This window comes from Bubalus bubalis, chromosome 22 (assembly GCF_019923935.1).
Source record: "Bubalus bubalis isolate 160015118507 breed Murrah chromosome 22, NDDB_SH_1, whole genome shotgun sequence".
In the NCBI taxonomy this organism is placed as follows: domain Eukaryota; kingdom Metazoa; phylum Chordata; class Mammalia; order Artiodactyla; family Bovidae; genus Bubalus; species Bubalus bubalis.
In genome coordinates this window covers 59523598-59776434 of record NC_059178.1, presented here as the reverse complement: position 1 = coordinate 59776434, position 252837 = coordinate 59523598, and the positions used below count along the sequence as shown (strand labels likewise).

The following is a 252837-nucleotide window of genomic DNA, read 5'->3' as shown; positions in this document are numbered from 1 at the left end:
TTAACATTTTAAGGCACCATTTTTTTTTCTTAAGGTGTAGATTTACCGACATTCTTTCTTTAATTCTTTATTGTAATTTTTTAAAATGAAAGGATTTAACTTTGTCTCTCCTGCTTTTTATATTTTCCAGAATTTTTCCCATTTTTTCTCACTGAACTCTATAAGACTAAAATAATTTATGAAATATGGTACTTAGTGATACTTCCCTCGTGATTCAGTGGCTAAGACTTCGCCTTCCAATGAGGGGAATACAGGTTTGATCCCTGGTCAGGGAACTAAGATACCACATGCCTCATGGCCAAAAGGAAAAAAAAAAAAACCAAAACCACCTGGAAGACTAAAGCATAAAACAGAAATAGTATTCTAGTAAGTTCAATAACGGAAAAGGCAATGGCAACCCACTCCAGTACTCTTGCCTGGAAAATCCCATGGACGGAGGCTCCAGTCCATGGTGTCGCGAAGAGTTGGACACGACTGAGCAACTTCACTTTCACTTTTCACTTTCATGCATTGGAGAAGGAAATGGCAACCCACTCCAGTGTTCTTGCCTGGAGAATCCCAGGGACGGGGGAGCCTGGTGGGCTGCTGTCTATGGGGTCGCACAGAGTCGGACATGACTGAAGCGACTTAGCAGCAGCAGCAGCAAGTTCAATAAAGACTTTTAAAATGTTCCATCTTAATGATACTTAAGTATTAGTTTCGAAAAGATATTGAGTAGTAATGTACATGCCATTTTATGTTATTTAATAGATCAGTGTAATAATGACAAGGAGGAAATGAAATCATGTATATCCACGCAGGACAAAATACTAGGGCACTGGATGAAGTCTATCAAGGTCCCAAGGAGCTCAGATCTTTTTCTTGTAATTTAAACTCTTTCAGAGCAAAGAGAAAGCAGAACTTTCTGAAATATTTCTTCTGGACATAGAGGCAATAGCAACATCTGTACACAAAAAGGAACCTATAAAACAATCTCATTGCCGTTAATGGGATACACCATTAATCCTATGTGCCACTCATGGAATACGGCAAGAAAAGAAAGAAAAGCCTGGAAACACAGGAAAGGAGAATCAAACTGTCCCGTTTTCACACATGGGGTGATTGTCTAAGTATCAAGAAGAAACAAATAAATATTCAAACTGAGAGTTCAATAAGATAGCTCAACATTATCACTTATATGTGGAATCTGAAGAATGAAACCAATGAATATATTTAATAAAACAGAAATAGACTTGTGGATACAGAGCACGAGCTAGCAGTCACCAGGGGGAGAGGGATGGGCGAGGGGCAGGGTGGAGGCGGAGGGTTAGAAGGCACAGGCCACTGTATCAGATGAATAAGCAGCAAGGGTCTTCTGTGCAGCGTGGAGACAGAGCCATTCCTGAAATAGCTTTAAATGAAGTATGATCTATAAAGATGTTGAATCACTATGTTGTACACCTGAAACTAATATATTTTAAACTAACTGTACTTCAATTAAAAATAAAGCAGCTCAACGTAAGACTAACATAAAAAAACATAGCTTCCCCATGAATTAATCAAAAAATAAGATCCACTTCTTCGTATGTGCAAAGTATCCAGACACATGGTGCAAACAGACAGCAGACGATGCAGACAATGTTTTAAGTACTCTATAGTAATTTCCCCCAAATTAATCCATAACTTGAAGGCACTTTCAGTCGAAAGTTCATTCCAGTTGTAGAAGGATGGTGGGAAACTTGACTAAGGTGGTTCTAAACTCCGTCTGGAAGAGTCAGCTCTAAGAAAAGCCCTGACGGTTTCTGGAATAAACCACATCACTAATGGCAGTGACGGTGATGATGAACGTGGGCTGAGCCTCTTCTAGGGGTCGTTCCTACAGAGACAGCTACATGTCGCCGCCCTCATCTGAGAGGCACTGCTGTGTTATGCGATAGTGAGAGAACTGGAGATGATCTGAACGCCCATCCAACCACGCTGAAGCATTGCTTACAGTCCATTCATTCTGTGGTCTTCTGTCCATCCACTGGGGAGAAGCGTGTCTGTGAAGTGCGCTGATGCATACCGAATACATATCTAAGCCTACGCTAACAAGGAAACACGGCAAGAAAGGTACTCAGGAGTAAAAAAATAAAGTTACAAAACAGTGGGTATAGCCTTGTCAGTCTTTTTAAACATTCGATGTGTGAACATAACTATGTCTGCAATACATGTATATAGTTATGTCATGAAAAAGAACCCATACCAAACTCCATAGGATGAGAGAGTGAAAGGGGTTGTTCCAGTTTTCACTAATACATTGTGTGATTTTATTGAGTGGGTATTTTGTAATTTTTTAATGATAAATTTTCAGTCATTCGGTAATTTTAAAATATTTTTCTATGTACGCATATAATCAATTGCTATTCATTGGCGCCTTTGTTACTTGGTAACTTTTGCCTAATCTGACAACTCACCAAGTTCAACAGATAAAATCCCCCTTCACCATAGCTGACACAATAAAGCCTCCAGCTGATAATTCTGATTTTCCAAAATACGCCCCATTACACACAAAAGCACAAACACCATCAGCTTGCTCTTTCTCGATGGTGGTTCTATGGCGCCCCCTAGAGTTCATCCTGGAGAAATCTCTAGAGACAGGCAAGCAGCTTTGCTGAAACTATTCGTGGACTGGACTTCCAGGCCATCCTTGGGCCACTCTTCAAATGACACGGTGATTTAATCATATCACCACTTCCTTTCAGGGAGTCATTCTCTAGCAAAATAAAGCTGAAGCAGTGAGCTCAGCTGAATACAAGGTCAAGTCTTGAATATACTTTTTATAAATAATGGATATATTTTTGCAATTCTACTTACTGAAGCCCTAAGCTTCTCCTTGATGCCTTTCAGCTTTAACTAACACAGAACCTTTGCTTTAAGTGGCTCACAGTCCTCCCTAAACAGGGACCTTCGTTCAATAGCATCAACCTGAAACTAAGTATTAGTGGTTGAAAAGTAAGGTTGGCCACAGAATAAGAAATTGCAAAACACAGAGGAGCGCTTCTCAGCCCAGCCCTGGGTGGGCACCAGCGCCCCCTGAAGGGCTTGTCCCGCACACCCCTGGTTTGTGACCCCTGCAGGCAAGGCCCCAGGTTTCAGTGGTGTTTCCAGGCATGTGAGAGTGATGCTGCCCAGCCAGGGACACAGAGGTCCATGCATCTGCTGGTCTTCTTCATCTCACTATTTTTTAAAGAGTTCATCTCTTCTCGGGTTTCACTGGTGGCTCAGACAGTAAAAAATACACCTGCAATGCAGGAGACATGAGTTCAATCCCTGGGTCAGGAAGATCCCCTGGAGTAGGAAATGGCAGCCCACTCCAGTATTCTCGCCTGGAGAATCCTGTGGACAGAGGAGCCTGGTGGGCTACAGTCCATGGGGTCACAAAGAGTCACAACTGAGCGACTAACACTTCCAATTTCCTCTCATTCTTTTCTACCTGACTATCTGGCTAAAGCTTACACAGATGAGTTGGTTTGTTAAAGCTAGCTATCACAAAATCTTAAGAAGGACTACAGACCTATTAATGATCAATATTGACTTATAAGACTTTATAACTTTAAGACTTCCCCAAGGGTAATGTTTTCAAAACAACATTTCAATTGTTGCACTAGGATAGGTCAAAATGTATAACATTTTTTTAAAACTTTTCAGGGTCTTTTGGGGAGGGAGGGGACAAATCACTGATTCATATTGATGTTGGCAGAAACCAACACAATACTGTGAAGCAATTATCCTTTAATTAAAAATAAATAAATATTTAAAAATAAGTGATATTCCTAATATCAAGCCCACTTGGCCCTTCACTCCGGCTGCTCTGGCGCCGCTGAGCCATCTGCTCTAGCTGGGCGACCAGCTGAGTCCAGACCCAGCCACCCATCCGCTGTGCTCACAGCACGCCTTCTCAGTGAAGAGTTAAAACTTCCACAACAGCTTTCAGAAAGCAAACAAACAAACAAACTGGTATTGAACAGGAGTTTCCTGTTTTTGCTCTTCATTTCTACCTCTGACAAATTAAGGTGTGTTTCTTCAGAATTTGCCCACAATTAGTTTTTGTCTAAGATGAGCACATTTAATGGTGCCAGTCTTATCCAGAAGTAATTGCAGGGGTGTGCGGACTTCCCCTCCCAGGGGCAGTTGTCAACAGCACGGACCGCCTCTGGGAGACTCTTCGTCCCGCTTCACACCTGAGTCTGGTAAAGCTGTCCAGTTTGGCCTCAGCAATTACACAGACTGAGGTACGGCTCTGTCATGCAGGGTCCGTGGTGAATTTTCACAGTTGATGCAACCAGCGTGAATCAGGGGAAAATACTACGTGAAAATCATTTTCAAAGAAATGCAGATTCGTTGTTTCCAAACACGCCTCTAATCTTCTGTGCTTGCTTCAGTTTTATCCCTTTTCAAAAATATCTAATGGCTCCCCTGAGGTAAGAGGAATTTTCCTAAAAGACAATTTCTGTAAACGAAAATATGAAACCTTCTTTGCATTTAATCCTCTTGTCCTCAGGGTGAAGTTCAAACTCCTAAGGAGGCCCCCAGAGCTCTTTATCTTCATACCATCTCTGATCTGTGGACTTAAAAATTATTTCGAGAGTTAGGTTTTATTCGGCAGGAATAAATTTTTATGACTTCAAGCCCGGGAGGCAGCGTCTCAAGTAGCCCTAAGAGAACTGCTCTAGGAGGTGCAGGAAGGAGCCAGGTTCTGTAGAAGTTTTGCAACAAAGGGCAGGTAGTCTGAACATCAAAAGATTATTGTAAATTAAAGCAAACCAGACATCCCAAGTTAAGGAACTTCGTGTTCTTCTTTGTATGGGAAGACGCAAGAGCCTGGGCTCACTGAGATCAGTCCTTTGAGATGCACCTCAGCTACCTGGGGGCAGCGTTCTGTGATTTTAGCTCCCGAGCGGCCAGAGGCTCTCCAGACCAAGGGCTGCTGTGCTATAGGAAGGAGGCTCAAGTGTGTCCATTTCCGCAAACTATAGCGCCTTGGCCCTGGGTGTCCAGCAGGGAGCCCTGCTCGAGCCTGGGCAGGGGTCAGGGCAGCGTCACACAGACTAACACCCAGGTCATAGCAGAGGCGTGGCTGTCCACACCACAGCCAGCCCTGGGCAGGTCACTCAGCCTCCAGCTCTGGAAGAAGCCTCCGGGAGCACAGCTAACTCCTGTGGGCAGTGGAGCACACAGGGGTCAGAGTTAAGGGTCAAATGACGCTTCGCGGACAAAAACACTTGGACATTCTGATCACTGAAGTCGTCAGGGCTCAAGAAACTACTTTTTTAATGTGGCTCTTTTTGGACCAGACTGTAAAGAAGTGTTAGATGAAATCACATAAAAGTGCAAATTTTTTTCATTCAAAGATGGTAGAATATTGGCAATTTCATGTTTCCCAAATTCACGGATTATATGCATTTCATTAACACACTTTCAAGTGATCTGTGCGTGTGCTCAGTTGTGTCGGACTCTTTACGACCCCACAGCCTAAAGTCCACCAGGCTCCTCCATCCATGGGATTCTCCAGGCAAGAATACTGGAGTGGGTTGCCATTCCCTTCTCCAGGGGATCTTCCACACCCAGGGACCGAACCTGCGTCTCCTGCGTTGGTAGGTGGGTTCTTTACCACTAATGCCACCTGGGAAGCCCTTCAAGTGATCTGCTCCGCCTTAAATCCACACCGTCTTATCATACCTGGTCCCCATCATGGAAGAATTCTCTTTTCTCAAAACTGACTTTGCTGTCTGTGTTCTTCCCACCAGTTTAAGAAGGCTATCTGGTATTTCAGAAATCTTGTACATTAAATTTCAAATCAAAATCTCTCCTAATTCGCTCTGTGTTCACAGTATTGTTTGTCCCAGTTGGATCCTGTCTTACGCCTTAGCTCATAGTCCTGTTCTGTACAGCGACTTGGGTGATACTGTTCCTTTTAAGATCTCTATCAGAAAAATATTTCAAAAGACACCACACAATTCCTACAATCAGAAGGATATTCTTTCAGGTTTCTGTAACTCCTTTAAGAAGTTTATAATACTCGACCAGAAGTTAAGAGGGACTAAGATTAGAATTTACTTTCTTTGCTTCCTGCCAGCGCATTGCCGGGGTGAATTTTAGGCTAATGAGCTGAAGGTAATAAGCAGAAGCAAAAAGGAGGAAAACCGTCCCACCCGTGCGGTGAATTCACACGCTGCATGAGGCACCGACAGCACCTCGAGGGGCCTGAGACTTACAGATGCATTTGAGATGAACTGAGTTTTCAAGACTTCTCTCAAGAGAAATTAACTTAACTTACAGAGTAGTCACAAATGGTGCTTTAATGGGCAGACGGGGAAGGTGAGTGTGCAGAGTGATGGAAGGAGGAGATGAGACAGCACCCTGGATGGGCCCAGAGCCCGGGTGACACAGGCTGACCGCGGTCCCGGCGAGGCCGGCAGGGTGCAGAGCAGCTCGGGTCCCCGGCCTCAGAGTGTGCTGGCCCACATGTGCCCTCTGGGAGCCCACACACCGGATCTGCCCGTTTGCCTTCTCGACACACTGCGAACATCACCAAGCCTTTGTGTCCTCATCTGTACGCTGGCGATGGGAAGAGCACCAAAATTAGAGGGTGGTTAGGAGACTAGGGAGAGAAACCATGTCAGGCACTCAGCATGTCAGGATGAGAGGGAAGGTGGTAACACGGAGGGTCACCTGCGAGGTGTAAGCCCCACTGAGCGTCTCACAGGAGAATCGCCAAAGCCTGGAGGAGAATCCTGGGAGTTTCCATCTGTCTGGGACTTCATTCATTCACTTATGGGACAAGAAAGCAAATTAGGTTACTGGAAAAGGACATATTTCAGTCCGTTAAGAGAAGCCCAGGGGAAAAAATTAGGCATAACTTGGATTTAGGCCGATCATCGTACACACAGCCTGCCCCCACCATGAAAGCTGCACAGGGACCAGGAAGAAATGTTTTCTTTTATGAGAGGTAAAGAGTACAATTTTTTTCATCTGCTCACTTGGAGACGAATTCGCACGATAGCATACAGGCCCACACCAGCTCTCTAGAAAACCAAATCTATTTGTTAATTTAGATAAGTAATTCTACTTACAATGTTAGAGGCGTATGGGCACATCCACAATTTAAAAGGTGCATGTATAATCATTTCAGCAAAAAGATCGTGAACAATTTATTGTCAGTGAGAACAATGGGCCAAGGTAAAATCATACTCATTCAGGAAATTGCAGGCCATGCTATCCAGCAACAGAAGAGAAATGAGTTCTTTACCATTCCAATATGTGAATATCTCCAATATATATTGAATGATAATGGCATGAGAATAGACAGATCAATGGAATAGAATTAAGAGTCCATAAATAAACCATTACATTTGTGGTCCACTGATTTACAACAAGTATGTCTAGAAGTAGAATTATAACAGCTTGCCAAGTTTTCCAAGAAATATGGTAAGAAGTCAGTTGCAGAAAAGAGCACATAATATCATGCCTTAGCTTTAAAAAAGGAGATTTAATAAAGAAATTCTTCTAAAGGTTTTGAAGGTTTAGGTTAGAAGAAATTCTGCATAAATATCTTTGTGTATGACTAGAGATGTTTGAAACATACACAGAATGGCTGGAGGGGACAAGCGGAGGCAAAAATGTTCATTCTCACCTTTAACTTCTGGTCTTTGCTCCACAATGACTATGATTATTTTTATGACACTTTAATATTTAAATGGGCTTCCCTGGATGCTCAAATGGTAAAGAATCTGCCTGCCAATGCAAGAGACGTGGGTTCGACCCCTGGGTCAGGAAGATCCCCTGGAGAAGGGAATGGCAACCTACTCCAGTACCCTTGCCTAGAGAAATCCATGGACAGAGATGCCTGGCGGGCTCTATAGTCCATGGGGTCACAAAGAGTCGGACACAACTGAATGACTAACACACCGTAATATTTAAATAGAGAAGAGAAACTCCTTTTTAAGTATTTAAGAACTCAGTCTGATTTTCTACTGTCTTAATAATGCTAATTTTCCAGTTAGTTTGAAGGGCAAACTTGAAAATAGCTTGAAGGCAGATCATTTTTTACAATTTTATTATTGGAGTATAATTGCTTTACGAAGTTGTGTTAGCTTCTGCTGGACAACAGCATGAATCAGCGTAAGTACACATGCATCTGTTCCCTCCCAAGCCTCCCTCCCACCCCGGGTCCCGCCCTCTAGGTCTGCACAGAGCGCTGAGCTGAGCTCCGTGTGTCATGCAGCGGCTTCCCAGCAGCTGTCTGCTCCACACACGGCCGTGCATCTGTGTCAGCACTCCTCTCCTCGCTCCCCCGCCCTGCCCGTGTCCACACGTCTGTGGTCCACGGCTGAAGGCAGATCGCTGAATCTCTAGACGGTAGGTTAAGCGTAGGTTAAGAAAGGAGGAAACATGGGACTTCCCCGGCGGTCCAGTGGTTAAGACTCCCCCTACCAATGCAGGGGGTGTGGGTTCGATCCCTGGTCAGGGAGCTAAGACCCCACGTGCCTCACCACCAAAAACCCAAAACATGAAACAAGCAATATTGTAACAAATTCAATAAAGATTTCAGAAAAAAAAAAAAAGGAGGAAACAGGATTGCTGTTTTAAGCAGACGGAAAAAAACCACAACAGCCTCCTTGTCTTTGACATAAATTAAACCTGAGCTCTGGGCACCTTCCCTCCTGGTTTCTCTCCCCCATCCCACCCCCAAAATGTACCAATCTGATTAAAACAGATATTGACAAACAAGGAAGATGTTCCCCAAGCAGGGCAAAACACTCAGCCAGAGGATTAATGAGCTGGGTCCAAGCACACACCCGGAAGCAAAGAAATAGAGTCCCCGAGGGAAGAAGACACGGCCCAAGCCAACATGCTTTGAGACCGAGCAGAGGAGATGCAGCTTTTGCCAGATTTCTATACAGATTCAACGGGCTTGAAATGGGGACTATTTATTCTTGTTTGATTTCTTGTTTGACGTGTGAAAGATGTGACATAGCCAGCTCAAATTTTAAATAAACGTGAGTTTCTTGATAAATTGTGCTGTGTGCTCACTCAGTCGTGTCCGACTCTGAAACCCCATGGGCTGTAACCCACCAGGCTCCTCTGTCCGTGTCAATTTTTAGGTAAGAATACTTGAACAGGTTGCCCTTTCCGCCTCCAGGGGCTCTTCCCGACCCAAGGATTGAACCTGTGTCTCTGGGATCTCCTGCATTGCAGTCAGATTCTCTATTGCTGGGCCACCAACATACAGCATCCTACTCAATTACATAATTCAGATGGATTAACTATGTCTTCTTGTCACCACTCGATGGCGACATAGCTAACCTATGGGGCAGTTAGGGGCACAGCAACGTCCAAATCGGCTGTTACCGAGGCGGCTTCCTGGCTCAAGACACGGTTCAACCGAAATTCACAGGGACAGGAAAATTATTTCAGACCCTCCAAAATGATCGCATATCTTGACCTCTGCTTTCTAAAAGATCAAGCAACACTCTTTGGTATTTCTTCCTCAGGAAGCCAGGAAGAAAAAGACTGCTGGCTGCATCCAGAAACTCTCATTTGTCTAGCTGCCGTAATTGAATTTTTATTCACAAGCCATATGTAGAAAATCACAACGAATGTGCTTAAATTAAGTTAAATTTTATATCTTTGAAATGTCATTTGCAAAATTCGTTTGCAATACACAGCATTCTCCTGGCCTGATGGTGAGTGGATTGGGGATGACGTGTATCGAAGCAATTTCCTATTGGAAAAGTTCAAGTTATCCTTCCTTGAGATTCTCCTGGTGACCATGCCACCCAGAATATTGATCTCTTCCTTAGCTTTAATACGGAATCTTGAAGGAAGAACAGAGCCTTGAAGATGCAGCTGTGGCCAAGAACAGTGACCTCTCTGAGCAGGAGGGACGGTCCACCCTCAGGGGAGTCCTCTAGCCTGAGGATAAAGCTTTTTATGTTTAACCATCGTATTAGAGTTTTTCAGAGAAACAACCAATAGATGTGTGTTTGTGTTTATGAAGGGTCTTATTTTAAGGCATCGCCTCACACTGTTACGTGAGCTGGAGGCCCAGGACAGCGGGTGGCAGAGCTTGTTGCCTGGAACTGGAGACCTGAGGGAAGGAGGAGACCAGCACCCCAGCTCAGCCAGGCGGGCCGAGCAGGTTCCCCCTCCTCTGACCTTTTGTCCAAGGTGGGCTTTCTGTGACCCGGTGAGGCCCACCTATGCCGGGAGGGCCACCTGCTGTGTCCAGTCCACTATTTCAGATGCTAAGCTCTCCAGATACACTGTCTTTCTCACACACACTCACAGAGATAATCCTTAACCAGATGTCTGGGCATCCATGCCTTGGCTCAGCCACGTTGATATTTAAAATTAATCATCACAGCCATTTTCTACTCCTTAGATTGTGAGACAGAGTACAAGTAAGGAAAATGAACAGCAGGGTTCAGAACCCCCCACATGTGTGTTGGAGATTGAAATGGATGGAGTTTGTGTTTGCTTCATAGCTGTGTCTTGCAATCACCCCCACAGGCCAGCAATAGAGACCCCGTTCCCACTAACGCCACGATCAAGGACAGAGGAGGGCCACCCTAGGCTCAGGACGTCTCTTTTGTTCTAATGTCAACAGTTACGGGACCAGATACCAAGGACCACAGGCCTGAGTCCAAAAATGCTGACATGGAGATGAAAGCCCACAGTGAGTAAGAGCGCAGGCACTTCCTTTTGTTCAATGCCAAGACATTCAGGTTCCAGGGAGAATGTCTCCTTACCACTGCAGAGGGAGACCCCCCAGCTGGAGCACAGGTTGCAAGCTTGTCAGGACACACATGGGGCCTATCAGGTGGGTAAAAGTTCCGTCTAGTCAAAGCTATGGTCAAAACCAGCAGTCACGTACGAATGTAAGAGGTGGACCATAAAGAAGGCTTAACACCAAAAAATGGATGCTTTCAAACTGTGCTGTTGGAGAAGATTCTTGAGAGTCCCTTGGACAGTAAGGAGATCAAACCAGTCCATCCTAAAGGAAATCAACTCTAAATATTCACTGGAAAGACTGATGCTGAAGCTGAAGCTCCAATACTTCGGCCACCTGAGCTGCTCACTGGAAAAGACCCTGATGCTGGGAAAAATTGAAGGCAGGAGAAGGGGATGCCAGAGGATGAGATGGTTGGATGGCATCACCAGCTTGATGGACATGAGGCTGAGCAGGCTCCAGGAGATGGTGAAGGACAGGGAGGCCTGGAGTGCTGCAGTCCCTGGGGTCGAGACTGAACAACGGCAATGTGGTTAAACGTCACCGTGCACCCAGACTGGGGGGATTCTGACGCAGCAGCACTGGGGCTCCGGAGCTTCCTCCCAGAGCCTGTGTGAGGTAATCCCACACCTGGGCTCCACTTTCCCCCGCATCGCCTCGTCTTCCCTCCAGTAAAGAAGGACCACAGGTCCCCCAAGGCAGGATGCTCATAATACCCCCCACGAGGAGTAGAGATGGGGGAGCAGTCCCAGGCCTGCTTTTAAGAAGCGAGAGCAAGAGGCCTTGAGCAAACCTCACAGCTGTGGGTCACTCGTCCCCAGGATGCCACCTTCACGTGGACCAGCCCTGCCCAGGCCTGGCATTTCGCACCTTGCAGGCACAAGTAAAACTTGCATTAGCTAGCCAGAAAACCCTTTCTTCCAGATATAATAAACCCTGACACTGTGATTCTGTGACTCAGACAAACGGTATCAAGAAACAGTGTTTACATTGTACAGCGCAGGGAACCGAGACAATACTTTATAATGACAATAAATGGAGTACGACTTTTGAAAACTGTGAATCACTAGGTTGTACACATGAGGTTTATATAATATTGTAAATCTGTTATATGCGTGTGTGCGTGCTAAGCCATTTCAGTCACGTCTGACTGCGACCCCATGGACTGTAGCCCACCAGGCTCCTCTGACCATGGGGATTCTCCAGGCAAGGGTACTGGAGTGGGTTGCCATGCCTTCCACCAGGAAATCAGCTCTATCTTAATTTAAAAAACAAACAATATTTACCGCTTTAAGAATTTCACTACATGATTTCCACTTGAGAAAGAAAACAAAAATTAAGTTTAACTAATTAAAAGCAGAGATTTCCATTTTAAAATTATAAGCACTTCTTTTGGAAGCACAAGCCTGAGTACTTAGCTGGCTGAAAGGCACTCTGGGTTCAAGGGATGATGTTTTGTGATAATTCTTGTGTTACCTTTCACATGTTTGATTCTTTGATTTCATCAGGAAAAATGTAATACACTGTTCCAGTTTAAGTTTGGCAGAATAACACATTTCTGACTTTTCAGAAATTTTTCCAATAAAATAAAAATGAGAAAATAAACCCAAACTCCACTTTTAACAAAACTAGGAGTATCCACACTTGCAAATCACAAAATATGAAGATAGACAATGGGTACAGAAATGATAACTGAGAAAAGAAGACTTGGGTGTCTGCAGAGAGGCACCCTTGGAAGACTCAGAACTCTGAGTGTGGTTGGTGGTTGGGTAAGACACAGGGTGGAGATAGGTCCCCACCCACTCTTAACACATTCATGTAATAACTTCTCCTGTTTTGCAAAACTTAGGAAATAGATTTTTCAGAAGATTTAAGCAGAGGAAAACTTTAACCAGGCCAGAAATGGCATCAGCTGTAGAGTGACACAGAAAATAGATCCCCATTACTGAAACTCCAAATGTCTTGATCTTGAGAAACACCTGGTGGTGGTTGATTGGCTCAGCGTGTCCAGCTCTCGTGGCCCCGTGGACGGCGGCCCGCCAGGATCCTCTGTCCATGGGACTCTCCAGGCAAGAACACTGGAGTGGGTTGCCGTGCCCTTCTCCAGGGTACCTTCCCAACCCATGAATCAAATCTGCATTGCAGGCAGATTCTTTACCAACTGAGCTACCAGGGAAGCCCTAGTTGGGAAAAACTGATGATTAATTTTTCTTTTCAAAACTGCTGGGAAGATATATAGACCAGTGGTTCTCACAGGTGAGAACCAGTTGAGAACTGGTGAGCCCCGTGGAATTGGTTTTGTCCTTCACGGGACACTGTGGAGGAAAGGTTGCTAACAGCATCTCATGTCTAGAGTCAAGGTGACACGAAACATCCCAGAGGGCACAGACTCCACTTGCAGCCCCACAAAGGATTAGCCAGCCTGGATATCAATAATGTCGCAGTTAAGAAGACCTGGTTTAAACCTACAATCTTCAAGCCAAGTCTATAATATGTGGGCTGAAAAAAAGCATGACATAGAAAGGGAACAAAGGGGAAAGAGAAGCACTGCTCCCCTGTTCCCATGGACACTATGTATTTTTGTCAGTTTCTGAATCATATTAAAGGCAAAGGCTAAGATGGCATGACTAATTCTCCATGATCTGCTTCCTTTTCTGGGTGAGTAATACCTAAAGCCCTGAACAGACTAATGAGCTGAACACAGTTGGATGTGCCAACACAGACTCGGTGCTTTAAAATATCCCCCTTGGTGGAACAGGCAGAGAGCGGGAGAAGGCTGGAGAATCTACGGCTCTGAGATGTGCTCCTAACTGGGGGACGTCAGCCTGACTGATGATCCCTGGAGGCACCCTCACACCACGACCACCATCTGCTGGGGTCCCCACATCCCCGCCCATCCACAAAAAAACCCACACCTCAGTCAGTAAACAAGGGTGAGAGGAGCTCCCAAGTCCTGCGGGGCCTGCAGAATGCCTTCAAGTACAGCTCTTGAACTCTCTGGCTCATTTCTTTAAAAGTTCAGTGCTGACAGTATCGACATTGCGGCTCAAGCAAAATAAAATATATCCTATAATGAGAAATTCAAATTTCAGGAACTAAAAGTTATAAAATAAACATTTTCAAATGAAAACGATGACTAGAAATTTGGTTCAGGAATGAAAGTAAAAACTGGGGGGAATTAATCTTCTGAATTAATTCAACTGCTAAAAGTTATAGAGTAATATCTCAGTTAAGCCATCTTTCTGCTAGTGAATCATGTGTACATAATCATGGATGCATAACCCCACTCCTGAATTTTATTTTATATTTTTATAATTTGGTTGGGGGAATCAGAGACCTCGTTTATTCCAAGCTTCCCCCATTACTCTCATTTTTCTGAAAGAAAGTTACATGATTAATGTTTCTAATGTAAACTTGTACCTACTAAGGTAATAAGAATGGGGGTTCTTTGTAAAGTGCTATATAAATAGTTATTTAATCTGCTTTACTAATAACCACCCAAAACTGGAAGCAACCAAGATGCCCTTCAGTAGTTGAATGAATACACAAACAGGGTCCATCCAGAGAATGGAATGTTATCCAGGGATAAAAATAATGAGCTATCCAGCCAGGAAGACACATGGAGGAGACTAAGTTGCACGTCACTCAGTGGGAGAAGCCAGTCTGAGAAGCCTCCGTATGACGTGATTTCAACTACATGATATTCCAGAAAAGCCAAAATGTGGACAGAGTGAAGAGGCTAGTGGTTCCCAAGGTTGGAGGAGGGTAGTTGGAGGGAAGAACAGATGAGAACTGAGGACTTTCAGGGCCATGGGCTGCTGCAGCTGGTACCAGCTCATTAGCAACAGTTGTTCAAATCATAACTCCACGTTTATGAAGTTCCCCAAATTAATTACAGGCACCAAAGCACATATCCAGGGAGCACAGAGAATACCACGTAGGTCACACACACACACACACACACACACACACACAAAGCCCTACAAAGGTATGTCATATTTAAAGCAGATAATGTTGGGGAAAATGTCAGAGGAAACACTGTCTTACGCACAGAGGAAAAAATACAAAGATTAGGGAAGAATTCTTGTCACAAACTGTGCAAGAAGAGAGTGGAATAAGATATTTTAAATCTTTAAGGGAAAAAAACCCCTAAAATTCTATATCCAGAAAAAGCATCCTCCCAAAATGAAGGAGAAATAAGGACTTCCTCGGACAAATAAAAAAAAGAAAAATGGAGGGAACATGTTTTCAGCAGACCTGTCCTGCAAGAAATGTTAAAAGAAGTTCTGCAGGTAGAGGAAGCTGATATGGATCAGAAATACACAAACACAAACACACACACACACATGCAAAAACAAAAACAAAAAAAGTGGAGCTTCAGAGAAAGATAAAATGAAGACAAAATCTTTTATTTTCCGTATTCTTAGTTGATTTAAAAGCTAAATGCTGATTTAAAATAATAAAAGTAACATTGTGTTGGGCGATTACCATATATAGATAAGTGAAATAAACAACAGCAATGTCACAGGGATGGGAAGGAAGAGTTGAGAATATTCCGACATGAAGAGTATGCACGACACTTGTTATTAGAAGGTAGACTTAGAGCAGTTAAAATTACTGCAAGCTTTAGGATAGTAGCTGGAAAAGAAAACATTTTAAAGGCATGTACTTGACATGCATACTTCAGTATCCTTGCCTTGAGAACCCCATGAACAGTGTGAAAAGGAAAAAAGATATGACACTAAAAGATGAACTCCCCAGGTCAGTAGGTGCCCAATATGCTACTGAAGAAGAGTAGAGCAATAACTCCAGAAAAAAACGAAGAGACGAAACCAAAGGGAAAACAACACCCTGTTGTGGATGTGACTGGTGATAGAAGCAAGGTCCAATGCTGTAAAGAGCAATATTGCATAGGAACCTGAAATGTTAGGTCCATGAATCAAGGCAAATTAGAAGTGGTCAAACAGGAGATGGCAAGAGTGAACATCAACATTTTAGGAATCAGTGAACTAAGATGGACTGAAATGGGTGAATTTAACTCAGATGACCATTATATCTACTACTGTGGGCAAAAATCCCTTAGAAGAAATGGAGTAACCATCAGAGGCAATAAAAGAGTCCGAAGTGCAGTACTTGGGTGCAATCTCAAAAACAACAGAATGATCTCAGTTTGTTTCCAAGGCAAACCATTCAATATCACAGTAATCCAAGTCTATGCCCCAACTAGTAATGCTGAAGAAGCTGAAGTTGAACAGTTCTATGAAGACCTAAAAGAAACCTTCTAGAACTAACACCCAAAAAAGATGTCCTTTTCATTATAGGGGACCGGAATGCAAAAGTAGGAAGTCAAGAGATACCTGGAGTAACAGGCAAGTTTGGCCTTGGAGTACAAAATGAAACAGGGCAAAGGCTAACAGAATTTTTCCAAGAGACCACACTGGTCAGAGCAAACACCTTCTTCCAACAACATAAGAGAAGACTCTACGCAGAGACATCACCAGATGGTCAATACCAAAATCAGATTGATTATATTCTTTGCAGCCAAAGGTGGAGAAGCTCTATACAGTCAGCAAAAACAAGACTGGGAGCTGACTGTGACTCAGATCATGAACTCTTCAATTTCAGAAAATTAAAGAAGAAATTGAAGAAAGTAGGGAAAACCACTAGATCATTCAGGTATGGCCTAAATCAAATCCCTTACGATTATACAGTGGCAGTGAGAAATAGATTCAAAGGATTAGATCTGATAGAGTGCCTGATGAACTATGGACAGAGGTTCGTGACACTGTACAGGAGGCAGGGATCAAGACCATCCCCAAGAAAAAGAAATGCAAAAGGGCAAGATGGTTGTCTGAGGAGGCCTTACAAATAGCTGTGAAAAGAAGTGAAAGGCAAAGGAGAAAATGAAAGATATACCCATTTAAATGCAGAGTTCCAAAGAATAGCAAGGAAAGATAAAGTCTTCCTCAGTGATCAATGCAAAAATATAGAGGAAAACAATAGAATGGGAAAGACTAGAGATCTCTTCAAGAAAATTAGAGATACCAAGGGAATATTTCATGCAAAGATGGGCACAATAAAGGACAGAAATGGTATGGACCTAACAGAAGCAGAAGATGTTAAGAAGAGGTAGCAAGAATACACAGAAGAACTATACAAAAAATATCTTCCTGATCCAGATAATCATGATGGTGTGATCACTCCCCTAGAGCCAGACACCCTGGAATGTGAAGTCAAGTGGGACTTAGGAAGCATCACTATGAACAAAGCTAGTGAAGGTGATGAAATTCCAGTTGAGCTATTTCAAATCCTAAAAATGATGCTATGAAAGTGCTACATTCAATATGCCAGCAAATTTGGGAAACTCAGCAGTAGCCACAGGACTGGAAAAGGTCAGTTTTCATTCCAATCCCAAAGAAAGGCAATGCCAAAGAATGTTCAAACTACCGTACAATTGCACTCATCTCACAAGCTAGTAAAGTAATGCTCAAAATTCTCCAAGCCAGGCTTCAATAGTACGTGAACCATGACCCTCCAGATGTTCAAGCTGGATTTAGAAAAGGAAGAGGAACCAGAGATCAAATTGCCATCATCCGCTGGACCATTGAAAAAGCAAGAGAATTCAAGAAAAACATCTACTTCTGCTTTATTGACTAAACCAAAGCCTTTGGCTGTGTGGATCACAACAAACTGTGGGAAATTCTTCAAATAATGGGAATACCAGACCACATTACCTGCCTCATAAGAAATCTGTATGCAGATCAAGAAGAAACAGTTAGAACTGGACATGGAACAACGACTGGTTCCAAATCCAAATATACTTCAAGGCTGTATATTGTTACCTTGCTTATTTAACTTATATGCAGAGTACATCATGCAAAATGCCAAGTGAAGCACAAGCACAGGCTGGAAGAATGAAGGAATGAAACACAAGCTGGAATCAAGATTGTGGGGAGAAATATCATTAACCTCAGATATGCAGATGACACCACCCTTATGGCAGAAAGTGAAGAGGAACTAAAGAGCCTCTTGATGAAAGTGAAAGAGGAGAGTGAAAAAGTTGTCTTGAAACTCAACATTCAGAAAATTAAGATAATGGCATCTGGTCCCATCACTTTATAACAAATAGATGGGAAACAGTGGAAACAGTGGCTGACTTTATTTTGGGGGGCTCCAAAATCACTGCAGATGGAGATTGCAGCCATGAAATTAAAAGACGCTTGTTCCTTGGAAGAAAATCTATGACCAACCTAGACAGCATATTAAAAAGCAGAGATATTACTTTGCCAACAAAAGTCCATCTAATCAAGGCTATGGTTTTTCCACTAGTCATGTATGGATGTGAGAATTGCACTGTGAAGAAAGCTGAGCGCTGAAGAATTGATGCTTTTGAACTGTGGTGTTGGAGAAGACTCTTGAGAGTCCCTTGGACTGCAAGGAGATCCCACCAGTCCATCCTAAAGAAAATCAGTCCTGAATATTCATTGGAGGGATTGATGTTGAAGCTGAAACTCCAATACTTTGGCCACCTGATGAAAAGAGCTGACTCACTGGAAAAGACCCTGATGCTGGGAAAGATTGAAGGCAGGAAGAGAAGGGGATGACAGAGGATGAGAAGGTTAGATGGTATCACTGAGACTCAATGGACATGAGTTTGAGTAGACTCTGGGAGCTGATGATGGACAGGGAGGCCTTGCGTGCTGCAGTTCATGTGGTCACTAAGAGTTGGACTTGAGTGAGCAACTGAACTGAGCTGAAAACAAGGGAGAGTAGAAAAAGAGACAGGGAAAAGAAGAAAAATGCAATGAATAAAAGCAGTTACAAACCTGGTGGATAGTAATCCAACTATATTAATAATCACATTAAGTTATACCAATTAAATCAGATTGTCAGGGTAGGTTAAAAAAAATCCAGTTCTAATAATGTGTTGTTTATCAAAGTAAAAAGATTATGCTGTAAAGAAATTCATAGCTTTCTAAGGAACTAAAAAATGTATCAAAAGTTCATCCAGAAGGGGTTTGTTAAGCAAGTAGTTAATTTATTAAATATTTATCCCTTGCCTACTATGCATCACTCTTTATTAGGGGTGCAAAGTCAATGAAGTCAGGACTCCATTCTCTAGGAGATGAATGTGTAAATGCATGCATGTAATAAGGCTTGGTGGGTTTTCTAGCAGGTGGTACAGAATACAAGGCCCAGAAAGAATCCAGAGATGACCCAGGACACTTGGCAGGCCAGGGAGCTGTGATCTTGCCGGTACCAAGTCGCCTTCTGCAATCACAAAATCAAAGACACCCACAAGAGAGCTTGGAGCTCTGTTCCCTACAGATTCTCACCTGGCTCCTCTCTGCCCTTGGTGGGTGCTCTCAAATCCCTGTAGTTGCATCTTCTTGCTCCTCTCCACCTGTGTGCTGGGCTGCATAACAGGTTCACATAGGCACTGCCCAGTACATTATACTGTAGCCCCCTCATGACCCCCTTATCCACAGTTTCCCTTTCCTCTGTTTCAGTTACCCTTGATCAACCAAGATCTGAAAGTATCAAATAGAAAATTCCAGAAATAAACAACTCATACGCTTTAAATTGCCAGCCATTCTGAAGAGCATGACGAAATCTCCAGCTGTCCCCCTCTGTCTTGCCCAGGACATGAATCATCTCTTTGTGCAGCTAATCCAGACTGTAGACATGCTTTAGGACAGGGGAAAAAATGTGTATACAGGGTCCGGTAACATCCATGGTTTCAGGCACCCACTGGGGCCTTGGAACGTATCACCTGCGGATGTGGGGGATACTGCCATGATCTGACCTGGTCACCCTGCCTCCAGTCCTACCCAGCCTACACACAGCAGCCAAAAAGATGTTCCTAGACCCCCCCTCCCCAGTGTATTTCATGGCATAAAACCCTCCACCAGCTCCTAGTGCCTCTGATGGGCATGTCCAATCCCTTAGGGGCTATAATCCCTGTCCATCCTGACATGATCACAATTTTGTATTTGTTGACAGGCCCTTTGCTAGTGCTTCTCCCCCCACACCCCCACCTAGAAGGATGCCAGGCTTGCACGCACTCTCACGATCACCTCTCGTGCTCAGCACTTGGCCAGGTTTCCACCCTGGCAGTCATCAGTAAGTACCTGTTGAAGGAGTGAGTGGCTGGACAGATAAGTGAGTGTACGGGCTCCTCAGGATGTGTCTGTTGCCAGGCTCTGGATGTCTGCAGACCCACTGTGCACCAGGGAGCCCCAGGAGCTTACACTTCTCTGCATCTACATTCCCACCCCCGGGAGCACTTGACTGAGCTGCTGTTGGCCTGGGATGTCCCTGCCTGACCCTTGAGCAGATCCCACCACCCCTCCTGGCTCTGCTTGAAATGCAGCTCCTTCTGGGAACCTTTCCCCATTCATCCTAGGATACAAAATAGCAAAGATTTAGATGTTTCTTTTTCAAATGTTGGCTCAGTCTTTTATTTTGAAGGCATTTTGAGTTCCTTTTGTTTCTCAATAACAGAAGGAACTGAACTCTTTAGATTCTCTTGCTTATTGTAGGCTTCATCTGCTATTTCAAAGAGAGATCGACACAGAATTAGTAAATCCGTTCTTCCTGATGTTGTGCCTTTAGAGCAAAGAACTCAAGTAGATTTTTCTTTTATTTCATTTACTTTCCAAATTTAAGGGTCACTTTGGAAATGAAGATCCAAAATACATACATGATCTTTAACCCAAGATGACCAGAAGTGGCCGAGGTGTGGGACCTGGCATTCAGCTCATTTCTGAAGTCTGAAGTTGCAGAGCCAGACTGTCCCTCCTGCCTTCTCTGGTCCCACATGCATATTAAACTTTGATAAGTGAATTCAAATGAGTGCCTCGTGGTAAAGGGTGAGATCTGAGTTCATGAGTTTCCCCAGGAGCCCTGCCAAAATGAAGCAAAGCTGATTAGCAGCCTACAGTCAGTCTGTTCCCAGGCTCCCGGGGAAAGGAGGATTAAGAGATCAGGCGAAGGCAGGATGAAATAAACATGCTTTCACCATCAGGGACGGAATTTTGTGTTGTCCTGATATCCTACGCCTGGAGAGGTGTGAAGAGTCTCAATGCAACAAACTAAAGTGTTTCGCTCTGGCCAGAAAGAGGGAAATCTGGCGATGGAGAGGTCAGCAAAACATCTAGGTTCTGACTTCAGAAAACTCTTCTGGTAATGATCACCCTCATATGCTATAAAGGAAATGTGCAGCTAAAGCATGAAGCCAGCAGAGTAAAAGAAACCAGTAACTCAAAACCTGTTACCTGGGTAACAAAATTACTTTAGGGGTGGAGCTAGAAGAACGCCCCCAGGAAATGGTTTCATTTCATTTTCTACAATCCTAGACTCAGGTCCAGTGGTCAGGAAGGCAGGCTGGGAAGGACCTCCCAGAAAGCCCAGCCAACATAAGTGGCACGTGTACCAACATCCAGCCAGGGGTCACCTCAGCCCTGCAGGGTAGAGCAGTCTTGGTCGTGGGAATACGACCTTGGAATGCACAGATGAAATCCCCCTACAGCAGGGAGACCGCGTCGGCTCTCTCCTTCTGCCTTTGCAGCTGGAGTCCTGAGGTCTCACCACCTCATTTCAGATAGGCATGTGATCTGTGGAGTCAGGCAAATGTCTTAACTGAATCAATGCAACACAATCAAATCTCAGTCAAAACAGACGAGACACATTGTTTATCATGAAACTGTTGTCCTTTTCTGGATTGTCATTAGGCTGAGGGATTACCATCTACAGAGAGCCTGCATTTATCCAGAAGGATTTGAAAAAGGAAAAAAAAGCCACAGTTTCTAAGACCTCTTCAATAATTTGTTATTAGTAAGAAATCAAATAGAGAAATATAATCCTAAAAGAACCATCATATTTTATGTTCCAAAAAGAAAATTTTATCAATTCAGACAAGATTGGAGACAGAGAACATTGGGAAATAATTTCACATAATTAAATATTAGCATCAACTGACTGAACAATACAAGTGTTCCCCTTGAACCTGATTAATCAGCTAATGAATCAGCAGGTGCATGATAGACTTGGAATGGTAGATTGGTTCCATACACGGTACAGAGGGTCTAGTGAGAACCTGGGTTGATTTCCTCCTCTTCCAAAGGAGGATTCTGACACAGAGCAACTGGGTCACCCGCCCATGGCCCTAAGAATCCTGGCTGCCGAAAGCTGTCGACATGAAGTCACCACCTGCGGCGGGAAGCTGGGTCTACTTTTTAAAGAAAATATTCATTTAATAATCATATTAAATGAATCAAATTAAATATAAATAATCATATTAAATATGATTTTAGCTTGTGAAAGTCTGTTCATTTAGAAGAAGCATTTGAGGCTATAGACTATTGTAAGAAACATCTTTAAGAGGAGTTGCAATCATATTTATATTTATATACATTATATATAATATGCTATTATTTATTGGCGGAGTCTTTCAAAACTGTATACAGAAGTCAAAAAACACTGTCAAATAATATATTGTTGTTATTCAGTTGCTAAGTCATGTCTGATTCTTTGTGACCCCATGAACTGCAGCACGCCAGACTTCCCTGTCCTTCACCATTTCCTGGAGTTTGCGCAAACTCATGTCTGTTGAGTTGGTGATGCCATCCAACCATTTCATCCTCTGTTGCCTCTTTCTCCTCTTTCCCTCATATAACAACTCAAAAATATATAGGCAAGATTGTTACAAAACAAGCATGGATTGTTCAGAAATTACTAGTCTCTAGCTTCAGAACCGGAGAAGGCAATGGCACCCCACTCCAGTACTCTTGCCTGGAAAATCCCATGGATGGAAGAGCCTGGTAGGCTGCAGTCCATGGGGTCGCTAAGAGTCAGATACGACTGAGCGACTTCACTTTCACTTTGCACTTTCATGCATTGGAGAAGGAAATGGCAACCCACTCCAGTGTTCTTGCCTAGAGAATCCCAGGGACGGGGGAGCCTAGTGGGCTGCCGTCTATGGGGTCGCACAGAGTTGGACATGAATGAAATGACTTAGCAGTAGCAGCAGCAGCTTCAGAACAAATTCTATGGGAAGCTCCTATAGAAAATGGAAGGAAGCTTAATATTAAGCTATTGCCCTAATCCTCAGCTCATGCAATAGCTGTTCCTCCCCTCCGTCTCAGGGTCATTATGCTGTGATGGAGACAAACCAGGTAACTCCACTGCAGGTGGTGTTCAGCCAGTGGACATTATCTTCCTCACCGTGGGGTCTTTGAAGGTCCCATGACCTGTAGAAGCAAGCTGCTTCTGGCATGAGCATTCTTAGAAGCAAGCTGCTAATGGCATCAGCATTCTTGGCAAACATGAGGGCTATGATACAAAAGCCAAGAAGGATTCCCTGGAGTCCACTGGTGGGGGCTCCACGCTTCCATTGCAAGGGACACCGGCTCGATCCCTGATCGGGGAACTAAGAGCCAACATGCCACGCAGCGGAGACAAAGAAAATGAGCCAAGATGAGATGGAGGAACATCTGAAACTCATTTTAGTTCATTTCATAAATCCTCAAGTGGTCTTGTCCAAGATGATGGGATAGTATCTCATTAACAGAACATTATCCGTTAACAGACCAACAGGACTGGACTGCAACATTGAGCATGAAGCTACAGACTGAGAAATGGGAAAACAGCCAGTGGGTTTTAATAATAATAACTATTTGTTGCTATTTAATTACTAATAAATAATATTTTATTTATCTTGTGTTTTTTAATTGTATGTCAATCATGTTTATCATTATTATTATTTTCTGGAACTGTCTATTTCAGGTTGCCCTAATAATCTGCAAGCTTGATGACTTTTTGTGATCAGTGAAGTCTGGTCACGACTGCATAATGTTTTGCTTACAGGGTCCTCAGATTCAACTTAGAATAATTTAGTGCCGCATCAGACCCAATACTATAGAAGGATTTATATCTTGCAGAGAATTGAAAAAGGACCTATGGTGACCAAATTTGTGAACTAAGAATCATTTTGAGGTCTACTCTACTATCAAGTGGGGGCTTCCCAGGTGGCTCAGTGGTAAAGAATTCACCTGCCAAGGCAGGAGACACAGGAGACATGGATTTAATCCCTGGGTCAGGAAGATCCCCTGGAGGAGAAAATGGCAACCCACTCCAGTATTCTTGCCTGGACAATTCTATGGACAGAGGAGTCCGGTGGGCTACAGTCTATGAGGTCACAAAAAGTCGGACACAACTCACTGAGCATGCGTGCATGCTACTATCAAGTAACTTGAAACAAGTTTCTGTCCCTACCCTCGAGAAGGCCTTGGTCTGTTAGGCCAAGCAGCTTGGTACGTAAGATATTCCCTGTGGTCTTTTTAACACTGTAGTGGATTCCATGCTGCTAGAGATGGCTGATATATGAGGTAATGATTTCCAGGTGTGCTGTCTGTCTGGGCAGGAGAAATGATGATTACCTTCTGGGATTTTGGACATGCATAGCTATTGTTTGTCTGGTTATAGGTATAATTGTGGATGGTTAATGTATACCTGAGATTTGAATTCCTCTCTCATTTTGCCTACGGACTATGTTCATCCACACCAACTATGATGGGCCAACTAGTACCCTGTGCAGTGTAGTGAGCAAGTAAGACATCACCACACGCTACAGAGAGAATGTGTCACAATTTGGTACCTGCAGTGACACGTTCAGAGCATCAGGACTCTTATTTTCACACTGGTGGACATACAGACAAGAATAAAGAGCTGGACACACTAACATGATGCGCAAAGCCTCATTAAGAATGCAGACTTTTTGATAGGAAAACATCCTCCAAGTTTATGGTGAGTAACCCACCTGTTGTGAAGTTATGGCCATGGGTGAAGCTGAAAAATGTCTAGATTCCTGGAGATCAGAAGACATGGTAGGTTGCAAACATACTTTGTTTCATAGAAACAAAGTTCTTATATCTGGTAATTGGGTGTCATTTTACAATGTGCAGGGCTGGTGTGCTCCTTGCTTGTCCCCGTATGCCTACCCAGATCCCAAAGCCAGGAGTTTCTTCACTTCATCATCTGTGAAGCATCTCCCTTTTGGTACATTTAGGTCCAAATAGACAATAAAGTACTTTAGCAATTATTGCCTATTGTGCAAGTAATTAATGACAGACAATAACTAGACTCACAGCTGGATTTTTTGGGCAAGTTCTTAACTTGGACTTCCAGTCTTAGAACCCTACCTAGGGGTGACTTGAGTGAATTGATGTCCCTTGTGAACCACCCAGGCCAAGCCATCAACATTCCCGGTCTTCCACAGTAACTTCCTAGCTGGTCCATCGGCTCCCACACCAAGCTCCCTTCAGAGGAGTAGGAGTGTTTTTCAAATTGTGGATTTTATCTACAGAACCCTCCTCTGTGGTGTCCAGCCACAGCCAGGGTGGAGTTGATAGTAGCCGCAAATAGCCGTCGCTGCCTGATGCCTGTTCTGAAGTGGGGGAGACGAAAGACTTGCCGGGGGGTTACCAGCTTACTCCTCTCTTATCCTGTTGCTTTCAAGCTGAAAATGAGGACGTTTGGAAAACCACCCACACAGAGCACTATAATTAAGACAAAGATAGGAGAATGGCATTGAAACATGTATAATATCATGTATGAAATGAGTCGCCAGTCCAGGTTTGATGCACGATACTGGATGCTTGGGGCTGGTGCACTGGGACGACCCAGAGGGAGGGTATGGGGAGGGAGGAGGGAGGAGGGTTCAGGATGGGGAGCACGGGTATACCTGTGGCAGATTCATTTCGATGTTTGACAAAACTAATACAATATTATAAAGTTTAAAAATAAAATTAAATTAAAAAATAAAAATAAAAAAGCTGGAGCCAAGTGAAAAAAAAAAGACAAAGAGATTAATAAATGATAGGCTGCATAGATTTAGGATCATTAATTCCCCTTGCTGATCTCAAGTGTAAATGCAGCCCCAGAGATGTGAAGTGAGCTAACCCGCTTCAGCATCAAGAGGAGCAGCCCTGCGCTGCGGTACTTGTGCAAAGTACCCATCGCCTCAGCAGTTGTCATGGTTTCATAGAAACCAGCCGTCACAGAAGAGATGGGCAACAAGAACCTAACGCGTCGCTCAGAGACAATGGACTACTCAAATATAGCTTAAATAAAAGATAATCAAACAATTATATCCAAAATCCTTAGCAAGGGGCCTTTTCAAAGTGGGCTTGAGGCTAAAACAACCTCATACTTAACAGCTGGAGCCCCTGCTCAGAGCTCCCATCTCGTGATTCTGTTCTGAAGATGTGCAAACCGGGATGAAAATGAGAGAGAAGTGCTCTTCTAATTAGACGAAAAAACATTCAGAAATATATGCAACTCTCTCTCTCCCTCACCCCCACATCCATTAGCATGGATTCCTAAACACACCCAGCATCATTCAATAATTCCACTCCAGAGTCAAGTAACTGGGAAAAGCAAATGACTACCGAGCAGAAGACATACAAGTTAGAAGTGGAGAGAAAGTCCCTGTGAGGACTGTGGGTGTCTGTGCCCAGCTAAGTGGTGTGGGGTGCGTTACCAACATCCGCCTCGGTGCCAGGCTGGCTGGGTAAGAAGCACGGTGGGAGGGTCGACAACACAGACTCTGAGGCTCTGGCTCTCCGTCTGGAGGGGTTGAGAAACACCCGTCTTTAGCAAGCATCCAGGACATCCACCGAGGGAACCATTGCTCTGACGTGCTCAGCTGAATACCCTTTGTCTCAAGTTTACAGTGATGCCTCAGAAAGAGCCCTGAGCTTAGACCCAGAAGCAGAGAAGGCAATGGCACCCTATTCCAGTACTCTTGTCTGGAAAATCCCATGGACTGAGGAGCCTGGTAGGCTACAGCCCATGGGGTCGAAGAGTCAGACACAACTGAGCGACTTCATTTTCACTTTTCCCTTTCATGCATTGGAGAAGGCAATGGCAACCCACTCCAGTGTTCTTGCCTGGAGAATCCCAGGGACGGCGGAGCCTGGTGGGCTGCCGTTTATGGGGTCGCACAGAGTCAGACACAACTGAAGCAACTTAGCAGCAGCGGTAGACCCAGAAGACACGGACTCAAGTCCAGACGGCGAGTATTCAGATGAACATAAGCAAAGGATTAAACTCTCTGAGTCTCAGTTTCCACATAGCAACAGACATACTATTACATACCTCTCTAATGTGCAAGGGAATGTCATCACTGTTACTATTATTAATATAGTATCTGCATTTTTTCCATTACTGATAAATTGCATTAATAAAGTTTCCATTATATTAATGAAGTTGATATTTATTGAAAACCATGTGCATTATCTCATTTAATTCCCATCATAACCCTACAAATCAAGTACGATTATGACCGAATTATAGGTTAAAAGAGGTTAAGTGGCTCATTTTTAATAACTGTGATGAATTTACATTAAAGCAGAATTATGTGGTCTCTAAAGATAAAGGCTGACCTGTGTTCATAACATTTTCCCTCAAAGCCATCTGCCTGCCTCAGTCTGGCTGAATGGTCAACGAGCAACTTTCTCATCTAATTAGAACCCGAGTTCCTCTGGGAGCTGCCAGCCCGGCCAGCTGCTGCCAGACTGCAGATTTCCTCTGCATCAAGAGTCCTCCTGCTTGGGCCAAAGGGCCCTGGAGCAGAACTGCCATGGCAACAACACATCACCACGCTTGGAAGATTCCGGCTGGAGACGTCGGACCTAATCCCGCAGCTGGCGGTTTGGTCCCCTCTGGCGCCCAAGCTTTGCACTTGGAGAAGCAGTAAATCGGCTGCTCAGTAACTGACAAGCCCTTGTGATTTACTGGTTACTCCCTGGCTTCAGTCACGTCTTTGTCAATCTAGAAGATCCCTTTTCCAAGCTCCAGATCCACAGGAAGTGAGGACACAGCACGCAGCATGACCGGGGTTGTTCCTTGTCAGGGATCCTCAACTGGGAGCACTTAGCCCAGAGGACATCTTGAAATGTCCGGAGCAATCAGTGGTTGTCGAGACTGGGGTGTGTCCTCCTGACGTCAAGGTGCTGGGGGCCGGATACTCCCCACCACAGACAGGCTGGCCGCACTGCAGGGCAGGGTCTGGCCCTGATAGTGATGGAGCCAGGTGAGATGCCGGCTTTAGGGTCACCCTGCTCTCCACAACAGCCCTACCCCTGCAGGCTCCTCCTGACATGTGACGTCACCTCAGGTGCTCATCTGCTGGGTCCCAGGGGGTGTCTTTGGGGTAAACATCCTGGCATTTGTGGATCAGAAACTTGGACCCTAAAGAAGACTGAGAGCTGAAAAATTGATGATGTTGAACTGTGGTCCTAGAGAAGACTCTGGAGAGTCCCTTGGACATCAAGAAGATCAAACTCGTCAATCCTAAAGGAAATTAGTCCTGAGACTTTGGCCACCTGATGTGAAGAACTGACTCATTGGAAAAGACCCTGATGCTGGGAAAGATTGAAGGCAGGAGGAGAAGGGGACGACAGAGGATGAGATGGTTGGATGGCATCACTGACTCAATGGACATGAGTTTGAGTAACTCTGGGAGCTGGTGATGGACAGGGAAGCCTGCTGCAGTCCATGAGGTCGCCAAGAGTAGGACACAACTGAGCAACGGAAAACAACAAATGTAATTGTTAGTCCACTCTGATCCTGCATCTAGAATAGCACCGCCCAGAATAGGCACTTGATAAATGTAAGATGTTTTAACAAATACATTGTTTTATGTGTCCCTCTCATGCCAATAATATTGTGAAGAAATTGATCCAGTTGATAAGTTAACTTGTCCAGTCCAGGTATAAATCAGAAGTCCTAAGATAAAAATGTCAATATTCCCACCCCAAAGGCAGGAGTTTGAACACTTATGTAAGGCATCATCTTTTTAATTTAAAAAAAAAATCCTAAAGGAGTATCATTAAAATGATAAAAATGGATCTTTAAAAATGAGACCGAGTGAATTCTGCCAAGGATTTCATCAGCTGAGTACAAAGAGAATCTTAGGATTTCCTCTGCCTCCCACCTGGCCGATTTTGCAGGGACTGTTCATAAATTCACCCATAAGCCACAGTCGTCCCCACATGGTGCTGAAATTGGATGTAAGCGTAAGACAGACCCTGCTGCCCTCAGGGAACGCACAGTCAAATTGGAGAAACTAAGATAAACATTAGAAGCTTGTCACTAAAGACAGTGTCTTCATTTTGTTTCCTGAGGATGAAAAATATGGACCCTACTTTAAACATTGCGTGGGTAGGCTTCCACTAAGCAGAAATAGTGAACGCAACTATGTATTTGAGAAAATTCTTTATAAATGTATTGCTTGCTAAGGTTCAAGAAAATAGATCCCAGCCTGTATTATCGTGCACAAAATGAGAAATTGCAAATGGGCATTCATGCATAAATGCCAATTTGTGTCTCTGCTTCTGCATGTAATGATGTTAAGAGAAAATTGTGTGGAAGCAATTAAGTCAGCATATTTTCAAAATATTTCTTCCAGACATTTATAAGGAGAATCTACATCTGTCTGAGAAAAGTCATACAATGCTAGCAATGAGCTCACTGATAAATGAAGTTCTTGGAAAAGTATTAAATTGTGTTAGTTTGCTTTAGACATGCAAACATTTTGTACAAATCCCAAAACATGGAAAGTTTTGAAGCTCAAGCACTGGCACAGAATACTACTGAAATAAGATATATTCATATTCTCTAAGTCAGGATCCAGCACAAAAAAGATGACTCCTTGTTTTGAAAAATACTCTCTTTATTTTTCTACGTATCTCCTCTTTAAGAAAAAAATATATTTTGAGATGGCTCACAGTAAAACAAGCGTGTACTAAGATAGCAAAACAAAAATTTAATGTAGAGACAATGATAAAATTATTACCTTCTCCCTCTTCTCTCTAAATTTATTGTCAGTTCTTCAGAGGTGAGATAATTAAAATTTGCCTGGATCCAAGCAGTAACAGACAAGTGACCAGCACAGCGCCCTTTCATGGGGTTCTCTCTAGTCGATGGTTGAGTGTGGGCACTTTTAGGAAAGCATCAGAGTAAAGCAAAAATTATCTACAGATGACAGAAGATTTCAAATGACTGGGCTTCACTTATTACTGATAATATTCAAAAGTGTAAGATACGAAGAGTTCATGACAAGAACAAACGGACTGGGAATGTAGTTGTTCTTTGGCTTGCAGCATGAGATAATAAAATCAGTCCCAAAGAGTTTCAGACAAAATATCCATCAACATAAAGGTTTGCACTATATTAGAAACAATAGGTATCACATCTAATATAAAAATGAGTGAACATAATCTTTACAGAGAAAAATGTCTTCAGACATAACGTAATAACCCTGACACACTGCCTGATAAATATGTAAGCACACATCAGCAATATCAAGGAAAGATGTTCTGTAGCCTGGAGTAGGTTCCAGATGCCTGAACACTGATTACTGAGGTTAGTGACGCCAATCCCCAGCTGAAAACCACTGGCCAAGAAAATGCCTGATCCATGTTGAAGAAGTAAAGTGAAAAAAACTAACATTTTAAACAGAAGTTGAAGCTGTGACTGATAGCACCACATTGCGGCTAATTTTCAGTCCAACTGGCCAGGATGCTGGCAAGTGGAAACATTTTAGACATCAGAGCTCTGTTCCCTGGGTTCTCCTGTTGCAGCAGGAGATTCTGAACATTTGTGTTGAAAACCTTTTACCCACACAAATTTAACCTAAGGAGGGCTGAGCCTCCCTTCTGATTTGACAGTGATCCCCATGAGAATCGTCGGTGGAAACACACCAAATAAGCCTAATTGTTTTCATGAGTTGGGAGAACGAGTCCCTTGTGATCTCCAGAGGCCCTCTGGGAAATCTTAAGACAGCTTTCAGTTCAGTTCAGTTCAGTTCAGTTCAGTCGCTCAGTCACGTCCAACTCTTTGCAACCCAGTGAACTGCAGCATGCCAGGCCTCCCTGTCCATCACCAACTTCTGGAGTCCACCCAAACTCATGTCTATTGAGTCAGTGATGCCATCCAACCATTTCATCCTCTGTTGTCCCCTTCTCCTCCTGCCCTCAATCTTTCCCAGCATCAGGGTCTTTTCAAATGAGTCAGCTCTTCACATCAGGTGGCCAAAGTATTGGAGTTTCAGCTTCAACATCAGTCCTTCCAATGAACACACAGGATTGATCTCCTTTAGGATGGACTGGTTGGATCTCCTTGCAGTCCAAGGGACTCTCAAGAGTCTTCTCCAACACCACAGTTCAAAAGCATCAATTCTTCAGCGCTCAGCTTTCCTTATAGTCCAATTCTCACATCCATACATTTCTACTGGAAAAACCATAGCCTTGACTAGATGGACCTTTGTTGGCAAAGTAATGGCTCTGCTTTTTAATATGCTGTCTAGGTTGGTCATAACTTTCTTTCCAAGGAGTAAGCATCTTTTAATTTCATGGCTGCAATCACCATCTGCAGTGATTTTGGACAGCTTTAATTGCCAACATTAGTATTTATAATTTTATTTGGGGAAAGCAAAGTATCAAAAATTGTCAGGGTTCGATACTGGGTTTCAGCACCAAAAATAGGATCATGGTTTACTAAGAAGCAATACTTGGTGACATATTTAGCCAAAGTGGCCATAAAAAGTTTTAAAGAAATCACAGCGGTAACATGAATGTGAAGGTCCTTAACTCTAAGTGAGTAACCCGCATTTTCTTACACGATAAATGACACAATACAGTCAGTATAAGCCATAGAAGATTATTCTGGTCAGACACAGACTTTAATATCTAGGTGGTTTACACAGGAGGTAAAGAATAACCTTGCACAACCTCATGTTAAGAGCAAAGTAATAATCCTATTATTGTCATTTTAACAGATAGAAAACCAAGTTCTAGTTTTGCATCAATATAATATTTCATATTAGATTTTTTATTGTGTATTTGCCAATAAATCTTACAGTTAAACTTGTCAAACCTTAGCCAGCTTTGAGTACAACAAATAAAATTCCCTTCTAATGAAACTTCCTAAAGTTTCTATGTAACAATACATCTTTTAAGGTAAAATTTTTCAAAATGACAAAATGAGCACATTTACTAACAGGCCCAAATATATATGTTTACAGCCTCTCTGAGAATATAAAACTAAGAAGTAAAAGTACATAGACTTAAATTATGGTTAATAATCAACATTTCAGTGTTCTATTTTACTTATAAATGTTCTGTGCATCTAAACAATATCTGTTAATTAATAATTTAATACCAGTTCATTTTTAGTTTACAAAAAACTTTTTAAAAAATCAGGATGTTCTCTTCAAGTTACTATAATCACTATTGAAATAAAGGTTGTCAGAATAATGAATCAACTTTGGTTAAGTGTAGTTTTGCATTTTCCATAAGCATTTATTAGAAGCAAAGCTGGGTTATTCAGCAAGTCCTATATAGGTATAGGAAGAACATATCAAAGTAAAATCAAAATGTATACTTATATTGTACCTGACACTGATATCTCAGAGAACACACAATTTGTTTTTATTAAAACAATTGCAAAGTAGCCTTATTTGCCAAAGACCTGTTAACTTGAATTATTAAAACATGCTCAAATTATTTTTAAAAGAATAACTTTTTTCACATTGAAAGCATTATATTTTCAGTTTCTTTAATTCCTAGGATTTTTAAAAGATTAATTTGTATAAGCACTTACTTATATGCAATTTGATCAGGATAGAGTTTAATTAAGAGACTTTATAGTTTACTTTGGTAAAGCTTTCTTTACTGGTGGTTCAGATGGTAAAAAATCTTCCTGCAATGCAGAGACCTGAGTTTGACCCCTGGGTTGGGAAGATCCCCTGGAGAAGGGAAAGGTAACCCACCCCAGTATTCTTGCCTGGAGAATTCAATGGACAGAGGAGCCTGGTGGTTTTCAGTCCATGAGGTCGCAGAGTCAGACACGACCAAGCAACTGAAACTTTTCAGAGAGTAGGGAAATACCAATTCACACACAATGAAAAATAAAGGTTTTCCTGAATTAGACATACAGATCTATAGACACAGAGGGAAAGCTGACAGCGTTAACCCTAAAACTGCAGCCACGGATCAAGCATAAACACAGAACACACAAAATTGATCACTTACTGTTGGGCATGAAATTCTTAACTGATCTGGGCACAAAATAGACCAAGAGATCACCAAACAGTCAGATCACAAAACCAAAAGGATTCAGCAACCACAATCAAGCAAGTACTCAAAGGTCCAAGCTCAAATCCACGTCAGGCTCTGGATGGCGCAGGGTCCTGAGCGTAGGACCAGGAGTAAAACTCACCATCACTGGGCGTCCCAGCAGGATCGGAGCACAGAGGACCCGAAAGCCTTAGTATCGGGAGGAGAAAACCCAAATGTGAGACAAGGTCGGACCCATTCGAATCAGGGCTCCAGCTGATTGAGGATACGGTTTTATTCAAGCTGCTCTGATAGAGAGGTGCACTAATGAGCAAAGTTCTAGCAGGAGGAGGGAAACCCGGAGTTTCTAGAAAGAAGAGAATCTTGGGGAAGGAGGAGGAGGCTAGTCTGGACTCAGGATGTGTGCTCAGCCATTTCCCAGAATGCACAACATGGGAAAACAGGGCTCAGGTGAAGTTCAACATCGTCAACGGGAAGAAAGCAACTTGATCAGGACATGTGGACAAAAAACCAACCAGTCAGTCAAGGAAAGAAATGGAAGATTTCATTCTGGCCAAGTTGAGGCTTATATCCTGGGGACAGCAGCATCTCAGAAGCTCTGAGAACCATTCAGGCCATGAGAAGTCAAGGCACAGTTAAATTTTTGGGGACAGATGCTGTATGGGAAGTGATGTGTTACTGACAGTTTACATCATTCAAATCTAAGTGTCTCCCTGGTGGATCAGCGTCGCCCCTCACAAGATCAAGAAGGCACGTTCTCCTTAAGGAGGTGTCTTGTTGATGCTAGAATGCTGCTGTCATGGTTGAGCAGGTGTTTCTGCTGATGGGGGGTCAGGTCCACGCACAAGGCAGGTACATGACACACAGTACATGGGAGAGAGGAGGCAGGAGGCCAGCGAAGAGATCTATGTTTAAACTTTGCTTGTTCCACCATAAAATATGAATTTTCTTTCATAATTGGTACAGCAATCAAATCTGTACCTGCTAACAATAGTCCAGGGAAGTGAAGGCTGGCATGGAGCTGAAGGGGTCTTTTCTGATTTTGTTACTGAACTCAAGTTTACGTGCCCAACGCACAGTGAGGCCAAACAAACCGAAACGTCAGTGTTGGGAGCAGAGGGAGGTCTGTTGCAAGTCAAGCAAAGGGAGTGGCGGCGTGCCAAAGGGAGTGGCGGCGTGTGCTCCCACACTCGGGAGCTCCTGGTGGTTTTGTCCGGGGAGAAGCTTCTATAGGCAAAATTGAGAGGCGGGGGTGGCGGGCTGCAGGGTGCGACTTTGTTCTGATTGGCTGGTGGGATAACGGAGCAGGGTTTCAGGTATCCTGTGCTCAGCCTGAAGCTACTTTCCTCCACCTGGGCGGGGGCCTTAGTTCCTGCAGGAGAATCCAGAGGTACTGTCTCAATATTCCTTCAAGAGGAACCAGGATCCTACCCCACAGTTGCATTGCTGCTGCTGCCGCTGCTGCTGCTGCTGCTAAGTCGCTTCAGTCGTGTCCGACTCTGTGCAACCCCAGAGACGGCAGCCCACCAGGCTCCCCCATCCCTGCGATTCTCCAGGCAGGAATACTGGAGTGGGGTGCCATTTCCTTCTCCAATGCATGAAAGTGAAAAGTGAAAGTGAAGTTGCTCAGTTGTGTCCAACTCTTAGCAACCCCATGGACTGCAGCCCACCAGGCTCCTCCGTCCATGGGATTCTCCAGGCAAGACGGCTGCACTACTGCTTCTTGATTGCTTCTCCTTTCTTTCTTCATTCTCTCCCCTTTCTGTTAAGAAACTGTTTTCATCTGCCTTTTGGAACTGAGGGAAGGTCTCTGGAGGCTGAATGAAGCCCATTTCCTACCAATAAGGAACGGGGGACACAGAAAACATTTGTACCCTGGAGCCCCACAAGTTTCAAGACCAGGTTTGCTTCCAAGATGGAAATAAAATCCCCTATAATTATCGATTTTACATAATGATTGGTAAATAAGTTTTTCCTTCAGCCTTTCAAAGTCTAGGAAGTGCAATCTATACTGTCTCTGCGTGCATGCTAAGTCGCTTCAGTTGTGTCCAACTCTGCAACCCCATGGACTGTAGTCCACCAGGCTCCTCTGTCCATGGGATTCTCCAGCCAAGAATACTGGAGTGGGTTGCCATGCCCTCCTCCAGGGGATCTTCCCAACCCAGGGATCGAAACTGTGTCTCGTGTCTCCTACACTGGCAGGGAGGGTCCTTTACCACTGGCACCACCTGGGAAGCCACATACCGTTTCTATGTATTTTGAATATTTATTTGCAAAGAAATTAAAACTTTTAGCCAATAATCACCATTTATAAATAAGATTCAAATGTTTGTCTAGTCTCATGCAAATAAAATTGGCCTTGTATCATGACTTTCATCATTTTCTCAAGTTTATACTATTCATATTCTTCAATTTTTAATCCTTTATTCTGGCCAAAGTGCTGAGAACAACCAACAATTCACACAACACATTATCTGAATGCGTTCCTTTCTGTCGTGTTTGGATGGGGCTTACTTTCTATCATGAGTATTATTTCTGAGCAAGGAACATGTTAAAAATGCACCCAAAAACCCATAATAGGATTCATAATCCTGTGGGGTTTCTTACTTTATAAGGAGTCATAGGATTAAAGAAAGTCATTTCGCAACATTTAAATTTGCATTTTAAAAAGGTTTGCCTGAAAAGAGGAAGCATTTTTTCACACAACCATAATTACACAACAAAAAAAGAAAGTAGTAATCACAATGCCTTGGGTTTAAACACCGCTTTCTTCAGAATTGTAAAGTCACAGGGATTTCGAGCTGAGAAGGACCTTGCAGAGAGAAGAATCAAGTTCCACCTACCACTTATATGATAGGAAATTGAGGGCTAGAAAAAATTAAGTGACTTTTACTGGTTAACTTTGCCAGATAATGGTGGGGACCGCCTAAGTGAACTTCTACAAGTCTTTTCTCGAGGAGTCGTATAATTAAGCTGTGAATATTATCACCTTAATTCTGAGTGACAGAGGAAATAAGTTAGAAATAATGACTATAATGCATCCAAGTTGCAGAGTAGCAAAAGGAGAACTCAGAATTCTTGCCTCTTTTCTAGACGTTGGGACTGATCCCCAGTTGCAGTACGGAGTTGCATTGATCAGTTTTGTTCAAATTTACCTTTTGATTTTCTACGCCCTTACTCTCTGTGTCATCCTTCACTTGAGGATGCACAGATGTGAGGACAGTGTGTGTGTGTTTATTAATCACGATTTGGGAGACAGTATGAGAATACAGAATCAAAGACTGTCTATACGTGTCTCTGTGGAGCCCTATACCAAGGTCACAGGTGTGGAGCCCTGCACCGAGGTCACCGGAACTGACCAAGCCCCATAGCAACTGTTGCCATGAGCCTCCTGATTTAAACAGGCAGGTTCCCTGACCCCATATTAGGTAAAATACCCACCTTATGTATGGGGTCCTAACCAATCACCTAATGCTCCCCTTCCAGTAGGAATTTTCTCATCTTGAGGCTACAAAAATTGGCTACTAGCCCTTTAATGGGGTCGGCTCTCCCTTGAGCCTGCCCAACATTCTAACAGCATCTCCCACTCTAATAAACTTCATTCTCTCATTCTGCCTCATGTCTGGAAATTTTTTTCCAACACACGCACAGACCACGACAGTCTCCATGTTACAGCCTTGCTTCCTTAAAAATTCAGGAATCCTCATTGGAGGATATTAGTAAACCCATCTACCAGCAAAGGCTTAAATAGGGGTCAAATATGCAGAAACATCTGGAAAAGGCAATGGCACCCCATTCCAGTACTCTTGCCTGGAAAATCCCATGGACGGAGGAGCCTGGTAGGCTGCAGTCCATGGGGTTGCTAAGAGTCAGACACGACTGAGCGACTTCACTTTCACTTTTCCTTTTCATGCATTGGAGAAGGCAATGGCAACCCACTCCAGTGTTCTTGCCTAGAGAATCCCAAGGACAGGGGAGCCTGCTGGGCTGCGGTCTATGGGGTCGCACAGAGTTGGACATGACTGAAGCGACTTAGCAGCAGCAGCATGCAGAAACATCTGCAATCAATCTTCATGTTCAAATCCCTTGCCTTCTTGTTTCATTTTGAGAGCCTGGGTAACAGACAATAACTATGGGATACGTGTTTCCCAAGTAGCTAGAACTTTTTAGAATCAGAAGGAAGATCACTGGGGAGATTATTCTGCAGGAACCAAGCTGGATAGAGGCTTCCCTGGTGGCTCAGATGGTAAAGAATCTGCCTGCAATGCAGGAGAACCGAGTTCAATCCTTGGGTCGGGAAGATCCCCTGGAGAAGGGAATGGCAACCTGCTCCAGTATTCTTTCCTAGAGAATTCCGTGCACAGAGGAGCCTGGTAGGCTACAGCCATGGGTTCGCAAAAGAGTTGGAGATGACTGAGTGACTAAACACACACACACACAAAGCTGGATATGGGCTTCCCAGGGGGTGCAGAAGTAAAGAGTCCACCTGCCAATGCAGGAGACGGGAGACACAGTTTTGATCCACAAGGCAGGGAAGATTCTCTGGAGAAGGGAACAACAATGTACTTGAGTGTTTTTGCCTGGAAAATTCCATGGACAGAGGAGTCTGGAGGGCAACAGTCCATGGGGTCACAAAGAGTTGGACATGACTGAGCAGGCACGCACAAAGCTGAATATTCCTGGGCATTCAGAAAGCAGACTTCCAAAAAGGAATGGGAAGGCCCCAGGTTCCAATCTCACAGAGGTCCTGCTGAGTCTCAAATGTCCTTAGACTTAGAAACGAGCACAACTTGAAAAACAGGTAAAAGTCATAAAATATTTCTGGTTTGAAGAGTATATTAATTTAAAAAATTACGTCAGCTTCCTCCTCCAGGAAAGTGTGAGCTGCTCATTCGTGTCCAACTCTTTGTGACCCCTTGGACTGTAGCCCTCCAGGCTCCTCTGTCCGTGGGATTTCCCAGGCAAGAGTACAGGAGTGGGTTGCCATGCCCTCCTCCAGAGGATCTACCCTACCCAGGGATCAAACTAAACACCAGAGAAAATGGTGTCCCCCAACAACCACGCAGGCAAAGGCTGATAGGGGGCCAAGATGCCCCTCACGCAGCCTGGGACGAATGTCCACCACCCTGGCTGGGAGGTTGTCAAGGAACTCACGTGGGAGCCGAGAGGTTCATACCCTTCGCTGAAAAACATCCCTTGCCTAGATCACAGACTTAAATGTAAAATTATAAAACTTTTAAGAAAAAATAAAACCTTTGGCATCTAGGGTTAAGCAAAGAGTTCAGAGACTGACACCAGAAGCAGCATCAATAGAGGGAAAATGCAATAAACTGGCAATTTCACCAAAATTTACAACTTTTGCAAAAGACCCCATGCAGAGGGTGAGAAGACAACCGACCCAGCGAGCGGCTATCCTGGCAAACCAAGCATCCAATTTAGGACCAGCATCCAGCATCTTACAGAGCTGGGGTGACTCTAAGATCAGGAGGATGTTTCTAAACAACAGGATGGAGCTGATACCTACACAACCCTCATCTTTCATAACCGTCCCCTTGGGAAATTACACAAACCTTGAGACGTTACGTGCCTGGAGCAGGGCTCAAAACATTTTGAAGCTCCTCTTTGGGAATTACCTTCAAAAACAGCTAACCATGAAGTCATGTCATTTCTCACGGAGAACATCAGCAATTCATCAACCTTACCTGTCCTGCAGGACTTCCCTAGTGGTCCAGTGGTTAAGCACTTGTTTTGCAATGCCAAGGACTCAGGCTTGATCCCTGGCCAGGAACTAAGGTCCCAAATGCTCTGAGGCACCCAAGCCTGCAAGCCACAGCCGGAGAAAACCCAGAGAACTGCAACAAAAGATGCCGCCTGGTGCAGACCCCACAGTCTGCGACAGAGCTGATGCAGCCAAATAAATAGATATATGTAAAAAAATTTTACCTGTATCTCAAAAGACACTGCCAAGAACAGCCAGAGATTAGATATCACAATGAATATATTGAAAAAGAGTAAAACCCTCCACAAAATAAAAAGAGCCATTTTTTCTTCCAACTCATATCACACATAGCTAATATCCCTAAGGTAGAATTTCTAAAAAGCATTAAGAAAAAGGCCAATAAACTCTTTTGAAAAAAAGCGTGATTAGAGAACACGAACAGATAATTCACATCAAAGGAATTACTAGTGTGAAAAGAAGCTCACAGTTAATGAAAGGTGCCCTGGGAATTCACTTTCTCCTCTCAGCTCTGCATGTCAGAAGCTTGGTGACACAGGCAGACGGATTCTGACACAAGCACCTTGGCAAGATTTATCAATATAATGTAGGTACTGATAGTTTGTGGGCTTCCCTTATAGCTCAGCAGTAAAGAATCCACCTGCAGTGCAGGAGACGCAGGTTCGATCCCTGAGTAGGGAAGATTCCCCTGGAGGAGGGCATGGCAACCCACTCCAGTATTCTAGCCTGGAAAATCCCATAAACAGAGGAGCCTGGCTCACTATAGTCCATGGGGTTGCAAAGAGGCAGACACAACTGAAGTGACGGAGCACACATACACACACGCACACACTGTTGGTCAGCAACTGGCCTGGGACACAGAGATCAGGGAGAGCCCAGGAAGAGGCGGGTGACCCAGGCCGTGGCAGCAGGTGTAAAGAGCAAGCAACTTACAAGGCTGGTCTCTACGCCCGCCCCATGGAGTCTCCAAGTTCATCCAGAGGCCTCAGTGGATCCAGGCCTGGACTCAGTGTGAGTGATCTCAACCCCCACATCACTCTCCAAGGCTGCCTCCCTGAACGTGGTCCCCTGGGTGGGCCCTGAGGCCAGAACCCGCTCCTGGGAGACAGGGGAGGGGTGAGGAGGCTGAGGAGCCTGGGATCGCCTGAGGCCGCTGGCGGGTTGGCCTGCACTCACAGCCTCTCTGTGACGTGATGACCTCCTCCGCACACGCCCCTGACCGGCAGCCACCCCACGGACCCATTTCCACGTGTGCTAGGGATCCGGGGGTAAGGTATTCTGGCACGACTTGTTATGAAAGATTGGAAATAACCTACATGCCTCTCACTCACTATGGGACTGATTAATAAATCACGCCACGTTGAAGGATATGGCAACCCACTCCAGTGTTCTTGCCGGGGAAATCCCACAGACAGAGGAGCCTGGCGGGCTACTGTCCAAGGGGTCGCAAAGAGTCAGATACCACTGAGCGACTAACACTTTCCCTTCTTTTTCCCAAAAGAAAATGTTATGCGGGTGTTGTGAAAGGAGTACTAATATATTGCTAAGTCTGTGGAGCAGCTTCTATACTTTATATTATGGAGACAAGCTTTACATAAGGTGTTCAGGAGGGGCGAATGTATTTATATATGCTACCTATACATGGTGTCATGCATATAAATAGTGCACACAGAAACACACACAGTCACGGTGTATGTATTTCTGGAAGGATATGCCCCGGGGGACTCAAGGCTGAGAATGGACGATGAGAAACGGTGCTTCAGCATCTGTGCGCCCGTGAGCACTGGGCTCTGGGCGGCCACACTCTTTGCTGACATCCTCTTCTGGGTCTTACATCCTACGACTCAGAGCAGATTTCAGGCAGCCTTTCCAAATGATGAGTTGTCACAAAAGTACTTTAAACAACGTCACAACTTTTTGAATATTATATACAATCTCCCTGAGTGACTACAAGGATCACATCTGTAACTTTTACATTAATTTTTTTCAATTGCTCATGTTACTTTCATCTCCCCTGCGTAAAACACATAAATCATTGATGTGGGGAAAGTCAGTTTTTTCATTGTTTGGCTTTCAATTGTCGATAGACTAAATGACCATGGTAATATCTTAGTTTATTTCTCATAATAATAGGGCAGAACCTCAAAAAGATTACAACCGCTAAACATGATCTCATGCGTTGTAAATTAAACCTAAAGATTCAGAACTCTTTTATGATCACTCAGTGTGAGTGATCTCAACCCCACATCACTCTCCAAGGCTGCCTCCCTGAACGTGGTCCCCTGGGTGGGCCCTGAGGCCAGAACCCACTTCCGGGGACAGGGGAGGGGTGAGGAGGCTGAGGAGCCTGGGATCGCCTGAGGCAGCTGGCGGGTTGGCCTGCAGTCACAGGCTCTCTGTGACGTGATGATCTCTTCTGCACACGCCCCTGACCCGGCAGCCACCCCACGGACCCATTTCCACGTGTGCTAGGGATCCGGGGGTAAGGTATTCTGGCACGACTTGTTTCTGTGAAGCAAGAAACCTGTTTCTTGTGAAAATCCAACTTTTCATGATTTTTCTGTATTACAGATTTAGTACTGTGGGCAACACATTCTCACAAATCACTTTCCAAATATAAATCTACTAAAATTTAACTCAAATATGTTGTATTATCTCATTCAAAAAACATTAACTGAGTGCTTGCAAAATGCTACATGAAATTAATATTCTTTATCTACTCTCCCAAAAGTGACAATGTAGAAAGAGAAATATCAATCAATAAATAAGAGTAACAAAAAATTCCAAATAATAGTGCAAACTTATACTGGTCCTAGTAATGTAAATATTTTCCCACTCTTTACATTTTTATTTCCCTACTTCACATGCAATGGTTCTCCTGGCATTTTCTGACTACTTAAGGATTGCCGGGTGCAGAAAGCCACTCAAATCAGCTCAAGTAAAACAGGATTCTCTGAGCAAACATAAAATAATCACCTAGAAACAAAGTCTGTAATACAGCTGGACACTTGGGAGATGGACATGTCTTTTAAACAAATCTCTCTTTTCTTTCACTCTGCATCAGGCAGCCTGGGATGACCAAGGTGTCCAGAAGGGTTATTCCAGAAATTGATATTTGTGTCAATTGTTCATATAAATATTTAAAAGGTATTACATATTTCCTATAAATATGAACTCACACTTCCTCACTTGTAACTTTTCAGTAGCCAGTGGTTATCCTTTGAGTGTGAACCTCAGAATCCTAAATTTTAATGATCTTCCCTGTCTTCACCTACCCGTCTTTATTCCATGACATTCCCCGTCCCCCCACTCCATACCCTGCCCCTTGATTCCCAGAAATTTCTCATCCTGTAGTTATTCTTGGAACTGTTATCACTTTAACATCATATGAGTTATACTGAAATACTTTTTCTTACATATTTTTAAAAACATTTGCAGTCACGTCTGTGTGACAGGAAGGTCGGGAGAACGAGGCACCAGAAGCCTGCCTCCTGCCTCCACACGCACCATCTTTCTCCATCTTCGTGAAATCAGAAAAGGGAAGATCTCACACCCAGTCATCTAAAATGAAAGTGGTTGATGAAGTTTCCATTTCATTTACCTCTCCCAGCGGTATTTGCGTTTGATCATGAATCAGAGCTTTAAAATAAAGTTAAAACGTTAGATGGTTAGCATTGCTATCATCAGCCAGGAGAAAATTGATATTATTGGAAAGGCAGGAGAGGACCCCTCAGTGCCTCCTGGTTCAAACCATATTCTGCCTTCATAGAAGGCTGACCTTGGCTGCACTCTGATTGTCAAGAAAGTATATATCACACAGATGAATAAACTGAATTTCTCATAAAGCTGGCTATTATTGCATCTGCCAAGACAGGACTTCAGAGCTACTCATCAACACACATTTCAAGTGAATTTCCACAGTAGGCCAGCGATGATTCAATAATTTTTGTTGAACAGCGTTTGAAATTTTGCTCTTATCTATATTTTTTATAATAGTCAACAGAGAACAAATTGCATGCCTCTGAGAAAAGAATAATCTGGCATTTTAAAGAAGTTCCGGGGTGCACATTAGAACAAAAACCCACCCTGCTCCAGTGTGTCAGGCACACACAGCTCTGAGGCATCCTCGAGTACTTTATCATCCAGCTTTTCCAAATGCTATTTTTTAAAAGCATCCAGATGTCTATCCTAAAGGCAATTATTTCCTTAAAGTTCATAGAGCATCAGAGACAAAGGAAAAATACATTTTAACTTTTGCATATTTGTCCACCGGCAATAGACGTTAAACGTTAAATTCCACTACGACTCTAAAAGCGGTAGGGAAAAAGGGACCAAGGGTGACTTTAGTCAAAGACTTCAGAAAATCTGCCACTCAAGAAAGTCTGGACAAATTCTCACATTTTCTTCTGTGACGTAGTCAATGCCTCCCTAGGGATCAACAGATTGCTCCTTACCTAGGCTAGAGTGTCCAGGTTTTCCATCAAACCCTAACCTAGGTGTCTGCATGATTAATATCTTCAATCAGTTGACTTTACGGAGATTACCCTTGTTGATACGGGTGGACCTCATCCAGTCATTTAGGAGCCTTCAGATCAAAAACTGAGGTTTATTGGAGAAAAAGGAATTTTGTCTCCAGACCATCAGCTTTTGCCTGCTGGCCTGGAGACTTACCAGTGCCCACAGTCTTGTGACCCAGTCCTTGAAAGAAATCTCTTTATAGGTGACTCATCGATCCATCCACAGATAAATATCTCCATCTCCTATTGATTAGGTTTCTCTGGAGAACCCTGACTAATACACTTTCCCATGCTATTTTGTTGTTCAGTCGCTCAGTAGTGTCCGACTCTTTGAGACCCCACGGACTACAGCACACCAGACTTCCCTGTTCTTCACCATCTCCCAGTGTTTGCTCAAACTCCTATCCAATGAGTTGGTGATGCCATCCAACCATCTCATCCTCTGTCATCCCCTTCTCTTCCTGCCTTCAATCTTTCCCAGCAACAGGGTTTTTTTCAATGAGTCAGCTCTTCGCATCAGGTGGACAAAGTATTGCAGCTTCAGCTTCAACATCAGTCCTTCCAAAGAGTATTTGGGATTGATTTCCTTTAAGAGTGACTGGTTTGATCTCCTTACAATCCAAGGGACTCTCAAGAGTTTTCTCCAACACCACAATTGAAAAGCATCAATTCTTCAGCACTTAGTCTTTTTTATGGTCCAACTCTCACATCCATACATGACTACCAGAAAGCATAGCTTTGACTATGCAGACATTTGCCAATAAACTAATGTCTCTGCATTTTAATATGCTGTCTAGGTTGGTCATGGATTTTCTTCTAAGGAGCAAGGGTCTTTTAATTTTATGGCTCCAGTCACCATCTACAGTGATTTTGGAACCAAAGAAAATAAAGTTTTTCCATGTTTTCATTGTTTCCCCATCTATTTGCCATGAAGTGATGGAACCAGATGCCATGATCTTAGTTTTTCGAATGTTGAGTTTTAAGCCAACTTTTTCACTCTCCTCTTTGACTTTCATCAAGAGGCTCTTTAGTTCCTCTTCACTTTCTGCCATAAGAGTGGTGTCATCTGCATATCTGAGGTTTTTGATATTTCTGCCAGCAATCTTGATTCCAGCTTGTGTTTCATCCAGCCTGGCATTTCTCATGATGTACTCTGCATGTAAGTTAAATAAGCAGGGTGACAGTATACAGCCTTGACGTACTCCTTTCCCAATTTGGAACCAGTCCGTTGCTCCATGTCCGGTTCTAATTGTTGCTTCTTGACCTTGAAGTGAAAATATCTCCTGCCATATCAATAAACAAGAAATGTCACAGCCATAAGCTATTTCTCTCCTCCAAATGTGACTGTGGGCTCCCAAAAATGCAATCCAGAGGATGCCGCTAACCCACACCGTGATTGCTGAGGAGCTGGGGGAATGAAGATCACTACATCTGACAGTCCTCAAGCTGAGCGAGGAGACAGGATTGGTCCCAGATAGCTGCTGTTTATGGGGTCACACAGAGTCGGACACAACTGAAGTGACTTAGCAGCAGCAGCAGCTGAGGTGCATTTGAAAATAGCGAATTCAGTGAGCCCAGAGGCTTGCATCTTCCCGTGCACAGAATGCTAAATTCCTTAATTTGGTATTGGATCTTTGATGTTCAGACTGCCTGCTCCCTTTGTTGCAAACTTGCATATAGCCTGACTCCCTCTCCTGCCTCCTTGGAGCAGTTTTCTCAGGGCTACTGAGACACTGTCTCCCGGGCTCAGAGTCCTAAACATTCCCACCAAATAAAGTAACTCTCCACTTTCAGGTTGTAACTATACTTTTTAGCAGACACCAACTAGCATCACAAACTTTAAGAGGTGGCAGAGTTGAAAGCCAGAAGGAACCCTCATTCAGTAAATTCTCCTGGATTCCACTTATCTTGCACAACTGAGCCAGAAGCTCCAAATACAAAATCTTTTCCCAATAACTGGTGGGGTGGCGCGTGTTTTACAAAACATGCCCAGAAGCATGGTTTTCCCTGGAGGCTGATGGGGTATCTAATGTGTCTCGTAAGCCCTAGGCCCTAGTCACTTGGTCTCTGAAGACTGAGGTCGTAGGAACACTAGACCCTGGGTCCAGGGAGACTCATAAGCGTGCGGAGGAGGAGGGACCAACAGGAAGGGTTGGGGCCTCGTTTTTCATCAGGGCTTTACCTGCCGGGACCCCAGAGCTGTCAGGGGCAGGTGCCTGGGAGTGATGGGGCCAAACTCCCTCCTGATCGCAGAGAGGCAGCTCTGAGCAGTGGGTGAGGTGAGATCTTAATTCCCTGCCCCAGAATTGAACCTGGGAAGCCTGGGTGAAAGCCAAGATTCTGACCTCCAGACCAGCAAGGGCTAGAGGCTAGCTTGCCCCCAGTGACAAATGCAAATTTCATGGAGGCAGAAGCTGTAAATGCAGGTACAGTTTATTATTAGAGACCCAGCCTAACAACAAGCAGAAGCGCACACAGTTTGTTTAGATGAGACAGCGGCAAGGCAGAGATGACACTCAGAGAGGAAGGGCGTGGGTGTCCTCCCCAGTGCGGAGGAGCGCAGAGAAGAGGCGGTTACTCATTTATATTCATCAGTTCTTCCAGGTCTTTGTTGACCTTTTGACAATTATTTGGTTTCTTTTTCCACACCTGACCTAACCTGGAACCCTCCCCAACATGTGTGCACACCTTTTTTCAAAGATGGATTCCAGCCCAGAGGCCTGTAGGATCATGTATGGAGTGGTGTCCCCTTCATTTTGACTCCTAAGGAGCCTTCCTGTGCATGTGAAATGTCTCTGCTGCCCCAACGATGGGACATACAGGACCCCCTGATCCTTTTCTCAAAGTTTAGCCTCTCTCTGTTCCTGCCACATTGTTGTTCAGTCGCTCAGTCGTGTCTGACTCTAACCCCATGGACTGCAGTACGCCAGGCTTCCCTGTCCTTCACCATCTCCCGGAGCTTGCTCAAACTCATGTCCATTGAGTCGGTGATGCCATCCAGCATCTCATCCTCTGTTGTCCCCTTCTCCTCCTGGCCCCAATCTTTCCCAGCATCCTACCACTGTTATCTTCAAAGTGTCCTCAGGAGACAAAGTGTGGCTATCTACCCTGTTCCTGTTGTCACTTCCTTTTCAATGAGCAGACAGGAGGCTGGTTGTAAATACCTATCCTGGAGCCCACCTAGCCCATTTCAGGAAATGCAAACAGGAGGCTGGCTGTAACTGTCAAGCCTGAAGCCCATCTTTTCTTGCCCCGGGAGGTGTAAGCAGGAGGTCAGCTGTGAACGCCTGGCCTGCGCCTGTCTCTGGCCTCACTCCCGCCTGTGCCTCATTGCACATTCCTGGTCCGCTGCTCTGTTTCTAAAGAACTGAAAGTCGCTCAGTCGTGTCTGACTCTCTGTGACCCCATGGACTATACAGCCATGGAATTCTCCAGGACTGGGTTGCCTTTCCCTTCTCCAAGGGATCTTCCCAACCCAGAGATCGAACCCAGGTATCCCGTATTACAGGAGGATCCTTTACCAGCTGAGCCACAGGGAAGCCCTTCTTAAAAAGGACTGCCAAATTTTATAGGCTTTGGGTCCCATCAAACTTGGGGACACCCTTGTGCCCATAAGCACAAAAGAAAGTTAAAGGGTAGATGTTAATTTTAAAAGTTTACTGTCTTTGGTTGGTGGTGGTTTAGTCGATTAGTAGTGTCCGACTCTGCGACCCTGTGAACTGTAGCCCACCAGGTTCCTCTGTCTATGGGATTTCCTGGGGAACAATATTGGAATGGGTTGCCATTTCTTCCTCCAAAGGATCTTCCCAACCCAGAGATCAAATCTGCATCTCCTGCTTTGCAGGCAGTCTCCTGAATTACAAGCGGATCCTTCACCAATTGAATAACCAGGGAAGCCAAGAAACACTTTCAAATGTGAACATAGATAACAAGGGATCCTTCTTTCTGGACGATTCCAACCAGTGTTCGAGTATGCTGTCCATTCTCTTATCCTAAAATATGACCCTTTCTTTCTTCCCCTTTACACAAACTCCCAGAGGGAGTGCCAGCCCCCACTGTGGGGGGCTCTCAGCACTGGGTTTGGGAAAGGTGCAGTGACCCTCTCCCTGCCCTAAAGGCCTATCCCCTGGGCAGCCCCCCACCACCCCTTCTGCAGAGTCCCCTCCCAGACATCCTTCCCGCCCCTGGCTGATCCCTGCTCGGCCCGGCCTTCGTCCTGGTGGGGTGAGTCCTCAGATCCTTTGTTCTCCAGTTTATTCCTACCCCAAGTGACCTCAGTCAGCCAATCTCCAGATTCATGAGGCACCCACAGAAGAGACAACACCCCCAAACCATATGTCCCACCCTGACCACTGACTCAAACACAAGCACCCACATCTGCTTGGACACCTAAGAAGCACGACCAAAAGACAGTGTCTGACCTCCCCCTAGTCAGGGCGACATCACCCTTCCAGCTGCTCAGACCAGTCATCCTGGCCCTCCTGTTACACAAGGCCACGTGCCCCCAGCACACAGTGAGGCCAGACAAACCGCAAATCGGAGTTTGGAGTGGAGAGAGGTTTACTGCATGGTCATGCATGGGTGCATGGGTGGCACAAGCCCTAAAGAGCCTACAGCTCCCCCAAAGGGTTTCAGCAAAGCATTTTTAAAAGCCAGTAAAGTGTGGGGGGGGTGTGGGGGGGTGGTCTCAGGGTTTGTGATCAGATAGGCGCAAACCTCTGCTTGGCTGATGGTGAGGGAGCAGGGTGGGGTCACAGGGGTTGAGCTCAGTCCTCAGGCTCCTGGAGGCCTGGGGCTGTGTGCTCACTGTCATTGAGCAGTTACGATCTCCCGTTTGGTGGCGGGTTTTCACGTCTGGGAAACCACTCAGGAGATGTGCATCAGATCAGATCAGATCAGTTGCTCAGTCGTGTCCGACTCTTTGCAACCCCATGAATCGCAGCACGCCAGGCCTCCCTGTCCAACACCAACTCCCGGAGTTCACTGAGACTCACGTCCATCGAGTCACTGATGCCATCCAGCCATCTCATCCTCTGTCGTCCCCTTCTCCTCCTGCCCCCAATCCCTCCCAGCATCAGAGTCTTTTCCAATGAGTCAACTCTTCGCATGAGGTGCCCAAAGTACTGGAGTTTCAGCTTTAGCATCATTCCTTCCAAAGAAATCCCAGGGCTGATCTCCTTCAGAATGGACTGGTTGGATCTCCTTGCAGTCCAAGGGACTCTCAAGAGTCTTCTCCAACATCACAGTTCAAAAGCATCAATTCTTCGGCACACGGCCTTCTTCACAGTCCAACTCTCACATCCCTACATGATCACAGGAAAAACCATAGCCTTGACTAGACGGACCTTTGTTGGCAAAGTAATGTCTCTGCTTTTGAATATGCCATCTAGGTTGGTCATAACTTTCCTTCCAAGGAGTAAGCATCTTTTAATTTCATGGCTGCAATCACCATCTGCAGTGATTTTGGAGCCCCCCAAAATAAAGTCTGACACTGTTTCCACTGTTTCCTCATCTATTATCGTCCCTCAGAGAGGAGCTGAGCAGAGGCCACGGGGGAGGGTCTGACCCCGGAAGGCCCACCAGGTCCTGCTCCTCCCTTGCCCTCATCCCACCGCCTCTCAGCCTGTCCCTGCTCTGCCTGAAGGAACGCCCCGCACCCAGCATCTCTCAGTGCTGGCCAGTCTCCACCCTGGACCACCTCACTGGTTTCTAACTGGCTTCCTGCTTCTGCTTCTCCCCACTCCAGTCTCCCTCCAGACGTCATCTCCCAGAGTGGCCGCAGTAGATGGTAAGGCCCTTGTGTGCCCGCCCCCCGCCCCCTGCCCAATTTGAATCTCTAACCTATTCTCACGCTCCCCCTATTCTCCTCCCTCCAGCACAGTGGCTCCAATGGTTCTCTGAACACACAGGCATCCGGCCACCCCAGGGCCTTTGCACTTGCCACTGAGTGTCCTGAAAGGCACGCCCCCTCCCCCAAGACAGGCACAGCAGCTCCCTTCCTTCCATGTTGAACTGCACACCTTCCCCTCCAACACTTGCTGCCCTGGTCCCCGCCTCCCCACCCTGTCACCCCTTATCCCCACTTCCTGTGTCCTTCTGTGCCTGCTCCCACTGGCTGTTATTAACTGACACAGAGACAAGGCCTTATCTCCAGGCAGACCTCCCTCCTGCAGTCTTTCTATCTGGCTCCCCACCCATCCTGTCATGCACACAGCAGTGGACGACAGGCACCAAGGAGACGAGTCCTCGCAGGGGGATTGGGGTGGGGGGGAGGTGGCACTGTGCAGAGGATCCCAGAGCTTCACTGAGTCCCCACAGCCAGCAGCTGGAGCAGGGAGGGTGAGGCCGGAGGAGGCAGCTGGCAGAGGCTGTGCCCAGGAGCTGGAGAACGTGGCTGTTATCTGGGCCGCCCAGACCCCTGCGGGCAGCCTAACCTCCCTGCTGTCCCCCCGAGACGTGCACATCATCTGCCTTCCCTCATCTTGGTCAGCATCCACCAGCCCACCCTGCCAGAGGTCTGAGTGTCCCCGGGAGCCCTCCCTCTTTCTCAGCGCCCCTCCCTGCCTTTCCCTTTCAATGGATTGCCTGCCCTCTGCGGTCAGCAAAGAGGGAAGCAGGTGGGGTCTGCAACTTCCGAATTCTGACTCCAGCCCTTTCGACAAAGGCAGCAAGTATTAATCAGGGGCCCACCAGCCGGGCACCCCTCCGAGTGCTTGACGGGCAGGCAGTCATTCATCATAACAGGCGTGCAGGTCAGGTGCCCCGCCGCCTCCACTCCAGCTGGTGCCTCGGGCCACCCCAGACCCTGGGGGATCGAGGTCTCATCTCAGAGCTGCCGTGAGGACCGGGGCTAAGGCAGGAGTTCCCTGCGTGTCGCTGGCAGCAGGCGAGGCAGGCACCAGGACAGCGGCCTCGCCGCCCCGCCCCCAGCGCCGCCCCGCCCCCTAGCGCGGGCGCCGCTGGACCCGCCTCGGCTCCGGGGGATGTCTGCATTGTCCCCTCGGGCTCTGGGCGGCTCTGTCCCTGCCACATGTGGCACACGTGCGTGCTCGGCACACGCTGCCCTGTCCTGGCTCCTCCGTCTTCACCCCCTCTGTCAGGCCAAGCTCTACAGCCACCAGGCCGCTCCCTTCAGAAAGCCTCCCAGACCCCCACCGCCCGCCTCCTCTGGGGTGGCTGCCCTCCTCTGGCGCTTAGCCCCTCTTATCTCCTCCTTTGTCTGGCTTTAAGAACACAGTTGATTTAAGTGCATCGTAAATAGTCCTGAAAACGTAAAAGCAAATGAAGGGGTGAAATGCTCGATCCATAACTGTTGCTCAGTGAGACGCTGGCCTTCCTGGAGAAGGAGCCCGTGCTCATCTCCTAGGGGCGAAGTAAGCTGCAGGCTGGCCGGTGGCCCCCACCCCTCACCCCTCATCACCCCCGGCCCCGCCTCCTGTCATTCTGACCAGCCTTCCAGGCACCACCTAGGCACCCGACTTCCCGACCCAGTGGAGCAAGGCCACAGTGTCTCTGTGCTCCCCGATTCGGGGTCAGGAGTTTGGGGAGCACACGGGGAAGATGGCTGCTTCCTGCTCCATGAGGCCTGGGAGCTCAGCCAGGGGGACCCAGAGGCCAAGGGGACCCAGGCTGGTTCCCTGCTGAAGGTGCTGGCGTGTCCCTGGGCCGCCCTTGCAGGACAGGGGCTGGGCTCCGAGAACGCTGGCCCGGGAGAGGGGTGCACACGGGCTCAGCATTGCTGGGACCTCACCCCAGAGGCGCAGAGCCGGACGCCTAGGGCCGGACATCACAGGGGTGCACCAGGGTCAGGGCAGGGACACGCACCCCCTCTTCTCCATGGCACAGGCAACAAAGTCACAATAGAAGGAGAACGTGGGTTTTGTGGGTTTGCAATGGCTGGGGGCCATGTGTGGAAAATACACCTGCCACACGGACACACAGCGGATTAAGCATCGCCCTGTCAGTGCGCATGCGCCCAAGGGCTCACCATGGTGTTGAAAACACGCCATTCAAGGTTGAGATCTCACCGGAGAACAGAAACTCTAGAAGCAATTAGAGTGGGAGGATGATACTTATTGTGTGTGTACACATTTCCTTCAAAAATACGCTGAATCCAGAATATCCTTCTGTAGTTCAAGAGTGACTGGGTCTTATGGAAAGCAGTTTGCTTTTATTTTTATTAATAAAATTAAGGAGCTATACTTAAAGAAAAATGCTAGATACATATGTGTATATATATACACGCACTTTTTGTATAAATACAAAATCAACAAATTGATGGTAGAAAAAGGCATGAAAATTTTTTTTGTTTGTTTTTTCCCACACAACCAAAGTTGTACATATCTCCTTGCCTTTTTTTTCTTGGATAAAAAGAAGTGAAGTGACAGGTGGCTTGTATGTGTTTGTGTTGTGTATGTGCATGTAGTCAAGAGATCTCTCTCGAATGTTTTCCTTGTTTACATAACTTTTTATGTTACACGTTGTGGAATTCATGCACCTAATTTTCTGGCACTCACAGCTACAGTGGAGTCTGTTCAGTTATTAACTGGAATTTACGGCAGAACCATCAAGCCTCAACAGTGTACAAGTAGATTATCTACTTTGTGGGTATCGTCAGCAACTATTCATTACAAACCAGAGATGAAAGTGATTCTAGGTCTAAGCAAAAATATAATTCCAAAGATATATCTGTTGATGAAGGGATTGTTTTTTAAAAAAAACTCACGCAGTCTGGTCTCCCGGACATTATTTAATTTCCTGACTTCCTTCAGTTTGGGTAATTTGGAGATTTAACTGGACTGAATAAAAATGTACTGTGTGTACCATGCAGGAAACTTTGTGCTCCCTGCTCCAACATGAAATGCGGAAGGCTGCTTCCTCTCATCATGTGAAGAGCAGTGGGAGATAGGGGGAGCGGTGGTATAACTTGCTCAGAAATATCCGAGACAATGAGGTTTGGATAGTTTATCTTTTACCTGTCAGAAGATCCACTTCAATTTTATTGAAACGAATAACATAAACCTCTGTTACTGTGCTCACAGACGCAAGACCATCTTCATGTGAAATGTGACCCCACAGCCCCAAGGGGAAGCGCCCCCCTCTGCCTCCTTCACGCTGGTTCCTCCCACCAGCACGAGGGGCCCTCCAAACACCCATTCATCACTTTATCCTGTTCCTTGCTCCCTCACGTACACTGTCCTTGAAGTTCCCATGAATCAGGGGGCATTACATCCCCAAATACATGCATGGTGGGATTTTATAAACACTATAAGGACAGTTTTAACTGGAACTTGGCAGGTCTGCCATTTGCAGAGATGGCTGCTGGCATCTGTGAAGTTTCTACAAGCAGGAAGCAGGGTAAACATTGCTGTCTCCGTGTGGCCTGGACTCCCCGGTACTCAGCCTTCACTGACCTCTGCAGGTCAGAAGGCCATCCTCCTATTTCCTGGTCACCCCAGGAAGACATCTGGGGGAAGAAGATGAGATGTGGTTTATGATGCTAAAGTGAAAGTCACTCAGTCATGTCCAACTCTTTGCAACCCCATGGACTGTAGCCCAGCCAGGCTCCTCTGTCCGTGGGATTTCCCAGGCAAGAATACTGGAGTGGGTCGCCATTCCCTTCTCCAGGGGATCTTCCAGACCCCGGGATCGAACCCGGGTCTCCTGCATTGCAGGTGGATTTTTCACTATCTGAGCCACCTAAAACTGTCTCCCACATGGAACCCAGTATATATGGGGGGGGGGGCAGTTTAAGAGTGACTGGAGTCAAGGACCTGGGAGTCAGGGAGCTTCTGGGGTCAGTCAGTGTCCTGAGCGTCCTTGGATTCCTCCGGCTCCCCTACCTGCACCCAGCCACCCTCTACTGCAAGGAGGGAAGGCCCCACAGAAAACCGGGAAACAGGCAAACTTCACCTTCCGATCGGCCAGCGTTGCTGCTCAGCTGTCTTCCTGACCTCCCCTCTCCAACTCCAGAAACTCCCAGACGAATCTTTTCCGAAGAAAGAAGCAAATATTTCTGCGATGGTGGACACAGTTCTGTTGGCATCACCAGCACTGGAACGTGGTTCCCAGATTCCCGGTTTGTGAGGGCTGGCTGGGACAAGTGGCCCTGAAGCCACACTGGGAGGTGGCTCTCCTGGCGCGCGGCCGGCCCAGGAGACCCGGGCTGAGCCTCGCCAGGGGTCAGACTTCCGCTCCCTGGGGTAAACAGGGAGGGTCCCCGCCGGCTCCCAGAAAGCATCAGATCAGACCCCCGACCCGGAATCTAAGTCGTGAGGACTCCAGCATCTCCGCCAGCGTCTCCCCCTACGCCTCCTACTTTTCCAGCATCAGGAGGTCGAGAATCCGGGTTGGGGATGGGGGGAAGGGCCATCTGACTGTGTGCAGGTGACTGATGTCCAAAGGACAGTCTTCCTTCGGACCAAGAGCGTGACACTGACCACAAGCCAACAGATGCTCAGGCCGCAGACCCCAGGGCGCGCCCTCCCACTGTGGCGCCGGATTCCGGCGGAGCGCCAGTCTGTAGGCTGGATGCACGAGGACCCCCGGGAGCTCTCAAGGAGCCAGTCTTGCGGCGGCCCCGAACCCCGAGCCAGTGCAGCGGAGTCAGCCGGGCGGCCGCGCTTGGCCGCTCGCCGCCAGCGGAATGGGGCGTGGAGCAGATGCTATCGCAGGTCCCTCCCCGCGCTCGGGCGGGGTGGTTCGGAGGTTCAGCCGCGAGCGGAGGCTCTAGAGCCGCAGTTCAGCCCGGGCCGGAGTCCGCGCCGCCCAGGGCAGCCCCACGCGGGGCCCGCGTGCGCCCGGAGCCCGCGAGGCGGAGCCGCGGGGAGGTGGTCGGCGCGCGGGCGGCAGGTGGGAGGCCCGGCTCCCTTCGGCAGTGTTTACCTGCCTCGCAGGAAGCCCGGGAGGCGGGGGAGGAGCGGCGGGCGCGCCCGGCCCTCGGAGCAGCAGCCAGACTGCGCCGCCGCGCCAGCGAGGACGAGCCTGCGGCCCCGGAGACCGCGGCCCCGACCCCGAAGGCAGCGCCGGAGCCCCGGGACCCCGCGCGCTTGGGGCCCGGGCGGCGGGAGGCGGCCCGGACCCCGCAGCGCCCTCAGCCTGGAGAGACGATCGCCGCGCGGTGGGTGACCTCGCCGAGGGCAGGTGGGTGCCTTTGTCTGCGCCCTCGGAGCGGGGACGCGGGGACGGGGAGCGCGGCTCCATCGGGCGGCAGCGCAGGTGGCGGCAGGTGGCACCCGGGTGGCCACTCTGCGAGGGGTGGGCGCGGGTGTAGACGCCGATCCGGAGCGGCGGGGCTGTCCCCGACGGGTGTCCAGGTGTGGGCAAGACCGGGTCGGGGGCCGGGGTCGTGGGCAGAGCGTAGGAGGCGCTCGGGGTGGAGTTTTGGGTGGGAGGTGGCAAAGGTCAAGGAGGCCACCCTGGGCGGTGTGGGACCGTTGCCTGGGCAAGCTTTAGGGCAGGCCGGGGTCCCCGCCGCTTAACGTGCTCCGTAAGGATACTTCTGGAGCTTACCCCCGACTCCTGCCTGCCCCCTCCCCCAGCCCGGACGAAAACCAGTTTCCCTTTGAGCGCCGAGGGCGGCGACAGGCAACGCTCCGGGCTTCCGCCTTCCGGAGGCCTGGCCTGGCTCCGCCGCGCCGCAGCGTCCACCTGCTCCCACCTGCGCGCCTGGCGCCCGGGTGTGAAGCCCCTCTGGGCCCGGGGACTGTCCGGCGTCCAGAGGGTACCGCGTGCTCTGCACGATTCCCGGGCACCCGGTGGCTCTGGCTCCTCTGGACTGCTGGGGGCACTGTCTCGTTTCTCCCAGGGTCTCCTTTCTCCCCTCCTTTCGGAAGGCAGAGGTGGGTTTGGAGAAGCCTTAGAGTTTCTCTGGGGATCTCAGTAGGACTCTGGCAGGAAACAAGCGCCTTTGGGTTCCTGGTTCTCTGTTTTCCAGTCGCGACAAGGTGAGGGAACCCATACCGTGACTTCACTTAACCTCTGCCGCGCGGCTGGAGTGTGGGCAGTCGCAGACCCGGTTGGGGGCGCTGGCTGTTCTGACAGGGACTCCACACCTGGCCTGGAGAGATTCTCAGAGGGCGCTTTAGGGTGTGTCCTATTTAAGACCTGTGGCTTTTGGACAAGACCCCCAGCTCAGGGAAACGGTTTGCAGAGTGTGGCCCAGGGGTCTGGGACACCCCGAGTCGGGCTCAGTCATGCCCCCGGCTCCCTGGCAGAGTCACACCAGAGTGCTGGGGGCCTTCATGGACGTGGGGAGCTGAGTGGGGTGCAGACCCAGCCGGAGCCAGGCCGGAGCAGCCCTTCAGGAAGGGATGGTCAGCACTGGGACGCAGCCTCACAGCTGTTTCTCCCAGTTCGGGGGAGGAGCCGTCAGTCCTCCTATTTTTTTTTTTTTTTTTCCAAATGGGATAAACCAAAACCTGAAAGGAGGGAATCCAGTTAAATATTATGTAAAATGGTGGCTGATAGTAGCTCCCAATGGTTTAACTGTTCCGAAATGACTACCTTTACTAACTCAGGGTTAAACAAAAGCTCTTTGGTTCAAATTCACTTTAAAAACTTTCCAAAGTATCCCATTTCTGCCCAAAGACAAGAACACTTTGAGTCACTTGTGCTGTGATTTGGTGCTGAACCACTCCAGCCTGGTTTGGGTCGGGAATGGCTCTGGCCACTTGCCCTGAGCAAAGGCATCTGTGAATGTGGAAAAGGGCAGAGACCAAGCTTTCTGGCAATTCTTCTTTTTCTTCCTGAATTTTTGAACATTAATGGGAGGTTATGTTGTTTGACTTTCAGTTTCTCTATCGAGTCTTTAAAAATCTTACACTGGATCACAGCTGTCCCTGGGCCTTTTCTCCCCAGGTATCCAGGTAGCATTTCTGACCACTTCCCAGTGGCCAGGCTGTCTTCTGAGAGCCTTATATCATTGCATTAACAGGTGTGATACCCTGGGATGCCCTCATTTGATGTAACTGCCCTATTAGAACCCTCATTTTCACTGAGTAGGAAACCAAGGCACAGAGACACCCGGGGGCGCCCAGGACTCAGTTCCAGAAATCTGCCACCAGCCCCTGTTGCTGCCCTGCAGGGCGAAGAGGGCAACTTGCAACACCCACCGAGCTGCCTTCCTCTTTTCTGGCTTCCCTGGTGGCTCAGAGGTTAAAGCGTCTGCCTGCAATGCGGGAGACCTGGGTTCGATCCCTGGGTCGGGAAGATTCCCTGGAGAAGGAAATGGCAACCCACTCCATTACTTTTGCCTGGAGAATCCCATGGACGGAGGAGCCTGGTGGGCTACAGTCCACAGGGTCGCAAAGAGTCAGACACGACTGAGTGACTTCACTTCACTTTACTTCTCTGTCTTTAAAGTTCCACCGCTAAAGGGTGGCTACGCCCAGCAAAACGTGCTTCCTCTTCAGGGTGGTGGGACTGGAAGGCTGCTGTCACATCCCTGTTAGTCATCTTCTCCCTAACTTCCTCAGTAAAGTTGTCAATAAAGAGGGAAAGACAGTTCTCTAATGCCTCAGCACGGTTTTTAGTAAGTCGTCACTAAGCAGTGAATTGCTTCCACTGGTCCTTTAGAGCCACCGAAGGAAGCTTAAGTCAGCCTGAGCTTGGGGGCCCCAGAAGGTGGGTTTAATCAACAGTAAGTGTACAGTCATTTAACCAACAGTAATTATAATGGTGCCGAAGCTCCAGTATTTTGGTCATCTGATGAGAAGAGACGACTCACTGGAAAAGACCCTGATGCTGGGAAAGACTGAGGGTAGGAGGAGAAGGGGACGACAGAGGATGAGATGGCTGGATGGAATCATTGACTTAATGGACAGGAGTTTGAGTAAGCTCCAGGAGATGGTGAAGGACAGGGAAGCCTGGCGTGCTGCAGTCCATGGGGTCGTGAAGAGTCGGACACAACTGAGCAATTATACACGGGGAGACCCTGCTGATCTCACACCACAGAGATGCGCAGTGAGTGCAGTTCAAATGTCCTCCTAAACGTGTGGTCTCAGGCTTCAGCCAGAGAAATGGAACCAGCAGACACACACGTGTGACTTAACATGAAGAACCGGGGCCAGAGAGGCCTGCAGGCTGCAGGCTGGAGCTCTCGGGCGCGAGCTGAGGCTGCCTCCGGAGAAAGAGCCACCCTTACTTTACAGCCAGGAAGAGATAACCAGCAATGCATACTATGAAGCTTTTAGCAGTGTCTGAGAGTCAATAACTGTTAAAAATTCATAAATATGGATCGGAACTCTGTGAGCATCACTGAGTAAGTGTGAGGCTCTATTATAATAATAATAATAAAGATGGATGCCTGGAGAGTGAGGATAGACAGACTCGGGTGAAGTATCTGGAATGTTCCAAACATTCTAAGACTCAGCAACATAAAACAAACCACCCAAGAGGAGAAGTAACTGAGCAGGCTGGCCCAGAAGAGAAAGCCCAGGGAGGCTAGGAAAATGGGAAGGGATGTTTAACCCACCAGTTCTCAGAAGCAGAAATCACATCAATGGGATAACTTTTCATACCCATCTGTAAAGATCTTACCATCTATGCCAAGTATTGAGGAAGACAAGGAGAACTGAGAACTCCCATGGTGGTGAGTAGGAGTATAAACAAAAGCAGACACTTTAGACAAGAGCCCAGAAAAGCTGAAGACAGACGTTCCTGGGACCGGTGCTTTTAGTTCTAAGTGCATCCTCTAGGGAGAACCTGGGCTCAGCCACAGGGCACACACAAAGGTTACTCCCAGAAGCAATTTTTTAAAATATATATTTATTTACTTTTATTTATTTGGCTGTGCTGAGTCTTAGTTGTGGCCAGTGGGACTTTTAGCTGTGGCATGTGGGGTCTGGTTCCCTGATCGGGAATCGAACCTGAGCCTCCTGCATTGGAAGTGCAGAGTCTCAGCCACTGGACTGCCAGCAAAGTCCCCTGGAAGCACTTTTAAAAACTTTGTATTTTGAGATCGTTGTAGATTCACATGCAACTGTGAGAAATAATAGAGCTCCACATATGCTTATAACATCTTGCAAAACTGGAGAAGATATTGTAACCAGGAAATTAACATCGGTACGACTGATCAGAGGGGTTGAGATGTCAGATTTCACCAGGTGACATGCTCCCATGCGTCTGTGTGTGGTTCTGTATAATTTTATCACACGTGGATCATCGCGTGGCCACCCACGCAGGTGGGACCTCTCCATCACGAGGTCTGCAGGCTGCCCGTTGTGGCCACAGCCAACTTCCCCCTCCTGCAGCCCGTGTCCTTGGCAGCCGCTGCTTTGTTCCCCATTTTCTGTAATTCGTCATTTTGACAATGCTGTTTAGGCAGAATCATACAATATGCCCCCTTCTTTTTCACTGGCTTTTTTCACTAAGCGCAGTTCTCTTGAGATGTCTCCAAGTCGTTCAGTGTCTGGACAGCTCGTTCTTTTTTTATCACTGAGTAGCATTCTGTGGAATGGATGCCCCCCACCCCCTACTCCTCTAGTTTTTTGGTTTTAACCGTCCACCCTTCGAGGGTTTCCAGCTTGTGACTATTTGAGGGCACCTGCTGTGACGTACAGGTTTTTGTGAGAACACGGTTTTTGGTTTTTGCTTCTCTGGGATAAATGCCATTGCTGAGTCATACAGCGAACGCGTGTTCCAGTTCACAAGACTCTGCGCTCTTTTTTCCCAGAAAGTGTGCAGTGTTTACATCCCACCGGCCAGGTGTGCGTGGTCCTGGGTCTCCGTGACAGCGTTTGGCACCGCCACTGCGTGGTGTCTGAGCTGTTCTGACAGGTGTGTGCTGACACTTCACCGTGACTGCAGTCTGCGTCTCCATCACAGACAGCGATGCCCGTCTTTCCACGAGCGTGTCTGCCATCTGCACATCCTCCCAGGGAGCAGCCTGGTCTTGCCTTTGCCTGCCTTCTGATTGGCTTGTTTGGTCTCGCTAGTTCCTTGTAGATACGCTCTGGAGACGGAGCTGGTGGTTTGCAGTTCCTCAGTCAGCGTAGCTTGTCTTCAGCCTAACCATGGGTGCTTTTGCAGGGAGAAACTTTTTCATTTTGATGAGATCCATTTGTTGATTTTTTTTTCTTTGTGTCTTGTGCAGAATCTCAGACTACTGAGACCCACTGAATTGAAATCTGCATTGCTTATTTATTTAGTTTTGGCTGTGATGGTTCTTTGTTGCTGCGAGATCTTCCTCTAGCTATAGGGAGCGGGGCCTACTCTCTTAAACGCGGGGTGCAGGCTTCTCACTTTGAGGGTTTCTCTTGTTGTGGAGCACGGGCTCTAGAGCACAGGCTCAGTAGCTGTGTTACACAGCTTAGTGTAAGCCTAAGTTACACAACTCAGGCTTAGTCGCTCCGCATGTGGAGTCTTCTTGGACCAGGGATCAAACCCATGTCCCCTGCTTTGGCAGGCAGATTCTTAACCACTGGACCACCAGGGAAGTCTAATTTTTTTTCTTTTATGGATTGTGATTTGGGTGAACCTTTTGCCTAGTCTGGAAGATTTTCTCCTGGCTTCTTTTTGTCCTGCAAGTTTTATACTTATAGTTTGCACTGAAATCAGTTGTCCATTTCCAGTTAGTTTTGTATGATGAGTAAGGTTTAGGTGGAGGGTTTTGGTTTTGGTTGGTTTTTGTTCCTATATAGGAATGCCACCTTCCCCAATACTATTTGTTGAAAAGATGATCCTTCCTCCACAGACTTGGTTTTCCGTCTTCATCATAAATTGTGTCCACATTTTTGTGTGGCTCTATCTCTGGGCTCCCTGCTCTGTTCCCGTGATCGAGATGTCTGTCCGGCCACCCGGATCACACCGTACTGCTTACCAGGGCTGAAGGGTGACCCTGACCATCAGGTAACCTGAGCCCTCTCACTTCCTTCTTATTTATCAGAATTCTGTTAGCTGGGCTGGCTCCTGTACCATTCTGCACATTTTAGAGTAAGCTTTATCGTGTCTACAAAACTCCTGCTGGAATATTTAGTGTGTGTGTGTGTGTGTGTGTGTGTGTGTGTGTGTGTGTGTGCCTAGTCGTATCAAACTGTTTGTTACCCTATGGACTGTAGCCCGCCAGACTCCTCTGTTCATGGCATTTCCCAGGCAAGGATACTGGAGTGGGTTGCCATTTCCTTCTCCAGGGGATCTTCCCAACCCAGGGATCGAACCCACATCTTCTGCATTGATGGGTGGATTCTTTACTATCTGAGCCACCAGGGAAGCCCCTGCTGTTTCATGTGTGTGTGTGTGTGTGTGTGTGTGTGTGTGTGTGTGTGTGTGTGTGTATGTGTGTGTGTGTATATATATATACTTTTATGACGTATCTAAAAACCACTGAGTGTTAATTGCTCAGTCGTGTCAGACTCTTTGCGACCCCATGAATTGTAATTCTGCAGTCTCCTCTGTCCCTGAGATTCTCCAGGCAAGAATACTGCAGTGGGTTGCCTTGCCCTTCTCCAGGGGATCTTCCCGACCCAGAGGTTGAACCTGGGTCTCCTGCATGGCAGACAGATTCTTTACCGTCTTTACCCCACCAGGGAAGCCCAAAAACCACTAAGAAGCCTAAGTAATCTTCCCCGCCACCCAGACAGACTTACTATCTTTCTTTCTCTTTTTATAGTTTTCAGTTCTGTTTTTTTGTTTTAATTGAAGTATAGTTGATTTACAGTGTTCTGTTCATTTCTGGTGTAATGCAAAGCAATTTACTTATATTCTGTTCCATGTTCTTTTCCATTATAGTTTATCACAGAATATTGAATGTCGTTCCTGGTGCTACACAGTAGGACCTCTTTTATGTGTTTTATATACAGCAGTTTGTATCTGCTAATCCCAGGCTCCTAATTTCCCCACTCCTTTCCCCCTTGGGAACCGTGAGTTTGTTTTCTGTGTCTGTGAGTCTGTTCCTAGACAGACTTATTTTCTGAAAGGACACAGGAAAATGAAGTGATGGTGTCCAGACAGGCTCCGTCAGCATCCTGGGGTCAGACCATCCCCCAGCAGGTGGGGGCCCTCCTGCCCCCTAGGCCCCCGATGGGGAGCTGGGTGTAGTCTGTGGCTTATCGCTGTCCCTCAGCGACACTCTGAATGAGTGGGGTCCTCCTCTCATCACAGGTGAGGAGACGCGAATTCTCGGGGGTCAGCAGACCCGGGAGGTCCTGTGACGCCCAGGGCATCCTCTGCTCTGTCCGGTGACCATGTGACAGCCAGTGACACCGCGCTGTGCTCCTGAGGGCTCGGGAGCACATTCCCAAACCAGGCGTCTCTACACCCACGTCTGACCACGTAGACCCCCAGTCACTGTCCCCAGGGTGGGAGGGACGGTGGGCCACCTCCTGGCCCCCGCCAGCCCCAGGCCCCGGCCCCATGCTGCTCATGGGAGCTGGGGACCAACCAGAAACCAGGGGCTGCTGTTTTAAAAGGGCCCCACTTTTGAAGGAAAAAGTCGGTATGAAAACATGCAAGAGCAGCGTCTCTCTCAGCAGGGACGTGTGCGCCCACATCAGAAGTGCTGCCGGTTTTGAAAAGGAATCAGTGGCTGAGAGCTGGCGACAAGGGGGTGCCACCCTCCAGGGTGCAAGGCGGCATCTCCGAGGCCCGAAGCCACAGCCTTTCACAGGAAACGAGCTTCTGCTCAGAGCCCCAGCCGTTGTTCTTGGAGAGTGACGCTTCTCTGGGGTGCTGTGAATTTCAAGACCCAGGACACAGGAGCCGATCGGTGTGTTCTAGTGAACACACTGGATTTTAGCGTTGCGCTGATGCTAATTACTTGGTGACTAGGCTTGGATTTGGTTTATACCTCCAAGGTGTTAAAAATCTAGAAAACAGTGAGTGGTGGTGATGCTTCTTCTGAAAGCTGAGTTGACTTGGTGGCTTATTGCATCAGGTTTTGCTTTGATCGGTGGCCGACATTCATTGCGGACCACCCCGCGGGCAGCTCTGAGGGACACTCTGGGATGCCAGGTCCCGCCCCAGGCCCTGCAGATGATGGCTGAGCGCTGAGGTCCCAGCTGCCGGGAGCCCCTCGGCCAGCGGCCCCCCGGCTGGAATGAGACTTCCTGTGTGTGGCGGTCGAAAAGGCAGGCAGAGCCGCTAGGTGACATGCCCCGCTGTCATGGGGTTTTCTGAAATGTTTATTTCAGAGCATGACTCCTGCAGTCAATTTCCCCTTGTTTCACGGGACGAGGGGGTTGGGAGGTGGAAGCTGGCAAGGGTTTGAGTTGTCAGAGTGTGAGGAGCCTGGTGGCCCCATCCTCGAGGTTTTCAGTCAAGAACGGGCTCCCGCTGGCCCCCCTCGCCAGTAACAACTGCGCTCACAAGTGTGGGCCCCGCCTTTGGGGTGTGTCAGCGGCAGAGGGTCTCCCCCAGACACATCCGTAACCCTCTGCTGCAGTTTGCGGCCCCACCCGGCAGGAGCAAAGAGCCAGGGGCAGAGACAGCTCCTCCAGCAAAGAAGCCAGAACCACAGCCTCCCCCAGCAGCCGCCAGCCTCCCCAGAGACGGAGGTCCTCCCCCCGGAGTCTGATCAGAAACCTACCAGAGCCGGCGGACATGGCGGGCGGGGCCGAGATTGGCTGGGAACAGGATATAAGCGCCCTAGAAGAGCACCTGCAGTGGCCAGAGTGGGACCCCGAGTCTCCTCGGGGGCTGTGGACAAGGATGACGCCCAACGACCACACCCAACCTGGCAGCCACCTGCCTGCACGTCGGCCAGAGTGCTCATTAAATGCAGAGTCCTAGGCCCTGGTGCCTGGACACCACCTTGAGTCTTGGGGTCTCAGCCCAGGAACATGTGTTTCTAGTGGTCACGAGGCCCACTGCTCAGTGAGAGGCAGAAACGGGTGAGGAGGGCCCCAGGTGCGTCTCGGGGACACAGGTTCGCCTGAACACACCTGCATGAGCCCCCGCTCATCCACTTCGGCCCGATCGAGAAATTCTATTTCCTGGTAAATTACTTTCTGTTCAAAGAATGATTCATGGAAAATCACATCCTATACTGGCAGTGTGTTCTTGTGCGTATCGTTTATTTTTGATACTCTCTCCATTTAGGGGGTGACTTTCTCTTCCGTGCCTCTGAGCGCTGGCGTATCTGACAAGGAATATTTATGGATATTCATCCTCTCCATCCGGTTTCTTGGAGAGTTGGAACCTAACATTTTTGCTAAACTTGCTCTGAGACAAAAGCTCCAGAGCTGCAGTGCAGGCACCCGGATGAGGCAGCTGCACAGTCTAAGTTCCCTGATTCTCCAGGACACTCAGAGGCCACACCGTGCCTTTCCAGAGGCCCTGCATGAAAGAGACGTGGCTCTGGCCCTGAAGACTGAATTGTAGTGTGTCATCAGGGAGCTTGGGTCCTAAGATAGGTTCCCCAAGGCACTACGTTTGCTGAGCACCTCCCAAGATTCCTGACGGGGGGCTGTGCCAGCAGAGGGCAGGGACTCAACGGCCGCTTCTGACCCTCCTAGCAGCCCTGCACCCCCCTGCCTGCAGCCTGGCTGGGGGTGAGTTAGGGTGAGGGCTGGGGTGAGGATCTGTGGCTTCTTCAGGGCTCTTTCCAGGATGCCCACCTGCCCTGGACAGCTGTTCACAGCAGCAGCTCCGTCCCCTGGTTCTGATCACACTTAGTTTATAAAGGGCTCAGCACTCCACCCCGCACTTACTTTCTGGGAAAATTAGAAGAAGTTTTTCTCATCTCCTGTCGTCCGCGTGGAGGTCAGGGTGGTGTCTGCTGCATCTCTGATGGCTGGTTCCACTAACCCTGATCATCACCATCCAGCTGACACCCAGGAGAGTCTGAATTCTACACAAGTCACCTCCAGTCCTTTGGCCACCTGATGCAAAGAGCTGACTCACTGGAAAAGGCCCTGATGCTGGGAAAGATTGAGGGCAGGAGAAGGGGGCGAGAGAGGATGAGATGGTTCGATGGCATCACCAACTCGATAGACATGAGCTTGAGCAAACTCCCGGAGACAGTGAAGGGCAGGAAGCCTGGCGTGCTGCAGTCTGTGGGGTCGCAGGGAGTTGGACACAATTTAACGACTGAATAACAGCAACAACAACCACTGTCCAAGTCTATTCTTTACCAGCCAGGACGTGGGACGTGGTTTATTCAGCTCACTGTGTTGCCTTAAAAGACCACATCAAGCAGGAACTTAGACACAAATGATTCTCGTATTTTAGCAGCTAGGTTTCTCTGAGTGTGGTGGGGGTCAGGGTGTGCTTCCGTTGTTTTTATTCGGATCCTTATGGATATCTGAAAACAAAATAACCCTGGGCTGATGAGCTAAGACCAGGGGTTTACAAGGTGGGGTCCCATCTGGCGCCGTCTTCCTGGAAACAGAGGATAAATTATATTTCAGACTCGAGCCCAAAGCATCACTGGTTTTGAAGGATCATTTATACGGCTGTAGGGAAGATGCTGTCTGTTTTAAAAGGCAGATGATGATTACTTTATTCTGTCATTATCTCTGTATGTCAAGACTCATTTTTGAAGAGGGAAGGATTTGAACCAGGTATTAAAAGCTAGCCTTGTTGATTTCAGATGGTGTTTGGAAATTGTTATGTGAAAAGAAAAAGGACATAGCAGTACTGACTTGGCAGACGGCCTTTCTGAAAGGGCAGTGAAGTGGCATGTTTAAAGCCACATTAAGTAACAGTCCTAACAGTAAAATATGTGTATTTATATGGAAATTTTTACATAGGATTAGCAACACCAAAATAAAGTGTGTGATGGGAGCTTAAAGCAGATTTTAACGTGAAGGTAGATGAAAACCCATACAAATATTTATACTCTTTTTTAGTAAAACCTCATTCGTTCATGAAGACAGGAAAGGCCCCAGGTGCCGTTTTTGTGGGCTTATATGGCAGAATCACCTCACAGCCTGGAATCTCTGAGACTTAACTTCATTGCTTTCACAACATGTGGGCTTCCCAGGTGACTCAGTGGTAGAGCATCCGCCTGCCAATGCAGGAGACAGAGGAGATGCAGGTTCGATCCTCGGGTCAGGAAGATCCCCTAGAGAAGGGAATGGTAGCCCACTCCAGTATTCTTGCCTGGAGAATCCCACAGACAGGGGAGCATGGAGGGCTACAGTCTATGGGGTTGCAAAGAGCTGGACACGGGTTAGCATACATACGGGCTTCCCTGGTGGCTCAGCTGGTAAAGAATCCGCCTGCAATGCTGGAGACCTGGGTTTGATCCCTGGGTTGGGAGAGCCCTTGGAGAAGGGAAAGGCTGCCCACTCCAGTATTCTGGCCTGGAGAATTCCATGGACTGTATAGTTCATGGGGTTGCAAAGAGTCGGACACGACTGAGAGACTTTCACTTCACTAGCATACATATACACACACACACACAACATGTGTTGAAGAAGAATTTGACAAATGTACCCTGGACTCAATGCCACGTTTGTTCCTGGCTTTTTCTGCCTGGAGCCGCCCTCAGTGACTGTGAGGTCTGTGATCTGTCGGAGCTCTGACGGGTGACGGTCCCAAACCCCGCTGCTTCGCCATCCATTTCTCAGGTTAGTCTGCCCATTATGGAGTTTTCTGCAGGCAGCTCATGTGGGTTTCATGACTAATTACAGATGTTCCGGGGTGCGTGATGCAGAACCTGGGAGGCAGGTGTGAAAACGCAGAGAGGAAGGAGACGGGGGGTGTCATTCACCCCTCACAGCAGGTGAACCCAGACCCAAATGGGTGCCTTGGGCTCCGTGAGAGAGAGACCACCAGGCTAAGGTCTCTGCACTGCGTAGGCCTGGCTGCCTGTTGAGACCCCTTGTGTGTAGCCTGTCTGCGCAGCTAACCAGGCTGGTAACCAGGTAACCGGGCTGGAAACCAGTAACTGAAAGGCCAGGCACTGCACCAGATGCAGTGTGGACTGCCCTGGGTTCAGCGGTTTCTAGTCCAGCCTTCAGTCGCCACTCCCATTAGAGTGTGGTTCACAGTTAGCCCTTTGGAAAGGTGACTGGTGGCCAGGAGACACTCGGGTGACAGAGCTTGTCCTGTCTCGTTTGGACCCGGCCCCCAGCTTCGGGAACCCAGCCGTCTGCGTGTCCGACATGGTGCAGCCTTGTCTGGAAAGGCTCAGTTTTCAAAGCTCCCGGGTTACCGGGCAGACGTGTGGCGCCACCCCAGCGGAAGTCAGTGCAACCCCCGCCCCCACCCCGCCCCCTCGCTTCCCCAGGACAGCAGAGCAGGTGACCTGCCCAGGGCTGCCTGCTGCTGGTGGCGGAGGGGACTAGACTCAGGCTGCCTGCCCCGCACGCCCCGCTTCAGTCACCCTCCTGAGCTCTTCAAGTGGGTCCTGAACTGTCTTTGGACGTTACCCCCTTTTTACCCCCTCTTGGCATCAAAAACCATGCTTTGGGGGGAGTGTGAGTGATTAAGACCCTCTAGCACAGTGTCCGCATGGCCACAGTTGGTCGGATAAACACAGTATTGTAAGTGCTCTCTGCCAAGATGTTTTCAGTTTTCATTTATTTTCTATAAAAGGCTTCTGAATAATCGTAATCGTGATGGAGAAATAAAACCGTAAGGCCTCCACCTTGTGGTGATAAAGCATCCTTCTTAAAAGAAATGGCAACCCACTCCAGTGTTCTTGCCTGGAAAATCCCATGGACAGAGGAGGCTGGTGGGCCACAGTCCATAGGACCGTAAAGAGTCGGACACGACTGAGCGCACGCGCACACACACACACACACACACACACACTCTGAAAGGATACTGATCCTTTTAGGCCTTAAAGATGACACTTGGAAACTAAAAAGCAGGCAGAGCCAGGTGAAAAGTTCAGGTTCAAACGACAAGCTTATCGGCAGCCTCATATTCTTCACGTCTGTTGTGCTCTATAGATACTTGTTATTTATTCATTTACATAAGTCCATACAATTTTTCAATAACAGAATTTTTTTAAAAAGGGGCTTCCCTGGTGGCTCAGTGACAGAGAATCTGCCTGCCAGTGCGGGAGACACATCTTCCCTCGTCCAGGAAGATCCCACATGCGGCGGGCAACCATGCCCGGTGCCACAGCTGCTGAGCCGAGCTCTCGAGCCCTGAGCACATGCTCTGCAGCCAGAGAGGCCGCTGCACCGAGAAGCCTGAGCTCCGCAGTGAAGAGCAGGCCCCCCCTCGCCGAAACTAGAGCAAGCCCACACTCAGCGACAAAGGCCCAGTGCAACAGAAAATAAATAACTAATTTTAAAAAAAGATTCACTTGTAGGATATATTCCTCTAATGCTCCACCATTCACTGCTCTCTGCAGCGGGGAGTGACGTCGTGGGGAACAATGGTCAAGGCTCCGCCCAGGTTGCTGTTAATGAGTTTTGAGCTATCAGAACGTACATTAAAATGTGAAATGAAGAAAAAGCTGCGCCTCTAACCCCCAGGCAGCTCTGATCCCTAATAAACCCGAGACTGCACGCATCGAGGGTCCTTTTCCTGCAGAAATTCAGCACCCTGCCCAAGTCACCAGGTCAGCCTTGAACCTGTGACTGTGAACCTGTGTCATCAGGACTTTCCAAACCTCATGAGTCTCATCGTCTGTGAAAGGAGGAGCATTGGAACAGCACCCACCTCCGCCTGGACGGGAGCAGGTTGGGAGGATGGGCATCCGGAGAGGTCCCTCCCACCCAGCATGCGGGCAGCACCATCACACTGGCCACCCTCTGGGCCTCTTGCCTTGGTCGAGCCCTGTCTGCTGAGTCCTGATCTCCCGGGATGTCTTCTTCCCTTTGCTTTATCTGTACCAGCCGCTGGCTCATGTCCCTCACCCTCTGCAGTCCCACACGCCCCAGTGACCACACGGAGCCCTGACATCAGCTCTGAGCCCTGTGCCTGTGGGGCTGTGATGGGGTCATGATCACACCTGCCTTCTTTTCCCCACTCAGCATCTGGAAGCTCACCTGGGAAGAAGGTGCCAGGTGGGAGACTGACCCTCTCCCTGGAACCGCCGTGGGGCTGCTGGTCTGAAGCTGGAGCGGTGAGATCGGCAGTCCCAGGATTCACATGTCCTCTGTGTTTTCAGGAAGATGAGGACTCGGGCTGTAGGTCTCTTGACTGCAGACCTCACGCCAACCTGGGCCTGAGCAACATGTTCCTTCCCCATGCACAGTTATCAGGAGCCATCACGTCTGACGCCAGAGAACATGAGTTAATCTGGAGGTAGATTAAATACACAAGTTCCTTCCCCATGCAGTTATTAGGAGCCGTCACGTCTGACACCAGGGAACATGTGAGTTGTTCTGGAGGTGGATTAAATACACGAGTTCGACACGCCTCCTGCTCTTTGACCGCTGGCTCTGACCTTGTGTGAGGCCCATGAAGTCCATATTTCCTCTGTCTCCAGCGCCCATGTCCTGGTTATGGGCACACTGGTACCTGGGAGAGCAGCACGCATGTGACCCCCCCTGCACTTGGCTAGTAAAATATTAACTGGTCATTTCACAACCCTCCTGGAGTAAACATGTGCACTCCGGGACCAAAGCCTCAGAGCAAGCGGCAGAGAGCCTACGAGAAGGGGTACCCCAGGGACTGGAGCTCTGGGACTGTTTCTCTGGAAGCCCCACCTGCTGGCCTCCAGGTGGGCTGCCTGAGCACAGCATGGGCAGGGGGGTCAGCGGGGCCCGGCCTGCATGCCACAGGACAGGGCTGTTTGTGGACGCCCCACCTGCTGCGGGAGGTGTGTGTCCTGATGTGCCTGAGTCCACTTCCCACCCATCAGAGAGCCTGTGACCGCGAGCCTGGCCGGCCGGGAACCCAGCAGCCCAGCTTCCTGGGAGGGGCTGTTTTCACACAGAATTTCCTGTCTTCCCATTGTTGTTGTTCAGTCACCAAGTTGTGTCCGACTCTTTGCGACCCCATGGACTGCAGCACGACAGGCTTCCCTATCCTTCACCAACTCCCGGAGCTTGCTCAGACTCATGTCCATTGAGTCAATGATGCCATCCAACCATCTCATCTTCGGTTGCCCCCTTCTTCTGCCCTCAGTCTTTCCCAGCATCAGGGTCTTTTCCAACAAGTTGGCTCTTCACATCATGTGGCCAAAGTATTGTCTCCCTATGAGAGCTATGAAAAGCTAAACATGTTGGCTAATCATATATGTGTGAATATATTTACAAGGCTTTCTAAAAGTCATCCTTACTTAAGCATTAATGAATTACTGTTTGGTTTGCTGCTTTTTTCCTTCAGGGAAATGCTTTGTTGTCACTGAGAAAGGTGATGTTATGGTAGCACCTGGAGCCGGGGACTCCAGGACGTCACCTGCATCCTGTTCTGGTGATGACTTTCCTGCAGAGTCAACTGATACCCGGGACCAGGCACAAGGAACCACAGTCAGACTCCACAGTGCCGCCCTTTTGTGGTTCTGTGATTTCTTTTTTTTTTTTTTTAATGGTTTTTGAGAACTTTCAGGCAGTGTTCGTCCCTGGTATAAATCTCATAAGCCTGGAGAAGATAGTTAGTTGCTCAATCATGGCCAACTCTTTGCAACCCCATAGACTGTAGCCCACCAGGCTCCTCTGTCCATGGGATTTCCCAGGCAAGAATACTAGAGTGGGTTGCCATTTCCTTCTCCAGGGGATCTTCCCAACCCAGGGATCGAACCTGGGTCTTCTGCATTGCAGGCAGATTCTTTACCATCTCTGGGACTGTGATCAGTAGTTGTGGATATTATGTGATAACCCAGCACAAAGTGTCCCATCCCATCAAATCTAGAAGCTGGTTTCTTCTGACACTTCCTATGCGAGACCACGGGTGGTCTCGTGCTGGAAGCTTGAGGGTGCGAGGGAGTTTGGGGGGAGCCCGAGGATCTCAGAGTTCAGCATCACATGCGTTCCTGAAAGCAGGGTGGCTTCCTGGGTGTCCTGCCCCGGTTCCCATCCTAAAATGGGCTTTTGTTTTGTCTCATTCACAGGAGTATGTGGGGGTTTATTTGGGATGGTTGTTCTGGTGATGGTGTTCTGAGCACAAGGTGTTACAGGAATGTTTTTGACCTGGGAAATAAAAATGATTGTTTGCAGAAAGCAGGCATGAGCCCTGGGGTCCTGGTGGAGGGAGGAGGCAGAGGGATGCGGGTGGGAGGGGAGGAGGAGGACAGACCCCAGCGGGGTAGAAGTCCTCAGTTTGTCTCACTCTTCTCTGTTAGGCCCTTTGATTTTCTACGTGAGCTCCTTGCTCTTTCACACTTGCTCTCTGGGTTTTCCTTTAAAGGTCAAAGGAGCAGGCCTACTGTCTGTCGTTCAGACTCCTTGCAGCCTCCACCCACCTCTTAGGGGGTTGGGATCTGTGTGGTCTCTCAAGGTCCACACCCCAAGACAGGCTGTGCCCAGCACAGAAGGGCGGCTGGGAGCAAGCCAGCAGCTGCCGCTTGTGGGGTGCCAGGCAGGTGCAGCGGGTGTTGGGGAGGCAGAAGGCCCACCTTCAGCTCTGCAGCACGTTCACCCCGCCTCGCATCAGCGGCTCCCAGAAAGGAAATGCGGTGCCCCTTGGGCACCTCGAAGCCCCTTCAGCGTGTAGTTCACAGGAACTAGGGGCTGCGAGTCATCTGGATCAGCTCAGAGATTAGGCACACAGTGTTACAGTAGTGAGAGCAGTAAAGTTATCACTTTACATAAACCTGAAAGCCTAATAAGAAGCTGAGGCTCTGATACTTTGGCCATCTGATGTGAAGAGCCAACTCACTGGGAAAGACCCTGATGCTGGGAAAGATTGAAAGTAAGGAGGAGAAGGGGGCCTCACAGGATGAGATGGTTGGATGACATCATTGACTCAGTGGACATGAATTTGAGCAAACTCCGGGAGATAGTGGAGGACAGAGAAGCCTGGCATGCTGCAATCCACGGGGTCACAGAGAGTCAGACATGACTGAGCAACCGAACAGCAACAGCAAAGATGCTAGGACTCCATTAAGGGTTAATACCAAAGTACATGGAATTTTGAAAACATTGCTTTAATGATGTTGAAAAGCAGAGAGAGCAGAAGTTAGCCCCCTGGTGGGGTTTCAATCCTGCTGCCAAAGCCCATGTTAATCCTCTCCCGGCTGGGACGGCTGTACGCGGATTCCAGTGGGTAGATGTTAAAACATTGACTGTGGATTGCGTGCTTCTGCGGTTTCACACCTGACCCACGGCTGTGATCCCAGGCGACCTCAGCCTCTGGGTCCTTTGCAGCCCCTCCCTGCAGACGACATCCTGCTGTCGCTTGTACCGTCAGTATTCACACGTATGCGAGTGCAAACAGGACGGAGAAAAGCTGTGAATACTCTGAGCTAGTGTACGTGAAAAATTGCACCCAAGTCAGCTGAGAAAGACAAATGGCCTTTGGCTCTCTCCTGATTATGAGGCAATGTATTCATTGAACATCTTTATTACAAGGAAGTTGAACTTTGACAGTTAAAATATCTGCGGATGATTGGCCCTTCAGGGTCGTAATTAACTCCTTATTTGTCTCATTCTGCTGTCGCCGTCTTATGTAACATACAAGCCATTCTCTAAGGGAGGGAAGAGAGGTGGTTATGTTGTGGATGGACTGTCAGGGGCCCAGGGAATTTGAGTCTGTTATCTTATTGAATCCTCTACAGATGCACTGCAGGTATTATGATCTGCTTTGACAGATGAGAAATCCGGAGCTCGCAGAACCAAATTTCTAAGCTCTGCAGTAAATAGGAATTGGCGGGCGTGGAATTAAAACCCAAATAATTCTTCGCACATACTTTTCACCAGCTGTTGTTGCAAGATATTAGGCAGGAAATTAGAAAGATGCTGTCATTTTCCTCATTAAGCTTGAGGATCCACGTACAGGCGTTCATGAGGACCGCGAACTGGTGTGTAATTCAGCCGTTTTCTCAAGGTGACTTATTAGAGCAAAGGCTTCTCTTTATCGTGTTGATGAACAATCTAGAAATGGATGAACACTTTGAACTGAGGCCTCGTCTCTCCCTCAGTGAATCTATGGAGACGATGATCTCATGACAATCCCATCACCTGTGAAAATGCACTCAGAGTTACTTCAGAAACAACCAGCTCAGCCTTTTGGTGTCCGCAGCCTCCCCTGGGTCTCAGTCTCCCCTGCTTCTCTCTTCTTGCCGCCTCGCCCCATCACCCCCAGTCTGGTCTGGACCTAGGAGAAGTCGCGCCGTGTCCCGTGCGGGGCTGTCTGTGATGGAGAAGGGTCAGGGTTAGGACCGAGCAGGAGCGTCGCTTCTGGGTTCCTGAGCTTCTCACCCCTTTCTCCTCCCCTGACCTCAGAGTTTCAGCGTGGATGTCCACACATGCGAGAGCCCATGTCAAGTGCTCTGCAGAAGGTGTGCAATCGTAGACAGCTAGACGGCTGGAAGATGTTTTCTCAACCGGTCAACACCCACCCTGGGGAGTCATGCCACCACTCCCACCACAACGACACAAGCATTCATGGTCATGAAAACATTATGGAAATTCTTAGTCACCCCAGTGGCTGCTTAGAAACCTCACGTGGGCCTGCATTTGCACCTAAGGAGTACAGGCGGCCGCTGTCACCTGGAGTCCGCCCTGCTCCCAGCACTGACCCTCCCCTTCCCCTCCCACCGTGTTCCTTTCATATTATTTCACAAAAAGCTTCCTAATAACCCAGTGATGCTTCCGGCCTGAGTTCCAAGGGCATTCTGCATGAATTTTCCTCTTTCTCTCTGTTTGATTAATTGCAAAAATGGAATGGAATAGAGATGACCTCACATGTCCAGCTCTTCCGCCTGCAGATGGCTCTTTGCAGCGCGTTACGGAGACCAGCTGTGGGGTGCCTCCGTAAGCCTGCCTCCTTCTGTCCCCAGCAGGTGGGGCCCAGTCACCCGGAGTCAGGTCCACAACCCGCCGTCGGGGCTGCGCCGCACACCTCACGTCCTGATGGCCCTGCTGATGAGGGACCCTGAGCTAAGAATGGTCACATGGCTTTTCCTCTTTCTTTTCCTGCCAGTGTGAATTTGTGCATTTAAGGCTAGAATCTGCCTATTGGAAATGATGCATAAATGCTTTTTCTGTTCATCTGAGACCAAGGGAGAAATCTGTACACACACAGAAGTCTGACCTGGAATGTTTGTTTCTTTCTATTCTGTGCCCAGTAGTCTTGAGTTTTAAAAGTACTGATTAATGTATTTCGCAGACAGTCCTCCCAAGGACAACCTAAAGTTATGCTCCAAGGGGTGATGAAGCTCTGGTCAGAACACACGGCCTGGAGGAAGCCTCCCGTCTGCAAGGGGCAGTGCGGGCGTCTCATGCTTGGATCAGCTGTGCTTCAGAGCGTTTGGTCCAAAAACAGCCCCTCTGTGTCCACAAGCAATGCTTCCCCCCGTCCCTCAATACTGACACATTGCACAGTATCCTGCTAGGTTAAATCCTGAGGTTTGTGTGCTGGAAGGAGGGGACAGGGAGTCAGGATTTGCCTAATACCTGCAGGGGAGGTGACTGAGGAGGCGAGGGAAAGACAGAGGCCGGAGGAGGTGCTGCCAGGGGAGAACGTGGATGCCAGTGGGCGGTTCTCTGTGCCAGGGCAGGGAACCCCAAAGTCCAGGCTGCCAACTGGAGAAGAAGTTAACTATTTTGCCTGTGATTAGTTTCAAATACAACTCTGTTCTTTTTTTATTTTGGAAATAACTATTTGTATGTAATTGAAAAAGTTTTTATATTTATATTTTATCACTTTTATATTTGTAGAAATTGAATAGTTGCAAATATATAACAATTTAGATATAGTTAGATATAATTGAAGTATAGTTGTTTACAATGTTTTAGTTTCAGGTATACAGCACAATGATTCAGATATATAGATATAGACAGATTCCTTTTCAGATTCTTTTTTCTTGTAGGTTATTACAGAATTTTGAGGGCACTCCCTGGCAGCCTCTGCACTTTCACTATTGAGGGCCCAGGTGCCACACCTGGTCGGGGAACAAAGATCCCACAAGCTGCATGATGTAGCCAAAAAATATATATTGAATAAAATTATCCGTGCTATACAACAGGCCCTTGCCTTCTGTCTACTTTGTATGTGGCAGTGAGTATGTGTTAATGCCAGCCTCCTAATTTATCCATCTCCCATCAAATACACCAGCTGTTATTTGTTAAACAGAGAAATGGATGCACAGATGTTCGATGCATGGTATTTTGTGTATTACATGCACCATGCTGGTTATCAATACTCACGACCCTGCGTGGGAGCACAGAGAGCTAGAAGTTCAGAATGACCCCAGCTCTACTCCTGGGGTTCAGACCGTCATCCTGCACAGAGAACACACAGTCCTGAGCTCCAACTGCAGTTCGGGCACCAAGGGGACAAAGGCAAGTCCCCTCCTCTCTGCTTGTGCCCGTCTCAGCAAGCAAATTACCGTGTGTGCCTCAGACCCCCATTTCCCCAGTGAGACGACCCCCATAGAGGCTTTTTGGGGGTGATCCGTGTAAGTGAATTGGGAAGGTGGATGATAGAATACTGAAATTATCTGCAAAGGTCAACTTGCATTTTTAAAAGCATCCATTTTATGTATTTTTTAAAAGCATCATTTTTTAAATTTAAAAATACTTCATTGCTAAAAAATGCCAACCATCATCTGACAATGCAGTTTCCACAAACCTTCAATTTATAAAAAATGCAGCAGCCACAAAGAGCAATAAAACAAAGCACAATAAAGCGAGGTCCGCCTGTCTACATTACAGTGCTCTTAACTGTAGCCACCAGGTAAACACACACATTTAAAGCACATTTCCACGCGTATGTCTTTATCCGTGACGCATTCGTGTGGTTCCTCTAAGTCAGCAGTGTTTTTATCGCCATTAGAGCCCTGGCTTTGATTTACCAGAGCACGCTGTCCCCACTTGGATCTACGTCATTTGAAGTTCAGCACTTAATCTGAAACTCAGATCTTGAAAGATCTGCCCTGGTTCCACCTAAAAAATATGAAGACAGGAAGGGTTTCCACTCTGCAGGGACTTGGCTGTCTGTGCTCTCCCCCGGCGACCACCCACTGCTCCCCATACACAGGAGGTGATGCTGTCAGACGCTATTGCCCCCTTTCTCACCAGTCGACCTGGGGAAGAGCATCCAACATCCTTCGCAGTCACTGAGGAGATACCCAGTGATACGGGAGGCTTTGGGGAAGTTCAGATACTGATCCTGACACGCTTCTCTAAAGAGTGTCTTTGCAGGAATGAAACTTGCCTTTCATTGGGTGTATGAAATATTTTAGAAACCCTCCCCATGTTTAGAGGACAATTCATTTTGTTGCTTTTCAAGGAGCACTGTTCCTTGTTCAGCTGGAAGCTGGTCCTCACGTGTTCTTTGAATCATCACACGATGAGGGTGACAGAGGATGAGATGGATGGCATCACTGACACAATGGACATGAGTTTGAGCAAACTCCTGCTCAAAAGTTTGAGATGGTGAAGGACAGGGAAGCCTGGTGGGCTGCAGTCCATGGGGTCCCAAAGAGTCAGACACAACTTAGCGACCGAACAAAGCAACATGATGATTGAACTTTGCAATGGTCAAGACTGGTCACCTGAGCCAGGTGACAGGTCTAAGGTGATGGTGCAAGTGGTCCTCGTGGTTCTTGCAGGTCCAGGGATGCGAGCAGAATGAGGGACCTGTGTGGAATGAGTTTTGCTGAGTTCTTCAGTTGAGTACCTTTCTGGGGGAGAAAAACAGTACATTTGCTGCAAAAGTCTGGGCAAGAAAATATAAATGAGGCACATGTGCTTTTTTTTTTTTTTTAAATAAAACTTTATCTTCCAAGTTTCAAGGCAAGTGTTTGCTTTTGCAGCACAGGGATTGGTGGGTAAGGTCTGTGTGCGTTCTTTTCATGTTCCAAAGCTGTGACCTTCATTTCATGTTGTTTCTGGTTGATGTTGATTTGATGAATCATGTCGCCTCTGAATGTGGACTGTTGGGTTTCAAGGTTGAAACTCAATGTCTTTGAGATCCTAGATGATTCAACCAAGCCCCCATCAATCAGATTTCTAAATGAAGAAGTCATTATTTGTAGAAAACCTAAGATTCCCTCTCCTTTCTGTACTTTGCTGTATTTTAACCTCCACATTTTCTAAAGGAAAATTCAAGAACCAGACAAAGAAATATCATTGGAGTTTGATACCAAGAACTGCCTGAGCGAGCATCAAAGCTCATTCAGGTGTCTAATTTGAGTCCTAATTTTACCACTGGCCAGCTAGGGGGATATAGGAAAGCTACACTCTCCAGGGTTTTTTGTATACTTATTTCATTTTGGTTTTTGGTTAACTCAGGACCTTAGAAGGAAAACCAACCATAGCAGCTAACAACCTTTCAAGTCTCTTGCTACTTATAAAGCATTCTCAGGAACAATAAGCAGAAACCCACCAGACTTGGAGAAGATATGATTTATTTTATCTGAAATTTTTACAATATATGTGTTAGGTGCTTTTGGTTTGGAATCTCTGGTGGCTTCATTTTAGGTGGTCTCTAGTGGTGAAGAGAAGTACATGGGGGGCAGACAGCTGTGGGGGTCCTGAACAAAGGGGGCTTTGCAAGGCTTGGATCAGGGGCTAGTGGAGATGCCCCTGTCTGGGTACCAAACAAGCACAGGAAATCAAGGAAAGGATGACCCAGGTTGTGCTACTAGGCTTCATGACTGTCTCCATCGGCCTTCCTTGCTCACCTGCGTGTCCTGGCAGCCCTCTCACAGAGCCCCTGTACACAGGTTTGCAGAGACCCCTGTCAGATAGGGTAGAGCCAAGACTTTCTGGTCCAGGTATCCTTTCAGAGAAAACTCAGCTGCCTGCCAACTCTTCCTGTGCTGTATTTTTGTGCTGCTTCATTTGAGGTTGCAAGTACCTGGAAAAGAAAAGCAGATGTTTTTCAAGAATGTTTATGAAACTTCTGTTTTTAAGGTGCACATTAACAGGACCCAAACTCTTGCATTTGCAGCTTGCTTCTTGAAATTATGTACATGTCCTCTAGAATTTGCTTGGGCAAATCTTTATCCATGGGCACTGGAAACCCCTTGGTTTCTGCACTGAAGCCGTTCCAGTTTTGTCAATGGCATCCCACTCCAGTACTCTTGCCTGGAAAATCCCATGGATGGAGGAGCCTAGTAGGCTGCAGTCCATAGGGTCGCTAGGAGTTGGACACGACTGAGCTACTTCACTTTGACTTTTCACTTTCATGCATTGGAGAAGGAAATGGCAACCCACTCCAGTGTTCTTGCCTGGAGAATCCCAGGGAAGGGGGAGCCTGGTGGGCTGCCGTCTATGGGGTCGCACAGGGTCGGACACGACTGAAGCGACAGCAGCAGCAGTATCTTCCTGCAAATTCTGCAGATCCTTGGGGTGCTTGTCTGATAAGTGGCCCTTGGTCGGGTCTGCTGTTTCCGGGCTCACGGGATTCTCAAAGCCGCAAGCATCCTATGGGTGTCTGTGGAGCATCCGCAGCTCCTCCCCACGTCTGTCCGTCTCCTTACATCACCGGGCGTGAAGTGTGACTCTGTTGGTCGGGACTCTGCGCACGGTCTGTGAGCGCGCTAGAGATGGGCTGATCTTCCTGGACGAGGAAACTCGCTGAACCGTGCGTTTTCCCTGGACAGAATCCGGGTCTGGATTTTTGCCAGGGATTAGAAGACAGCGACGCTCCCTTGGAGACTTCAGGTGCCCCTTGAGTTTGGGGGCTTTCGTTTTCTCTCTTCAGAAACAGATGTCGCATTCGGAACGGGATTGTTGTTCTGATTGAAAAACCACGTTGGAAACTCTGAAAGTACCAGTTCCAAGGCTAACGGCCTCTCTTTTCTTTCAGCATCTGAAGACTCGAGGCTCAGGATGGGGAACCATGCAGGGAAGCGGGACTTCGGTGCCGAGAAGGGCAATAAGGTAAGGAGTGAGCCACTCCCAATCCTTCAGGTGCTCATACGCCCTGTGGCCGCCAGGGTTTTCCCCTAAAGCCACTGGCTTGTTAAACTCCTTCCCTGGAAACTTCTAGGGCTGAGAATGCTAGTCCGGCACACAGACCAAGACCCGAATTCCTCGGCCAGGACACCAGGCCCACTGCGGTCTCACTGTGGCTGGTCGTCTGGTGGCACCTGCCCCCACGTCCCTTTCCGCACTGTTGTTTAGGGTATTTGGAAGATGCAGGAGAACAAACGGGAAAAAATGCAAGTAAAAACCATTGGAATCCCTCCAGCGACTCAGAATGAATCCTCTGTGGATTTTTAGGCTCAGATTTCCCATTCTCCACCTCATTCCACAGGCATTGGCTTCCCTGTGTGGTGAGGAGCCTCTAGGGATGACCTCTGGGTGCCCAGAGTGACTGAGCCCCTCAAACGGATGACCCATCACCAGGGCACCTCCCTCCACTGAGGAACCATTTCAGATTATGAGGAAATAGTCCTGATGTGTGTGTGCTTCCCCCTCCTTTGTAGGAGGGAAAGGTTAATTCTCCCATGTCTTTGGTCCTTTAACTTAAGACTAGGGACAGTTCACAGAATGTCATGATGCTGAGGATGGACCCGCATGCGCACAGAAGCGCTTCATAAACGTCCACTGGATTGAGTTACGTCATGCTGCAACCCCCAGCCCTCTTTGCCAAGGGTCTGTAGTCAGGTTTCACTTAAGAATAATGAACTTTCTGCCATGGTTGCTTCTCTGATCTATATTTGGACTCAAACATTTCTGTATCAGCCAAGTGGGTAATTTTCCATAATTTGCTTCCATGCCATGCCATCTGTGGGGTCGCACAGAGTCGGACACGACTGAAGCAACTTAGCAGCAGTAGCAGCAGCATGCATGTAAATACGTGATTACATAACTATTTTTGTTCATATTTTATAAAGTGTTTCAAACACTTGAGAGAAAACATTGCTTTATCTAAAACAATGCCATGGTGTTTCTTTCCTAATGATTTCAGGCCCAAGGCAACTAGAAGGGGTTTCCGTTTCTACAGTGTTGTTGGTTTGGGATTCTCCCCTCCCTGCTGAAAGCAGGACCCGTGTTCTCAGTGTGTAAACGGTCGGAGTGGATACTGACTGGGGACTCCTGGTATTGTGTGTAACTCGCGCGAGAACTGCCTCACTGATGCTCTCCCTGTGAAGATGTGGTGACTCTGAATGTTCAGTTACTGTGAAGACGGGTCTGGGCGGTGTCTGCCCCAGGAGCACAGAGGCCCCCGCTGAGAGTGAAAGTGGAAAAGCAGCTCTTCTCAAGAGAGCCCCATCCTGTTAACACCTGGTATTTTAAGGCTCAGAGCAACTGATTTGCAAGTCTGCTTCTAAAAACCTCTGTGGCTTGCAGTTTCTTTCCTGTTGTTGGACATTGTAAAACACCAAAACATCCTTCTCATTGGTTTAATTTTTACCAAAGTCAGATTTCTGACCAACAGAAGAGCCCATACTTAGGCTTTTGTTATCTGAAAGCTAAATTTTAACATTCTGATAATTAAAAAAAAAAAATTCAGTCATTTTAGACCTATGGCTTCTATGGGACGCTGTTACATGGAACAGTCCTCTTCTTTGCTGTTGTTCAGTCGCTAAGTCAGGTTGGACTCTTTGCGACCCCACAGACTGCAGCACACCAGTCTTCCCTGTCCTTCACCATCTCCCAGAGCTTACTCAGACTCATGCCCATTGAGTCGGTGATGCCATCCAACCATTTCATCCTCTGTCGTCCCCTTCTCCTCCTACCTTCACTCTTTCCCAGCATGGGGGTCTTTTCCAACGAGTTGGCTCTTTGCATCAGGTGGCCAAAATGTTGGGAGCTTTAACATCATTCCTTCCAGTGAGTATTCAGGACTGATTTCCTTTAGAATGGACTGGTTGGATCTCCTTGCTGTCCAAGGGACTCTAAGAGTCTTCGACACCACAGTTTGAAAACATCAATTCTTTGGTGCTCAGCTTTCTTTATGGTCCAGCTCTCACATCTGTACATGACTCTTCTTTTAATTTTTTGTAACTTGATAGAAAATGTCTGAGGCCTTTTAGGGAGAGTGGTCTGTGGTGTTACTTAGCATTTCAGCTTAGAACAGAAAAGATTACACGTGCTTATGCCCTGCTGTTTACCATCCTGCATGTTTCTGCAGTCATTCTGGGAGGCTTTCTTTTCACTTACAAGACAATGGACCAATGAGAGCTTGTCCTGGGAGCAGTTGTTGACCCATTAGCAGGCAGGGGCCTGCAAGGAGAGTCAGCCCATGCATCCTCCCAGCTCTGGCTTCTTTGCCGCCCCCTCTCCCCACCGCATGGCCTCCACCATCAGCCCCATGTCCACAGGCCCCCGCGGGCTGCCTTCGTGGCCTGCAGGCTTGTGCTGGGTGCGGGAGGCAGGGGCTCCGTGTGGCGACCCCGTCCCATACCAGGCACCCACCGCCACCCCCGGGGGCTCCCTGCCAGGAGCATGCGACCTCTGCCCCCAGGCTCCTCCCCGTGGCACCCCACTCTTGGTTCACTGCTCCTCTCTCCTGATGAAGCTGTGCCAGGATGCAGGGAGGAGCTTGTGAGGGAAGGGGCTCCGGCCTTTCTCTCCCTGTTCCAGCCTCGCGTGTCCGCGTGTGGCAGGCTCCCCTCCAGCAGCGAGGTGGCTGTGAGCATCCTCCTGGCCCGTCAGGAGCAGAGTGAGGCTGGCTGGGGGAGACCCGTCCTCCAGGGGGACCAGAGGCCTTCAGGCAGGAAGGCCGCCTACTCACCTTGGGGTCCTTGTTTTCCTGCGTGTCGTGGGGGACTTGGTTTCCAGAAAGCCCCCCTCGCTAACTCATCAGCTCTTTCTCGGGCGGAGCGTATTTACAAGGTCGTTTGGCAGAACTGGGGAAGTACTCAGCTGGTGACCTGTCCCCGGGGACACACAGTTCTCAGCAGCCCTGCCTGTGGAGACTCCAGGAGGAAAAACCAGTTCCTCAAGCTAAAAATAGCACCGCCTACCCCTTGGGAAGGCTGTGCCGGGCAGCCCAGGGCCCACGCAAAAGTGGACGTGACTCCGGGCCCCTCTGGGCCCTGGGGAATGGGCGCAATCAGAGCCAGCCCGCTTGACCCTCGGCAGAGCCCACTGGTGCTCAGGTCCGGGCTAGTCCCTGAGGCTGCTCTGCCGTCCCATCCAGGGTCACTCTGACCGCAGGCAGTCTCTCCCCGGTGGGTCTTAAGCTTTGTTTAACTTTCTTTTTTGAATTAACCCCAGTCCACGTGGGGATCAACTTGAAGAAGGAGCTCTGAGATCTCATTTTGTCTTTTTCTCATTTGAAACTGGTGAGGTTGTTCGCTAGTTTATAAGCATTGTTGTTCTTCAGTCACTAAGTCGTGTCCAGCTCTTGTGACCCCATGGAATGCAGCCTGCCAGGTTCCTCTGTCCATGGGATTTCCCAGGCAAGAATACTGCAGTGGGTTGCCGTTTCCGCCTCCAGGGGATCTTCCCAACCCAGGGATCAAACCTGAGTCTCCTGAGTTGGCAGATGGATTCTTTATCCCTGAGCCACCAGGGAGGCCCAGTTAGAAGCATTATAACCAGGAAACGTGAGAAATAAAGAGCACTTTATCTGGCATTCCCACAGATTTTCCAAAATGATGAAATCAATTGTTGATCCATTCCAACTCTGGGAAATCTAACAATAATAATTTTGAAAGCCTGCTCTTCACCTGTGGGACCTCCTTACTATTCCTGGCAGTGGTATCTGGCACACAAAAGTTCCCCAAAGGTGCCCGGCCATGTTTCTGGATTTTTCCATTTAATCAACTTAAGAAAAAAGATACCATGCTGAGAAACAAGGTCGAGAGCAATTGCGGAATTCAGATGCCTCTCGGAATTTTACAGCGGGGAGTAACTGGTTAGTCTGTTTTGTGTTTCCAGTTAAACTGATTAGCTCTTTGAGCTGTTCCTCCAAGCCCAGAGCATGCTGGCCGCCCCTCCAGGGATAATCATAGCCCTGGGGAAGCCATTTGGTATTTAATCATCAAACCCCACTGTCTGATGAGCCCCTGGGATGCTGTGCCAACACCACTCTGAGAAGTGAGAGGTGGAGTTTGCAAATACATACAGGAGCACCAAGCAGCTCAGCCCTCCCCACCACCGAGATGAAAATGTAGATTTGCCAGGAAAATACCCTTCCTGCAAACCGGCTGACATCCGCGCTGTGGGACGGGCTTCTCCCCCCCGGGGTTTGTGCCTCAGTGTATTCCTCTACAGAACCGTGATCTAGCATCATCTTGCCCCAAGTGTGGGGTGCCGTCAGTGGTCTCTCTGATGCAGGAAGCCCCGTACTTGCCACCCCGGCCTCCAGAGGAAGAAGCTTTCTACTTGAAGCTGTCACTTGCTGCTGGGTCCCTGCCGTCCTTTCTCCACCTACACGGAAACTAAGAGCCCTGAGGCTCCGCTCACGGATGTGTGTGTCCGTGCCCCTCCCGGTGCTGCTCTTGGGGGGATCCAGTGCTCCCCCCGCCCACACTGCCAGCTCCAGGCCGGCACTGTTCACCTGAGGGTCCCAGCCCCGGGGCAGGATATCCTCCCCGCCGCCTGCCCCGAGGAGAGCACAAGTGGGGCCTTTAAACCCCAAAGCCAGAGTGCTTTCTCCCCACGTCAGGCTTCCTCCTGTGGTTCCTCCTGAACCGACCACCGTTGCCATGACTACTGCACAGCACAGGAAGCGGGTTTGCTAAGACTGTCTTCCATCGGGTCGGGTCGCCCAGACCCACATGACGGGGCTGCCGTGCCTTCGAGCAGGGAGTCATTGCTCTGTGTTGGCGACTGTCAGACCCGTATTCGGGTAATTCCATTGTCTTAGGTGAGAATTGAATAATTATTTTTGGAAAACTCAAGTAGTTACTAAGCTAAATAAGAGATGTTTTAAAATTTAGAGGGCAGAAAAATAGAAAGTATTTCCCTGAAGACACTCACCAGCCTAGTCTGATATGTGGAAACACCTGGTCAGCGTCTAGTAAAGCCTTAGACTGTGAGATGCGGGCACAGTTGCACTCGAATCTGTCTTTAACAGTCCCAGAGTCCTTCGTCTGTCTATCTGTCTCCCTCTGTCTCCATTGGTATGTCCATCTGTGTCACACACACACGTGCACCTATCAAGAATCCCCCTTCACCTCAATGAAGGAGCATTAAACCACCTTCCAGGCTTTCCTAGTGGCTCACATGGTTAAGAATCTGCCAGCAATGTGGGAGACCCAGGTTCGATCTCTGGATTGGAAGGATCCCCTGGAGAAGAGAATGGCTACCCACTCCAGTATTCCTGCCTGGAGAATCCCATGGAGAGAGGAGCCTGGCGGGCTACAGTCCATGGGGTTGCAAAGAGTCGGACATGACTGAGCGACCAACACTTCACTTCACAAACCACCTCCCGGTGGGCAGACAGCACGCTGTCCAGTAGCTGCCTCGCGTCGGTTCCTCGCTGTGCAGACCTGCAGGAGCTGCTGCCCTGCACCCCAGCCACCCGGCGGGCAGTCACATGACACGCATGACTGAGAAGCACGTGAAGTGTGGTTGGTACAACCCAAGAACCAAATCTTTAATGTTACTGATGTTGAAAGGACTTAGATTTTAAGATCTGCATGTCTCAAGGGGCAGTGTGGTCCCACCGTGCTTGACGCACCTACCCTTAGTCCCAGCGTCCCCAGAACCTGGCAGACTCACATCAGCTCCTTCTTGTCAATGACAAACACCAGGGCCTCTCTCAAAGTCATACGATTTCGTACAGCAGTGAATATGAAGTTCAGAAGGTGAAGTCCTCTGAAAACACACCCTCATAAGTACCAGCAGCTGCAGAGGTCAGCGCCGTGAGCTCCAGCCGCGGACCTCGGCCATGAGGGTTCCCCGTTCCCGCCCAAGGGGGCCGCCTGCTGCAGGACTGGGAGTCACACATGGCAAACAGCATCCATGAGTCTAACTGCTTCTGCGTTTCCTGCACTTCCTGTAGAAGCCTGACCGCCTGACTTGCTTGGTGCTAGAACTTCAGTGAGCTCTTGAAAAGAGAAATAAAATCATGTAGAAAACGCACCCTTTCAAGGAGGCCTTCCAAAATCTGTAAGTGATCAATAGTCTCTGATTCGAGTCGTGGAGAAATCAGCATGGGATCTGTATCTGACTTGAGGAGGGACCACAGGAGTATAAAATGAAAGACCTCGTCCAGGCTAAGCTTGTGAAATCAGCACTGAGGGACCCAGGGCCGCCTCTGAAGGGGGTGTAGGCTCCCAGCTGTCCTCTGGGCCCCGAGGGACAGCGGTGTCTCCGAGGAGGGTGGTGAACATCACGTTTGAGAGGTAGCCCTTCTCAGCAGCAGGAGAGCGCAGCCTTGCCGAGACTTCCTGAGCTCTCACTTCACAGCCGGGCCCCAGACGTGCGGGGTCAGCACCCACCTGCGCTCCAAGGGGATTGAAGACAGTCTGTCGTCACAGTCTTGGGTGCCGAGCACGAGCCTACGCTTGATTCTGATTTGTAAGGACTGTAAGGGAGCATTTTGTTGCCTCTGAAAAGCTCAGAACATGTACACCTTTGTCAGTCGAGCAGCCATGGGCCTCACAAACAGACCTGAGTGAGGAATGAGACATGGGTGTCATTAGCAAGCAAACCGCCCCCTCAACAGCCCTCATAAAAATAATGAGGCAGTGATGAGGTGGTGCCCCAGGGAGCATAAACCCGAGGGAGGCAGCTCAGCAGCCCTGATTCATGACCCCACCTGGCTGCACTCCACCCGCGCTCGACCCCAGGCCAGCCCCGCCCCTCCCAGGATGGGCTCGTGGACCCCTGCCCGGGGCCCCTCTCATCCTCTGGCGTCCCCTTCTCCTCCTGCCCTCAATCTTCCCCAGAATCAGGGGCTTTTCTAATGAGTCAACTCTTCGCATGAGGTGGCCAAAGGATTGGAGTTTCAGCTTCAGCGTCAGTCCTTCCAATGAACACCTAGGACTGATCTCTTTTAGGATAGACTGGTTGGATCTCCTTGCAGTCCAAGGGACTCTCAAGAGTCTTCTCCAACACCACGGTTCAAAAGCATCAATTCTTCTGCGCTCAGCTTTCTTTATAGTCCAACTCTCACATCCATACATGACCACTGGAAAAACCATAGCCTTGACTAGACGGACCTTCTCTGCTCACCTGCTAAGCAAGGGCCCTGAGGGGACCTGAGGCCCCCAGCCGAGGGTTTAGGGCTTGAAACCCCAGGGGTGTGGAGCCCCCTGCAGTGCACATCTTTTGTGTCCTGTCACCCTACCATAGGGCTTATTAGGGTTGAGCAAACTTAGTTTTTTATCAGAAACCACGAACAAATTTGCAAAGAGCTGACTTTGGGCCACAAGAGTCGTTCAGTAGAAGTGACACATTGTCAGACGTTTCTGAGATGGATCAGAGATTCTGTATTGCACCTCCTCCACCTTGCCCTGCCCTCAACACACACACACGCACACACACACACGCGCGCGCCTAAATGGAAAAGAAACTGGAAAACTATTCAAAAAAGAAAAGCGACACATTGAACACCAGTCATTAACTATAAACAACGTGACAATAAACTTGTCCTCTGGATGAAACTACAGCAGAGCAGCCCGCCCCCGAATGGATGGCTCTCAGAGGGATGTTCAGCACCAACCCCCCACCCTGCCATGAGCCTTCTCTTCTCACAGTCAAGTTCTTGGGCCCCCAACAGCTGATCACACAGGGTCAGGAGTCCAGTGACCTACGACGCACCTGTTTATCGTCTTGTTTACAGCTGGTCTCACAGGCATTCCTTCCGCATTCCTTCCCTCCCTGTCCTGGCCCCTGACTCCTGTGTTCCTGCATCTGTGACACTGAATCATTTCTGAGAACTGACGGGATGGGGCGAGGAGGCCAGAGACATTGGCCCGTCATCAGACACGCAGCACAGAACAAGCTGAGGCAATGCTGACATCAGTGAATAGTTTGTTTTCTTTTAAGTTGGGGAAGTATTTGAGCTCAAGATGGATACACTTGACCTGAAAATCGTGTTCAGGTTCGGTTTGGGGTTTGCATTGGATTGAGAACATAGTTGCAAGCATGGCACTGCAGATAAGATTTCACGAGTTGTTAGTGACTTGAATTCAAGCATGAAGAGGGTGGAAGAGTTAGGTTTCCCAGGAATGGAGAGTGTACTGAGCACCCTCCTTTAGGGGTCCGGGTGGACCGGCTGGAGAGAGGGCCTGGGTGGTACATGGTTTTAATTCCCAGTCTCTTTAGGGCTCGCCACTTGGGGTGCCCACAGGCAGCTCCCGAGCTGCTGTCTCTGACCCTTTGCCAGGTAATTTCAGAAAGGCCACTGTGTTATTTTATCTTTGAGGACAAGTTTATTTCCAACTCTGACAGTGAAAAGTGTGTCCTTTCGTATGAAAAACTCTGCACTTGCTTTGTTATTAAGGAAAAGCTTTTTAAAAAATTAATCAAACACTCTTAGAATGTTTTAAATGAAACAAAACCTAAAAATCCAGATTTCAGAGTGATGCTTCCTGTCCTTTTCACTCATGACTAAAGCAATGTGACTTTAAAGTTTAAATTTGAGAGATTTTAGAGACCGGAATACATTAATGAAAATTTATCTTTCTGTGTGTGTGTGTGTGTGTGTGTGTGTGTGTGTGTGAGGGTGGGGGACATTTTCTCGTCCACCAGCCTCCAAACTGCAAAATACCCATCGGCAGCTGTGTGGACATCTTCTCAGGCTCAGCCCGAGCTCTGCACTCGGACGAGTCTAACACACGATGGTCCTAATTGAGATTTGATATGCACATTAATTTAATTTTCATATGGTTAAACAGAAGTGTAGATAAACTTCATTATTGTTTCCGTGACTTTTGATACTTGAAAAACAAAGTCTCTTATTTACTGCATCCTAAATTATGCTGTTGCACACATCATATGTAACCAAATGTAAGTCGTGAGTGAATAAATAAGGCAAGTTGTTAATTACTCTAATTCCCCTTGGAGAGTGAGGGTGGCTGCAGCCCGGGCTATTCACAGATGTGTGTGTGTTCACACTTGACCTTCTCCGAGCTGCACTAAATCACAAAAAAACAGCATCTCAGAATTTAAAAGTAAAATGTTTTTGAGTGTGTTGGTGGGATAATGCCTCTTTAGGACTCAGTCTGCAGAGTGTCCTTGCCAGCACACCCGGGGCCTGGCCCCCAGCCCCTGTCCCCCCAACCTGCACCCACCACTCCCCCTACCCTCCGCCCTTGCTTCAGACCCCCTCTTCCAGCTACTCATCGTGTGCCCCTCAAACTGGTGTCCACCCACACCCTGGGCTCATTCTCTTTCCCTGGCTGGCTCCCCTCCACCCTGCAATGCACACCTTGTGGGAACAAAGACCGGCCCGCCTGTGCCCGCACCTCCCGGGCCCCCGGGCACTGGCATGGCCAGCAAGTCAGTGGCGCTTCACCCCAGGGTCGGCTTGGGTGCAGTCTGGTCAGCGGGAGGCATCCAAGCTGACCTCGGTAGTGAACTTCAGACCCTGCGGGGGCCCTTACTTTTGCTGGAAATACCTAATGTGCATTTGCAGAGAGTGTCAAGCACACACTCTAGATGGAGCAAGGAATTGATCCCAGTGGTCTTGGTGATCGGCATCCGCCATCTGTGTGTATCAAGTTCTTGAGAGCACTTGGTTTCTTAACCAAGTTCAGGTGACTCATCTTGCTCTTGATCGGGTGGAAACCAGCTTCGGCCTGACTGTTCCTCTGATTCCTGGAGCGAGTCTGAGCAGGTTCTCTGTTTCGGGGATCCGCCTGGGTGATCGTGCATACGGAACTCAGCTAGGAAGAAAAGCACCACAGAGGCAAGTGGCAATTCCATTTTGCAAAACAAGTGCGTTCCTTTTGAGCAAGGGAACCAGAACACAGGCGCAATCCGAGTTGTCTGTGAAATCTCTCTTCCTTTTGTTTCTCAATCTTATCGCGTTAACAGGTACATTAAAGCCTGATTTTTACTTACGAAGATTTTATTTCCACCTTTACTAAAATGTGGGGGAAAAAAACAGAAAATGCATATAGTAAAATCAGTAGTGATGAAGTCGAGCAGTGACCATACTAGCTGAGGGTCAGATTCTGTTACAGTCACGACACATATGAACTATTTCGTGTTCAGGATAATCCAGGAACTACATGGTGTCGTTATGCCCATTTTGTGTGGAAGGAGGAAACAGAGGAGACAGAGGTGAGGCTTATATTCAGAAAAATAGTTGGAACCTGGTACATCGGCGTGTTTGTCCTTTGAGCAAAGACGCATCTTCCAGTACTAGCCTTCTGCTCATCATCCTGTCTGCATCAAGGAGGCAGTTGAATACCCACATACAGGCTCAGAGCAACAAGTTCAAGGACAGTAGGTAGGAGAGGTTTTCATTCTACAGAACTAAAGAACGTGAATTCACCTTCAGATGAAGAAAGTCAGAATTTTCCATTACCTTATTCTGTTTTCAGTAATGTAGAATATCCGTTTGAGCTAAATGAATGTCCTTCTGTGAATTAGCTTTAAGTGCATTTTAATTAAGCTTTCGAGTCACCCAACCATCAAACTCTTTCAGTAAAAGAGCTCTACTAAAACCCACTTCCCTCTCCCCCCACCCCATGCCCTTCCTGTGTCGGCATCCTTCTTATTCTACTTAACCTGCTGATAGAGCAGTGACTTACAGAAATAAATAGCAGGATATTTGCATTCCTAAAATAGATGTTAGAATGTCCAGTTACATAACAGGCCTCGATAGGCAGTTTTACTGTGACACGCGTTAAGATTTATGTTGCTCTGACTTCTGAAAGTCGGTGATGAAATAAAGTCCTGAGCTCCTTTCCTTGCATGGCTTATTTACAGAACACTGCGATCGTAATTATGCTACTAAATGGTCTTCCAGAGAGGGTGGCTTTAAAAGTAAGTAGTACAAGGATCATTTCCTAATCCAAGATAATGGGCTGCAAGCGCCTCAGACGTGCAGTGCTGAATTCCTTTCAGTGATGCTGGTGTTTCGCTTAAACTGCCTGCAAACTAAGCATTTATGCTTTCTAAAATACCTCTATTGAGATGTGATGCACATGCCGTACAATTCACCTGTATAATCTGTACAATTCAGTGATTTTGTTAGTTTAGTCATAGATGCATGGGACTCTCACAGCAGTTGATTTTGAAGCCTGTTCATCACCTCAGAAAAGAACTGTACTCTTCAGATGTCACTCATCCCCCCAGCCTCCTGGCCCCTAGCCGTAAGTGACCACTGCTTCTAGATTTCTGTACTCTGGACGTTGTGTCTGAATGTCTGAATGTAACCGTTTAACGTGTGGTCTTTTCTCTCTGGCTTCTTTCAGGTAGTATGACATTTTCAGTGGTCGTCCATATTGTAGCCGGTGTCATTGTTTTTAAGGTCAAATAGTATCTTTTGTTTGGATATTTCACATTTTGTGTACCCGTTCATCCATTGATGGACAGTTGGGTTGTTTTCACGTTTTGGCTACTATAAATAACAACCACTAAAAACAAAAACTCACAGACAAGTTTTAGTGTGCACATATGTTTTCGTTTTTCTCATTTAGCTTCTTAACTTTTAAAAATCCTAGGTTTTTCATATACTCATATTATCAAAAGTTCTTCTTATGTTTTCCAGACAAATCTAGAAAAGGGGCCTTGGATTTGAAGTCTCATCTCATTGAGAGTCACAATTCTTTTCCTCTGGAGTCCACAGTGTTGAATAGGAAGCATTTTTGGTGCCTTTAGTCATAAATCTATTCCAGCTAATCACTCTAGCCACCCCCACCCCCAGCCCCAGCCCCAGCCCACCACTAATGTACTTTCAGTCTCTAAGGATTTCTCTGTTCTGGACATGTCTTATGTATGTAATCATACAATGGACATGTCTTATGTATGTAATCATACAACACGTGTGTGTGTGTGTGTGTGTGTGTGTCACGTCTTTCACTGACAGTGTTTTCAAGGCTCATCCGTGTTGTAGCACATGTCAGTACGTCATCCCTTTTTATTACTGAATAATATTCCACTGTAGGAAAATGCCATGCTTTACTTATCCATTCATTGGTCGGTGGACATTTGGGTTGTTCCCACCTGTTGGGATTGTGAATCATGATGCTATGAACGTGTGTGTGTGTGTGTGTGTGTGTGTGCCTGGACATATGTTTTCATTTCTCCTGGGTGTATACAGAGGATGCATGTGCCGAGTCAAATAAGTAACTCTGCTTCTGAGGGGCCAGCCGACTCTTCCACAGCAGCTGCACCATTTTATTGCCAGAGTAAGCAGTTTTCATTTTTCTTCCTATTCTTTACTTTGATCCCGTAAGCTTTCAGTGTTTTGCTGGTATCTTCTGTTACTTGTCCAAATCCAGCCAAGAGCAAGAATAAGACTATGATCCTTGTTTATTTTAAGAAATAAACCAGAAATGCTGAGTAATAAGTGCAGAGTAATCAGAAGTATTTTATATACTTCTTAATAGTTTACAAACAATATACACTTACACATCCATACTCACAGGCACGCACACACTCAGACACACACATGTATACAAACACACACGTGATTTTTTCTGGTGCTTGAACTTTAGTACTTTAATGGTTTCAAACAAAGTTTATCACCAGACTTAAGTAACAGGAACTAATGGTGGTGATTTAGTCGCCAAGTCATGTCTGACTCTTTGCACCCCATGGACTGTAGCCCACCAGGCTCCTCTGTTCATGGGATTCTCCAAGCAAGAATGCTGGAGTGGGTGGCCATTTCCTTCTGTAAGGGATCTTCCCAACCCAGGGATCAAACCCAAGTCTCCTGCGTTCAGGTGGATTCTTCACTGACTGAGCTCCCAGGGAAGCCAGAAGGAACACACAGACTTTTTCACCCACAGAAAACACCTGTAGATTCGATCCTCCCCACTACACTCTGGTCCCTGACGCGCCCACACCACCCTGGCTGACTGGTCGTCGGCCGGGTGGTTTCCTTGCTTCCCTTGTCCTCTCTGCTGGCAGCTGAGGTCTCTGAGAAGTGACTGAGAGCAGACGATGGGAACTGAAGCTAAACACATATACAGCCAGCCCTACAGGGCCTCAATTTATTCTGAGTGTGAAAGGAATGATTTGCTTCTTGAAACAGAGAAAGAGAGAGTTTCCCTTAGAGAGAGTCTTCAATTGCCTTGAAAACACAGTGTTTCTGGAGCCTGGGCCTGCCTGGTTAGCATCCTGGCTTCTGCCCCAGGTGCCTGCCCGACCCCCTCCGCAGGTCGCAGCTTCACAGGCTCCTCTCTCTACCAGCAGAGCTCCTTCCTGGGAGGATCCTGAGCTGGGGCTGTCCTGGGTGACCGCCAGGGTTACCCAGGGGTGATCCTGGGCCTGGGTGTCCTGGGTGATCCTGGCCAGGTGATCCTGGCCTAGTGGCCAAGCCTGCACCAGCTCCTGGGAGTCATGGGCAGCTCAGGGGTGTCAGAGGGTGACCACCCTGGAGAGGGGTGACATTCCAGCTCCGGGGATGTGAGTCAGTCCCTTAGGACTCCCACCAGGGACGCTCTGCCTTCTTTGACCCTGGAGCTGCGTCCACCCTCTGTTTGAGGCCCTGGCTCAATATCCAGGGAGAAAAGAGTGGGAAGAAGGCTCATGTCAGAAAGCGCGTGTGAGATCAGTGACCCCAGCGGAAGACAGTGTGCAAAGACACTCCCTTATTGCTGTCACTCTTTCTGTCTCTGGGAATCATCACTCCAATGTTATAGGAAGTCTTCTCTACCTTTCCTCTGATGAAACAAGAATATTTTAAAAAGTCCTCAGTTCACAGGAATTTCCTAATCACACAGCTAGAAACCTCTGCATTATGATGTTCCTTCCACACTTGAGCAAATGAAGTAGAGAGAACTTCAATTGTTTTCCAAAGCTACCCATCTTGGGGGTGAGGGGGCTGGATTCAGGTACAAGAAATGGTCCTCAGAGACCCGGTTCTTAGCTTTTGTGTGAATCATGATTTGGTACAATCAAGACCCGACTCATTGGAAAAGACCCTGATGCTGGGAAAGACAAGGCAATAGGAAAAGGGGGCGGCGGAGGGCGAGATGGTTGGATGGCATCACTGACTCAATGGTCATGAATTTGAGCAAGCTCTGGGAGATAGTGGAGGACAGAGGAGCCTGGCGTGCTACAGTCTATGAGGTCAGAAGGAGTCAGACACAACTTAGTGACCAAACAATAACAACACCACCCTTCCATGATGACTAAGGTCAAAGATGCGTGTGGCACCCTGAAATTTCTCTGATGAGGGTTATAATGCGGGATGGTGACTGGTACCCAGAGCTCTGTGGGTCCAACCAGGCTGTGTTCTGTCAGGCAAGCCCAAGAGGCTGAAATGTGGATGCAGAGTGTGGCGAATGTGCCGCTGCTGAACCTGTAATGAAATCTCTGCTGGGTTTCTTCTTTCTGTTTAAGATGATGACATCAGTCAAGCCTAAGATACAGAGGGAGCATCATGGGAGAGGGAGGAGGGGTGACCAGTGAAACTTACCTTGCTCAACATCCAAGGAACTGAGTGTGGTGGATCACGCCGTGCGTTTTTCCTAGGGTATCTCAGAAAAAGTAAGCTTGATGCTCACTCAGCAAGCTGGCTCACCCCACCCGGGACCAGTTTAAATGGGGCTGATCTGATAGGGACTGGCTGGATGGTTCTCTGGTTTTCTTTTTGAATTTTGTCTACAACATGGGAGCTCCCCAGTGAGGCCCACGCCTTCACACTCCTCACATCCTCAGCTCCTGCGACAAGATCCTCATGGGAATCGATGAGTGAATGGGAAGAGAATTGAGGAAATAAAACCAGATAAGACTTCCCCTGAATCTAAACCCATGATGCCCACTCAAGTGTCATGGCAGTTCAGGAAATGTCTTTTTTTAAGGTACTGCACACTTCTCAAAAACAATTCTTACTTCTTTTTTTTTTTTTAAGCAATCTATACTGGACCATGTCTCCAAGTCTAACATTTACCTGGTTTTGCAGTTTAGAATGTCACTTTTTAAATGTCTCAACACCTTTCCTCTCCTGATATGTGTTGTCTAGTTTGAATCAGAACTTTTGTAAACTTTTTAACTTCTAAAAAATGTGCCTGCAGTGGGTTTTTTTACCCCTCCCCCAGAGCTTTCTTGTTATTTGTCAGAAGTTTCTATAATGATGAGCAACTTATCCTCTGGGTCATTCCTCCTAAAATTGCCACCCTGAGACTATCAGTCTTATAAAAAGGCTGGGTTGACAAAAGGCAGCTTTTCCTCCATAATTGCATGTGTGTGTCAATAGCTGTACCAAGTAGAAGAAAATCTCTAAAAATGACAGCGATGCACTGAAAGGATGGGGTCTGTTGCCAGGGAATTGGACACGATGGTTGGCAGGCACAGCAAATTGCTTCCGTTACGATGAACATTGTGCCAACGTTGCTGAATAATGAATCTCCTTGATGATTATGGGAGTTTTGCTTGTTGTATTTTCCCCTAAAATTCACAGGGGAAAGTAAGTGGATTCTTACACTGTTAGACTGATGGAAGGGAAAACTGCCACAAATATTGCAAGAAGTCCTAACAGCTTGACACACACTCAGAGATTTACAGTCACGGGCACAATTTAAGAATGAGGACGCACTGGGACGAGGACACTTGGGGTCTCCATGTCCTGGGCTTGACCCTCTTACAGGTTGAGCCCTTTATCACATTTTATAACTTACAGGAAGCTCTTCTTTATCATGAAAATTTCATCCCATTTGAGGCACATCACCTTTATTTTCTTTGTGTCATGCATGGACATTTCACTTATTGAAAATGTGTTCTTTATAGGGATGTTTTTTATACTCACGAATAGCAGCAGTATCGGGTCTCGGAAACAAGTTCTTTTCTTTGGACAGAAATTAGTCAGTAAATTTCCCAGGGCAGCATGTACTTTCCACACACCCTCGTGCTCCATGGTGTGGGGGAGAGATGTTTACTCAAGTAGAGGGTTGGTACGGAGAAGGGAGAAGGTGCGGGCGGAGGCAGCGGTGCCTCCCTGGTCCTGCCTGTATCACCGCCGGGGGCTGCACCTGTGGGCACTCTGATGGAAGGGCGCCCTGTTACCACAGCCCAGAGGCTGCATGAGGCATGGTGTGAGACACGAAGCATCTCTTTAGCACGATGCCACTCCAGCCTCACCCATGGATGTGAGGAAGCTGTGTGACCATATCATAAGCCTCTATTCACTGAAAGCACAGTAATTTGCTTGAAATATCAAGCTTTTCCTCTGAACCATCCTCCCTGACCCTCAGCACTGTTTTACTGAGTTTTACCGAGAAGGAAAACACTGTCCATTCTAGTTAGAAGACATCATTGATTTTGCAGGAGCATCCTGATTTTAAAACGTGGGGGAAAATATCCACAACAATTTATAGTAACAGCTAAATTGTATTGAATTAACCACTTCTCCAATAAAGCTTATTATTTTGTAGTTAGTGAAGGAAATGATATTGATGGGTTTCCCAGATGGCTCTAGTGGTAAAGAACCCACCAGCCAATGCAGGAGAGATTCGGGTTCCAACCCTGGGTGGGGAAGATATCCTGGAGGAGAAATGGCAACCCCCCCCCAGTATTCTTGCCCGGAGGATCCCATGGACAGAGGAGCCTGGCGGGCTACCGTCCATAGGGTCACAAAGGGATGGACATGACTGAGATGACTTAGCACAGCACAGCACCTGATATTGGTACCAGCATAGAAGGGACGTGTGAAACCAACACAGATAACAAGAATTTATAGCTGATGAATCTATCACAAAATTCTTTCTGTTCCAGGTTTTACTCTCTTCTAAAAATAAATAGGTAGATATGAAAAAATGCATACTACGTTACCTTTGGCTCCCTCTGCTAAAACAGAACTTAGCCATTTAAAACTAGTCTTCAGTTCAGTTCAGTCACTCAGTCGTGTCCAACTCTTTGTGACCCCATGGATTGCTGCACGCCAGGCTTCCCTGTCCATCACCAACTCCCAGAGCTTGCTCAAACTCATGTCCATCGAGTCAGTGATGCCATCCAACCATCTCATCCTCTGTCGTTGTCCCCTTGTCCTCCTGCCCTCAAGCTATTCTTAAACAGCATAAAATTGAAGTTTTCTCTCCAGCACTTGCGGAGGACCAGGCACTGTGCTGGGTTTGGGGCTAGAAAGATTTATCAGGCAAGGCCCCATCCTCAAAAAGTTTACAGTGTTGGTGGGGAGACAGGGATGGGGCATATTGGTCTACAGTAGAGACCAGCTCAGCTCTACAGGATGGGGGGAGGGGGAACACAAGAAGGGGACTGGAGGCAGGGAAGCCACTGACGTTGGGTGGAGCTCGGTGAGGGCCTGAACCCCCAGGTCAGGCGGACGTGATGATCTGAAAGATAGCGATGCGAAGTGTGCATGGAGCCCAGAGAGTGAAGCAGCAGGGAGGGGAGCTCAGCGAGGCAGGCTGCCCATGGTCTGGCCAGAAGCCAAGTTAGGCACTGTCTTTAAAAGATTACAGTTTGACTCATTCAGCCTCCAGAAATGTGTCTTGTGCAACGTTGAGCAAGCGGGCAAGGATTAAGGCAGCGTCAGTCATAACAGGTCACAGGGTCATGGGCAAGAGCCTGGTCACCTGGGAAGAGTGATGCTGTGACGCGGGGCTGGGTCCCTGCTGACCAGGACAGCGTGTCCTCAGGGACGCCCTCTCCAGGACTCCTGGTTCAGTGACAGAGCAAGAAGCAGAGCCGTATCCAGAGTGTGGCAGCATTTACATAAACACAAAAAGGAGGAGGAAGGGAGTGAACTTGGGCAATGGCTGCAATGAGCCCAGGCTGTTTTGAGGAAGACAGAGGCTAGAAGCTCACCCGCAGGCGGGGTGGCAGCTGGGAGGTGCCCAGGGAGCCTACCCGTCTCCCCGTGACCTTTTCAGTGCCTTTTGAATTTGATGTCAAGCACAGGCATTTCATAGGAAAATAATTAAATACCATAAAATTGATTTAAAATAGGAACTGAACCACATCTATTTTGTGCACTTAAATTTTTAAATTCAAAAAGCACCCAGGAAAAAAAAAATTTGACATAAACAAGAAAAAAGACAAGGGGTCCCCCCACACCCAAAAAAGAGCACAATGGTCTCCATAAAAGAGCAGAGGGAGTGGGGGAAGGGAGGGAAGAAATTCCAACTCTGAGGGTGCAGGTTCCCAGAGGAGACAGGATGGAGACCCAGCCAGTCCTGCCCCTCCCCTCAGAGGTCCAGGTGGGTCGAGGATATTAGTATCAGTCCTGCACCCTAGAAGTGGCTCTCCCCCAGGGCTGCTGCTGTTATCCAGTCGTTCAGTCATGTCTAACTTTTTGCAACCCCATGGACTTCAGCCCGATAGGTCTCCCTGTCCATCACCAACTCCCAGAGTTTACCCAAACCCATGTCCATTGAGTCAGTGATGCCATCCAACCATCTCATCCTCTGTTGTTCCCTTCTCCTCCTGCCCTCAATCTTTCCCAGCATCAGGGTCTTTTCTAATGAGTCAGTTCTTCACATCAGTTGGCCAAAGTATTGGAGCTTTAGCTTCAGCATCAGTCCTTCCAATGAATATTCAGGACTGATCTCCTTTAGGATGGACTGGTTGGATCTCCTTGCAGTCCAAGGAAACCTCAAGAGTCTTCTCCAACATCACAGTTCAAAAGCATTAATTCTTTGGCACTCAGCTTTCTTTATAGTCCAACTCTCACATCCATACATGTCTACTGGAAAAACCACAGCTTTGACTAGACAGACCTTTGTTGGCAAAGTAATGTCTCTGCTTTTTAATATGCTGCCTAGGTTGGTCACAGCTGTTCTTCCAAGGAGCAAGCTTCTTTTAATTTCATGGCTGCAGTCATCATCTGCAGTGATTTTGGAGCCCCCCAAAATAAACTCTGTCACTGTTTCCATTGTTTCCCCATATATTTGCCATGAAGTGATGGGACCAGATACCATGAGCTTCGTTTTCTGAATGTTGAGCTTTAAGCCAACTTTTTCACCCTCCTCTTTCACTTCATCAAGAGGTGCTTTAGTTCCTCTTCACTTTCTTCCATTAGAGTGGTATCATGTGCATATTTAAGGTTCTCGATATCTCTCCCGGCAATCTTGATTCCAGCTTGTGACTCATCCAGCCTGGCCTTTCTCGTGATGTGCTCTGCATATAAGCTAAATAAGCAGGGTGACAGTAGGCAGCCCTGATGTGCTCCTGTCCCAGTTTTGAACCAGTCAGTAGCTCCACGTCCTGTCCTCTCCCAGGGCTACCACTGGGAGAGAGTTAGAGCCCAAGGGAATCAGTTTTGGTATCAATTCCTTCCCATGCTTTCAGCTCACAGTCCAAAACAGGGACCAAGTAGCCACATTCCTGAGATCCATGGGATGATGTCTAGCGTGTTTAATCATTTCAGTGTCTTCTGTATGGAAATACATCCTCCGGATGCTTGCTTGCTCAGGCAGAGAAAACAAAGCAGAATTCCACATCCTGTACAGAAATCCACACCCTGAACTGAAATTCCACCTCAGACCTTGAGGATGGATGTGAGAATTTGTTAATCAGCTCCAAAATGTGTCAGGAGGAAAACATATTAGACTATTTTAAGAGTTTATGTTGTGTTTTTTTTTTTTTTTTCCACCCCCCAGGACAGTGAAACTAACAGAGGAGAACATGATAAGAAGAGAAACACTCGTGACCTTTCCCGGGAGATCTCGGAAGACAGTGATGTGTTTGGTACGTAACGTGAACATGAGAAGATGTGATTTCCTGTGGTGATCTTGGGCAAACACATTCTCATTTGGAGAAGGTCTTATTTTTTAATTGCATGAGTGAACTGAGAATCCGTTCTCATTGTTAGAAGAGCAGGCTGTGCAGAAACCTGGAGGCTAAGTTCCCTCCACCCGCCTCCTGAGAACACCCTTGCATCCTCCGCCCCCATATGAGACTGCCCTGGCTACCTGCAGTACCCGTCTCCATCTTGCTTGTGCTCTTGGTTGGGTTTCTCGTGCTGTTTTGTGCCCACAGACACCAGAAACTTCCCAGGTTTTCCCTTACTATACGGTGTTTCTCCGATCATTTATTTGATCAGTTGGGTGTGGACATTAGAAGTGGTAACAGTGCACATAAGAAATATCTAATGAGGAAGGGCAGCAGTCCCAGGGCCTGGACCCGCTGGTGTTTATTTTAACTACCAACAGTGACTCAGGAGGTGTTGGGAAATATGTTTTCTGTAAAAGTTTACTTACTCGTCGCCCTAGAGACAGAGGTTGCCTCTCAGCCCAGGAGTGAACGGGCAGGTCCCCACCGATCTTTGGATGTTCACTCTTGGGTCCCCTCCGCCGCATGATGGTGGCCCTGGTGGCCCACCCAGGGCCACAGGCCGAGCTGGGACTCGAGCAGACCTGCCCTGGGTGTCGCTCCTTGCTCCACGTGTTTGTATTCCTAGAGGCTGGCTCCTGGTGGCTCGCTTATCAAAACGGAGGGCTATTCTCTGGCTGCTAAGACACACCTTAGCCTCTGTCAGCCCTGCCTGCAGGTCTGACGGTCACAGAACGAGGCCTCCCCACAGCGTCTGGCTGGGTCTCTGCTTATTTCCAAAAAAGAGTCTGTTCACACTTCACTTGTCAGGCAGGAAAATCCACCCCAGTTTGTTTTTTTTTTATTTTGTTCCCGATTTATCTGCTGTTTTTAAAAAATCCTTTCCTTTTCTATAATCCCATCCTTGTTGAGCGGCACACAAGAAGGATGGAACTAGAGATACTACCACTGCCCACTTTCTCAGTATCTTAAGCTTCCATGAAAATCAACCCAAAGGCCCAGAGATGAAGCCCTGAGGATTAGTGTAGTGGAGTCAAGATAGGCAGGCGGGAGAGGAGCCATTGCTGTGTGCTGATTTCCTTGGGGGTTTTCTTGGGGCCTGAACAGCCCAGCGCCTCTTGGTGGTGGGGTTTGCACTCCATGGGGACAGAGGAAGAGGGAGAGGGGGCAGCCTGCCTGGAGAGCAGCCTGCGTGCCTTGGGGTCTAGAGGGGGGCACAGTCTGTGAGTCTGTACAGAGCCTCTGAGTGTCAGAGACTTTAACACTAAAGCTGCCTGTAATCCTCTAGATTAAAAGGTGTCTTTAGTCTTCTATTCCAACTGCATATGTGTATAAACACATAAAAGAAAGTGACAAAACAGAAATGTCCAATTTTAGGTTCTACATACAAAGAAGAGCAAGTTTTTAGAGTTGTTTTGGCTAAGCTCACTTATTTTTAAAGTAAGCATCATCTTTATCATTATTCTGCAGGTTAATTGCTTTTAGGATTATTCATAACAACATCAGCCTTCTCTTTTGCTATCAGCATGCCCACACACAGTTTTATTGATATACACATGTGTATAATGTCTGTATGATATGAAAAAAATCTATTATAAGCCTTTTCCTTAAGTTACAAATGTGGTATAATTCCTGAAGTACTTTGAAAGGAAGCCCTGTTTAACCTTCTCAGATCCATCTGCAATTTGGAGAGTCTTTTATTATCTAGAGTTGAATGTGAAAACCAATGGAAGTGCAAACATCCCAGTCCAAAGCTAGATTTGCTTTTTACTGGGAAGAGTCGTGCCATCAGCCAGCTTCTGCCTGTCTTGTCGACTGTGCGCTCCCGGTGCCTTGAACAGTAAGACCAGCTCAAATATCTGCTGGTCTGAGGCTCTGCTCAGGGCCAGGCTCTCAGCCCATCGGGGTGACTGGGGAGCAGTTCCCTGCTTGTCAGCCTCCGGGCAAGAGCTGCTGTCACGGCTGAGTCATGGCAGGGGGGAAGTGTGGCCGCGGATGGGGGCCGGGGACGGGCCCCTCCCAGGCCCCCCTGCCTGGTGCTCTGCTCTCCTGAGTCACGCAGATGTGGGCCCTGCGGGGCTGTCAGATGTCTGCTTTTGAACTTCATATAATCTCCAGAGCCTAATGCCTTCCTGGGGGCCAAAGACACCCAGTCTAAAGTGATGAGGGGGAAAGAGGCTGAAATAATCTTGGCTATCAGTCTTGACTGTCTACTCCTGGGGGACGTATATATGAATTCTTGTCAAATTCTGAAGTGTATACAAATGTCATTCCAACCAAATCAGCAACTGGGTCTTTCCCTGACCAGACAGAAACTCCCTAAACACAAGAAGCTACTGTGCTCCCATGATGGTCCATGAGCCACAAGTCACCAGCAGCCACTTAACCATGCTCCTCAGGCTCCTGGGCATCATTTTGTCCACGTGTCAGAGAACTCAGGGATGGGTGAGAGGTGCCGGGAGGCCATCAGCCTTTTCCTAACCCAAGTCCGCGGAATGCGTGTCCTCAGAGTCCCAGCAGAGGTCAAGACAGCTCTGTGACAGTCCTACTTAGAGGCCCAACGGAGAGTTTAGAGGCTCTGACCGGCACTGACCCCGCACATGTGCTGAGTGCCAGGCTCACATGCCTGAAGCCATGAGTTGCACAACTCAAACCAGAGGGACTTCCTCCATCTCTGGGGAGCACCTGCAGACTTTATTGGGCTCAGGCATATCGGACTCTGCAACCCCATGGACTGTAGCCTGCCAGGCTCCTCTGTCCATGGGATTCTCCAGGCAAAAATACTGGAGGGAGTTGCCACGCCCTCTCCAGGGGATCTTCCCGACCCAGGGATCGAACCTAGGTCTCCTGCATTTACCACTGTGCCACCTGGGAAGCCCCAGACTTACTTAGCAGTTATATTTACTTTTTCATTTCCTGGAAAATTTTTACTGAATGATTTAGATCTAAGTTAGTAACTCATTGGAGCGCTCTTGGAAATCTTTCTCTAATTTGTCTTTGGGCCACAGGTGGAAACACTTGGGACTGTTTTGCCTGGTCACTCAAAGAGGAAGAAACAGTTTAGGACTCAGTCACACCCTATGAGAACCATGAGCTGCCTGGGTTTTGGGGAACCAGGGTGTTCTGTGGTGGGACAGTTACTGGGCTTTTTTTGAACCTCACACCCACACACTCGGCACAAACTAGCCTTGTGGTTGGAAATCCAGGCAGGAAGAAAGGTAGACACTCACCCCAACCCCTCCCCCAGAGCTCACTAGTCAGGGGACTAAAGCAGGGCAGGTGGTTCAGCCAAGGCGGGCAGAAGATTCAGGTCTCCCTGACGATGCCCAGAGGACAGAAGTCTCCAAGAGAGGGCAGCCCTGCTCTTTCCAGAGCTACCGTGGTCCCTTCCAGACATGCCGCTCATCTCTGAAGTCAGAGCAGAGTCCTGTCAGCCTGGATGGACGCTATTGCAGCTCACAGGGTCATGGGATCCTGAGAACGTGGCCGCACCACATCAGGTCACATAACGCACGTAGAATTGTTCAGGTTCAATGTCTAGGGGGAAAGTAGTCACATTAGAAACATTTGAGTATATATATATAAGTATAAGGACTTCCCTGGTAGCTCAGCTGGCAAAGAATCGCCTGCAATGCAGGAAACAGAGGTTTGTTCCCTGGGTCAGGAAGATCTTCTGGAGGAGGGCATGACAACCCACTCCAGTACTCTTGCCTGGAGAATCCCATGGACAGAGGAACCTGGCGGGCTACAGTCCATGGGGTCACAAAGAGTCGGTCATGACTAAGTGAGTAAGCACAGCACAGCACATACAAGTATAAAGTTATAAAGCATATAAATTATGTGTTACTAATAAATATATTTTTTAAGTGGCATGCATGCATACTAAGTTGCTTCAGTTGTGTCCAACTCTCTGTGACCCCATGGACTATAGCCCACCAGGCTCCTCTGTCCATGGGATTCTCCAGGCAAGAATACTGAAGTGGATTGTCCTCCAGGGGATCTTCCTGACCCAGGGATTGAACCCACATCTCTCACGTCTCCTGCACTGGCAGGCGGGTTCTTTATCACTATTTTAAGTGGGTAGAAGAATATATACATACATATGTGTATATATATATAAGCATATATATGTGATTTTATTTTACAAGGCCAGAGTTAATTTACTCTGAGAAAACACACAAAGAAATGAAACATAAAAGAATCAGGTGGAGATGAAGTAAGGCCGCGCGTACATTTGCTGACTGTGCAGCAGTTGCTGCAGTTGAATCTGACATTTAACCTGGAGCTCCCAGCTGCCTGATGGAAGTGAGACCTCATCAGCTGCTCCTTGTCCAGGGCAGGCGGCATCGACTCCCGCTCCCCACCTTTTGCCATGTGGTCCGGGGCAAGGTCCGTCCTCCTCTGTCTGTGTGCCGGCCTCCTCGCCAGCACGTGGAGGTGACAACAGAAGCACCGTGCGTGACTGGCGAGCGGACGCCTGGGGGCTTGCAGGCGCCCCGCCCCCGTCTGCCGCACTGACCGCTGCTGTTTTCAGACAGACGTCTGCGCGTGCTCGTCCTGCGCGTGCTCCTCCTGCGCGTGCTCCTCCTGCGCGTGCTCCTCCTGCGCGTGCTCCTGCGCGTGCTCCTCGAAGGAGGCAGAGCTGTAGTTAGCACACTGCGCGGGTGTTTTCCTGTTTAAATTGTTATCACAGGCGATCACGTGGCAGTCAGTGACCTCAAGGTATTTTTATGGCGTGTTGGTGATTTGTTTCATATGCAAATAGTGATCAACTGGATAATGAGTTTCCCTGAGGCTCGAGGTGCCCTTGGTGCCAGAGCCCATGGCAAGCGGAAGCAGGCTCCCCACTGGATGGGGAGGACCTGTGAGCTCTGTGTGGCCTGAGATAACGCCCGGCCAAGTTTGGAAGGTACTCTGCCACAGACAGACATTGCCCTGAGAATCTTCATGTAGCATTAAAAAAAAAAAAGTTGCTTTTTTTTTTTTTTAATTTCCAAGAACCTTCCACAAGGAAATCTTTTTGAGATGCTATTTAAGTGATATTTAATATGCTATGATGATCAGATTGAGTTACAAAATCCATAAGCAGCAGTCATTACTGATCTAAAATTCTATCTCAGTTCAGTAACAGCCGAAGATGAGGGAGCCACTCTGTCCTCCCTGGCAGACGCAGCTCAGTACATCCCAGATAGAATCCAAGTCCTTCAGAAACGATCACTGCACAACCTCTTCCCCGGAATATTTGAGGGCAGCCTTAATGAGCTGCTGATTATGAACCAGCTGCTGCCTGAGGCAGACAAGTGATAGAATCAGTATCCTGTGAGTGCAGCTCCTGGGTGGATAAAAACCATGGAGTCAAAGTCACAAGTGGAGAACTTGAAGGGATGTTAGAAATCATCCTGTCCACCCACTCACTGTGTCCATGAGAGTCTGACTGCCAGGACAGGGAAGACAGAGGTGGAGGGAGACACAGGATGGCAGCCCTGGGACCCGCCCTGCTCTGAGCCCCACCAGGAGAACAGGGGCTTGTCCAGGATGGTCCTTAGGGAAAGAGGCAGCGCTCATTTGACAGATTTGTTAGAGCAGTGAAACATGGTAGGGTATCACTTCTCTGTGCATTTGACTGAATAAGAGGATACCTTGTGTCTTTAAAGTACTCAGTTGCGTTCAACTCTTTGCAACCCCACGGACTGTCGCCTGCCAGGCTCCTCTGGCCATGGGATTCTCCAGGCAAGAATACTGGAGTGGGTTGCCATGCCCTCCTTCAAGGAATCTTCCCAACCCAGGGATCAAATCAGGGTCTCCTGCATTGCCAGGTGGATTCTCTCCCACTGAGCCACCTGTGAAGCCCGGTCTTTAAAGTACTAGTTTCTCCTTGTAGTTCCCAGACAGTCCTCTGGGGGCACTCTCCCCACTCTCAGTTGTATTTATTTCTTGCTGAAGCCCCCCATTGGAAAAGACCTTGATGCTGGGAAAGATTGAAGGCGGGAGGAGAAGGGCACAACAGAGGATGAGATGGTTGTGTGGCGTCACTGATGCGATGGACATGAGTTTGAGTAAACTCTGGGAGTTGGTGATGGACAGGGGGGCCTGGCGTGCTGCGGTCCTTGGGGTCGCAAAGAGTCAGACGTGACTGAGTGACTGAACTGAACTGAGCTGAGGCCCACAGCTCCCAGAGGTGCTCGGTGACGCCCTCAGGGTGAGCGTAGGTTTGTTTTGTGCCTGTGAGGTGTCAGGTCTGCTCCGCCACCTCCACCACGAGCTGCTGGACCCATGTCCTGGCCTCTGGGATCATCTTATTTCTTGAGTGAGGCTGTATCACCTAGCAGCTGGGAGTGTGGAGCAGACCTCTGGGCGGGAGGCTCAGCCTCTGTGGGCTCCAGTTCCCGTGTGGAAGGGGCTCCCAGCACCGCAGAGCTCCAGGCTGTCATGGGGGGTCATCGGAGTTAAACAGTCCGTAAGAGGCCAGGCTGGTGCCCAGGGCAGGTGCTGAGCCAGGCAGGCGGTGGCCCTCAGCCCATCCATCCAGGCGGCCTGCCTGAAGCCCCCATGACCTTTAACTAGTCCACATACAAATATGGTATTCAATCACATGTACAGTATTTAAATTAAATGGGTGTGGCTGTGAGTCGGCCCCCTCTTCTGGGTTTTCTGCTCTGAGCCTCGTCTTCCTAAAGATGAAGTAGATCATCAGAGGAAAACAGCAGAAGAGAAAGGGGCGTCTAGCGATAACTCCAGGCATGGACAGAGGAGCCTGGTAGGCTGCAGTCCACGGGGTCGCTAAGAGTCGGACACGACTGAGAGACTTCACTTCCACTTTTCACTTTCATGCATTGGAGAAGGAAATGGCAACCCACTCCAGTGCTCTTGCCTGGAGAATCCCAGGGACAGGGGAGCCTGGTGGGCTGCCGTCTATGGGGTCGCACAGAGTCGGACACGACTGAAGCGACTTACCAGCAGCAGCAGTGATAACTCACCAACGTCTCCAGGAGTCTGAGCACCGACTCGCTCCTTTGTCCCTTTCCCTCGGGGACAGGGTGGGCCGCGTTGCTGGTGTGTTCTCTGCCGAGAGCGCTGGTCTCCAGCCTACAGCATCCACATAAGCTTGTCTTACTTACTCACTGTGCTGGGTGCTAAGTCACTGGGTCGTGTCTGACTCTTTGCAACCCTATGGACTGTAACCTACCAGGCTCCTCCTCCATGGGATTCTCCAGGCAAGAATACTGGAGTGGGTTTCCATGCCCTCCTCCAGGGGATCTACCGCACCCAGAGATCGAAGCTGAGTCTCTTGTGTCTCCTGCACTGGCGGCAGGTTCTTTACCACTAGCGCCACCTGGGTAGCACTTGCTGGCTGGCACTGACTTGGCACCTGTCAGGGCATGTGGTCCAGGCCACCAGCACGGCTCACCTGGATGCCTCCAAGAGCCTGGCCTCCATCCTCAGCGTTCCCCTCTGCCCTCATCACCCCTGCTCACAGGCCCCCTAGCCTCCCCACACCCCTGGAGCCCTGCAGGCCGGCACTCCCTGCCCCGCCCCCACCTGCTCCTGGCTCCTGGAGCTCAGGGCCGTTGCCCGGACAGCCCTTCCCCAGGCCTCCGCACCCAGGTGACCAGCCCCTCAGAAGAGAGCGGCGCGGGGATGGGGGGCTGTGCTAGCCCTGAAACGAGCCCTCAGCCCTCAGAGCTCAGTGTCACTTGAGCTGTGTGACACCCCACCGAGGGTAGGCTCCCTGTCCGCAGGGACTCTGGGGCGGTGGACGGCTTCTACCCAAAGGCTGTGACGTGGGGCCACGTCCCTGAGGGGACAGTGCCCTTCGCGTGCACTGAGGGTCCGTGGGCCTGCTCTGGCTGCAGCCCTCCAGTGGGGGTCGGCATATCGTGTGTCGTCTGCCTCCCACAGCCCGACCCGCGGCCCTCGGAGGAGCTCAGTCACCCGGTGGATGAAGGAAGGATGGTGGGACCTGGGACCCCGCCCCCTGCCCCTCCTCTCTCTAAGACACCTTTGCAAACTGCGGCTTTTCACCAAGGATGCCGCAGCCAGTGTGACCGCCTGCCTGAGCCCTTTACTCCTGAGGCGTTCTGCCCCTGGGCGGCAGCTGAGCAAGCAGCTTGGGAGGTGGGCTGGGACGTGGACTGGGCTGCAGGGGCCTGGAAGTGGGCGGGGCTGGGGGCCTGGATGTGGGCGGGGCGGGGGGGGGACCTGGACATGGGAGGAGCCAGGGGGCCTGAATGTGGGAGGGGCCGTGGGGCCTGGACGTGGGAGGGGCCAGGGGGCAGGTGACTGCCTGTTTGCTGGGATGTCTGAGCACGCCTCCTGGGGACCCGCAGTGCCAAGACCACGTGAGGACTGTGGTCCAGGCAGAAGTGAGGCCCCCGTTCCGCACGGCGAGCTTTCGGGGCCTCGACTGGCACTGGTGGTCAGACGGGCAGAGGCCCGCGGCCGGCTGCCCGGGCGCTCCCCCGCTGGCCCTGGCTTGTGGAATAGCATGTGCTGCTCAGAGTCACTTGAGGCCATCAGACTCACAAAAGGACAACGGGACCATTTCCAGAACAAAAAGGGACACAGGCCGCGCAGACACAAATAGCAGCTGTGAGGGCCTGGCGGACGGACGGCCCCGCGTCCAGCCGAGGTCCGCGGCCTCAGAAGCCCCGTGGCCCCCTCGTGGCCCCTTCCCCTCATCCACACCACTCTTGTGACTGGTGAGCCTGGTGGGTCTCGGGTCCCCACCTTGAAAGCACCCACATTTAGTTTCCATCAGGAAAAGGGACCGTGTCCAATCTCCACCTCAACCCGACCTGAACTCCAAACGTGGCCTCGGGTGCTGGCGTGAGGCTGGAGCGCTGTTGCCTCCAATTCCCGGGTTAGCTGGAGACCCTTCTCCTCAAGGCCAAGTTACCAGCGGGACAGGGCCAGTTCGCCTCTCTGGGCCGGCTGTCCTCCTCCTGCCAGTTCAGGAGGTGGCCATGGCCTTGTCTGTTCTTATTCCTGTGGAGGAGGGGGGCCATGTCCTCCAGGATCCTTGACGGGTGGGTCTGCCTTCCGTCGTTCCCACAAAGGCTGTTATGTTCAGTTCAGTTGCTCAGTCCTGTTGGACTCTTTGTGACCCCATGGACTGTAGCCCCAAGGCTCCTCTGTCCATGGGATCCTCCATGCAAGAATACTGGGTAGCCATGCCCTTCTCTAGGGGATCTTCCCGAGCCAGGGATGGAACCTGCATCTCTAATGTCTCCTACACTGGGGAGAAGGGTGGTGGGTGATCTCACACGCTCTCACAGGACTGGCTGTTTTGCTCGTGCACAAGCGTGTTTCCATCTCTGCAAACGTTCAGGAGGAGCACCAGCCTCACTGGCAGACAGCTCCGAGGCTCCTAGACACCAAGGGACCCTGGATTTTTATTTCATAAAAGTGAAATGTGATATTTAGGAGATACACACGTTATCATCTGTAGTTAACTTGCAATCTGGCCCAGCAACTTGAATATGCAGATCATTAAGTGTTTGCACATTTTGTTAACCGTGTGTATCAATGAAGTGCTGTATGTCCCTGACACAAATGTTAGATCTGTGCACACACTGGCCACCGACTCCTGCTTCAACTTTGCTGCTGGGTTTTTCAAGCGGTACCTTCCTGCCCCATGCACTTTTAGTAACGTTTTCTGTTGCTCCCTCAGAACAAATGTGTGATTGTTTTCAGTCCTTGCAGTTTTTGGGGAACGTGGGTCTCCTGTTTCCACCCACTTGCCATCACTCAAGCAATTTCACTTTTTGTGCCTTTTCTAATAGAAAAAGAGATTAAATTCATGAGAGTAATTTTTTAAACTGAAGATGGCCTTGCTACAGAAGAAGGAACGTATTGAAAAGTGTGGGATTTTGTGATTGTTTATCCCAGTGATCCTAGTCCTTGTGGGAACACTCTAACCTGCAGAGGTTGGCAGAAGTGACCCCAGAGGTCGGAGGTCAGTGGTCGTGGTGCAGGTGCTTTCTGTTAGGAAACCTGTCATTTAAATGTTTCCACGGGGCAACTGTCCTCAAGCCATGCTGCTAGCTTGCTGTAGTCAGATACTGCCAATACTGATCAGTTAATCCCGTGATCAGTGTTGCCTTGTCCGTGGTCTCTGCTGTTTGTGTGGAGGTTGGAGAGACCAGGCCAGGGCCCTCTGTCTGCCTGCTACTGTCAGAGGCTGCTTTGTCCCCAGCTGTCACCTGTTTCTTTCAGCCATCGCCGAGTTCCTTCTCTAATGAGAAAGAATAAGCAGATTAACTCCTGACATGTGAGCTGATTACTTAGAAAGCAAACCACGATTGTAATTATCAAGAGCCTGTTCATCCACTGATCAATATATCCAGAGGTATCTTGTTACAAAGGGCATCCTTTAACCTTGGGAGTGCGTGTGAACACCTACACACCTATACACACACACACACACACACACACACACAGAAGAGGACAACAACAACAAAAATACAACCATCATAACCACTGTTGTTAAGGAAACAGACATTTCCATTTCTTCAAAGCATATTTACTTGAAAACAATTACAACTCTCTTTAATGAATGTTTTTCTTCTCTTCTTTTAGTTTAACTTGATTTTAGCTTTTCAAATCTGATCTTGTCTATTGACACAGCACATAATCCCTGGGTTTCCTAAGGTGTGAATGAGCAAGAACCCCCTCAGTGGGGGTGCTGCAGGCTGGGTGGGGAGGTGAGCATAGCACAGCGGTAGGGAGGCCGGCCCCCACTCCAGGAAGGGTCCCGAGCAGAGGGCTGGCCTCTATGAGGGGCTCCATGAGTCCTGGGGTCTCCCTGAGCCATCCCTGCAGGGTGAGACCAGTGTGGCCATTACCGGGTATCCCCTCCAAGCAGCCTGAGGCCAGGAGGCCGTGCACAGCAGGGGCTGGGGGCTGGATGCTGTGCCCAGAGCCGTCGGGAGCGGGGGGCCAACACTTGGAACAAAGGCGAGTCTGCACGCAGTTTTCCTTTGGCCTTTGGCTCATCAGCAGTGGGTGGGCTCCAAGTCCTCTGTCCTTGAGGATCAGAGAGGCCGGCCCTGGGGGATGCCGCAGGTCCGCGACGAGGCTGCGGAGCTGCCAGCCACAGGCAGGAGCAGCCGTGAGGGCAGGGCCAGCCTGGCTCCTTGCACTTGCGTTTCCAGACATTTCCTGGGTCACAGCCTCTCGCTCTGGGCCACACAGAACCACAGTCCCAGGATCTCGCCTCCCTCTCTGCATCCTCCAGTTACCCTCTCGTTGGTTCCCTAGACATTGCCCCGGGTCAGCAAGATGCTGGCCCTGCGGCGTCTACGGGGCCAAGGGGCAGGCAACTTGTCCTGAGGGGTCAGGGAAGCTCATCAAGGTTAAGAGCCTGAAACGCCTCCGTCACCTCGACTTAAAACTGGGCAGCACAGCAGGTGCGGTTGGTGTCTGCTGGTGTCCAGGGAGGGGCCTCACACCCTGGCGGGGTGGGGCTTGCAGGGCCACAAGGGTGGCACGAGGAGCAGCAGAGCCGGGGATTCAGAAGCTCGGATGCGCCTGATGCCAGCGGTGCCAGGCAGTAGCGGGAGTCAGGGTCAGGGAATGTCCAGGGTGGTGACTGGGCAGGGTCCGGACCCGAGAGCCCACAGGAATGGCGCTGGTTGACCTGCAGGATCCTTGGCCCAAAGGTCTGGGCGTAAGAGTAACTCACATTAACACAGGGTCTAGACAGATGTGGATGGATCAGCCCCCAGGGGATCCGAGTCCCTCCTCCTCTGCTCAGGGTCCCCCTGGAAAGCCCTCAGATGAGCTAACACCCCTCACACCACAACACGGGGCAACAGCTCACTGCTTCACCATGTACAGAGCATTCACGGGGATTAAAGCTTTGTCCCTAGCAGCCACTTTCTAAGAACGACATTTCATGCGCTGCATTTAGGCATACATAGAGATTCAGGCCAGAGGGGACGTTGTCACCTTCTCCAGACCTGCTTGAGCAGTGCTGGCCTGGGTGATCTCAGGTGATGAGCACAGGTGCTGGCCTGGGTGATCACAGGTGAGTGAGGGTGCTGGCCTGGGTGACCACAGGTGAGCGTGGGTGCTGGCCTGGGTGACCACAGGTGAGCGTGGGTGCTGGCCTGGGTGACCACAGGTGAGCGTGGGTGCTGGCCTGGGTGACCACAGGTGAGCACAGGTGCTGGTGTGGGTGACCACAGGTGAGTGCAGGTGCTGGCCTGGGTGACCACAGGTGAGTGTGGGTGCTGGCCTGAGTGACCACAGGTGAGCTCGGGTGCTGGCCTTGGATGATCACAGGTGATCACAGGTACTGGCCTGGGTGATCACAGGTGATGAGGACACTGGGTGACCACAGGTGAGCGAGGGTGCTGGCCTGGGTGATCACAGGTGAGCGAGGGTGCTGGCCTGGGTGATCACAGGTGAGTGTGGGTGCTGGCCTGGGAGATCACAGATGATGAGGACACTGGGAGATCACAGGTGAGCAAGGGTGCTGGCCTGGGTGATCACAGGTGAGCGAGGGTGCTGGCCTGGGTGATCATAGGTGAGCGAGGGTGCTGGCCTGGGTGATCACAGGTGAGCGCGGATGCTGGCCTGGGAGATCACAGGTGATGAGGACACTGGGAGATCACAGGTGAGGAAGGGTGCTGGCCTGGGTGATCACAGGTGATGAGGACACTGGGTGATCACAGGTGAGTGAGGGTGCTGGCCTGGGTGATCACAGGTGAGCGCAGGTGCTGGCCTGGGTGATCACAGGTGATGAGGACACTGGGTGATCACAGGTGAGCGTGGGTGCTGGCTTGGGTGATCACAGGTGATGAGGACACTGGGTCATCACAGGTGAGCGAGGGTGCTAGCCTGGGTGATCACAGGTGAGCGTGGGTGCTGGCTTGGGTGATCACAGGTGATGAGGACACTGGGTGATCACAGGTGAGCGTGGGTGCTGGCCTGGGTGATCACAGGTGAGCGTGGGTGCTGGCCTGGGAGATCACAGGTGATGAGGACACTGGGTGATCACAGGTGAGCGTGGGTGCTGGCTTGGGTGATCACAGGTGATGAGGACACTGGGTGATCACAGGTGAGCGTGGGTGCTGGCCTGGGAGATCACAGGTGATGAGGACACTGGGTCATCACAGGTGAGCGAGGGTGCTGGCCTGGGTGATCACAGGTGAGCGTGGGTGCTGGCCTGGGAGATCACAGGTGATGAGGACACTGGGTGATCACAGGTGAGCGAGGTAATGACAGCACCTCAGTCCGTGGGACCCGCTCCCCCACCTGGCAGGTTGCACTGTTCATTGTTCTTCCAATTCCTCAGAAACCAGGGTCCCTCAAAAGTAATCCAGGACTTGTAACAAATGATGCCAAATTGTATCTGAGATGAAAATGTTAAATGTCACAGTGAGATTCGGGGAGATCAATTTTTCTTCAATTTTGCAGAACTTGGTAATACACCCAGGTGTATGTGTATGAATTTATTTTCATGATATGGAAATGTTGACTTTCTGAATATGGTAATCTCCTTATGGAATTATCAAATTATTCAAAGTTATACCACACAATATAGATTATCATAAGCAGCTGTTTTGTTTAATTTCAGAATTTTCAGAAATAAGTGTTTTCAAGTGTCTACCTTTACTGCATGAGTAGACAGGGAATATTTTCTATTTCTTCAGTCAGATACTTGATAAAATGTACATGGTGTCTGATTATATGATCATGATAAATTGTTTAAAAACAATTTCTGAAAAAGGAGCTAAACAAAGCAAAAAACCATGAAACTGTTAGCACACCCTTAACTAAAACAATATGTATCTGGGAACAGTTAAAGCAGCAGATAAAGACAGTTTACCTGAGACCATCTTTATAACTGGTATCTTGGAATGTTTCCTTTATTTCCATTTATCTGTTACATCACTTTTCTTCATCTGAAACATCATGTCTTATTTCCTGAGGGGTTTTTTAAAGTATTTCGTTGACCATTTCTTCCCTTGCAGAGTGTTCGAGTTATTTTTATCCTTAAAAAGAGCAGTGGCTGACACTGGCTGGCACCAGACTGGCGCTGGGAGGTGCTGGGAGGCGCCTGTGAAAGGCAGACGTTGTGCGAGGCACTGCCATCTCTGCCGCTAGACGTTTGACACCATTGTTCCCTCGGCTCCCAGGGACCGACAGGGCAGCGGGACAGATCTGTGCCCGAGAGGAGACCTCGGCATCGTGCTCTCAGTTACTGAAATGCCCGAGAGCAAACCTATCGATTGTTTTTTGCAGAGTGAGCTGTGGACGATGCCGGCCCCCTTGGCTCCTAGAGGCCAGTCACTGGACCCTGCGGGTGGTCCTTCCATTTCTAAAGCCAGCAACATGCTCCCCATCCTTCCTGTACCTGGATCTCTCTCCCTGGCCTCAGTCTCTGTCCCCAGATGAAGAAGACTCTGCCTTCCAAAGGCTCCTGTGGTTAGTGAAATAGTCCCAGAGAACCTCTGCTTTGCCATAGATACACCTTGTCATGTTCACAGGTTCCACACACTCGGAGAGGAGGGATTATACAAGGGGTGAAGATTGGGACCCATTCTTAGCATTCTGCCCACACAGGCATGAAATGAATAATGGATGGGTGGATTGATAGATGTGTGGCTGTGTGGATGGATGGACGGATGGATGGATGGGTGAATGTATGGATGTGTGCATGGATGGATGGATAGATTGGATGGATGAGTGAATGTCTGGATGGATGGGTGGGTGGTGTGTGGATGAGTGGGTGGATGTGTGGATAAGTGGATGGATGGATGGATGGATGTGTGGATGAATGGATGGGTATATGAGTGGATGTATGGATGGATGATGGATGGATGTGTGGATGGATGGATGGATAGATAGATGCATGGAGGAGTGGATGCCTGGACGGATGGGTGGGTGGATGTGTGGATGAGTGGATGGATGGATAGATAGATGGGTGTATGTATGGATGGGTGGGTGGATGAGTGGATGGATGGATGGATGGATAGATAGATGGATGGATGTATGGATGGATGGGTGGGTGGATGAGTGGATGGATGGATTGATGGATGGATAGATGGATGGATGGATGGATGTGTGGATGAGTGGATGGATGCATCGATGGATAGATAGATGGATGAATGTGTGGATGGATGGATGAGTGGATGTATGGATGGTTGGATGTGTGGATGGGTGGTTGGGTAGGTGGATGGATGGGTGGATGGAAAACTATGGGTTTTTACACAAAGTATTCCCAAGCTAGTTTTGCAACATAAAAATAATAATAACAGTAACAAAATGCCCTGGCATTAACAACATGTTGTTTTATGCTCCTCGCATGTTGTCAGAACAATGACATGAGGGGGCACCACATATTTGTTCAGTGTTGCTCCCTGCTGACAGGGTAGTGGTGCCCGTGATGTCACCTTCTCAGGGGTCCTACAGCTTCTGGCGCCTTGCAGGGTCACCGTGAGACCCCCCAGAGGCTGCACAAGAAATGGAACCCTGTGATCATCAGGCCCTTCGGAATCTCACTGTCTTGACAGCAGCTGGGTTTGGGGAGCCAGGCGTGCGATAGAGGCTTGGGGAGGAGCCTGCCCGCCCCCCTTCTTCTCCGGCTCTGCGTGGGGCTCCCTTGCCTGTGACCCCATCCCTGCTGTGGGAGGGTTCCAGGGGCCAGCTATTTAGAGTAAATAAAAACTGTATGTTCTATGTCCACAAAGGAGGCATTCGTGTGAGGTGGGTGGGCTGATAAGACGCGTTTGTGGCAGAGTTGTCAAGAAACCTCTGCGGGCGGCCGCATGCCTCTCATAGAAGCAGAGTCTGCCCCTGCACGGCCACGGCCATAACCATGGGCCTTCTTGTTCCTCCGCCCTCCCTAGTGACCCCGAGCTCCGAGTGCCAGGGACAGAAGTATTCCACAAACAAGGAGAGTCCTCTTCGCCCTGGCCCACACTAGCAAATTCCAGGCTCCTCGGGCCCCGCCAGCCCCACTGCAGGAATGGCCCGGTCACATCAGAAACATGCAGGTGCCCGGGCCCTCCTGCTTGCGTGGGCGGCCGGCCACACTTGGCTGCTGCCTGTGAGGAGTGGCTCCCTCCTGCCCTTCATCCCTCTGGACCATGCACTTGTCCCCGTCATTTTCACCTGAGGTTCTGTCCAAGGCCTCGCGCTCATAGCCTGGTTTGTGACCTTCGGTTTAAGGAAGCCCCTGGTAGGACAGGAATTGAGCGCCTGGGCTGAGCTCCAGTCCAGCCTGGCAGTCTCTCGGGCAGAGCCCACGGGCCGCTCTGTGAGGCCAGCACCTAGGGGTCCGTCTCAGGAAGGAAGGGCGGCATCTGTGTTTAACCCAAGCCCAGCAGGCCCCACGCCTGGTGGCCAGGGCGGTGCCTCCACTCCCACCAGGATGGAGAGGGGCTGGCAACCCACAGGTGGTTGTGGGTTCTTGTGTGGACGATCCCGTGAGATAAGACAAGATGTTCTTCTGTTGGATCATGTGTATCAGCAGGCCCGGTGTTAGCCCCACTCAGAGCAAAGTGACCTGGACATTTGAGCAGTTTCACACCATCAACCATCATCTGGCCAGGGCCCAGGTCCACCAGACGAAACCAAGTCTGCCTCCTTTACAGTCGCTTCCCTGGACTCTGTTCTGGGGGGACAGACGCCTGCGGAAGGAGGCTGGGGTTCTGAGTTGTCCCTGCTGAGCCGGAAGAGGGGCGGGTCGGGAGGTGGGACTGCTCATCCACAAAGCTCTGCAGTGAGACTCCTGCAACAGCATGTCCAACCCATCCTCCCACCACAGAAGCCGATGGAGGGTCAAGACTTACAAAGATCGCTTTAAGAGGTCATGTTGTCCATCAGTTTTCATTTCTGAGCTTCTGCTTGCTTTTTTCTGGGCTGTGGGAAACCTAGTCACCTTCTCATGGTTTTTGAGGATCTAATATCTCTTCTAGCTTAGATCTAATATCTAAGCTAGTGGAGGTGATGGAATTCCAGTTGAAATCATCATCCTGAAAGATGATGCTGTGAAAGTGCTGCACTCAATATGCCAGCAAATTTGGAAAACTCAGCAGTGGCCACAGGACTGGAAAAGGTCAGTTTTCATTCCAATGCCAAAGATAGGCAATGCCAAAGAATGCTCAAACTACTACACAATTGCACTCATCTCACACGCTAGTAAAGTAATGCTCAAAATTCTCCAAGCCAGGCTTCAGCAGTACATGAACCGTGAACTTCCAGATGTTCAAGCTGGTTTTAGAAAAGGCAGAGGAACCAGAAATCAAATTGCCAACATCTGCTGGATCATGGAAAAAGGAAGTGAGTTCCAGAAAAACATCTATTTCTGCTTTATTGACTATGCCAAAGCCTTTGACTGTGTGGATCACAATAAACTGTGGAAAATTCTGAAAGAGATGGGAATACCAGACCACCTGACCTGCCTCTTGAGAAACCTATATGCAGGTCAGGAAGCAACAGTTAGAACTGGACATGGAACAACAGACTGGTTCCAAATAGGAAAAGGAGTACGTCAAGGCTGTATATTGTCACCCTGCTTACTTAACTTATATGCAGAGTACATCATGAGAAACGCTGGGCAGGAAGAAGCACAAGCTGGAATCAAGATTGCTGGGAGAAATATCAATAACCTCAGATATGCAGATGACACCACCCTTATGGCAGAAAGTGAAGCAGAACTAAAGAGCCTCTTGATGAAAGTTAAAGAGGAGCGTGAAAAAGTTGGGTTAAAGCTCAACATTCAGAAAACGAAGATAATGGCATCTGGTCCCATCACTTCCTGGGAAATAGATGGGGAAACAGTGGAAACAGTGTCAGACTTTATTTTGGGGGGCTCCAAAATCATTGCAGATGGTAATTGCCACCATGAAATTAAAAGACGCTTACTCCTTGGAAGGAAAGTTATGACCAACCTAGATAGCATATTCAAAAGCAGAGACATTACTTAGCCAACAAAGGTCCGTCTAGTCAAGGCTATGGTTTTTCCAGTGGTCATGTTTGGATGTGAGAGTTGGACTGTGAAGAAAGCTGAGTGCCGAAGAATTGATGCTTCTGAACTGTGGTGTTGGAGAAGACTCTTGAGAGTCCCTTGGACTGCAAGGAGATCCAACCAGTCCATTCTGAAGGGGATCAGCCCTGGGATTTCTTTGGAAGGAATGACGCTAAAGCTGAAACTCCAGTACTTTGGCCACCTCATGCGAAGGACTGACTCATTGGAAAAGACTCTGATGCTGGGAGGGATTGGGGGCAGGAGGAGAAGGGGACGCCAGAGGATGAGATGGCTGGATGACATCACTGACTCGATGGACATGAGTCTGAATGAACTCCAGGAGTTGGTGATGGACAGGGAGGCCTGGCGTGCTGCGATTCATGGGGTCGCAAAGAGTTGGACATGACTGAGTGACTGAACTGACTGACTGAATATCTTCTGCAATGGGCTGGAGTGTTGGATAACTTGTTAGGTTCCTCACCGTCTCTGTCTCCCTTAAGGTTTTCTTGGCTCTCAAGAACAGCCTATGACCTCAGGTGGCCCGCCCCCCCGCCTTCTGATCCAGGTTGCCCACCCTGAGGACCTGGCCTAGGGGTCACACGTTCGGCAGGTCAGTGTCCCAGTGTGAGACGACCTGGAACTGCGATCTTTGTGCTAACCTGTATTGTACAGGGGTGTCAATGGTGTCGATAATCTTTAAGAGAATATTTGATGGAGGAAATATGGAGGAAAAGTATAAGTTGTAAAGCATGAGTGTAAAAACAGCAAGTGGAAGACCAGGTCCCTAAAGATTCCCTGCGCTTTTGTGGATTCCGCAGTGACGGCTGCTGTCATCTGCTCCACGCTGGTCCTCTTAGAGAGAAACAAAGGATTCGTATGAACAGTTATGACGGCAGCACCTTGTGGTTCACTGGGGCCCGTGGATTCATTTCTGGAGAACACTTTCTAACGCGACTGTGAGCGAGGAGACCAGGTGGCAAATCAGTACAGGAGAAAACCGCCGCGTGCCAGGCCAGGGGCCTCCAGCCGCTCTGAAGCCCTCCTTTGTGCATTTAGAGGAAAGTGCCCCAGAGCCCCGTGCCCACCCCGGCTCAGGAAGGGGAGGGCCCCGTTCCACGCAGGGTCACTGTGTGATCCGTCTCCAGGTGGTTTCTGCCTTGGGTACCACGGACATTACAGCAGGGTGGGGATGGGAGGGCGGGGTCCCCGTGACCTCAGTGGGCCTCCTAAGCGCTGCCTGAGCTCCTGGGAACCCTGGTGCCAGCAGCTCAAATATGAACTGTGTGGACCTCAACAGCTCCTGAGACATGGTCTGCACTCGCCTGCATGCAGGCCCCATGAGAGACACCAGGGAGCCACTGGGGAGGGGGGGCTCTCCATGGGGCGTCCACAGGGGACTGTACGTGGGGACACTGTGTGTGTCAGACCCACCAGGGAGAAAGGGCAGACGGTGGAGACCCACGGCTCTGAGCCAGAGAGACCTGTGCTGGGGCACACGCCAAGCAAGGCAATTCAGTTGTGACTTTGGTTTGGGGATTTTTTTTCCTGTAATTTAACAGGTGACCCCATGGACTGTAGCCGGCCAGGCTCCTCCGTCCATGGGATTCTCCAGACAAGAATACTGGAGTGCGTTGCCATGCCCTCCTCCAGGGGATCTTCCTGACTCAGGGATCAAACCTTGGTCTCCTGCAATACAGGCAGACTTTTTTCCCTTCTTTTTCTTTCTTTTTTTCTTTTTTCTTTTTTTTTTTTTTTCACTATCTGAGCCATCAGGGAAGCCCTAGAATAAGAAAGTAAAATTACAGATTACAGTTTGGGCTGTAAACTTAATTAGATATGCCACCCAAAGCTACTATTTTGAAAACCAAGGCAAAAATGTAGGTACAACCAGTGAGTCTGAGCCCTCAAAATGAAGGAACAAATTTTATTTTCTGAGAGATGTCATATGGGGAGCAAGCACATGTATATTATATGTACCAAAAGCTCCTCTGTGGGAAGCTGCTGGAGGTCAGTGGCAAAATGAGGACTGTGGGTTCAGAGTGGCATTCAGGGCTTGGGACTCCTGCACGGCAGGAGGGAGGGTTGTTGGGACTCTGGGGCTTCCCGGCATGTCCAGGCCCTGCCCAGAAGACCAGCGGCAAGGCTGGACTACAAGCCTCTCCTCGGTAAATGGACGTATGGACAGATGCAGGCTCTCGGCAGGAGGGTCAGAAAGTGACCTGAGTGCATCCCTTTTATTCTGAGATGACGCCTTTCTTGTTCTTTTCTTGTACTTTCCCAAATTCCCTTTCTTCCTTTTGTGTAGGCTAGTACATGGTAATTTCTTGTTTTCTCTTAATGTCTTGTTCAGTCACTAAGTTACATCTGACTCTTTAAGACCCTGTGGACTGCACCATGCCAAGGCTTCTCTATCTCCTGGAGCTTGCTCAAACTCATGTCCATGGAGTCAGTGATGCCATCCAACCATCTCATCCTCTGTCGTCCCCTTCTCTTCCTACCTTTGATCTTTCCCAGCATCAGGGTCTTTTCCAATGACTCAGTTCTTCGCATCAGGTAACCAAAGTATTGTAGCTCCAGCTTCAGCAATAGTCCTTCCAATGAATACTCAGAGTTGATTTCCTTTAGGATGGACTGGTTGGATCTCCTTGCTGTCCAAGGGACTCTCAAGAGTCTTCTCCGGCAGCACAGTTTGAAAGCATCAATTCCTCTATGCTCAGCCTTCTTTATGATCTGACTCTCAGAGCCATGCATGACTACTGGAAAGACCATAGATTTGACTAGACGGATCTTTGTGTCTTAACAAAGATGAAAGCTTCCCAGACTTCTGGAAATGCCAGTCTAAAAACCTCACTCTTCATTTTTACTATTTGACTGCTCCATGAAGCCTGGGAACCTCCCTTTAAATGAGGGTGATGCGCATGAATGAGCCAGCAATGATGATGTGTGGTGGGCTAAGCCTCTACCATGCAGTTTTAAAGTGTATTCTTGGCAAAACCTCTAATTAGCTGAGTGATGATCATTTTTATTGTCTCTAGCTTCATTAAAGATCTGGTCAGCTGTGAATATGAAATTTTATTAAACTTCCCTGATGAAATTATAGTTGCATGATCCCTTAGGCCTTATGTTTCAAGCTATCTAATCACAGGAATTTTAAAAAGTTAAATTAATTATAGTGAGAAGAAGCCCACCATGACTTATATCTTGTCAATAGAAGGTTTTCATTTTGTTAAATTTAATAGATGGACTCGCCTTCACAGAGGGGGGTTCTATATGTGTGTTATTCTAGTGGGAGGAGGGATACAGTCCTGCTCTGACAAACAGCATGTACTCTCTACTGTGTGACCCTGAGCTGCTGTTATTGTGCAGTCACTAAGTCGTGCCCGACTCCTTGCAACCCCGTGGACTGCAGCACTCCAGGGTTCCCTATCCTTCACTGTCCCCCGAAGCTTCCTCACACTCACGTCCATTGGGTCGGTGATACCCTCCAACCATCTCACCCTCTGTGGCATTTGAAGATATAGGAAAACTCAGAGGTGAAGCTGCAGCCGTCCTCACGCTGGCCTCTCCTGGACTCAGGAGGCTGTAAGCGGCTCCCGGGGGGTGGAACAGAGCCGCCACCACGTCGGCCCAAAGCTGGGAAAAGCCGTGAGTCCCAGCCAGACCAGCGCTCTCCCCGCAGAGGAGGAAGGTGCAGCCTTCCCTAAGAGCCCAGAGGGTGAGAAACAACAGTGCGTCAAGGGCGCTGGGTCTCAAGGTCGTCAGCATCTCTTACACTGCCCTTCCCTGGTAGTTACTGGGCACTGGGGCGTGGGTGAACAGCAGATGTCACTGGACGTGTGTAGTGCTGGGTTAAAGGGTCAACCTGGTTATTTGGAGAAGGAATAGCTCACTGGCCACTCCTCCCCAGCCTGTCAAAAAAAGAGCAGAATTGGGGGCCACCCTGCACACTCTGGAGAAGGCAGTGGCACCCCACTCCAGTACTCTTGCCTGGAAAATCCCATGGACGGAGGAGCCTGGTAGGCTGCAGTCCATGAGGTCGCTGAGTCAGACACGACTGAGCAACTTCACTTTGACTTTTCACTTTCATGCATTGGAGAGGGAAATGACAACCCACTCCAGTATTCTTGCCTGGAGAATCCCAGGGACGGGGGAGCCTAGTGGGCTGCCGTCTATGGGGTCGCACAGAGTCGGACACAACTGAAGTGACTTAGCAGCAGCAGCAGCAGCTGCGCATTCTGCCTCTGGGTCTGGGGTGTGGCTTGGCATCTGTATTGCTTCTTGTATGTTCACACACACACACTCACACATATGGTTTTGATGCAAGCCAGTGATGGAATATAATTTCCAGGAATGTGATGGAAAACAGCATAAGGTATACAATCTAGGTAAAAACAGCCATTTAAATACAAAACAGCACTCACTGAATCATCACGGTTTGTTTGAGACCATCGTGTATGAATGTGTGATGCTTGTCATTTTCTGGTTACAGTGAGACAATGGGTATAAGTAGCAGTTATATAAACAAGCAAGGGCTCAGAGCTTCCCCGTGGTCGCAGGGTGACGTGTCCGCTGTCAGAGCTGCAATGTGATTTTCAGGATCCCTCAACTCGGCCTTTCTGAGTGTTCAACAGGCATTAGCACATTCTGCCAAGGACAGCTGGTGTAGTAAATTGTGAACGGATGGTTATGCGTGCCTGTGGGGTGGGCAGGATGGGGGTGTGGGGGAGGCAAGGCAGCTGCTCCCACCCTGCAGAGCTCTGGGGGACCCAGGGACCTGTTGCTCGCAGAGGAGGCCCTGGCTGGGCTCTGGGAAGCCCTCCCATCTCTCCCAGTCAGTGCCTCTGTTAAACAGAAATGTCTCAGCCATCAGCCATCTGCAGTTAATGTCACCCTGAGAGGCAAAACCTAGGGCCAGGTAAAGGCAGTGGGGGCCCGCATGGAGCACCCAGAACTGGGGGTGGCCCGCAGCTGGGGCCTCAGAGTGAGCATCACCTTCTCCGTGGAGCCCTGCTTCACTTGCTCTGCCTTGGTTTGCTCACCTGAGCAAGTGGACTTGTAAATGACCTGCTCCGTACGGCTGCTGGTCACACTTATAAAACTTCCAGTGAGAGCTCAGCTTTCCCTCCTGGACCATCAGCAGACGCTGCATCTATGGAAGGGGCGGCCCGGCCGGACCCCCAACATGCACGGTCCCCACGTGTGCCGCTACAGGAGCCTCAAGGTGCCAGAGACAAGTGTGCGGCCCCACCTCCCTATTCATGACCACAGACACCACCGGAGGCTTGGGGCCCTCGTCTGGTGGGCAGGGGGTCAAGGTCAGCCTCTGGAGACCCTCCTGGCAACACCTTGTGGGTCCTGACCCTGCACACGGGGCAGCCTGTGCTTCCTGTGCCGGCCACATGGTCTGGTTTGCTGCAGACACTGCAGAGCACAGGTGGATGAAACAACCTGGGAGATGAGCCCTGCTTGACGCCCACGCTCCATGTGAGTGACTCGCCCAGCACCTGCGCTCGACTTTGCACTTGGAGAAAGGCAAGGCAGGGATGCTAAGGGCTTTATCCGGAACTTCGGAGCCGTGCTGAGGGGTTTCTCTGAACCTCTGCAAATTGCCAGAAAGAATTCAGTTGTGCAGGTGAATTCATTTCTAAGCCAGAGTTCTCTAGACCCTGGCATCCAGCCTTTTGGGATGGAAGGAAATTCTCTGTTAAAAATGGTGGAACAGCTGGGAACTAAGTCCTTCCAGCCAAGAAGAGAGAGCGGAGTCTGGGTTCTGTTGCTTGCTGGTGGGTTCCGGCCTGGGAGACAGCACTTCCAGGTTCCGTACCTCATGCCACCGCAGTGACCCGAGGGGACAAGTCTGGCAGGGTCCCTGCCTTTAGGAATGGCACTGCCAGCTGGGAACAATTTAGGTGGACCTGAGGCAGTCCCTCTGTGAGGCTGACCGCGTAGAAGCTGCATCGAGAGAAGCTCGGTCCAACTGCCTGGAGCAGACCTCCCAGTGGGTGGGGGCTGGGGGGCAGGTGTCAAGGTCGGGGGGACAGGGGGCAGAGGCCAAGCACGCGGAGCCGGGCACACCGCAGGGCCTGGGGGAGAACTGAGAGGCCAGAGCAGCCCGTCCTGGAGGGCAGGGGAGGATGCTCCTGAGGGCCGAGGCAGGGTCGGTCCTGGGAACCATCAAGGTCACGGTCAAGGTCATGGTCACGCCAGAGCTGAGCGCCCAGGAGCTCCCATTCCATGAGCTGCAGGGCCCAGTAGGGCCGTGAGCAAACTCGGCTCAGGGGTAAGTAAAGGAAGAGGTGATGTGGTCAGGGGCGTCTGGAGTAACCTGGGAGAAACCGTAGACTCCGTCCCCGGCCTGCTGGTGGCGAGGGGTGGGGGAGGGGAGGGGCAGGATGCTAAGGACCCACAGGCCAGGTGGTCACAGCGAGACCCTGGGCTGGAGCCTCCGCGGGGGGTGTGACACTGGTGAGTTGCTCCAAACAGTCATCACTGCCCCGATGTCACCATCCTGGTCTGCAGGGCGGGGGGTCTCTGTGCCCCAGAAACCACCTTCCAACTTACTAGGTCCTCAGCTTCTCAGAGACATTTGTGATTTTAACACCACCACCCTCAAAAGTGCACTTCCTTAAGTTTCCTGGGATGGGTTTACCCATTAGACGGAGGTGTGATTTTTTTAAGACATTTTCTTCCAATTTCCTGTAGAATCTGAACAGTAACTGAGAGAGGATTATAAATGTCTGTTGGGGTCCTGCCAGATTTGAGCCACTCACGTTGTGCACCAGAGTTCTGCTCCAGAATTACCGTCTAAATAAGAACTCTGCCTCTTCGATGAAAGCTGTTATGAATTGACAAATTAACACTGCACTTGTCCTTACCCAAAATGCTGCAGATCCACAGATTTTAGCTTCTCCTTGGGCTCCTTGCATCCCGGGAGAAGCAACTTCCAGGACACAAACGCCCTTCTCTGTGCCTCACAAATAACCATATTCAGGGACACAAAGGCTGACTGTTGTAAAAATATTAGTATTCAGATGCGCTTGTGTTTCGTTAATGCATTTAACTACATACAATATAGCGATTGTTTCCCGTTCACATTTGCATTAATTTATATTAGCCATAGAATCTAAAGCACAGCGAGAAAAGCAGACCCTTTCTGTTGCAACCTATAAATTAGTTCTGCGTCCCTGCAAAAATCTACAGCCTGATGCCGGCCACAGCGTTCTTCAGGGTGCTGTCTCAGAACGGTGCGAGGTGGTGAGGGCCTGATATGTGATAAATATGAGTGCTTTCGTGTGGTTCATTTAATCAGTGTCAGAAACGATGTGCCACGCTCTACGTGATGGGTTTGTAAGGCTTGTAGCGTGGCTGGCGTAAGGCACAGTTGACACCTGTGTGCACCCTCTTAGGAGCAGGAAAGAGACCCCAGGACCCCGGGGCCTGGCTGTTTGCCTGGTACTTGGTGTCCGACAGACATTTATGATGTCCGTACTCTGCTTTGGGAACATAGGTCAATATATTGACTGCACAATGAATGTCACCCATGGGACAGTCTCTTGAGCCCTCTGATTTTGTTAAAGGAGTGTGCACCCTTCAGCTTTTGTAATTTATATTGTGGAAGTAGGTGCTGTAGATGTAAAGCCTCCCCTGAACATGTGTGATGAAAGGAGAGGCCCTCCATGCACCCATCACCCAGATTGGCCAACCCTTCCTGACACCCCCGGACACAACCTTGGCCCTGCCTTGACTTAGCCCCTCCTACCTGTGCTCACCCGCACCTGTGCTCAGGCTGAGTCTTCTTCTCCCTTGAGGTCTGGTCCTGCCCACACCCTGTTCCTTGACTGTCTCTGGGCACTTTCTGGAAAAAAAGAAAAAAAAAATCCCTTCACCTCAACCCCTGAAGCCTGCACAGGCTGGCCAGCCTATTCCTTGAAGTATCCTCCCCTCAGCCCCTCCCCCCATCCCCTTTTACCTCCCCCCGCCGGCCCCCTCCCCACCCCCCCACCGCATCCTGCCCCGCCATCACCCCTTCCCGCCCCCACTGGCTCCCCGTCTCCCTCAGGCCTCACACCTGCCTCCTGGGTCTCCAAGCCTCCCTGCTCCCGAGTGAACACGCCAAGCTCCTTCCCAAGGACTGTCTCCCGGGCATCCTTCCCTGCAGAAGCACATTGCCCCCCCCCCCCCCGTCCCCGAGCGGCCCACACTCTCACACTGTCCCCTCAGTAGGTCGTCCTGATGCCCATGTCCCGCTTCCTTTCATGTCACTCAACGTGACTTCACACACTGTCTGTGTCCTATGGCAGCCACAGCAAATGACCGCAAACAGGACTTGAAACAGCGGGGAACTCTCCTCTCCTGGCTCTGGAGGCCAGAAACCTGCACCAGGTGTGGGCGGGGCAGCGCTCTCCCTGGTGTCTCTGGGGAGGGGCTGCCCTGGGCCTCCCACCTCCCTGAGTCCTGGAGACCCTGAGTTGTGGACACACCAGGCCACGGTCTGCTTCCACACCACATGGCCTCTCCTCTGTGTGTCTGCATCCAGATGCCCTCTGCTCACAGGGACACCGGTCACTGGGTCAGGGCCCACCCTACACTAGTGTGACCCCATCTTGACCTGATAACATCTGCCAAGACCAGAGGTCCAGAGAAGTTCACATCCGTGGGTGCTGGGGGTTAGGATGTGGACACACCATCTAGAGGACACCATTCAACTCATATTGCTCATTTTCATCTCTGTTCATGAGACAAGGACCACATTTCTGTTGAACTAGTGCAGGACATTACGTTTGCTAGGTACTCGGTAAGGCTGGGTGGATGGATGGAGTGTAGATAAGTGGATGGATGGGTAGATGGATGGATGGATAGATAAGTGGATGGATGGATGGATAAGTGGATGAGTGGGTGGGTGGATGCTGTTGGTAAATGTCAGTGAATAGATTGCTGGGCAGTTAGATGGATGGATGCTGTTACAGGCAAGTGTGAGTATACCCAAAATTTTTGTCCATGTGTAATAAACTTTGGAGAGGAATGTTCAATTATACCCATCTTTGTAATTGAGGGCAAGATGAGGTCCTGCCATTCTTAAGAGAAATGCTGTATATTTTTGTGAAAAGCTAAGGGAGAGTGGTGTGCAACATGAGACACCCCCTTCCCACTCAAGTTTTCTGATTGTCACTGCTTGCAGAGGAGAAGCCCAACCAAAATGTCCTGAATAAGCAGTTCTGTCCTGCAAGAGGCCTCTTGTGGACTCTGGGAAGTAAAGAATTCTAAACGCCCCGTTTCTTTAAGGCATGAATTGCAAAAGACGTGGGAGGTTCCATTTTTACTGAGAACACTAAAAATACCTTTTGCCAAATACATGTTTCCAACACGCTTGGCTTGGGCGCCAGTGGCCTTTTAGGTGATAAATGTGCCATCAAGGTGCCCAGAACCCTGGAGCCTCCCAGGGAAGGAGTGGCAGCACCCAGGGGCGATGTTGTGCATGGCTGTGTTTGCTCGGGGAGGCCTGGTGCACAGTACAGAGCCCCTGAGACGATCCCCAGGGGCCCTGAGATACAGAGCCGCCACCGAGAGAGAGGCTCAGGCAGGGCGGGTCCTTCCCAGGGCAGTCAGGGGCCACACAGAGCTGCATGGCGCCCACACCCTCCGTGGATTCTGTAGGAGACGGCCAGTTCGCCAACCGGGAAGAAAGCGGCATTGTCCGTGGCCCGCTCTGCACAGCCGCGTTCACATCTCGCTGTTGTTTGCAGGAGCGGCAGATGTGGTCCCGAACAATGGGGCCCCCTCGCAGGACACGGCGGTGACAGACTCCAAGCGCACAGCGGACCCGAAGAATGCCTGGCCCGAGGCCAGCCCAGCTGACCCGGGGGGCCGCCCCCACCTGGTCCGCCTCTTTTCCCGAGATGCCCCGGGCCGGGAGGACAACACCTTCAAAGACCGGCCCTCGGAATCAGACGAGCTCCAGACCATCCAGGAAGACAGTGCGGCCGCTCCCGGGGCGGTGGACGCAATGGCGGCCCAGAAGAGACCCTCCCAGAGATCCAAGTACCTGGCCTCGGCGAGCACCATGGACCACGCCAGGCACGGCTTCCTCCCCAGACACAGAGACACGGGCATCCTCGACTCCCTCGGCCGCTTCTTTGGCTCGGACAGGGGTGCGCCCAAGCGGGGCTCAGGCAAGGTGAGCTCCGAGGAGTAGAGGCGCACGACACGGGCATCCCCGGGGGAGTGAGTGGGGCGGGAAGGGGACCCGCGGGTGGACTCAGCCCCGAGAGGAGGCGCAGCGTCTTGCTGGAGATGCTTAGGAGCCCCTGGGTCTCGGCTTTTGAAGTTCCCACCCTCCTCCCCCCGCTGACCAGGGATGCAGTCGGAACCCGCGGTTCAGGGTGGAGAACATTCTGAGTTCGCATCTCTGGGGTGGCGTGGGTGTGGGCGCCGCAGAAAGGGAGCCCTGTGCTGGGGCCTCCTGTGTCTCGTGCTTGGGGGCTTGAGTGCTGGTTCCGCTTCTGCTCCCGCGCTCCGGGGTCAACACTGGGCTAAGCCGATTTGTTCTTGGGCTCAGTGCCGCTAGCCTCGAGTTGCTTTGTAACAATACTGCAATTGAGGACTTTGGGACAAATTTAAATTCGCCTTGAGCAGACGTTGTCTTTTGTCTGAGTCACAGAGGGGAATAAATGAAGTGTGTCTGTGAATCAAAACTGTATGATTTTGTTACTCTGTTCGTTTGAATATGGAATTTGCGCTTTCATTATTTAAATGTTCTGTAGAGAAAAATGTGTCACAAGAGAAACTTGCTCCTGTTGTGGCCCAGGTTCCAGCAGTGCTACTGGGCTTGATGGTGAATAGAGCTTCCGTGGTTGACGTTTCATTGAAGAGCTAATCCCCAAGTGACAGTCAGATAGCAAATACACAGCCTGCGTGGCACCTGAGTTTAGAGCGTTGGACAGCTGGGGGATTTTGGAAAGAGTGAGGCTTTCCATAAAAGCCCCTGGTTTATTGGGGGTGCTCACAAAACTAAGATGCCCTTTGCTTCTGGCTGTGTCCTGTGCTTATCCTGAAAGGCCCAGGGAGGCACGAGGCTTCTGAGCCGAGTGTGGGCAGAGGCCCTTGATATCCTGGTCTCATCCTCAATGCTGGGGCCCTGGGAGCGTGAGAATTTCTCAGATTTGCTTTAGTCTCTAGCTACAGTTCTTAAAATGACTGACGGTCCTGATGTTGTTAAAGATAAAACAGATGTCAGCTGCGCCTGTGTGGTGTCAAGGTTCGCTGAGGTTTTCGGGCACCTGCTTGGAGCTGAGGTCTGTCGTGTGGCTTTCTAGTGAATAACTCAGTGTACCTTCCGGGCTTCTAGAGTTTGTTTCCTGACGGTTTCCTTCTGCATCCTGTACTTTGGGGCAGCAGTACCCCACCCCTTAAAAGTGGGTCAGCTGACCCATTTCTAATGCTAGTTTCAGTCCGAGATGCTGTCAAGCCACACCGGAGCCTGGCTGCCTAACCCGGTCTTGCAAAGCACCTCACATGCGTGTAGTGTCGCCAGTTTCGAAACCTTAAATATGCTGCTTAACCCAAAGGAAGAATACAGGTGCGGAGACTAAGCAGCTGGAGAGCATCTATTATAAAACAAGCTTCGTTTCAGTGGTGACAGGTTAAGCTAAAATCAGACTGTGAAAGCATTTATGTCAATTGTTGTGACCTTATCTCAAAATGACTGTATTATACATACATGTTTTTCTTCCTTTGTGTAAAAGTTCAACATTGATTGCATAAAGTCTCATATTCCTCAACATTTTCGAAGAAAAGGTGCCTCAGAAGTAGACATCCATGTCGCAAACTAGCCTTGCTAGATTATCAAGGATCTAGATTAAAACATTTTCACAGGACTTAAAAAATAAAAACAATGTTGAAATAGTTGATTTAGTACTTTTAAAAGTATCAATTCTGTAAACGCCTGGGTCTTGAATAAAAAAGATTTTTAAATGAACAGCTTTGCCCTTTGATGCCAATGAAATCCATTAGAATTTGAATGTGAAATCATATCTGTGATTGCTTATTACCAACACTGGCCAGGGTACATTCCTGTCTTTGCTGAAAATATGCAGTGGGGCTTCCTGGAAATACTTTTCAGCTCACCTGTTTTCCTGTGGATGTTTTGTTCACTTTTAAGCACTGGAGGTATGAGCATAATACACTCTATACCCAGTGACACACTTGCAATGCCTAGAAGCCTGCGGTTTTTTATTGGTGTGGGTTTGTTTCTTGGTTTTGATTTTATTTTTGCTTTGCTCTGTTGATAAACCAGGAGAGCCCTCATCTTATTAGATGCTAGAAAGGCCTTTTGGACTGAAGCATGTGAAGCTGAATGGGGCCCTTGGCTCCTGGAAAAGGGGCTGCTTGTCACCTGCCCCCCTCCTCCAAGGACACGTTGGGGGCCCCGGGGTGAGCAGCGCCCCCAGTCCTGGGAGTGCACCAACACACCCACCCTTTGTGCGGCCGGGAGTTGGCATTCAGGGAAAGCACACACAAATTCCTTGAGGAGGCATATTCTTTTGAGAGCCTTAAATGAAAAGTGCATTCATGGAGACCACTCGCCTTTGTTTTGGGAGGAAAGAAAGACGGAGTTGTTGCGTTTAAGGAGCAGGTTTCCCTGGACAGTGGGGCCCTGTGAGGGCCAGCACTGTGTCCTCAGGCTTCACCCCAGAAGCTTGACCCCTTAGCTTGGACAGTAACCAAGGTGGCCACAGTGACCTGGGCAGCCCCGTAGAGGGACTCGAGGAGAAGGCCTGTGTCACCTTCCTCCACGCGAGCCCGCCCTCCTGCAGGCTTAGGTCCTGGCCGTTATGCCTGTTTCCCGCTGCTGACTTTGCGGTCAGAGCCACATCTGTGGACCGCTGGTCTCAGCGCCCATGGCCGTCCGTGTCCAGCCTCCCCTCCCCGCCCCTGGTCTTGACTGTGGGGGGTGAGAACCTTTGCTGCCGATTAGCGCCCTGGGGACAAGCAGTCTTGGAAATTAGTCATAGTGTTCTGTTCCCTGCCTTTTCCCAGCTGCATTTTAACTTCACTCACATTCTAGTTGTACAGTAACTGCTAACTCCTCATTGTTAACAGGGTACCCTAATGCTGGAGATGTGTTCTGTAACCCCCGGGGAGGGTGACATTGGAGGGTGACGTGAAGGACACGGCAGGAAGGGTCTGGGTAAGGTGCCCCCTTCGTGTGAGTCTGGCCCCGGGCTTGGGGCCAGCTGAGCTGCACTCACTCACCTCTGCTGGGAGTGACTCTGCTCACAACACACAGCCCATGAATCTCAGTGTCACTCACCCAGCCACCCGGCACATGGGTTTGCCAAGAGATTTGGCCAGAGACCTTTGTAGAGAAAAATCTCTTTATGCTGGGTGTACTGGTTTCCACACCCAAAAAACACTTGCTGAGATTTACTACAGGAATCCCTTCTGAGGTATTAATGTCATTCTTCTGATCAATTATGGATCAGTTACTGATTGGCTCCCAGTACTTCGCCTAGTCCTCCTGCGGCCTCCACACCCTCAGCGCTCTGGGCGAAAAGTCGGTCAGAATGTGACGCCCCTGTGTGGGCAGCGGTGTGCTGGTCCTCCGAGCGAAACGTTTGTAAATTGTGTTGATGTATTTAATGCTGATTGCCTTCTGCTGTCTGTATTCCGATTTGATTTTGTGATGACCTTTTACTTTTTATATATCTCTCCCTTTTTAATGCATTTATTAAACATTTTAACACACTAATTCATTGCATGTGAGTTTTTTAAGTTGTCTTTTTTGACGTCCCTCCCTTACTAAACACATGTGTAACTGGCTTCCTGACAGCAGCTGAACAACAGGTGAGTCTGGCGCCTGCGCACCCCCTCTGTGCTCCGCTTTCAAGCATCAGCTTTACACACAGAGCTTTCTGTTCTCCCATCCTTCTGTGAGGACAGTTCTCACTCTGCCTGATGTTGTTAGTATTTCTTGAAAATGCCGTCCTGCACACGTCGGGGGAGTGTCTCTACCCTCCTGTGTGTCTGGGACACGGAACCCACAACAGCATTTATTGAGTGATTGAGCACAGAAAGACTGCCCCCAGCTGGACTCCCCGGAGGGTGCAGACCAGGCAGTCAGATCAACACTGGAGAAACTGAAGTCGGAGTGTGAGGCAGACAGTGACTGTGCGAGGTGGAGTGCAAGCTGGGAGCCTTGGTGAGCCGGAAATAAACACATGTGCTGTGCTAGGGCGCTTCAGTCACATCTGACTCGTTTTACGACCCCGTGGACTGTAGCCCGCCAGGCTTCTCTGTCTGTGGAGTTCTCCAGGCACGAATACTGGAGTGGGTTGCCATTTCCTCCTCCAGGGGATCTTCCTGACCCAGGGATCAAACCTGAGTCTCCTGCATTGCAGGCAGATTCTTTACTGAATGAGCCACAGGAAAGCCCCAGAAATAAGCATAAAGATACGGACTTAATTTTGATTTATCTTCCATTCATCTGTACCCATACCCTGCCACCAGACCCTCTTCTTAATTCATCTCCTGTAAAACTCACTTCCACTTTCTTGTGTTGATTTCCATCATCATTGACTTTCCTTTTGGTAAAAGGAATGGCCGATTCTTACTGGTTGACAGAGAGCTCCGCTTGATATCTGAGAGACTATCTCATCATGAGGGAAAAAAACACACCCTCAGTCTCTCGTGCGAATCACTAAGGTGCGGTGTCAGCATCCCAGAACTGGAGAAGCCTCTTGTCACACTCTGGTTAATAGGTTATCCTCGAGTTTTTCCGTCACAGACATCATGACACTCTTACGTGCCCAGAAATCATCCTGCTTCATTGGAAGCAGTAAAAGACGGGGAGGGGTGACACGTGACGCCTTCCTGCCTTCTCTCCTTCCACCCGGGCTAGCTCCCCCACTTCTTCTGCCAGAGATAACCTCCCCTTGACCTGAGTGTATCTGGACAGGAGGCAGAGAACCCGCCTCAACTACATCGTCCCTCCTGCTGCTGTGGGAGGGGCCGGTCACTGGGGGGTCGCCCAGGGGGCCACCCCGTCTCAGAGCCTCAGGCCAGCGTCCCAGGCTCTGTGACCAACACTCAGGAGGCCAGGGATGGCAGTGGTGGGCGCTTACCACCAGCCCCCAGAGCTGCCTGAAAGTGCTGCAGAGACAACATCGTCATGGAGAAGGGACGCGGTCTGAAATAGAGGACCAGAAAGTTTTCTTTGTCTGTGGACCAAGTGCCAGCGTGCACTGGCCCACAGGCCGTTTTTGAGGGTTTTCACCCTCGGTGGGAGCAGCCATGCCTCTTAGAGGCAGAGAATCCTCAAGCGTGTCCACCGAGACGTGCTGCTAAATAAATACTCCGTGTCTTACTCGTTTAAGTACCCAACGCCCAGTGCTTCTTGCTAGCACAGAGCATGCCTCTCACATGTGCAGAAAACTGAACATGAGCTACCCAGCCAAGCACAGGCTCACCACAGACTTGCCTTCGGGAATTCTGTTCACTTTGCAATAATATTTCTAGAACACCATAATGCTTCCCCATGTCACAACTACTGCTTATTTCCGTGCATAACCAGCTATTCACGTCATTTTTAAAAATCCATTTCATCTGTCGTCAGTTTAAGACATCTCTTGACATCTACTACACTGCCTTCATCTCTTGACCTCTGTAAGGCGTCCGCTGTCTGTTTCTCTCTCTCACCATTTTGCCATCGCCATCAGAGGCCCTTCCTGCAGGCCCCTGTCCTTAGTCCTGTAATAATATTTTCTACCACATCCCTCAAAGTTGCTCGATTTGGCAACTGTCTCATAGGTAATAGAACAGGAAAAATGCACTCAGAGCAAATACTATTGAGGAAGATTTATAATAAAGTTTACATTCATTCATAACTCACGAAGGACTATTAAGTCCCTATTAATATTAGACTCCTAAATGTCAGCAACAGCAGAGAAGAATATGCAAGTGGTCTGCCGGAGGGACACTCTGTTGCCCTACAATGACCTCCGTTTACTCCAGGGCAAACCGAGAGGGTCCAGCATAACAGATGTCACGGTGACCCCCACAGAGTGGGAAAGACGTGTCTGTCCCGTGCAGAAGCTAACACACTCAACTCTGAAAGGAAAAGAATAATAAAATAAAATGCCTCGGCGTGTCAAATCCACTCCACTACGGACTTGGAAAGGCCCTTTCAGCTCTTCACGTGGAGCTGTCTTGGACCCACATGTCTGGTGCCGGTGGCGTGTTTAAGAGAAGGTGGCCACAAAGCTAGCTATGGCCCCGGAGCAGGCGCTAGGGCAGGACGCTCCCCTGAGCCTCCCTCTCGTCCCATCTCTCTGTGGTCCTCTCAGAGGCTTCCCCCTTCTGTCTTCTCGCTCCGTGTGTCCCCTGACACCCAGCCCCCGGCTGGTCCACGGCCCACCCTCTTGCCAGGCCACATCCTCCCATCCTCACCCTGCCAGCCCTCCTCCCCGCCCGGGGTCCGCCGGAGGACGTGGGGCCCAGCCCGGGTGCCTGCGCGGACTCAGGCGCCACTCTGTCCCTCTGGCAGGTCCCGTGGCTCAAGCAGAGCAAGAGCCCCCTGGGCCCCCATGCCCGCAGCCCGCCCGGGCTGTGCAACATGTACCAGGTAAGACGGCTCCTCCTTGCGGCCGCGGCCACACGGCGTCGGGCCTGTCTCGCTCCCGCCCCAGGAGCCTCGGAGAGGCAGCTTGTCTCCCCCGCAGGGCGGCTCCTGGGGAGGCGCGGCAAAGGAAAACGCAGAGACTGAGAGGAGGGGCCTCGCAAGGGAAGCAGGGCCTCGATTCTGGGTTGGGGGGCCCTGCAGGGCCGCGGGCGGGGTGAGGGCAGGGAGATGCCCGCGGCAGGCCTGGCCCACCCTGAGGTGGCCTTTAAGAACCAGCGCCTAACAGACTCTGCGTGCCCGCCAAATGCCAGGTGGATGAGCCCTTCCAGGTGCGAGCCCAGTGAGCATCCTTGGGAGGAGGAGGAGCCTGTGGTCAGTCCTCCAGAGTCTCAGCTGACTCTCAGAGCGCAGGATGGGGGGCACAGAGACCTTGGGGTGACCCTGGGGAGGTGCGGGGTGCCGTCCGGCTGAGACTCCACTCTCCGGCCCATGAGTCCCAGCGGGCACCGTGTCCCGGCGACGGGCTCTCCACGCTGGGACGACGCAGGAGGAGGACACCTGGTGATGGAACAGGGTGTGGGAGGGCCCCGGGTGGGGGCTCAGGGACCCTCACTGTGCATCTCCCTCCACAGACGCACGGAGGAGGGGCAGGAGCGGGAAGGAGGCGGGTGGGAGGGGCGCCCACATCTGCTGAAACGCCAGAGCCAGGAAGACAGGTTGTCACCCTGTGTGATGGTGGGGCCACAGACCTCAGACCTGGCAAGCCCCAGAGAAGGAGCAGGCGTGCCTGACAGACGGCTCCGGAGAGCCGGTCCAGGAAGGTGGGCGGGGCGGCCGGAAGGCCAGGGGACAGGAGGCTCAGAGGCGCCGGGCCCCTGGGCAGACACTGGGCTGCAGGCTATGGGGGGCACTGTCGTCAAGCCCCCGGGGCTGAATGGAGCCTCCACTCCAGGCCGCAGGGGGTCGGAGGGGTGCCGCCCCCAGAGAGAGGGGAACCGTGTTTCAGGCGTGGTCGCCATGCTCACTGCACAGACAGCCCCCTCGGTGGCTCCTCAAAGCAACACCCCATCCCCAGGAAGGCTGTGTGGGCCCGACCCCCTGGAAGCACATGTTCTCTGCAGCCCTTGGGCCTCAGCTGGTTCAGACTCAGCCAGGAGGAAGCCGGGGCTGGCCCTAAATGCCTTCCTGGGGCAAGGGTGTGGGGGCTGAGGTACACAGTCACCCTGTGGCAGGGATGTGGGGGTCAGACAAGGACCCCCTTGCGCCCTAAGCCCTGAAGCCATCTGGAGCCTCGCCCTTGCCTCCACGGGTCACATCACCATCAGAAAGCAGACACACTCCGCCGACAGGCAGAGACTTTGCCAGAAATCCCAGACTCGGCACAGAACGTGGGGGGCGAGAAGCCAGCGCTTCGGTGTTCGGGGGATAAATAGAAACCTTCAACAGAGTGTTTGGTTTTTCTCTTTTGCTGGAACAAAGGCAGCAGGCCCGCCCTCCACATCTTCATGCTAGATGAGCTCTGCCCACGTGTACAAGCGGGACGGACATGCATGCTCTCACACCTGCAGGGGTGCCATCCGCGGACTCTGCAGACACAGCCCTGGGGCCGGGCGCCAGGGCCTCCAGTGACAGGCCTCTGTCTTTGCGATCTCTTCACTATGTCTCCCCCCGGCACGTCAAATTCTTCATTATTTCAGGAAAGAGATTAAATCAAATTTTAAAAAACCCAAAGGTTTATTGACTTTTCTTTATTCCCTTAAAAAACAATATAGCAACTACTTTCTGGACTAAAAAAAAAAAAAGAGGTATGTTTATTGGAGAGGAAAAGGCACCAGCCATGGGAAAGGGCTGAAGCGCCTGGTGGCACTAAATGGTTTTCAGATACAAGAAAGGGCCGTGAAAGAAGCTTGGAGGAGACAGAGCTGCCCACTGGAGCCACGCTGGGAACCGTGGTACCAGGCCCAACGGCTCAGCACCGAAACCTCCCCCATCCTCCCCCCAAGGCTCAGAAACTCAGCTGGGGAGCGATGTCAGGCTGACAGTCTACACCCAGACCTTCCGGAACATTCCACCTTCTGTCTGTCTCTCTGCACAAACTCCGCAGGAAGGGTGAGAAAGCCCCACTGGCTGTTTGTCAAGAAACAAGCAGGCTCAGCGCCTTGGAGGCCCTTCCAGAATGGGGCTCCCATGAGGAGCCCTTCGATTCCAGGAGACGCATCACTACTTAGTTCCACCCCAGCCTGACTCAAGCGCTGACCTGAAGGTGGCAGGGAGCCCACGTCCACGCAGGAGATGATGTTGGAGGACCCAAGATGAATCGGAAAAGCAGAGGCTCCAAGGGAGGAACAAGGAGCAGATGCACATACAGTGGGGAAGACGACTCCGTGGGGGATACAGGGCCTCCTCCTCCCGGCTCCCCATTGGGTCTCCCAGCCCCACACAGCCGGGCCTCCGAAAGCCGCATCATCCAGAGGCCGTGTGGACTAAGGAGGTGGAAAGGCGCCCGGAGCGGGCAGCAGGGAGCCATGCCTGGACAGGCCCCGTCCCACCGGCACCTACACCTCTGGGCCTGGAGACGCAGGCAGAGCCAGGGACGCCCCGCTCCCACGCCCAGCAGCTGCTCTTGCCGGCTTCCTTAAGCCCCTGCCTGCCCCTCGCAGCCCCTGGGGACCCGGTCCTCACAAGCCTGCAGAGGCCACTGTGGGGCCACCCGCCTGAGGGGTGGAGGAGCACCCAGAGGTGTGTCCAGAGCCACCCTCCCGGCTCTGAACCCGCACCAACCGTCCCAGGGGCCGGGGCTCGCCGCGTTGGGCTCCTGGCACCTGAAGAAGCGCGGAGTGTGCGTGCGTGGAAGCACATGCTGAGGGTCTGCTCTCTCCCTCCACCTGCGGTGTCTGCGCTGAGCCTCCCTCCCCAGCCACGGGCAGCGGCATCAGAAGCAACCGTCTGTCCTGCCGACGCCCCGGGACCCCGGGCTGATGGAGGGAAACGGGAGCACCACCCTGTGCCAGTAAACCGGGCATCACGGGTGCAGCAGACACCCCCACCCCGCCCCCGGGGCCCCACAGCCTAGCTCTGGCTGCAGCCCCTGCGCTCCTGCCCTCGGGCCTCAGCGTCTCAACCGGAGAGTCAGAGTCGGGGACTGCGAACGTCTCTGTGGGGACGGACTCATGGCCATTTCCTTCCGTCTCAGGGCCCTTTTGCAACCACGTGAACAGCACAGCCCCCTCCAGCCCGGAGGCAGATGTTCGGGAGCTACTCCGCATGCCTGAGGTGTATACGACCTTGCTCTGCTCGGGGGACAGACCTCCGTCTGTCAGTCCCCAGCCCCAGGCATTGTGCTCACACGGAAAGCCTTCCAGACACTTCCCTCGTACTCCGTCTCCAGGTTTTCTGAATCGATTTCTTCCTCATTCCAAGGAAATGGCTCGGACCAGAGTTGGGTGGTCTTGACAGGCACTGACGGTCTGGCTGTGGGGACCCAGAGCAGATCAGGCTCCCTGGGGGCCACGCTGATGTGGGGCAGGCCGTCTGGGTCTCCGGGGGCTGGCCCTCTCAAGGGGTCGGGCTGGGGTCATGCCTAGGGTCCATTCTGCCCTCCCCACCCAGAGGGGCTACCTCACACCACAGCTGCCCAGGGGCCCATGGCCTTCAGTGGCAGGAAAGCCCATTGCAACTTGGCTTTTCCTCCCAAAAATAAGCCTTCCAGACTCTGCATCCCTCACACCGCCCGCTGCCATTCCGCGTAAGGAGACAACTGAGTTCTAAGCCAAGGAAAGGTGCCCTGGGAAACTATTTGGTTTGCGCAGCTACCAAGGCGTTAGCTGGATGTTTACGCTGGGAAGTCATGTGCATACTATAGACACACTGAGGTCTTTCAAAATGGGAGCAAAGAAAAAAGTCGGAGCAGTTAATGCCAACTTCCAGCCCTGCCTCCTGCAGACCGGAGACAAGGAAGCTTGCACGCCCACGTTCAGAAGCATCGCTCTCAGCACCAGCCCGCTTCCCTGTTTGAGAAGCAGCGCTGAGCCCCTCCTCTGGGGACCGTGAGCCCGGGCATCTGGCCGTGAGCTCCCCAGCGCTGCCCTAGACGGGAATGAGGTCTGGCTCCCGGGACAGTGAGGGTGGCCCGGGCATGGCAGAGGGACCCTCCTGGAGGCTCCTGGGCAGGAAGGCCCCGGGCAGCTGCATATCAGGCGGTATGAGACGGTGGAGCTGCGGGTAGAAATCACAACCATAGGCAACGTCCTCGTGGACCTGACGGCAGCTCCCAGCTCCGGCCGGGACCCTACACGGCCTCCTCCTCCCCCTGCCGCTCCACTCCCCAGGGTGAGAGCTGAGGCCAGCCTTGAAGGCCTCCACCTGAGGCTAAGCCCCCACCAGAAGCCAGGCAGCCACTGCGTGTTCACAGAACCAGCGGGCACATAGGCTGTGACGTGTGACACCGACTGCCCTCCAGGGTGACCTCACACCCACAGCCTGGAGATCTGGTTCCCTCCTTGCCCGGAGGCCTCTAATCCAGTCCTTGCATGGCCATCGATGGAGGCAAAGAATTGGTCCAGAAGAGTCCGGGGGCTTTGATTCCCTCGTTTCAGGCGAAACATCCCAGAGGGAAACAGACTGATGTGCCCTCCTCCACTGCCCCCCTCACTGCCTTCAGCTTCACAACTTGCAGAGAGTAGAAACTCTCCAGCTTGGAAGCCAGGCCCTCCTGTCTCGGCCCAAGCGACAGTCCCTCTGGGCAGAATATAAGACAGCTCCCCACAAACACAGACCACCCGCCGGCCTTCCCACTCTCTAATGGCCAGGAAAAAACATGTCATGGGCCACCTAAAATCTCCACCTAAACGAAAGCTCTGCCTGTGCTCCTCCTGTAACTGAGAAAAGCCCACTGCTGACCCAGCATGGCTTTCTCTAAAGAAAGAGAGAGTCCACTGCTTTAATTAAACTCCGTTGAGTCGATGATTCAGGAGCAAACATATTCTTAAACTTGCCAAGGGTGAAAACGCAAGGGAGGACTGCAAGGATCATTCAGACTAACAAGAATTCTCTCCCCAGATTGCACAATGCAGCGACCTTGCCAGAAAGCATCTAACGCTCTCCCCTGAGGCGAACCGTGGGGCTGGTTGACCAGAAGTGGAGCAATCGCTTCCTCTGAAAAACTTACATAAACAAGATAGGCCTCATTGTCCAGTGGTTTCTGGGAACGGCCAGAGCATCGCAGGGTCAGGGTGTTGGAGCAAAAACACGCCGTGGTCAGTGGGGCCAGCTCTGAAAGGGGGCGCATTGCAGCTCCGAGAGTTTCCAGCAGATGTGTTATCTCTTCTGCAGGCCTGTGATCTTCAGTTCACATGCTCTAGGAGATGATATTTTCCTAGCAGCTAGCTCAGAGCCAGATGCCACAGGAGCACATAACTGCCACGACCCTGCCTTCCAAAGACGGGCCAAGAGACAGGACGGCCGTGGATTAGAGTCTTTCAGCACAAGATGTTCACAACACTGCTTTTTCGTAAAGTCCTTGAGGAGGACTTCCTTAAGTCCTCAACTCCCTGTAGTCACCAAAACAAGATTTCTGGGGGAGTTCTGTAAACCGTCCGAAGAAGTGTAAGGCAAGAGGAAAAGGGCAGGAAAAGAAAAGCCGTTCCATCATGACTACATTTCCTGGTTCCCATAAAGACAACAATGTGGAAGAAGCACTTTTGGTTTTCTTAACACTTTCCCAAGAAGCAACTCTCTTACTGATCCCAAGTCTCACTCTGTTGTTCTGCCTTATCGTCGGCAGTTCAGGAAGACACCCACACTGTTGGAGCATGCGGTTCCGAGCAGGTGAAAGAGATGACCCGCTGGATTTGGGCTTCCTAGGGTGCCACAAAGCCAAAGGCTTTTATTTTGGAAAAATAAAAATGCAAATTGCAGCTTGAAAAAAGCAAAAGGCAAATTCCTTCACTCTCTAGACCACTGGTGGAACCACCTATGAAGGTGTGTATTCTTACCGCCGCTCTGTGGGTACAAGCGGAATTCTACCACGTTCAACCTGTAAACTGAAACACCAAGGTGTGTGTGTGTTGCACGGCTGCTTCGTTGGATGCTTTTCACCCCTTCACACAACCCCTTCGAGTAGCCATGTCCACATTTGTAAAATGAAGTGAAAACAACCACGCGTGCACCCCGTAAAACACGGAGGAACCGCTTTCCTCACTCCTCTTTTATATCAGCCTGGGGACACAGAGGGCTGCATGCATAGCTAGAACTCACAGGATCGACTTGACTAAGAAAGTGCCAGAAAGAAAAGGGTCCTGCTTTTAGCCTCTGGACGACCATCTGGACGAGGCCGAGGCTGATCCACAGAGAGGTCACGTTGGGCTGCATCCTTCTGACACGGCGCTTCAACCTGTCCCTGAGTGAGGCGGGCTGCTGGACGCAGGCCTCGGTCACCTCAAGGTCTGCATCACAGGGTTAGGTGCTTGCTGACGGGCCAGACCCGGGGCACCTCAGAGGTACCCATCACAACAGACCCGCAGATGGTGGGTAAGGCACCCTGGCATGAGGGCACCTCCACTCGTGACCTCCATGAAAATGCTCGATTTCAAGTTTTAAAAAGGGCAGCCGTTTCCAAACAGCAGCTCCACAAAGACCTCACGTCCCTCCCCACAGTGCAGAAAAGATGGAGCAGGTGTCAGCGACGCTCGTCACCCAACGCACGTTGTGAATGAAGGACCAAGTTCCCCACCACCAGCGCACAGTGACACAGAGTGTGCAAGAGCAGGAGCCAAAGTGCCTCTCACGACCGCCTGTGACCTGAGGGTAGCCGGCGCTCTGTGAGGGCCAGAAACGTGCTCCCCGTAACACACCGCAGGGCAGAGCCTTGCGCTCCAAAGTACCAGGCAGAGCGCGGGTCCTCTAGAGGCTCGCCTCTCCTGTGTGACATCTCAAAGTCGTCAGTCTGCATCCGGGGGGCCCTCGGATGCCTGTCTGCCTGGTGTTTATCACTACTCTCCAGGCCCCTCCTCGGCACCCGCCCAGTGTCATCCATCCAGAGAAAAGGCCAGCAAACTGAAGCCTGGGCAGAGAGAGGGGAGAGGGCCAGGCTCTAGGGTCCAACTGTCCTCAGGATTGACTGGTATGACTGCGTCTAGGGTGCAGAGCTCAAGCAGGGTGGACGCAGAGGGGAGACGTGTCCCAGACCCAGGATTCACTCAAGTTTCCGCCACGGGCATTCTAATGGTGGATCCAGGTTGTTGTTCTTGCTGTTTAGTCACTTAGTCGTGTCCAATTCTTTGTGACCCCATGGACTGCAGCACGCCAGGCTTCCCTGTCCTTCACCATCTCCTGGAATTTGTTCAAACTCATATACACTGAGTTGATGATGCCATCCAACCATCTCATCCTCTGTCGTCCCCTTCTCCTCCTGCCCTCAATCTTTCCCAGCATCAGGGTCTTTTCCAGTGAGTCAGCTCTTTGCATCAGGTGGTCAAAATATTGGAGCTTCAGCTTTAGCATCAGTCCTTCCAATGAGTATTCAGGGTTGATTTCTTTTAGAATTGACTGGTTTGGTCTCCTTGATGTCCAAGGGACTCTCAAGAGTCTTCTTCAGCACCACAATTTGAAAGAATCAATTTTTCAGGAAAGATTTTAAATTCTTCTTGCAGACAAGAACTAAATCAAGCTCTAGGACTCATTTTCCCCTGAGCATAAACCCCAGACACAGTGGGTGTTCATTTTTTCAAGCTGCAGCATTTTCTTCTGAGGAAACAATTCCATCCCTTCGTCTCTAATCAAATCCAAATGCAAATGATGACGCAGACAAATACCTCGACCCTATTTTCATAAAATAGCCGTCAGAGTCGAGGGAATGAATCTTTACCCAATAGGATGACCATTGATCTTCACTGTGTCCGGCGAAAACTAATCTCCTGTTATTACTTGCAAGTTTGAGCAAATTGGAAAATAGTTAAAAATCCTTCATGGTGTCTGGAGATGGGACTGGCACGCCAAGTGCACGAGCTCCCCCTGCTGGTGAAGCACACGTTACCACAAGTGGGGGGGGAATTAATCATAATTTTTCAAACAGGCTCATGGAAAAAGCAATTTATGTTAAACATTAATGACCGGTTGTCCTTTACCCCATGGCTTTCCTTCCATAGTATTTAGATTTTTAGCATAACGTTATTTTATTTGCCACCAAGAAGTTTTTTGTTGTTTTAATTGTTACGTCAAGAAAGAGTGACACGTCAGTGGCATGTAACCCTGCGCGTGCTGTGATCACGTGCCAAGGCCCTGCACAACTCACATTTTCCTGTGTACAGAGGGCCAGGTCTGCCCGTGGTTCATCAGCGTGCGAACAAAGCACAGCCCCAAGTGGCAAGATTTCTTCTACAAACTTCTCTACTTTATTTGAAATCCCTGTGTAATAAGTGCTATTTTTCTGAACAACTGAAGCTTTCGTTTTTAAAGAACTGGACTAATTTTCTAACTTTGCTTCCCAAATATTCAGCTCTGTGTACTTTGGAGAGAATGTGTTGACATCCTAACCTCATGTGTAGAGCAGTATGGTGTGGAGGGGGGGGGTCCCCACCTCCAGCCTTTTTCCTTTTCTGATCTCTCAGGGCCGCTTGCCCCTCCCCACCTCCTCCGCCCTGGCCCGGCTCTTATTTTACAGCAGGACCACCCTTCAAGTTCCTCCTTTGCCTTTCCATCGCCTGCAAAGTGGGCGAGCTACTTGGATCAGGATCAGTTCAGTTCAGTTCAGTTGGTCAGTCATGTCCAACTCTTTTCAAGCCCATGGACTGCAGCAGGCCAGGCCTCCCTGTCTATCATCGACTTCCAGAGTTTACTCAAACCCATGTCCATTGAGTCAGTGATGCCATCCAACCATCTCACCCTCTGTCGTCCCCTTCTCCTCCAGCCTTCGATCTTTCCCAGCATCGGGGTCTTTCCCAAGGAGTCAGCTCTTCGCATCAGGAAGCAGGATAGATGCAGACAAAGAGATGCCAGTCCTGGCAAATAATTCAAAGTGTGAGCGGCTCTGGCTTTTCTGTGCTTTCTGAGCAGAGAGGAGGAGCGTTCACCCCTCAGAGAGTGACTAACCCATCTGAGTCAGGAGCCAAGTCCAGGGCTCTCCTGAGGGGGAAACGTGTGCGTCACAAGCTCGGAGGCAGAGGCTGGGGTCCCCAGGGTGGGGGCAGAGATGGGGTCAGGGGACCGCCTGAGGCTGTGGGGGGCGTCAGCAGCCAGGCTGCACCCCTGCATCCCTGAGGGGCTGTGAGGCTGCGGGGGCCCCCTGGACACCAGACGGCCCCGCCGTCTACCCTCCTCCCTGGCTTCCCCTCCCTTCCTCCCCGGCCTCCCATCGCCCTGCAGGACAGAACAGACCCCCTTGTTTACAGCGAGGCATGAGAAAAGCAGTATCTGCTCCCCGCAAATTGTGAAATGTAACAAGCCAAACCACTCTGCCTTTAAAGCACGCCTCCAGGACCACCAGGGGCTCCTGCCCTGCCTGGGTGACGAGGGCTGGCACTGCTCTGACCGCGCACTGACCGCCGATGGCACAGACCGCCGGTGGCCTGGCCAGAACCTCCCCGCCCGGCGCCCCCAGGCTGGATGTGAGCCCCTTTCCCCAGCACCGTCTGGCCTTCAGTGCAGCCGCAGGGTCTCGGCCGTCCAGCTCACGCAGAGTCAGGGCTGCACTTCAGGACGCGGGGGAAGCAGGCTGGGCTGCACCCTCAGAGCCGCCGGCACTGCAGGGCCCGAGCCCGGCCAGGGTGGGGACAACCGCGTGTCCGTCAGGGGGGCGATGAGTGAACAGAACGCGGTTTACATGGGCCCCAGGGATGGCATTTGAGCAGGAAGGAAGTTCAGATGCAAGCTGTGCATGGCAGAAAGGAGCCAGTCCCCAAAGAACAAGCACTGCGTGATCCCACTGGTCAGGGGTCCCTGGCGCAGTCAGTCACACGGGGCGTAGGGTGGGGCTTTCCAGGAGGCCAGGACCGGTGATGGGACCCGGTATCTGCTGGGTGCAGGGTTGGTTTGGGAAGATGGGAAAGGTCTGGAGCTGGATGCTCTGATGGATACACATCATAAATGTACTTGATGACACCAAAATGTGCTATTAAAAATGGCAAAATGGTAGGTTTCATGTTAGGTCAGTTCAGTTCAGTTGCTCAGTCGTGTTGAACTCTTTGCGGCCCCGTGAACCGCAGCATGTCAGGCCTCCCTGTCCACCAGCTCCTGGAGTCCACCCAAACCCATGTCCATTGAGTCAGTGATGCCATCCAACCATCTAATCCTCTGTCATCCCCTTCTTCTCCTGCCCTCAATCTTTCCCAGCATCAGGGTCTTTTCAAATGAGTCAGCTCTTCACATCAGGTGGCCAAAGTACTGGAGTTTCAGCTTCAACATATCAGTCCTTCCAATGAACACCCGGGACTGATCTCCTTTACAATGGACTGGTTGGATCTCCTTGCAGTCCAAGGGACTCTCAAGAGTCTTCTCCAACACCACAGTTCAAAAGCATCAATTCTTCGGTGCTCAGCTTTCTTTATAGTCCAGCTCTCACATCCATACATGACCACTGGAAAAACCATAGCCTTGACTAGATGGACCTTTGTTGGCAAAGTAATGTCTCTGCTTTTTAACATGCTGTCTAGGTTGGTCATAACTTTCCTTCCAAGGAGCAAGCGTCTTTTAATTTCATGGCTGCAATCACCATCTGCAGTGATTTTAGAGCCCCAAAAAATAAAGTCTGACACTGTTTCCACTTTCTCCCCATCTATTTGCCATGAAGTGATGGGACCAGATGCCATGATCTTCGTTTTCTGAATGTTGAACTTTAAGCCAACTTTTTCACTCTCCTCTTTCACCTTCATCAAGAGGCTCTTTAGTTCTTCACTTTCTGCCATAAGGGTGGTGTCATCTGCATATCTGAGGTGATTGAGATTTCTCCCAGCAATCTTGATTCCAGCTTGTGCTTCTTCCAGCCCAGTGTTTCTCATGATGTACTCTGCATAGAAGTTAAATAAGCAGGGTGACAATATACAGCCTTGACATACTCCTTTTCCTATTTGGAACCAGTCTGTTGTTCCAAGTCCAGTTCTAACTGTTGCTTCCTGACCTGCATACAAATTTCTCAAGAGGCAGGTCAAGTGGTCTGGTATTCCCATCTCTTTCAGAATTTTCCACAGTTTATTGTGATCCACACAGTCAAAGGCTTAGTCAATAAAGCAGAAATAGATGTTTTTCTGGAACTCTCTTGCTTTTTCGATGATCCAGCAGATGTTGGCAATTTGATCTCTGGTTCATGTTAGGTATGTTTTACCAAAATTAAAAAAAAAATGTAAGGGTGACTCAGACACTGCGGGCCCCTCCCCACCTCTGCATGAGGGTGTCATTGCCAGCAACCAGGCCGAGTTCTTAGTGCTTCTTCCTGTGCTCACCACAGAACGTTCTAGTGATGTGTAAACGGGGTCAAGACCAGCCCCAGGGTGTCAGCAAACAAACCCCAGATACAGAAACCCCTCTGGAGAACTGGTTTGCTTTCCTCAGCTGCTACTCTGAGGGGTTCAGTTCAGTTCAGTTCAGTCGCAACCCCATGGACTGCAGCACGCCAGGCCTCCCTGTCCATCACCAACTCCTGGAATCTACCCAACCCCTGTCCACTGAGTCAGTGATGCCATCCAACCATCTCATCCTCTGTCATCCGCTTCTCCTCCTGCCCTCAATCTTTCCCAGCATCAGGGTCTTTTCCAGTGAGTCAGTTCTTTGCATCAGGTGGCCAAGGTATTGGAGTTTCAGCTTTAGCATCAGGCCTTCCAATGAATATTCAGGACAGATTTCCTTTAGGATTGACTGGTTTGATGTCCTTGCAGTCCAAGGGGCTCTCAAGAGTCTTCTCCAACACCACAGTTCAAAACAATCAATTCTTCGGTGCTCAGCTTTCTTTATAGTCCAACTCTCACATCCGTTCATGACTACTGGAAAAACCATAGGTTTGACTAGATGGACCTTTGTCAGCAAAGTAATGTCTCTGCTTTTTAATAACCTAACTTGGTCATAACTTTTCTTCCAAGGAGCAAGCGTCTTTTAATTTCATGGCTGCAGCCACCATCTGCAGTGATTTTGGAGCCCAGGAAAAGAAAGTCTCTCACTGTTTCCATTGTTTCCCCATCTATTTCCCATGAAGTGGCAGGACCACACACAGTGAGACTGGCTTGTGCATGGTGTGCAGGTCTGTGAATTCTCACACGCACATGGCTGCCACCACCATAGGGACGCATTGCCCCCAAACCTCCCTTCCAGTTCACACCACACCTTCCCTCCCCCACCCCAACCTCTGCCAAGCCCTGCTCTCATCCCCCTCCCCGTAGTGCAGTCTTTTGAAGACTATCATGTGTGTGTGAGACCACACAGTATGAAGCCTCTTTGGAGCATCTTCTTTCACCGAGCCCAGTGCCTTGGAGATGCCTCTGAGTTGTCAAGTGTATCCAAGTCTGCTCCTTCCTACTGCCGCGCAGCACGGCGTCACACGGACACACTATAGTCTGTTTATCACCTCACTCAGTGAGGGACATTTGCGTGATTTACGGAGCTAGTGATTATGAACTGAGCTGCTATAAACATTCATGGCCGAGTTTTGTGTGACTGTAAGTTGTAAGATTTAAATTACTTGCATCAAAAGAGCAGAGATGAATACATTAATTATAAAAATCACTTCCAAAAACATGTAATTTTTCTTTTATCATTCAAAGCAGGAAGTGGGATTGCTGAGTCATATGGTAAGTGCATGGTTAACTTTATAAGAGACTCAAACTGTGTTACAGAGTGAGGATACCATTTTGCATTCCCACCAGCAATGCACGTGAGGTCCAGCTGCTTCACATCCTAGCCAACACCTAGTATTGTCAGTATTCTTTACTGCAGCCATGCTAATAGGGGAGAGTGGTGTCTCTGGGTGGCTTTGATTTACATCTCACTAATGGCTCATGATGCTGGGCATCTCTTCATGTGCTTCCTTGCCTTCTGCTCATCCTTTGCAATGAAGTGTTTAGTCACGCATTTTGTCCAATTTTTAAACTTGGTTGTTTGTTTTTTTTACCATTGATTTTTTAGAGTTCTTTACATATTGTGGTTTCACGTCCCACATCATATATGTGATTGTAAATCTTTTCTCAGTCTGTAGCTTCTTTTCATTCTCTTAAAAGTGACCTTTGCAAAAGTTGTAAATATTGATTGGGTCCAATTTATCAATTTTGTTTCTTTTATGGATCTTGCTTTCAGCGGCAGGTCTGTAAACTTAATGACTACCCTCATGTCACGGAGGTCTTCTTCTCCTATGTACTCATTATAAAAATCACCAAAATAGACCCTCTGTTTCTTTCAGCATTAGAAGCTGGTGTGTGTGGTTCAGGCGTGAAACATTGTTATTGTCCACACAACACTTCATTAACTACATCACAGCATAAATAAGTTTAATAATATCAGATCTGCATGATACTACTGAACATTTATTTAAAACTTTTTCATAAAGTTTAAGAAACTTTCTTAGTTTAGTCACAGAATGGGCCAATCGAAGTACACAGTATTTCTGGGACGAAAATTCCAACACATCCTGCAGAAAAATGGTGTATAAACACCAAAGTAAGCATGCATTCATTAGCTCAGTCATGTCCAACTCTCTGCAACAGCATGGACTAAAGCCCACCAGGCTCCTCTGTCCATGGAATTCTCCAGGCAAGAATACTGGAGTGGACTGCCATTTCTTACCCCAAAATAAGCATTAGTTGTGCAAAAATCTGAGCTGTTTTCATTATTTGGGGCCATTAAGGTGCTATTTCGGAGAAGGCAATGGCACCCCACTCCAGTACTCTTGCCTGGAAAATCCCATGGATGGAGGAGCCTGGTGCGCTGCAGTCCATGGGGTCGCTAAGAGTCGGACACGACTGAGTGACTTCACTGTCACTTTTCACTTTCATGTATTGGAGAAGGAAATGGCAACCCACTCCAGTGTTCTTGCCTGGAGAATCCCAGGGACGGGGGAGCCTGGTGGGCTGACGTCTATGGGGTCGCACAGAGTCGGACACGACTGAAGTGACTTAGCAGTAGCAGCAAGGTGCTATTTAACAAATAACTTCACTTGCCAGATACACTGGATATTTAGACACAAAGATATTTTTGTGTCTAAACACAAAAGATACTTTTCTTGAAGTGAGTAACTTAAGGAAGATCCCCTGGAGGAGAGCACAGCAATCCACTCCAGTATTCTTGCCTAGAGAATCTCATAAACAGAGGGCCCTGGTGGGCTACAGTCCACGGGGTCACAGAGAGTCAGACACGACTGAAGTGACTCAGCACATATGCACAAGTAACTTAAACAGTTTCCTAGCTCATCTGTTTTCTCTTTTACTTCTTGGTTTCACATTTTCCTTCACTGGAGAAGAATGTGTAGGGTTGGCCAGCGGTGACAGAATCTGATTGGCCCTGGGTGACAGACAACACAACCCAGGGAGAACCAGATTATTTGGCAGTACCCACAGAGAGGATGAGTTAGAGTCAGGAGGGTGGGGTGTTTCAGCACTTCCTGAAATGCTCCAGCTTGCCCCTGTGGCCAACGTCTTCAACTCCAATGTCCACTGCATCGGCCTTCACCCACACCGTCATGCCCATGTGCTTGAGTGCTGAGTTGCTCAGTCATGTCCAGGTCTCTGCGACCCCATGGACTGTAGCCTGTCAGGCTCCTCCTCTGTCCATGGGATTCTCCAGGCAAGGATACTGGAGTGGGTTGCCATTTCCTTCTCCAGGGGAACTTCCCGACCCAGGGATCAAACCTGAGTCCCTTACATCTTCTGCACTGGCAGGCAGGTTCTTTACCACGAGCACCACCTGGAATAACACAAATCCCTGGGTTTCCTGCACAGGGAACCTGAATACCATGAAGTTTCCAGCCCCATGGGGGGAGGGAGGCTCAGCATGTGACCCCCAGGCCTGGCTCCAGCCTCCGAGGGAGGCTGTGACTGAGCTGCACAGGAAACAGGTCACTTGCTGAGCCTGCCCGAAGGAAACTGAGAACTGCAGCCGGCAGAATGCATGGCCGGGACATCGGGGAGGTGGGGTCTGGGCACAGTGGGGAGAGGCAGGGGGAGCAGGGAGCCTGGGCCCCTGCAGGACCCGCAGAAGGAGGGACTTAGAACCTGAGGGGCGAGCAGGGCGCAGAGTCACAGAAGGAGGACTGGAGGGCCTGTGGACACCTCGTTCAAAAAACAGAGAGGGATTGGACCGCTCAAAGCCAAGACAAGTTCTCAGAAAGTGGAGAAAACTTGGATGTGCTGTGTGGTGTAAGCTCTCAGCTGCTCCTCCTGCTCCCCGGGCTGCAGAGAAGGGGTCCAGTTTGTGAGCAGACGCAGGGGCTGGCTGTTGGGGGGGGGCGCGGGGGGGCGGGGGTGGACAGGAAGCGCAGAGCATCCTCTCTTTGCAAATGAATCTGGGCGGGAAAGGGTGGGGCCCCGCAGGGCTGCCCCAGTCTTGGCTTTGCTGTCAATGTGGGGCGGAGACAAATGCAGGGACTATTTTAAAGAAAAACCTATAAGGGTTGTGAACAGACCCAAAGCGGGAAATAGAGCAGAGAGAGAGGCCAGGATGACTGCAGGGCTTCCGAACTGGTGGATGGGGTGGGAGGACATCTGCAAAGAGTCAGACACTGATGGTGACGCGTGTGGGAACACGCCCCTGTAACTAGTGCCAGGGACGCCAATGACAATCCAGACAGGAGCGCAAGTCCAGCAGCAACACTGAGCCCAGTAAACACACCGAACTCCCGAGAAGCACACTCTAGGCTTGCTGACAACAGCACCTTGAGAGCAAGAAGGGTCCTTCTGAACCGCGCCCCGAGCTGGGGATGGAGGAGGCGTTCGCGAGGCTGCGGCTCACTGTCCCGGTGGCTTGCAGGAGGTCCCCGTGAAGATCTCCTCTGACCTTCCAGACGTCTCCCCCTGTCTCTCAGGATGGACACCACGCAGCCAGAACCACCCACTATGGCTCCCTGCCCCAGAAGGCGCAGCACGGCCGGCCCCAAGACGAAAACCCCGTAGTGCACTTCTTCAAGAACATCGTGAGTGTCGGCGTGGGGGTGGGGAGTGGAGGGGTGCAGGGCCGGGGTGGGGGAGCGGAGGGGTGAGGGGTGCCCGGCCGTGCTCCCGCCCAGGAGAGCCTAAGTGTGTCCCCAGGTGACACAGCTCTAATCCAGGGGGGAGAGATCTGAGTATATCCCCAGGTGACTCTAACCTCTGATCCACAAGGGGTCTGAGCACATCCCCATGTGACAGCTCTAATCTATGGGAAGCAGGGGGCTCTGAGAATATCCCCATGGGACACAGCTATACCCCTCGGGAGGATGGTAGATTGGCTCACCAGTTGTAACAAATGGACCACACAGAAGGCAGGGGGTGGGCTGTGCAGAGGATGGTAGGTCATGACAATGCTCTGCAATTATTGTGCAATTTTTCTAGAAACCTAGAACTGGCTCTAAAAAAAAATAAACTCTTAAAAACAGAAGCAAAAGCACAGGCTCTAGTTATAGACCTCCTTTTTCAGGATGATGAGGGCTTTAGGGACCACACACCTGAGGGCTCTCCTTCTGAGGCTCCTAGTATTTGGGGCCCTTGACTGCCGACCCCAGAGAGGGTCTCTGTGACACTCGCCCTCTCCATCAAGGGCTCGCCTCGCAGAGTGCAGAGCCCTGGGCGTGTTTCACATCCTCCCAAACACTTTCCGAGTGTTCTGGACCATCTGGGTGCCACTGGGTGTTTTCAGATCCTCAAATCCTGTGTTTCTCCCTCACCTGGGACAGAACAGGGTCGCAGGGCAGAGACCGAGTGGGTGGCTTCTCATACCATTGGTGCCAGACCCTCCCAGCAAGCAGCTCCCTCTAGCTGGGACTGGACACGAGCTGGGTGAACACGGGGTGACAGGTGACCACAGGAGGCCCTCTGGAGGCGGTCAGGGCCGCTGCGAAGGAGGGACCACGCCCCAGCTCACCACTCTGCTGTGTCTTTGCAGGTGACACCTCGCACACCTCCTCCATCGCAAGGAAAGGTAAGGGCTCTGAAGGCACTGAGCCTCCGTCGCTTCTCCCGCCTGGGACCCCTAAACGGGCCAGACAGCGGGCTGGACTCAGCGCTCCCTCATTTCCCCCCAAGATGTTTTGCCACATGGAACCCACGTAGAACTAGAACGGGCTGAGAAACGCTTGTCCCAGGCAGATAGCACTCCCGTCCCCTCTCTTTTTGGATCGGAAGTCCTCCTCCGGGGCGGCTCCGGGCAGCCGTGGCCACGCGCAGGGATGCGCCGAGTCTGACAAAACCGATTTCCTGCCTCAACTCAGTGCTGTTCTGTGTCTCCTGCTGTATGAAAGAGCGCCGCGCCTGCACTGATCCCTGTGTCACTTTCTCTTTCTCTTCCTCACGCAGGGGCGAGGACTGTCCCTCAGCAGATTTAGCTGGGTAGGTGCCGCGTGCCCCGCCCTCCCCTCCCCTCCCTCGTCCTCTCCGTCCTGGAGGCTCGCGCGTCCACGTTCCTTCCATCCTCCCGGCTTGTGCCTCGCTGCTTCCCCCCAGCAGGCCCTTCCTCCTAGCTCCACCAGCGCTCCTGTTTCCTCGCCCCTGGGCCCACGCACAGAGGGGCTCCTAGGAGATTCTGCTGAACTTTCCCCAGGAAAGCAGGACCCCCGTCTTTGAGAAAGTTCCTGACTTCCTTCCAAAACAGCGGAGGAGGAAGTCCAGTCCCTGCAGTCGGCCTGCGCACCTGTCCAAAGAGCTAACCCCACCCCGCCAGATGTTGACCTTCTGTTGAGAAACGGTGATTCTGCTAACAAGACAAAAGGAGGCTGAGTTCAGTTACTCAGTTTATAATAACAACCTAAGTGATCCAAAAGATTTTGGTTTGGGTTGTGATTTAGTAATAACTAAAGCTTAGATACCAAGAAAAACCTTTTTAGGAATTTCTGAGAACAAAGTGTCCATGAAAATCTTAAAGGGCTGACTTGTTCAGCTTCTAGTAAAATTTGGTGTCTACACCAACTTCTAATGCTGATCTGTATTTTAACCAAATTACCTTCTAGTAAAGGCTTCCCTGGTGGCTCAGTAGTAAAGAACCTGCCTGCCAGTGCAGGAGCCATAGGAGACTGAGGTTGGATCCCTGGGGCGGGAATATCCCCTGGGGGAGGGCGTGGCAACCCACTCCAGTATTCTTGCCTGGAGAACCCCATGGACAGAGGAGCCTGGTGGGCTACCATGCATGGGGTCTCAGAGAGTTGGACACGACTAAGCAACCAAACAGCAGTATTTACCAGTAAATATTAGATACAGTCTTGATCAAATTTACAGAATAAATAGAGACCCACTAACCTCTAGGCCAGGAACTGTGTCTGTCTTGGAAAGAAACACATTCTCCAGTGTCCTTGGAGACACAAGATCTCTCTAGCACAGAGCCTGATGCTAGAGAGATGCACAGTTAGTAGGCAACATAGAAATGAATGCATGAATTTAGAGAGAAAGAAAGAAGAAAGGGAAGAGGGAGGAAGAAAGAAGGAAGGAAGGAAAGAGAAAGGGGAAGAGCGGGGAGGAGGCGGGAGAAGGAAGGAGGAGGGACTGCTTCACGTTGATGTTTGGCAGAAACCAACACAATACTGTAAGGCAATTATCCTTCAATAAAAAGTAAATACATTTTTAAAAAAGAAGGAAGGAGGGAGGGAGGCATCCGCCCTCAGAGAAAAGGCAGAGGAAGCTTCTGGGAACCGCTCCAACACATGATGTGAACTGAAAGGTTGCTGGGACATTCATACAGATACACGTGAGCCTTTTTCTGATCTGATGAATTTGCAAAGAGTGCCGATGATGTAGAGAACTGACGCGGGCCAGCGGCCACAGCCAATTAATGACGGACTTCTTGTGCCAGCAGGAGAAAAAGGTGACACTGAAGAATGAAACCCACTTCTGATCAGAAACCTTACTTCAGTAACTACTCGACCTGCCTCTTAACTTTCTAGGCGTGGTGGACCAGGGCAGAGCTGCTGACGACTGGGAGTGATGGGGGGAGGAGACCTTCTTTCTTCCCGTCGTTTAAGGCCCCTCCAACCCGGCAGCTAATAGAATGCCTTTGCATGCCTCTCCATGTCTCCATTTTTGTTCCCACTAACCCGTTAATTTTCTCTTTTTTCTAAAGCAAAATTCTGCTCTGTGTTCCGTGAGCCGGTCTGTTGGTTTCCGAGATCCGCATGACTGTCTTCATTTGGAGATCCTGAAAATTTCACTAGTTTTCTAAACTATGTTGTATGTTTTTCTGGCAAATTCTAGGTTGTCCAAAGATAAAAGTGACCAAAAATTTGAAAGGAGAAAAATTAAGCAGATTATCAATCTGAAAACCAATCCTTGAATTTTATTCTCAGAAGCACTTTATTCTGGAGAAAATCAACAGAGTCAGAGCATGACAGGCTCGCGTGGGACAGCACGGCTTTCTCCCTTGCTGGTCTATCCTTCAGCGCAGCTCTCTTTAACAGTCCTTGGCCCCTGCGACCATGACCAAGGGAGTGTGTCCGTGGAAACTGTGGGATGCGAGGGCAGCAGTAGGCGCCCCTCGTGTGTAGTCCCCGAGACTCACGCGCTTGACACCCCTTGAAACCAGATTTTCACGTGAAAGTGGCTGCCTCGTTCTGAGTGGCCAGCATCTATTCCCAGCATCTGTTTCTGGCTGAAAATGAAGGAACCCGCAGAAGTAGCGCTGGGGTGGGGTGGGGGGAGGGGGGGGGCCTAGACAGGTGGCCCTGGTCCAGCTTCAGTCCAAACATGAGAGAGCTGGCCTGCAAGATCCTTGAAGCTCCTGGAGCCCACCTCCAGCACCCCTGAACCAGAGGGATGGACTCCACGCTTCCCGAGCTCCCTCCAGCCCCACAACACTGTCCCGACACCAAAAAGGATCACAGGCTAAGGCCAAGGGCTCTATTGCTCGATCAGAGACAGTTTTACTTCATTTGTAGAATTCTCAGGAGAGGCCCAGGTAGAAAGAGTCCCGCTTCTTGTTGGCAAAATGTGAAGTGAGATCCCAGAGCCTGTCCGTTGCATGAGATCCGTGCGAGGGACATGCACCCCAAAGTGCTAACTTTCATCATGTCTGAGCCCCAGAGTCCCCCTTCCTTCTCGTGCTCACAGTGCAAGGTCCCTTTGAAACTAGAGCTTATATGAATGCAAACTGGCCCCAGAGACACACGCCTTTACATTTCAGGAACTGTGTGTCGTTGCTACCTGCGGGAAGCCAGCTTTCTCCATCTTCGCTGAAGTGAGAGAGGTCCCCCCAGAGAAGCTGGAGGCAGAGGTGGGAGCTGCCTGAGGAGCCCCCTCAGCAAGCTTGAGAGTTCAGAGCCACAAGCTCCAGTCTCAGAGCAGGTTGTCCATCATCTCCATGTTACAGAAGAAGAAACTGAAGCTCAGAGAGCTTCTGACAGTTGCCCAAGGTCACACAGCCAGGGAGTGGGGTTGCTGAGACCCACTCTGGTTGCTGGCCCTGGGACAGTGCCCAGGTGCACAGCTGGGGGACGCGGCTTCCCAGCCCACTTTCCCCCCTCCCTCTATGATCACCAACTCACAGCCCAGAGCCCCTGGAAGAATCCTGGTCCATCCACACTCAGGGCACCCACAGCGCAGCCAGGGGAGCTGGTTCTGGCCTGCAAGAGGCCTCTCCAAGCTGGAGAGTTGGAAATTGTGTCTTTGCCCTTTAAAAACAGATAAGCCCCCAATTCCCCAAGTGTGAAGTCTGCTGAGCCCTGGGGGAGCTGGCGTGAAGGGTCTGTGCCAACGGCCAGAACAGCCTGGGGCTGGGCGTTGTCTCCTGGGCTCCTGTCAGGGGCGCAGCCTCCCCCACCCTTCTCCAGCATAGTCCAGGCGCCGCTTCCCCCAATGTGTGCAGACAAAGACTCTGGAGAGTGTGTGTGACTCTGGCTGATCCACCCTGGGACCAGCTCAGCCAGGAGAAGGGCAGATACTGCCACAGGGAAGGTCCCACCCCACGCCAGAGGCGCTGGGCGCCCAGTGTGTGGCCGAGCGGCCGCTGAGGCCGGATGGATGTGGACCGGGGTGGGGCTGCGGGCCATAGGCACAGACCGCAAGCCTCACCCTCTCTTGCAGGGGGCTGAGGGCCAGAAGCCAGGATTCGGCTATGGAGGCAGAGCGTCTGACTACAAATCGGCTCACAAGGGACTCAAGGGGCACGACGCCCAGGGCACGCTTTCCAAAATCTTCAAGCTGGTAACGTACCTTCTCCACATGGGAGGCGCTGGGAGGGGCCCGGGGACAAGTCTGGGTCGGTCTGGGGATGCCAGTCTCCAGACCCTCCACCTGCTGCTTCTCAGGAGTTGCTCTTGCACGTCCCAGCCCTTCGAGGCAGGCATTTCTGCAGAGCTCACCTGAGCAGGTGCTGCACCAGGTGCCAGGCCAGGGTTCCTCAGGGAGCTTGAGGACAAGAGGGGTCGTTCTGGACCCCGAGAGGTTCAGGAGCCTGGAGGGCACCAACCCGTCTGGAAGGTCAGGTGGCTCCCTGGCTGGGGCAGCAGCACCTTGGTCCCTGAGGGTGATGAGAGGGACCTGGGGACCTCAGGCATCTGTCTTGCTGATTCACATTGGAGCCACACGCCCAGGTCCCCCGGCCTCCCTGAGGCTTCGTCTCTCCTCTGTGAGATGGGGGGATGTGTGGGGAGCTGCTCTGACAGGAGGGGTACCATGCCACCTGCCCAGCTCCCTGCCCAGACCCCCTCGAAACATCTGGCATTGCCAGTGACACGTCAGCCCTGCTCAGAAACCTGAGATCTCAGGAGGGGCTCTGATGGGGGACAAGGCACAGCCCCCCCAGGCCTGAGCCGGATGGAGGAGGGAAGGGAAGGTTCTGGACTCGGAAGGGGCAGACCCCAGGCAGTAACCCCTCACACCAGGCCCCTCAGACTCCTTCCTCCCACAGCTGCAAGCAGGCAGAGCTGTCCTGGGGTGAGTGGGGTGGGTGCCCAGGTCCAGAGGCCAAGCTCACCTGTGAGGAGATGGAACACCCTGGAGACAGAGGCCCTAGAGCCAGGATGCCCAAGGGCTGGTCCAGGCTCTAGTCTCCTCAGACAGAGCAGACGAGGCTGCCCCAGTGGGCAGGGCCCAGATGTCCGGACAGGCCTCAAGAAGGTGGAAAAGGGCAGCAGGCTTAGAGCTGGAGGGGCACAGCAAGCCTCTCGAGCAGCTGGGACCATTTCCACAAAGATTCGAGGCTCGCAGGGGTGCCTTTCATCCCTGATAATAGAACCACATTTGCACGGCAGCCTGGCAGGAAGGAACAAACATCACCGATCCCACTGGTTTTCTCATTAGAGCATCAGCCCAGCCGCCACTTTCACTGACTCTTGACCCAAATGAGGCCATGACTTCCCTGCTGCCGTCCAGCTGCAGCTGCAGCCCTGACTCTTACAAGGGTCCGGTCAGCTCCCCTTCCAGCTGGAAGTATCATGAGGAAGACAGACGCCAGCGAGGAAAGACAGAGTCCACGTGCTACAGCAGGAGCAGACGCGCGAGGACGTGGCACTCACGGTGCCCCCAGGGCCGCGGGACCGTCCTGCAGCCTCGGGCATCGCCGTGCTGGCGTCGCTGCCATGCTCTCACCCCGTGTGGCAGCTTCTTCCGCCCGTGCCCCAGGCCAGCAGCCCCCCAGGGGAGACCTGCGTTTCCACGGACTCCTGTCCCAGGTGTCTGTGGTCTCAGATGAGACCAGGAGTGTCTCCCGAGGCTCACCCGCTGGCTTACGGCAGGTCACAGTGTGATTTCACCCGAGAAGGTCCTGCAGTCTGTGGCGAGGCTGTGTCACCAGGAGACCAACAGCCCCACACGCCCCGTCCAAGGGCTCAGTCTCCACCAGCAAAGTGTGATGGCTCCTCAACCCCAATCACCTCTGACCTGCAGAAGTGTGCTTCCTGCTGAGCTCATTGAAAGGTCGAGATTTTACAATTTACGGTGAAATGGTTTGGTCAGGAACACAGAGACTCGTAGGTTAGTCACCTAACTTTAATTCTACATCAAGTCCCGTGTGTGTGTGGCACGTCCAGTGGTCAGGATACACAGACGGCCAGGACAGACACAGCGACCTAGGCTCTGAAAGGTGCTGGATTCTGAAGGGTGATGAGAAGCAGGACTCAGCTTTGAGGAGACTCAGTCTCTTCAGGAAGACATTTAAATACATGAAGTGAGTGGTGAGTGACCCATTGCTAAGTTGGCTGATGTCAGATTCAATGTGGACAGGACTCAGTCTTCAAAATGTTGATCCTGAGGCAAATCTGATAAGGAGATAAATACTATCTCAAATGTCCAAGAAACAGAGAGCCTTACAATACACATGTCTTGATTCTGAAATGAGACGGCGATGACGCATATCCTGGAGGAGCTCTGGGTCTAAACCCGGAGCTGCAGTGTTTCCATCAGGTCACCTGCAATGTCCAGACCATTTCTGAGTCCCCAAGACTTCCGGACCAGAGCGACCAAGGGCAAAACCCAGATGTCTGCAGATGGGACGATGTCCGTCCTCATCAGAGTTTCTAACACCAGCTCCCTTCTGCTGGCTGACTTTGGGGAAATGACTCAACCTCTCTGAGGAGCTTCAGCTCCTTCAACTAGCAAACAGGGATGCTAAGAACACCCACCCCCCTAGGCTGGCTGGCTTGTTCACAAGATGAAACAGATGTCAGAGATTTAGATTACAGTAGATAATAAATTGTAGGCACAGTAATCGAAAAGAAGAGCCATAAATATGCCATGTTTTATTCAAAAGTTGCCCTCAGGGTGTTCAGTGGTGTCTCATGTAAACTGTTCAGCAAACAGGGTAGGAGGGGGACTAAGCCCATCTCAGCACAGATGTGCTTGGTCAGATGGAGCGGCGGTCTGCTCTTGTGCATGACTAAATCACACTTTCCAGGAGGCCCTAAGGTTAATCTCTCTGAAATTCAGGACAAGGAGGGGCCAGTGCTGCCTGGCTCAGGGCTACTCCAGGAGCAGCTCTGAGGACCAAGTACCCAAAGCCCAGCCAGACTCACCCGGGACTAGATCCAGGTCCCTGCTGAAGGGCTTGGCCCCAAGGCTGGGGAACAAAGCCCCTTTCCTGCAGGGGGAGTTATCTCTGAATGATGCCTGACACCTCCAGAGGCTAGAATTCCACAGACTTCCCCACACGTGAAAATAAAATGCCTCTAGTGAATCAGCAATGGAGGAATGTTTTGGGGGAAAGCAAAATTGCAAGAAATCAGAACCATCATCTTTCTGTTGACCGAGTTAGCTATAAGACCTGGGGCCTTGTGCTTCCATTGCCTAATCTCTGGGTCACGTGGGGGACGCAAGACATGGATGAGGCCCATCTGTCATCGGATCAATAGCATATTTCATGTTCATCTTTCTTTCCGGGGGCTCACAGTCTCAAGGGGATCTTTAAGAGATCAAGTTTTCATTCATAACCTACGAGAAAAGGAAAAGCCAACAAGAGACTAAAATTTGAATAAGAATTCAAATGCAAAAAAAAAAAGCACCTTCCTCCAAGTTCATCTACGTGGCACCTGGGGTGACAGTTGCCTTCTCGAGCCAATGCCTGGACAAGCTCCCTCATCTCCATCATCCCCACCCACTCTCTCCACCTCCACCACTGCCAGGTCTTCTGCAAATTGTATTTGTCCAGAAAACATGTCAACTCTTGTTTTTTTAAGACCCTGAGGTCAGAGTTTGTAGACGGCTCATCTGGGAGGCTGGTTTCCTTGGTGATGCAGGAGAGGGCTCGCAGGTGGGGCAGAGGCTGCTCCCTGGTGAACCAAGTGGGTCTGCGCTCTCGGCATCTCAGCCTCACGCAGATGAGCCCATCCCGGGCATCGTTCATGGACCACTTCCCGTGGTCCCTGGGAATCTCTAGTCTAGATGTCAGGGGAGTGTGTAATTTCCTCGGTTCTGTCTCATCACAACAAAAATTTGAAGCTACGGACATTAAAGCCTTTGGAGCATCACAGCTCTCAGACAGCGTTACAGTGCCGTGTTACAGCTCAGTTTTATTTAGAAAGTAAAGGAAAATACATCCTCGAGGTGTGAGGGCATGCCGACCCAGAAGATGTGAAGAGAAGAGAGAGAGCGAGTGTGCACTGGAGAGAGACCCCTGGCCCTTTGGCTCCTCTTTTCATATGTCTTTTCCTCCCCCTGGGCCTGCTTTGTAAACTCGGCCAGCCAGGAGTGCTGTTTGTTTTACCTGAGGTCCTCACTCCGGTCCTCAGACCTTCCTTTGTTCTATTTTTGTGGGCTTTTCCCTTCCTTGTCTTTTAGCCACCGCCATCTGGACTCCTTTTTCCTATTCTAACTACCTAACGTTCCCCCCTCAAGAGACGGGAGGCCAAATTCTTTGGGAATGGGGCATTGAAGTCTTTCTGGCTACTTCCTGCTGAGCAGGGACAGCAGGGAATTGGGCCTCCCATCTCTTGAGGGGGGAATGTTAGGAGAAAACAAGCCCTCCTTTGAGACATAACAATGTATCAGTTGAGTTTTTCACCCCCAGAAACGCATGGTTCTCAAAGGCAGCACCCACACGCCCTGTCCTGTTTGCCTTGTGGTGCTTGGATGTGCAGTGAGATAAAGGATGCTGTGAGCTGCGGACTTAGAGACCAGCCCCATGCAGCTTCACTAGAGATAGACCGAGGAGAGAGGCCCTGCACCTGGTGACCACTGACCACAGGGCCCTGGCTCTCCCAACTCTCTGTTTCTTTTTCTCAGGGAGGACGAGACAGCCGTTCCGGGTCCCCGATGGCAAGACGCTGAAGCCCAGCTCCCCTCCCGGAACCCCGTCCCCAGCTTCTTAATACAACCGCCTCGACGCTAACCATTGTCTAAATTCCCTAGTGCAGCCGGCATCCCCCCAACCCTGCCCACATGCGCGTCCTGCGGGCTCCTGGCCAGCGGCTCAATGGAGAAGACGGTGGAGCTGCCAGCTCACCCTTGAAGATCAGCGAGGTCCCTGAGGGTCCAGGGTGGGCGACCCTCCACGCCCACCCTCTGCCCTGGGACGGCCTTGGACGCGGCCCTGGGGACCCTGCCGCCAGGCCCCCATGCAGGGTGTGGAGACTGACCTGTGGCTCTGAGCTTCCTTTGGTTTCTTTCCCGCCTCGTCTCACCTCTTTAAGCACTTCCTTTCCTAACCGATCACAGTGGAGCGGCTTCGCGGCGGGAGCTTTGGTACGTGACTGGCGGGCAGACAGCTGGGAGTGTCCCGTGTGGTGGCCGCGGCTCACACCCCGGAGGAGCCGGATCGGCACGTGCGGAGAAGGGACGCGGGGCGGACTCGGCTGGGCCTCGGGGGTCCCGCGACGGCGCAGGCGCGCGGGGACCGCAGCGGCCCCCACAACGACCTACTTTCTACAGAGCCCGGCCGGAGGGCGGAGGCGGCGCAGCTCAGAGCGGTGGCAGGACGTTCCGGGAGCCTCGCGGTGGCCGCGGCCATCGCGAGTGCAAAGGTGACAGGTGGCGTGCTCGGCACGCCGGTGCGCACAGCGAACACTAACCCTTGGGGAGAGATAACCACCCCACCTGCTTCCTCCCAGAAACCCACTGACCAGCACACTCGCTTTTCCCTAATCGCTGCCGGACTGGGTGCCGGCCCCAGTGAGGACGGGGAGGGGTCCTCTATCCCACTCTTTTCTAACCCCAGCTGACATCTCCCGTGCTTCCCCCATAACCTACTGATTCCCACCTTTTGATTTCAGCATCTCTCCCACCAGACCCCCACGAAGTCCCCACACTGGCGTCACAACCCCCCTTAGGATGAAAATGAGGAATAGTCAACATAACGCCCAAACGTGGCTCTTTAATCCCCTTCTAATTCTGAATATTTCGCGTGGGTTTACTATAATGTCTATTAATACATAGCCTCAATGATGAGAGGATAAGAAAAAAAAAAAGAAAATTTCAGAAACAAAATCTCCAAATTGCTCAACACACACACTGCGTCATTGAGCTGGTTGTGACTGAGTGACCTCCATTCGTGGCCACACCCAACAGTGAGAGCTGTGACCACGGGTCTCAAGGAAAGTATGCACTGTTCTTGAATATTGAAATAAAGTAATACACTTTTAATGATATCTGCATGGCTTGTCTTCTGTGACTTTTATTCTGGTCTGCAGAACATGAGTGTGTGTGCTGACGCTATGGACCACAAGGCTCCTCTGTCTGTGGCATTCTCCAGGCAAGAATACTGGAGTGGGTTGTCATTTCCTTCTTCAGGGGATCTTCCCGACCCAGGGATTGAACCGGTGTCTCTTAGGTCTCCTGCACTGGCAGGCAGGTTTTTTACCGGTAGCCACTGGGAAGCCCAAGAGGTCTGCATCACCCCAAAGCTGCAGGAAAGTTCGTTTCCAGGTGGAGCTCTGAGTGGGGGGTGTGCTAGACCCCCAGCCACACACACTTCCATCTCTGTGTGCTCACCTGCGGACCGTCCCACCGAGTCCAGAGGTGCCAGGAGAGTCTATCTGATGAAGGAAGCCTGTTCCCAACAGCACAGAACAGCACGGTGATCACACTTTTTCAGATACCCTGTCGATCCGCCCAGCCGCCTCTGCACCACGTGGTCCAGACCGAGAACCGTCTGTGGGCTCCTGTCTGCCCCCGCTCCCCCAGGCAGAGGATGGTCCAGGGGCCCCAGCACCAAGCCCTGGGAGAGCAGGCCAGGCCAGAGGTCAGGAGCAGGTCAGAGGTTAGCGGCGAGGATGTTGGCTCCATCTAGTGGGCTGGCTTTATAAACCAGGTGTGGGCTGTGAGCTGGGTTTGGGGTTTGTGAGGAGAGAAAACGGGCCTGAGAAAAACACTGAAATAGGTGGTGGGGGGGAAACCTCTGAAAACAAGAGCGCCAAGCCTTCCACGAGCCCTTGGTGCTGCGTTAAGTTGAGGCTGTGGTGATACAACAGCCAGGACTGAGGGGCTGAAACAACGCACGTTTTATGTTCTCAGACCTTGGAGGCTGGACGCTCATGGCCAAGGCGCCAGCAGGGAGTTTCTGGGGAGGCCCCTCTCCTTGGCTGCACACACTGCCTGCTCTCCAGGGCACACGACACACCGTGATGTCTCTCCTTCCTTGTAAGGGCTCCAGTCTCACCCTCATGACTGCGTTTAAGCTGTACTCAGCTCCTGGAAGTCCCATCACATCAGCAGTTAACACTCCAGCAAATGGATCTGGGGCACCAGGCAGCCCACAGCAGGGGTGTTTCTCCTGCAATGACAAAGGTTTCCTAGACACCCTCCCCCCAGTTGGCAAGAGTTTAATTAAATTGCAGAGCTGAGGAGAAGGGGGTGCTGCTCCAGGGTGAAGAGGTGGCGGGGCAGGAGGCCTGGTTGCCAGGCGCAAGCCTGCATTGGGTCTGCCACACGGAGGTCTTAGTCTTCACACTTCGGGCAATGCTGGAAAGCTGTCTCTGGGGAAGAGTCTAGGAGGACTTCTTTGTTCTACTCTTGCAACTTTGCTAAAAGTTTGAAATCGCTTCAAAGAGTTTACACAGAAAGCATCAAGAGTTCAGAATACTAAACTTGAAAAAGATAATTCAAAGCGAGCCTAGAAAAAGTGCATGGTGAGGAGTATCTTGGGGAAGACAGCCAGCTGTTGTCCATCCTTCTCCAGGATGATGGAGGAGCTAGCTGAGGGCACTCTAAGAAGAGCTATTTTGTGTTAATTTATAAGAATTTCTTCCCCTGAAGCTGGTTACCAGGGTAACCTACAATAACTTTGTTCTAATGCTAAAACAGTGTCATAAAACCATCTCTCTTGCTTGAGTAAGGATTTAAAAATCAGGGAAATATCTGTGTATCAGCAGAAAGGAGAGTGTGGGGCCGTGGGTGTGAGCATAGAAACTGCCGTTTCTCCATTTTTCCTTAGAGACTAAAGGGATTTAACACTTTCACTGTACTTGTTGTTTTAGTCGCTCTGTCGTGTCTGACTCTTTGAGACCCCATGGACTGCAGCCCATCAGGCTCCTCTGTCCATAGGATTCCCAGGCAAGAATACTGCAGTGGGTTGCTATTTCCTTCTCGAGGGGATCTTCCTGGCCCAGGGACTGAACTCATCTCTCTCGTTTTTCAGGCAGATTCTTTACCTCTTAGCCATCTGGGAGGCTCCTCTAAAGTTACATGACAATAAAGTCTCCTCAGTGATAGAAATAACGTGGATGATGCAGAATAAATTAATCATTGGCATTTGTAAAAAATACTTCTATTCATATGGTGGTGGTTTAGCTGCTAAGTCGTGTCCAAATCTTTGTGACCCCATGGGCTGCAGCACGCCAGGCTTCCCTGTCCTTCACCATCTCCCGGAGTTTGCTCAAACTCATGTCCATTGAGTCAGTGATGCCATCCAACGATCTCAACCTCTGTCGTCCTCTTCTTCTTCTGCCCTCAATCTTTCCCGGCATCGGGGTCTTTCCCAGTGATTTGGCTTTTTGCATCAGGTGGCCAAAGTACTGGAGCTTCAGCATCAGTCCTTCCCAATGAATATTCAGGGTTGATTTCCTTAAAGATTGACTGGTTTGATCTCCTTGATGTCCAAGGGACTCTCTCCTCCAGCACCACAATTTTAAAGCATCAACTCTAAGATGCTCATTCTTCTTCACAGTCCAACTCTCATGTTTTCCAGGTCTGCCCATGCACAAGATGCGCCGTAAACTCACGCCCTTAACTGTGTTTAAATATCAGCAATCTTACATCATCAGAAAGCCAAACATTCTGGAAAAACGCAGCTGGGCCATTTTAAGTAGCTGAGGCAATCCATGGTAGAGGCAGCAGAATAGCCATAATCTAGTCATTTCTAGAGAACAGCACCCTCTCCCCACCTGCCGTACTTTAAACACCAAAAGAACAATATTCCTCCTACAGACAAGGAGGAACAGCAGATTCCTTACCATTCTCTCTGAGCAAAGCCCAGGAGAAAATAAAAACCACTTGAGTTATTTCAGTCAGAAAAATTGCATGAAGTGCCCACCGTGTTCTAGGAGTAAGGTGAACAAAGAAAAAAGTTATCGTCAATTCTCTACTTTAACAGGACAATGACTATAAACCATGAATTTCTGAAAGTTTGGAGATGCATCTTTAAAAGGGACCAGATGCTGTAATATCAACTAACTCCATCGGTATTTCTGGGAAAACCCAATGTCCTACATGTCTACATGAATAGAGAAGTTGATATTATGATTGATTTTCATTTAAGTACCTTCAACTACCTTACAAATAAGGGAAAAAGTGGAAAATACCCTCAAGGATGGGAAACAAGATGTCCTCAGACTGTTTGAGCCCCATGGATCTGAATTCATTGCAAATTCAGCATCGTATTTTGTTAACATGCTGAAAATGTTACCTAGAGAAAACGTCTACCTTTAAATGCTTATAACTCACCCCAAACCCAAATAAGTAAATATATAGGAGTTCTAAGATAATACAAAACTAACTTTGTTATTCTTAAAGCCAGCACAGTGACTTTTGGAATAACTATGCATTCATAACACAAAATTGTATTAAATAAATGTCATCCAATGCAGAAATAGGCCATAGGACAATTCTGAAGATTGAAAAAAAGGACTCTCCTGTAAATCAAAAACAATTAATTTTAAAAATGTCCTTTAGTGGTGAATCAAGAATGAATCACCGTCATTTTAGAAATTTGCCAAATGGATTATAAATCTTGACTTAACACAAAAGCCTTCATGCTGTGAAGCACCACAAGATTAAATAGAATATTTTATGATCACTGCCTATTGTTCCTGTCACTCTTTATTTTTTCATGCTTTAAGTATTTTATTAGTCCTCCATACAAAAATCTGCCACACCCCTCCATGTAAGTGAGGGGCAGTGGGTATGAAGGGAACGGGGCCAGCTGAGACAGAGGGTGAGCTCAGATGGGACAAACGTGGCAGGTTTAGGGGCCTCATCCAGGAAAGGCTTCAGGAGGCTGAGGCAGGGCTCTTGCTTCAGCAAGGTGTTCGCCTCCACTGTTATAAAACAGTGAGATGGTTTAAAAACGCTGCTTTTCAGGAGTATTAGGTAGAGACATAGAGGCTCCAAATGTGTACCAAGGCACTTCTGAAATTCCTTTATAAAAACTCCAAAATGCCTACATTACATGAGTAGAGATTAGGTGACAAAAAGAGTGGTCTAAAAGTAGCAGTTCCGTAATTTTATCTTAGCCTCACTGTATACAACAGATTTTAGAAAAAGAACAAATTAGTAACAGATTAACTGTGGTGGCGGCGTAGGGGGGCGGGGACCAGGGAAGAGAGGGCACAGTACTGACTTTGAAATAATCATCTGAAAAAATCAGGTAAAAAGCAGGTATACAATGTGTAAAACAACCGGAGGGCAGTTCTGTGCGCATCTTATGTATGCATGGGTGTGCAGTCACTGGTGTCTGCCTCTGCGACTCCAGAGACTGCAGCCCGTCAGATTCCTCCGTCCACAGGATTCTCCAGGCAAGAACACGGGAGCGGGAGGGTTGTCGTGCCCTCCTCTGGGGATCTTCCTGACCCAGGGACGCAACCTGTCTCCTGCACCTTCTGCGTTGGCAGATGGATTCTTTATCACTGAGCCACAGGGGAAGCCCCATGTCTTATACATTTTCTTAAGGTCATGTTATTTACATAAATTGGAGTGATGATCTTCTAAAGAATGTGTTTCTTTGTGAGGTATGAATGTCTTCTGCAAAGAGGAAAATCCACAGGAAGCAGCGAAGCCCACCTCCTTTTTAGAATCTCACCCTGTACTACCGTGTGGCCTTCCTGCCCACGAATACTGGTGTGACTGTAAAACTCAGGCTCACATTTCCTTACAAACGGAGGGCAGGTGTACAAACCACTATTGTGAAGCGACTGTCATGAAGAGACACTCGCTGGTTAAATGCTGAGATTGGATGAAATGGAAATCCGAGGGAAGACAGGAACTGTGTCAGGCCAGGTTTGTCTCGTTCTGTCAGTGACTCGTGGTCAGAGCTCGAGGAGCTCCTTTCCGCTGGACCAACAGCCCAAGCTCCCTCCATGCCCAATCCTCTGACCACAGGCCTGTCCAAGCTGCCAAGTCCTTGAGGGGCCGAGGGAAGCTTGTGGGGAGGGGCGCTGGAAAAGATGCTCCGTTTTCACCCGCTGCCCTTTGTGCAGACATGCCCGCCTCTGCAGCGGGCATAGATGGGGCGCCACACACCCTGATGAGAAAGAGTCTGCCCCCCACGCAGGAGACCTGGCTCCAGCCCCGACCCCTGGGTCGGGAAGACCCCCCTGGAGGAGGGCACGGCAGCCCCCTGCAGTATTCCTGCTAGAGAACTCCACGGACAGAGGCAACAGTCCATCGGGTCACAAAGGGTTGGACACCACTGAGCACTAACCCTTCCCCTCTCTACACCCTCCAGCTTCCCTACCCCAGCACCCGGGAACTACACCCAGCTCCCGGGGCAGCTTCCGAAGGAAGGGGACTCGTCCTGCAGCGGCCCAGAGCTGCCCAGCTCCTTTACCACGGGACACAGCTACAGGCGGTCTCGGCCTCTCTACAGGCACCTAAGTGACCAGGGTGGCGTTTGTTATGGTCAGCGGTGGCAGCAACGGAGGCACTTGCGGCGAGCACAGATGGCGGGCTGGCCTCAAGGCACAGCCTGCTTTTTAAGTTGGAATCTCTTCATGTGGCCCTCACGAGGGTGGTGCTCTTGTGTGCTGCACGGAGGCGCAGGAAAACATCACTGAAGTTCTTTTCTGTGAAAACATACCTGAATGCATGTGCCAAACTATCTTACAGTAAATATTTTAAAAGAAAAAAATTAATCACATTTCCTAACTTCATTTTTTTTTATTTATTGTTATTCCAAAGCAGATATGCTATGATAGATATTTTTAAAAAATACAATTATCTATCCTCAAAACCCTGGTTATGCAGGAGACTAGAAATCTCTTGTCAGAAGACTTTTTATCAACCAGTAAAGTATAAAGATCAACTTGTACTCCACTCCACCAAAAGTTCAAGTGAAATTGTCTTTACAAAACCTTATTTTTCAAGGAATGTTTTGCAAAGAAGCAGCTTTTATAATTAGGAAGTAAATAAAAATAATACATCAATGTCTTGTGTTTGCCTGATAATAAACTGAGAAGACTCACAAAATGGATTACTGATAGATTTTTTTTTTCTTTAACCAAAATAAAAGTAGGCTTTAGATTCACCTGGTAAGGCCTTACTTAAACAGGCTGTGCACCAATACAATTCACTGAACTATGCTTTCTATACAATTAGGAATTAAACAAACCCCTTGCAGAGACTGACCTGAGATGACATTTAATGCTAAAACCAAAATAAATAACCTAGCAAGAACAAAATTTTTAAAATTTCAATAATTTCAACTTTGGAGATATTTGTTCACCAAAATTAATCAACATTTCTAAAATATTTTAATACAAAATTATAAAAGAAAAGTGCATTAAAAGCAGAACCTTTAAAACTCTGGCACAATTACAGTTATTCTGAATATACGGACTCCAGCCAGGTACACACACTGACATTCAAGAAAAACCTCAGGATACAGAAGTCCAGTATCACAAGTCAAATAAGGCTTTTTTTTTTTTTTTTTCTTTAAAAAAATATACAATACACAAAGCAGTTTGAAAAAAAAAAGTAATATTATTTAAGTTTTCAGACTTAAATATTTTCACATAACAAAAGTTTTTATATCACCATCAATACTACTTATATACATATGCCAAAAGTGTGAGCAACAAAAAGTCAACAGATGCCCCTTCAAAAAGTAACAGCGAAACGTCTCTCCTCAGGAACCTGCAATGAGCTCCTCTCTTAACACACAAAGTCCATACACTGTTTATAATAAAATTGCTCTCTTCTGAAACCAGTGAGGCAATGAGAAAAAATAAAGGCAATTATTCTTAGGAAAAACAAACACAAAAAAAGCAACCCCAGCTTTATGTCACAATGACGAGGATGTCCATTTCTTTATTAACAAAATGAATGCAATACTGATCTGAAGTGCTCGTTGGAGGTAAAAATGCTGCCGCTCTCTCTGTAACAGGGATAGTGCTTATTTACAAAATATACTGTTCAGCCACACAGAGGCCCATATATCTGCATATGTACATACGTATTTATATATAGAACATATAAATAATTTCCAAGGAGAGAGTCACGTGGAGTAAGAAGTTTCTGTCTTTGGAATGCCGTGGGATCGACGCGCACTCTGCCCCAGCGAGGGCGGGATTTGGTTGGTTTGGGGCATGTTCAACGTGGCACCATTGATGATACTAAAGGATTCCCTGAAATAAAAAGTACACCTGCTTATGGACGAAGAGAACACCGCGGGGCTTGGACATGTTCCTATCCTCTGGGTCGCTGGGGCGCACGGGGCGGCAGCGTCTCCGCTCCCGGGAGCCGGCGCCGCGGTCTGCAGTCTGCGGTGCAGCTTGTGCTTTCTGCTGACCCAGCCGTGGGCCCGGCGGGGACTCGGGCGCGTGCGACCGCCTCCAGCAGGGACGGCCGAGTCCTCGCTTGTGGGTCAGGCTGACTCTGTCGTCACGTTCACGCCCCAGGTGCTGCCTTCTCCTGACTGACGGGTAGCTCTCTGTCCTGGAGAGAAGTGGTCCAGCCATCTCTCAAGGTCCCAGTATACTAACATACGGTAGGCTAAAAAAAAAAAAGAGTCCATTTCTACTAATCTCAAAACACACACAGAAAAAAATGGAAAAAACTTCCCTGTGTGTCATAGCATTTCCTTTGAACTTCATGCACCTAGCTTATGTTGGTTTCATGAGCTATGTTTTTTGTCATGGGAAGCATGAAGGAATAGAGAACCCTCTGCCTTCCCCCACACTGACACCTGTCTTACTGATCACACCATGATGACAGGAAGATCCGGCGGATGGCTAGCTGGCTGCACTGGCCACGGGGAGGGTGAGACTGCTGACGTGGACCTGAGTTTAGTGGTCTGCAGAGACATGAAAACGCCGTGCCTTCCACCTCGCCCAGCTCCTTCCTGGAAGTCGCTGAAAGTCAGTGATCTTTAGACCATTTTGTAGCTAAAAAAACTATTGCGGTGACATTTGTAACACTTGAGGCTTCAAAACAGAAATCCCAAGTGCTCTGTTCTCCTCCACACTTGACTCCAGGACATCCTCGGGGCGGCGCCCGTCAGAACACGTTGGCCAGGGCCTGCCACTCACTCGCAGGCTCTGGGACCACCTCGTCCAGGTGCAGCGCGTGGCTCAGCGCCTCCGCTCCATGGTCCTGCTGGCCCACGGGCTCCGGCACCGCCCCTGCCATGGGGACAATGAGAGAGCCTCAGACATGCAGCAGCGTGAGATGACGCGCATATAAACAAGGACAACACAGAAAGAATCGTTTGAGCTGCAGGTTTCATGGCTCTGACAATTACTGCTACTTGAACATGGAAGCACACAGCCCTTGTGTGCTACACTCGCACACTCGATGTATCGTAAAGGCGATGCTGACGTGACACTGCTGAGTCGTTACTACTACCACTGACAAGACTTGTCTAACAGTAACGCAGGAAGCACTAGCGTGCAGGCATCAGGATGGATTTTCTCCTCCTCCAAAGGGGCCCAGCATGAAGGGTTCTGTCCTGTGGCTCCCAGAGACCCGGGGGTATTCACCCCTGCACTCAGGTCTGACTGCATGCCTGGCCACAGCGCCTGAACCTGAGACACAGGCTGCAGTCCAGCCCCTCCCGGCACAGCTCCCACCAGCGACTGGCCACCACACCCGTCTCCTGGGGCTTCCAGGCACTCTGAGATGATGTGGGACGAGGCGGACGGTGGGACACAGCAGGGCCCCACTGAGATGCCCCCTCTCTGCCAGCACCGACATCGGCAAGTCACCATGGGAACAAGGTTGCCTGTCTGCGGGACCACAGGACACAGACTTGGCTGACCCTGACCCCACAGCGGCTCCCCAGCCTTTGGGACACAGTGTCCAGGCCACCGCCGCGAGGAAGGGGCCTCCTGCCGCCTGCGGTGGCTGCAGGCCGCCTCACCTGCATAGCTATGGGCCCGCTTCATGTGCAGCTTCATGTTGCTCTTCTGCGTGAAGCCCATGACGCAGTAGTCACACTTGTACGGCCGCTCCCCCGTGTGCTTCTTCATATGTACCTGCAGCGCGCTCTTCTGGTTGAAGGCCTTCTCGCAGAGCGTGCAGTGGAATGGCCGCTCCCCTGCGGACAGACGATGCGGTCAGCACCCCGAGGGCCGGCTGCAAGGAGTGTATACACACACACACACACGAGCTCCCAGGGACACACACACACACAAGCTCCCAGGGACACACACACACACACACACACACGAGCTCCCAGGAAGGGATGCAAGTTCTACAGGATCCTAGTGACGTCCCCCTGATGCATTACTCAGGTGGCTAACCCAGGGTCTAGCAAGGCTGCTCTGCAGGGAGACACAGAAAACAAAGCTATGCAAAGTCCCGAAGTATCCAGATATAAACAAACATGGTTCAAACAACATGCTTCCAAAAGAAAAGCTGAACGTCAAGGACATGGGAATACCAAATCCACTTGATTAAAGTATGGTTTATACAGTATCTTTTAAACGTGACAAATGGAAGAAAAAGCTGCCAAGAATGACCTCTGCAGGGAGCCTACCCTGGGTGAGCATATGTCCCGGTGAGAATCTATCCAGGTGAGGACCTGCCCAGGAGAGCATCTGCCCAGGTGAGCACTACCCGGTGAGGACCTGCCCAGGAGAGCACTGTCCCAGTGAGCACGGCCCAGGTGAGCACCACCCTGGGGAGCACTGTCTAGGTGAGCACCGCCCAAGGGAGGAGCACCGCCCAAGGGAGTACCACCCTGGTGAGCACCATCCAGGTGAGCACCTGCCCAGGAGAGCACTGTCCCAGTGAGCGCCGGCCTGGTGAGCACCGTCCAGGTGAGCACATGCCCAGGAGAGCACCACCCTGGTGAGCACTGACCAGGTGAGCACTGGCCCAGGTGAGCACCACCCTGGTAAGCACCTGCCCAGGAGAGCACCACCCCGGTGAGCACCCTCTGGGGAGCATCATCTAGGGGAGCACCTGCCCAGGAGGGCACCACCCTGGTGAGCACAGCCCAGGGGAGCACCACCCAGGAGAGCACCTGCTGCACAGCCACTGTGGTCCTGGCTGCTCCGCCTCCTCTGCTGTCACTCACACACTTCCCAGCCCCAGGACCGAGTCCTTGCTTGTCCAGAGTGTGCACAAGCCTTCCCTCGGCCTAGAAAGTTCTTTCCCACATGCCCTGCATGGCTGCCTCTCATCCCCACAAGGCCCCCCAGGTCAGGTGCCAGCACCCCAAGGCTGCTCTGGAGGCAATGGGTCGCTATCCTCTAGGTGGCCCTCCTCAGCAATGACGAGGGAGGTCTCAGGATTGCTCTCAATGGCAGGCAGAGTCCTAGAAACAGCCCCAGGGTCTCTGCCCTCATCCCTGGAGTGGGACCGTGACATCACACCCAAGGAAAAGAACAGCCACAGGTGAACTGAGGGCCCTGTCAGATGAGCAGGGTGATGAAAAGGGAGATGACCCTGCAGGCAGCTCTCCTCGCAGTGCTGGCAGAAGCAGGGCACTCCCCGCAGACAGAGGCAGAGCTGAGGAGAGGCCCTGGACTGAGGACAGGCACCCCCGTGGGCAGGGGAGCGGCCCCAGCGACAGTCACGAGGTGCCTGCGAAGGTGTGCAAACCCTGCCCATGCGTGCATGCTCTTATACAAGGCAATCGTTTCCAGCCCCGAGTCAAGGTTTTAAAAAGATGCACTATGGAGCAACGGTGGTCTGTCACTCGAGCTCGTGGCTGGCACCCAGTGGGCTCCAGGATCTGTGCTGACAAGCAAGGGCATCTCCGAGGACATGCAGCCCGTAGAGGCTGCCAGGCACCTGCTGATGACACAGGAGGCCCGGGTGCCAGCCAGGGGCACCAGGGAGGAGGAGCCCTCTGAGGGTGAGTCGGAGGTAGCTGCTGAAGGGGCACCAGGGCTGGGAGAACCGTGAGAAGGCTGGGTGCCAGACAGAGGTGGGCAGGAGGACCCGAGACCTGCACGTGCAAACAGCAACAGCCTCTATCTGGGGAAGTCAGCTGCATGGTAAACTGATGAAAAATCAGGAGAAGACCTGAGCGAGTGGGCTGTGCTTCATGAACTAGGTGCTGTGTCACAAACGAACATTCGCATGTTGCCTGTGACCGTTCCACCACGAGCAGTGGGCAGCAGGACTTCTCACCCGGGGCCCTCCCCGGGTTACCTGTGTGGATGCGGCTATGGCGCTCCAGCTGGCTGGGCTTGGCAAAGGCCTTCTCACACGTGTCACACTTGAACACCCGTGGCTTTTGAGAGCTTAAGGAAGGACCGGCCTGATGCGTCTGCATGTGCTCCTGGGGAAGACACACACACACACACACACACACACACACACACACATATGAAGGACACTGACGATCATAACAGAGCCTTACAGACCTGAAATGGGACAGGAAAACCAGCGCGGAAAGGCTGGTCGGCGGGAGCAGGACCCCAGGTTCACCTCCGGTCAAGACCCCACAGAGCAGAGTTGGGGGTGGTGGGTGCTGGGACGTGGCCCGCCAGGGAGACCCAAGCCCCCTGAGCTTGGGGCCTCATCCTGGCCTCCCTCCCTGTCAGCCACCGTGACAGGTTTTAGAGGGCTGGCTGGGTACTTCGCAGGATGTTCCTCAACTGACATGTGTCTGACGTTTTCCTCACAGTTAGACCAGGGCTGTGGGCTGGGGGGACAGGGGGCAGTGCCACTGCCATCCCGTAACGCCACGCGTCCACTGCTGCACCGACTCTGAGGGAGCGGTCAGCGTTCGCCAGGCTTCTCAGCGAAAGGCGGTCTGTCTGTAACACACCACCCCAGAATGGTCATGGGAGAGAGCTACGCCTCAGAAACATCAATGTGTATGATTTCAAGTACCTTCAATTTTCTTTAACCATTTTTATTCTTTTGTTTCTTTAAAAGTATTACTTCTCTATCAGGCTGTAATTTCTGGACTCTGCTATGGGTGTAGAGCTAAGCACTCCCATCCCTCTGACAGGCCTGAGTATTTCATTAGGAAAGCGGGGCTGCAGGTGTCGCATGACCTGACCAAGAGCACAGACATTCTGAGCTACAGCCTCAGAGGGTCATGGGAGAACCCCAACCTCACCAACCTCCTGGCCGTGGCCTCTGCAAGGAGAGCTGCTTGGATGGTCAGTGTTTCATTTTTAAAAACGAACGTGGAGTTCTGTTTTTCAAAGCATATTAATACTGGGCTTTCCCATCTCAGAAAACATGGTAGAAACAGAGGTGAGACGTGTAACCAGCTGCAGGCCTGGAGAACAGAAGCTGGTGTGCTGCCGGAGTGACTCCTCGGCAGGCCCTGAGAAAGGCGGCCTGGGCCCTGTGTGCACTTCGGTGTCTGCAGGGCCCGATGCTCCAGTGACTGGGCACAGAGGAGGGGCCCCGGCCCGGATGTCGCGGGCGGCCGGACACACGTGCCCTGGGCTGTGCCCCTCCAGGTGTCCTTGAAGCCACGCCCCAGTACCCATTCCGTCTCCCACTCTCCTCTACTGCGTGCATGCCCCAGTGGATCCACCCGTCCCCGCAGGCGGGAGGGCACTGGCGGGGCTCCCAGGGCCGGCAGGTGCACACACCCTGCCCCACCCGAAGCGCGGCACGGACGCCTCTGTGCTCTCCCGGCGGGGCTGTACCTTGAGGTGCGTGGCGCGCTTGAAGGCCTTCCTGCACACGGGGCACACGTGGATGCGCTCACGCCCGTGGGCTGCCTTGCTGTGCTGCAGCAGCAGGCCGGCCGAGCCGAAGCTGCAGCCACACTCCAGGCACGCGTGCAGCCGGGCCTCCTTCTCAGGCGCTCCACCCGGGGCCAGGCTGGCGGAGACGTCCGTCACCTGCAACGGGGCAGAATCCCAACCGAACCGCTGAGACCCGGCTCCCAGACAACACCTGACAGCCGCCGCAGGCTTCTGCCAACTGCTCTCACTAATCTGGGCTGTGGTTTTTTTTTTAAAAAAAAGGATGAAAAAATCAATCAAATAGTTCTGACGATGCAAGGACGTCACACGCCATGCGAAAACGATTGGCCTGTGACTCCTGTGTCAGGTGGGCATGCGTCTACACAGGAGCGTCTGTGTGAGCGAAGAAAAAAAACGACAGACACACCTGTGCTCAGCTCCCCGCACAAAATGCATTTCTCGTCTTTTTCAAAAGGTTGAAAACCACCGGGAATAAATGACACTCAAGGCTATTCTGTTACTGCAGGAAACAACCCACCTGATTAAACAAATGACATTTAAGGCAGGACACCCATTAAAAGCCCTGGAGGCCCACGCACACTTGTTTATCAACACTTACAGTAACTAAAACGTACAGGACATGTTTCTGACTCAAACATTCCTCTCACGGATGGGAGCACTCAGTACCTGTCGCCTTTACTGTAACCGCAAGGACAACAGAGCTTCCGAGTCCTGAGACCTGTGAGTGCATCCCTGAACTTGAGAGTGCTCTTGTGTTAACAGCGACACAAACCAAAATCCAGCCAAATGGGCTCTGGTTACTGAGGCCAGATGGGGAGAAATTCCCATCGCTGATTACATCTAATTTCTATTTGAAAGAAGTCCTAGTCTCACCGAAAGACCAAAAACTAATTTCCTTAAAATCCATTTGCTAAAACTGCTTAATAAAATTTAATTCTTCAGAAATAAAAAAATTTCAGAGCTTTATTATTGGTATTTTACTTTTCTGAAAAGTTTTAGGGGTTTTTAGACTCTTTATATTTAGAACTATCATTTACTAAGAGTTTTGTCCACCCCCTCCAAAAAACACATTTTAAGAAAAGAGACTAGTCAGATGACAAACAGGTCTCGTACACACACGTGAAAATGCCTATGAAAAGGCATAACAAGATATGAAAGAAACAGCAAAGGTATCACAGGAAATCCAACAAAGAGAACTAAATGCAAGAGAATGACCACAAGTAATCTGCTCCTGCTGCTGCTAGGTCGCTTCAGTCGTGGCCGACTCTGTGCGACCCCACAGACGGCAGCCCACTAGGCTCCCCCGTCCCTGGGATTCTCCAGACAAGAATTCTGGAGTGGGTTGTCATTTCCTTCTCCAATGCATGAATGTGAAAAGTCAAAGTGAAGTTGCTCAGTCGTGTCCGACTCTTAGCGACCTCATGGACTGCAGCCTACCAGGCTCTTCTGTCCATGGGATTTTCCAGGCAAGAGTACTGGAGTGGGGTGCCACTGCCTTCTCCACATGCAATCTGATCAGTGGGCAAATCAAGGAGACACTGGTAAACTGAAAACCAGGTCTCACAGCTTTGGTTCCATCTCCTTCTGACCCGGAATCATGGCGCGAAGGAGACCCCGCATCCACCCTGGGTCCCTGCGCTTGGCGCCTGCTCATGCTTGGCAGACATGTGGCCCCAGGCGCACGGAGCCCCGGCCAGCGGCTCTCCCCATCCTCAGCAGACACGTGGCCCCAGGCACACGGAGCCCTGGCCGCGGCTCTCCCCATCCACAGCAGACATGTGGCCCCAGGCGCACCAAGCCCCGGCCGGCGGCTCTCCCCAGAACCCTCCAAGGCCGCCCCTTCTGAAGCGAGGTGCTTTGAAAACCTTGAGACACTTCAGACGACACGTGTGCTGTACCTGGTAGGTGATCTCCTCACAGGCGGACGACGGCTGTGCGGGGGGGCTCACCAGGATGACCTGGGGTGAGCCCGTGCCCCCCGGGCCCGAGAGAGAAGGGTCCGTGAGTAAGGCTGGGAACTGCTGACCCTGTGGAGAGGATTACTGCTTTAGCAGCTGTGACGTGACCCCACCCAGCTGTCACTAAACACGGTGATATCTGGTGGGTGCTGTGCGCTGGTTTCATAAGATGCTGACACTGGGGGAACTGGGTTAAGGGAGGGTCCATGGGATCTGTGCTATTTCTTTTAATTGACTGCAAATCCACAATTATCTCAAAAAAAAAAAAAAAAAAGGCTTAATAAAAACAAACAAACAAAACCCCAGGGCTTCCCTGGCAGTCCGGTGGTTCAGACTCTGCACTTCCACTGTAGTGGGCTGGGGTTCGATCCCTGGTCAGGGAAATAAGATCCGGCATGCTGCACAGCTCAGTCAAAAAAAAAGCAACAAGAACAACAATAAAAAGTCCTGAATACAATGTCATTTACTAGCTTATTACCGGTATCTCAATGGCTAATTTAAGTAACCTTAATGCAAATGCCCTGATTCAAAAGTCAACTGCCTAATGCAATAAATGTTGACAATTAGCGATACTCACAAAAGTGGTGACCTGCATCCACTAAGAGGGCGTCACCTGAAAGTCACTTACTTTGGGTTTGTATTCTTACTTGCAGACTATTTCTTTCTTCGTTGTATTTTGATTACACTGATGTGGAAATCACACTAGTTCTCACTCCCCAAGTGCACATGCATTCTGTAAGGGCCTGAGCAGAGCAGGGTCTCCTCAACTGCTCAGGGGTCCGGGTGGCTGAGCAATCTCGTGGGCCAGGACGAAGCCCCTCGCCTTTCAGTGCCCTGAGTCCCCTCGGGAGGGCCAGACTTGCTGGCGGGGACCTCACAGAGCAAAGGGCGTGTGTCAGGCCAAGCTTGCTGTGTGGACAGACCCAGGAGCAGGCCGAGGTGGCGTCACTGGTCTGGATGGGAAGGAACCAAGTCCCCCCCGAGGTCAGAAAGCCCACGCAGCCGAGGGGGATGCCTGGACTGCGTCTCCCCAGCGCAGAGCCTGGAGGCGGAGGCGGGGCTCAGACAGGAGCGGGGTGACCCTCTGCCCTGCCGTCCGCCCGCGGCAGCCTCCGCGCAACAGGCTGACTGCACGTGAGGGCCAGAGGCACAGCCCCTGTCGGAACTCCACACGGCTGTCTCACAACCACGCCTCGCCAGAGCTAATCACCACTTCTCAGGATTTTCCCAACGGGGCTCTGGAAGGCTTGTCAGCATCTTAACCTTCAATCCAGCACACCTACTGCAGGGGTTCATCTAAGAACCTAAGTGGCAAGGAATACTGGAATTCCCACACCACTGACATCATCCGGGTGCCTGGGAGCCCCCTCAGTGCCCCGGTACAGGGCGAGGGGCCTGGAAGCCCCCTCGGAGCCCCCGTCTACAGGGTGAGGGGCCTGGAAGCCCCCTCGGAGCCCCCATCTACAGGGCTAGAAGCTGCATGTGCACTAAAACGTCTGCACAGCTAAAATCACGGATGCGAACATAGTCACAGTAAAATTAACAAGGGGGGAAGAGTTTACACTACACGATACATACATGAGCTTGTTTCTGTAAAAGTCAGAAAATGTGCATCCGTATGTGTGTGTAGAAAGGTCCAGAAGCATGTACACACTCACACGTTCACTGTAGTTCCATCGGGGGAGGGGGGTGGATTACTTATGCTTTTTTGCATTGTCTGGATTGTCTTATATTTCCCATTTGGCATCAAAAAATTACTTTTTAAATTTAATCGCAAAACCACCGGCTGCGTTTTGCACAGATTCCCTCAGAAAGAAGGCGTCTCCTGGGAGGACCCCGCCAGCAGGGCGCGGCACCCACCTGAGAGGCGATGTTGAGCGTGACGGTGTCCAGCCCCCCGGACAGCAAGCCCTGGGTGTCTGCCAGGGTCAGCGTGACGCTGGCCTCTGCCCCCACCGCGGACGAGGACATGACCAGGCTCTGCGCAGAGACAGCAGACGGCGACAGCGGCGTTGTGGGAGGCAGGCTTCCAGCTGTGGCGTTAAGTTCTACAAGAGAGGCGAAGCGAGCAGATGAGTGGAGAAGCTGGTGAGTGCACGGGCGTTGGCTCGGGAAGACGGCTCTCACGCAGGAAGGAGTCGGTCACGGTCAGCATCTACAGCCCTAGGCTCACGAGACTGAACCATCAAGACCACCTCCTCTCAGATTCCGACGCTACCGCAAGGCCTTCGTGAATACCTACGTATCTCTGAACACAGACTCTGCCCCTCCAGCGTCACACACAGGAACAAGCAGGGAAAAGAAGAGCGGAAAGGTGACCCCACGGTCCCACCCCTGTGGCCAACGCAGAAGGGAACTCAGACAAGAACTTCCAGGGTCCCATCCTCACCAGGACCCTGAGCGATGACCCGCTCTGGAGCGGATGTCTGGCGATTCCGCTCACATTCACAACCCCACCGTCCTGCACGCCTGCCTAGCCTGAGACATGGGCGCTCCAAACGCCCTCGCAGCACCCCCTGAGCACTGACATCCTGCGCGGCACTCCAGCTCCCTCTGCAGCCAACGATACGAGAAAGGAGGACACTGGGACAGGCGGGGCAGAGACAGGCCTTCTCTCCACACAACAGAGACTCATGCACCCGCTGGCAAACGAGACGGCTCAGCGTGGGGTCAGCGCCCAGATCCTGGGGGCTCCAACCAAGACAACGTGTGAGCGTGACACACATGCACATGCGCGTGTACACACACACAGGCCATCCTTCCACCGGTCTGACAGTGACTCGACGCCCACTGGCTGCAGCCACGGTGCCAGGGCCCTGGACTGGCCCTCCCACAGAGTGCCACACGCCGCTGCCTGGGGATGCCTGAGCATGGACACCACGTGGCCGCGGGGCCTGGCTGACCCCGGGCCTGCTCCGAGGCACAGCAGGGGCCAGGCTACTTACTTGTGGCTGGCGTCCTCCACAGATCCACACTCCCGGACTCGCACACTGTGCTGCGCAGACCTGGAACCTTCAAAAGCAGTACAACCATTAGGAGGCTGCGTGTGTCCGCTCTGAAGCACCACGCGGCTCCCGAAAACCTCGCCTTCCCCCCCACCCGCGCGCAGCCCCCTCCAGGACGGACGCGAGTGTGGATCTGCGGAGGGGCAGCACCCTGCAGCCGCCGTGCCCTCCACACGCCTGGATGCTCACACACGGCGTGCAGAGGTGAGTCTAACGGGAGGGCGAGGTGGACAGGGACCGCAGCCCCTGGCCAGGTCCAGCCAGCGGAGCGGGGGCTCCACTGGCATCACTCAGGAGAGACCCCTGGGTGAGAGAAGCAAGAGCAAACCGCTCACGGCAGGGCTCACCCCGGGGCAGACAGCTGGGATACCAAACATCACCGTGACTCCCGAGACAAAGCCAAAACCACAAGATACGCCCGCCCTTCTGCTGACTGTCAGAGCAGGCGAAGGACCCAGGACATGCAGCCCAGGAGAGCACAGACAGCGGAAGCAGCGTCACTAACCTCGGGGCACCCTGACCCCGGGCCCAGAGAGGACACCGAACAACTGCAAGGAGGGCTGGAGTCCACACATCAACCAGACAGTGCGGCGAGTGAACCCTGAGTAACACTCGAGAGATTTCCCACAAGAAGCATGATCCTGGCTCAAGCACAGCGAGCCTCCATATGGCTGAAAAGAGCCCGGCTCAGGGGTAAAGAATCCACCTGCAATGCAGGAGACACGGGTTCCATCCCTGGGTGGGGAAGATCCCCTGGAGGAGGAAATGGCAACCCACTCTGGTACACTGGCCTGGAGAATTCCATGGACAGACGAGCCTGGTGGGCTACGGTCCATGGGGTCACAAAGAGTCAGACATGTACTTAAGTCAGACTGTACTTAAGTCTAGGAGAAACAGGGGCTAAAATTAAAATAACCTCACAAACAACTAGTAAACAAAAAAACAATCTCTTCTCTCACTGAAAGAAGAACTCAATTTCTTCACCAAAATTATCTTAAAAATGGACTAATGGAAGAACAAAAAGGTAATACCCATTTAAGATAAATTCCTTAAAAAGGTGTGCTAAATTCAGGCCTCTATCAGGAACGACTTTCTGCCTCCCAAAGGGTACTGACAACATATTCTGACTGTTCTGTAGGAAAACTGTTCGCCAGGGGTGTAACCTGGAACTGACTCAGAAACAGCCTGCAAAGCCTGGCACAGCGCGGAACCAGCACCCGAGCTTCACCTGGACGCGACACCGACTCACAGCCGCGTGAGACCGTGTGTGACCCACTAAACGGCAGTGGCAGCCGCCTCCCCACCGAGCCGCAAGGAGCCCGCGCTGCTGCGGAAGCCGACCAGCCCGACCGTGCCCCATTCACAGGGAGGGTGGAGACCAACGCCCGCCGCGTCACCTTCCTCCCGCGGTGACGACGGGCCTGCAGCGTAACTGTCACAGGGTCACCCTGAGGGTCTGCGTTCTGGTGCTCATCCTGCAAGAGGCATGTTTAACCTCCAAGTCATTTCCATTTCAGCTCTTATTCGTGTGGCCTGAAGCTCGGTCCGGGCATGAACGACTTGAAGGTAAATGTTGCCCATTAGGACACAGTCTCTTGACAATAAGGTACAGACAAGATCGGCTTACAAGCTCTAGTGGAATGTGCAAACCTTGCTAAAAACATCTGCTTGGCACCACGGATTGAATGGTTCAACATCTGAGGAATCTCTGCCTACAGTCAGGATTCTTCAAAGATGCCAAAAGTGTTTAAGTTAATACTGCAATTGAGTGCTTATGTGAAATTAATCCTGTATTTATAACTGATACAAATGTTTAATTATGAACACATCTTTTATTTTATAATATCATTAGACTCCTGAAAAAAAATTTTTCTTTAAATAAGGTACCAAATTAAGCTAAAGGGGCATCGAAAAGAAGGAGAGAGAAAACCTCTCAGGTGGCTCTACAACAGTTAGTCTAAACAAAAGAAAAACTAAATCAGAAGAAAGGGGCATGCTTGCCGTCTCTACAGAAACATCCGAGTGTGGGTCCTGGGCCCGCACACCGCAGGCCGCTGTCCTGGCACGCAGAGCTTCGGCCAGTCCCACGCAGGCCGCGCTCAATTCGAGACGCCTGAGGGCTGACCAACAGCACAGAGGCCTGAAAAGGCGCTGGCGCCAGGGCAGAGCCCTCAGCAGAGGCTTCCCCGACCCCCTGCTCCACGTTGATCGGAACATCACCAGCTTGAAGGAACTGCTCTCTCAGCGAATGCCGGGATCACCAAGCCAAGCAAGACGCCACTCCCTTTAAATGGAAGCATCCAAGACTCTCCTTGTCTTTCCACTGACTGGCCCGAGACTCATTAAAGACACCAAGCAGAGCCCCCAAGGAGAAGGACGGTCCCACCAGAGCCCCCGAGGGAATGGATGGTCCCACCAGAGCCCCCGAGGGGACGAACGGTCCCATCAGCTACAGCAGGCTGCTCCTCAGGGAAGCAGGAGGCGGAGACGGCCCGACCCCAAATGTTCTGGGACAGAGACCGCCACCAGGGCGTGACAGCAGGCACTCGGGCGAACAGGAGACACCGAGCCGCCTGTCACTTCACGTGCCGCACTCCACGGGGTGGGACAGATGTCAGAGCCCAGGAGGTGGTGAGAGCGGGTCCTTCACAGCCAGACACAAATCACGACCGTCAGGAAGCATCCACAGAAACAAGCACGCCATGTAACTTTAGCAGCATATGACATACTGCAGACATCTTACCCACCACAGACGAAATCAGAACTGAAAACTCCCCTTAACTGAAAACAAAAAAGTTTCTTATTTCAAAATTAATAGGTGAAAGAATGCAGTTCTATGACACAACTCTCTTAGCTCCCCAAAATTAAACAACAAACTGATGAAGGAGGGACAGAGTCGAGACAGGAAAACAGAGAGCAGAGGTGGAAACGACCGTCAAAAGCCCGGGTTGTGGACCCACCCCGGTCCAGCGACATGAGATGCTGATGAGGCTGTCAGGCACCCCTTCAGCCGAGGGGAGCATGGGCAGGAGGCCCCCTGGGGTCCTGAGTGGACCCTGACCACACGCAGCCCTCGGCTCACCGCCCGCCCCAGCACACAAGGCCAGCCAGCAGCACAGACAGCTCCCGCAACCTCCCTGGCCGGGGACACGCCTCCCCTCGGGACGCCACCCAGATCGGGTTGGCCCAGTGACCCCGTGACCTGCGCTCAGGGCGGCCTTCTCTCCCGCGTGGCACTACGGCTGTCACCCTGCACTGCCACGTGGACTCTGTGGTCAATACCGGCGCTCTGCCAGTTTCTAGGATCCAAAACGTAGGGGCCCGCGGCCACCTCGCCCGGCGTCCCCACTCAGAGGGGCCTTCAGCATGCGGCATACATCGCACTCTGGGGGGACGGACCGCCACCAGGTAAAAAGGCACTCCAAGCGAGCAGGAAAACAAGTCTGGCTCTGGGTACTGAGAAGAGCCACACATATCTAAAGATGAAGCTTTACCCTCAAAAAGAAATAAAAAATACAGGGTTGTCAAACAAGAGGGCTGAGGAAGGAATGGAAGCTCTGTCAGGTCCAGAAAACAGGGCGTCACCTATGAGGCGGGGCATAGTGGCACTGAAGCTCTGGCACTTTTATTTTGATGGCGCTCATTTACTTTTACTTTTTATTAAAGTCGATACTTCAAAACCTTAGAAAGATGCTTTCTTTTATGAATAATTCTACACTCTATCCTATACTCAGGAAAATGTGGCACAGGGCTCACCCCGCAGAGCACAGAGCAGGGAGTCCGAGAGCCTTTCAGAGCCTGGGTGTGATGGGGCCATCAGGGCCAGCTTGCACACACACAATGCCTTGCACACTTGCCCAGGACCATTTACCTTTACTCTGCAGAAGGCAGGAACAACCCTGAAAGGTCAGTAATACTCGAGAGAGTTCTGGGTCCCAGAACTACACAGGAGCCTCTAATCGTCAGGAATTACACCAAACGCACGAGAACAGGCGGCTGACACAGCTGTCACCTGGAAAGACAGGTGGCCCTTTCCCCTGACGACGCACACAGCCCTTCAACTGACACATTAGGAAGCCTTTCGGTCGTTCACTGCATACCTGAAGAGTTTAATGTTGCGCTCTGCGAGAGCAGCTGATCATTGCTTATTGTCAAGGTGGCACCTGTGGATTGATTATTGATTGTAGGTGCTGACAGTCTTATGCTTCCGTTTAGTTCACTACTTCCATTAGAACTGTGTTGAATAAGATCTTGACCTAAACAGAAATTAACATTGTGATATCTGAAAGTAACATGTTAACTTACACACTGCTAAGTGTGCTAAACATACAACAACACCCCTCTAAAAATGTAAGCTGTCTCATTTTTAACATTTATACAAAAAAATGAAAACAAGACTGTGAAAGTCATTGCCCTAAATGCAAGTATCTGTCCACATGCTTTAATCTGTGAAGTTTCTAAGTAACTCTTAAGAGCTCTACTTTAATTCCTCCCTGTTTAGGCACTTATGGCTACATGCTTTGTTGAATACAACTTAAACCGAATTGGAACTATTTCCCACCATGCCGGACGACCAGCTGCAGCCTCAGGGGCCTGATGGAGGGACAGGAGGGCAGCGTGGCCACAGCGGCTCTGCTGTGGGAGGCTCTCTGCCCCGCAGTGCCCTGGACATGCAGGAGACTCAGGCTTCCACCAGCCTCGTTAGTTTCACAGTCTCATAACATGATCAAGCAGTACGCAAACAGAGGAACAGGAACATCAAAAACCTGTTGCCTTTTCAGTGAAAACCAGGCTGAATGCTTTGCAAAGACCTGGCAAAGAGAAGCTGCTTTAAAAAAAGCTATTGTCGAGCCAGGGGGAAGCAAGACAAATATTCGAACTGCTGCTACTGCTGCTGCTAAGTCGCTTCAGTCGTGTCCGACTCTGTGCGACCCCATAGACGGCAGTCCACCCGGCTCCCCTGTCCCTGGGATCCTCCAGGCAAGAACACTGGAGTGGGTTGACATTTCCTTCTCCAATGCATGAAAGTGAAAAGTGAAAGTGAAGTCGCTCAGTCGTGCCCGACTCTTAGCGACCCCATGGACTGCAGCCTACCAGGCTCCTCCGCCCATGGGATTTTCCAGGCAAGAGCACTGGAGTGGGGTGCCATCGCCTTCTCCAAATGTACGAAACTGGAGGGCAAAAAGACAAACGGGTGCTGCACCTGGCTCTACCAGCGCCGGCAGCCCCACGCCACCCTGGGGCGCAAGCCTGCAAGTGCGGCTGAGCAACGGTGGAGCTGTGGGCGAGGCGGAAAACGCAGCTCCATCAGCAGAGCAGACCGAGCTCAGAGACCTTCAGGGAAAGGCTCAAAACCACGTGGCACCACTCTTCTCTCTGCTCAGCAAGGCTCTCTGTGAATAAAGGAACTAGAGCCACCAGGTAGGAGTGCTCTTACTGCTAAGACAGCTGGAGAGGCCGACCACAGTCCTCACCTTCACCCAATGTCTACTTCTCTTCTTATGAATTGCTGAAAGGTCTACACAACTTAACTGAAGTAATATTTGTATTCTAGCATTCACAAGCATGTATAATTCCATATACTCATGGAAAAAAAGAACATTCTACAAATAACTGAAAATCTCTGTAAGTGGCCACAAATTAAAAGCTCTTCCAGACTCCTCAGAATGGACTAAGAAACTGCTGGCTTAGGAGTCCTCAGAGCCCGTGCTCAACACATACAATAATGAGGAGACAGGAAATAAATCTTAGGCCTTTAAAGTTTGGGCAAACTTTACCAGTTTCATCAACTAATAAAGATTTCTCCTATAATAAACCTTTTAAGCTAATTAAGAAAAAATTAGTTATATTCATCTAATACATTAAAAAGCAATTAAATAACTGAATGATCAATATAGGAAAACATAGGAGAAACAGATGCACAATCCACAAACAAAAAAAACACATTTTCTGAACCATAAGCAAGAATCCCACATTTTGTGCTTTTTGTATAGGACTAGCAAAACACCTCTAAAACTGAGATTACTCAAAAAAGTTTATCTGATCAACAAAATAGCTTTCTTAAAGTAACTCATCTGTTTCCAAGAGTAAAATTCAAATATACATATACACACACAAACACACACACACACACATATATATATATACACCCAGAAGGTTGCTGGATTAGATAAAATTCAAAGTTAATTTTTGCTGCATGTTAGAACCTAAAAATCAGTGCTTGTCACTAAAGAGCTCCATCTAGGAACAGTTCCTCCAATTTCTCTCACAAATTGAAAGGAATAGACACGTCTTAAAAGAGAAAGCTTTTGGTTTCCTTCTCAGTAACTGCGCTATGCCAATAATGGTTTCTGCAGAAGCCTCATGGAACAGAGGGGACACTCTGCGGACCTCTCTCGGGGCTGTACCCAGGGTCCAGCCGCCACACCCCCAGCACTGTCAGGGAAATCACGGTGCTTCCTGCCATCACACCGGATCTCCAGGGAGGCTATTATGATTTCCCAGCAAGATGTTTCTTTTTTTTTTTTTTAATACTTTTTTTAAAAGCTCACAAGGTTGTTTCTATGAGACTTAAATGAGTTAATATTTGTGAAAGTTACTAGAATGGGACCTGGTGCACAGTAAGGGTCCAAGAAGTTGTTGCTAAATTTAAGAACTGCTCAGTTAACACAGAGTTCATGGCTAAGAAGTATGTGGACAAAGCACACCTGTAAACTGCGCTCCAAGCTAACTCGGACGAGACGAGGGGGCGGGCTGACGGCGAGCATCACAGGCCTGGTGACCGACACGGAGGCTCGGCGGGCCGGCCCAGGGGCCTGCGCTGCCAAAGGGTGTTTTCTACCCACTTACCTATTTTTCTATCGTTATTTTCTACATGATCCGAGAAGAATTCTGAAAGGTAAGGAGAGTGGGTATCTGTAATGCTCTGGGGTACCAAAAGTATACACTTAAACCAATTACACTCCTTCAGCTCAAAGGAGCACAATAAGCATTTATGAAGTACGGTTTTCTGCTCTTGACTAAACGAAAAATACGTGACCAAACTAACTGGCTCAAACTAGAAGTGCCGTGGGGAACCACCACGTTTAATTCCTGCCATCAGATATGAACTGCAGGAACATTTTCACTAAATGGAGTTTCCCAGATAAATTACAAACACTTCCTCAAGCACTGGATTTACGCAAAGCTCAGTCTCACAGGAAAAAAATAAAACAAAAAAAACCCAGATAAGATTTACTTAAACTGCAGGTGAACAGATTTTAAAAAGCTGAAGACTCACCAGAGATGGTCAGGGTGATCTCCTGTGGCGGCCCCGAGGCTGCGGCAGCAGCGGGCCCGGCAGCCTGGGCCAACGCCTGGCTCAGGCTCGAGTTGTTGATGGTCAGGGTGATCTCGTGGGGGCCGCCAGAGGTGGAGACCAGGCCTTGTGAGGTCATCACCTGAGAGAGGTCTTGCGTCCCTGGTCACCGTTATAAAACAGAACAAAGCTGGGCTTAAAAAATAATAATCCTCTCCTTTCTCCTATTAAAACTTTAGTGAAACTAAGACTTTAAGATTCAAAACACAGTATCAGTCATCTCTAGGTCCTTCATCTAAAATGATAAAAAAAAAAAAGAGAGAGAGCAAACTCTTATGTTGAAACAGGAACCCAGTTCTATGAATGCAATCTCTGTGCGTGTATTGGTTAAACATCATTTATCCTTAAAAAAAAGCTTACTGCATTCTTAGGACACGTGATGCACTTGTTAAGCTTCACACAGAGAAGAAAACATCTTAGGATCAAGTGCATGACTGTGAGCAGCAAGCCAGAGCCCAGCTGCCATGACCGCCGGGCATCAGCTCTCACCGCTGCTGCTGGTGGCCAGCACCGAGTCCTGCTCCGAAAGTGGGCCTATGGTCAGGTTGGCAGATGTCACCGTGGGCTGCAGGGACAGGCCTGGGATGGGCTGGATGACCACACTGGCCGGGACCGTGCTCTCCGGTGTCTGCAGGGAGCTGCCCTGCGGGGCCAGGCCGGGCTCCGCTGTCAGCTGCTGAGCAAGCAGGTTGCCCTGCTGTAGGGTCTGCTGCAGGACACTCGGGTCAATCTGAAAGCACAGAGGGCCTTGTAATGGAAAAGTCACGTGGAGTGTGACTCCTACTCGGGAAGTGCAGAGACGCCAAGCAGGTGTCTTACCTGCAGAGTGATGTTATTGACAGTGGAGGCATCGATCCCGGAGATCTGGACATTGGGCCCCACCAAGTTAGCTGCCAGCTGCAGCTGTATGCCGTCCAGGGTGGCCAAGCTCCCGTCCGTCAAAGACACTGTCCAGTCACCACCAGCTGCAAGAGGCAACATGGGTGACTGGGAGCCAGAAACCTTCTTAAACAGAAAGACTCAATGCTATACAAGGATTTCCCAATATGTTTTACACACATATCAGTACGATCCAGTTAACAAACACTAGTATTTACTTTATATCATACATATATAAATACATGATGGCAAAGATGGAGGGCAGGAGGAGAAGGGGGTGACAGAGGATGAGATGGTTGGATGGCATCACTCAATGGACCTGAGTTTGAGTAAACTCTGGGAGATAGTGAAGGATGGGGAGGCCTGGAGTACTGCAGTCCGTGGGGTCCCAAAGAGTCAGACACGACTGAACGACTGAACACCACCACCACCATGTGTCCGACTTAACTGTCACAAAACAAACCCTGTGAAATAGGTAACATCCATTTTTAACACATCAGGAAACTAGGCTCAGAGAGATCACCCTGATTAAGCCCATGATAGAAAACTATGCTATTATTTTACTGGGCTTTAATTGTGCCATGGGTCATTAGACAGAAAAACAGCCACTCTAAGACGTCTAATAAATATGAACATTTGCTTCACTCTTTGTAAGTACACAAAAGATAATGTTTATTTCATATTATTAGTAAATATTACCTGACTAAAATGTAATGCTTTTCAAACACTATTGTGACCCAAGAGCAATTCAACATTTGCAGTGTATTAAAAATAAGGCTTAAGGGGAGTAATAAATTATGTTTGCTAAGTTTTGAGAATACTAAGAAACAAACAGGTTTAAGCCCAACAGAGCAAAGAGCTGAAGGGTAAAATGCAGAAAGGATGGTAGAGAGAATGGGAAACGGAAAGACAGCACGTCTGAAGGATGGAATTCCATCTTCCCACTGCCTCCTGGGAAAATCTCAGGGAGGGCAGCGTCGGAGCTGGCTGGGTAGACACAGAGCATCAGTCGCCCTGCAGCCTCTCCCCGCGCCCCCAGCACACGTGGCCCACCTGACACGGAGGCCGGCAGGACGGCCTGGCCCAGCAGGCCCGGCTGCAGCAGACTCTGGTCCAGCTGCCCGGTCAGCACCGGGCTATTCATGATGAACACGCCGGGGTCGGCGGACGGTGCGGGGGCTGCGTTCACGGGCTGTGGGCCCTCGGCCGCCGCCCGGGGCGCGGGCTTCCGGGCCTTCTTGGGGTCTGGCTTGTAATGGAACTGCATGTGTGTCTTCCTCCGCCCTGACGTGCGGAAGCGCAGCTCGCAGTGCGGGCACTTGAAGGGTTTCGCACCCGTGTGCAGGCGCATGTGCACCTTCAGGCTGCCCTTGGTGGAGAAGGCGTTGCTGCACACATGGCAGCTGAAGAGCTTCTGGCCTGGGGGATGAGCCCAGAGTCAGCCGGGCAGAGGACTCGCCCCGGCCTCCTTCCCCCCTCCCCTGCCCCTCCAGCCTTGGACCCATGTGCTGCGTCCACCTTCCCCACCCCCTCAACCCCCGTGGCTCACAGGACCCCAGGACATGTGGCTGAAAACTTAAAAGTGAGTCAAGGTCACTGTTTAGGACCTGAGTTTGGAGTTCCGTCTTTCACAATACAGAGGCACACTGCACCGTGCATTAGGGTCTCTGCTCCCCGATTTTAGGAAGGGTGAGTTTGCCTATCACCGTGGTCTTCTCAGCCTGAACCAGACCACGAGGTAATCTTTCTAACTAACACAGGTATTTAAGTCTGAGTGATGGCCGGTAACTCCACACTGGAGACCCAGATCTTTCCTTCAGTGTTAGATCAGGAATCTCAATTCTTTTACATTCATTTCTTCATTCATTCATTCCTGATTTTTAAGCTTTCTATAATCTTGACAAGGCTGTGTTCAAAATGCACAGGAACAAGTGTAAGATGCTGTCGGGAGGCACGAAGTACCGTGCGGGTGTCTGCTCCTACCTGTGTGAGTCTTCACGTGGCAGTCTAGGGTGGACTTCACTGTGAAGCTCTTCCCACATTCCTCACATCTATATGGCTTTTCTCCAGTGTGGATTCGAACATGCCTAGCCAGGAAGCATTTGCAATTAGATGTTACAAATAACCTAATGCTTTTAAATTTATAGCTATCAATATGGCTTCCCTGGTGGCTCAGTGATAAAGAATCTGCTGGCAATGCAGGAGACGAGAGTTCAATCCCTGGGTTGGGAGGATACCCTGGAGAAGGGAATGGCAACCCAGTCCAGTATTCTTGCCTGAAGAATTCCATGGACAGAGGAGCCTGGCGGGCTACAGTCCAAAGACTGGGTCGCAAAGAGTGGGACACAACTGATCAACTAAACACCAACAGTGTACTAAATTAATTCAGCAAAATAAAAATTTTCATAAAAAACAAAAATTTTTAGCTTTACTCTATACAAAAAATACCACCAACAAAAAAGTAACTGCAAGACCAATGATAACAGGCCTGATTTTCTTAAAAACCAAAGAGCTCTTACAGATCAGCAGTAAGACAACAAATATCACAGGAGAAACATAGGCAATGGACAGGCAGCTTAGAAAAGAAACAGATGCATCCAAAGGCCACATGAAAAGGTATTTCCCCAGACTCAGAATCAAAGGGAGCCAGTTACGAAGACAAGATGCCGCTGTCCCGCCTGCCTGATGGCCCACTGTTGGCAGGTGGCCGGGGGGCGGCATCCAGGGACTGGGGCCAGAAACAGCACCGGCCTCAGGCCTGTGACAGCGGGCATCAGCCCTGACCCCGCACCCACACAGGTGCCCGCAGAGAAGAGGGCAGTGGGGCTCAGCGCCGAGAACCAGACGTTCACCAGCCGGGCGCTGGCGGCTGCTGGCCGCGCTCAGAAGGCACTGCCAATCCAGCAGCGCCTCAGGACCCCCAGCCCTCCCGCCCCACACAAGGTCCTGTGTGAAAAGGCCAGGACACCTGCTGGGGCTCCTGGAGCAGCCAGCTCCATCTCCCCCACGCTCAACCCCGAAGGCGCCCCCTCCCGTCACCCTCTGCGCTCCCTGTTAGCTCCACCTCCTTAAGCCAGCTCCATCGCCCCTACCCTCAACCCCCTTAAGCCAGCTCCATCGCCCCTACCCTCAACCCCGAAGGCGCTCCCTCCCGTCACCCTCTGCGCTCGTTAGCTCCACCTCCTTAAGCAGAGGCGGGTGTCCGCCATGCTGTCTGTGAGGCACTTTCCAAGGTTGGGAGCACTGCACAGTGGCCTTCCTCCTGGGAGCCCCCGCCCCAGCCGTCTCCCCTGAGCCGCGAGACCTCAATCACCGCCCCGCCACGGGGCCCTGCCCCTGGGCTGTGGGCAGGTGGCACCTGCGGCCGCCAACTCCGGGCCTGACGTCCTCGGTAACTCTTATTTCACTGCCACCACAGTCACACAGAAAACACCGTAGAGAAGAACCTACAGAGCAAGCGCACTTCGGACTAATGCGCTGGAGAAGCTTGAGGGGGACCTCTAACATGCCCCAGCCCGGAACGCAGATGGAGAAAGCAGGGCGCCCCTCGGGGCACTGGGTTCAGACGGCGCAGCGCGGGGAGCAAGGGGGCCCGGCACAGCCCCCCACCCCCCAGAGCCACTGCCCGCCGCACCTGACCAGGTCACTGGGCTTCTTGAAGCTCTTGGGGCAGTAGGAGCAGCAATTGGCATGCTTGGGCTCGGCCTCCAGCTCGGCCTGCCGGTCCTTCATCTCGCTGATGCGGTCCTTCTCGGCGGCCGACTGCACCAGCACCTGCTCCGAGACTGTGGCGCTCTCCTGCGGCGGGATCTTGGCCAGCTGCGCCGTCTCCTCCTCGGTGAAGGTGATGACCTCGGGACGCGCCTTCCGGGATGTGCTTCTTTCGGAGCCGTCCTCCTCCTCCTCCAGACCCATCTCTAAACGACACACAGGACAAAGGACCAGCTCCTAAGGGACACTGAGTCACAGCAGAACCACCAAAAATGAACATGTACCTTAAACGTAGAAGGTTAGAGTCTGCAGCTGAGTGAAGCTATCTGTGGGATGGAAAAGGGTTTCTTCCCACCACTGCCTATGGACAAGGGGGCCGCGGTCCCTGGTAAAGGAGCAGCATGGAGAAGGCGGCACACCAGCGCAGGGATCGCTGATGGGGAGGACACTGCGGCCACGGCCCCCACCCCTGCGGCCACTGCAGCCAGGCCAGCAGTGAGCTCTGAGACGCTCAGCATCCACACGAGTCCACACGTTCACACTCACAGATATGCGTTCACCAGTATAGCACAAAGGGAGTTTGCCTGAGAAAACATGCAGCCCAAACGGAGAGACCGAACTGATAATCAGCAAACAGCTCTCAATTAAAAAGACTTACTGAAAGGAAACACACACACACACACACACACACACACTTTAAAATGTGTTTAAGTATTCTCTCAGTGAAATGTAAGGATATATTTACATTCATTAAAAATAGGAATAAGCTGCTGTTAAAATGTCACTGAGAAGGAAAAAAGCTTTGGCTGGGGGAGAGAAGGGACATCATTACTGCACAGATGTCTAAAAAATGTTTAAAAAAACAAGAGAAACACTAAATAGCAAAGTGGACAGTGGGCAGAACCAGAGGAGTGAGCTACCAACCAGCTCACGGTCCTCCCCGCCGTGCCCCCTACGCAGCACGTCCACCCCAGAGACATCAGGCGCCAGAGGTGTGAATGCACAGCACAGACCAGAGCCCAGGCCCAGGACACCGTGTGAAACAGCACAGCTCAACACTGCGTGTGGGGCGCCAGTTACAAAAGTCAGAACACTGTACTGGCGTCACAGGTCAACGTGTCAAAATGCATGCACGCTGCACACTGTGCAACGTACACATTCTTCTCACTGTAATTTTACTCTTGGAACTTGCTCAAAAGAAATCATCTGGTAAGAACAAAATGTGTAAACACGAAATAACACTCTCAGGATTACTACACTCGGCATGGGAATGGGGTAAATCCTTGCCTAACGCTGAGTGAGCTCCACACGGCGTCTGGTGCCTCTCAGGTTGACAGCACACACGTGGTGGGCACAGCGTCATTGGGGAGCGCTCTCCCTGCCACACGGAAACCCTGGGCACCTGCTGCGTGTCCGTAACAGGTGCTCATGTCATGAACCAAATGGAATCCATGCAGTTGTGTGAACTGTTGCAGACCTGTGCTCACCAATGACCACTGTGTCTGCAGTGAACATCAGTGGAGGCAAGATGAAGTGGACTACAACACTGCATGGGATGCGATTCCCTCTGGGTTAAGGAATTGAGATCCACCTACATGTGTGTGCGTGCACAGGCGGGAGACTGTGCCATGCGGGATGCTGGCATTTTGGTGCGAGGTGACTAGTGAGATAAACAATTTACTGTTCGTGCCTTCCTGAACCTTTCTTTCAAAGAGCATGTACGCTTCCATAATCGGAAAGGGAAATGCTGATGTACCAATCACCTTTGAAGTGAATGAGCCACTAAAGCACCGGTTAATAAACCTGAATCAGCCAAGGGGCCTCACCTCCTCCGTCCGTGTCTCCTGGCACTGACCCGCCCGAGGTGGCTGTCTGGTGCGTCTTCATGTGCTTCTTACAGTGCATTGTGGTCCGGAAGCCCTGCTCGCAGAACGGACACCTGTAGGGCTTCGCGCTCACGTGCGTGGCCATGTGCCTGGTGAGGCTGCCGTTGGTGGTGAAGGCGGTGCTGCACACGCTGCAGCTGAAGGCCTTGACTCCTGCGGCGACAAACGACGTGCAGACACACCTCACCACCTGAAGCCACACGTCAGAGCAAACGAGGATGTGCTCAGTCAGCACAAAACTAAAGACTGTTTGCTTGCTGTGGCCTCCTATCTCTTAGGAACCGAGGGTGTCTTAAGAGGAGGTTACTTTAAGAAGATGGAAGCTGACGTCAGGTGTTGTAAGGATGGTCATGATGAAGCAGACAGACTACAGGACGCGCTGACAAGATGTGAAATCAGTGCTGGTGGACAAGGAAAATGGCCCAGTCCCTCTGGAAAGTGGTTTTGATCAAGCCCAGGCTTTAAACAAAGCCTGAGCTTTGTTTAAAGCTGAAACAAAGAGAAGTGAAAACTTGCATCCACAAGTCTGATAGCCAAACAATGGCAACAGCTCAGCTGTCCAACAATGATGAGTGGACGAGCATGATGTGCTCTGCCTACACACTGGACTTGGACTTGGCCATAAAGTGACTGGAGGGGGACACAAGTCAACACACGAGCCCTGAGCGCCTGCTAAGGAGGGGAAGCCAGCAACAAGAGGCAGCAGGTCGCCTGGCTCCTCTGACAGGAAACGCCCGGAGGAGGCAAGTCCACAGGCAGGACGCTGGCGGTGGCTGCTGGGGGCTGGGCACGGAGGCAAGTGTGGGGTTCCTTTAGGGTGTGATGAGAATGCTCTAGAATAGGGCTGTGGGATGGCAACACAACCTGTGAACACACGGAACCTCACTGCGTTCAGTGAGAGGCAGACTGACCGGTGTGCGTCTTCTCGTGGGACTTGAGGACCCCGGAGGAGACGAAGCCACGTCCACAGAGCTTGCACTTGTAGGGCTTCTCCCCTGTGTGTGAGCGCACGTGCTGCTTCAGGTGGCTGGACTTCTTAAAGCCTTTGCTGCAGTAGTCACACCTGGGCACAACGCAGACAATGTCAGTGCACAGCGGGATCACCAGTGAGACACCCCAGGCTGGAGGAACAGCAAGCGTCCTCCACCAACAGTTATACACAGTCAGGCAGAACTGTCACAGAGAGGAGGTGTGCACACCAACAGTAATACAGTCAGGCGGAACTGTCACAGAGGTGAGGTATGCACACCAACAATCATATACAGCCAGGCAGAACTGTAACAGAGAGGAGGTGTGCGTACCAACAGTAATATGGTCAGGCAGAGCTGTCACAGAGAGGAGGTGTGCGCACCACAGTTACATACAGTCAGGCAGAGCTGTCACAGAGAGGAGGTGTGCGCACCACAGTTACATACAGTCAGGCAGAGCTGTCACAGAGAGGAGGTGTGTGCACCAACAGTTATACAGTCAGGCAGAGCTGTCACAGAGAGGAGGTGTGCGCACCACAGTTACATACAGTCAGGCAGAACTGTCACAGAGAGGAGGTGTGTGCACCAACAGTTATACAGTCAGGCAGAGCTGTCACAGAGAGGAGTGTATGCACACCAACAGTTATATACAGTCAGGCAGAGCTGTCACAGAGAGGAGGTGTGCACACCAACAGTTACACACAGTCAGGCAGAGCTGTCACAGAGAGGAGGTGTGCGCACCAAGTTACACACAGTCAGGCAGAGCTGTCACAGAGAGGAGGTGTGCACACCTACAGTTATACACAGGTAGAACTGTCAGAGAGGAGGTGTGCGCACCTACAATTATACACAGGTAGAGCTGTCACAGAGAGGAGGTGTGAGCACCTACAGTTATACACAGTCAGGCAGAGCTGTCACAGAGAGGAGGTGTGCGCACCTACAGTTATACACAGGTAGAGCTGTCAGAGAGGAGGTGTGCACACCTACAATTATACACAGGTAGAGCTGTCACAGAGAGGAGGTGTGCACACGAACAGTTACACACAATCAGGCAGAGCTGTCACAGAGAGGAGGTGTGAGCACCTACAGTTATACACAGTCAGGCAGAGCTGTCACAGAAAGGAGGTGTGGGCACCAACGTTTAAACAAAACTGTAAGATGGTAGCAATAAAAATGTGTTAGATCAGATTCTGCTTATACCCGCAATGATTTTATTTCAAAGTTAGTAAAACCTATAGCAATCCTTCAGCAAAATAGTTGATTAATTAGAAACTATTCCTTTAAACATAACAGGAAACTTATTATGTGCTGTTTTCTTTATGAAGTCATAAAACACTGCAAACCCTTCTGCTGCATTAGGATCAGAATCACCTGAGTCTAGACACCTGGAAATGTCAATTAATACATGTTGGTTGGTAAAATATTTTCACAAAACAGAGCTATTCTGAATAATATATAAATATCCACTGTTATTCTCCTCTTGGGTGTTATGAAAGATATTAAGGATGAAATAATTATAAATTTCAACATTCCCATTCATATATTATTAAGAACAAAATTTTAGAAAAATTATTTTATTTCTGTATTTTTTCTATTTCCAGGCTTTCATCTGTGATAGAAAGGAACACAAAGCACACAGCTTGGCACACAGCAAGTTCTTGGAAAGCGCTGAATGTCAGGAAAGCCTAGGGAGATGTCACAGAGGAATCACAAGAAAACACTTCCTAGTCTCACCTAAAGATGTCAATGCAAAATCCCAAATTAAACATTAACAAATACTTGTTAATGGATAAATCAGAGTGTGAATAAAATGTCGGCAGTTCTATATAAAGTACACAAAGAGCCTCGGACAAAAAGGCACGTTAGAAATTTAAGCCATTTCTGAAAACAAGGCAGCAGCCGCCTGCAGTGGGGACAGGAAGCCGCAGCAGACGCTTTACAGGGACAGCCTGCTGCGTGCTGACTCCAGCCACATCGCTGATTAGCTGCACAAGCTTTGGCAAGCCTGTCTCTTCGCAGAGCTTTGTGACGCCGCAGGCATGGTGCAGTGGGCATGAGGCACAGTGGGAGGGCCGCAAGCGCAGCAGCAGGAGCCTCGAGAGGCCCGCGTACCTGTAGGAGCGCCGGCTCTGCTCTTCGGTCTCCTCCAGGAACGGGGGGCGTGGAGGCGGCAGGTCCATCTCCTCCTGGGGGGACTCCTGAATCAAACGAGTTGTCTAAAATGTAACGGAAGCACAGAGTGGACTACTTGAATATCTATGAATGAACATAAACACCTAACAACCAAGGATAAGCATAATCATAAATGTGGATTTAATGATGGAGAAAACCCAATTAGGCCATTGCAATCATTTGGGCCAAATAAAACAACAAAAATCATCTACACCAATTTTATTAAAGAAATATTTATCTTCCATTAACTTGTTTAATACAAAGTTTATCCAAGCATGAAACTGATCTTACCATATTTTCCATGTATATTAAGATCACACTTGCACTTGCTCTGCTCTTACTGAGAGTGAACAAAAAGCCCCACTTTCTTAAAATATTCAGTCTCCTCGCTTGCTACAAAATCACAGGGTTGGGGGAAGCACATTCCCAGTCCAGGAGTAGCAGCTAGGAAAATAGGCCCTGAAAGTTTCACTGGAGGATCCAGGTCTTCCACTTGGCAAAAGCTTCCCACAGGGACTTTTAAAGAGGGAAACAACTGATGGGCCCATCATCCCACCACTACTGAAAGATTTCCGAGAACGGCAAAATCAACACCAGAACAAAAACTTACATGCCTCCAACTTGGTGAGTGGTGAAAGTCACTCAGTCATGTCCAACTCTTTGCAACCCCATGGACTATACAGTTCACGGAATTCTCCAGGCCAGAATACTGGAGTGGGTAGCCTTTCCCTTCTCCAGGGGATCTTCCCAACCCAGGGATCAAATCCAGGTCTCCTGCATTGCAGGTGGATTCTTTACCAGCTGAGCCACAAGGGAAGCCCAAGAATACTGGAATGGGTAGCCTATCCCTTCTCCAGCAGATCTTCCTGGCTTAAGAATCAAACCAGGGTCTCCTGCATTACAGGTGGATTCTTTACCAACTGAGCTATCAGGGAAGTCCGACTTGACTAAGAAATAAAATGTCAAATGATGCGTCTCAATATTTATATTTGGTCCGTTAGCATGCATTCTAACATGTTTCTTTCAAGATCCCACAGATTAAAATGTTCAGGTTTGATTGCTAAAGCACCATGACATCCTTCAGATGTTACCAAAGTCCGTTCCACTATCCTGACTTCCCTGACTTTTAATCGAAAATGTCAGGCCACGTGATGGGAATGAAATCTTAAAGTTATACAAAAATGTTTTAAGGGAAAAAAAGCCCTATATGACAAACATTCCAGTTTTCACAGGTGATGCAACGGTGTTAAAGTTGTAACGAGCATGCATATGCTCTTAAGTGAATTTTACAGTGAAAAAATTACAGTGAAGAATAAGCTAGAATTAACTTATTCTTGTTTAACTACATTAATGGTGTCGGTGCCAGGCACCTAAAAAATTACAGTGAAGAATAAGCTAGAATCTGCTCATGAGGACACTTCTGTAACACTCACTACATTAATGGTGTCGGTGCCAGGCACGGGAAGGAGGTTCTGCTGGTGGAAGCTTGTGGAGAGGGCCTGGGACTCCAGTGTGCTAGAATCTTGTAACTGCTGGACAGGGGGGAACGGGGTCTGCTGACTGTATGTATCAGTCACTGTAAAACCTGAAACAAGTGAGAAAATGTGAGTTTCACCAAATACTAAAGCTACACACACACACAAGAAAAGCAAAAAAAGCTGGTTTTACAAATAAAGCTAATTCAAGTCACATGTGTGCTTTCTGAGCTAGAACCAGGGTCGTCAGTCTTATCAGCAGGCTCTGAAGTGACCTGTGCACAGGCTTGCATCCTCGCAGGGCCAGCAGACAGACCAGCCACAAGGACGCACTTACCTCTAAGTCCCAACTGCTACTCAATTTCCTTTCCTTGGCTAGAAACCACATGTAGCGTGGTTATTAAAATCACTTTCTGGAAAACCTGAACAGACTACAAAATAATGTGTGCATAAACATGTACATACACACACAATATCCATGTAAGAAAGCATGCAGTTTGAAATCATACATTCCAGAAGAGCATTAACACACACACACACACACACACACACACAATATATCCATGCAAGAAAGCATGCGGTTTGAAATCATACATTCCAGAAGAGCGTTGACACACACACACACACACCCATACACACAATCCATGCAAGAAAGCTTGTGGATTGAAATCATACATTCCAGAAGAGCATTAAAGGAAGCTCTCGAGGTTACTGTAAAGTTAAGCCCAGCCAGGCACCGCTCATTATTAAGCCTCAGGTGAGACCCACCACTGACCCTGAGACAAGCCAGCCGGTTCGAAGGACTGCTGAGGGGGTGCCTGCTCGTGAAGCTGGTCCACATGCCCCTGCAGGGCCTGCTGTGGGGCCACGAACCTGTCTGAAGACAGAAGTAAGAGGGGCTCACAGACCTGGAAGGTACCGCAGGCCTACCAGTCTGTCCAAAAGGATAGGTTTCTTTTTTTTCCCACAACTTAGCTTCCTTATTTTGAAAAGACAGTAGGAAGACAATGCAAACATACTGTATATAAATTTATATATTTCGGGGTAAAAACTACAAAGTCTTGATCATAGACCAAATACATTTTGGGACCATAACAAAACAGTCAGCCAGCCGGCCAATCGTCTGTTAGACCTGTAGGAGACCCTGGGCCGAACTCTGTCACTAAGCTCAGTGTTCCCAGGGAAGCAGGTGTCTTTCTGAGTGAGACCTTCCTGCAAGAGGCAGCGCACTGGACAAGGAGCCGAGGCTCCAGGGACAGAAGGCGGGCAGCCTCACCCTGTGGAGTCTGGGAGTCGCTGGAACAGAGCACACACAATCACACAGATGAACACGCATGAAAACCAAAGGCTTCTTGGTGTCCTCGGGGTAACAGTGGGCTACAAAGAGTACGTATTGGAAGGTCCTATGTCTACAGCTCCAAATGCCTCGCAAACGCTCACACGTACCACACAGCACAGGTTGTGACTGCAACAGTCAGAGATGAGAGGAACAAGAAGGACTGGGGGATGCAGGCTGCAAACTCTTAGGAGGTAAAGCTCACCTTCCTCTGCCTCCAAAGGCTGCCCCGCCATCTGCGGGCCCAGCCCCGCCTCTTCGGCGCTCACGCCGTGAGGCGGCCCCAGCTCCAGCATGGCCCCGGGGTTGGCGGCCACGGCCTCGGTGCTGGGCTGCAGTGCCTCGCTCTCGATCTCCACCTGCATCGGGGTAGACACGTGCATGCCCTGCTGGTCCACGGTGCTGTCATCCATGGCGGAGGCCTGCTGATGCTGCTGGAGCTGCTGGGCGAGCTCGTATCTTCAAAAGGAACCAACAGCAGTCCACGGTGTCAGGTGTGGTCAAAAACCAGGGGCATGGGCTACTACTGCCCAAGTTATAATTTACTCAGTAAATTTACTTTATCTCGTTTTGAAGTCATGATGGCAATCCAGTTGAAAGTTAAATACTATTAATAATTCTGAAAGAAAAATCATGTCCCCTTATTCTTAAACACTTTCACAGATTATATGGACTTGAAGGAAACAAGAAATTTTTTAAAGCTTAAAAAAATTCAAGAGAGGCCACATGTTTCAAAGTAAAACCCTCCCAACCCAAATGGTGCAATGAGCCCAAGTGCTGGGAAGAAGACCCGCATGAAATGAGGCGGAGCCCTGTCAGACTGCGTTCAGCACTACACACACACGTGGGAGACATGGGAAGTCCTGGGACCTGCCAGGCCGTGCTCAGCCCAGTGACCAGGTCCACAGGCTACAGCATCTGGTCGGCGAGGCATGTGGCCAAGTTCATTTTCTGTAGGAGCCTTATTCCTGTTAATATCACTTTTCCATATACAAAATACACCCAGCGTATTTTCATCAAGGCCAACAACTTTTCTTTCAAAGAGAAAAATGAACAATGAATTCAGCGAGTGAATCAAAAAACTGAAGAAAAAAAAAAAGCCAAATCAAAACCCAGCTCAAATACAGATCTGATGTGATCAGAAATGCATTTCTGCAAGGGCTCCATCTAGAGACGAGATAGTCCTCTGCTCAAGCAAAAATCCAAGTCAGCAGCAATGACAGAGGTGTGATAGCTGAAATATACGTTCCCTTCATCGACAACCTAGAATAATTACCGTGCAGGTAACACTGATGATATGCCTGGAAGCCACGGAGTCAACCAAGACTTTCTTCTTTGCAATCTTCACTTCATAATTACAGTAGGCATGGTCTATCGGGCATTTTATCTACTACTGACGGTCAGTTTTAAGACAGTTTACAAAGCATTTAGTGCAACAGACTACTTCAATATCATATTAAAAATAAAAATGTTATGCTTTAGTCTATGGTTCTTAATAGATCCTTAAACACAGATGTAGAAGCTTCCTTAGATCAAGCTAGAAGTAATAATACAGTAAAACAAAGACAACTATTTCCTGAAAACACTCTCACCAAAGTCGTGTAACTACGCAGATGATTAGAAGGTGCCCAGCAGGGCCGCACCTACCTGTGGGTCTTCATGTGCTTCTTGCAGTTGAGCGAGGTCTTAAACGTCTTCTGGCAGTAGGGGCACATGTAGGGGCGGAGGTCGTTGTGGATGCCCATGTGTCGCCGCAGGCTGCCCCCGGTCGTGAAAGCGCCGTTACAGATCAGACACTTGAAAGACTTCAGGCCTGTGTGCGTTCGCACGTGCGCTTTGAGCACTCCTGCGGAAACAAAGCCTCTTCCACACTGAGAACACTTAAAGGGCTTTTCACCTGTATGGGACCTGAAAAGAAAAAAAAACAGCAATGAATGAGCACCTTACGATTTCACGGTGCCTTATACTTTAGAATGCATTCTCATAACTATCGCACTTGACCGCCCCCCACTTTCCTGATTCCAATGGGACCCCTGAGTCTCTGCGCCCAGGTGACCCATCTAAAGTCCTGACACAAAACCAGACCCCACGTCCTTGTCCACGTTCCATCCTCTCCTCGTGACCCCTCACAGTCTCTCTTGTGACCAGGTTTCTACTTCCTTCTCACTGTTGCACTACAATAATTAATCTAAACTCTGATGAACACATCTGAAAAACTGTGAAAGAACATTAACCCTAATGAAACAAACCAATACTTCTCTGACAAGTCCTAGAAATTGCAAAAACTGAAAAATAATAGCGTAAATAAAAATCAGGAGCAATTTATGGGTAAAACATTTTGGTCAAGACACTAAAGTATGAAAATGTGTGTGTGTGTCTTAGTCGCACAGTCACATCCAACTCTTTGCAACTCCATGGACTGTATGTAGCCCACCAGGCTCCTCTGTCCATGCAATTCCCCAGGCAAGAGTACTGGAGTGGGTAGAATACCAATGATCAATAAACATTTGGGGGTCAAAAGTGACATTTTAAATAACAAGAGCCTAGATCTGATAGACAAAGTGCCTGATGAACTATGGAATGAGGTTCGTGACATTGTATAGGAGACAGGGATCAAGACCATCCCTATGGAAAAGAAATGCAAAAAAGCAAAATGCTGTCTGGGGAGGCCTTACAAATAGCTGTGAAAAGAAGAGAAGTGAAAAGCAAAGGAGAAAAGGAAAGATATAAGCATCTGAATGCAGGGTTGCAAAGAATAGCAAGAAGAGATAAGAAAGCCTTCTTCAGCGATCAATGCAAAGAAATAGAGGAAAACAACAGAATGGGAAAGCCTAGAGATCTCTTCAAGAAAATTAGAGATACCAAGGGAACATTTCATGCAAAGATGGGCTCGATAAAGGACAGAAATGGTATGGACCTAACAGAAGCAGAAGGTATTAAGAAGAGGTGGCAAGAATACACAGAAGAACTGTACAAAAAAGATCTTCACGACCCAGATAATCACGATGGTGTGACCACTGACCTAGAGCCAGACATCCTGGAATGTGAAGTCAAGTGGGCCTTAGAAAGCATCACTACGAACAAAGCTAGTGGAGGTGATGGAATTCCAGTTGAGCTATTTCAAATCCTGAAAGATGATGCTGTGAAAGTGCTGCACTCAATATGCCAACAAATTTGGAAAACTCAGCAATGGCCACAGGACTGGAAAAGGTCAGTTTTCATTCCAATCCCAAAGAAAGGCAATGCCAAAGAATGCTCAAACTACCGCACAACTGCACTCATCTTGCATGCTAGCAAAGTAATGCTCAAAATTCTCCAAGCCAGGCTTCAGCAATATGTGAACCGTGAACTTCCTGATGTTCAAGCTGGTTTTAGAAAAGGCAGAGGAACCAGAGATCAAATTGCCAACATCTGCTGGATCATCAAGAAAGCAAGAGAGTTCCAGAAAAACATCTATTTCTGCTTTATTGACTATGCCAAAGCCTTTGACTGTGTGGATCACAATAAACTGTGGAAAATTCTGTAAGAGATGGGAATACCAGAACACCTGACCTGCCTCTTGAGAAACCTAAATGCAGGTCAGGAAACAACAGTTGGAACTGGACATGGAACAACAGACTGGTTCCAAATAGGAAAAGGAGTTCGTCAAGGCTGTATATTGTCACTCTGCTTATTTAACTTATATGCAGAGTACACCATGAGAAACGCTGGACTGGAAGAAACACAAGCTGGAATCAAGATTGCCAGGAGAAATATCAATACCCTCAGATATGCAGATGACACCACCCTTATGGCAGAAAGTGAAGAGGAACTAAAAAGCCTCTTGATGAAAGTGAAAGTGGAGAGTGAAAAAGTTGGCTTAAAGCTCAACATTCAGAAAACGAAGATCATGGCATCTGGTCCCATCACTTCATGGGAAATAGATGGGGAAACAGTGGAAACAGTGTCAGACTTTATTTTTTTGGGCTCCAAAATCACTGCAGATGGTGACTGCAGCCATGAAATTAAAAGACGCTTACTCCTTGGAAGGAAAGTTATGACCAACCTAGATAGCATATTGAAAAGCAGAGACATTACTTTGCCAACAAAGGTTCGTCTAGTCAAGGCTATGGTTTTTCCTGTGGTCACGTATGGATGTGAGAGTTGGACTGTGAAGAAGGCCGAGTGCCGAAGAGTTGATGCTTTTGAAGTGTGGTGTTGGAGAAGACTCTTGAGAGTCCCTTGGACTGCAAGGAGATCCAATCGGTCCATTCTGAAAGAGATCAGCCCTGGGATTTCTTTGGAAGGAATGATGCTAAAGCTGAAACTCCAGTACTTCGGCCACCTCATGCGAAGAGTTGACTCATTGGAAAAGACTCTGATGCTGGGAAGGATTGGGGGCAGGAGGAGAAGGGGACGACAGATGATGAGATGGCTGGATGGCATCACTGACTCAATGGACGTGAGTCTGGGTGAATTCCGGGAGTTGGTGATGGACAGGGAGGCCTGGCGTGCTGCAATTCATGGGGTCGCAAAGAGTGGGACACGACTGAGCGACTGAACTGAACTGAACTGAACACTACCACTCTTAGTACTTATACAAGTCACCAGGTCACTAAATTACTTTCTATCTCTGAGTCTGTCATCTTACCTGATGTGTTGTTTAAGATGACAAGACTTTTTATAGGCACGATGACAGTAAAAACACTTGTATGGTCTATCTGCTTCATTTACAAAATTGTTATTAAAATAACTTTGAAATAACTGGTTCCTTGGAATGGGCTGGATAAGACCTACAAAGCAAAGGAAAATCAGGAATAATTCACTGTCAATGTACCAAAAAAAGTTAAATGTCAAAAGGTGCCTGCTTTACCCAGAAGATAAGAATCCTGAGAAGCTAGATTCCAATGTAACAACTAAATGCTATTTTCATTGTGTTAGGAACTGGCTATTGAAAGAACACCTATCAGGAAACACAAAGTTAACGTAAGACAGATTTTTTTTTCCAACATAAAGGAATATTTATATTATCACAGTTATTTCTCTTTGTTCTAGAGCCAGTTTTTCACGGATTTCTACATTTACTTTCTATGTAAGCATCTGCTGGCGTCAAATTTCTAAAACTACATCAACATGTAGGACAGTCCGAGTTCTTGGACTCTTGTTCGTTCAGTATGAAGACTGTACCCTAGGTACTACAACAAACTCAAGACAGAACTAATTCCAGCATCATTTTTGTGTTCTAAAAAAGTCAGGGTTTTCACAGGAATTCTATTAAAGGAATATCTGCAAACAGCAAAATGACAATCTTAAATATTTCAGGTTTTACATACTTTCAAGGAATAAAGAATTCCCTTAGGCTGACCGTGTAATAAGTATGTCTTCATCAAGCAATAATTTAGCCAATTCAGGACAAAAATACACTGAACCCTCTGAATTATTTAATATCTACCTGAAACGACAAGAGGAAGACACACACAGCCAGCACTAGCTGGGCTGTGCCTCCTCCGTCCAAGAACAGGCCCCACCACACTCCCTGCCCCTCAGCTGCCTTGCACTTCCACGCCAGGGTCACCAGCAGGCTCCTCTAGCACACTGCTCTCTGGATGGCCCCTGACGGTGCAGGTTACAGAGCAACCCTGTGCCCTAAAACCTACTCCTTCCTCCCGGCTCTCCTAGTATGCTTAGCCCATCCTCCTAGTCACGCAGGGGCCAGGATTTGAGCATCTCTGAGCCGCTTGTTAGGTTTTGCCATTTGCCAGTCCTGGAGATCACGTTTGTGAAGATTAAATAATACTATGTGAAACTGGTCTGTTGTGGTGTTTGGTTTTGTGAGCTGCCAAAACTGTGTAACAGCATCAAAGTATTCTAACCTACCACAGATCAGTGTCTGTACGCCAAACAACTAAACACCCCAGGAATGACAGTTCCTAGGAAGCTTGGTAGAAATCATACATAAAGTCACTGTAGACTGATATCTGGGGGAGAATGCTCTTAAACTTGTCTTTCGGGGCTTTCCATTTCTTCTAGAGTCAATTCTGATAAGTATACCACTCTAGAAAAAATACATTTCATCTATATTTTCAAATGTATTAGCAAAAGGTTACAGAGTATCTGCAGTGTTTATCTCATCTGTACCTGTGCTTATAGACTGAGTCTCACTCCTAATACTATAGGCATTTTCTCAGTCTTGAGTTTACCAGAGACATGTCAAGTTATCTGTTTATTTTCTAAAAGTTGTAAAATTATGTTCACTAGAATTTCATCTTGTCTTAAATTTTTATACTTATTCCTTTCTGTTACTTGTTTTTCATTTTTCTACTTTTTTGAGTTATATATTTATTTTCATTCTTCTTTAATAAGAAACACTTCTTAAAAGTCTTAATTTCTCTGATAGCAGCTTTGGCCCATTCAACCTGCTTATAAAATCTGCCATTTCCTGTCTGTAATTGCAGTTTTGAGTCTTTCTTTTCCATATAATGAAAATTTAGATAGCTATTTTCTATTATGTTTTCATTGAACTATAATAAAGGATTGTTTCTTTTACAGTTTCTATTTTTGAAAACCTGAAATTTCTTTATACCCCAGAATGTGATCAACTTCTACTTCATGCATATTTAAAAGAGCATGTACTTTGGAGTAAACAGTTTTAAAGGTATTAAATCACCCTTTTTATATGTGTGCTTCAAATCCTCTTCAGTCTCGCTGTGTCTAAATTGATCTAATTGACGACCTCTCACTATGGTGTAGAATTTGAATATTTCTCCTTTCTTCTGTTTTTGGTTTATATATTTTGATGCTATGCACCTAAATACATAAAAGCTCATGACTGTTGATCATCTTATCAGTGGACTACCACTGACATTAATCCACAATATCTCTCTTTATATCCTTTAAGCTTTATTTATACCAAATCATATTTTGTTTGATACTAATTTTGTTCACAGACTAGATTATCTTGCCTAAGACAATGAAATACAGGAACTGCATAAAAACGTAAATTCTTGCACAGAATTTAATAAATTTAATTTTGCTCTAAGACCTACATTTTCCCAAACATTCTCACAAGCAGTGTTTTCTTTTTAGTTAACAAAATCATAATTTGCCTTCATTATAACATCAAGCCTAAAAAGAATTTAAAAGCTGGCAGACTTTTGTTTTAATCAGAAGGTGAGAGCCGCCCAGAGGATGATCTAGGATGCAGACGACACAGCATTCCAGGTGCCCCACAAGATAGGTCCCGGAGGAACAGTCTCCTCGGCGAGGACTCGGATGCCAACACCCTCACTCACACACCACTTCTTCTCGCCAGGAACATAATCTGAGCAGCAGATTAAGGGACAGACAGAACTAGGATTTTAATTTCTCTGTGGGACATACTGGCCCACAGAGCAAAACACTTTAGAATAACTCCCCCTGCTCCACGCGTACAGCTATCTAACTGTGCAGACCACAACACTCCCCCACCTTGCAAGGTACCCAAGGAGGGGACTCTTACCTACGTCTGTTATGAGAATCGGTTCCTGCAAAGGAATGTCCGGGACTGGGACATTCGCCTTGCCCACGCGAACCTTGGCAGGTTTACGCTGGTGCCTCATCTTTCTCAACTCCGTGTGTTTAAAGTGAGAGGCGACATGAGTCTTCCTGTGGCCTGAGGTTCGGAACTTCTTGTCACAGTGAGGACAAGCAAAAGGTCTGACTCCTAAACAAATGACAATGGAATTATTCCAGAGACATACATTTCAGTTAAGGTCAGCATAAAATTCCAGTATTGCAATATTGATTGGAATATTCAATCTGTCGTTTCATGTTATATGTATGTATTATTTCATGGATATTATCAGTTATTTCCCTTGTCTGCATACAGTGCACTTTATAGATGTGAAGGCACATAATAAGAGCATTTTATGTAAAAAAGAGCATTTACTATTTTCAGGAGAAAGCCTAAAATGGTAAAGTGGGTGCTCCAGCAACCAGGTGCCCTTGAGACACTAGGCTGCGTTAAGGGCTTCTCTCACGCCGTCCACCACCTGTAACTGGAGGAACAGCATGGCCCCAGGCCTGTGGCCAGCATCCACATGCTTGGGTCTCAACAGCACTCAGCCGGGCCAGCGCTGAGTAAACCAGCAGTAAATTCTGGTGTTAGAGGATCGCGCTCCTGGTCTGTGTCTGAACCTGCTGCCCGCGGCAGCTCCCTCCTCACCACCCCATGCTGGTGCCCTCACTCCTAAGAGGGCGTGAAGTACTCCCTCTTTGGGCCGTGGGCTCCACGAGGACCCACTCGTGCGGATGCGGTTCAGCCTACAGAAGGTCACGCGGCCTCGTGACACTCACGTGCACAAGTCCCCTGTGCCCCACCGTCCCCGCGCACCTGTGTGCAGGCGAATGTGCACCTTGAGGCTCCCCGAGGTGGAGAAGCTCTTCATGCAGTACTGGCACTTGAAGGCCTTGATGCCCGTGTGCGTCTTGATGTGGGCGGTCAGCGTGCTCTTCACGGCGAAGGCCCGGAAGCACTGGGGGCACTTGAAGGGCTTCTCGTGGGTGTGGATGCGGATGTGGCGCACCAGATCGCTGGGCTTGCGGAACTCCTTGGCACAGCAGGGGCACACGTGCCAGCGCACGCCATTCTCCTCGCGGATCGACCCTGGGGGGCGGCAGATGGGCCCAGCCCGGCTCAGCACCGAGCGGAGGCAGGCGCAGACGCCCTGCAGGGGCCGGGGGCACTCAGACCGCACGCCACAGCTGTGTGCTTTCTGCCACGGCAGAGGGCGTGTGTCATCAACTGTGGGGACAGCTGAAACTTCCGTAATAACTGAAATGAAAGACGACTGTGACTGAATCCTGCAGACAATCCTAAGAGCCTCAGGGAAGACACAAATCATTGGCTGAGAGAGAAGAACTCTAACAAGACAGGTGCGAGGGTATAAATTAAGAATAAGCAGTATAGACTCATCTGCTGGAAATGCAAAGAACAGCAGATCTCATCCAACTGCTACGAAATTAACTCAAGGAACAAGAAGAGAAGGAGTGAAGTTATAGTAACTCTTGTCTGAGCCAATCTGTTATCACTAATAAAAAATACAAAAAAAAAATAAAAATACTAATAAAAATACAAATAAAATGATTAGGAAATGATAAGTTCTCATGCGATAGAAAGGAACTAGACAGTTAAAACAAAGAAATACTATATTTAAATAAGTTCATAATTCATGAACAAATATAGAAATTTCTTCAAATATTAAAAAACTCTAAAAACTTTTATTCAACCTTGAACCAGGCTTAAAACTATTTCCATCAGAAGAAAAATCACAAGTAGAATTTGTGGAAATATAATACGTAAAATAATATCTAAACTGGCAAACTTCTAATTTGACAGAATCACCTTTTAAAATTTTAATTAGATTTATTCATCAGAAATTAAACAGATGCCTACGATAAGAATCCACTTGAAATCAAAAAGGTTTGGGCCATGTTGAGGAAATTCATCAGAAAATTTTCACTGTTTATTGAACTGTGTCTGTACAGACATTATTTTATTAGGGGAAGAAAAAAAGTTGTTTCCTTCTCTTTGATATCAGTAAATACAAGGAATTTTCTTTATGCACAAGTGAATTTGCAAGGAGAGAAAATGTATATTCCTGAAGATAATGCTCTTTGCAGGAATAAGTAACATAGGAAAGGAGGTTAAGTAAAAGAATCCAAAATAATATTTTTTCTGAAAACAAGAACAAAGAACAACATACACAAACCATGGGGGTGGGGGAGGGGGGGAAGAGCAGGAAACAAGGGAAATGTTTTTTTTTAATGAGAGAAAGATATTTATTTTATGGTGATATTTCTCATATTGAGAAAGTCTAAAACTTAAGACTGCTTAAACTAATAGACAAAAACTAATTTAGAAAAGTGCAATAATTACCTAAATGTCTACCATGACAAATCAGAAAAGCAAGAAACAAAAAGGAAGTCTCTGTTAGCTAAAGTCTGGAAATCACCTCCCTCAACCAGATTTTTTTTCAAGCAAAAATGAAAATACGTCTTTAATCACGTAAGGTGACTCACAACCGTCACCAGCTTCTAGTTATTTCTGGGGATAAAGTGGGACAGAGACACAGACTGGCAGCTGCAGCTGGAGCCTGATGCTCTCCACATGCGCCCTGCAAGTGTTTCCTTGGCCCAGGCAGTGTTAGAAAGAGAAAACTGAATCCAGATTTCTGACCCTATGACAAAATGTAAGATCTGGAAAACCAGTTCTTCATTCCCACATGGCAATCCTTCCTGGAGTTGGGCAATAGCTTTTCTCTTCAAACACATCAATAAATTTTAAAAGAAAAAAACATATAGTCATCCTCAAGATGAAAAGGGATTTACTAAAACTCAACATCTAGTTTTAAGTTTTTAAAAAACTGCCTAAAACAGGAGGAGGTGAATAAAATGTATCAATAAAATGTTTGACTTACTAGGAAAATACTAAAAGCAGCCCTACTAAATAAGGTCAGGAAAGAGTTCACTATCCCACTGCCATTAATTTCTCATGTTGGACAGATGCTAGCCGATGTAACTAGGTAAGATACAAAAGCACAGAGTATACAGGAAAAGGTAAAATTACTGTTTACAAATGATATGGCTATATACTTAAAAAACTAAAACTCAGAAAAAGGCCCACATTTTAATCTATGGAAATCAACATCCTTCCTATCTACAGTCAAAATCCAGAAGAAAATTTTAAACTACTATTAAAATATGGAAGAAAAGAAAAGATCTAAGTAAGTGGAAATGCATCCCCTATTCTTTTTTAATTTTTTTTTACTGAATGATTCTTTAAATTATATAGTGCTTTACAATTTTCAAAAGTTTCACATACATGATTTCATATAATCCCATACTAACCCTATTCTTTGGTATAAAGACAAAAAGTTACAAAGGCATCAGTTCTCTCTAATTAAGTCACTTACATACAAATACTGGGGCTTCCCAGGTGGTGCTAGAGGTAAAGAACCTGCCTGCCGATGAGGAGACGCAAGAGAAGTGGGCTCCATCCCTGGGTTGGGAAGACCGCCCAGAGGAGGGCATGCGACCCGCTCCAGTGTTCCTGCTTAGAGAATCCCAGGGACAGAGGGGCCTGGTGGGCTATGGTCCATAGGGTCTCAAAGAGTCAGACACAACTAACAAGACTTAGCACAGTACATACAAATACCAATAGGAGTTTTTCAGAACTAGTTTTGGAAGTTTAGTAGATGTTTTTAAAGTGCATAGGAAAAAATAAATATGGAAAAATAGTAAAAAAAAAAAAAAAAACTAAAACAAGTGAAGTGAGAAAGGACCAGGTGTCCTAGTTATAAAACACACAATAAAGCTAAAACCATTTGGTATTACAACACATGAATAAAAAGACAGATTACTGGAATAAAGTCCAGAAAAGACCCACACAGGTTTGAGAGTGTAATATATGATGATGGTGGGGCACTGCATGGCAGCAGGGAAGACACGACTTAATAAATGGTGTTTGGGTAACTGGGTGCCCATTGGCAACAAAAAATAAAACTGAGTCAAAGATTTGGTTTAAAATACAGAAGTATACAGATGGTAAATGGACATACGGTGGTGATCATTTTATAATGTAAAAAAAAAGAAAATCAAAGTGTAAAAGTGTTAGGTAAAAGGCACTTTTTCCATAATGTCAGTGTTGAAGTCTAAGTGTTAACACAAGTCCAAGGGTCATAAAACACTGACAAATTTGGCTATATAAAAATAAAACCTATCTCTCCCTTCTGCTATATGAAAACAAAAAATACTTCTCCCTTTTAACTCAAAAGCCAAGCAAATCAGAGAAGAACACACGCTACAGAGAACACTGTTGAGGCATCTCGCACATAAGATACCAGGTGGCAAAAGAGTAAAAACCACACACGCAGCATGGCACACATCTCACCAAAAACAATAACACAGAATACATAAAACTATGCCTGTGCTTGCTGGGAGACACAAGACCTTGTGAGGCAGCGGCCGGGGGCCCGGCAGGAGCAGAAGGTGCGCCCACCGCCCACCAGTGTGCCTTCTGAGCTGTGCGCGACGACCAGTTCCACCTACTCTCAGAAAGACTTAAAAACACGTGTATTTATTACACACTTACTATGTGTCAGGCACTACTCGATTCTCTTTTATTTATCCCATCACTGTCCCTTTTACAAATGAGAAAATTGAAAAGTTAACTGACTTTATTAAAACTTCATAATGAAGATGGTTGGATGGCCTCACTGACTCAATGGACATGAGCAATTGAGTGAACTGTGGGAGATGGTGAAGGACAAGCAAGCCTGGCGGGCTGCAGGCCATGGGGTCGCAAAGAGTCGGACACAACTTAGTGGCTGAACAACAAGAAGCAATGATTTACATGTCACAAGTTTTATGATAAATATAAAAGTATTTGTTAAATATTTAACTCATACATAAAATACTTCTTAAACAACAAAGCAAATTCTACTAAAAATATTCATTCTTGCAAACTGAGTGATGGCTTTAGATGCCTGTATATGTTCAACTTGGAAATGTAATTAAGGTTAATTATCAGCTGTTAAGAAAATGTTATGACTTATGAGACAAGAATAGTTAGCTCAGGGTTTTCTTAGGGTACACCAGATGGTATCAACTACCCCTGAAGAAGTGTTTTTGTTTTCGGAAATGATCATTACATTAAAAGTATACTGGTTCCTATAAAAGGAAGAACTCTTTTTAAGGAGTGTCTTTATATAGAAACATGCCCCCAGTAATATTCTCATCACACATCAGAGATGATTAAAACAAAAAAAGCTTGCTCCAACCTATACTAAGGATCATGTTTAATCTAAAGTTTACTAGAACTACATAAATTTGCTCAGTACTTTAAATATATAATTTATTCAAGTATTTCAAAAATTAAAATTTGCATAATCTTTATAGACTCTGTAAGTACAACACCGCATATGAAAATAATGTACAATATGGTTAACTGCAGTTCCATTCTGGAATCTCCGTATCTTTATAAACTCTGTAAGTACAACACCCTGTGTTAAAATAATGTATAATAGGGTTAACTGCAGTTCCATTTTGAAATCTCCATCTGATGCTCAGTGCAGAAGAGAAAGCCGTTTCTAACCCTAAAGACGGAGGACAACCCGGGATGAAGTTTCCCCTTCAGCACCTTCCCGAGGCCAGTCTGGCCTGCCCTCAGCCACGTCCGAGCACCTCCATATGTTCAGCACGGCAAATGCTGTAACTGGTATGAACGTTTCACAGGGACTGTGGGTTTTCATCAGTTTATCAGGTGTACGAGAAGGAGATGTTCAACAACGCACGGCTAACGTTGGACCTCCAAGGCCACCACACAGCTGACAAAAATGTGTGGAAATGGCCCTTATTTCCTTCTTGCCTCTCCAGATTCCAGGAAAACCCAGAAAATAAACTGCTTGGGTTCCATCATCCTGGTTTTCACTTGGGGAGGAAGGGTCAGATCAAAAGAAGAGGGAGAAGAATGAGAGGAGGGCCAAGATGTTTTGTGGGCTGAGAATCAAAGATTTCACAACCACACGTTGGCAATGAGAAAATGCGTTCTCAGAAAGAAGTGTTAACACAGATGACAGGGTTAGTCCACGCCTCCCAAGAACAGTTAATGCATTAAGCAAACATTTTTACAGCAACACTTCTCCCAAAAGGCAGGGATCTACCCTATCCATGAGAAACACAATAAGGCCTACTCCTGCATGGTGAGCCAAACCGAGCCCCGAGGGATTGCAGAAACGCACAGAATGCATTCCAGCTGCACACGAGTGACCCAGGGGACCAGGGGTCCTGCTTATCTTCGGGACTGAGGGAGGAAGACCCCCTGCTCCTATGAGGCGGTGACATGAGCTGGCCTCCAACAACTGCCCGAGTCCCCCAGAGAATGAGAGAGGAGGGCGAGGAAGGAGACATGCATGACGCAGCCCCGTCTATGGGAACGCACACCGCTCAGCAGATGCGAGGAAGCTGAGGGGACAGCAGGAACCCAGCTTCACCACGGCATGCGCTTGCGTCCAGACGCCCAGAGGGGAGGCAGAGATGCAGGTGGGGCGGGCTTCCAAAGTCTGGGAGCCGGGGAGCAGACAGCGCCGCTGGGAAAGGGCCGAGGGTGGGGCAGGGGGGCTTCAGGAGCAGCAGGTGGGGGCTCTGGGGGACAATGGAGCAGAGACTGGTGGGAAGGGCTGGCAGGAAGGAGGGCTCAATCACAGGACATCAGCCGCCCGTGGCAAAGGGGCAAGTTCAACAAGGCTCACCACAAACAAACACTACTGGGTAGAGACGATCGGAGCCTTCAACAACACATCCCCTTCAGAAGGAAAAAGGAGGGCACGACTCAAATAGCAACTGACCACCCAAATGTCGGAACCTTAACACGTGCTAAAACTACCTGGTAGAAACGGTGATTTCTTCTTTATAATCTTTTTCTCCTTTTTATCCAGCTTCTCTGGGCTTTCCTGCTCTTTCTCTTGCTCTGTGTCTGTAGGGTCAGCTGGCTCACTTGAAACGCTCGTAGCGTCTGGGGTCTGGCCCTGAGCTGCTGCGGCCTTGGTGTGGCTGGGGTCGCTCGGATGCGCTGCAACTGGAATTGAAGACAGCCCACTGTTTTCTAAGGCTTGCTGAGACAGAACAGAACTAGGAGGTTAGGAGGGGTGACGCCCGCACCTGCCCACCAAAGTCAATCACAAAGACACTAGCAAGCCTGACCTGCAGAATTCTGACTCGACCCCACCAGGAGGAAAGCCTCCATCGCCAAGCAGTCCTCTATTAACATAAGCGAAACGTCCATCTCTGGAGGTGGAAATGTCCCTTTGGAAATCTGACATCTCAGCTCTACCCAAAATCTGGCATGGCAAGCATTTGCGTTTCAAAATTAAAGGGAATTAAAATTAATTACACGGCCTGGTAGAACTGTTGTATCAGACAACCCTGGTTGTCTATAGCACATTGGGGAATCATGGTTAGAGATGAGAGGGGCTTCACCCTCAGGACACCAGCTGTCACAGGGTCCTGACAGCCTGACTCTTCACTCCCCAGCCAACTTGTCACCACGAAGGTGGAGCACAGAGGTCAGCATTTACCATTAGCAAGTAAACACAGGGAGGGGAGCGAGGGTAAAGGCCGCGGCCATGGAGTGGGCCTGGGGGAGGAGAATGAGACAGGCATCTGTGCACCCCCCTTCGCCAGCCCCGTGAGAGCAGAGATGCTCACACACGGTCAGGGCACGCAGTGCTGTCTCCAAGGAGCTCAGGCAAGAATCAAATAGTCCTCACTCTCCGTCACCAGGGACAGATATAAGAAAGCCCTGAAAACCCTGTTCTTTTCCAGAAAACTCACTTACAGAGAAAAAAGTTAGGTTTTTAAAACTTTTTGTTTCTAGATTAATAAATCATTTCAAAATCTGCACTGTCCATAAGTAATCAAATAAGCATGCTTTGTTTCAATATAATCGTTTCAGTTAGGACACATGTTTCGTGAAGATGCCTTTACTCCGACAAGCCCTGAATACTGACTTCCCAGCGGTGACCCCGGCCCTGACGGACACGACAGTGGGGGCAGCGCGGCTCACCTGCAGGATGTCCTGGTTGATGCCCACGGTGATGCTCAGCTGCTGGGCAGCCTGGGGCGGCTGGCTGGCCTCCACCGGCCCCGGCTCTGACAGCTCCAGCAACTGCTGGATGACGTCGGTCACCACCTGCGAGCTCTGCTGACCGGGAGCCGACGGGACCTGGGTGTCCGTCTGCTGGAGAGGTAAAGTCTGAAACAACGTGGCCTGAAACACACCGACGTGCATTAAAAATGGTAAACAAGTATGCTAATTCGTACAGCAATTTTTTTAAAAAAAGAAACCAGCATTATCTTTGTTCTGAGCATGAAAATCTAACAATATCGCAAATATGCCTCACTGACTTTTTAAGTTAGACCAAAACTGGCTCTTAAAAAAATGTATTCAATGAATTTTTCTGTAACTCTTTTAAAGTCTTTTACATGGTAGTAGAGATTATCACTTCAAAATGAGGGATTAAGCACACAAACCTCATCCCCGTTGGTCACTAAAACGAAGGAGTAAAAAAGTTACCAAATAGACGAAATAAGAAAGAAATCACTGTGATCTAAAATTTTTTTTGATTCCTGAAAAATAGGGGCATTGGAAGAAGAATAGCTCTGTAAAGCCACAGCCAAGAGTATGTAAGGGGAGAGCTGATCTGATTCCTCAGAAACCCGGAAATCTGAAAAACACACACGTAAGACAGTGGGGTCAGAGAACCCGCAAGACCCCGTCATGGCGGATATCAGGACAAACCCCTGCACGACACTCTCAGTGTTTTATGGAGAATGTAGATTTTTTAAATGACTTGGATTATCATTCTAGGTAATTCACTCCACCTACACGCTTGATTTGCATACTGCCAAAGGAAAAAGAAAAAAAACTCTTAACATTTGCTTGATTTATATATTGAAAATTTTATTTAAAACTACTCAGTCTAAAATAAAATTTAAGACCTAATTACAAGACTGATTACTCTCCAGTTTTAGAACATCTTTACAACACTCTCCCGATCAAGAGTAGCTGAGGACTCATCCCAAGCCACAAATATTGTGAGAAAGGAAAAAGCCAACACTAAACGTGAGCCCCATGCTTGGGGACAAAATACAAACTGGGCCTGTCCTCTCCGTGGTAAGAGGCAGCTGCTGACTTGACACCAGCTACTGGCTGGCTACACTCACGAGGACCTCTGCACTCGCGAGACTTGTCTGCTGTGGTCAGGGCACCACGCTCGACACTTAGATGCCGCCAGGCAGCTCAGCTGAGACGGCAGGAGAAGCCGCAGACGGAGGCTGAGCTACCAGTCTACAGGAAGGAGTCAAGTGGGCATGCTCTGAGTCACAACCCTTACTGCGCATACTGGAAAATACAACTTAGTTTCCCAAAGGTGCAAGGTTTCAGGAAAAAGAATCACCATCACATCAGACTCGGGGAAATATCACCTTAAAAAGAAAGGTGATTCTTCAATGATAACACAAGCATAAAGAATATTCAATAATCATCATCAGTTAACACGGACTGTAGGAATTACAACTTCATAACAATGATGACGTTTGGCCTTATTTCTAACTGGTTCAGATGACACCCCATAAATCAGAATCACGTAAAATTATTTTAAAGTTTCCAAAAATTTGATTTTCTTTCATTAATTAGGCAAACAAATAAAAGTAGGACCCATACTTCCATAGAGGAAACTTTCATAGCACCTTTATGGTACTACTGACGATTCCATTCCATTTTAAAAAAAGGTCATACTTCAGATGACAGATTTTGGTAACAGAATACCTTCTGTCAACCAGCTGGCCAAGCTTACCGTTAAGACGTGAGCAGTCTCTGTAGCGCCTGCTGAATTCTGTGGTCCACCCATATGCATCTTGCTGATGTGAGTGTTCAAGCTACCTAAACTTTTAAATACACAACTACATTCTGTACAATTATAGGTAGGGCCATTCTTGACCTTAAAGAACAAAAAAGAAAAAACAATGTTTTACAATTAATTGTTAGATTAAACTATTTAAATGATGGCAAATTATAACCATTCAATTAAAATGACAGAAATAATGTAACCCTTTATTATACCTTTTAAGTTAGAGAGGTCTAGAATCAATGACCTGACTCTGTAACCAATATTTTCAGTCTGAGATTAATTCAAATTTCAGTCTTTTCTATAAATCAGAACTGGCGCGGGAGTGAAAACCCACAGTTTTCAGTTACTGTGCTCTAGTTAAAAAAAAAAAAGTCTGACCTGTTCTCGATTTCTTAAATGGCTAAGCGTTCAATAAAATGGTTTAAGTGTTCAACAACCAAGGCCAGACAGTTAAGAGTTTTATTCGGAGTCTTAAACACACGAGTCAGGAGGGCGGCCACCAGTTCCAATAGTCGCGTCATGTCAGTGGCCACGTTCTAAGCCTCTGGCAGAGCAGAAAGTGGAGCACAGAGCAGCGAGGGAGCAGGGCCGCCTGCACGGAGGCAGCACCCAGCAGTCCTCGCCCCGCCCTCAGGGCCAGCGCTGGTCCTGCCAGCTGTGCCGGCCGGCTCTGAGCTAGGGGGAGACTCCATCTTCCCGGCACCTCGAGAAGAGCAAGCCCACGGCTTTAGCCTCTCCACAGGATTAGACAGCACTCCAAGCAATCTTTAGGGGTTGTTCCCAGAACACCAGAGTCGGTCCCACTACAGGCCCCAGGGGTCTCCGGCCGGGGGCAGGTGACCCTGGCATTCCCGCAAGGCTCTCCTAAGCCAGGCGGTTCTCAGCCTCCTCTTCCTGGTGCTGTGTGTGCAGACACACAGTTAATCCTCGGCAATCCCCTTCACACGGAGGCAGCTCCAGAAGGCACTAACGCAGGCCAAAAGGCACCCTCGCGAGTCTGCGTATACTCTTCCCAGGGCCTGGGCCTTCGACAGTAAACAGTCTTTAAAAGTAGCTTCATTGCATCTGAGTTCTCAGTCTGCTTGTAAACTATCAGAACTATGTGAGCTTTTCTTCATTTTACTGTTACCTAAGGATTTACTGTTACCTAAGGATTTACCAAGGGAAAAATTAAAAGATATACACTTGCTTTTAGGACTGTGATATTTTTCATCCTCCAAAGTAATTACATAAAATAAATGATCCATGATAAGAGTGTTTGTGTTGCTTAAATACATCTTCATTATCTCCAACTAGACTAAATAAGACACCAAATCACGACAGTTAATAAGAGCAAAGATGAACTGGATGAAGAGAGCTACTTCCAGAGGCTGACAAATCAGTATTATCTGGAGACAACTGAGGAACATCAGTTTGGCTGAAATGATCAGTTAATGTGCAGTATGGAGGGAAATACACTGGGCAGGACTAAAAATGCTGACAGAAAACGTGAGTGGGGCTGTACACAAGGTCAGCTGCACCAGCACAGAAAAACACTTCCTCAAGTTCACCGCGTCTTTCAGTTCCTCACACTTGGAAGCATCCGTGTTTCGGGTTCACTAAAGGCATGACATAACGTTCACGTTCAGATTGATAGACCGTAACTAACAATGGTATTAGGATTATTTTCAAACGTTTATTCATCAAAGCTATAATACTGTCTGTAAAACGACAAAAAACAGTATATTTCCATATAAGCCAAAAAGGTTCACGTTTTTTTATATATATATATATTCATGTGTATGTATGTACTTATGTATATATATACATATATATGTACTTTGGGGAGCTTCTTAGGTGGCTCAGTGGTAAAGAATCCACCTGCAATGCAGGAGAAGTGGGTTCAATCCTTGGATAGGGAAGATCCTCTGGAGGAGGGCATGGCAACCCACTCCAGTACTCTGGTCTGGAGAATCCCATGTGAGGAGCCTGGCGGGCCACAGTCCATGGGGTTGCAAAGAGTCAGACATGACTGAGCCAGCACGCACGTACTTTTTTAAACAGGGTTTGCTCCGCACAAACCCTTTATCTACATTTAACAAGTAGAGTTCCTCGGGCTCACTCTTCACTCTGGGGGCACCTGTGCAGCCTGTGACGTCTGCACTCCTGTGAGGACCTCCCCGCTCCACCCCAGCCCGCCCGCCACATGCCTACACCCCGGGGGCACGCTCACCTCGGAGTGAACCCTCTGCACATGGGACTGGAGGTTCCCTTTCTGAGAGAAGGCGGCAGGACAGAAGGCACAGGCGTGGGGCTTCTCACCCGTATGCTTGATCATGTGAGTCTGCAGCGCACCCTTCTGGTTAAAAGCTTTTCCACATTCGCTACACTTAAATGGCCTTTCACCTGGAGAGGGAGAAAGATGATCACAATATGATTCCGCACTGTGTGAGCACCTGATGGGTTAAGAGAAATACTTCTTAAGTTACCCAAACTCAAGACCGCACACCTGCCCCCTCCAGGCGGAACGTCTCCCTGAGGCCGCAGACCCACACTCCCACCACCTCCCCAACATCGCAAAGGAAGCGGGGGAAAGCCGAGGCCCCAGTCCAGGCCGGGCCGGCTCCAGGCCACAGTCTGGCCCCCAGGCCCCGTCAGGGGTCCTCTAGAAGCCAGCGCGCCTCACACCTGTGTGTATCCGGACGTGCCGCGTCAGCTGGCTCGGCTTCTGGAACGTCTTCCCGCAGTGCGGGCAGGAGTATGTGAAGCTGCTCCTGTCGATGTTCCTGTTGTACGACCTGGTGCCGGCCACCCTGGGATCCCGGAGGGAAAGCACAACGGTAAGTGGGGTCTCTGTGACCCCACCGCTTCAGAACCAGAGCAAGCTTTAAGGAGAGATCAACCGCAGACAGGGTAGCCAGAAGGCTCCCGCCTCCCCGGCCCGCAGCCGCCGCCCCGCGCCCTGGCTCTCCCTGCTCCATCCCCATAAGCAGCCTTGCCGCATTCTGAAGGCTGGGCAGAAACCTCCAGCCTAGGCTTTCTAATCTGCAAAACGGAGACCACGGCAGTATCCTGGCCTGAAGGGCGGCGGTCTGTTAACGATTAAAGGAAGTTTTACTTATCTGCTTGCAGACGCACGAAGCACGCGTTGGACACACGCAAGCTCCAGGTAGTACAAATAACCAACTCACTAAAAAGGGAGCTAACCTGGCCCTGTGAGTCCACTCTACACACCTCCTTACCTGCCCATTAAAAGTGTACTGCTGATACCTCGTTCTACAGCTGTTCTCATTGTAATACAGCTAAAAACTTCTACCCTCAGTCTGATGTTTCATTTTTGACCTTATCTGTCCTACTGCAGACACGACATGGACCACAGGTTATGAAAGCCATCCCAGCACCACACTCCCAAGTCGCCCTGCTCCTGTTCCTAAAGCAGTATGCCAATTTTTCATACAAGGTGTAATTTTCTTTAGCCCGGAAAGGCTTCCCACCTGATCTTGTAGTGTGTCTTCATGTGCTCCTTGAGCTGTGAGGACGTCTCGAACTCCTTCCTGCAGGCCTTGCAGGTGTGAGTGCGGCTTCCGGCCAGCTCCTGGCGGTGCTCCTCCATGTGGATGGCCAGCTGGCTCTGCAGAGTGAACTCATCCCCGCACTCGGAGCAGATGAGGTTCTAAGGGGGAGAAGCCACCCGTAAGCACTCGGACGCGCCGGAGCCTCGCCGCTTAAACCGCTGACACACGGAGTGCGCCCTCCTGGCGAACAAACACCGCCTCGCCTCTCAAAAGATACACCGCGGGGTCCAAGTACGAGGATATGAGGAATCACTTCTTTGTTGACAGAAACACAGGCGAAAGGATGAGAGACCACTACAGCTTTTGAGCAAAGTGAGCTGCTTCAAACTGACTGCTGGGTAATGGCGCTTTGTCCACCTACACTGTGAAAACTCTGAAGCAGGACTTGGACACCACAAAAACGTCAGGAAAGAATTTAAATTAAGATGATAGTTTAATAGACTTCCTTAAAACAAGCTGACAGCTGGTAAGTTCTTAAGTGGAAACACCTATCATTCTTTCCGTCTGGTTTATATAGAAGGTTGATCACAGAACAGTCAGGGACTCCATGTAGACGTGCCCAGCTGAGCACCTGTGGAGCTAGCATAAGATACACAAAGGATTTCAAAGGCTTACTGAAAAGAAGGTAAGGTGTGAAACAGCACAGTAACTTTTAATGTGCGGCTTACAATACTTTGGATGTATTTTCGTAAATATATTAAAATTTATTTCATTGTTTTGTTTTGACTTCTGAAAATACAGCCAGGGTAAATTTTAAATTACTCGTGTCTCAGAACAGCGCAGGTCCAGGTGTTCCGAAGCTGGGCCTCGGTTCATGTTGAGGCTCCTAATCACTAGCCATGTGCACCTGAGTGTGCTGACCGCCCAAGGGGTGTGAAACAGCGGTGACAGCAACACATGCCCTCACGGGGCTGTCACAGTGAAGCCCAGAGATGCACGCGAGACGCTGAACAGCGGACACAGGGAGTGCTCAGGAACGCACTGCTGACTTGGTACAAAGTGAGGCGTTCCGTAATACAACAATGTATTTAATAGATCCAAACGTGGAAAAGACGCATGTAACCTGTCAGTGTGCATAAACTGCTGTTTCTACACAACAGAATACAAAGCTCTCTCTTCCCACCAGACTTTCTCCTGCACCTGATGGCCTCGTGAATGCACAGAAACCTCACAGAAAGAGGCTGTTCACTGACGCTACTCAGCGCGTCCTTTGCGGAAGGGATGAAGCTGAATGGGATACTTGGAGCAATCCGATGACTTCAACTTAAATGACTTTAAGTTAGTGTTAATAGGAAAGTTATGACCAACCTAGACAGCATATTCAAATGCAGAGACATTACTTTGCCAACAAAGGTCCGTCTAGTCAAGGCTATGGTTTTTCCTGTGGTCATGTATGGATGTGAGAGTTGGACTGTGAAGAAAGCTGAGCGCCAAAGAATTGATCCTTTTGAACTGTGGTGTTGGACTCTTGAGAGTCCCTTGGACTGCAAGGAGATCCAACCAGTCCATTCTGAAGGACTTCAGCCCCGGGATTTCTTTGGAAGGAATGATGCTAAAGCTGAAACTCCAGTACTTTGGCCACCTCATGCGAAGAGTTGACTCATTGGAAAAGACTCTGATGCTGGGAGGGATTGGGGGCAGGAGGAGAAGGGGACGACAGAGGATGAGATGGCTGGATGGCATCACTGACTCGATGGACATGAGTCTGAGTGAACTCCGGGAGTTGGTGATGGACGGGGGGCCTGGCGTGCTGCAATTCATGGGGTCGCAAAGAGTCGGACATGACTGAGCAACTGAACTGAACTGAACTGAATATTTAATGATGTAAGGAAATAACGAACTGCTGTTTTGTTAGTATCTTGCTGATAATAAAGAAATTTCTTTCTTGTGAATTGTCAAAAATTTTTAAAAACCATCTAACAACAAAACTTGTTTTGCCCACCTCGAATGCAGCGGTGGGGCCACGTGTACCCTGAATCTGCAGGCAAAACATCTGCCCTGCACAGACGACTAAGTCACGATGCAAACCATGACTTTTTATCCCCCATTCCCAGCCCTGTTCTTTATTTGCTCTGGCTCAGATCAACCCTCTTTTTTAATGTACTTTTTTTTTTAAACCAAATGAGCAGGTGAGTACATTTCAGGAGTTATCTACATGGATATTCCTCTGAAACTTTTCCGAACTTTCTGAGTAAACCCTGGCTTGTGTACAATTAATTCACGTGGTGAAAGCAGGCCTGAGTACATACTGAACCACAACTGACATGGGCTATGGACGGAGGTTCTGTAGCTGCCGCCACGTCACACCCAACCCCAAGGGGCCTGGATAGGCCTCCCATCCCTCTGGGTCTGAGCAGCCTGGGTCAGAGCAGCCTGGGTCCTGGGCTTGTCCCAGTGGGAGTGTGAGGCCTGGAGGGCAGCAGGCAGCCTGTCCACTGCACTGCATTTCCTGTGGTCAGAGCTCCTGTTCGTGCCTCCTGCAGAGGCAGGCAGTCCTGGGTGATGTCAGTGACCGCCGAGTGGCCAGCAGACTGTCAGGGTGCTGTGGTGTTCTTATCAGCCCCTATCTGGCTGAAGATGAAATTTTTAAAGTCAGAGTAGACACAATAAACAGCAACCACCTTCAGGCTCCTCGTCTATAACACGTGCCCTTTCTGCCCCCTCCCAGGGGCCACCCTGGCCCTTCTCTCGCGCCCCAAGGCACCGGCGCCCAGCGCTACCCTCGCTCCTCCCAGGCTCTCAGGAGCCCTCTGCCCTGCCCACAGGAATCTGCCTCAAGGTGCTGCTCAGTGCTCAGCAGACACCCCAGCCGCCCCACAGACCCCTCCTGACCCCGGCAGCAGGCATCCCCCGGCATGGTTCCCTGGGCTCACGGCAGGGCGAGCAGGCGCCCTGTGCGGATGCACATAGAACCGGGGGAGGGGAGGCCCACCTCACAGGGCCCCCGCGGCCAGGCTTCCCGCACGGCTGACCAGCCTCGAGCACATCACAGCACTACAGCCCTCCGCCAACACCCGACTCCCCACTTCCATCACACACGGGTCCCATCTGAACGTCGATGCCCACGGCCACCCAGCTGACGGGTGCTGTGGGCACAGCCCACACTCCCCTCCCACCCAGCACATACACACCAGTTCGCAGCAGTGATCCCAGGATTCCATGCACACGATCCTCGTATGTGTCTGTGCTCGCGCCCCTAGTCAGCTCAGCTCCGGGTCTCGAGGGCAGGCTTCCCGCGCCCGCAGCCCCCCAGCCCCTCACAGAGCAACGCGAGGCCACACCACCCACGCCCAGCCCGAGGGTGACCCCATGGGCCAGGACAGCGGATGCCACATAGCACCGCAGGGGTCGAAGCAGCACCCGAGACTCAGTCGCCTGAAGAGGACAGCACAGAACGCCAGCACTCGGTTGCGTTCGTGGGGCACAGAGGTCTGTGCGTGCACTGACCGCCCCCAGACAAGCTGCTCCTGGGAGAACTGAGGTCAGGGGCTGAAGGGGACTTAACTCTCTACCCTTTTCTCTACTGTCTGAGTCTTACTATTTGAACTGACTCCCAGGTATTTTAAAATACCATATTAAACACTTTCTGCCTTTTGAAAGGAACACATTGGCCATTTCTGGACAGTGCTACAGCTGAGTGAGACAGGCGGGCCTACAGTCTGCAGAAGGTGCAGAAGGGCACACGCTTTCTAGAATACAAGGTGGCATTCTACAAAGAGCCTGAAAAAGCCTTGTTAATTCAGTAAATCCAATTGCATGAATCTATCTTAATGAAACAATTAAAGATACACACATTATTTGCATTATTTATAGTTCTGAAAAAGGATAAACAACTTAAATGTTAAAAATAAAGGAAATGGTAGAAATATCATGACACTCTATCCAGATGCTAAAGACTTTAATAAAGCAATTTAGAATAGCAATGTGGGGGAAACACTCATGAATCATGAAGCGAGCGAGGGAAAGATGCATTCACAGATGTGAAAGGGGCAGAGCAGATGACATAATAGGATATAAGTGCACTAAAAACACTGTTCCTAAACAAACCATCATGGAAGTATATGCACACCCCTCAAAAAGCCAGAAACACACAACTGAGCCTTGAAAAGCATGGAAGTCTAGGGCATCGACCCCACAGGTGAAAATCCGAGCATAACTTTACAGCAGGCCCTCCACGTCCACGGTTCCCCGCCCTCGGTCTCGGAACCACCCAGTCCTGTCGGACGTGTTTACTGAAAAGCCCAGGCGCACGTGGACCTGCACAGTTCAGACCCGCGCTGCTTCAAGGGCCAACTGCACATGCATCTCTCCCACTAGTGTGACCACTGGTTCCTTTACTTTTGTTAATCTTCAGTTTCCAACTGTTTCCAAAATGAACATGTATTACTTATTAATAAGATTTTAAAAGTTAAAAAGAAATTATTTCATATAAAAAATTAAAGACGTAAAAAGAAGACACAAACCTATACATGATGTACAAACTCAGTTTTCAGGATGCAGATTTTACATGTGCAATTAAATATTCTATGTTTTTCTGTCTCAGGAGAAAACCATACCAAATAGTTACCTGTAATTAGCCCTGGGTGGCTGAACTAGAGATGACTGCTATCTTCTCTTTTCTAAATTCACATGTTCCTGACTGTCTGTGGTAACAATGTGGGGCTGATGTTTTACACTTCACGTGAGCCCACCCACGCCAGCAGCAGGCGGGCCGCTCTGTGCACCTGGGCCGCGCACCCCCACCATTCTGCACCCCATCTCAAGACCGTCCCCTTTCGGACTACTACTGGGGGCATAAACTGCTTTGGGTCTTCACGAATTTCCTCTCTTCTCCCAAATGCCCACGTGTCAGGGGATGCAGGAGCCAGGCAAGGAGACTCTACCATCTTCAGAGGCAGAAAGTTTACCTTTGGCCACCCAAAATCCTACAGAAGTTAACTTCTGTTAAGGAGAAAACGAGGGTCTCCTCCGCCAGCCACCGTGGATGAACTTTGATCCTCTGAGTATACCACACATTAAAAAGTCTTGCCCTAAGCTTCTGACATGACCGGAAAACAAATGCTTTATCAGGGACCTGGAGACTGGCCAAGGTGAGTTTCTTGATAATGGACTCCGTGACACCTTCACGCAAGACTTCTTCCAACTAGTTTAAACCTAAAAACCTCCTGACCCAAGATGAGATGCATTTTAAAAATCAGTGAACAAAGTATAGGCCGAAATAATTACCTCTTCCTTTTCATGCAGCATAACATGTGCTTTGAGACTAGCCACTCTGGAGAATTTCTTGTTACACACGGGACAAGTAGGATCCTCCCCATTGTGGGTACATTTGTGAAGGGTCAGGTTGAACTCAACATTAAAGGTTTGGGGGCACTGGTCGCATCGATGTGGCTAGGTGGAGAGAAAAGTCGAAAAGCTACTGAAACACAATCTTTCCACAATAAATGTCATTCAAACATTAGCAAGCACCATAATCCACAGATAAGCTTTAGAAGCAATTTCTGAAGTCCTTCTGGACCTGAAGTCAATAAACCCAAAATGGACACAGGAAAGCTCCTTACAGAATTTCTCAAAGCAGTATACAGAGACATCACATTTGCGTAGAAAATTATTTCTAATGAGAAATGCTGCATATAAATGTACCAGAAAGTAACCTCTATGAAAGCAAAAGTGAGACTTCAACTTATTGGGTGGGACTTTCCCCCTTCTTTTTATGACAACTCCATTGCTGTAAACAAAATCACTTCAAACAAAGTAAGTAATCATAAAAACTCTCACTGGATTGTCACATGGCTGCTTAGCCCCACCTAGAATTTCCCCCAAATGGAAGGTGTTCTACCACTTACTTGTAGAAAGAAAATTACTGGTATTTCTCTTGGAAATAAACAGACCCTAATGGGTCGGGATTTTCAGATTTTCCACCTGGGAGGTTAACACCCAGTTGGTTCTGGTGTTAGCAACAATGGTCACAGCTACAACATCATCACTCGTGCCCAGAGGGAGGCTGGAGCTGCTCACACTCCGCCCTCCAGAAAAGAGCACCCGGGCGCCAGTCCCATCTCAGAAGACTCACTGGCTTAGGCGGCGCTAGCCCAGAGGGCTCGGCGCTCACTCTCTTCACAGGGGCTCAGCTGCCACGTTCCAACCACCCTGACACATCCCACCAGAGGCACTTAAGTTCAACCCCTGTGTACCAGAGGGTTGCTGCCTGCGGAAATACGATCTAAAATACCTCAGATTCCTTAAGATGCAAGGCCACTTGAGGGTAACACTGCCTGCCAGAGAAAAACACATCGAGACGTGGGAAATTGAAACTACTGAAGAAAGTCATATTTTAAGATCATTTCTCTGTCCACTCACAGATAATTTCATTAGATTCACTAGACAAGCTCTCACTTTCTCTCATCACCTAACCATGGCTAGAAATACAGCTTAAAAACAAAACATCAAAATCTTCATTTACATAATACAAAATGTAGGAATAAGAAAGAATGCTGATTTGACAGTTCCTCCAGTTTCAACGCTCACATTTCCGACATCCTTTTTATAAATACATACCTTGTCATTTCGCTCGTGATCCCGCATGTGGCGTTGAAACTGGGACTCTTTTGGAAAAGATAGCAGACAGATTTCACATTTATGGAAGTTTGGAACTTGATAGTCATAATTAGTGTTCTCCGCATTCAATGTTAAAACTCCATCTACAAAATTGCATAAGTATAAACAATAAATACCAATTGTTATTCTCAGCACATAAATGAAACTAAATTATCCTGTTACTGTTTCAAAACCACATTATGTCAGATTTATGAGAAATTTCAGATGAAATTAACGATACCTTAAATTTCTTAAAAGGACGTGTTTTTACGTTAGAAATGAGACACACTGTGATGACTGAGACAGAGATGACTATGCCCAGGGTTTTTAGAAACCTGACACTCAACTCCTGAGGTTCGATGCCCACTCAGCAACACACAAAAGCCATCCTATTTCTTAACCTTGCCTGCCAGCTCAATACTGTTTCTAAGTCACAACAAATCAGGAGGCACTTCTCTTAGTCACTGGGAGAGTTCATCAATAATCCAGTTTCTTAAATCACTCAGTAAACAAAATGCTAGTAGAAATATAAAAGCTAATTCACTAATTCAATCTATCTCTGAAAGCTGCTGCAAAGCAGGATGAAGTCAAGAGGTAAGAACTCTTGTTCTCTCTCACAGCTGTTCACAAGGTTTTAAAGGATTGCAGTGCTACAGACAACCCTCAGGTATCCACTGTATGCTTTCTATAAACTCATTCAGGTTACTAGCTATACATTTAAAGTGTTTAGTCCCTTAGTCGTGTCCAACCCTTTGCAACCCTGTGGATTTAGTCCATTAGGCTCCTCTGTCCATGCGATTTCCCAGGAAAGAATAGTGGAATGGGTAGCCATTCCCTTCTCCAGGGGAACTTCCCAACCAAGAGATCAAACCCGGGTCTCCTGCATTACAGGCCAAATAAGAATAAACATGCAACAATCACAAAAATTTACCAAGAATGTCATGAAATAAAGATGTCCTAAATCTCTTCAAATCTTGAGAGTAAGTACTCTAAGTCTTATAAGTTGGGTACAAATACATAATACATATTAACTATACAGAGACAGAAATATGTTATATATAACTCTCTATATCCAACTTGACCCCAATAGTAGAATTTAGAAATTTGGAGGTAGGGTAACGGGTTAACTTTAAGACTCAACGAAGCTCAGGAAAGTCTCCTATGTGGTGAACACAGCACTCAAGTATTTTCTCTAGACTTTTGCGTCCCTATTCTGAGCAGACAGCCTGGAGCTCCCGCCGTGGCCAACAGTCCCCCCGGGAAACAGCAAAATCTTCCTGAAAGCAAGAACCGTGAAACTCCCACAGGCGGGAGGTGGAGTGAATCAATGCTGGAGGCAGAGCAGTAGCGGATGGAGAAGGTGGACAACAGCTTCAAAAATTCTGGCAGATCCTCAAGTAAAGCAAATTCTAGCTTCGAGAAATACTAACGTTAATTCGAGAGACTGTAACTTAATTCATAAGCAAAATGGATTGACTAAGGGAAAGATATTCATAACTTCTATTTAGTCTTAACTCTATCCACATCCTATCCAAAGCCCATACACTCAAAATCTCTACACTAAACTAACAGCAAAATGTTCTATGACTCCTTAGGTCCAAATGATTGCTGGGACCACACTAATTAATATGCTGTTTCCTTTGGACAAGTCTGTTATGGGAAGAAACACTGAAAGCATGAGTGAAATACGTGTTGACAAACGTAAGAACTCAGGAGCCAAGTCTTTTAACCTAAAGGCTGAAAACAGTATTAAAAAAGCCCCTCAACTTAATTTATAAAATGAAAAATTAAAATGCTCTTTCAGGACACAGAATAAAACAGTTTTCATAGCCTCTATGTTCAAACTACACTTAATATGCTATCTAAAATTGAGAATTAAATTGATTGCGATTGATAGACAAAACCCTAAGGGACAAAAAAAAAAGGTATATTTAAAACTGAAAAATGATGTCATTTTGCTTATGGATTAAGACTTTTCTAAAATTCCAAGCAGTGTACCCAGATGCTCCCCTCACACAGACGCGTCCCCCACTCTTCAACTGCTCACCTGCCTCCTCCAAGGCTCTAGCAAAAGGAATCAAAAACTGATCAAGGAAGATCAGAAACTGAGCACTTCACTTCCTTGAGAAAAACCTGGAGAGGAGTTTGAAGATCAGTGTAACTCTATGTAAACAGAGACTCTAAAGAGCACATGAAAAGAGCTGTCTCTCCACCACCCCAAATAACAGAGGGTCAGAGTCCTGCACACTGAACAAGACGCTGCTCCCTGCGGCTGCAGCGACAGACGCGTAGAACCATCCAGGAGCATGGCCGTCTCTCTAACACGCATCTGTGCTGCTCAACACCCTACCCGTCACCCCATAATCGTGCCATGCCATGACTATCCAGAGTCAGGCCTGGCTTGTGACAAAGGGGACAGAGAGCTGGCTTACACGCTGCTCTTCCCTGGAACAGGCCCACATATCAGGCCGGTCCGCTCATCTTTCCGGCAAAGGTGGTCCACATCCCCAACCTGAAGGACCAAGGTCCATCTCTTCTACACAAAATGCCTGTGATGGGACACCAGGTTCCAGCAAGGCCTACTGCATTCATAGCGTTCTCGGGATCTAACTCAAATTTGCATCCCCTGACTAAAACTATTGGGTACTGCGCATTTAAAATCTCAGCTACCCATAAATTCTGATGAGGCATTTTCAGTTTCTAAAGTAACTTCGCCCCAAACTTTTAACCTGATTTTATTTTGTTTTGAATAAGAATTTTCCCAAAATAGAGCTGAGCTCCCTATCTTCTGCTCTCAACAGGCACCTGCCCTACTTCCCTTTTTCCATGTTTCCCTACATTCCTCTAAGAACTAGCCCTTTAGCCATCAACTGCCGCCCTCATCGTGTCAGCCTCTGACACCACAATGCTCTACGAAGTCATCAACAGGCCTCTGGGAAGTCTGACAGTCATCACCCCTACTTCAAACCGCTACCACCTTGGCTACTCTCTACCATTCTTTCCCTCCTGATTCCTTTAAAAAAACAAAAAATTCTACTTTCTTTTCTCCAATTTTCTACGGCTTCGCCCATTTATGTCACCATTCCTTTGGGCTTTTTCAGGTAAAACTCTGAAGTGTGTGCCCATGGACCCTTTCTGCTTCATCACTGCCTCTCCAAATCTTTGCACAGGCCCTGGTGTATAATGTGTGCCTTATAAATACTTGCTAAACACGTGGAGATGAGACCAAAGCTAATGACTTTTTGGTCTCTTCACATTAGTTTGAGGCTTCCAGTACCAGTCTGTCTATTTCCACTTTTAGCCTCATTGATTCACGTCCTCCACTCGTACCTAACTTAGCTTTAACACCCTTCCAGCTTATCAGGTATCCACCAACTGCTCTTCTTCTGTATGTATACTGTTGACTCTTGAATACCTCAGGGGTCAGGGCTGCAGATCCTCCAACAGGCGAAAACCCAGGTAACTTACAGGTGGCCATCTATATCCACGGTTCCTCTGAATCCATGGATTCACCAACCACGAATATATGATACTGGAGTATTTACTACTGAAAACAATCCATGTATAAGTGGACCCAGGAGCTCAGACCCACCTGTAAACTTTGTTTCTAAAGAACGGATTTAAATTCATGTAGATGTACATTCAGACATACATGTACATTATTCAAATTTAACAAAACCACAGAACATTAAAATGATAGCAAAATAAAGCTCTAGTTATCTACGGCCTCGCCTTCCGGCTAACACACCGAATTCTAGGCTCAGGGTCTGAACACAAGTGAGCTTTTCTGAGGATTCAGCCCTGCTGAGTGTAACGGCCCCTATGACAATGGAAAAAGTTAGTTTCTGGACATATACAGCTGTTCTGTTTTTCATCTCCGCAAATGGACAGCTGACGGCCGCGCTGCAGCAGCGCTAAGCAGGGCCACAGAGCGCTGTGCAGGACTGCGAGAGCTCAGCCCGGGACGAGTCCCGATTTCCAATGAGCAGTGCCTGCCCGGGGCACGCCTTCTTTACTGTAAGGATCCAACAACAGCGGCGTCCACAGAAGGCATGGGTCACAGGGCACAGGCCAGGAACAAACAGCAAAGAATGCCCGACTGGGGGTCATGAGAGCGGTCTCGAGGCAGCCGACCACTAGTGAGGGTCTCTGCAAACTACCACATGGTTGCATGCGGCCCACTCACAGGGCTGCTGTAAAATCCAAGTTACAAAATATGAGAAACAAAAAACAGCTTTCAAAAAGGTGAAACGCATGTCCAAGAGGATGGTTAAAATTAAAGTCAGACAAAACCAAGGACTGATGAGGATATGGAGCAGCTCAAAGTTTTGTATACTGCGACAAAGACTGACATTGGAAAACTGACCAAAAGAAGTCAGACCTGAGAAGATATTACCAATGACTTCACCTAATAAAGTTCGACAAATGGGCAAGACTAATTTAGGTTGTGCGATACCAGGACAGTGGTCAGTCTTACAGGGGTACTGATCAGATGGAGATTTCTAGAGTGCTGTAAAGTCCCATTTCTTAATCTAAGAAATTACATGTATAATCATATGAATTATTATTATAACCTATATAATCTGGGTGCTGATTATATGAGAAAGCTCATGTTGTGAAAATTCATTGAACATAATTTTCATTCTTCTCTGTATGTTATATACCAACATGAAGTTTACTCAAAGAAAAGTGAGAGAATAAGCAACTTTCCTTTGCATTCCTGTCTTTCCTTCCAGTCTGGGGTCAACTAACCAGCGTCTCGCCTTTCGGGTAAACTCAGCTTCACAGAACACAGCCATACTCGTGGGTTTACGTATGACTGTGGAAGCTTTCCGGCTGCAACAGCAATTCTGAGTTACAATAGAGACCTTAACGCCCACAAGGCCTAAAACATTTACCATATGGCCCTGCAGAAAAAGTCTGCCAGCCCTTGCCCTGGCCAGAAAACCAGGACTCCACACCCGCCAGCCATTACTATTGCAATCCCTGGAATGGCTGTGACCTTCGAGCTCCGAAGCACCAGTGATATTCCAGACTGATAAAGGCATTCAGGGCTGGTATACACTATCCCTTACCTTCTACAATAAGTAGCCTTCATATTTAATTAGGCATAATCTCTTTAAAACTAAGATCTCTATCTTAGTCACTGCATAGGAAGATTGGATGTTCCCCTAAAGAATAATTTTCAGAAAATTATCACAATTAAAAGCAGTTATCTCTGCATTTCACCATTCTACCTGATACCTACGTATGTACTTCATGCCTTTTTACCCCACCTCCTAAATGTTCTCTGCCAAGCATTTTCAATCAAGGCAGTAATCAGCATTAGGAAATAATGATTAGCAACCACATATTTCCTAAAAGTGTGCAGAGATAGTGTTTTCGTATGACAAGCATACCACCAGCAGTTTGTAAGGCGATGTGAGGCAGCATAACAAGAACTCACAATTTTCCTGGCTATGTATTTACTTTACAAAGTCTTATAGTATACTTGAAATTTAGATGAGGTACTAGCACATAGACAGACGTAAGGACCAATGGAACAGAATTAAAGAGTCCAAAAATAAACCCACACCACCCATCACTAACTGATTTTCAAAATGGGGGCCAAGACCATTCACTGAAAGAACAGCCTCTTCAACAAATGTTATGGGGACAAATGGACATGCACACGTAAAGGAGGTGTGTGGACCCTCAGTCCACACCACACACAAAATAACATGACATGGATCAAAGACTTCAATTTAAGGAACTAAAGCTATAAAACTCTCAGGAGGAGATAAGAGGGAAAAATTTAATGACTATGTAGTGATGATGAGGCTTACTTCTTTACTTACGGCCTGTGCAGTGCTTAGTCGCTCAGCTGAATCCAACTCTCTGTGACCCCATGGACTGTAGCCCACCAGGCTCCTCTGTCCATGGGATTCCCCAGGCAAGAATACTGTAGTGGGTTGCCATGTCCTCCTCCAGGGGATCATCACGACCCAGGGATCAAATCCAGGTCTCCCACACTGCAGGCCAATTCTTTACTGTCTGAGCCACCAGGGAAGCCCACTTACAGCCTAAAGCTAATTATTACTTTAAGAAACACTTTTATGCTACCAACAAGGAATTAATCTCCAAAGCATGCAAACAGCTCATACAGTTTAATACAGGAAAAACACAAAACAAAACAAAAAACCCAAAAAACTCAATCAAAAAATGGGCAGAAGACATAAACAGAAATTTCTCCGAAGACATACAGATGGCCAACAGGCACATGTAGAGATGTTCAATACTGTTAATGATCAGAGAAATGAAAATCAAAACTACGATGAGCTATCACCTCATACCAGTCAGAATGACCATCGTCAAAAAGTCTACAATTGCTGGAGAGGGTGTAGAGAAAAGGCAACCCTTTTACACTTGGGAATATAAACTATGGAGAAAGTATAACTAAAACAGAGTTGCGATATGATCTTGCAATCCCACTCCTGGATGTTTATCCAAAGAAAACTCCAATTTGAGAAGATATATGCACCCCAGTTTTCACTGCAGCACTATTTACAATAGCCAGATGGACATCAACAGGGGAATGGATAAAGAAAATGTGGTACATATACATATATATATACACCATATATATACAAACATACATATATAATGGAATATCACTGAGTCATAAAAAAGAATGAAAGAATGCCATCTGCAGCAACATGGATGGACCAAGAGATTATTATACTAAGTGAAGTAAGTTGGAAAAAGACAAATATCACGATATCATTTATATGTGGAATCTAAAAAAAAAGATACAAATGAACTCATTTATAAAACAGAAATAGACTCACATAGAAAACAAACTAGGAATTTGGGATTAACATATACACACTACTATATATAAAATAAACCACAAAGACCTACTGTATAGCACAGAGAACTCTACCCAGTATCTTGTAATAAACTATAATGGAAAGGAATTTGAAAAATAATGTGTATGATAATCACTTTGCTGTACACACGAACCTAACACAACATCATAAACTAGCTACAGTTCAATATTTTAAAACTGTTATCAAATTGTATTTTAACAAAAAAGAAAACATTTTTGAGCAGGCCTCCTCCTGGTCATTTTTGGAAGTTTCAGCTCTGACATCGCTTTGAATGGGAAGCCTGACTTCCAGTGGCTGTCATCTGCTGCCATGAAGTGTTCCTGCCATCAGAGAACATACTCTGTCCTGGGAGCCAAGGCAGGGACCTTGTCTCTGTTGTTAACCCTTGCACCCCTAGCCCTCAGCACAGTGCCCACCTGTGACAAGAAGTGCTTTAAAATACTTTCTTGAAGAAATGAGTTAACGCACATTCAGGGCTTTATACTGATCATGGCAGAACCATGTACTGCACACTTTGGACTCAAATGTAGATTCAAACTCAACTCTGACACTTACCAGCTGGGTGCACCTTCCACAACACTTAACCTCTCTGAGCCTCATTTCCTCTATCTGTAAAAATCCCCACCTACCTTCCAGGTTTTTCTTAGAATAAAATTCATAATGTGTGACACCAAAACACAAACAAAATAATTTCAGATCATGAAAAACATTAAAATCGTAAATTGTTAGTGCAACGGTCCCCAGATCTTTTCGTTTCAGGACATTCTTAAATATCAAATCCTAACTTTATATGGGCTATACCTATTGACAGCTGCCCTACTAGAAATTAAAACCAACAACTTTTAAAACTGAAAAATAAATGTATTACGTTAACAAAAATATTTTTATGAAAAACATACTCTTCAAAAACAACAGGAAGAAATTTTCACTTTTGTAAATGCTTTTCAATGTCTGGTTTAATAGAAGGCAGGAGGCTCCTCACATCTGCCTCCGCATTCTCTGTTGTTTCTGAGTGAAATTCAAAATATGAGGCCTCTTCCACCTTGACTACTGCTGAGTCAGCAGTTTCGCCCCCAACAGCCTGTGTATGATTAGTGCAAATAATAACCGAGTGAAGAAGCCCAACAGTCTTAGTGCTACTAAGAAAACATCTACCTTGCAGACCCCTAAAAGTGTCTCCAGAACTCCCAGGGGTCGGGGAACCACAGTTTCAGAACAACTGTGGTACAGAATGGCTGACGGGGGCGCCGTTAACTTTCAGAAAGGTCTGAGGAGGCTACTCCTAGGAAGCTGAAGCACAGGACGCGAAGACTGAGCCAGGGTTGGGCGCTCAGAATGGGGTGCGGAGACACACCGGCACCGTCAACGAACAAAGGGCTGAGTGCAAGGCCAGAGAAAGGAGAGCCGGACAAAGGCCGAGTCAACGAGGGTCCTGCCCGGAGGGGATCTTAAGTTGAAGGGTTGAGAGACCCTTGGGGTAGTTTGAATCCGGATGTGGCCATCTCATTTACGTTTTCGAGAGCTGCCTGGGGCTGACAGGGATGGATTTACAGGACAGGACAAGCAGAGACCAGTCAAGGCTCCCACAGAAGCCAAGGCGACAACTAGTGGGCCAAGGAGTCACCCTGGAAGAGGGGGGAAGAGGAAGGCCAACTGAAAGCGCGTTTCTGAGGAGAAGCTACAAACCATGGGCTGTCTCGGAGAATAGGATAATTACTTTTTTTAGTTTGGGACTTGAAATGCCAGGTGAACAGGGCGTGATGTCACTAGTTTGACAGAAAGGACTGTTGAACAAGAGGCCCCAGCCTTATCCCAAGGCAAACTGTGTCTTTTTTCTCCACCCTAAACCTTCCATGTAGTTGAAAGACACTGCACTTTGTTTTCTGCATTAGTCGTTATCAACAACAAGAATCAATCAACTGCACAGAATAAGTCCTGAAGACCTCCTTCCTGACTGCATCCGGCACGCGCGCGAGCTCCGGCCGGTCAGGACCCGCCCCGCACCTGTGCGGGGGCCGGCCTCGCGGGTCTCGGCCCGGGGGAGCGCCCGCCTCCGGCCGAGGGTGTGCCCGGCCTGCCCTCAGCCTCTGAGGCTGCGGCGGACACAGCGGGACCCACGGCTCGGCCGCGCTTCCAGAACCCCGTCCTCCCGCTCCTCAAGCCCAGGTCCCCGGGCAGCGCGGACCCGGAAGGCGGCACCCCCGGGCGCCGGCCCCGCCGCCTCGGCCCCACGTGTCAGCGGGGTCCCCCGCACCGGGCCCCCAGCCGCCGGGGCCGCCCGGCGCCGCGGGGCCGGCGCCTTCTCCTCCGAAAGGCCTCCCACGACCTGCGGGAGCCGGGCCGGGCGGGCGGGGGCGCGCGAGGATGACGGGGGAGGGGGAGGGGAGGGCGGCGGCGCGCGCCTCGCCCCCGGCCCCGCCGCCCGCCCGCGCGGCCCAGGAAAGTAGGCCCAGCCCGGCGGAGGGGCCGGCCGCGCCGCGCCGGTATCATTCCGCCCGCGCCCTTCGGCCCGGCAGTCGGGCAGCGGCGGTGGTGGCGGCGGCTGGCGCCTGACGCCGAGGGGCGTCCCCCCCAGGCCCTGGGCCCCGACCCCAGCCCGCCCCGCCGCCCCCGGCCCGGCCCGCTCCCGGCGCCCCCCGCGCCGCATCCGGGGACTATATTCGCGCGGAGCGGCACAGCGCGGCCGGCCGGGCCGGGGCCGCTTACCGGTGTCGCCGCGCGCCTTGCTCTCCTTGGGCTTCGGGGGGCGGCCCCGCGGCATCGTCGGCGGCGGCGGCGGCGGCCCACCCCTCGGCCGCACACACACTCACACACATACACCCGGCGGAGCGCGCACGCGCGGGGACCGGCCGCGGAGGCGCGGCGCGCGCCCGGTCGGGCGAGGGCGGCGGGCGGGGCGGCCCGGGCGGCCGCCGAGCCCCGGGCGAGCGCCCGCGGGCCTCACGGCGGAAAGACGCCCAAGCGAACGGACGGGAGAGTTCGACCCGCGCCAACTTCAGCGGGTTCCATGGCCCGGCGGGCCGCGCTAGGGGCGTTGGGCGCGGGCGCGCGGTGGGGGCGGGGAGCGGCGCCCTGCGCATGCGCGTTCCGCCGCTCGGGCCTGGGCGGACGGAGGGCAGCGGGCGCCGGGCGTCGGCGCGGGCGGGCGGACGGACGGCCTGACGGGCGGGTCTCCCGAGGTGCTGGGCAGCCGAGTTCACCCGGCTGGTACGGCCGTCGGTAAAGTAAGTGGGGAAAATGTGTGTTGGTCGCTCTGTCGCGTCCGACTCTGCGGCTCCCTGGACTGTAGGCCGCCAGGCTTCTCTGTCCGTGGGATTCTCCAGGCAAGGATACTAGAGTTGTCATGCCCTCCTCCAGGGGATCTTCCTGGTCCAGGGATCGAACCCAGGTCTCCCGCATCGCTGGCGGATTCTTTATCGTCTGAGCCACCACGGAAAGCCAGAGTAGGAAAGGTGCCCTTCTAAAGGGCAGAGGTGGTGAGAAGGAGCTTTTCAGGTGGAGGCAGGTAAAAGAAACCAGCCAGCCATGGCTTCTGCCTGTGCCTTTTGCTTGATCTCCGACCTGTGTGTTTATTTGCATTTTCTAGTTCCAGGAAAGCAGCGCTTCATCTCCCAGGTTGTTTCAGAAGGCTCTTGAAAGCATCCACATGCAAACCACAGGGGCAAAAAGCCTGGGAGCCCGAATTTACCCAAAACATCCATCTTGGGTCCAGGAAGGCATACCCAGAAGTCATTGATGTTCCTTTGGTGTAAGCCACTAAAATGTACAGTTCCAAATATGTCGATCTTTTATTTTTGTTGTTGCCCACATTTTCACAAAACCCTATCAGGACGGTGACAGCTAAGTGTTACGTGAGGCCAAGTAAGCCGAAAGAAAGTAGTCTTAACATTATCTTAGTATCCTCAGAAAAATTAATTCAAAGCCATAACTAATGACCACCAACTACATGCAGGGCCTTTTGAGGGAATACCACACTTAACAAAACAGTCTGTCTCCCAAAATACTTGGAACCTTAAGACAAGGACACAGGCCTAGTAAAAAAAAAAAAAATAGGAAAGACCCTCTTAATTAAAACAGTAAATGGTTGGGTACTAAAGGATAGAAAAGGGTTTTCTATGTGGAGTCAACAGGGTAAAGAACGAAAAAACTTAATTGTATCTGTTAGGTGCTTTGTTATACATCCCACTCCTGAAAATAGCTCAGGTTATTCAACCTCCCAACATCAGCTAGCAAGTGAACGCCAAATGGAATTTAGCAATTATTAACATTTCCTGTTTTTCAGCTTCTTGGTATGGTCTATCCCTGGGTCAGTAAGATCTTCTGGAGGAGGAAATGGCAACCTGCTCTGGTAGTCTTGCTTTTGAAATCCCAAGAACAGAGGAGCCTGGTGGGCTACAGTCCATAGGGTCAAGAAAGAGAGAAGACTCAGCAACTAAACAAAAGTATGTTTTACTGCCTTAAGTAAAATACTTCTAATCTTTATAACATGCCTTCAAGGTATTTTAACAGATGAGATTCAGAGGAGTTAAGTAATTTGCCTAAGGCCACATAAACTTTTTTAGCTAACTTGTGTGTACTCAGTCATGTCCAACTCTTTGTAACCCCATGGACTCTAGTCGCCTCTGTCCATGGAATTTTTCAGGCAAGAATACTAGAATGGATTGCCATTTCCTCCTCCAGGGGATCTTCCCAACCCAAGGATCAAACCAGCATCTCTTGTGTCTCCTGCATTGGCAGGCAGATTCTTTACCACTGCACCACCAGGGAAGCCTGGGGCCACATTCAGTTCAGTTCAGTCGCTCAGTCGTGTCCGACTCTTTGCTACCCCATGAATTGCAGCACACCAGGCCTCCCTGCCCATCACCAACTCTCGGAGTTCACTCAGACTCACGTCCATCGAGTCAGTGATGCCATCCAGCCATCTCATCCTCTGTCGTCGTCCCTTCTCCTCCTGCCCCCAATCCCTCCCAGTATCAGACTCTTTTTCCAATGAGTCATCTCTTCGCATGAGGTGGCCAAAGTACTGGAGTTTCAGCTTTAGCATCATTCCTTCCAAAGAAATCCCAGGGCTGATCTCCTTCAGAATGGACTGGTTGGATCTCCTTTCAGTCCACGGCACGCTCAAGAGTCTTCTCCAAAACCACAGTTCAAAAGCATCAATTCTTCAGCGCTCAGCTTTCTTCACAGTCCAACTCTCACATCCATACATGACCACTGGAAAAACCATAGCCTTGACTAGACTGACCTTTGTTGGCAAAGTAATGTCTCTGCTTTTCAATATGCTATCTAGGTTGGTCATTACTTTTCTTCCAAGGAGTAAGCATCTTTTAACTTCATGGCTGCAGTCACCATCTGCAGTGATTTTGGAGCCCAAAAAAATAAAGCCTGACACTGTTTCCACTGTTTCCCCATCTATGGGGCCACATGCTGCTGCTGCTAAGTCACTTCAGTCGTGTCCGACTCTGTGCGACCCCACAGACAGCAGCGCACCAGGCTCTGCTGTCCTTGGGATTTTCCAGGCAAGAACACTGGAGTGGGTTGCCATTTAGTCTTAGGCAAATCCAAGACCCAAACCAAATCTGCTTTTCTGTTAATCCTCCGCTCCTAGCTGCATCCAAGCAAAAATGCACACAAGGTTAGCCAAAATATAACAGTTCTTCCATATGAATATTATGACTGGAGTTCTATGGAAGGGTGAGAAAATAGGTTGGAGGTAGATGATAAGAATCCTTGGCCTTTTGTAAATCAATTTGGGTAATGATGTGTTTGTGAATGTATACTCTCTTGTTCCAAAAAGGATTTGAAGCGTTTTATATTTATACCAAGACAAATAGATGAGGAAATTAGGATAATGGAAAAAAACTTAGAAAATCAAAGTAAAGCACCTGAACTAATAAAATCTTATGTAGTTATAAAAGGTAAATAGAAAATCAAACCAGATTCTTAGCCCACGTAGAGAAGTAGAGATGATTACTTACAATTAGTTACTTATTCATGAAAGAGCAGTGTCCCTGTCACTGTGCCCCTTGTTGGATGCTGCTCTCACCACACGTGCATATCTGTACGTACCATATTTGAGATCTTATCATCTGCAGAGACAATCTTTACTTCTTCCCTTCTCATTCAGATGCCTGTTATTTCTTTTTCTTGTCTAATTGCACTGGCCAGGTCTTTCTAGCACAGTGCTGAATGGAAGCGGTGAGAGTGGGCACCCTGTCTGATTCCTGGTCGCAGTGGGAAAGCTTTGAACATCTCACCATAAGTATGATGTTTAACTTTCTTTTTGTCACATTCTTTCTGTACTCAATTTGTTGAGAACTTTTATCATGAAAGATGTTGAATTTTGTCAAATGCTTTTTCTACATCTACTGAACATACAATTTCTGCCTTTCATTTTGTTAACGTGGTAGATCCCATTTATTGCTTTTCATTGCTTTCCAGGGATAAATTCTGCATGATCATGGTTATATGATCCTTTTACTGTGCTGTTGAAATCAGTTTGCTAGTATTTTTTTTTAAACATTTATTTGACTGTGCTGGGTCTTAGTTGTGGCACTCAGGATTCTTAGTTGCAGCATGTGGGATCTAGTTCCCTCACCAGGGATTAAACCCAGCCCCCTGCTTTGGGAGCACAGAGTCTTAGCCACCGCACCACCAGGAAAGTCCCAGTTTGCTAGTATTTTGTTGAAAATGCTTGTATCTGTGTTCATCAGGGGTATTGGCTGATAGTTTTCTTTAATGTTCTTATCTGGCTTCACTTTCAGGATAATCCTGGCCTCATAAAATGAACTGGAGTGTTCGGCTCTTCAGTTTTTTCAGTGAATTTGAGAAGGATTGGCGTTAATTCTTCTTTAAATGTTTGGTAGAATTCACCAGTGAAACCATCTAGTGCCGGCCTTTTTTTGATGGAAGATTTTTGATTACTGTTTGAATTTTGTTACTTGTCATTTTCTCCAAATTTTCTGTTTATTCATGATTCAGCCTTGGTAGGCTGTATATAGATTGGTTTTATAGACTCATCCACTTGGATGTCTCAGTTCAATGGAGAACTGGTCTTTTCATTTTTAAGTTGATAACTGTATCAAGTATTAAAACAAGAGTGTAAAACATACGCTCCCCAGAATCACCACATAGGCACAGCTAGAAAACAAGACCAGCACCATGAAAGATCCTGAGAATGGCCTCCCACAACAGACACCTGGGGTTTCCCAGGTGGCTCAGTGATAAAGAATCCACCTGTCAATGCAGGAGATGTGGGTTTGATCCCTGGGTCAGGAAGATCCCCTGGAAAAGGAAATGCAACCCACCTTAGTATTCTTGCCTGGGAAATCCCAAGGACAGAGGAGCCTGGCAGACTACAGTCCATGGGGTCACAAAAGAGTAAGACATGACTTAGCAATTAAACAATTCTGCTGCTACTGCTGCTAAGTCGCTTCAGTCGTGTCCGACTCTGTGCGACCCCATAGACGGAAGCCCACCAGGCTCCCCCGTCCCTGGGATTCTCCAGGCAAGAACACTGGAGTGGGTTGCCACTTCCTTCTCCAATGCATGAAAGCGAAAAGTGGAAGTGAAGTCGCGCAGTCGTGTACGACTCTTCACGACCCCATGGACTGCAGCCTACCAGGCTGCTCCGTCCATGGGATTTTTCCAAGCAAGAGTACTGGAGTGGGGCGCCATTGCCTTCTCCGAAACAATTCTAGGGAATACCAAAAAAGCTGAAAGAAGAGCCAAATGGACACATACACTGACACCTAGATTCAAGAGTCAATATTGTGCCGTATTTGTTTTATCCATTTTTTTTTTCTTTCTTTCAGACTACCCAACAAATTGAACTTGACTCTGAAATCCACCTGAAACAAACTGCCTGGAGTACTTTGAGAAGCAAATGGACTTAGTTTGGCACCTAAGAAATTTGAAGTAGTAATAATAACATGATAAGTAGATAAATGGTTACTGGGTACATGGTTTGGCATCTAAGAAAATTGAAATAATATGATAACAGAAATAATAATTTGTTCAGTTGCTAAGTTGTGTTCGACTCTTTGCAACCACACAGACCAGTAGCCCACCAGACATCTGTGTCCATGGGATTCTCCATGCAAGATTACTGGAGTGGGTTGCATATCTTCTAGGAGATCTTCCTAACCCAGGGATCAAAGCTGCATTTCCTGCTTCCCCTGCATTGCGGGCAAATTCTTCACTGCTGAGCCACTGGGGAAGCCCATATAACAGCTTATAATAAGTAAATAAATAAAATGGTTACTAGCTATAAGCTAGAACTGCAGTAACACCTATCCGCCTCATCTCATGAATTTCTCAAGAAACACTCAATAACCCAAGAAAATGAGCACAGGCCCACACAGATGAGACAGTGTGAGGACAAGCAGGAAGCTGACTGGGGTGAGTGGATGTTGTTCAGTCGCTAAGTCATGTCCACCTCTTTGTGACCCCGTGAACTGCAGCACGCCAGGCTTCCCTGTCCATCAACTCCCAGGGTCACTTCAGAACTGGCATGCTGCAGCTCATAAGGTGAGGGGATGGGGGTTTGGTAAACCAAACTGCTGCCAAGAGCATGATTGCAGAAAACACAAGCAGCTGATGTGAAGGAGTGACAGTATTCAAGCACCACTCAAGTAGGGAAGCAAGTGGTGTGTGGCAGGCTGGTGTCTTGGATAATATGGGAAGCGTGGCTCGCTGGGGACATGGGTGGGTGAGCGGCAGCTGGGATGGAGTGGAGTGGCGTCACTGCAGAAGGCCAAACGATTGCCTAAGAAAGAACTTCCAGTGCTTTCCTCCCAGAGTCCTCAGAGTGCTGACAGAAAACAAGAGGTTATCAGGCTGCGTGAGCCCAGGAAGATTGCCTTGCCTTTCTGGCTCTCAGACCAAACAAGAAGGCTGAACTGAGGTCCTGAGCAGTATTAACTCTGTGACTGCACTGTGCTTCAGCCATAAACCATCAGACTGTTTCTTCAGGGAGAGTTGCCTGAGCATGATTGCAGAAAACACCTCCAGGAGCCAGGAGGTGGGGTGGCCAGTGACCACAGGTGTGAGCGTTCCTCTGGGCTGTAAGCAAAATGAAAATGGGCTGGTGATTCACTAGCACACTCAGTGACCCGCCCCTCTCTGGGGAGACCAGGAGCACCCTACCCCATTTGCCCTGAGTCCTAGACAGCCAGCCCCCGGCCTGTGCCTCTCTGTGTGTGATCTTTCCACAGCTTTTTTCTCCTGTATTGTGGCAAGATACATACCTTGTTCATTTTCACACTGTAAACAGTTCCGCTGTGTGACCATATTATAATTTTCTTATCTCTTCTGCAGTTGGTAAAATGTAGGCTATCTCTGCATATATTTTTGTTGTTATTACAAATAATATGGCTCTGAACACCCTTATACATGTGTATATATTAATATGCTGGGTTGTAGGAGTGGAGTTACTGAGATTTAAAATGATTTTCCAACGTGATGGCAATAATTTACATTCTTACCAGCAGTGGGTGAAAATACCCTGATCACCATCTGGTACGGCCAGACTTCTTAATTTTTGTCAACCTGTGGGGTCTTATTTGAGTTTTTTAATTTCTAGTGAGGTTGAACTTTTCATTTGTTTTTCCTCTTCACTGATTTGCCTATTCATATTTTTGCCAATTTTAAACATTAGGTTTATATTTTTTACTATGAAATCTATAGTAACTGTATCCTGAACACTAATATTATATGGATAAATGTCTTTCCATTCTGTGGCCTATTTGGTTTGTCTTTTGAGAAATTCAAGTTTTCATTTTAACATAATTCTGTGGACCAGCCTTTTCCTCTTTCCCAAGGAGAATGCACACTGTCCATTGCGATTCTTTCTAATTCTCTTAAAGACCTCCCCCAGCCCGAGCCTGGATCCCCACCTTGTGGTGAGGGGACCTAGGCGTCCATCCATGTTCTGGGCCCTCCAGTTGCCTTCCCTCTGCCGGATTCAGCGTGTCCCCCAGCCCTGCCTGCACCCGTCACCTCGATACTGTCTGGGCTGTCTCCCCCACTAGATTTTAGATGTTTGAATCCGTTCTCCATCCAGGTGGGGAGATTTGAAGGGGAAGGCAGGGCCTCTGAGACGGGACCAGCACCGGGGTGGGCTGGGTGTGAGCGCACCCCTCGGGCTGCAGGGCTGTGGCGAGGCGGGGTCTCAGCGGTGAGCCGCAGGGTCTAGAGACTCATCACGCAGGAGCTGCAGGGACGGAGGGGCGGGTCACCTTCAGCATCCCAAGGCTGCCGAGCGCTGCCCCGGGCGCCTGAGCTCCCGTGCCTGGCTCTGTCCCCAGGTCAGTACATCGAGGAGAACTGTGTGCACTTGGAGAGAAGGAAGAGAACCAAATGGAGAAAATGCGGGAGACAGAGTTGAGGAGGCGCGCCACCTGGTGGCCTATCAGGCTGCCAGCACTGCACGCGGAGCCGCGACAACCCGGCCATCTAGGATCCAGGCCCGACCTCCAGCGTGAAGCACATTGGCACATACTGGCCACTTACGATACCAGTACTCATTAAGCAACGAGTCTGAGGGTTTCTTCTAATCAGTAGGTTTTTTGTTTTTGTTTTTTTACAGTTTTACATTTTCAGAAAAATTGAGCAGCTGATACAGGGAGCTCCCGTGCCCTTGCCCCAGTATACAGTTTTTCCTATTAACACTTTCCATTAGTGTTACCTGTTGGAATTAATGAACCGATACTGACACAGTACTATTAGCCAAATTTCATACTTTAAGGCCCATTTTTGTACAGTTCTGTGGGTTTTGACACATGCTTGTAATGAGTCCACCATTGTAATATCATAGGACAGTTTCCCTGCTTTTGAATCTCTTGGTGTTCTCCGTGATCACCCTTCTCTCCCTACCCCCGAATCTCTGGCAGTCATGATCTTTTACTGTCTGTCACCTTTCCCAAAATGTCACATAGAACCATACAGCATGTGTCCTGTTTCGGATTGGCTTCTGTTCAGTTCAGTCACTCAGTAGTGTCCAACTCTTTGTAACCCCATGAATCGCAGCACGCCAGGCCTCCCCATCCATCACCAACTCCCGGAGTTTGCCCAAACTCATGTCCATTGAGTTGGTGATGCCATTCAACCATCTCATCCTCTGTCGTCCCCTTCTCCTCCTACCCCCAATCCCTCCCAGCATCAGGGTCTTTTCCAATGAGTCAGCTGTTCGCAGGAGGTGGCCAAAGTATTGGAGTTTCAGCTTCAGCATCAGTCCTTCCAATGAACACCCAGGACTGATCTCCTTTAGGATGGACTGGTTGGATCTCCTTGCAGTCCAAGGGACTCTCAAGAGTCTTCTCTAGCACCACAGTACTAAAGCATCAATTCTTCGGCACTCAGCCTTCTTCACAGTCCAACTCTCACATCCATACATGACCACAGGAAAAAACCATAGCCTTGACTAGACAGACCTTTGTTGGCCAAGTAATGTCTCTGCTTTTTAATATGCTATCTAGATTGGTCATAACTTTCCTTCCAAGGAGTAAGCGTCTTTTAATTTCATGGCTGCAGTCACCATCTGCAGTGATTTTGGAGCCCAAGAAAATAAAGTCTGACACTGTTTCCACTGTTTCCCCATCTATTTCCCATGAAGTGATAGGACCAGATGCCATGATCGTAATTTTCTAAATGTTGAGCTTTAAGCCAACTTTTTCACTCTCCACTTTCACTTTCATCAAGAGGCTTTTTAGTTCCTCTTCACTTTCTGCCATAAGGGTGGTGTCATCTGCATATCTGAGGTTATTGATATTTCTCCCAGCAATCTTGATTCCAGCTTGTGCTTCTTCCAGCCCAGCATTTCTCATGATGTACTCTGCATATAAGTTAAATAAGCAGAGTGACAATATACAGCCTTGATATACTCCTTTTCCTATTTGGAACCAGTCTCGTGTTCCATGTCCAGTTCTAACTGTTGCTTCCTGACCTGCATTTAGGTTTCTCGAGGCAGGTCAGGTGGTCTGGTATTCCCATCTCTTTCAGAATTTTCCAGTTTATTGCGATCCACACAAAGGCTTTGGCATAGTCAATAAAGCAGAAATAGATGTTTTTCTGGAATTCTCTTGCTTTTTCAATGATCCAGCGGATGTTGGCAATTTGATCTCTGGTTCCTATGCCTTTTCTAAAACCAGCTTGAACATCTGGACATTCACAGTTCACGTATTGCTGAAGCCTGGCTTGGAGAATTTTGAGCATTACTTTGCTAGCATGCAAGATGAGTGCAATTGTGAGGTAGTTTGAGCATTCGTTGGCATTGCCTTTCTTTGGGATTGGAATGAAAACTGACCTTTTCCAGTCCTGCGGCCACTGCTGAGTTTTCCAAATTTGCTGGCATATTGAGTGCAGCACTTTCACAGCATCATCTTTCAGGATTTGAAATAGCTCAACTGGAATTCCATCACCTCCACTAGCTTTGTTCGTAGTGATGCTTTCTAGGGCCCACTTGACTTCACATTCCAGGATGTCTGGCTCTAGGTCAGTGATCACACCATCGTGATTATCTGGGTTGTGAAGATCTTTTTTGTACAGTTCTTCTGTGTATTCTTGCCACCTTTTCTTAATATCTTCTGCTTCTGTTAGGTCCATACCATTTCTGTCCTTTATTGAGCCCATCTTTGCATGAAATGTTCCCTTGGTATCTCTAATTTTCTTGAAGAGGTCTGGTCTCTGGCTTCTGTTAGCAATGTGCATTTAAGATTTCTCCATGTCTTTTTTCTTGCTACCTCATTTCTTTTTATTACTGAGCTGAATAACATTCCAAAGTCTGGATGAACCACAGTTTATTTATCCATTCACCTACTGAAGTGCATCTTGTTTGTTTCCAAGTTTTCACGACTGTGAATAAAGCTGCTTTTAAACATCCATGCACATTTCTTTGGGGACATAAGTTTTCATTCCCTTGGGTAAATACCAAGGGGTCTGCTTGCTGGATCACATGATAAGGCTATATTTAGTTTGAGGAGAAGCCGCCAAACCGGCTTCCAAAGTGGCTGCACCATTTTGCATCCCCACCAATGATGAATGGAGCTCCTGTTGCCTTGCTTCCTCCCAGTGTCTGGATTCTGGTCACTAATAGGTGTGTCCTGGTTCCTCACTGCTGCTGTGATTTGCAATTCTCTAGCAACATATGATTCAGAGCATCTTTTCCTATACTTGTCATCTGCGTATCTTCTCTGCCCAATTTTTAAATTGGGTTGCTTGTCTTCTTGTTGAGTTTTAACTTTATTTTGGGTACCAGTTTTTTAACCAATATGTGTTTTGCAATGTATTTTAATATCTATGGGCTTCCCTAGTGGCTCAGATGGCAAAGAATCTGCTTGCAGTGAAGGAGACACCGGTTTGATCCCTGGGTTGGGAAGACCCCTCAGAGAAGGAAATGGCAACCCACTCCAGTATTCTTGTCTGGAAAATCCTACGGACAGAGAAGCCTGGCAAGCTACAGTCCATGGGGTCGCAAAGAGTCAGACACAACTTAGTGACTAATATTTAATTAGAGACATTTAAATAAAACACTTGGTGTGTCACTTAAAATAATTTGCTATGCTAACTGTTGTATCTATACAACATTTTCGTTTATATTATTTAAATCTCTCAAAGAGAAATAGTAACACAGAATCATTTCTGTGGACATATGATTAAAACAACCCTCACAGCATCCATGGAAGTTCACTTCTCACAGACTGCAGCCTCAGTTAGGCATCTCCTTTCAGAGAAATGGGCGACTGCGACCCATGGTGCAGGGGGCTTAACACACACTAACATTTGTTTAGCACTGTCTGCCTGGAAACCCACTCACGTGCAGGTTTAAATTATATTGATTTCTTAGTTTTTAAATACCTTAGTCCATTTAGGCTGCTGTAACAGAGTATCACAGGCTGCGTGTCTCATGAACAGCAGACATCTCTCTCTCTCACAGCTCGAGGCTGGGAGCCTGAGGTCAGGTGCTAGCGTGGCTGGGCTCTGGGGAGGCTCTCGTCTGAGTTGTAGATGGCCGCCTTCCTGCTGAGTCCTCATGCAAGAGAAAGGGCAGAGGAGTGCTCTAGGGCCACGTTAACAAGGGCACTAATCCCACCACAAGGGCTCCACCTTCATGACTGAATCTCCTCCAAAAAGCCTCACCTCCTAACACCATCACATGGGGGGTTAGCTTTCAACACATGAACTTGGGGGAGGGACACACATGTTCAGCCCGTGTACTAAGTCACTTTAGTCGTGTCTATTTGCAACCCCATGGGTTGTATCCTCTGTCCAGGCAAGAATACTGAAGTGGGTTGCCATTTCTTCTTCCAGGGGATCTTCCTGACCCAGGGATCAAACCCGAATCTCACGTTTCCCACACTGGCAGACAGATTCTTTACCACTGAGCCACCAGGCCCACCCATGTTGCTGCAAATGGCGTTCTTTCACTCTTTTTTATGACTAATATTCCATTGCATATATATACACCACATCTTATTTTAATATAAAGCAAGTGATCGCTAGTGTTCTCTAGTTTTAACACTTATGATTCAAAATTCTTGAGGCTTACCTTTCAGTTCAGTTGAGTTGCTCAGTCATGTCCGACTCTTTGTGACCCCATGAATCGCAGCACACCAGGCTTCCCTGCCCATCACCAACTCCCGGAGTTCACTCAAACTCACGTTCATCGAGTCGCTGATGCCATCCAGCCATCTCATCCTCTGTCGTCCCCTTCTCCTGCCCCCAATCCCTCCCAGCATCAGAGCCAACTCTTTGCATGAGGTGGCCAAAGTACTGGAGTTTCAGCTTTAGCATCATTCCTTCCAAAGAACACCCAGGGCTGATCTCCTTTAGAATGGACTGGCTGGACCTCCTTGCAGTCCAAGGGACTCTCAAGAGTCTTCTCCAACACCACAGTTCAAAAGCATCAATTCTTTGGTGCTCAGCTTTCTTCATAGTCCAACTCTCACATCCATACATGACTACTGGAAAAACCATAGCCTTGAGTAGACAGACCTTTGTTGGCCAAGTAATGTCTCTGCTTTTCAATATGCTATATAGGTTGGTCATAACTTTGCTTCCAAGGAGTAAGCATCTTTTAACTTCATGGCTGCAGTCACCATCTGCAGTGATTTTGGAGCCCATGAAAATAAAGTCTGACACTGCTTCCACTGTTTCCCCATCTATTTACCAGAGGCTTACCTTTAGGTCACAGGAAATTGCTACATTAAAAAGTCTGCAAAAGTCACAGGATATGTCTGACATTTTGCCACAAAAGGAAGGAAACTGAAGCTTTCGCTTTATCCTCAGCTAAGATCTGAAACAGCAAAGTTGTAGGTAGAAAATCATAAACCCACCCAAGGAGATTGTGACAACCGGGTAAGGAACATATTGTGTACTGGTGTCTGGCTGAACACATTTAACAAGAAGCGAATGAGTAAAACATGATGAAAAATATCAAGGAAAACTTCAGTCTAGAGTGAGACAAGTGCCATCACTTCAGATCAGTAACAGCAACAACCCAAGGGTGACCTGGGAGCACGGCCTCCAGAGCGCGAATCACACCCCAGAAAGTGTGGCCCACTTGCACTCCCACCCCAACGCAGCTGCAAGCCTGCTTCCCGAAGCTTCAGGAATAGCCACACCACCACCTTGGGGAGAGCTGTCCTCACCACCGGTACAGCCCACGAGGCGCAGGTCACCATGTTTTCATTCCACATTTTTTGGGCAACTAGTACGACTGAGCGACTTCACTTTCACTTTTCACTTTCATGCATTGGAGGAGGAAACAGCAACCCACTCCAGTGTTCTTGCCTGGAGAATCCCAGGGATGGGGGAGCCTGGTGAGCTGCCGTCTTTGGGGTCGCACAGAGTCGGACTGAAGCGACTTAGCAGCAGCAGCAGCAGCAGCAGCAGAGGCTGGACTTTTATTTACTCACTGTCCTTTCCAGTTTGTCTCTTGTGAACACTTGCTTGGATCTCTGGCCATTTTCTGTGGGGGCGGAGTCACAGGGCTTCCTTCTTCTAGTTGACCTGAAGGGTGTTTTATATATTTATCATGAGAACACTGCTAGAGTCGTTAATCAGTAACTCCTTCCACACACTCCATGGTCTGTGCCTGTGCACTTGGTAGGACACGTCTGGCCCCTGGAGGACGCTGGGCCCGGCACCCTCGCTCTGGGAGTCGCTGTGCGGGGCCCGTGTACCTGCGAGCTCCAGGGGCTGCAGGGCCAACACGAGGCAGGGGGCGCTCCGGACAGACGCCCCTCACTGCCCCCAGCTCCCACTCATCTTCCCCAGCACACAAAGAGCGCAAAGACGTCTTCAGGGTTAACAAGCCACACATTATGCTTCCAGAATTATTTGACATTTTGACTGCCCTGAAGTGTGAAAGGCCCTCATTGTGTCCGGACTCACATGCGCCATGACCCTTGTGGGGTCCTGGTTAGACGCCTGCTTCTCCATCCTGACAGCACAAGCTGTCCTCTGGGAGTTTGAGGACAATGTTCCAGTTATACACCCAGAAAAGAGCAATGTATGCCCAGGAATCAACTCACTGAATCACTAACCTCCTACATCCTCTTTAGAGCCTGAAGATTCCTCAAAGGCATCTTTCCCCACCCATGTGAGAGCATGAGTGGGCAGAGTGCAGAGCCAAGCAGGAAGAGAAAGGGAAGGGTGGAGGCCCGAGAACATGCCGCCCCCCACCCCCTGGAGGCCGACATAGGACCCCCTCAAAAGACAAAGCCATAAAGGTTCATTTCCACCCGTCATTTTTATCACATCTTGATGAAGAGCTATTTGGCGGAAACACTTGTTATCTTTCAAGGTCTTAAGGATATGGCCGCATCCTTAGAACATGCTTCACGTGGACACCTGTCTGCTCAGGGGTGTACCCCCTTCTGCAGGTGGTTCCTTCTCCCCTGTGTCAAAGCGTCCTTGGCATTTTACTCCTTCTTGTTTTGACCACTTCACTGAGCCAAACAGGAAAGAACGTAGTTTTCTCCAGTTACACTAACCCAGCCTTGGGTGAAAGGGTCTCCAGAGAAGACACCTGAGGGGTGGGTGGGACTGAGGATGCTGTGGAAGGAGACATTGGTGTGGTCGTGGGGGGAGCTCCAGGTGTGGGTGCAGGACCTGGGAGGCGCGGGGTGGCAGGGCAGCATTCTCCCCCCACCCCACCCAGAGCTACCAGTGCCCTGTCATGACTGGAGCACAAAGGTGTAACTGGCAAGGGCATGATGAGTGAGCACATGCCTGTGCTCACCCAGGCATATAGCCGAGGGGGACCCAAGATTCTAAGCCACCCACCCCCTCCCACAGACATACAGAGACTGCTGACCCTCCACCTCGAGGAGTGCTCGGCTCTCTTACGTCACTGCAGAAGTCAGGTCGGGCCGGCACCCATGTGCTTCAGCATCTTCCTGACTCTGGATGCATTTGTATATTTGAACATTTTCTCTTACTTCCCAAGCAAGAGTAAACAAGAGCAGAGAGGATCCCATATCAGCTATCCACTCGCTGGTCTGCACGCCTCCCAAAGGGGCTGGGGCACATGCCTGTTTCTTCCTCCCTTTCTAAGATCCCTGTGTTTTGGAGGTAGAAATTTTTTTTTTAATGTATTCTGGATTTTAATTCCTTATCAGGTATATGATTTGCAAATATTTTTTCTCTCTTTAGGTTTTCATTTCACTTTCTTAATAATGTCCTTTTGTTGTACAAGTTTTTAATTCTAATCGTCTAATTTACCTAGTTTTTCTTTTATTGCTCATGTTTTTGTGCCACATCTAAATCAACCACAAAATCCAAGGCTGTGAATATTCATCCTGTATTTTCTTCTAAGAGGTTCACATTCAGGTCACTGATTCACTGTGATTTAATTTTTGAATATTGTGGAAAGTAGGGTCCAAATTCATTCCTTTGCATGTGGATGTCCATTTGTTGAAGAGACCATTCTTTCTCTGTTGAATAATCTCGGTCCTCTTGTCAAAAACCACCTGGTCACAGATACGTGCTTATTTCTGGATCCCAAAGCCCATTCTGTTGATCCCCGTGCCTATCCTCATGCCAGTACCACACTGTTTTGATTACTGTAGCTTTGTAACAGGTTTTGAAATCATAAAATGTGAGTCCTCCAACTTTGTTCTTTTTTAAGATTGCTTTGGCTCCTCAGGGTCTCCTGCAATGCTATTTGAATTTTATTAGGGACTGCATTTGAATTTGTAGATAGCTTTGTCATCTTAACAACACTGAGTCTTTCAACTCATGATATGAAACCTATTTCATTTTATTTAGGTCTTCCTAAATTTCTTTCAGCAAAGTTTTGCAGTTTTCCGTGTACAAGTCTGTCACCTACTTGATTAAATTCATTGCTGTCTTGTACTCTTTTTGATGCAATTGTAAAAGGAATTGTTTTCTCAAGTTCCTTTTTGAATTACTCATTGGTCGTGTATATAGAAACAACTGGTAATCTTCATTTTAGCTATTTATGCTTAGGTGTGAAATAAATGTTATTTGTTGATCATTTCTATAACCCAGAGCTTTGGAGGAAGATGTTTAGGTGGTTTTATGTGTTTCCCCTCATGTGGAACAAGAGAGGGCAGAAGCAGACCACTCTGTGTTATCAGTTGCTTATTTTTAGAAAATGATATTTAATAAAAAAAGAAAAAAGAGGGACTAACAAAAAAAAAAAAAAACTGGTTTCTGTGTGTGGTCTCGTACTTTGCAATTTTGCTGAATTTATTATCTGTAGTAGGATGTGTGTGTGTGTTCTTTAGGATTTTATGTATAGGATCATGCAATCTTCAGTAGAGACAGTTTTACTCCTTTCTTTCCAATTTGGGTATCTTTTTTTTTTTTTCTCTTGTCTAATTGCTCTGGCTAGAACTTGCAATACAATGCTGAATAGCAGAGGTGAAAGCTGGCATCCTTGACTTGTTCCTTATCTTAGGGACAAAGCTTTCAGTCTTTTTAGCTATTAAAAAAAAAAAACACTTCATTTTTCCCAATTATGTACAGGATTCATGAGAGCTTTGAAACCAGATCCACACAGCTTTAATCATCAAGGACACAGGTTTTGATTTTAAAATAGCACTGTCTTCTTCTTATTCCATTTTATAAATATTTATCAACAATGTTCATAATTGTCCCATCTCTATTTCCTGAGCATTGCTCATATGGCTCCTGCTCATTGCATTTATGGGCTTGCCCCAACAGAGACAAGGCAGCTAGTTGGCCCCAGTTCATATTCTAAATAACTAAGTACTGATCAGTGTCATAGCTAAGAGTTCCACCCATGTGAATTCTATCTAATTATCTTCCATCCAAGTTCTCATTTTTCAGATCAGTGACATCTTCCAAACACAGATATTTTAATGAAAAGTTAAGCCATAAATTTAGTCAGTTCTGTTTCAGTTATCCATGCCTTCCAAATTTTCTTTGACACAAATTGCCAAAATTGCAGTGTTTAGAACACACTGGGATCTTTTATTGCCTGGCTCTTATCACAAAAGTCTGCCCAAAACGTGCTTATGAAGGGCATTCCCAAGGAACAAATTAATGTTGCTCTAGCCCTCCCCAGATTTGGTACATCTGTTTTGGATTCCATTATAATTTTAAAATGTTAGGGTAGGCAATGTTCTGATGCAGTGAAATTGCCAGGGGACTCCACACAGCCCTGAAGGCTGCCAGACCATTTGAAATAACATGTCAGAGAGTTCAGAAAGACCTACTTTTAGAATACAGATGGAGAGAAGGACACTTCATTCACTCTGAGTCGAGTCCAACAAATGAGGCAAAAGATGACCATCAAAGACCGAGGAACACCAGAACATTAGCGCACTTGCAGCTGGTCCACCCCAAGAACTGTCAGTATTACAATGGGAAGCCTCATGGTTATGGAACGCCCACTCTGTGCCACGTGGTGTGCTGGGAGCTCTGCACACATTATCACAACTCTAGGAGGGAGATAAGATAAGGTAAACCTTACAGAAGAACTGATGCTGAAACTGAAGCTCCAATGCTTTGGCCACCTGATGCAAAGAGCTGACTCACTGGAAAAGAGCCTGATGCTGGCAAAGATTGAGCGCAGGAGAAGGGGACGACAGAGGATGAGATGGTTGGATGGCATCACCGACTCAATGGACATGAGTTTGAGCAAACTCCGAGAGATAGCGAAGACCAGGGAAGTCTGGCATGCTGCAGTCCATGGGGTTGTAGAGTTGGGCACGCCTTAGCGACTGAATATAAACCTTCTTACTAATAAGGAAACAGGCTCAGATATAGTTTGCCTAGGGTCATGGGCCTGAGCATGGGAGAACAGGGATTAGGTCTGGGGTCTTAGGGAAACATCTCTCCTCCTTCCCCTACCCCAGGGGCCAGCAAACAAGGAAGGACTGAAGTGCAAGCCTGGCCTCCCCCCATCGCTTTTTGTAATTAAAGTTTTACTGGAACATTAGCAGGCCTACTCATCAAGTCACGTGTGTGAGGCGTCCGTGACATAGGGCAGCTGAGCAGTTGAAACAGACTGTGTAGCCCCCAAAGCCTGAGACATTTACTCTCTGGCCCCTTTCAGGAGAAAAAAAAAATTGCAGGCCTGTACCCTCCACAGTGAGACCTACTCTTACGTCTGAGCTTCTCCTCCATCCGCCCCGCCCCGTGCTCATCCAACAGGAAGCCTAAAAACACCTGCCATGTGTGCTAAGACAGAGGCTCTTGCAGCCCCAGAGTTGGCAGAAACAGTGTTTCTTCCTATGTTTGGTCACCATCACTAACGTACAAGTGCCCACACGTGGCCACTGTCCACTTTCCAAGGTCGCCACCAGCGACCGCAGCCTCACCACAGCCACGCTCAGAGGACCTGCTGTCCTGGCCACCTGCACTGCAGAAGCACTGAGACCAAGAGCAGGCCCCCAGCGCCAGGCAGTTCTGTATCCCCCCAAGCATCCCTCTCCACCAAGGTCTCCATGACCAGCACATGCAGCCCTCTGCCTCACACACCCAGGCCGTTCCTGCATCTGGATGGATGGAGAACCTGAACAGCTGAGGTTTAAACGGGCACCTTATTTAAGGGTCACCTGCTCCCTGGCTTTGTTCTGGCACCAACTCGCCACTGGTGGGCAGGACCGTTTACTTGTCCATTTGGAGACAGCAGCCTGGAAATTTACAGCACTGAGTAGTCAGGAGAGGAAGCTGTAAAGTGCCTGACAGAACGGCTCTAAAAATTAAGATCTCTGCTTCCTGAATCTCCGGGCTGAAAATCCTCAAATCCGGCCTTCTGGCTTAGCTCTCCTTCTCCTGCACCACGCTTATTCTTACACGACACAGGGAAAAAAGATCAGGATGACTTTAACACAATCCT

At 49.1% G+C, this 252837-nt stretch overlaps 2 protein-coding genes and 4 long non-coding RNA genes across 16 annotated transcripts; 2 read left to right on the top strand and 4 right to left on the bottom strand.

Annotated features, from left to right (window-relative positions):
* Positions 1-52112: 52112 nt before the first annotated feature.
* On the bottom strand, positions 52113-53807 carry LOC112581407. Its single transcript, XR_003105965.3, has 2 exons — positions 53062-53807; positions 52113-52615 (listed from the first exon to the last, which is right to left on the bottom strand). It is a non-coding gene; the product is annotated as an uncharacterized LOC112581407 (long non-coding RNA).
* LOC102398056 (myelin basic protein) lies at positions 53796-159620 on the top strand. 4 transcript variants are annotated; one of them, XM_006059339.4, is made up of 10 exons: positions 54231-54291; positions 77914-77987; positions 97697-97784; positions 125592-126022; positions 132389-132466; positions 148455-148562; positions 149510-149545; positions 149920-149952; positions 153628-153747; positions 158260-159620. In XM_006059339.4, exons 2-10 carry the CDS (start codon positions 77937-77939, stop codon positions 158302-158304), a joined length of 990 nt encoding a protein of 329 aa, XP_006059401.2. In that variant the 5' UTR covers positions 54231-54291; positions 77914-77936; the 3' UTR covers positions 158305-159620. The 4 variants fall into 4 exon arrangements, with proteins under 4 accessions (XP_025129188.1, XP_025129187.1, XP_006059401.2 ...); XM_025273403.3 differs by lacking the exon at positions 132389-132466 and having other exon boundaries at positions 53796-54291; XM_025273402.3 differs by lacking the exon at positions 149920-149952 and having other exon boundaries at positions 54169-54291.
* LOC112581408 lies at positions 64335-68162 on the bottom strand. The gene is made up of 3 exons (XR_003105966.3): positions 68037-68162; positions 65008-65149; positions 64335-64464 (listed from the first exon to the last, which is right to left on the bottom strand). It is a non-coding gene; the product is annotated as an uncharacterized LOC112581408 (long non-coding RNA).
* Positions 76491-86025, bottom strand: LOC112581406. Its single transcript, XR_003105964.3, has 3 exons — positions 85776-86025; positions 83730-84623; positions 76491-76959 (listed from the first exon to the last, which is right to left on the bottom strand). It is a non-coding gene; the product is annotated as an uncharacterized LOC112581406 (long non-coding RNA).
* Positions 159621-165322: 5702 nt separating the features above from the next.
* Positions 165323-234393, bottom strand: ZNF236 (zinc finger protein 236). 8 transcript variants are annotated; one of them, XM_025273609.3, is made up of 33 exons: positions 234210-234393; positions 224596-224738; positions 223264-223428; positions 217957-218135; positions 217151-217275; positions 216696-216868; positions 214430-214573; positions 212638-212841; positions 211459-211687; positions 205408-205680; positions 204535-204738; positions 201688-201829; positions 198705-198965; positions 197263-197516; positions 196497-196598; positions 195680-195831; positions 194187-194290; positions 192018-192169; positions 191047-191259; positions 189144-189426; positions 187493-187596; positions 186563-186928; positions 185450-185595; positions 185120-185360; positions 184553-184732; positions 184123-184164; positions 181374-181529; positions 176129-176316; positions 174209-174337; positions 172248-172445; positions 170785-170914; positions 168542-168718; positions 165323-167804 (listed from the first exon to the last, which is right to left on the bottom strand). In XM_025273609.3, the coding sequence occupies exons 1-33, from the start codon at positions 234262-234264 to the stop codon at positions 167680-167682; spliced, it is 5739 nt and encodes a 1912-aa protein (XP_025129394.3). In that variant the 5' UTR covers positions 234265-234393; the 3' UTR covers positions 165323-167679. The 8 variants fall into 8 exon arrangements, with proteins under 8 accessions (XP_025129394.3, XP_044790684.2, XP_045020018.1 ...); XM_044934749.2 differs by having other exon boundaries at positions 165323-167175; XM_045164083.1 differs by having other exon boundaries at positions 165323-167175; positions 194187-194272.
* A 5246-nt stretch (positions 234394-239639) lies between these two features.
* On the top strand, positions 239640-241246 carry LOC112581440. The gene is made up of 2 exons (XR_003106010.3): positions 239640-239903; positions 240303-241246. It is a non-coding gene; the product is annotated as an uncharacterized LOC112581440 (long non-coding RNA).
* Positions 241247-252837: the final 11591 nt, after the last annotated feature.

Coding starts and splice junctions, on each gene's coding strand:
- LOC102398056 (XM_025273403.3), top strand. CDS start 53,811: ATGCTATCGCAGGTCCCTCCCCGCGCTCGGGCGGGGTGGTTCGGAGGT. Junction 126,023..148,454: donor CCAAGCGGGGCTCAGGCAAG/GTGAGCTCCGAG, acceptor CCTGTCTCTCAG/GATGGACACCACGCAGCCAG. Junction 149,546..149,919: donor CTCCTCCATCGCAAGGAAAG/GTAAGGGCTCTG, acceptor TTCCTCACGCAG/GGGCGAGGACTGTCCCTCAG.
- ZNF236 (XM_044934749.2), bottom strand. CDS start 234,264: ATGCCGCGGGGCCGCCCCCCGAAGCCCAAGGAGAGCAAGGCGCGCGGC. Junction 176,317..181,373: donor CGCAACATTAAACTCTTCAG/GTATGCAGTGAA, acceptor CCTCTCTTGTAG/AACTTAACGCCACAGCTGGA. Junction 170,915..172,247: donor AGCGCGCCACGCACCTCAAG/GTACAGCCCCGC, acceptor TGTCTTCCCCAG/GAGCACATGCAGACGCATCA.